This window comes from Ambystoma mexicanum, chromosome 1q, assembly GCF_040938575.1.
Source record: "Ambystoma mexicanum isolate Mex_15411 chromosome 1q, UKY_AmexF1_1, whole genome shotgun sequence".
Classification (NCBI taxonomy): domain Eukaryota; kingdom Metazoa; phylum Chordata; class Amphibia; order Caudata; family Ambystomatidae; genus Ambystoma; species Ambystoma mexicanum.
Genome location: NC_090922.1, coordinates 1354456294 through 1354744651, shown reverse-complemented (window position 1 = coordinate 1354744651; position 288358 = coordinate 1354456294).

Sequence of the window (288358 nt, the reverse complement as noted above, 5' to 3'; positions counted from 1 at the left end):
TGTTTGCAATGCAACCAGGAGGTTTCCAAAGATGTTATGGGGTTACATCATCTGGTTGGGGAAGATGGTGAGGGTGATGGGGTGGTGGGGTGGTGGGTGTAACGGTGGACAGGTGCCAGCCAAGTTGCAAGTTGGGGATGGGGTTTAGTTAGTCACAGTTGGGTGAACTGGTGGGATGGTGCGGGTGGGAAGGGCAGAGGGAAGTTCAGTTATGAAATTTGGCAGGCGAGTTGTTCGACAAGTGCAGCAGCATATGGTGGTTGTGCAGGTTCAACAATTCATGCGCATGCAATTTATTGGTCGATAGTGGTGAATGGCTGAGTCTATTGCGTTCTTGTCATGGAATGTTCGTGGCATTAATAATCCTATTAAGGCTAAGAAGATCCTAGCATACCTCTGCCACCATTGCCCCACAATTGTTATGCTGCAGGTGACGCATATACTTTGGTCACCGCATGATGGATTTGCACCCAAATGGGGTCGACAGACGTTTTATACAGCCTACTCATCTCAAGATAGGGGAGTGCACACCCTCATGCATCGGTTGCTGTGCTTTCAAGCAGATGAGAGCCATGTGGATCCTGAGGGGTGATATGTATGATATGATATATCATTGATAACGTGCCTGTGCATACATGTTTCTAGGCGTGACAAGAAAGGGAAGACAGAGGGAGGACAAGACAAACAACCTTACTAGGACTTGTGTGATTCAGATTGTGCAACTGCGAGATTGAGAAGTGCAAGGGGAAAGGGAGGGGGAATGCAAGGGAGCGGGGAGGGGAAAACAGGGCAGCAATGCTCTGACTAAGTGCAGCCAGGGCAGCTCTGCTCTGGTTAGTGCAAGGAGAACAAGGGACTGTAGGGTTACAGTTACTGCCCCTAAGTGTGTGGTAGGCCCGGAGGAAGTGCAAGGGTGACTAGTGAAGAAAGAGCACGGTACCCAAGGAGACTCTGAGGGTAGCCAAGCAACCAGGTAGATCAGGTAGGTCAGTAGGGGAGTGAGGGAGAGAAAGCAGAGGAGAAGAGGAATATTTTGAGCTGCTTCTGGAACTTCAGGTGGTCCGGCTCAAGTTTGAGAGGGGAAGGGAGGCCATTCCAGAGGGAGGCATCTGCAGAGGAGAGATATCCACCCCCTCCCCACTCTCTGCCTGGATATGAGTCTACCCTTAGAGAGTTGGAAGTGGCTGAGTGGAGGGCTTGCAAAGGAAGGTATTTTGGAAGAGAGCATTGGATGTACTGCGGGCCCGGCCCCAGAAAGCCTTTTGGACAATGCAAAGGGTCTTGAGCCCTTGCAGCCACCAGGAGCCATTGGAGAGATCTCAGAGCTGGAGGGATACGGTCCCGGGGCTTGAGGCAAAGGATATGATACGATATGATATGATATGATATGATATGATATGATATGATATGATATGATATGATATGATATGGCATTGTAACGCTTACCTGAACTCTGCGGGGACATGCACACAGAACTACTTCTCTTATGGCTCTTCTTAGCTAGCAATGTATCTATTCTAAAAGACTTCTTCAATACTGTGATAATTTTCCTATAAGATACACAGAAAAGATCCTTAGTGTAGAATTTCCAAACTCGAGATTGTAGTGACAGCAACCAGTATTCCTTTTCACACACAAGGCACTCTCTCAAACTTTACCTTATGTTCTTTTTTTGTGGGCTCTCCATCCTGCTTCTGAGCAGGGGCTCTAGTTCTGAAGAGTGAAATTTCTGGATGATGTCTTCTTATGGCAGATCTAGAGATAATGCTGGACTTGGTAATTTAAATATCTATGTTGCAGGGCAGGAAGTGACAATGGCACTAAAGTGACAGGGAATACCACAGAAAACTATGAGGAAGTGCGCAAGTCAGTGAGTGAGAGCACTAGTATTATTATTTAAAGAGCGAATGGATAGGAATTCCAAATGAGTGAAAGGGATGTTAACACTATAAGTATGTGGACCGGGAATGAGTTCCCTGAGAGGCTACAATGAAAACTCTTCTATTCTTCTAGAAAGCGTGTCTGAAAACATCATTTTCCCTCAGAGCTATTCTAATGTGGAACTTTCAGAAGAGGCTAACAGCAACCTCCAAATCCCAGCGGGACCCCACATGCATGTACAGAGAAAGGAGACAGAATTAACCTTGTTCGGAAAGTATGCACATATTGCAGGAAAAGGGTGAACGCGACTCGTGTACAGTAGTTACATTCACCGCACTACGAGAAGGATAAGTAAACACCTCATAAAAGAAACACGTAACAACAGGATATATACATATGAACTTCAACTGCATTACATTCTGTGCGAGCAATGATACTTGCTGTGGATAGCTTCTGACAGGTATAAGGCGTTCGGAAGGGCAACAACTGCCGTGACAGAAAAGGAATTTTTATGTGAATGAATTCCGTGTCCGGACTTGGCGACCAACAGAGCAGGAGGATTAAAAGGTGAACCGCTGCATGTAAACACTGGAACGACTTGGAATAATTATTAAGGATCTGACTGGAACTGTGACAGAACTGTGGTAAGCGTAAACTGCAAGGCAGAACAACGCGAAGCGCGGAGCCCTCGAGGGGAGGGGCTTCAATAGGAACTGAGTGCAAACGCCTAGACATACACTGCAACAATCAGGTGGACAACTTGGCGGCCATGTTTGGTAGTGAGGAAGTAACTACCTATGCCTACCCACTACACTGTGTTGCTTATCCACCATCCAGGAATGGTAAGCAGATGACCGGTTCATTTGGGGGCTATTCCAGGCACCTTCTCAATGATCATGACAATATCCCCCCCCCAAGGCCCTTCCTAGTTTGGAACGGAGGGTTCTAGTTTGGTAGGATTATTCTGATGGAATGTTTTTATCAATCTAGGTGCGTGAATATTCTCTAGGGGTTCCCAGGTTCTATCCTGTGGCCCATAGCCTTCCAGTCCACCAAATAGAATAACTTCTTGCGCACCACCTTAGAGTCCAGGATAGCCTTGACTTAAAACTCGGGCTGATCATTTTCCACAATGACTGGAGCAGGGGGCTCTTGGATTCGGGTATCAGGACAGACAGCTTTCAACACGGACACATGAAATACTGGGTGGATTTTCATATTCTTGAAGAGTGTCAATTTCATAGCCACTGGGTTGATGACTTTTTCAATAGTGAAATGCCCCAAAAACCTTGGAAGGAATTTCCAAGCTCCTCTTAATGCAAGATTCTTAGTAGCTAACCATACAGAGTCTCCCACCTTGTTTACTGGAGAGTCCCTTCGGTTGCGATTGGCAAACTTCTTCTGAGAATCTTTTGTTAAAGACAACTGTTCTCTTGCCTTGACAATGGTGGTAGCAATATTGTCATGCAGAGTCTTCACTGCTGGCATTTCCAATGATTCAGGCGGATCATAGACTGAGGTTCGTGGATGGCGACCATTTAAAGTGAAAAATGGGCTTAATCCAGTGGAGGAGGGTACAGAATTATTGTAGGCGTATTCAGCTACCCACAAAATCTTGCTCCAAGTACCTTCAGTCTGGTGAAGCATGCATTTTAGGTATTGTTGTAAGGTTTGATTTGTGCGCTCAGTTTGCCCATCTGTTTGTGGATGATGGCTGGTGGACAGACGTACATCAATCTTAGCCATCTTGCAGCATTTCTTTGAGAATTTGGAAACAGATCGACTTCCCCGGTCAGATACCACAATTGAAGGAAAACCATGTAACTTCACAATATTCTCCAGGAATGTTTTCGCCATAACTGATGCTGAATGTAGCCCTCTTAAGGCCACGAAATGCGGCATTTTAGAAAAAAGGTCCACCACCACCAAAATCGTATCAAACCCTTCGCATTTGGGTAAGTCGGTGATGAAGTCCAAGGAGAGAGTATGCCATGGAATGGGTGGCACATTCAATGGTTGGAGAAAACCAGCAGGTTTCATTTTCTGAGATTTATTTTGAGCGCAATTTCTACAGGTTTTGATGAATTGTACCACATCTCTTTGCCATGTTAGCCACCAATAGGATCTCTTAACTTTTTCCATAGTTTTGGTAACCCCCGGATGACCTTCCATCATAGCGCTGTGGCAATCTGCAATTACTTGCTCTTGTAACTTTTGCGTGGGCAAATATAAGCGTCCTTGATAAAATGGCAACCCATCCTGTACACTACATTGTCTTTTTTCAGTCTCCTATTTCTGCAACTCTGACATACTCATGCTGGCCTTAACGTTGTCTCTCAATTCTTCAAACAAGGAATCTGTGGCACTCATGACTCCAAGCATCTTCTCCCCTGAAATTATCTCCACTGGGGTAGGAGCAACATAAGCCTCTTCTCCTTTACCAATTCTAGACAGAGGATCGGCCTTTCCATTTAGAATTCCTGGCCGGAACGTGATAATGAAGTCATATTCTGCAAAAAAAGAGGGCCCATCTTATTTTTCGTGAAGATTGTGCTTTGGCAGAGCGTAAATACTGCAAATTCCGGTGATCAGTGAAAATGGTGACTGTGTGTCTAGCCCCCAGCAGATAATGTCTCCATTCTTTCAATGCACATTTTTTAGTAAAAAAACCTTTGTCTGTGACCGTGTAATTAAGTTCTGCAGTGGAAATTTTTTTTCAACCAAAATGCCGCTGGATGTATCTCTTGAGAGTCTGGATTGCGCTGAGATAAGACTGCACACATGGCCACATTTGACGCATCAGTCTCAACCACCAAGGGAAGATCTGGTCTCGGATGTTGTAGGACTGGAGCTACCGTAAATCTTTCTTTGAGTTTCTGGAAGGCCTCATCTGCGTCTTTTGTCCAAAAAAAAGTTTTGTTCTTTCGGAGCAAGAACATGATGGGGTGAACCAACCGAGAAAAATCTGATACAAATCACTGATAGAAGTTTGCAAATCCCAAAAATCTTTGAACTCCTTCAACTGATGTGAGTGCTGGCCAGGAAAGGACTGCCTCAACTTTTCTGTTGTCCATCTTCACTCCTTGTGACGATAAAATAAATCCCAAAAATTCGACTTCAGGAACGTGGAAATGACATTTCTCCAACTTCACGTACAGAGAGTTTTCTCTGAGAAGCTGAAGAACAGATGTCACGTGCCTTACATGTTCCAGAGGATCAGCTGAAAAAAATTAGGATATCATCAACGTAGACCACCACACAGATGTCTAATAGTTCACAGAAGATGTCATTCATGAAAGACTGAAAGGCTGCCGGTGCATTACACAACCATCACTTGGTATTCGAAGAGTCCATAACGCGTTCGAAAGACTGTCTTCCATTCATCTCCTTCTTTGATGCGAATTAGGTGATATGCACCTCGAAGGTCAAGCTTCGTGAAGATTTGTGCCTTTTTCACTTGGTCCAAAAGAGTTGAAATGAGGGGAAGTGGGTAGCGATTTTTTACTGTAATTTGATTCAATGCTCAATAATCTATGCAGGTTCTTAATTTTCCTTCCTTTTTGGGCACAAAAACAGAGGTGGTGCTGCTAGGGACTTGGATGGTCTGATCAAACCATTACCTAGGTACTGGTCGAGATATGGCTTCAGATGGATGTTTTCTTTTTCTGTTAACGCATATATTCTATTTCAGGGAAGCTGAGCTCCAGGAACAAGATCTATCTGGCAGTCATATGGTCTGTGAGGGGGCAAAATTGCAGCTTGCTTCTCCTCCTGGAAAACCTCCTGGAACTTCCGATATTCAGATGGTAACGACCTATGAGACCTAAGGTGGTTTCTGTTGTCTGCTTGGGCTGCTCTATTTCCACCGAATGTTCCATGTGTCTGCATGTTCTCTTACAATCTGAGGCCAAGGTCAAGGTTCTGGAACGCCAATCAATGAGAGGACTGTGTTTTTCCAACCAGGGCATTCCTAAAATGATCTGGAACTGTGGTGCTCGAATAAGGTAAAATGTAATTCCCTCCTTGTGTCCTTCCTGGCAAAGCATAATAGGATTGTTAGTGCACTGTGTTACAGGGCCTGACAGTAATGGAGTGCCATCCACCCCGGAAACATTCTCGGCTTCCAACTTTTCCATCAAGGGGAATTCTAACTTGCTAGCCAGGTGTTGATCCATATAGTTGCCAATAAGCCCACTATCAATGTACGCGTTCAACGCAAATCTTTTTGTGGGATGCTCCTGACTAAATAGGATAATAGGAAACACAAAGTGTGAGGTCACAGAAACCTTTTTCACGCTCGACAAGCAGACCTCTATACTTGTCGGGCACTTGAGTTTTACGGATTCTGGTCCTTCTTGTCCTGATTGAGACCTCCCAAGGGTTTTCTTGGAGGTTTCACTGGACAGTCCTTCAGGAAGTGGCCTGCCTTTCCACTATATGAACATAACCGTAGTTGACGTCTCTTGTCCCTTTCAGCCTGAGAGATTGGACCTCATATACCACCCAACTGCATGGGTTCAGGATGAGCCTCTGATCCCGATCTTCCAACTGATTCTTTTGAGCGAACAAAATATGCCCGACTCTCTGGGCGAGCACGATCGGTTCTACGATCCTGTAGACAATGGTCTAACTGAATGGTTAGGTCAATTAATTCAGTGATACCCTCGGGCGGGTTCACCACCTGTGCTAAGACATCTTTCAACTCACTTCGCAAACCACGATAAAACAAAGTTGTTCTTTTCTCCGATGGCCAGTTGGTTTCTGCCACCAACCTGTTAAAGGTTGCCACATATGCCAGCAGTTCTTGATTACCCTGTTGAAGTGACAATAACTCATTATCTAATGCGTGTCCTTGAGTGTGGTGAGCAAAACGTTTTTCCAATTCCCACTGAAAATCCTGAACATTTCTCAGCACTGGGTTGTCTTTATTGACAAGGGGTATGGACCAGTCAGCAGCACAACCACCCAGATATGATAACACAAAGGCCACCTTGGATTGATCTGTAGGGAAAACTCCAGGTCTGCACAGAAAATGTAGTCTACATTGATTTAAAAATACTGCAAACTCTCCTCTGAAACGCTCCGGAGGAGCCAAGGGAATATTTCCAGGAACAACCACTTGAACAGGAACAGGTGATACTGTAGGAGCTGATGCCTGTGGATTACTTACAGGCAATGGAACCTGTCCTGCTTGTGTCTGTAGAAGCTGGCGGACTAGTTCCTCCATTCAATCTCTTTTCACTACCAACTCGCTTCTCAGGGCCCTGGTCTCTGAACGAGCTGCACGGACCTCTGCTCTCAGTTCCCCCAACAATCGGGCCAGCTGATCGACCTCAGGAGTTCCCATGGTGTCCAGGCAGAGTATTTTCAGTACGGCTTCGCGTTCTGTAACGCTTACTTGAACTCTGCGGGGACAAGAACACAGAACTACTTCTCTTATGGCTCTTCATAGCTAGCGATGTATCCATTCTCAAAGACTTCTGCAATACTGTGATAATTTTCCTATAAAATACACAGAAAAGATCCTTAGCGTAGAATTTCCAAACTCGAGAATGTAGTGAAACCAACCAGTATTCTTTTCACACACAAGGCACTCTCTCAAACTTTACCATATGTTCTTTTTTGTGGGCTCTCCATCCTGCTTCTGAGCAGGGGCTCTAGTTCAAAAGAGGCTAACAGCAACCTCCAAAACCCAGCGGGACCCCACATGTATATACAGAGCAAGGAGACAGAATTAACCTTGTTCGGAAGGTGCGCACATATTGCAGGAAAAGGGTGAACGCGACTCGCGTACAGTAGTTACATTCACCGCACTACGAGAAGGATAAGTAAACACCTCATAAAAGAAACGCATAACTATATATACATATGAACTTCAACTGCATTACATTCTGTGTGAGCAATGATACTTGCTGTGTATGGCTTCTGACAGAAATAAGGCGTTCGGAAGTGCAACACTTGCCGTGACAGAAAAGGAATTTTTATGTGAATGAATTCCATGTCCGGACTTGGCGACCAACAGTGCGGGAGGATTCTAAGGTGAACCGATGCATGTAAACACTGGAACGACTTGGAATAATTATTAAGGACCTGACTGGAACTGTGACAGAACTGCCGTAAGCGTTAATTGCAAGGCAGAGCTACACGAAGCGCGGAGCACTCGAGCGGAGGGGCTTAAATAGGAACTGAGTGCAAACACCTAGACATACACTGCAACAATCAGGTGGACAACTTGGTGGCCATGTTTGGTAGTGAGGAAGTAACTACCTATGCCTACCCACTACACTGTGTTGCTTACCCACCATCAACGAATGGCAAGCAGATGACCAGTTCTTTTTGGGGGCTATTCCAGGCACCTTCTCAGTAATCATGACAGGCATTTATAACGTGTCTATACACAAGTGTATCAAGGCACGACGAGGCAAGGGATTGATTGATTGATTGTTTATTTGTATAACGCCTATACACAATGTGTTTCTAAGCACTTCAAGGAGGGAGGGGAACATGGGAGAAATACAGTTACATTTTTAAAGGTCCTTGAAACAAATCAAGAATGTGAGAATAACTATCATATCATAACAGATAGTACAAGTGCATGAAACCATAAGGGAGAGGTGAGGGAGGAAAAAAGGAGACAATACAAGCAGTAGCATTACTTTGCCTGACAACAATTGTTGCAGTGTAAGAGTGACAAGAGGAGGGGAGGTGTGGGGAGTGGAGAGAGGGTACAAGGAGAGGGACAAACAAATGACTATCTCAAGGGTCGGCGACTGATCAAGGTAGTACTGGGGAGGGAGTGGGAGGAGAAGACAAAAAGGAAAAAGGGGGGACAGACAAGCTGTTATCAAAGATCAGGGACAATGATAAGAGTAAGTGCTAAGATAAATGAAAGGTGAAGGGGCGAAGGGGAGGGCATGATGGCAGCAGAAGGGTGGGCAGCTACAATTACTATGCCAGATGGCAATTGGGGTAGTGCTTGAAGTTTGTCAGAAGGAGGGAAGGAAGGAGGGGAGGGGGGAGAATAAAGCAGGGGGCACAGGATGGAAAAACATGCAAGGGGTGATGGGGGAACCATCACAGAGGTAGCAGGGTGCACATACAGACCAGAGGGGCATGGTGGCAATGTGGGGGCTCACAGAGGGGCATGAGGGGCACACAGAAGGACTCAAAGGGGCATGGGGGTCACACTGGAGGACTCAGGGGGATGGGGGGCACACAGGAGGACTCAGGGGTGTATGGGGGCACACAGGAGGACTCTGGGGCATGGGGGGCACACAGGAGGACTCAGGGGCAAGGGGGCACACAGGAAGACTCAGGGGCATGGGGGCACACAGGAGGAATCAGTGGCATGGGGGCACACGGGGACTCGGGAGAATGCGGGGCACACAGGGGGATTTGGAGGCATGGGGGGCACACAGGAGGACTTGGGTGTATGGGGGCACACAGGAGGACTCAGGGGCATGGGGGCACACAGGAGGACTTGGGGCATGGGGGGCACACAGGAGGACTCAGGGGCATGAGGGGCACACAGGAGGACTAAGGGGGCATGGGTGGCACACAGGAGGACTCAGGGGCATGAGGGGCACACAGGAGGACTAAGAGGGCATGGGGGCACACAGGAGGACTAAGGGGGCATAGGGGGCACACAGGAGGACTCAGAATCATGGGGTCACACAGGAGGACTCAGGGGCATGAGGAGCACACAGGAGGACTAAGGGGGCATGGGGGCACACAGGAGGACTAAGGGGGGATGGGGGCACACAGGAGGACTCAGGGGCATGGGGGCACACAGGAGGACTCAGGGGCATGAGGGGCACACAGGAGGACTAAGGGGGCATAGGGGGCACACAGGAGGACTAAGGGGGCATAGGGGGCACACAGGAGGACTCAGGGTGGCCTTTGAGGTGTACTGTGGTGGACAGGGGTAGACAGGGCCTTCGTTTTGGACCTTAGTTTGTCCGGGCAGGCTCCCGCCTCCCGGTTGCACCGATTGGCTTAAGGGCCAGGTGCAGCCAATGGGAGGAGGAGCAGGGCCAGGCCCAGAGAAGTGAGGCTCAGAGAAATAAAGATGCGGCCATGCTGAAGAACATGAGTACCAGGGCCAATGCAGGAAGAAATGGCATTGTGCACCTCTAAAGCACAGACCATGGTTCAAAATGATGCAAAAGCAAAGTGTGCAGCGTGTGCAATCAGGTGCGAAATTTAAAAGCACAATTTAGTGGAAATGTGGGCACTCTGCAATGCGCAGTCCAAATATGCCTGGCCTTGCCCCAAAAGGCGATGGAGAATGGTGGTAGGCAGGGGCAGGCTCCTGATGTCGTTGCTCGTTGCTGGTGAAGTGAAGAAGTTAGAGGGGCTCCGTTTTGGGCCTTAGTATGTCCGGGCCGGCTCCCGACTCCCGGGTTGCACCGATTGGCTTAAGGCCCAGGTGCAGCCAATGGGAGGAGGAGCAGGGCCAGGCCCAGAGAAGTGAGGCTCAGAGAAATAAAGATGCGGCCATGCAGGAAAAGAATGAGTACCATGGCCAATGCAGGAAGAAATGGCACTGTGCGCCTCTAAAGCACAGACCCTGGTTCAAAATTATGCAAAAGCAAAGTCTGCAGCGTGCACAATCAGGCACAAAATTTAAAAGCACAATTTAGTGGAAATGTGCGCGCTCTGCAATGCGGAGGGGGAAGACAGACAACGATCTTACTAGACAAGGTGACATTGAGATTGCGCAAGTGCAGGGGACAGGGGAAAGGGATAGTGTGAGGGGGGAAGGGGAGGCAGCAGTGCAATACATAGTATAACTAAAATAAATACAAGTAAATGAAAACCAATCAATACAGTAAAAGAAATGCAGCCTGGTGGTGGCAAGTGCAGGGGTAAGTGCATACATCATGAGTAAAGTGCTGGCTGTAGGGATACAGAAACAGCCCCCAAGTGCAGGGGTTTACCAGGGGGGCAGTGCCAATGTGCAACTGGCGGGGAGGGGACCTGGGCCCAAGAACAGAGGGTATCCATGTGACCAGTGCAATATCAGTTTCAGCCAGGAGTTCAGCAGGGGAGAGGAGGAGAGAAAGCAGAAGCAAAGAGGAAGGTCTTGAGGTGCTTCTGGAACCGGAGATGGTTCTCCTCAAGTTTCAGAGAGGACAGGAGGCTGTTCCAGAGGGAGGCCCCAGCGGAAGAAAGAGATCTACCACCAACTTGTTGCTTGGAGAAGTGACTGACCCTGTGGGAGTTGGAGGCGGAAGAGCGAAGGGCTCGAGAAGGAAGATATTTAGGAAGAGAGAGTTGAAGGTATTCAGGCCCCAGGCCCCAGAAGGCCTTGTGGACAATGCAGAGGATTTTTAACTTAATCCTCGCAGTCACTGGGAGCCAGTGCAGAGATTTCAGTCCTGGAGAGATACGATCCCTGGGCTTGAGGCCAAGGGCAATTCTTACAGTCCTGATTTGGATGAGTTTCAGAGGGCGGAGAGTAGAGGCAGGCAGATTTAAGAAGAGACTGTTGCAGTAGTGCAGCCTAGAGAGAACCAGAGCTCTGTTGACAGTGAGCTTCTGGGGGAAGGAGAGGAAAGGAAGAATACCTCTGAGGAGGTGCAGCTGGTAGTGTGACTTCCTAGAGATGTCAGAGATGTGAAGAGAGGAGGAGAGGGTGGAGTCGAAGATGACCCCAAGATTTTTAGCCTCACTGATGGGAGCAGGAAGAGGGCCAAAAGAGACCGGCCAGAGAGTGACAGGAAAGGAGGGAGCAGGTGTGCTGATGAGTATAATCTCAGTCTTACTGGCATTAAGGCAGAGATCATTGGCGGCACACCACTCGTGGATAGCAGACAGACAGTTAGAGATGAGAGAAGTAGAAGAGGTAGCTAAAGTGAGCCTAAAATGAGCTGAGTGTCCTCCGCATAGCATTGAAAGTTGGGGCAGATAGCGGCAATGCGGTGGGCAAGAAGTGCCAGATATTGGTTGAAAAGCCAGGTAGAGAGGTTAGACCCCTGGGGCACACCATAGGTAGAGATAGAGATAGAGGAGAGGAAGGCCCCAAGTTGGACCTGGGAGGGTCGATCAGAGAGGAAAGAAGTCAGCAAAGCCAGGGCCTGACCGGTGATACCCAGGTTATCACGGAGATGGTTGAGCAGGATGGCATGGTTGACCGTGTCAAAGACAGAAGAGAGATCAAGGAAGATGAGGACACAGGGGGTGTTGGAATCAAGGTTGGAGAGCAGGTCTTCCCGGATGTTCAGGAGAGCAGTTTCCGCCAGTCCAAAAATATTTTGCAGTCCTGTTCTGGATTAGTTTTAGAGGGGGGAGAGTAGAAAAGGTCGAAGTAGGCGGAAGTGGTCGGGAGCGGTGCTCCTATACTTTTTATTTTTCACTTTCACTGTTCCTATACTTTTATTTTAAAAAGAAACCTTTCCGGAACGGTTTAGTTTTAAAATAAAAGTGATGGAAGAAGTTGAAACTTGCACTTCAGTGCACAGCACTGAACATTTCCTTAAATAATAGGTGTGTTTGTTTGGGGGTTTGAACTGTGTGTGGGAGGGGGTGCATCAATGGGGTTTGTGGAGAGTGGGGCAGACCGGCAGGGAACATAGCTACACTACTTCTTTTCGTACACTTCAACCACTGGAGAGTAGAGGAAGGCAGATTGAGAAAGAGGCTGTTGCAGTAGTCCAGCCTAGAGAGGACCAGGGCTCTGGAGACTTCTGCGTCTTGCGGCCGCCCTCATCCAGAAGTACTGTAATGTTTTAATAGGGCTATTACCCAGCTTTGTTGAAAACACTTTGCCCAAGGCCATTTCCCTTTCTGCATCCCTGGAAGCCTGCACATCGGGGTCATATATGGGGGGAAGGGTCCGGGGCACTTCCCTAGTAGTCCACAATTTGGGGCTGTTATAAATAGCCGTTTACACAACCGCGACCATGTGTTCACTGTCATGTGGACAGGATTGATAGAGCAAGAATCAACATAGAGGTCCCCAAAAAGAACTGCCTTAAATCCTGTTGGCGCTGTGCCATATCATTCCAATGCACGGTGTACCAGGCCCGATTCAGATGAATACCAATGTCCGGCATATTGCGCCTGTGCGTCTATACAGCATAGCTCAAAATCAGGGACGGCAAGTCCCCATGTACATATGACTCCACCACTGCCTCCCAGCACATCCAGGGCACCCCACTCCTCCATGAGAATTCAAGAGTCAAAGGTGGCAACATAGTGAAGAAAAGCCGAATTGTGCTGAAATAATATAACAGTTTGGGGACCACTACCATTTTCAACAGGGCTAGTCTCCCATATAGAGACATAGGTAACCTGGCCCATAGCTTCAGCTTAAAAGTAAGGGTGCTGAGGTATACCTCGTGATTGTCGGCATATAACAAACTCTGCGTCCTGGACACCAATATACCCAGATATTTGAATTTGGTGGAACCCATCTGAACCCCATCAGGTTGTCCGGTTTTGGTGTGTCGTCCGTGAGTGGAAACAATTCCGGCTTCGCGCTATTGATTTTATACCCTGAATAATGTGTGAATTGAGTGACCTCCTCCATTAATGGACCCATGTTCTGTTCGGGGCCCTGCATATATAATAGGGTGTCATCCACATATAATGAGATGATCTAGGGAGGACTCGCAATGCGAAAGTGCCTGTGTCCATGCTGCTCTCTCATTAGCTGCACAAGCGGCTCAATCATTAGAGCAAATAGCAGGGGAGAGGGGGCAACCCTGTCATTAGAGAAAATAGCAGGGGTGAGGGGGCAACCCTGTCGCGTATCGCGTTCCAACGTGAAGACCTGAGACATCATCCTATACTTGCGCACCCTGGCAAACTAATTAGCATATAGCAAACACACACAGCTGAGAAAATACTCTCCAAACTGAAAATGTTTAAGTACACCGAATAAGAATCTCTACTAGACAGAGACGAAGGCTTTTAACGCATTCAGGGTGGCAGCAGCCACCATGGCCTGTGGATTAATCTGCGGTATTATGCAACAGAGATGCCGTAAATTCAAGGCAGTGGATCGAGTAGGGATAAAGCCCAACTGATCTGGATTTACCAATTGTGATATGTATGGAAGCAGTCGATTAGCCAGTATCTTGGCACTTTAGCGCCAGCGTTAAGCAATGACAGCAGTCTGTAAGAGGCCATCTCATGTGAGGGCCTGCCTGGCTTCAGAAGCACTACAATTATGGCTTTCGACAGTGAAGATGCTAGCCGCCCCCTCTCCAGGGACTCCTCCCATACTCTAAGCAATCGTGGGGCTAGGGTCTGTCGGAACTCCTTATACAACTGTATCCCCGTCCGTCGAATCCAGGAACATTTCCAGATGCCAGCGTTGTAATCACTTTGGATATTTCCTCAGCCGTCACAGGCCACTCAAGCACTTCATGAGCTTCCAAAGGCAGACACGGAAGGGCGTTCTCGCCCAAATATCATCTATCTCTTCATCTGTGCAAATATCTGCATTGGCACGTAGTGCCATATTGTAATGCATATATTCCTCATTAATTGCCTCATTCACGGTCAGTAGCTCACCTGCTCTCCCTTCAATCCTACTAATGCGTTTGTTCCTATGCTCTCCCCTCACTACATCGGCCAGGAAGTGCCTGGGTCTGTCGATCTCACCATATCTGCGTGCCTGGGCGGGTCCAGTCATATACCTCACCACTTGGTCGGCCAACTCATGAAACCTAAGACCCCAGTAGTGCCCTATAATTAGATGTGACATATTCATTCTTCAGCCGGTGCCGTCCTGCTTCCACCTCTCGTAACTCGTTTTGAGTTTCTTTCAATACTGCGATGGTCACCAACATCAACTCCCCCTACAGCCACACTTTAAACAATTCCCATACCGTAGCGTAACGAGGTACTGTGTCCTTAATAATTTAGAAAAACCGATCTGTTTTCTCCTGGGGTGCCCTAAGTGCAGCATCTAGCAACATTGAGTAGGGCATTCTCCACAAAGGTCGAGATCCAGGAGAGTCACTCAACTTCAAGGACATTACCACGGGATAGTGGTCTGACAGGGTGCATGGATGGATCATACTTCCCTGCAGCCGTGTCGCCCAATAGCGGAAAGGAGCCAAAAATCTATCCGGGACATTGTGTCATGAACCGATGAGTAATACGTGTACTCGGAAACCCCCGGGTGCTCATCCCTCCACACATCCACCAGTCCCAACTTTGCCATAATTTGTCTAAACATTTCAACTGCAGCGGTTAAGATGCGTTGTGTAACTTTTGAACAGTCCAATCTTGCATCAAGAGCAGTGTTGGAGTCACCTCCCCATACAACCGGAATGTCAGCTGCTCTCAGGAGAATCTCAGATATGTAACCATACAAATCTGGTATGTCTACATTTGGGCTGTAGGTATTTACCAACAGTACCTCTGTACCGGAAAGCCTCACCCTGACAACTACGTGAACACCCATGAAGATCTGTTCGCTAACCTTGATTCCAGCATTCCTTCTATCCTCATCCTCCTTGATCTTTCCTCTTCTTTCGACATGGTCAACCACGCCATCCTGATCAATCGATTCTGTGAGAACCTGGGCATCATGGATCAGACCCTGGAGTGGCTGACCTCATTCCTCTTGCATCACCCCTGCCAGGTCCAACTTGATCCCCCTTTCTCTCCGCCATCTCTCTCTCTGCCTGTGGTGTTCCCCCGGCCTCTATCTCTCACCATGGTTTTCAACATCTACTTAGCCCCTTTGGCCTATCTGACCTTTACCTTCTCCTTTGACTTTCAGTGTTATGAGGATGACACTCAGCTTTCCTTCAGGCTCCCCTTAGCCGCCTCTCCTCTCTCGCTCATTCCTGACTGTCTATCTGCGATTCAGGATTGGTGCGCCTCCAATGATCTCTGCCTTAATGCCAGTAAAACGGAGATCCTTCTCAATGGCACCCCTACCCCTGCTTTCCCTCTCTCACTCTGGCTGCCCGCCTTGGGCCCTCTTCCTTCGCCTATCTGGGAGGCAAAAAACCTTGGTGTCATCTTTGATTCCACTCTCCTCACATCTCGGACATCGCCAAGAAGTCCCACTAACAACTGCACAACCTCAAAGGGACTCTTCCCTTTCTCACTTTCCCCAGAAGCTCATTGTTTCCTCAAGAGCCGGAATCCCATGGAAGCACGTGCATTATAGTGCCGAGCGGAGATCCCAGGAGGCTAATATCCAGATTACCCAAAGTTTTACAGACTGGCCAATCAGTTCAGAACACAGCAAAAGCAAAATGGGAACGGGATCTGACCATGGAAATTGAAGACGCTAAGTGGCAAAGATATTGGGCCTCATTACGAGGTTGGAGGTAGTCATGGCGCTATTAGCGCCATGACTACCTCCAATACCGGTACCGTGTCCAGTCCCGTTCAATGGGGACTTACCGGTCTATTCCGACCTTTGCGGGACCAGTAAGTCCCCATTGAAAAAGCCATTCCCCATTCCCATTTCAGCCTCCATACGGCTCAATGGGGAGGTGCTAATAACGGTACCGCAAATTGCGGTACCGTTATTAGCTCTGAAGTCCCTTAACGGGTCCCTTCCATAACGCCTGGTAAAACCAGGCATTAAGGAAGGGACCCGCTAAGGGACCTTGTAGTAGGGCGGTAAGGGATTACTGGCACCGGTGCCCTTACCGGTGCCGGTAATCCCTTACCGCCCACCTTGTAATGAGGCCCATTGTCTACTTACAAGAGAGGTCTTGCTTAATGCAAGGCTCCGGCTCATAAAATGTAAGGTACTGAACCAGTTATTATTATACCCCAGCACGACTCTCTAGGTTCTACCTGGAAGTAACTAGTGAATGTATGTAAGGCAGGGGCTGACTCTGTGCAAATGTTTTGGAACTGCCCAATGATCATGTGATACTGGCAGGAGATAGCAGAAGTGATGCATGATATGGTTGATATCCCTGCCATGCTATATGTCCCCCCAAATATTTACTAGGTGACATTGGTAAGGTATCCATATGAGTTCGTAGATTGTTTAACATGGGTTGCAATGTTGCTAAAAAAAATCTGCGCCGTCATGTCAGGAATGGCTCAGGGAATTGACATATGTAAATGAGAGGTAGGAGGGATATATGGCGACGGTCACGGCAAATTGCTGACCAAACGACATATGTGGACCATTTCGGGATTACCTTATACGCACACGGCGTGATGACGAACTGCATTAAAAATCATGTCTGTGATGAACTGCTAAACTGGGACTTGATATCAACCTGGGCTCACCTTAATGAGAGTCAAAGTATTGCATCTATGTATTGTGCACTGTATGCTGTAGAATGTTTAACCTGCCTGGAGGGCCACACACTTTCGTTTACACGTTGGCTACATGTTACAAAATAACATTTAAAAAAGTGGGTCAGGGGGCCAAAAACATGCAGCAACATGGACAATTGGACAAAAGGGGGTCATGGGGCCAAAAACACACAGTAAACACAGACAATTGGACAAAAAGGGTGGGGTGGGCGACACAAGGGGACACAGGGGGAAAAGGGGTTACACGCACCTGCACTCAGGAACAAAAGGATTATATATGTGATACTTTGAGTAGAGAATAAAGTAGAGAATACATCACTATTTGAATCTATATAGGAAATCATATGATGTTCTGAGTTGGCCTGCCAATGCTGGTTTTGCTAGCCCCAGAAAAAGCTGACAACAAGCTGAAATTGTGTTAAACACAGCATTTATGTTTGGGTGGTTTTAAGGCAGGTATTAGCTCAGATCATGAGAAAATAGACCTACATAATTAAAAGCCCTCAGGAAAAACCATTAGGTTCACATGACACAGAGACACCTGTGCAAGTTATATGGGTAATAGGATGCTTCTTACCCACATGGGTGTATCTCAATGACTAATTTCTAAATTATACATTTAAATGCATTCAAACAAAAGGCTCAAACACAGCGTCATGACCTGATAGGAGTCATGACTGGTCACATGGTAGGGGCCCTGTGAGAACCAGACCTACCTTCAAAAGAAACATTATTGCACTTCATGTTTGAACTTTGAACTGGGCCTTCCAATAGATTTCTAAAGATAGAGCCATGGAAGACTTTACAAACAAAGGGGACATGTCAGCAAACACTACTAATGATAACCTGAAAGGCATGTCTGAGAACAAGGGTTTCAGAATTCAAAGAAATTAAATTTAAAGATGTACCAGGCATCAGAAATGTATTTTGAAATGGTTTTGGCACAAACACCACAACTAGCTGACCTATTCCTACGCTCACCTGGTCTCTGCGGGAGTGTTGGGGCACGGTTGCAGCCCTCCCTAGAATTGGATCACTCTGGTCAGGCCTCCCCTTCTGCAGATATGCTGCTGTCTGCGGTGATCGGTAGAACTGCTCCTGCGTGAGTATGAGAGAACGTGAGTATGCCTGTCTATTGCTATGGTGTCCCTCGAACCTTTCTTCCCACAGCGTGGTGAGCACGCACCGCCCCATAGGCTCACCTGTTATTAATGCATGATGAGCTCTCCCTCGTGCTTCTTCCAGCAGGGGCGCGTTGTGTATGGGCCTAGTTACTTCACTGGCCTCTGAAGTGGTAGTCCACTCCAGCTGCGATGATGCCACTTGGGAATGGTAAGTGTCTTTTGTTTTTGTTAAGTCTTTTCTCGCTTTAAAATATTGTAGTATTGTCCTCAACACATTATGATCTGCGAGTTTTAACCATGCCTCCTCTCTACTTTCTCTCCATAGGCGAAAGTGTGACCCAGCAGTGATTTTGGAGCTTGATATGCAGGCAGAATGAAGATCTGCAACGTTCCAACCACAGGTGAGAGCTGGTTTAAGGGTAAGAGCGAGGTTTGCAATGAGCGCAACCATAAACTGAAGGTTTTTCTGTAAAGTCTAAACTTTGTCTGTTGTTTCGCCTTGCAGGTGCCGTCCACGGATGAGCTAAGCGGCGAGCTGCAGTGTCGCAGCCTGGATTCGCTTTCTGGGAGGTCTGGAGATGGAAGGTGAGTGCCAGGCACTGCGGAGTGTGCTTGCAGGCGAGAACTGGTCCCAAGGTGAGTAGCGGAGCTGCCGGTGAAACAGGTTCCCAGGTAAGTAGTGAGGTTGTAGAAGCGAACAGATTCCAGGTAAATTGAATCCAAGGTGAATCTGCACTCAAGTGGCGGTGAGCGTTACGCTGCCTTCAGGCAGAATAACGCGAAGCGCTTGCATGAAGTCTGGGCGGGCTTTTATAGCCTAGCCCCAGCCACACCCCCTTAGCATTGGCTTTCCGGCCACACCCTGCCACTCCCAAATGATTCTGCACGTGCTACTCAGTTCTTCAGCAGCCACGCCCGGACTGAATGCATGTGAATAGTTCCTGTGAATGTAATAAAGTACTTTACACCAAAATAATGTCTCTGCTCATATTTATTCATGAGCCTGGCGCCAAAGGCGCCAGGACTGAGTCCAGGTGGGTCCCCGGTGCTTGATTGTCCCAAAGGGACAATTAAGTATGGCATTTCTCCTTGCCTCCATCACCTGGGGGTGCAGGGTTTGTGTGTTTGGGCCAGTGATCATGACACCTACAATCAAAAGTCAATGAGTGCTATGACTGTGAGATTCTCCGCTATCAAATTAGTCCAAACATGATTTTTGTAAGATTATTGAAAATTAATCATATTATAAAATATTGATGGCTCATCACACACATTCATGTCAGATATCACTGAACTCATAGAGACTGTATTAATCCTGAAATCCATATTCCTTCGATGTGTCATGCTGCCATGTTAAAATATGGTGGAAAATATGATTTTGATTTCAAAACGGCTAGAGCATACAACCCCACCATTTTAAATGTCGGAAATATGATTAACCTATGAGCATCGAGAGGGTTGTATTCTCTGCGAGTGTCCACTTATTAAGCAACCCAATACAAAGATTTGAACAACCAGAAAGTGTTACAATTACACAGTGTGGGAATAATTTAAATGATAATAGTAGAAACACACAGGGAACAGGAGAGAGCTAGTATTTTAATGCAACAGTGCGTTCTTACTAGATGTTAAGCCAAGTGAAATCTGATTTATTGTAGAACACATAGCTTGTCCCTATGCAAAGCACACAATAGCTGATAAACTAGTACCAACAGAATGGGAATAGGATACTGCAGCTTGTTAATGTGATTTATATCCGGCTTTTGCTGTATTAAGGCTGAAGGAGATAACATTTAAATAAACAAAATAGAACGTTGTCTTTCTCTGTGTGCAGTGTAAAGCTGGGAGTATTTCCTAGCTCCAGAGAGTGGTGCATTTTTGTAAATGATAGCGATATTTTAATCCTGTTGTTTTTTTCTCGCAGATATTGTAAACATCTTTGGCTGTGAATCGATGGCCTCAATTCTTAGCCCAATTGAGAATGTAGAAGTCTACACCTGTGAAATCCATAGATATTTAAAAAGACTGATTGTGATGAGAGAGTAACGTTTCCATTTCTGCAGAAAAGCTGTACTTCCAAATGAACAGCAAACTATCACCAATTATCTTGTATTGAAGTGAGAGCATTCCAAATTAAATACACTCAAATCATGAAAGAGAATTGGAGGGGGCATAGTTGCTGTCATTTCAGAAAAATAGAATCTTGCGTGAATACGTTGGGCCTTATTATAAGTTTGCAGGTCCTGAATGAAGGGTGCCGGTAAGCTCACTAGCACCCTTGTTTCCGTACTGGCAAACTATGAGTCAGCCTGCCGGAGCCGCTGTGCCAACAGGTCTGAACCTGCTGCGTGCAGCAGCCACGGTAGGCAGACCAGTCACAGAAGCACCAGCACCGTTAGCAACCTACAGGACTCTTTGGGAATGGGGACTTACATTTTACCATCGTCTGACTTCTTGGGCCGCCAGACATGGAATCTCACGGTGGCACCGGGAAGTCAGGTGCTGGTCAAATGCTGGCACAGGCAGGGTTACCGCAGGACTCGTAAGGAGGCTCATAGAATAGATACATCAACTTTCTGTGCATTCTAAATTGATAACAGTGCATCAGGGCTACTGTTCAATTAGCATACATAGGCTAGATTACAACTACGCTATATTCACATGGTAACATATTGCCAGTAGAAAACATGCAGCCAATGCCTCCTTCTGTCTGACATTTCTCTGATACCAATACTTATTCATTATCAGAGAAAAAATAACTATTATTTTTCTTAGAGATTAAATTGTATGTATTCTTTAGTGAGAATCGGTCAGGCAGACTAATTGTTTTTGTAAACCAGTTACCAATGTATTGATGTTTCATTGTGGTGACTTCCCCAACATATTGTTAAGTGGCCATCTTTTCTTTTCTTTTATTTAAATAAATTCGAGTTTTACCAAAACATACAGTCCCAGAATTGTGCGGCGGGATTATATATTATGGCATGGTAGATTAGGGATACCCTCTTAGTGAATAGTAATTAGAATACATGAAATATATTGACACCTATGAATATCGCTTACTAATAGGACATATTCAGGCCCCCAAAGTGACTTCTTGTACAGTGTGGCCAGTTGAAACAAGAATACAGAAATTAATTGAATACAAATAAAATGGAAGCCTTCGGTTACCAGGCACAGGGAAGCTGGGGAAAAAAATATTCATTGGCCAGGGGAGGGGTACACAAGCTCCCAAATTTGTTTCAAAAGCCCCAATGAACAGGTGTGGTTTTGGGACTCTTTTGAAAACCTGTAGGCTTTGCATGGCTCTGAGTGTCAGATCTCACAGAGTTACAAAGGCGGGAGCCTTCAACTATGATGGTTCTGCCTTCAACCCTCCTTCAGTTTTAACTGGGTTGGGGGGCCCATTTGGTAGGCTGCGAGAGATAGGGGGGATGGAGAGGAAGGTACACCTCTATTTGGACTTGTAGGCATTTCAGTAGTACTTCATTATATATGTGAAAAGTGTACACACATTTCTCTTTATAAATAAAGAAATAATTGCAGAAATACCCTGCAATAGCACAGTCATGCCAGAAGACATACATAGGGGGTCTTTACAATGAAATGCAAATTGCATGCAGGGGACTGCCAATATTAGCAACGTGTTGCTAACATTGGCAGTCCCCAACATACATGTTGGGGTCCCCTGCATGCAATTCTCATCATTTGCAAGGCGTAGTGGAAAAGTGAAGAGTAAAACGAGGTAAAATTGCCTTTGCTTTTGGGAGGAAACGCTACGGTTTACAAAAACATAAACACTGCATTCAAATTACGCTTTGCAGGCAGCGTTTTATAAATCCTATGGAATATACCTGCTCATTAGCAGTGCTAAGTCAAGGCGGTTTTCATAGAAATTCAGTTGTAGGTAGTTAGGTAGACCATAAGGTCCAATACTCAGGCATATGTAAAATAAGAAAAGTTGTGTTCTGTGGTGTAATGGCCCTTTCTTATTTGCACAGAATTCTGAAACAAAGTGAGTATAACCCAATCCATCACTTTCCTAAAATATAAGTATCCTCGCCTGACGGCATGGTGACGCCCTAGTGACCATTACATTCCGAACCCCGAAGGGAAGGTATTTCCCGCCTCCAGTGAACTTCTAGCATCAATTTTAGTATTTGTTAAAATACAGCATCCATTGAGATGTCGGTTCCATTATGAGGAGGTGCAAAACTGAACAAAATAATACAAAGAGAGCAGCAGTGCAGAGGACTGTGGTCACGCCACCCCCGACGTGACCTTAGTACGCGTAGAAGGCACATTTCCTGGTGTGCCTTATCTGCACCCTTCTTCCATCTCACTTTCACAGCTGGCATCTGAAGCAAGATTATCAAAAAGGAGCCTTGTGCAAAAGAAAAATGGAGCAAATTAATTTAAGACCAATTTTGCTGCTTTGATAATATGGACTGGAACAAATAGGTTTAGTCCCAATCAGTATTATCTAAAAGTATATTCACTAAGACAAAAATAAAGCAGGCTGTTTTATTAAAGGAGCAACAGAGTAGGGATAACCTATCCTGACCAATGCGCTTGGGGGCTAATGCTAAGCCCCAAAAGGTGTCGCATGAAACTTGAATAGGGTATGGAACGCTGGATTTCATGGCTTTCCCTGTGAGTCCCCACAACTTCATGGTGCCCGAGCGACTATGGAAAGTGCCAACCTAAATAAACATCTCAAACATGAGTGACACCCTTAAGTGAGTGATGGTGATATGGTAATCACCATTAACATGCATGTCAATATTCAGGACACACGTGTAAGAAATCAGGAGATGTTATTTTCCCAATTGTAATACATTGGAGCTGGACTTATTTTAGTCGGGACAATGTGAAAAATTGCAATATTTTTCACAGAAAAGTCGGGAGTCTCCCACCTAAATCAGGAGGGTTGGCATTTATGCATTAAGGTGAGGAGGCAACTCTGCATTACCCATTGGTGTTTTCACTGCCTCCAAGTGAGTACGCGTGTACCCGAACATTTTATATCACAGGATAAAACGATACTAACCATTAGTATGATGTTGGTGAGTACGGCCATCAGATTCAAAGGCTGTTTACAAATGTAAGGGTAGCTTCAATACATCAAAGAGTTAAAAATAACAAAGAATTGTGTGCTTATTATCACTGTACTATGTCTCATATGTTGCTGCGTGAAAAGGAAAACAGACATTAATTGTCCTATTACTTAGGTCCCATTGTTAAAATTAGTGGGTGCTTAACTTCAAAAGCAAGACGCTATCCTCATTCCAGCCCCGGCGGACCCGGTACATCCCCATTGCTGGGTACCGCTAATAATTACTCCCATTCCCATTTGAGCCCCATATATAGGGTTCAATGGGAATGGGGAGGTCGGATGCACTGGCACCATTCGTGAAGCTCGCTCACGGGTGCCGGAATGGCCGCCAGGTCACCCCTTGCGGACGAAAAGGCACCCCGCGAGCAGAGCTCGTATTTTGCCGGTCCGGCAGTAACAGCGGCGGTAGCTTACCAGCGCTGTTACTACCAGATCAGCAAACTTGTAATGAGGCCCAGTAAGCTGTATAGAGCCTAAGTAAAAATAATGTTCACGATGAAATAATCAATAGCAGTAACTTCACTCCACGTTCTGGGTCCAACTGCATGGAATGCCCTTCCGAATGTCCTCAGAGCTACAGAAACGGCTATCGAGTTTAAGAAAAGGCTGAAGACCTATCCTGACTGACTCCACTCGTTTGTTAAAATTGTCTATCACTGCTTGGTTAAAATTGTCTGACTATTGGATTGCCTTTTACTCCTCTACTTGTTACCCATGTCCGTCTGTCTTCTCTGTCTCTATGTGCGCTCTAAGGCCTTTCGCACAACATATACAAATTTAAATAAATAAATAAATAAATAAAGTGAGTGAATTCATGCTTGAGAAGCATCTGTTCTCAAAATGACTCTGCTAGAAAATGAGAGATTCCATAAATTATATCATCTCATCGCAAGATCTTATATATTAAAATAGGCTTTCGTGATTTCTCATAAATCTGGTTTCCCAGCTAAACTGCAAGTCGCACCTGTTCGTATGCAAACGCGCTGGTAAAGAACAAACATTATTTATCAGTGGGTTGTCAAGGTAACGTCCACGCTAGGCAGAGAAGATGGACTTCCCTGCATAACTGAAATTCACTGCTAATCATCGACCTATGCCTCTTATTCCAAATGAATGTGAAGCCAATATTCTATTCTGGATGAAAATTATAGATCATAAATGGCATTTATTGATAAAAAAAAAACGATTGTGTTATACAAATCACAACTTCTTACAAACATTATGAGTCATGTTTAAAGCGCTTCCCACTCTAGGTGAGAGAATCTGTTTTATTTGCTGTTTCCTGGTTAACATGAAAAGAAATGCAATAAACACATTGGAACTCATTTTCAAAGAGCAGCTAATGTAAATGAAAGGCGTAGCAGCCTTGGGTTTTATGCCTTTCATTGACATCATGGCTCATTTTCATTAATTTGTGTGGCGGATCGTAACTTACGATTTCACCACTAGCTTCCACCATCCGACTACACCAGCATTTGGGTCCTCAAGTATTTTCATACACATGCTGTTAATTCCTATGGCGTCAGCTGGCTTTTTACACCAGCAAAAAGCAGGCGGATTCCATTGGAATCTATTGTAAACGCTGCCCGCCATGCATACATGGCAGATTGCAATCACTTGATTTGAACAGTGGAGTGCAAAAGGGGGCATGCAAGCGTTTGCACCACCTTTTTAAACCCCCCTTTTGCACGCTATCACGCAATGTAGAAAATTCGGTGGCGGCAACCTGTGCATACAAAAAGTGAATTACAGCAGACCCCAAAATTAGCTCCATTCATGTTTGTCATGCAGCAAACATATTTTTTTGCACTGATGTAAACATTTTTAGATAATACAGATTAGGACAAAACCTGTTTGCTCCATTTCATATTATCTTAGTCTTTGTTCATGATTTTTTAGCACCAGTGGAAATGTTAGATAAGCTCGCCCCTAGAGAGTCTATTGTGATCCAGGATCGGACAGGATATGGACCGTTTTCTTATTTACCAAAACCGTGTCATGAATTCAATCTTCGGTAACGTTATAGTAGAAGAAAACTGCTGGTCTGCTCGGACACGGGTGCTGTGGCCTAGCAGTACCCGGAATCCGCACTGCTCTACTTTTGCAGCAAGTAAAACTCTACGAGCAGAAACTTTGCAACAGTGCAAGTGGAATTTTGCCTTAGGGCAATGCTCAATGCATGTGTGCACCAGGGTAAAGGATTGTGTCAAGGGGACGCATGGCCCTGGTGCAGAAATGTGTTGAAAAGAATATAGACCTGATTCATATTATGTCCTGGCGTGGGGGCACCCAGGCCAGGAGGACCAGGGCTCGGGACCCGGCCGACATGCTGGGGGAACCCAGCAGACCATGGGCTGCGGTCACGCAGCGGGATTCCAGGCAGGGATTACCCGACATGACATCCAGGCTGGGGACACCCAGCAGACAGCTCGGGACTGGGGGCACCCAGTCAGCCCGTGAGCACACGGGCTCATGCATGGCCTGGGGGCACCCAGGCCTATTCAAGCGGATAACGCTGGTGTTGCCCAGCAGGAACACAGGCTTCAAGGGATGGAGTTGCCCAGCAAGGGCTCCATGGATGTTGCGGACAGCCACGTGTGACAGCGTTGCCCGGCAGGGGCACTGTCACGGTGGAGGGCCTGGCAGGGCAGGCCCTCAGCCAACTACGCAGCACCAGCATGGTGCTGCTGAATAACGACGTGGCACACCATGGTTTCAGTTACTTTCTAGACTGAAGAGCAGAAGCCGCTCATTACTTTTTATTGAGACTCCTCATGTGGCTACTGTCACAAGCTCCTGGGAGATACCATGCTCCCCGGAGGGGTGACTCATTACAATTCACAAAGCTTTTTTTTTTTAAGTGATGCATCCATCAAAAAATGCTGTGTGAATCAGTCCCCGTGAGTTTTTGCAGCAGGGCAACTTTTCCCCTATGCTATTTGCACAGGTACAAAGCCTCAGTAATATCACCCTGCAACTCCCACCATTCCTTGTGCCCGCCTCTGAATGGCGTGGCAGGAAATTAGTGGGGAGGTGTGTCATTATTAAACACCACTGTCCTTGTGGCCTTAGAACTGGGCCCAGGTGTTGAAGTGTAGCAAGACAACGATTCCACGTGATGACGACACGTGTTTCACGCTATTTGGCTAACGCGTTGTCTGGGCACGACGCCCTCTCGCTCTCTTAAAAGAGGACACGTGGGGAACTCCTGCCATGTGTCGCGGTTTAGAGCAACTCCAGAACTTGGCGACCGCCCGTCGCTGCACTCTCTGGTTTAACTCCTCATGTATTTTATAGCGCCAACTTGCTCCCGTCAAGGATTATGTCACCGGGCTGCAGTGCAGATGGCTCACAGCCCCGCTTATACCTGATCCTGGCTCTGCCAGCCCCCTCTGATGGCCCTACCGTGGTGAGGGGTGGAGGATGGCCGCCCCCACCCCCAAGCCCCTACAGCGGCGACTCACCTACACAGCAAATGCTTCCTCTGCCCCCATGTAAAACGCTCTAATTTCTAATTGAAGGCTTGCCAGTGAGGCTCTGCCCCCAGCATTCCCACTGACATTGTAAGGATTCTGGACTCAGCAAAGCGATTAGTTTTTTTTTTCTTCTTCCCCTTTTCTTGTCCAGCCCCCTCGGGCACGGATTAAAGCCAGGGGCAATTTTCTCTTCACACCTTACTGCTGGTTAAATGCACTCGGAGGTGCCCTGAATGGGGGTCGCTTTAAGGAGAGAACGCATGTGTGTTGGACAAGACGAAGAAGAGAAACGGTCGGAACAACATATTCACTTTAGGATTCAAAAAGACACAAATCAACAGAATCCTGTTTGGCTGGTGGAAAGCGTCTTCCCCTGGGGTGAAAGATGAGTATTTCTGTACCCGCACTGGCTGCTACTCTTTCCTGCACACCGTGTGCCCTGCACGCAGTCATATCCGTTTTTGCATCGTCCCCAGGTGTGCTCAGATTACATAATACACCTGCATATTTAGGGGGAAGGGTAGAGCGCCTTTCATCCATCCCCTTTTTACCCTGCAGTAAAAACATTTTCACCCACTTACAAATAAAAGGTAAACACTTCTCTAAACTTACAACAATGAATAATCCCCAACAGTAACCTGAGAGAGGGTTTAGATTATTTTAAAGACACGGAGACGAGTATTATACATGAACTTCTTTACTACTAAACCGGCAGCAAAGAAACAAATGTAACAGTTAAACAAGTTTTGTTCAAAAAAATTTACAAAACATTAACATCATCTCCTGGGGCTGACCCCAATTTAAGATGGCTGAAGGTACAGCCCTGGCAAAGACCAATAGGCTAGGACACACGACCATATAAATCTGTTCCTCTATGGGGGGCGTGGCTAACCGCCATGTAGAGCGGACGTGTCTCCTGAGAGCTCTGCGCTAATGTGCCATGATAAGCTGTTTTAAGTGACTTTAAAGTGCTCCGGAACCCTACAAGTTGCACCATCTGCCTCAGAACCTCCTCAGCAACTTTTGCGCTGTCTCCCAAGCGAAGAAGAGACGGCTAACACCTCTATCCGGCGTGCGAAGAGGGTCGCCGAGCTGATTCAAAATGGCAGCTCCCGCGCCCTGATCCCCCGAGAGGCCGGAGCGCACTATCACCACTGGCAACGCTGCCCGCCGGTGGGAGAAGAAGATCCTGAGCTGCCGACTTGCGCCGGACCCGGAGGAGGGGACCAAACAGCTGCACTCATCGATCGAGAGGACCGACCCGGACACCCCTGCCGGACTGCGCCCTGCCCGCGGCGCGCGACTGGGCTTAGGTGTGCCCTGGTTAGTCGAGAGGGCCCCCGGCGTGAGCGGTGGACGACCGGTACCTCAGAGGTAAGCGGGCGCGGTGGAGGACCAGCCCGGACACCTACCTTGGCGGCAGGGTGAGAGGGGCCTATTCTACCCCCTGCGCCTGACTTTGCCACTGGTGGCAACGCAAGAATTTAGGCTTGCCTCCCCGAGGCGTTGAGAACCCCGCTGTCTTCCTTTCCCCCCCCCGCCTGCTGAACCTTCACCGGGCGAGGTGTGGGCGAAAACACCTGGCCCCTGCCTGCAGACTGACGCTCCGGCGGACCGTGAGGCCCACTCCTAGGGCCCCCATCACTTCACAGCCGATAGCAGAGGGGGCCATCCGCGCCTGCTTGAACTGAGATACCTTTTGTTTCCCGAAATTGGCCTGCTACCCCGCTGCTTTTTATCATCGCCATGTCGGCCCTGCGGCGGGAACGAGAGGTTCCCCTGCTGCTAGCTGCTTCTCGATTGCGGCCCCGGCATTCTCGGTGCGGGGAGGCCCTGTGTTGACATGTCCGGCAGGAGCGGCAGGCCCAAGCAGCAGCGCCAGACCACGATGGACACCTTCGCAGCCTGCGAATCCCCGAATCCTGAGGGCACAAACAAAGCGGCCTCGGACACTCAATCTAACCCCACGGCAGCCGCGGCTTCAAAGCCTAGTAACACCCAGATACTCGAAGCCATCAAGCTTTTCCAGGCAACGATGGAAAACAAAATAGATGCCGTTGCCACAGACCTGGGCCTCCTGCGTCAAGATGTCCGCTCCCTGGCCGGCAGGACTGAGGGGCTTGAAACAAAAGTCTGGGAAAACACTGAATCGAAAACTGACCTTCTTCGAGACATTGAGGAGCTTTAGAAAAGGGTCAAGAACTTGGAGGACAGAGGCGGAAGGGAGGGCTCGCCAGAACAATATACGCCTCCTCGGACTGCCAGAGGGTTCCGAAGGCTCCGACCCCACTAACTACATAAAGAACCTCCTGCTACAAGAGGTGGGAGCTGGCAAACTCTCCCAGGGCTCACCATCGAGAGGGCCCACAGATCCCTGGCCAAGAAACCACCGCCGGGGGCTCCACCCAGGCCGGTGATAGCGAAAGTTCTCAACTACAAGTATCGTGAAGTTATTCTGGCCTTTTCACCAGCTGGCGGCCAAATCCAACGGGACTGCTAAAATCGCCATATACCCTGATTACACCTTTCAGGTCCAAATGAGCAGAGCGCAGTTCATACATACCAAGGCCAGATTGAAAGCCGCCAGGCTGCGTTATATGCTCCTGTATCCTTCTAGGCTTAAAGTACTGCATAACAATAAGGCACACTTGTTCGACACTCTGGCCCAGGCCAGGGACTGGATGGACGGAATACAGATCCCTGATATTGAGGAAAGGAAACAGAGACCGAGATAACAATCCTCCTGTCATTCTGGGGGGGACTATACTTGTTTGAACTGCTACACAGCTGAATGGATCCTCCTCGCGGAGACCCGGAGTCCAAGTTCACTCCACCCCCTGATTGTTTCCTTTTTTTGGGTACATATACCCGCCCATAGGGCACCTGGAGACCAATGCACGGTCCAACGGAGCAGAAACAGGACAGTCATAATGAGGGTAACCTCTCTGGGCCAGTTCTATGTTTGGAGTTTTTACAGTTAAGAAGGGAGGGTGGGAATAGGGGAGTTTTTGCACAAGTTGGGGACATACACTGGGACATATGGAGACCACGGGAACAATTCACAAGCAACGTAGCACCTCCTAGATCCCGAGCTCCACCAGTTACACACAATAAACCACACTACGTCTATGGCTGACACAATAAGGGTCGTTACTTGGAACGTCAGGGGCCTGAACAGCTTCGTTAAACAACGGCGGGTCCAAACCTACCTGAAAAGATGCAAGGTCGGAATCGCCATGCTGCAGGAAACTCACTTAACTCCCAAGAAACTGGAAGCCCTGGCAAAAACTTGGCGTGGTACCCTAATAGGTTCGACTTACTCCTTCTACGCCAGAGGGGTTCTGATTTGGATTGCCCCTACTGTTCCTTTCAAACTCACTAGCACTAAAGCAGACAACGAGGGTAGGATGGTGGTGGTGTGCAGCTCCATAGAGGACAAAGAGGTATGCTTGGTCAGTACTTTCGCACCCAACCATGACGCGACTGCCTTCTCCCATTCCCTTCACACGCGACTCAGCCCGTATGTGGACAGAATTATGATATGGGGGGGGTGACCACAACTGTACCCTTGACCCTCTACTTGACAGATCCAATAACAAACACGATCGACCCTCCCCTCCAGCTAAAATACTTTCCAAAATAATCCAAGTTGCAACTCAGTGACCTATGGAGGGTCCAGAACCCTGAGCAACGTGAGTATTCCTTCTACTCCCCACCTCACGCTGTACACACCAGGCTGGACTACATCTTTCTCAGCCTAACGCAACAGTCCATATTTGTTGATGCGCGCTACCTGCCTAGGGTGCTGTCGGATCACTCTCCCCTTCTGGGAACCTGGGAGCAGTTGGGGGAGCTCAAACATCTATTACATCCTCGCTTGAGCGCGCAGAAAGGGACCTGAGTACGCTCGAAGGTAGGGCTGACCCATCCCCTGACCACTTCCAAAAAATGGCCGAAGTTAGACAAACCTGCCTAACTCATTGGGCATCCCTCGGTAAACCGAGTTATGCCAAGCACACAGAGAGAATCCATGCTCTGGGAGACAAGCCCGGGAAACTCTTAGCTTGGCTCTCAAAAAGGGAGACCCCCAGTCCACCCATCTGCCACATACTCACACCCGACGGCACGGCCGTACATACCCAACAAGAAATCAATTTGGTCTTTACCAACTTCTACCGTAACCTGTACTCCGAAGCCCCGCCCCCTCTGACACCAGGATCGAAGATGCCCTTGACGTCATCGACCTACCTAAATTAGACTTGCAATTGGCTGAGACTCTTGACGAGCCGGTCACCCCCGACGAGGTCAGGGTGGTAATTAGATCGCTACCAGCTGGGAAAACTCCGGGTTCGGATGGGCTCCCGGGGGAATTTTACAAGACCTATGAGGAAACTCTTGCCCCAATATTGGCCCAGGACTTTAATGAGGCCTTTGAGCGTGGTACCCTCCCGGACTCCATGAATGAGGGTGTGATTATACCCTTGCTTAAACCGGGGAGGGACGGGGCAGATTGTGGTTCATACAGGCCACTCTCTATGCTTAATGTTGACTGTAAGATCCTTACTGCCCTGCTTGCGAATAGACTGCGCAGAGTTATCCCTCTGTTGATCCATCAAGACCAAACTGGATACGTCCCGGGGCGCTCCATCACCGAGAACCAGCGCAGGCTACATCATGTCATCTATAGCACTGAGGGAAGGCCTCAGAAACTTGTAGTGGCGTCACTTGACGCCACCAAAGCTTTTGATTCTGTGAGGTGGGACTGGCTGTATGCTACCATGGCCAAAATGGGGATAGGCCCTGTATTCCTAAAGTGGACCCAGCTAGTTTATGCCAGCCCCACTGTTAGAGTACGCACCAACAAAACCTATTCCGCTAAATGGTCCCTACACAGGGACACCCGCCAGGTGTGCCCTCTGTCCCCCATGTTATACATCCTTGCCGCTGAACCAGTGGCGGCCTACCTGAGACAGGAATATGGGGAGGGAGGCATTAAGATAGACGGGGTGACCCACCTCATCTCTATGTACACTGACAACACCCTATTGTACCTACGGGACCCTGAGCACCTCCTTCCCTACATCCTGGAAACCCTGGACTGCTTCCACAAGCTCACCAGAATCCAGATTAATAGGAGCAAATCTTGCCTTTACCCCCTTGCAGCACTTTACATCGATGAATACAGATCCCTCCCCCCCTCTAGATCTCGAATGGCAGGCAAATTCTTTCAAATACTTGGGGATAACTATACACCGCAACCCAGCCACAGAACACATCCTTAATACCGTAAGGGCCAAAGACTCTCTCACGAAATCCATGGAGTTCTGGGGCCGGCTCCCGCTTTCGATGGCCGGGAGGGCTGGTCTCCTTAAAATGGTCGTCCTTCCCCGCCTACTACATAACTTCACTAACGTCCCCTTCAACATCCCCCCCTCATTTTTCAAAGAACTCAACAAACTCTGTAGTGGCTTCCTTTGGCAGGGATTTAGGCACAGGGTGGCTTTGGAGACTCTCCAAAGACCATACGAGAGGGGCGGATTTAAGATCCCCAACTTTGAGCTGTACTTCCTCGCCAGCCAGCTGAGACATGTCACGCAATGGATGGCCGATGAGAGCACGACAGACAGTCGCCTCCTTCAGCCGGCCCTACACCGGTTGTTACTCAGAGACATACTGTGGGCTGGTGAGGGTGCTACAAGACACTGCCCTTACCTCGCCAAGCTTGGGATCCGGCTTTGGAAAAGGGCCTGCATACTGGTCGGATCGGACGACCCGTTCTCCCCACAGATCCCTATCGCTGCACTTATGGTTAATCACTCTTGGGGGAAAGTTGAAACACGTACACAATGGGAGCCCCTCGGGGTGGCCACGCTTAGGGACTTGATTCAAGAATAGGAAATCCTTACTTTTTTCGGAACTCTGTGAGACCACGAGCCTCCTGGCAGGACAGTTCCTGTTGCACAGGGTGGTTGTGCAGGCCTTGTAAAGGAGATGGCCGGTCACTGCTGACCTGACTGAGGAGAATGAATGCATCGAAATGATACTGAACTCCGCTGAGAGGGGCCACGAAACCTCACGAATCTACAAAGCCCCGTTGTGGGGTACGACCAGGGGAGACCTCAAATGCAGGAGTAAGTGGGAAACTGAACTGGGCCTTGTTTTTGAAGACAAAGATTGGGGTGATATAACCCACTACCATAAGAAGGTTTTCAGGAACGCCCGCTTGCAGCTTATTCAACTGTACATCACCAATAGAGCGTGCCTCACACCTGAAGCCATATCAAGATTCACAGGTGCTGGAACTCAATCATGCCCCAAATGCAGTGAACCCAGAGCGGGATTGACTCACATGTTCTGGGGCTGCCCAGTAATCAGGGAGTTCTGGTCACAAGTAAAGGACAGAGTGGCTGGCGCAGACATCGTAGTTGAGGTGGACGAGCCTACGGCCTGCATCCTTGGCAGATATAGGCGAAACAGGAAGAACAAACCCCTATCCAAGCACACTGACCTTATATACATTACAGCCAAAAGACGTATTGCCATTGGGTGGAAAAGCCCCAGAGGTCCGCACATGCCCCTATGGTGGGGAGACCTCACGAAGTGGACCATAGCTGAAACCGCGGCATGGGAAACGGCTATCCATGTGCAAAGACTAGATTCCAGCGAGGAACTACACCGTTGGGTGGCCCTGACGGTGCCCTTGCTCCACCCTGAGGCGGATGATACGGAGCGGAGTGGAGAGAGTTCCCCAGATACGGGCACAGACTAGACAGGAACAGTGAACTAACCGTGGTCTTGCGGGGGGGAGTGTGGGGTGGGTTTTGGGTTGTTTTCTTGATATGCTTGAGCAATCACCAATGATTTTTTTTTACTCTTTGTCTATCTCATGTTATTAAACCAATAAACAAATAAAAAAAAATAAAAAAAGTCTGTTCCTCTATGACGACAAGCTCTTCTGCAGCTGCAACAAGATGTCTGCCAATCAGAAGAATAACCACACCAGGACCAAAATATATTGAGAAACAGAAAACGGATCTCTGTGTGACAGTAGTCCTCTTGGACCTCGTCTGCCTGCTGGCCATGTCACCCTGAAGCTGCACCAAAGAGAAAAAACAGACAGGGTGGGTGAGAGGGATACTACTTGCCTCTGTGTCTTTAATAGAATCTAACCCCCCTCTCACATTAGTCAAGACCAGAGGCCTCGTATTATGCAAGTTTAGATAAATTGCATAGCACTTATAGCAGCATGCTCAATACGTTTATGGTAAAATGTTTTGAACCTGGGTTCTTTGGACCAGTCAGCTGCCCTTAAGATGTGTTCCAATCTTCCCCCCAGAAAAGCTGATTTTGAGGCCATGGCTCCGTGACTGAATGTGCCCCGAATAAGGAAACATCAACCCCAGCCTTCTTCATAACCCACCTTATCCAGCTGGCTAAAGTGGTGGGGGACACGGGCATGGGGTTTGCTTTAAGAAATAAACAGGTGAGAAGAACCCTCAGCTCTCATTTCCACAGTCTTTTGTTCAAAACATTTTAAACATTGAACCACACACAGTTTGTGATCCTCCGGAAAGGATGGATAAGAAACTGAGGAAGTCATACATTTAGTTTGGCTAGTGATAAAAAATGTCACCTCCAGTGAATACATTTTATTGTCTACATCTAATGCTCGAACATCTGATACTCTTTTAATAGAAATGAGGCACAATAACACAGCAAGCTTAAAAATAGCCGTTGTAAAGTTAGATGGACTTTGGGCCTCATTACAATAGTGGCGAGCCGGATACAAGGGTGCCGTTAAGCCTACCGTAACTCTTGTTTCCGGGTCCGCCACATTCCGAATATGCCTACCGGGGCTGCTGCGCCCGACAGGTCTGACCCTTCGGGGGGCAGGCGGCCATGGTAGGCAGATCCATCAAGGAAGCACCGGCGCTGTTAGCAACGGTGCCGGTGCTTCCGTAAGTCCATTTCCCTGGACTCCATGGGAATGCAAACTAACATTTACCAGCACTGAGCTTCCCGGTCTGCCGGGACTTGTAATGTCCCGGTGGCACCGGGAAGCTAGATGCTGGTAAAATTTTATGAGTCCAGCAGCAACACACCGGTAGCACCGCCAGGTTTACCACCAGACTCGTAATGAGGCCTATTGTCTGGGCCAGACTGAAACAACTTTAAAACCAAATTAACATTCGACAAAATAGAATGCCTAGTCTTAGTAGGAAGCTTGATGCAAATGGACCTAAAGCTTCTCACACTATAAAGTGATTCCCTATGGGATCATCTTTCACCAGAACATGTCCTGCAGAAATGGCCGAGAAGGACCTTGCGCGAGCCGTGGCACAGAAAAAATATTGCGCGTCACACGTATTCATGGAATCAAAGGCGCATTACTAGCCATCGCGCAAGTCAAAACAAGCTGCGCGAGGAACGCCCACAACACGCCCCCACTCACACCAAAAAACAAGCTAAAGGCCAAACCAGTCACAAGCCTCTGTGTCCACCCCTAAACCACCATTCAGTACCCCTTTGAGAAGGCGCACCCTCCCTCGCAAGCCCAGGCTGCACCCCTGCGAAAACGTGTACCTCACTTCGCAAGCCCAAGCTGCACCCCTACGAAAACGCAGGCCCTCCCTCGCAAGGCCAGGCTGCACCTCAGCGAAAGCATGCGTCTCGCCTAGCAAGCCCAGGCTGAACCCCTGCGAATACACAGGCCCTCCCCCACAAGGCCAGACTGCACCCCTGTGAAATCGCTTGCCTCACCTCGCAAGCCCAGGCTGGACCCCTGCGAAAACACGGGCACTCCCTCACAAGCCCAGGCTGCACCCCTGTGAAATGGGCACCTCACATTGCAAGCCCAGTCTGCACCCCTGCGAAAATACGGGCCCTCCCTCGCAAGCCCAGGCTGCACCCCTGCCAAAACACATGCCTCACCTCGCAAGCCCAGGCTGGCTGCACCCCTGCGAAAATGGGAGTCCAATCCCCAATACCCTCGGCGCCCATTCTGGCTGCATACCCCCCTACTGCACATCAACCACTCTAGCCCAGACACCACTCACCAGCCCCCTCCAGTCTGAAAACCACCCACCAGCCCCCTCACCTGTGACACCCCCCCAGGCAGCTCCCTCCAGTCTGGACACCACCCACCAGCCCCCTCCAGTCTGGACACCTCCCTCCAGCCCCCTCACCTGTGACAACCCCCAGGCAGCACTATCCAATCTGGACATCACCCACCAGCCCCCTCCCATCAGGAAACCACCCTCTAATACTCCTCACCTGTGACCCCCCAGGCAGCCCTCTCCAGGCTGAATACCGCCCACCAGCCCCCGTAACCTGTGACACCCCCTACCCCCCTTCGCAGCCCCTCCAGTGTGAACACCACCCACCAGCCCCTCTCACCTGTGACACCTCCATGCAACCCCCTCCAGACTGAACACCACCCACCAGCCCCCTCCAGTCTGGACACCACCCGCAGCCCCCCTCACCCGTGACAGTCCCCCAGACAGCTCCCTCCAGACTGGACACCACCCACCAGCCGCCCCTCACCTGTGACACACCCCTTGGCAGCCCCCTCCAGTCTGGACACCACCCACCAGCCCCTTCACCTGTGACCCTCCCAGGCAGCACTCTGACAATCTCCCTCAATACCAGTGCAATGTATGTCTGCAGCTCACCTGAACATCTGTGGTCTGCCAGCACCCTGAAGGGGAACACCAACATGTCCACCGCAAACACGATCAACAGGAAGCACCAGAGATCCATCCAGAGCTGGAGCATCTGCGGACACACCCTTCCAGACCTTAATCAGCCACCCCATACACAAGTGACAAGTCAATGCAATGCCAAGTGGCTTGTGCATGTTGGCCATGGCACATTGCCAAGGCATCAAAGCACACTAACTGAATGTGTGCCAACAACAGAAGTAAACATACTAGCAATATGCAATATCCACAAACAATGGCCAGGCACATCACAGCCTGACCATCAGTGACCTGGGTGGAAGGGGTGGCAGAAAACCTGTCAGGGAACAATAACATGACAGGGCCATGCATGAGTGATGGCAGGGCAGTCAGAGAGTGCATGAGTCACAGAGACCGGAGAATAGCGCTGCCACTCTAAAAGAGCAAACATGTCTCACTACTGCATTCCTGCAATACATGAGAGAAGGCAGTGTGTGACTGTACATGCTGGTGAGAATGTCTGCATGACATGGGTTTAACACGCAATGACAAACAAATGTGCCATCAACATGACCATGGAACACCTCCACATGCCAAACACACAGTGATGCTGCACAGGTAAATGCAAATGGAAACATACAGTGCAGACCCAGTCGTCTGATGCACCCATCCCCACATGTCAGGCAGACGTGCATCCTTCCAGCCGCAACCATCATAGCAACAACAACACACATGCATGCACGCCACAAGGCACATAAATTGCAATGGAGAAATGCACTGGCTGAAAAGTGAACTACCAAAGTTGCCGACACATTAATGAACTGCGTGAAGCATGGAATGTAATCAAATGAAAGATGTATTGAATATAAATATGTATAATTAAAAGGGGGAATCGAAGGTCAAAGCAGTCCAGGGGAAAATATAACATAATATAAAAGCCCTATGCCTAAATAACTATATACATGAAAAACTGGGACGGAAAGTCTGCAAAGTCCGAGGAAAATAAATAAATAAATAAATAAAGGAAAGCTACACCTAAATAACTATGTACAAAGGCAGTGGGCTAGTCCTCTCTGATCTCAATCAGCTTTCCCACCAGGGCTGTGTCCAACGCCACATCCCCTACATCCCCCACCTCAGGCGGGCCTCTGTTGTTGCCTGGAGGGCTTGCAGGTCGTCCAGCATCTGTGTCTCTATCACTCACGCTTCCCTGCAAGTGGCCTCCAGGATGGCAGCCCACCTCCTTACCCGATGCAGTGCAATCCTAGCCCTGGCCATCAGTACTCTTGCTTTCCGTGCCCACTGCCTCTCTGCCACGATCTGCCCTTCATACTGCTGGAACACGAAAGACATGCTGTGCCTCATGTCCACGTGCATCTCCTGCCTCTCACCTCCCACCTGCCTCCTTTAGGTGGTCTGCCTTGCAACCAATTGCCTCTTCTGCATTGCCACATGCTGCCTCAGTGCACAGTGCCTGCTACATTGGTACACCCTCTGAGCTGATGACGATCCCCTGGTGCGTACAGCACCTGCACTGCTCATGGGTGCCTGCTGTCTCTCCATTGCCTGTGACTCTGTCAGTGCCTGGGTAGGCACGGTGACCACCTCAGCTGCTGTGCTTGGGACTCCCACCTCTGGCAGGGATGAGAGTTCTGCAAGATGGGCGTTGTGGGTGGGACTGGTGCACAGGGGGCCCAGCTGATATGTTGGCTGGAAGTCACCCTGGAGGACGACTGGTGCATAGAGGAGGAAGATGAGGAGGTGGTTGCAGCGGTGAACAGCCCATGGAGTGCACCACGGAACAGGCATGCTGCAAGCCAGGACACAAAGCAGTATAGCTCACTGTGATGATAGGCAAGCAGACTACAAGTAGCCCGCCCATCATCACGAATTACACCTGTCCGCCTCTTCAACCTGGCCAGCAGGGGCAGCACATGATCCCGGATGGACACACCAGCCGACAAGGGGGGTGAGTCTGGGCGGAGTCATCCTGGCAGGCACACACTGTTGCATTCGATGCCCCAAGGACTGGATTTTGCACAGGCACCTCCACAGTGGTCTTCACAGCCTCATGCCCCTGGGACAGGACTGCAGTAAGCACATCCACCGCAACACCCCCACCTGCCCCCATGTGCTGGGCTGCAACGGCCACCTCCTGCACCTCCCGATCCACACACATGGATGACTCCAGGGCGTCTTCAGCCATGGATGGCCCCTGTGTGGCATCCCCTGGCCCCACCGCTGCAGAGGAGTCCACTCCTACCTTCACCTTCTTGGACTTAACCCCAGCAGCCATGCCCGATGTCACCAGCGCTGCCACAGCCACATCGCTCCCCGAAGATGAGCTGTCATGGGGGCGTGGCTGTAGTCTGCACCACTGCCTGGTGGAGGCATCCCTGCATTCATGCTCCACTGCACTGCATCCGCCCTCTTCATCAGATGAAACTGTGGAAAAGGAGACACAGAACAGCAAAATCAGTGTACTGCACCACAGCCAGCGTGGCATGACCACCATTCACAGGAATATGAATTGTCAAGGGAACAACCATCAAGCTCTGCACCTACACACATGGACATACAATCCACATCCATGCAGACACCTGCCTGGCCATTATTCCACACAATAAAATCAAACTACATGCCACTGTCACAACCAATCAATTGCGTATGCTATACACACATGCATAAATTGCACATGCACATGCACATGTGAGCATGCCATGGCACAAAGCACATGCACATGTCATGCACACACATCAACTCAGAGGGCCCAAGCAGCGCCATGACCAACCACATCAGAGTCCTGAGAACTGCAATGCCTCAACGTGACCAACCCAGACATCCGAATGCATGTGTTGCATCCAGGCGTGAGTGATGCCCAGTCACACATTCCCATTTCGGGCACATACACATGAGCATCTTGCATGCACATGACATGGACAACACTACCTCAACTGGCACACTTGCCATCCTGACACGTCTCAGACACAAGTAACATTGCATGGGCACGGTCTGCAAGCCAGCTCTACAACATACAATGCAAGTAAGAGCACATTTAAAATCCAAAGATGTCTGAATGCATACATGGAGAGCAATGTCAGAAACATACTTGCTACTAGGCTAAGGGTGTCACTGCCAACAGGCTTGTACATGCACAGCATACAAGCACCATAGAGCAGTGCACCGCATGGCTACCCACCATTCGACTCCAGATGTTGGCGTAACTTGCAAACCTGGGAATGCAGCATCGGGTAGAACCTCTCCAGGATCTGCATGTTGTTACCCAACAGCCTGCACCTGCGTGCACGGTGCCCCTCTGCGGTAGCATCAGCCGGGATGTATCGCAACGCCTTGCTGTGGGTCCTTGATTTCAGATCCTCCCAGCGTTTATGGACGGCCTTGAAGTGGAAAAGACTGCCACCTCCTCCACGTTGATGGCATCCGTGATCCCGTCCCAGATCTGCTGACTTCCTTCCTTGCTGCGTTGCATCACAGGGTTGAAGTGGGCATCATAATACTCCAAGACCTTCTCCCACGTACTAGATAAAACCCAGATGATCAGAGAAGTAGGTGTAGAATTGATCCCTTCAACAGAAATCCTGGTGGGCCTAGATGTTGTAGCTCTCTACACCAGCATCCCCCAACAAGCGTGTTTAGAAACGCTGGAGGAGAAAGTTCTTCAGGAATACACAGTCAAATCCACCCCGAATTCCTTCATTTTATGGTGCGCTGAACTAGCCCTTATGGAAAGTTACTTTTACTTCAACAGAGAGTATTACAAACAGATACAAGGGGCCTCATTACGAACCAGGCGCTAAGTGGTTAACGGCAACGTAAAAGGCTGCAGCGCCATTAACCACTTAGCACCTAATTACGACCAGCCGTTAAAGTAGGGACCCGCAAAAGGACCTTCGCGGCAAGTATGGTACCGCAATTTGCGGTACCGTACTTAGCGCCTTCGCCATTGCCATTATGCCCTATGGGGCAAAAATGGGAACGGGGAAGGGCCATGGGGAAATGGGGAAATACCGCCCCGCCAACCTTGGAATGGGGCGGTATTTCCCCATTTCACCATGGCGGACACGTTACGATACCGGCACCAACCATGGTGCTAATAGCGCCATGGTTTAGCGTCGGTATCGTAATGAGGGCCAAGGAACCGCAATGGGCGCGACCCTAGCTCCAAGCATTGCGAACCTGTATATGGAGGCATTCGAGACCACCAAAGTAATGAATTCCAACAACCCTCGCAGAAACCAGATAAGATCATGGAAACGCTATATTGACAATATTTTTATGATCTGGAAAGGGACTGAAGACGAACTGAATAACTTCTACATCTGGCTGAACCAACAAGAAATTCACCTCCCACCACAGTGCAAAGTCACTAGACTTCCTCAACATCACGATCACATTGGATGACACGAATAACCAACTATATGTGAAACCGTTTAATAAATCAACTGACAAAAATGTGGTACTACATTACACTAGCTTTCATCCTCGTCACGTGAGGGACAACCTCCCATTAGGACAATTCCTGAGATTGAAAAGAAACAGCACTAAGAGAGCAGACCTCAAAGCTGAGTCGGACAAAATGCAAGAACGCCTGATCAATCGAGGCTACCCCATCAAAGTAACAACAAATGCCCAGAAGAGAGCCAGCAACAATAACAGAGATGCCCAATTAGAATATAAAGAGCAGAGAATTGAGAAAAAAAGAACTGATAAAATCGTATTTGTCAACACGTACAGCCAGATGTACAATAACATCAAAAAAATCATTTGGAAACATTGGCACATTATGGAAAAAAGTGACCAACCTATTGCCAAACCAATTATCGCCTTCAAAAGGAGCAGGAACATCTAAGACCTGACAACACAGAATGACATCAGTTTGAGACCTGTTAGACAACCAACACTACCCCAACAGTGGGACCTGCCAGAAATGGTTGGACACTACCCGTGTGGCCATTGCACATGCTGCAATGGTACCAAAAAGGGCACCACATTAGACCTAGGATTGCCAACAGCTTGGCAACAGAAGAAATTCTCCAACTGCAATTCACCAATGGTCATTTATGCTATATGGTGCCCATGCCTAAAGCTATACATAGGCAAAACAGAGCGGAAAGTTAAGATCAGAATTGGGGAGCACAAGAGCTGCATTAAGAAACATACAGCAAATGCACCCTTAGTGGATCGTTGGATAGAATATCAACACAGGACTGAAGACATCAGATGGTCTGTGGTATACAAACTGAGACAAGGAACAGACATTAACAAGGATAAAAGACTACTCTTGAGAAAAGAACAAGAGATTATTTTCCTGACTGGTAGTATGCTTACTGGTCTAAATGATAAGATTGACTGGTACACTTAGATGATTTCAGTCTATAGAGTGCCTTACACATTGGCCACAAATGCAGTGAACCCCATTAGAATTGATGAGCTATCACCATACTGATTGGAGCAAACCATGGAGGCGATTGCCTTGGAGAGCCCTCACTCATGTACCTCCTGACCGGCCGGGCCCGGACAGCGCCAGGTTTGCCGCATCACAGTGCGGTCGACTTTTCGCGCGGTCTGCGCGGTGGTGCCGGACCTGGAGGGAGGGCAGATGCTCGGGCTGCCTGGTGCATTTCCGCGATGACGGACTGCCCAATCTGCTCCCACGCGGTTACACACAATAGTGCCAGACAAAGAAAGAGGACAGGATATCAGGCCCTTTGACACGTGTACGGCGCTATGGGTCACATAAAAAGGGACCCAGAGGTAAGAACTACACTGACATCAGCACAGAGCGCCAGAGGACCCCGATGAACATGTGAATCGGAGAGAGAGGCCACAGTAAGAGAACTCGGATGAATGGTAAGCGGCCTGCCACATGGAGATAAAAAGCTTCAAACTACGTAACTAGTGCAAGGTAACCGGGTTGCCCTGAGACATTTTAACATGAGGACCCTTCTTTTCCCAGCGCTCAGCGCAATCTAATACCGAGATCACTTTCGGAGGACGTCTTGCCACCATGCCGATACCAAGTCTACCTTCCCGCTACGCCGGACTTCGGTGATGAACACTTCTCGTTCCAGGACTTACGTGACTCCATAGGCAACAATTTTCACCGTGGTGTGGGCAGTCCCATATAACATAATCTGGGTGAGGCTGCTTAGCATGGACATGCTTACACAGTAGAATGCGTGTAAGATTACTTTTGCTATATGTATTTAAGGTATTCTGACATCCGCGGATGGGACTTTCCATTTCCTCCCATTTCTGTTAGATCACAGTTGGTCTGATTGCAGACAGCCTCGACAACGACGGCAAACGTGCGGAGCTGCTCCGATACAGTGTTTACCAGCACAGCATACAGCGTTGTAGTTAATGGCGAAAAGGCGAATACTGTGAAGCCGGACGAATTTGTGTCCCGAACAGACGCTCGTCTTATTAAAACCAGGTACAATATACTAACACAACAAAATGAGCTGAAACTACTGTATCTAACGAAGCTGGACTAACCGCTGTCTGACGTTGACGATCTTCTACCATTCAGATTGGATGACTATTACAAAGCCAAAGGAACAAGTCGGATACTGACATCCAGAAGTCCAATACCCGATTCAACAAGGAAATGACGGGTCCTTGGAACCTCTAACTGGTAAGGATACTGACCTGCCTGTACAGTGCTTTATTAGAGGAGGGTGGAATCTAAAGTTAAACTCAAAGTAAGGAGGACACTGTCTGACTCGAGACACAGTGGACATTTTCCCTAAGTTAAATACAAACATCTCACAGTCAGAATGAGAGTTGTACACGGTGGCGTCCAGATAAGGTCGGACACCACGATGTTAGATATGAGTCACGATATGTGGGGTCCTAAAAGAGATGTGGTGCAGTAAGGTTGTTACTGTAGATAGCCCAGATGGAAGTAAAGAATCTGAAAGCTGTAGTGAGACTTGTGCTCCTTTACGTATGGATCTTCATTATCCAATGTATGTTATATATTTTGCTTTGTAGGGGACGATACCCAGAGTTGTTTTGAATACACTATCGCCCGGGGAGCTAAGTCCGGATCGATCAAGAGGAATCTAACCTCAACAGATGTGTTGTGTTTTATCTGATTAATGTTTTGTCCATTTTTTGTTTTATGAAGAGTGTAATTTTACATATTAACACATGCCCCTGATGAATTTCCCACACTCCACACAAGGGAAAGAAACATGTTGGGCCATATGAAAACAAGTATGTATAGAGTGAAATTGTGTTCTAAGAAGCTGAGCATGAATCTTAGCATGGGTGTAGCAGTATGAATGGGTTGCAAGAGCAATGGTGTTTATGAATGAATGAGATTCAATGAGCAGAGAATCACACAGCACCAGACAATTCCTGTCTTTTTGATGTTGTATTATTTTTATGTTTAGCGTCACTCGTCGTTAGAATCAAACTAGCAGGGTAATTCATAGAAATTCGCACAAAAGTGGCGCACGCGGCTGGCACACCGTGTTTCCGTGCGAATGTCTGCACCAGCCGCGTGCGCTAAAATCGATTTCCGCGCACAGCGTATTCATGGATTTTAGCCTCCAAAAGCAGCCGTGGCGCAGAGTGGCGCAGCGACCCTGCAGCAGCGCCAGTTACACCCCCAAGAACGCCCTTGCGCAAGGAAAAGCCATCAAAATCCCCAATCCAGCGCAAAGGGCTGTGCCAACCGTGGACCAGTTTACGGGACTGCCAAACAGCAAACGCCAAGCGGGGAACGTGTATTGCGGCTTTCGCGGTAACTTCCACACGCGAAAGGGCCTGTGCGAGTGGGGTACGTGTATAACTGTTGTCCACGTGAATTTTTACACTCGATTGGCCTGGGTACGTGTATTTCAGGGGTGCGCGGGTAGTTTCACACGCGATTGGCCTGGGTACGTGTATTTCAGGGGTGCGCGGGAAGTTTCACATGCGATTGGCCTGGGTATGTGTATTTCAGGAGCGCAGGAAGTTTCACATGCGATTGGCCTGGGTACGTTTATTTCAGGGGTGCGCGGGTAGTTTCACACGCGATTGGCCTGGGTACGTGTATTTCAGGGGTGCGCGGGAAGTTTCACACGCGATTGGCCTGGGTACGTGTATTTCAGGGGTGCGCGGGAAGTTTCACACGCGATTGGCCGGGGTACGTGTATTTCAGGGGTGCGCGGGAAGTTTCACATGCGATTGGCCTAGGTACGTGTATTTCAGGGGTGCGTGGGAAGTTTCACACGCGCTTGGCCTAGGTATGTGTATTTCAGGGGTACATGTGAAGTTTCACACGCGATTGGCCTGGGTACGTGTATTTCAGGGGTGCGCCGGAAGTTTTACACGTGAATTGGTAGTGTGGGTCCTCCCAGGTGTCCCCTCTACCCCCTCCACTGCCCCTGCAGGCAGCCCACACCACAGGGGACTACCCTGCACCCCTGGTCATGTCCCGCAGGCAGCCCATCCACCATGGGCATGCCCCTCAGCCAAGCCACATGTCACGTTGCAATATGATCACCAACTCATGTCTCCCAGCACCCCCACTCCCCAGCAGTCAGGGGCACCTGGCACCTGGCAGCAGGCCCCCACTCATGTCCTCCAGCACCCCCACCCCCCAGCAGTCAGTGGCACCTGCCAGTAGGCCCCCACTCATGTCCCCCAGCACCCCCACCCCCCAGCAGTCAGGGGCACCTGCCAGCAGGCCCCCACTCATGTCCCCCAGCACCCCCACCCCCCAGCAGTCAGGGGCACCTGCCAGCAGGCCCCCACTCATGTCCCACTCATGTCCCACCCCAACATGTCAACATGACCCACAATCATGGCCCTCATGTCCACCAAAATCCCACGGCACGCCACCCCTGCCGAAATAACCAACCAAGCATAACATACACCCCTCATTGAAATGCCCATTACATGAAACAACCCAAATGGCATGTATGTACATCAGCACATGTCCGTCACACACACACAATGGGTGCCAGTGAATGTGAACACCCACATCGTGACATGCATGAAACCAATGAGAGAATACCACACATTGAAGTACGGGAAAAAATGTATTGAACAAAGAATGTGGTGAAAGAAAATCAAATACCAAACAATGGACATAAGGAAAACAATGCAGTATGTCACATAATGATAAAAAAAAGGATATCAGAATCCAAAATATATGAAATCAAAAATGTCTCCAAAGTCACCTTCCAACAAAGCAAATCCAGACCTAAATGAAGAAGTAAAATCCATTGCTCCATGGAAAAATCAAAAAAGAAAAAGCAGACAAATGCACACTCCAACTATTTACAAGGATGAAATCCTAGGTCCATGAGCCCAACTGTCCAAAGGAAACCTACAAAAAAGCCTACAGAATTAACAACTATATACAAAAATGTGGTGCATAGTCCATGCGCCCCAAAGGGAAGAAAAAAAGAAAGGAAACGTAACACTAATGAACTATATACAATGGCGGCGGGCAAGTCCAACGGCTCACTGGTTGATGTCATGGGCCAGGGCATCATCGAACTCCTGTTCAATGGCTTGGAGGCGGGCATGTTCACTGGCCCCGAGGTCTAGCAGGGTTAATGCGGTGTCCAGCTCCAACTCCCTGTGAATACCCTCGAGGCACTCAGCCCGCCTCAGCGCCCTGCGCATGGAGTTCTCCGCCCTGACCATTGTAAGCCGTTCCTCCTCTGCCCGCCGCCGCTCCGCACCTATCTGCTGGCCCAACCGCTGCCACACGGAAGACACTCCCATTCCAGGGTTCTCCTGCCCTCCGGCGGATGCCTGCCCCTCTGATGTAGATGGCCCCGAGCCATGATGCCTCCCACGTCGAGCCTGCCGCTGCCTCCGACGCAACTGCCTCTGCCAGCACGATGGCATCCAGGCTGATGGAATCCACCAACGCCGTCGTGCACGTGCCCTGCCCGATGATGCCGGCACATCCTCCATCTGCTGGGGTCCAGTTGCTGGTGTGTCCACCCCTGCTGGATCTCTGACTCCTGACTGTGGCAGGGATGGGAGCCCCACCGAGCTGGCTGCGTTGGTCGGGGCAGGTCCACAGGCGGCCCTGGTGGCATCTGGGCCGGAAGATGGCATGGAGAACAACTGGCGCATAGCCTCCACAGAGGAGGAGAGGGTCGCCAGAGTGGCCGACACATGTACGAGACCCCCGACCATGGTCGCTCCCAACTGGGCCACGTTGGCACGCTGCTCTTCGTGATGACGTGCATGCTCTCCCCCGGAAAGCATGCACGTCATCACGAATGACACCCGTGCGCAACGCGACACCAATCAGGACCTTCTCCATACGGCCAGTGGTCCCCTCGTCCACAGGTAGAGGAGTGTCAGATGACATGGACATCCCCCCTACCTGCGGATGGGCCTGGGATGGGGAATCCCTGCTGGTGCATGGTGGTGCAGTCAGTGTCAGGGACAGTGACATGCACAGGCCCCTCCACGGCGACCTGTGCTGCCTCCTGGCCCTGCCCCTGGACTGCACCACTTGCACCAGTGGTACAACCCCCACCAGGCCCCATGTGCAGCTCAGTAGCGGCCTCCTCCTCCTCTGTGGAAACCACCAACCTGGAAGGCTCCACACTGTCTTCCGCCGTTGCAAGCTCCTGTGGGAGCTCACCCACCCCTTCCGCTGCAGCCGTGGGGGCATCCCCGCCGCTTTGCTCCACAGCGCCGTCTCCGCCCTCTTCTTCACTTGCCGCTGTGTAGAGGGAGACATAGAACACAAGCATCAGGGTACTGTACAATGGTCCCCTAGACAGGAAGCAATGGCAGATGAGTGGCACTGTCAAACATCACTTCCATCATGTCCCTCCACAACACATGGGTCAGTGCAGGCAAAACACATTCAGTAACAGGCATGGCGCATGCTATGGACATTAGCATACATGTCCAAGGGACTCTTGAAACATACAATGTTGGTTTGAAACTCACATGCATCATGGGTCATGCCTATCACTTGCACACACTTCACCGTAGTTTCATCCATCTTCGCTCGTACACCCCAGACACAGTGGATACTAGGCTGCATCAGTGAATCTAAACATTGTCACAGACATGTGGCATGCATCCATGGCACTCACAAGTCACAGACACGCAGGTCAGACACACAGACATGGACACCATACATGTACATGGCATCAGCACCCATCCCTCACCCCCACCCATGTCCAGGAACAGAGACTAGCATGCTCTCGTGTCCATTCCGCATAGAGCTCCCCATGTTGCATTTGAACACATGCGCCAACCATGTGGTTCACACATTACTGGTCTCACATGCATGATCATGATGTCCCTGCACGCACACATATGTACATGGCCAATGTCACACATACAGGCAAGTATCAGACAATCAGCACACTGTAACATGCCCTGTCTCACACAGCAATGCTTGGCCACTTACCTGGGCGTGGAGCGCTGGGCGTACGCATTCCAGGACCCTCAGCTGGATGCTGAGGGTCCTGGAATGCGTACCCCTTTGCACGTCATTTGTCCTATAGGCCACAGTGTGGGACATTCTACATAGCTGTATATACCTGCTTTTTGTGGGCGCACATTTTGGCGCACATTTTTTTCATGCGCAGGGACGCGACCGCCTGCCTTCGTGTGGCGGACGTGTTTAGGCCTGTGCGCGTCTTTGACAGTGCACTGTTTTGCCCTATTCGATTCCGTGAATACGTGTTGTAGGCGAGCGTGTGGGCGTTCCGACATTTGCCTCCTGTACTTCCCCCGTGGCGCCCACATTTTCACGAGTTGTTCCCCATTCCGCGTGTCACGCCCCTCGTTCCGCCTACTTTTGTTATGTGCGCCGCGCTATGTGCGCTTTCGCTGTGGCCTTAGCACATGCCGTTAGATGACCTGTGTGCCGGCGTGCGCCGTGCACTTTTTCAGCACACATCCCAGATTTTACTCGCACATGGACTTCCATGAATAGATGTGCGCTGGTTTCCCTGCGATATTTGCACTTGCACTGCGATTTTCGCTCTTTCACTGCGAATTGCACGTTTTCGCACACTTGCGCCAATATTTTCAGCCCACATTAATTCCATGAATCGGCCTGTAAGTTGGTATATTGAAAGGCAGTCATCTTTTGTACTGATTTTGAAACTTTTACCATGCAGATTAATTATTAAAATATGTATTTTTGAAATCCTTATCTGTACTGGTATTTGTCAATTGAAGGTACAGCTCACAGTGGTACTCATGTTCCCTATTGCGGCAAAGTGGTTACACCACAGGCATTTCAGGTTTGCAAAGTTAAGGTTAATGACCTTAGAGAAGGGATTACCTGTTGGTTTGATTTCCTTCAACCTCTTCTAGTTGTTTTTTGCTCCAAGGCCTTTTCCACCAGGATGTCAACTTCGATGGTGCTGAAGTTGACAGCCCTCTGCCTCGCTGCCAGGGGGTTGCCACTCTGGTCAGAGGATGATGGTGCTGTCATGGCAACCCCCGAGGCAAGTGTGGGTGGGCAAGGTGGTCCTGGAGTTGGGCTGTGGAGTGGTGGTCGTATGGTACAGTGGGAGTGCAACGAAGCAGCTGAAGTGGTCACAGGACCGGAGACAGGAGCATAGACAATGGCTGGACAGCAGACACTGCAAACGTAGTGCAGGTGGGCAGCAGGCACACACACTGTACAGGCAGCAGCAGATGGAAAATATGGAGGCAGCACAGGGCAGGAGGAGACAGGTAAAATGGCACAGAGGAAGGAGCATGGGTCTTGCAATGAAGGCAGCAAGAAACAGAGTGAAGGGACTTCATGCATAAAAAAAAATAAAAGCATGAACATGTGAATACAGCGAAAGGAGCTCAGCGCGTAAGTTACGGGACACGCGCTGCACACAGGTTTTGAGCCCGCCATATTTTGAAATACATAAGTATGTGTAAAAGCAACTGCGGATGTGGTGCGGAGGGGAGGAGATGGACGAGTGGAGCACGGGCATTTTTTGGGGTACCACACATTCTGTTTACTTCAGGGACCGTATATACTTCTTATTTTGGTGGGGGTTTTGCCTCTGTGCATACATGCATTTACTTTTGATTTTTGTGAGGCTAACCATGAGTCGCGTACGCAATTCTTTCAACTCTGGGTGCCCCTGTGTATCACGTACCACTATTCTTACTTTTCTGGTAGCTTTCCGGGGTTCGCGTAGGCATTTTCTGTGTTGCTGGTTGCCACTGCACATCACTGCTTTTTTCTTATTTTGGAAGCTACCCTGTTATTTCATACGCATTTTATTTTCCGGGATGCGTGTGCATTAGGCGTACCGTACTATCCACTGACCCTTGCTGGACCACAGATCTATGTCTTACTGTCATGATGCCTACCCCCGGAGCACCAGCCCAGGCCCATCACTCCCGGGAGCAGGCATCACGCCCCCGGGTAAAATCCCAGCGGCCCTTTATAGGCCGAAATTTACAATATTTAAAAACTGCCAAGGCTCAGTCTTCACGACAGCTCCGATGGGCTTTATTCTTTGCTGAATTCGATTTTGTAATCACTTACCGTCCCAGCTGTAAGAATGGCAGAGCGGACGCGCTATCTCGAATTGGAATGGGAGAAATGGACACAAACTCAGAACCTGTGCCGATAGTTCCCGAACAAAGAATCTTGGGGATAACCACTTTACAAACCCTTGAAGACATTCAAGCATGGGTAAAACTATTCCTGGACTCTTCGGCCTTGCAGGATTGGATCAAAAGGGGGTCTGACTTTTCAATCAACTTTGGCTTACCTTACTTCCAAGGATGTTTATTTTTTCCAGAAAAGGAATTGCAAGAACTGGTTATTTCCCGTCATCATGATACTCTGATGGAAGGACATCCTGGCATTGCCAAAACAGAGGAAAAAATTAAACGACAATTCTGGTGGCCGTCCTGGCGAAAGGATATTAAATCTTTCGTGATGTCCTGTGGAATTTGCGCCCAAAACAAAGGTCAAAAAACAAAACCTGCCGGTCTTCTTCAACCCTTAGACATTCCACCAGCACCTTGGCACACCTTGTCACTAGATTTTATCACGGACCTGCCCTCTTGTAATGGATACAATACTATTCTGGTTGTGGTGGATTTATTTTCCAAGATGGTCCATTTTATTCCATTGAAAGGATTACCTTCAGCTTTTGTTCTTGCCAAGGAATTCCTCGAAAATATCATCCGTCTGGATGGATTACCGTCCATACTAATCTCCGATCGGGGAAGCCAGTTTATTTCTCATTTTTGGAAAAAGTGTTGTCAACTGGCACAAATCGACGTAAGACTCTCAACCAGCCACCACCCACAGACCGATGGTCAGACGGAGAGAACGAACCAGACACTTGAACAATATCTACGATGTATGTTGCACCAATCGGAGGGTAATTGGAAGGATATTTTATGGGTGGCTGAATATGCATACAATAACTCGATACACTCTGGAACTGGTCAGAGCCCCTTTTATACCCTATATGGACATCACCCTCGTACTTCAGACTTGGACTCACCTTTGAGCCTCGAAATGCCCGCAGTGGACCATTTGCATTCTACGATTACTCAAGCCTTCAAGGATGCTACTGCACACTTACAACATGCGAAAGGGAAATACAAAAAGAATGCAGATCTGCATCGAAAGGAGGCGCCTCCATACCAAATAGGGGATCAAGTATGGTTGGCTACCAAACACTTATCGCTCAAGGGACCTCGGACTTTTAATCCAAGGTATTTAGGCCCTTACTCGATCAAAGCTATAATTAACCCAGTGGCAATCAAGCTAGATCTACCAGCTAACATGCGGATTCACCCCGTTTTTCATGTGTCGCTTTTGAAACCAGTGCAACCAGGAACCAGATTAATAAAGCCACCAGAACCAATCCAGATAGATGGGGAGCCTGAATTCGAGGTGAAGAACATTTTGGACTCTAAGATCTCAAAATCAAAACTTTTCTATCTAATTGATTGGAAGGGGTACGGGCCTCAGGAAAGATCTTGGGAACCCAGCGACCACGTACATGCACCTCGGCTAGTAAAAAGGTTCCATCGGAATTTCCAGAACAAACCGAAACCTCCTGAGGGAACGACCTTGGGAGGGGCCTTGGGGGGGAGTGCTGTCATGATGCCTACCCCCGGAGCACCAGGCCAAGCCCAGCCAGCACCCCCGGGAGCAGGCATCACGCCCCCGGGTAAAAGCCCAGCGGCCCTTTATAGGGGCTCTTTGGACTCTGTCCTGGCGCTGTTGGCGCCAGGCTCATGTTGGACATCAGTCCTGGCGCCATAGGCACCAGGCTCATAAGGGGAAGTGTTTGGTGCACTTACCTGAAGCAGACCATGCTGCACACTCACCTGATGCAGACCATGCTGCATGAAGAACCAAGCCAAATGAGGCTGAGGAGGGACTATTTTTCTGAAGGAACTATTTTGTTACTTGGGTGGGGCTGTGGAAGAATACTCACCTGGAACTACTTCCAAGGCTATTTAAGCCACGCCCGGACAGCCACACGTGCTTCGCGTTGTTCTGCATCCCAGCAACTGAATGCTCACCGTGTCTGCTCCTGCACTTGGACTCCAGCCACGCCCGCCTCGAACCTGGAACACCTGTAAGGAAAGAAGAGAAGAGAAAGGTGAAAACCAAGAACTTATTCAACCTTCTTACCTGCATCCGGAATCTTCACACCAGCATTCCTGAAGGAAGACTTCCATTTAAAAGCACTGCGTTGCTCGCTGCAGCGCCGCGCTTCACTCACCTGTTCCCGAGACGCCGCCCGGCTCCATCGCGGCTCTCAGCACCGGTCGCCACATCTCTGCACCTAGGGGAGAGAAGAAGAGACAAAAGGTGAGCAAGGGAACACAAGAGGAAAGCCGAATTTTCAGCCATATTACTTACCGGCTTTTCTTGGTGAACCATTCCACATCTCGGGTCGGCGCCGCATCTTTGGCAGGTACCGCACCCCGGCCCCTGTGGGGAAAGGACAAAAGACATTACTGGGGAATTATAAAGACATTTAGAGGGGTCGCCCTCAGCACTAACTCACCTGATTTTACCACCGGCAATTTAATCCCTCAACTCATCGCCTTTGTTCTGCACCTGAAATAAAGGACAGATCACAGGTTAGGAAAAACAACATAAAAGGAGGCTCACACTTGAACTTTTGCATCTTCATACTTACAGCGTATCGCTCAGAAAAGTCAAGTGGATTTTCCAGCGCCATTCTGAAAACCAGTGAAGTAACTGGACGAACGCGCGCCCCTGCACCAGAAGCAGGATGGAGAGTTCATCCTTCCAAACCATAAGGTGAGCTTAAACCGGGGGTTTTGGAGGAAGTCCGAAAGAACAAAGGGGAAAAGGGGGGAGCAAGCACACTATTCAGCAGACAGTTAATCCCCTTTCTCATCTGCAGAAGGATATTCCTACGGGCCAGACAAGAAAGATTTGGGGGTCCTGTTCAATCGGTGGTCCGAATTCTGCGCATCACGCTTGAAGAGGCCACAGCAACCCAGACCAGACCAGCGCCTCCGTGGGAGCCAGGTGAGCGTTACACTTACATCGCGTAGACTGCACCCACACTCATATTGCCCAGGACAATTACTTGGTGTGCCTTCCATATTTCCATTGAACCAGGAAAATGAGTGGAAAGGACCCCAGAGGGAAAGGGGGGATGGGGCTGTGGAAGCAGCTGCCCCAGCCCAAAGGGCTGGGGCACTTGTGGTCTAGCATCTGGATCCCAAAGTGGTGCCAGCTGCCCAGGGCTGGCACCAACACCTTGTGGCACCCGTTGCAAGAAGGCTAAGCCTGCACAGCAGGCAGAGGCTCAACCCCATGATATATGATATGATATGATATGATATGATACATGATATGGCATTTATAAAGCGCCTATATACAAGCCATGACACGGCATAGGACACTAGCACATGGAGATAGAAAAACTTCCATTATGAAGTACTCCAGATCCCCATGGACTACGTGGACAGTCACCACCGTGACATGTGCAAGCATCTGGAGAGCACCCATACAACTGCTCAGCATATGGTGCATTGGCAGCATGTCATGGGCGAGATCAACGCCTTAGGGTTTGAGAAGCACACTGCTGCACAGGAAGTGAAGCGCTGGAATGATCTCACCCGTTGCACCAAGTCTAATCCGGGTGTCAAACTGGCCTATGCTCTGACAACTGGAGGGGTATCACCATATGAGGAGGAGCTGACCCAGCATGAAGAGGCTATGAGACAATTCACACAACTGGAGCAGGTGCAAGGCATGGGAGGCCTCGAAAATTAAAGGACATGTCTGGTGGGTGACCAACATTGTGCATCCTGAGTATGTAAAGTATTGCATTAGCAAGATGTATAATTGTGGTGCACATCTGGCTGCATTGGGATTACTGCCCTGGGTGAACCATGTCATGTGGTGGACTAACTCCTGTACAGTGGGCACAAACCATTTCGTGTACATTAGTGGAACATGTCCGTTTGACACTACTCATCCCCCACAAGCATCCCCACCAAGTATGCCACATGATACCACTGCGTGCACAGTTGGTTGCAACATCCTTCATGTGGGTGACCCTGCTGTGCTAGACATGTGTATGTGTCCCAAATCCTAGTTACACTTCATGCCATGCAGGGTATTGAATCTCTTTTCACACATGTATGTATGTGCTGCCATGCCACATAGCCCGTCCAAGCTGACACACAACATGCCTTATGGGATGCCCTGAGTGACTGTGCATATGTTCAGACTGTACACATCCCGCTGCCCCAAAGGCAAATTGTTGTGATGCCTGCTCCCTATTACCCCCCCCCCCACACTGAGCCCACACTCCATTTGCCCATGCTCCTCTCCCTCTTGTGGGTCACTGCACCTGGGTCCTATCTACAACTGCATCAACTCTCTCTACTTCACAGACCTTGCCTAGGTAGTCCTCTTACATCCATACATCACCTAGGACTATTTGCTGTTTCCCTAACTTACAGCATGCTATCTTTTTCTACAGTCCCTGTACCAAGTCAACACTGGTTTGGCATGTGATGGATGCAGCATTGTATGTGTATATGTGTTGCTGCCTGGTGCCATGTAATGTAATTGCACGTCACAGAGACACTTGTCCACGCCCATTTCACTGGTATTACTCAAAAGTGTGCGGTAACGTGGTTCTTAGCGACCCTTTTGGTTGGCAATGTGTCCACTGGCACCATGACCCTGGGCAGGGAATTTGTTGGCCAGTATGCATATGCCATGCTCGCATTGCTTGTTGGCCATATTGTGTGGATGCTGTATTTCTTCTGACTAAATGCCCTGCATTCTGTTGCATGACAGGTATGTGATAGACATGTTTACTGTAGACACATTGCACATGACTCCACATGTCTTTTCTGTCCATGTGCAGGTGAGGATGCAACAGATGCAGAGGAGAAGGACGATGAAGAAGAGTCTGTGCTGCTTCAGACCACCAGTGGAGGACGTAGCGTGGTAGGGCGTGAGAACCCACCAGTGCTCCAGACCATCCTCAGTCGTGCTGTAGACTCTTCGGAATCTTTGGACTCAGCTGGCTCTGATGCTGAACCGGATGTGCAGTCCTCAATGCTGGAGGAGGTGAGTGCAACAATGGGTGAAGCAGTTGTGGCCGGTGAGTCTGCAGGGGGTCAGGTGCCTTCACAAGACCAGTCAGTGGTGGCCCCCCCGTCTGCGGTGGTTACGATGCAAAGCCACCCTCCCAGGTAATGGTTTCTGGTCCTGGGACAGATGTCCAAGGGAGGGTTGCAGACCTGCAACCAACGACAGGGGCATCACAGCAAGGGCCATACACCTTTGCATCAGGCAGGCGTGGGCCACACACATGTGGGGGATGTGTGCAGCCTGGGCAGACAGAGTGGGAGCAGTAGATGTTGTATTCCACACACCAACAGGGTGCTGCCTTTGAGAGTTTGGCTGAGGGTATGGATAGGGTAGCCACTTCCATGACCCCCCTGAGCAATATAGGTGACGCAACAGCTGCAGGTCATGCGATCCACATACCACCACCACAGACTGCGCATGGAGGCCAACATCAGGGGCTGATGGGCAGATCTGCAGTGTCTGCATGCAACCCTGCTTGCAGAGGGTCATGCACACAGGGATACCCTGAGGCGTGAGATTTTGGCCCACAGGGCTGCAATCCATGAGGAACATGCAGCCACCAGAAGACTGTTCCAAGAGGAGGTATTAGCATTGAGGCGCACAATTTCAGAGGAACTCAGTGCATCCCGTGAGGTTGTGCATAGTGACCTCACACCCCTCAGTCTGCTGGTGCATTCATCAGTGCCACGCATGGCTGCTGCCACTGAGGACCACCATAGCCTTGAGGTCCATGAGCGCATGGAGATTTTGAATTTTTTGCATTTTTTATTGGACGTCCACCCATACATGCATCCTACCCCTCCCGCCTCCTGGGCGGACCTCCTCACCTGTCCATAATGGACATTTTTGATTCTTTGTTTTGTTTTTGACCCTTTTGTAGACCCCAGGCCCAGATGTTGGCATGTTATTTTTGAGTTGCCCTTTTCAGGTTTATTTTTTGGGGGTATTTTATTTTACTTGAGTTATGCAGTTGCCCTCTCAAGGCCATGACATTTGCAGTGGTGGACTTGCAGTCATGCAGAGTGAGGTCAACTTGCATGTTTGCATGGTGGTGCTCAGGATGTGCAGGTAACTATGGGTTCAGTGTATCCTCACACATATGTTCTGTGTGAATGGTACTTAAATATGCCTGTAGTGATGTCTTGTCCCATGTTTTTTTAGTAATCAGTAATGAGGCAGTGACGGATGTCCCGGGGGGGACAACCTGCACCCTTTGACGTTATGCTCCCCATGCCCTCTGCCAGGCACTGGCCCTCCGGTCAGAGGCACAGTTCCTGAGGAAAGGTCATGCAAGATTCTCACCATGCCGCCTCAGTCAGCAGGTAAGCATGAGCACTGTCTTGCATGTTCAGCATGTGCCATCGTTCCCCATGTTTGCTGCATGTGGAAGTTTCCCTATATGTGCTTTGCATGCTACCATGCGAGGATGGTTTTTTAAGTGGTACTCATGTCACTGGGACTCATTATGACCCTGGCGGTAGCCATGCCGGTAAAAATTGCACGGCACTCGCCAGAGTCTTTTTTTCTGGCACCCGGCAATGGGTCTTACCGGGGCATTACAGCCCCGGTGGTCCCGGTAATTCACCATTGCCGGGTGCCGGGAAAAATTACTCCCCATCCCCATTCGAGTCCCATTGGACTCAATAGGAATGGGGAGGACGGATGCACCGGCACTGTGTGCAACAGTGCCGGTGCATCCGTCAAGGTCTGCGAGCAGGTGTCATTCCGCCCACCAGGTCAGACCTGGCACCGTTGTTACCAGACAGGTATACTCATAATGAAGCCCACTGTCTTCCTCCCTCAATCAACTCAGCTATGCCCGCACCTACTGTGGTGTAGTGCATGTCCTTGGCCATCTCCAGTTAAGACAGTTTAGTCCTTGATGTGTTTTTCACTTGGCGGTCCCTCTCACTGTCACTCTCACTCTCTGTTATGCTACACTGCACTTATGGGCAGATCACAATCTTTGTCCTGTCACCCTCTTGCACCCTGTGGTCCTTCTGCAGAGGGTGGTCTCAGCATATTTATATGCTCCATTCATGTGTTGTTATAGATCTGAAGGTTCTTTCTGTTGTTACTATGCATGTCATTGCATTTAGGGGATGTATCTCCCGGTGAGTTTCATCACATGCAAGGCAGGTGGGCACCCTGTGCAGGTAAGTGCAGGGCATTTGCAGACACTTGTGGGGTGTTTGACTGGGAGTCTTGCACTGTGTGTGATCACTTTGGATTGACTTGTCTTATGGGGCACTGGTACTACTTCATGGGTGCATGTGTCACATGGTGTGGTTCTGGTCATATGTCTGGGCATGGTGTAGTTTCTATGGATTAATGGGGCCAGATGTTTCAGATTCAAAAGTGTGGGAGTTCCAACTGTTTGGGCCATTCCTGGGTGGTTGGGAGTGGGTGGCAGAGCCAGCTGTTTGTGGCCTGTGACAGGTGTTTATGGTTGTGCTGGTATGTGTTTCATTGCACTTTGCACATGTATACTAAGTGACACATTGCATCCCATGCAATGTTTGTGACCTGATGCTTTAACAGCACATGTGTCCTCTCTTGCTAAGGGTTCCATTTTGATGGTGTGCAGCCCAAGTTACGATCCACAAACATGGAACCATTGATGCACTTTTTTGGGATGCTATGTTGTGAAAAGGCACACTACGTTGTGCAGTGTTGGTGTTTTCACATGCATGCCCCATGCATGCTGCACCATGGTGTATGCAGCTTCAGGTTGATCACAGCTTGGTTCATGGTGCTGATGCATTCAAATGAATGCACAATTAAACCAATTGTATACTGTCAGGATGAAGTCTGCATTGACCTTACACTTTTTCCTTGCATCCTACCTTTTGCGTGCATGTGTCCTTGCTTGCAGTATCACATTGCTTTGTCATGTCTGCTTATGTCTTCCATGGCAGCTGCCTCGGTGGCCAGCCTTCCAATCTGACATCGGCCTCCGTGAAATGCTGCTTCGAGCATGATCCTGCCTGGAGTGCAAGAGGTGAGTATTTGTGTACTGGCCTTCTTGTGCTTTGCATCATGGTCTCCCATGACTGTGTTCACTGCACTGTTCCAGTACTACGCTGGTTATGGCATGCCTTCTCATGTCATTACTTGTCTTCTAGGGTTGTCCCTGCTTTTTTGGGGCATCAGTTATCTGCATATCTGATGTCTTCTCATTGTCATGTAGCATGTTGACTGATGTGTGTTTTGTGTATGTGCCATTGGCTTGGGAATGGAGACATGTGACATGCTCATTTGCTGCATGTCATTCAGGGTGTCAGGCAGTGTTGTTGGTTCTCAGTGTGTGTGTTTTGTGTGTTTGAATTGCATGCAGTGTGATGCTGTTGCTGCATGTGTGCTGGGACACATGATGGTTGTCTTGTGCTTTGTTGTTTGTATGTGTTGTATGTCACTGTGGAGCACTTGGGTCTTGACTTTTTGGGTGCATGGATGTGTTGTCTGCACTCTATTTCATTTTTTCATTGTCTGCAGATCCTTCCATCAGGGAATGATGACTATTTCATGTGATGAATTTTGACTGTCGACTGCGAGCCCAGGGGACAAGTAAGATGTGCATTTACCTTGATCCTTATGGAATGGCTACATTAGTTGCTGCATGTCTGGATGTGGCATTGTGATGTGTCGCCCTCTTTGTCACAATTGTCAATTACCTCTTGGTCATTGGTTCTTTTGGGATGGGGTTTATTGTGGTCATGTTGCCAGAACTGCTTTTCAACACCCCGCAATAGGGACATGTGTGTGCGTATAATGCATATTCTCTGACATTTGTGCAGCAATATGCCATTGTGCTTCTTGGATCTTGTGGACATGTTACTTTTGGAGGCCTTGCATGAGGTTTGATGAGTTTCAGGATTTATCGATCCTTACACATTTGACAGGTATGTTAGTTAGTCATATGGGATGTTTCTGGTGCCAAAGGGGTGATTTCATTCAATGGTTGGCTTTGTGGTAGTGGTGTCCCCCTCTTCAATGTGTTTCTTTCAGAAACACAAAATGGAATGTCTTTTTAGTTCTAAGGGATGCACACAACTTTGCACTTCCAAGTGCACTTTCTTAGGGTGGGTTTGTGGGCAATGTGTATTGGCCCATTGTCATCATAAAATGGCACCTGGGATTTGCTTGGATCGTGTGCACTCCACAGGGGAAGGATTTTAGGTGAAAAAAGATTGCATGAGCTGGGTACCTGCAGCCTCTCTACGTGCCCTTTGCCCAGCCATACACAAGCAGTGTTCCCGTGGGTGTGGATGGTGTGCCACCACCATGTCCACCAGGAAGCCACACCATGTTGCAACATTGTGCAGGACACATGCTGCCACAAATATAGCATTGTGCATATAGCAACACACTACCAGAGTGGTCAAGGGAGCGGAAACGTGACTTGAGCTCTCCAAATGGACTACAGCTACACTGTGCCCCGAGTCCCAATATGGGCTGTGTTGTACCTTACCATGGCAGGTGTGCTGGGAATGCGTATGGGCGTCATCATGTATGTGCTCAAAGGGTTAGCACTGTCCCCTGTAGATGTGAGAATGGTTGTCATTGGCATTTGTTGACAGTGTCTATTGGTCTGTGTGCAACATGCATGCATGTGCATGGACATTCATACTCACCAATAAGCCACGGGTTGCCATGCTTCCTAGCGTCCAGGGCCCGTGTAGCAGGGACATCCTGAAGATGTAACTATCATGTATGCTACCATGATAGTTGGCATACGCTTCAGTAATTATTTCCTTGGCATCACACACAGCCTGAACATTGAAGGAGTGCCAATGTTTCCGGTTACGGCAGATGTGCTCTGTTGCTCTAGGTGGACATAGAGCAACATGGGTGCAATCAATAGCACCTAGCACTTTTGGAAAGTGTGCCACCCCCTAAAAATCCTGGACCACTAGTTGCCTTTCTGACGGTGTTCTGGGTATATAGATATGCCGGCGGACAGAAGGACATGCAGTTATGATTGCCAACACCTGGTGTAAGCAGCGAGACTGCGTGGCCTGGGAGATGCCACTACTATTGCGTGATTGGTGTGAGGTCATCTTCCCACTCCCTGACAAGGTCTAGGTTGATATGGGGAAGAACCTATACCTGCAATATACCTGGTCATCGGTCATCAGGCATCCCAAAAAAGGGTGGTCTGTGGGTGGAAGATCCAGGCCCTGGCCCTATTCCTCCTCTTGCAGTGTCCCTGGATGATTGCTGCAACAAATGGTGCATTCATTATGACACCATGCAGGTTTTACATATATCTTTTACTGGTTTTCCACCAGCACGTGTTTTGACTGCTGCAAAGAGGTCTTCCTCAGGGATACAATACCCTCCCACATAGTCAAATCATAAAATCAACATACACAATAAATTTACATAAACAAAACAATTTGGGGGAGAATTATAGCATACACCCCAGGGCATGCATACAGCCACACAACCACCATGTTGTATAGGTATCCCAGATATTGTTCATACCCATATATCATATCCATGTTACATAGCAATACATGACCAAAGCCCCATGTTTGTACATAGATTACATTTGTTAGTTTACCACATGAAGTACAACATAAAATGAAGAAAATAACAATACGAATCAAACGCCGGTCCATACATGGTTGAAGGGTTTTGGAGCGAAACAAGGCAATAGAGAAAAAGAAAAGAAAAAAATGCAAAATCCAATTGGTTACTGATTAACCTCCTTGCACAGTTCAAACAATTCCATTTCTAGAAATAGTGAGGCACACCATTTGTAACTTGTGTATTATCACACCCCTTCACCAATTTAGTGTACTTGTTACCACCACCAAGTACAACCAACCTTGAGACTATCTAAAACCTATACTTAGGTTATCACCAAAATGGCAAATTCACAACTCAATTACCCATAACCATGCACCCCTATAGTGTATCACACTTTAACATCAGAAAACATATTTGGAATCAAGGCTTCACTTGCTCCAAATCATGTATCTTCACCGCCCACCTGACTGGTAGGTAAGTTCAATGTACTGTTATTACCCTGCACTTATATAAAGATACATCAATGTACCTTTATAAAAACCCAATCCATACTGCAAGCCCCGTTCTACACAAGGGACCCAATTCCTCATTCGTTCTGTGCCATACGTTTTAAAGACAACTGTAATCATGAGATCTGATTTTAAGTTATAATACACTATAGGAGTGCACGGTTATGGGTAATTAAGTTGTGGACTTGCAATTTTGGTATAACCCAGGTATAGGTTTTAGATAGTATCAAGATGGGTTGTGTGCTTGGTGGTGGTAAAAAGTACACTAAATTGGTGAAGGGGTGTGATAATACACAACTTAGAAATTATGTGCCACACTAATTATAGAAATGGAATAGTTGGAACTCTGCAAGGAGGATAATCATTAACCAATTTCATTTTGCATTCTTTCTTTTCCTCTATTGCCTTGTTTTGCCTTTTTTTGTGGGTACATCTGTGGTTATAAAAACTCTGGAAACACCAATAGCGTAGGGAATGAGGGAACACACATAGCAGCTCTCTTCGGATGTCCCTCTCCCTAGCGGGCTCATGTGCTGGTAGCACAAATTGTTAGTCGCTTTGGCAGATCAGTGATATATGCAGTCATGTGTTGGAAGTCTTCCATCATATTTCTATTTAGTGTCTGTATCTGCTTAGTTGCAGAAAATAATTGGGTTGTCAATTCCTCTATCATAGTAATAGGGGATACATTATTATGCATTGGTTTGCATACATTATAGAAAACCAATTAGCGTAAACCTAAGAGAATAATAAAGTAGAGGCTACAACATGTAAAATATATAGCTACAAGCATTATTGCTAATATATCTGCATTTTGTAAATAACCATGTACGTTATCTTATCTGCGGGCCTGCAGAGTATAGCAAACACATTGGAAAAGCCCAATTTTCCCTCTTTTTTCCACAAAATGTCTTTACATTATTCCCAAAATGTTAATGTCTATAAGAAAAACTGCAGAATTATGGCAAGAAGAACTCTTTCGAGAATGAAGCAAGTTTTCGGGTTTCTTAGAAGAGCAGCAAGAGTTATGTTCCTTGTTCTTAAAGCAGGATAAGTGTCTGCTATAAAGGAAAGAAATCATGAACAGTATCGTCTGTAAGGGCAGCATTGAATGTTTGTGTATGTCTCCTTGTAAAAGTGCTATTGTCAATTCATTTTGTTTGCTGATTAGGAAAGATCAGTTTATTGTCTGTCTTAGTCTGTGGGTTGGTGTCTGCTCCTGGTAGCTGAACTCGTCTGCATTTGCTTCACCTCTTCTTCACCTTTAAATTCAGGGAGTTGCCGCCGTGGGGTCTCTCCTTTGTATGGTTTGACATCAGCAAAGTGCAGCCAGGCTCATCTTCCTTAAATTCTGACTGCCGTGGGGGAAACTACCTCGACAAGGTATGGTCCAACAAAGCGTGGCTTGTGCCCCAGTGCCTGAAATGTTTTACTAAAATTAGATCACTGGGGTACAATGTGGGTGTATTTAGTAATGTTTCAGGATCAATTTGTTTTCTGTCTTCATCATTCTTCTTTGACCTCCCCTGCCAGGCCCGAAGCTGCTGAGACACAAAAGCAACACTTGCCATCATAGCAGTCAAGTAGTCATGCATATCAGTACCAAGCACATTAGAAACAATATGGGCATCAGTTTGAGCTTGAGTGGGAGGAACAAGAGGTACATGCATACAGCGTCCTGTTACCAGCTCGTAAGGAGTCAGGTGATGGTCTGAACTGTGCTGATTGCGTGATGCAAATAGGGCTAAGGGTAGGCAATGGAGCCATCCCTTTTTCAGGGTCACTTTTAGCTTAGCAATGCGCTCCTTGAGGAGGCTGCTGAGGTGCTCACAAATTCTGTTTGCCTGTGGGTGGTAAGCTGAAGAGAATTTGTGCTTAATACCAAATAGGATTGTGATGTGCTCAAGCACTTAATTTGCAAAATGTGGTCTATTATCAGACCGAAGAACTTCACACACTCCCCACCTCGGGAAGACTTCACGTACAAGGAACTTTGCAGCACATCTGGTATTAGGATGTGTGCATGGACTGGCCTTGATCACTTGAGAGAAAGGACATACAACTACTAGCATATATCTGTAGCCGTTACAAATTTAGAGCATATGTACATAGTCAATATGCAAATGTTGAAAGGATCCAGTATGAAGGGGTATTTCATCCTCTCACTGTTCGCAGCATGTGCCCTGCATTATACCTCTGGAAAATTAAACAATTTATGACAAAAGCAACAATATGCTCTGTTAGTTTGGGCAAAAAGCACTCCTCCAATATCAGAGCTGCAAGACTCTCTCATGTTGTATGTGCTGGGTAACATAGTTGGTCTAATGCTACGTTAAGTAATCCAAGGGGCATAAGGAACAAATTACTTACCTGTAACTATTGTTTTCCAGCATGGGGTCTGGCATGGATTCACATGCTTATGAATAACCGATACATAGCAGTACAACATTACTCAACCACGGGAGGTGGCAATACTCAACAGAAGCAATTAACTCTTACCTCCGGAACAGACTCACCTCTAGCCAACAGGTTGTGTAGCACTGCCTAGCTGACCCTGGACTCCTCCCTGGAATTCCTGTCAATGCAGTAGAACTATGTGGAGGTGTGCGTGGACCTCCTCGTAGCAGCCCTGCAGATGTCTAGGAGGGACACACCAGCTAGGAACGCTGTTGTCACAGTGATCGCTCTGATGGAGGGGGCTCTCGGATGACAGACAGAGGTCAGTTTGCCAACCGATGACAGTGCATGATGCAGGTGGAGAGCCACCTTGAGATGGAAGCCTTGGTCAAGGCCTTCCCATGGTTCACAAAACCATAGTTCACGAACAGCTGTGAAGTCTTCCTAAAGATCTTCATGCGTGCCACATGGAACTTCAGGGCAAGAGCAACATCCAGTGAGTGCAAGGCCCTTTCAGCTAGTGAGTGCAAGGCTTCAGGAAAATAAAAGGTAACATCAAAGGTTTGTTTAGGTGGAATTCTGATGGAATCTTCAGCATGAAAGAGTGGTGCATTCACAGCACCACCCTCAGTTTGTGGAAAGTCAGGTATAGCTATTTGCACGATAGGGCCTGGATCTCACCTACCCTCCTGGCAGACGTGATGGCCACAAGGAAAGCTGTTTTGCATGAAGGGCACTTGAGAGGGTCCTGATGCATAGGCTCAAAGGGGGCTCCCATGGGCCTCGTCAGAACCACATTGAGTTCCCACCCCGGGGCAGGGGCCTTCACCAGCGGGAAAGATCAAAAAAGTCCTTTGAGGAACTCCTTGATGAGTCGGAGAGACCACAGTGAAGATCATCCTGGTGACCTGGTGTAGTGGGAGATAGCAGCCAGATGCACCTTGATAGAAGCATTTTCCAGGCTGGCCTTGGCCAAGGAAAGCAAGTATGGAACAATTTGCGGGGCCCTGGCTCTCAGCGGGGTAATCTTCTGCGACCGGCACAATGTAGCAAAATGCTTCCACTTGTGACCGTAGCACTTCAAAGTTGACAACACCCTGATCTTGGTGAGGACATCTGTGCAGTCCGCAGGCAACTCGTATCCACCAAACTCTGGAGTTACGGGAGCCAAGCCCTCGGGTTTAGCGATCCTGGGTCGTAATGCAGGATTGCCCCTCCTTCTCAGGTGAGAAGATCCGGAACTACTGGCAGCTTGGCTGGGGGCGACGCTGACAGACTGAGAAGGTCTGGATACCAAATCTGCCTCGGCCACGCTGGGGCGATGAGTATCATCTTGCACAGACACCTTCTGAGTCTGTTGATGACTCGTAGCAGGAGAGGTAATGGAGGAAACGCGTATAGGAACAGTCATTTCCATGGAAAGGAGAACACGTCCTCCAGGCTCCTCGGCTGGTCGAACCTGCTGGCAAACAGGTAGTCCACCTGATCCTGACAAAGCTCCCACTCGTGGCAGGAGTGCAGTTCCCTGATGAGGGATTCTGCAATTGTGTTCTTGACTCCTGCCAGGTTAAGAGGGAAGAGGAACATGCCCTGTCCGAGGGACCACCGCCACAAGTCCTGCGCCTCCTTGGAGAGCGCCGGGGATCAAGTGCGCCTTTGCTTCCTGATGTAAAACGTGGTAGTGTTGTCCGTGAAGATCCTCAACACCTTGCCTTGCAGATATGGGAGGAATGACATGAGGGCCCAGAACACTGCCCACATAGCTCCAGGATGTTGTTATGAAGATCCTTCTCCTCTGGCAACCACAGGCCTCTGGCATGCAGACGTCTGGTGTGGCTCTGCATCCCTCTAGGTAGGCGTCTATGGTGACCGTCTCCTGATATGGCAGGTTCTGTAATTCCGTGCCTTGCCTTGGGCAATGTTGGAATGAACACCCCACCATACTATCACCCGCCGGGACTCGTTATTGAGCTAAATCTTGTCTGTGAAACTTACGGAAAACCTATATCCAGCGGGCGTCCAGGAATTCCTGGAGGGGCCGCATCTGCAACCTGCAGAGCTGGACGAGGTGGATGCAGGATGACATCATGCCCAGCAACGACTTGATGGCCTGCACCTTCCCCAGAATGGCTGCTATCCTCTCCTACGAGGGAGATGCCAAGCAAGACACTGTATTGAGTCTAGTGCCTAGGAACTGCGCAATCTGCGATGGCATCAAGCAGGACTTTTGATGGTTGACAGAGATTTACAGATTGGTTAGTAGCCGGATGGTCGCCTCCGTGTGTCGGTGGCCCAGCTCCTGCAAGCGGGTGCGAAACACCCAGTCATCCAGGTATGGGTATATGTGTATGCCCTGTAGGTATAGATGGGCCTCCACTGGTGCCAGGCACTTCGTGAACACCCTGGGGGCTGACATGAAGCCGAAATTTGGGCCTTGTACTGGTAGTGCTGTCCCTGTGCTGGCAGTCAAAGCGTAGACATTTCTGGTGTTTCCTGTGAATGGGGACCTGGAAGTTGGTGTAGTGCAGGCCAAGCGACATCAAGAAGTCTCCTTTTTCCAGTTAGCCGAGCACGTGTTGCAACGTGACCATCCTGAATTTTTGGGACCTGAGGTACTTGTTCAGAAGTCGTAGGTCTAGAATGACCCTCCAGCCCCTTGTCTTCTTTCTGACCAGAAAGTATCTGGAATAGACTCCGGAGCCCCAGAGTCACTGGGGAACTAGCTCTATTGCCCCTTTTCGCAGCATGGCCTGTACCTCTGCCAGGAGCTGAGGGATGTACTGCTCCTGAAGGGCCACCGGAAGGATCCGCGGACACCTGTGCTGAAACTCCAGGGTAGGTCCTTGGGCGAGAGCGTCCAGCACCGATTTGTCAGTGGTGATCTTTCTCCACTCGCTGACGAACCACGTCAGCCAGCCTCCTACCGGGGTGCACGCCCAACGTCCTGGTTGGTTCAGGCTTGCTTCGGTGCTGGTGTCCTGCCCTACAGGTGCTGCAAACCTATCCTCCACTACCGTAGGCCTAGAAACGGCCTCTGTAGGTTTCCTGAGTTGTGGATCTGGAAGGCTGACAGTATGACGAGGAGAAACCTTTGAAAGACCTTCTCGACGTTCCTCTGGAGGAGCAAAAGGAAGAGCAGTGCTGCTGGAGGGTACCCAGGAAATGGCCCGTCTCCATATCCGCCTTGATGGCCTGAAGGGACTCGTTGGCAACCTTCCCAAATCTCTGTCGAAGGGCATGTCCCATACCTTCGCCTGGACCTCATGGCAGAAATTCATGGCCTTCATCCAGCCTTGGCAACAAAGGCAGACTAAGATGGCAGGATCTGACGCTACCTCCCCTTCCTGGAAGAGAGTGATTGCCCCCATCTTCTTATTGTCGGGGAGGAACTCCGAAATTGCCCCCAGTTTCTACCACAGCTCTCTTTCGTACCTGGCTAGGATCGCCAGTGCATTGGCTGTCTTGATAGTGGACGCCGCACAGTAAATCACCTTCCTTTCCATGGCATCCATCCTCTTGCCCTCGCTGTCTGGAGGGACCGAAGACGACAGTGACGGATTGACTGACTGTTTCCTCATGACTGCTGATGCGACCGCCAATACCACCGAATCTGGTGATATCTGTGACCTGAGGCACTTGGGTGTGGAGTCCGGTACTCAATACCTCTTTTCCAGCCTATCCTTTTGGCTGGAGGCATCCAATGGTTCTTCAGGAGGGCCAGGCCCTCTTTCCAAACGTCATCCAGAAGGGGTACAGCCGTGGCCGTCTTTCTCTTGGCCTTGTATCTCTGGTACAAGAAACCCTCCTTCTTAGTTTCCTCGGGCACTAGCTGGAATAGCTCGGAGGCTTTTGAGATCATGGCGTGGAACGACCCCACTTCATCCTGGCGGAGACACCCTATGTGGAGCATCCAAAGGTGGGGATTTGCTGTCCACTGAAACAATATCCTCGTCGTCTTCATGTCATGGCCATATCCATTCGCATACCCGTGTCTGGGTCTGCTGGGGGAGAAGGAACCTGATGTGGAGGCAGAGGTTGGAACGGGGGTGTCGGATGACACTTCCTCTTCTTCGTTGAGACTGATCTGGGACCTGGGGAACCACAGGTACCAGAGGCAGAGGCATTCTCAACTGGATCTCTGACACCAAGGTGTGTAGAGTTGACAGAATATCCAAGGAAATGTCACTTGGCTGAGATGGTAGAACGGGCAAACGAGGCCCTGTACTGTCGTCCTCCTCCTCCTTCTCTTTCACATCCTCGTGGACCGCGTATAAGGACTCATGGTCTTCGTCATCTACGGACGAGACCTCCATCGCTTGGGTGACGGCCTAGAAGGGTTGTTTTGGTGCCTCATCCCCCTTCTTTCCCCCCCTCTTTTCCCCCCCTGAGGGTCTTGAACCGGGGCCTGAACCAGTTTCCCCCCTTCTGGCATGCCAGCAGACTTTGGCAAAGTCACGATGGCGGTGTCACACCTTGGGGGTAGGGACACCTTCTGAGACGCAGGGGATACCTTGGCAGGGTCAGCGCTCTTAGCTGTAGCAGTTTCCAGCTCTATCGTTGACAAGGTCTTAGCCTGGGCTGATGGAGCCTGCTTGGGCTGCTCAGCCTTCTTCTCCTCCATCACTGCTTCTCAGAATTCTCACAAAGTTTAGCTGGGGTAGATGACTTCCTTTCTGAGGAGGAGCTTGATTGCCTGCTGCCAATGGAGGCGGATGATGAGGTTGATCGCGCCCTTTCCACCTTGGACCTGCTTCTGCAGGGAGCCAGGAGGACTCCTTTCCAAACCTCCTCTCGACCCACTAGATAAGCCCAAACTCACAGCCTCACCCTGCCCAGATTCAAACTACAAAAAGCAGGTGGTGTGAGTTTCCCCGTACTAGCTTCCAAACTCTGGAATACTCTGCCTACTCCCATCAGAACTGAACCATTGTTCCAAACCTTCAAGAACAACGCCAAGTCCTGGCTGTTCTCTCACAATTTATGAGGATCCTTACTCAGTCCTGCCTTCCACGTGTAATATAGATTATGTGTATATACATGCTCACTGTACTTGTATTATAATCTGCCAATGGTATTTGCCCTGTATATTGTGTATATTTGTGTAATTTATCATGTACCAATTGTTTATTGTAACCTGTCCTCAAGAGTACGCGCCCGGTTGCCCCTGGGCCTGGTTTGCACTTTACAAATAAATTAAACTTCAAACTTCAAACTCAGACTAACGGTTCTTGGCCTTAACTTGGGACCCCACGGATGAGGCACCCTCACAGGAATTAGAAGGCCGCTCCTCGGACCGACCGGTCCTGAGTGAGGCATGACCCTGCATGACTTGTCGCACTGGGCAGAGGCCTTGGTGTTGAGCTACGCCGCCAGTCTACTGTGCCTGCCCCTCATCGTCTTCTTGGAGAAACCAAGGCAAATTTCACACTCGATCTCCGGTCCGGGTGCAGGCAGTAGAGGCATTGCAGGTGCTTGTCCTCCACAAACATGTTCCGTAGCCTACATTTGAAGCAGGGCTTGAAGAGGGACCTTCCCTCCTTCTTCTCCTCCATCATGGTCAGAGGGCGTGATGTAGGCCTGATGGCCTTCTAGAATCTTCGCTGATCTTCACCCTAGAGGGGTGCTGAAATTCACAGACAGTTGATCCCTGCTGTCGGCAGATAAAGAAGAGAGCACACAGGCTCCTTAGAAACAAAAATAGAACTTTTTTCCATTGAAAACAACATAAAAACATACAAATACCCGAAAGCAAACTTGAAGACTCCCAACACTGAAGCGTGCAGTACAAATCTGAAGATGGCTGCCAGAGAAAGAAGGGGATTAGGGAGACGACTGTCATTAGATGGGGGCAGTATGACCCAGAGGACAGTGATTGGTTTAAAGGAGAAATACAGTTTGTAAGTGAAAGTGAAACAGTTTTTACTTTTACCAAGGATTCCCAGCCTAACGATAGGTAATATTCAATTAGCATGTGAATCCATACCAGACCCCATGCTGAAGAACTGGTTTTCTGGTGCTGTCCTGCTGCCACATTGCATCTATGTGGGACAACAAGCACCCCCTGCGCTTTCATAACTCCTGCTCTTTTGGTTAGGTGTGTCCCTGTAATTCAATGATTTGTGCTATGGGCAATGTATTAAAGCCTTCTTTCATTACCATGCTTCGCACATGTCTGTTTTTATTAGGTGCTGTGGCAAAACCAGATACTTCATGAAAATACGCTGCTTTTTTGGCCTCTCAGTCAGAAGCTACATTGCCACAAAAAATTAAATGTATGTTTTAGTGTGGTCTGCACACTTCTCCACGGCAATGGCCGATGGTGGTTGTTGTGCATTTATGAGCTTGCCCAATAACGGCGCATGTTGCAGTGGTGTGCCGTCTGCGTGTAGGAAGCCCTGCCTCCTCCAACATGATAGTCCTGTGTGTACTGTTGAAACCACATATGCAGAGTCTGAATACACTGTTACTTACTCATCCTAATGCATTTTGAGCACCAAAATAAGCGCTACCAATTCTGCTGCTTGTGTTGAAAAATGTAAAGGCAATCTTGCACTCGCCACTGTCTCAAAGCTGCCATTCAGTTTTACTTTTACCACTGCGGTCCACGTGTGTCTTTCCCCTGTGCTCTCGTCGATTGTCGAAGAACCGTCAATGAAGAGGACTTCTCCCCTCCTAGGGCATTTTATTGAACATGGGGTTCTTTATCATGCTACTCAGTATACTTAGGGGAATTGTGCAAGTCCCCTTCTTCTACTGATTCTGCTATGAATGTTGCTGGATTCACTACTCTGCACCTGACAATTTTGATCACTGGGTTTGAGATAATCACCTCATGCCTAGATGCTCTCTGTGTGGTCAATGTGCTTTTAGGTTTTTCAAGAATGGCGAACAGGGCTTGCTCAACCTATAAGTTTATTGTACAGATCATTGTAATACTAGCAGACCTTTCAATTGCAAAGGCTGCTGCCGCCAATGATTATTCACAGGGATAGTGGCCTCTCATCACTACATCTAGAATACCACTGTAATATGCTAGTGGTTTCTGTCCTACGGAAGTCTTTTGTGTGATTACTACTGTCATTACTACTCCATTTGAATGAGAAAATAAGAAAAATTCTGCACTGTAAGCAGGGATTCCTAGAACGGGTGCTGTGCATATTGCCATTTTTAACTCATCAAAAGCTTCTGTTCACCTGTCCAGGCTATGTCAATGTCTGAGCTTCCTTGAGTACTTTTAAGAAGGGTCTGGCATATTTATTTATTTTATTTTATTTATTTATTTGTTTCGCACCAGATCCTGCAGGCATCAGGGCACACATAAAAAGGACAGACACACAAACATCCTAAAAAAGGTAAAGAACCAGATAAGTGTATCAAGTAACAGTGATGTTTTCAGATGTTTATGTACTGTAATCGAAGACCCATACCCTGCAGTTATTGCATAGGCACAGAAATTGTTGCATGTCCCTCACTGTGTTTGGTTTGGCTGTTTTCATGATCGCTTCTGCTCTCTCAGGGTTCACTGTTCTTCCTTCTTTTGATATCAACTGTTCTATGCTCAAGATTTCTTCCTGGCAATATTGTAATTTCCTCATGTCTACTTTGTAAGCCTTCTCTGCCAAAACTGTCATCAACTGTATTGAGTCCTTTCTGCACTGCTGTTCTGTCTCACTGCATACTAAAATGTCATCTACATACTGTATGACTATACTGTTGAGGTGTATGTTTCCTAGGTCCATCTGGAGAACTCGATTGAATATTGAAGGAGGCTCAAAAAAACCCTGAGGTAATCTTGCATGTTTCCACTTTTTTCATCTATACAAAAACAAAGTCAAGTCCTGTGACTCCTTACGAAGGGGGGGTGAAAAGAAGTAATTTATTTAAATCAATCACTGTGAAATATTTTGCTGTGGACAGAATATTACACAATATTGTGGTGGGATTCGGGACCAATGGGAATTTTGCTTCAACAATATTGTGTATAGGGTGTACATTCTGAATAAATGTTCACGTCCACCCCGTTGATTGAATCCCTGGGTACACTGCTATGTTACATGGGCATTCTGATTGCACTAACATTCCCTGTTGCACTAGAGCGAAAATTGAATCATAAATGCCTTCATCTGGTTCTCTTGACATTGGATACTGTCTCAAGCTTGGCCAATTTGCTCCTGGGTTCAATTTGATTTTGACTATCAATAAGCCAATACCATATGGACTATTGGTCCACAATATGCTAGGTACCTTGCCAAATCTTCTCAAAGAAATGGGTGTCTTTTTTACCAATGGAATTCTCTGCAGCACTTCTCTCCTCTCAAGTTGCAACCAGTAGGTGAGGCTTATGAAAAACACTACCTCATCATCTGAATCATCAACTCTAAACAGTTCTGTCAAATAAGTCATGCTGTGTCCTTTATCAAGAGATATCACTGTTCTCCATGCTTCTTTCTCCTCAACATCAGTCCCATGAATAATCACTGTGCCTTCTCTCACTATAACTGCTTATGGTTCTATCCGAATCACCTGCCCTTCCTTCTCCTCCATAGGTAATTATAGTCCGAACAAAAATTCTGCAGATAGCCACAACGTTTTGCCCCTTATTCCAGGAAGCCATGCCAACACTATATGTACTCCATAAAGAAACACTTCTGAGTCTAATGGCATGCCCTGCTGTGCTTTCTGGCCATAAAATGCTGACATGAATTCTTGTGCATTTATATAGTGAATCCTTGGAGTGGAGCATATCATCCCCTGGTCAATGAAGGATATTGTCATGTTGAGTTTGCTCATTAAGTCTCTCCCCAATATCTTAACTGGTGTCTTGTGGGAGTACAGTAGTGGCATAGAAAGATCATGTTCTATAGTGATAGGTAAGTCGTCAGTAAAATGACAATACTTGTAGCCCCAGAAAAGCCCTGTGCATTCATGGCAATGACCGACATTTGGTACTTCCGGTTCCTACCACAGGACCTAGTCGCCCCTGTATCTACAAGGAAGGAAAATGTTTTGTCACTTATGGTCACCTCAACCCTTGGTTCCACTTGTGGGTCTGGTGTAACTGAAAAGATTGAACACATCAAATCACTCGGTGGGCTATCCTATTGTGGATATAGGTTCATCCCTGTACCAGTGAAAGGGGTTCCTCCTGTCACAGTTACACTCCCTATTCTGGGTGTAGATGTCTGCGACCCTGCACTTGCATTCCAAGCTTTCTGTGTTTACATTGGTGCTTGTTGTGCTTGCATTGGGTTTGTTGCTTTTGCACTGGCCTTTCTTGCTGTGTAGGTTACATTTGTGGCGCATATATCTGATACTGCGTGTTATCTTGGGCATTGGGCATAATATTCACATGGTTCTGCACTGTACAGCGGAGAATATGCTGTCCCCCCTCTTGGATCCTGCTAATTTTGCTACATCCCTCCCTTGCTTGTACATGCTCGGGAATTGTACCCCATTTTCCATGCATCAAGCACTGTTGAGGCTGTCCTCAAAACCTAGGCTGTCCCCCATTAAACCCTCCTCCTTCTGGGGCTAGAAACCTAAATCCTCTTCCTCTGGGTGTACCCCTTCTTCCTCGTGGCTAGTAATTGTATTCTCCTCTTCCTGCAAAGTTCTGTCCAGCCACTAACTGTGCCTTCTGCGCGTAGTGTGTACTCTCAATCTCCATTTATTAACAATGCTCCATCCACTGAAAACGTTGATAGCTTTTTCTGAACTAAATTCTCTTCCTCCAGCTTTCTTTCATCCAGTTTCATTTTGGATTTCTCTTGCCTTAGCCGACAATGATGAACTACAGTCAATTGAATCACTGGCCACGGTTTTGCTTCATTCCCACAAATTTTGTTGGTTGTTTCTTTACTGGCTCAGGTAATCCCTGACACAATATACGATGAAAAATAGATACAGGTTCATCCCACGGTTCTCTCGTCTCAATCCACCATCTCTCTTGAAACTCTTAAATGTATGCAACTTAGTCTCCGTCATCACGCCTTTTGCACGTCATGATTGCACTCATGTCTGACGTATCGGGAAATTGCACTCTGAGTGCTCTCCATACATCTGCCCTACAATTGTTAAATGGCGCTCCATCGTGAATTGTATTCTGAACTATCACCTAGGGATACCACACTCGCTTCCAAATGTCGTCAGCTCTCTCCCCAATGGTGGCAGCAAGCACGCCTATTATGTCACCCACCGCTAGCGTCATACCTGCTGTCATTCTTTCTAAATCATAAATCCACTTGCCCACTCCCGATGTCAGTGTTGATAACTTACACCTTAAATTATCCATTTGTGCCACACCTTAAATTATACATTTGTGACCATGGTATAAATTGTAGTCATCCTACCCCTTTTCTAACAATGGCTATTAAGCGAACTCTGTGGTTTGCACAATCACAGTCAGTCCTTATTTCTTAGGTAGTGTGCCTGTGAAGCCAACTGTCTTCTGCCCCGGTAAGTTTATCAACCTATTTATATAGTGTGGTCCTACCTCTAAACTTTTTGATCGCCTTTCCTGAGCCCCAGAGCTTTTAGCAGGTTCCAGCATTCCATGTGCCTATTCCAAGCCCAACCATATTCTCTCTTCCCCTATTGTTAAGCCTGTCAATGGGGCTTGTGCACCTTCTTCCTCATTTTCACCTTCATTTCTTTCCTCATCTGAAAACATGGTGTCCCAACTTCCATCACTTCCTTCATCTTCTCTGTCATCAAAATCTAATCTTTTCAAGCGACTCATCCCATGCAGTCCCCTCACTGCTTTTCCAATAGAGTCTCTTCTCCTCTCTGTGGGGACCCTACTACAATCATCTTTATCTTGCAGACACCACCATCCCTCCTGCTGCTGTACAAATTACCAGTCCTCCTTTGCATCACTTTACCCTCCTCTTCATCTGGAAGGGAACAGTTTCTTAGTATCTCCACTTCCCTATTATGTTTTTCTACACTTCTCTCTCTTTCCTGCTACCGTTATTTGTTCTTCCTCCTTTTCCCACAGCATGCATTTCCTGACAATCTCATCAACTTCCTTTTGTCGCTTTTTTTGGGATTATTTCCAGCTCTCGTTCCCTGTCTCTTTCTCCCTCCATTTCCTTTGCTCTTTCCTTCTCTTTTGTGTTCTTGCTCTTTCCATTTCTTCCCTTTCTCTTCTCACTCTTTCCCTTTCTTCTTTTTCTTTTCTCTAATTCCTGTTGCTTCTCTTCCTTTCACTTCCTCTCTTTCTCTCTATCCACCTCAAATTTCCTCTCCCATCTTCAATTATTCTGTCCCATTCTATTTCTTACTTCTCCGACTCTCTTCTCTGTCTTGTCTTTTCTTCTTGTCTTTTCTCGTCTTCCTTTTCTGGTCTTTCTCGCTCTTTAAAATCATACATGTTTCTTTCATCTTATTTAAACAGTATTTATCCTCCTACCCACTCGTTCAGAGTGATCACTGTCTCTTCCTTATCCCCCTTCCTGCTTTCTGGTCTCTGGATTTCTTCCTCAGCCTCTGTTAGTTTCTCCTGCAGCTCGCAGCGTTCGTTATAATCTTTGTGCATGGACACTGGATTTAGTTTTATTTAATTTAGCTCAATTTATAGCCTCTTTACTACTGTACATGGGGAGCGCATACACAGGGTTAGAGTACCCTGCTGCTGCTTTCAATCAATTCTTTCAATGAATATATTCCCTGTGTTTCGGCAGACAGATCGATGCTCTGAGGAGGAGGAGGAGGAGGAGGAGGAGGAATAGGAGGAGCTGGGGGCGCTGTGGCCTCCCCTCCAGGCTGATTTAACATCCACTCTCTCATGGGTGGATCTTCCGTCTCCTCCCCATACATCTTCCACAATTCTAGAATAGCTCATCGCGTTTGCAATTTCTTCCCTTTGTATGCGGCATGCAAATATGTTGTCATGTGTTGCAGCACTCATTTTGAAAGGATGCCCTCTTGGGGCCCAGGCATAAATATTTTGCCCGCTGTGTCTTTAACCCATTCCGAATGGTATTTATTGATTTTATCTTTATATCTAGGCAATGCCTTACATAAATATATAAGGGGAGTGTCGTCCATGATGGCACATCACACTCTTCACTGCCGATACTTACCAGACCTTAATACACCTTCAAACATATTACCTCTTCACTCCTCCTTCACACTCTATTTTCAACAATATTTCCCTTTATTTACAATGCTTCTATGTCTCTTCCCACCACCTTCTCTGCTACAACAACCATTCGGATAAGCCCCAAAAATGCTGCCCACTCTCAGGACCATGCCCTTTGGGTACAAACCACAGCTTTATGTGATCTACGATGTACACCAATATCCACAAACCCTCGCTTTTCACAATTCAAACTGCTATTCACCCTCCAGCTGGTGGCAGCAATCACTACACATATAGGTGCACCTCCAATATAATACAACACAACAAAACACAACAAAACACGGCTGTCTTCCTGCCACCCGACAAGGAATCCTTATCTCTTAATCATACCCCGGAAATCGGTTTGTGACGCACTCTTCCTTCGAGGCAGGTGCTGTCTGTGTCTTGGGTTAATGAATGGACAGTGTCTTTCTATTATACGTCACGTGTGAGAAGACCACGTTTTGAATTAGTTTACTCAGCTTTTACCATGATTTTGGCTCCTATTAATATGGGTGTTATTACCCTCTATGGCCCCTGGACACTTAGTCGATCCTTTCCTCGTACAGTGTTAAGCCTCTAATCGGCACCTGGCATTCAAAGGCTGTCTGTTCTCTACTTAATCTAAGAGAAATATGTCCTACGCTTGGGAATTATTATCTTCCGTTCTCTTCATAGCTATCCAGCCCTCCTGTATTTCACAGCAAGATTGGAAGGGGGCCATGCAGACACTGTCTGGACTAGACAGATCTGTATTTCAGCTAATTCAGGAAGTCGAATCTCCAGGCAGCGTTAAGGCTTTGCATTGACTCTAATTCAACTATGCCGTCTTTCTTCTACAAGATCGATACTCATTACTGTTGCGTTTGTACGTTTAGCAAGCCATATATATATATCGTTCGTGTTGCATTTCAGCATATACATTGATTATGTTATGTTCTTCATGTCTATATGGTACAAGCAATATTCTTTGTGTCTAAATGCACATTTAAACTAGTGTTCATGTTTTTTCATGGTGAGTGCATATCTGCTTCATGTCTATTGTACTTGTGTGTCAGTCAGCAGTGAGGTCACTTGCTCTCGCCATCTTTGGTTACATCAGGTCCATTTCTTCCTGTATTGATCCAGGATAAGGCCGACATGGTTTCCTTAGTGCATAGCATTTCTTACCTTCACTGTATTGGAGTGGGGAGGGGCAGTCAAATTATTTGGTAATTATTTGGTAAGTAAATGCTAGGGATCTACTTCCGTACCCCACCCACTAAATAAGGGGAATGTATTAACTCAAAACGACGCCCCCACAGAACTTGGTTTGGTTGGACAAGTTACTTACATAGAATATCTTTGGGTTGTATGCTCAGAAAAAGTCATCAGGGCTACTGAATCATCTCATGGGCTGCATAGGGACTTGGTTAGCAGGCCTCTCCAGGTTCAGACATGGATACCTCCAGACCCCATCCCTTTATTTGCCTCTCCAGGTTGCCTTGAGATTTTAGTCTTTCTCCTGATCTAATCCACCTCCCAGGCAATGTTGGATCGCCAGAAATTTTTCAGTTGTCTGTGAGGGGTCAGAAAGGAAAGCCTGACACAAAGGTGTCATGTTTTTGGTTATAGATTTTTATTGAACTTAAATGGATTGGAAAATGCCTCTCTGACCCTATTCTATAGAGGAGTTTCCCTACCTAAAAACCAAAACTAGGGATCTGAGTTTGTCAGCATGCCATAAATCAAAAGCCGTCCTTGTGTCCAAACATTCTTTCCTGACACTCACATTAAAACAAAATAATAAAGTGACAAGAGAAATTTCTATCACCTGGTATTTGCAAAAAAAGTGTTCTTAAATAAAAGTAGAATAGCTTCAACATAAATGTTCCCCAAAATGGAAAAGTCTGTAATTCCAATGGGTAATTCCCTGCCACTGGATTCCTTACTGGTATCACAAATGTCTCTGGGTCTTACAGTTCTTTATTACTTCCTTAGCCCACAACAATCCTGGAGATGAACACGGTTCAACCTTGTTAGTTCTTCTGTAACAAATATTCCTTCTTTTAACACAAGTTAGGAGTATAGGACTCATCTGTTTCTTTCAGTACAGTTCTCTCTGAATTGAAATCAGTTTCCGCTATATATCTCCTCATTCTGCTAGCCTTTGTGAGGTTTGGGTTTCCCAAGTCTCCCTGTTTCTTTGTTTTTCCTGTTTGATACTGTTTTCTGTTGTCTGCCTTCCCTTTTCCTTCTGTGTGCGCCCTGAGGCCTACGGGTTAGTGGCGCAATACAAAAAAAAAAAAAAAAAAAAGTTCCTTCTTGGTTTAACAAACACTGTTTCTACTAGACACTCTTTGTAGGTTTTCAATTTGCCTGATATACTGCCAGCACTCTTTATGCACTTCCAACTACCTGGTGTACTCTCCTGCCAGGACTTATCTTGCACTCACAATTGCCTGGTATACTCTCCTGCCAGGGCATCTCTTGCACTTTCAAATGCCTGATATACTCTCCTGCCAAGACTTCTCTTGTATGTGCTCCCTTGCCAGGACTTCCCATATATTATAGTGTATTTATTTGTTTATTTATTGGGTATTAGTTAGGCACTTATACAACAAATAAAATCCACTTCAAAGCACCCACAGGTCAACAGGGAGGGAACATTGGATAGAAAACAATGTATACACTGGAAGATATAGACAAACCTACTAGGCCTTGTGAGCATTCAGAGCGTGCAAGTGCAGAGAGATGAGGGGAAGTGAGAGGTGGGTAAGTGCTGGGGTGCCCATGCTCGTGAGTGAGCCGCAGGTCTAAGTGCCCAGAGTAGGAAGTGCAAGGTAGCTATCGCGATTGGGTGAGGGAAGCCAGGCCCTGAAGAACACATAAGGGCCCTGGTCACCAATCACAGCGACCATGAGATCAGCAGGGGAGGGTAGAACGGGAGGGGGGGTGAAAAGGAAAGTCTTGAGGAGATTCCAGAATTTAAGGAAGTCCAGCTCAAGGCGAAGAGGAAGGGTGAGGCTGTTCCATAAGCGAAGCCAGCTGAGGAAAGAGATCAGCCTCCAGCCCTCTGTTTAGCAAAACGCTTGTCACACATGGAGTTGGTACCAGAGGAACATAGAGGTCTATAGGGAGAGTATTTAGTGAGAGCAAGTTGCAGATAGTGTGGTCCACAGCCCCAGACAGCCTGGTGGATGATGCAGAGGGATTTGAACTTGATCCTTGCAGCAACCTGGAGCCAGTGGAGAGATTTTAGGGCAGAAGACATGCAGTCCCTGGGCTTGAGTAAGTCTTGCTGCCCTATACTGGATTAGCTGGAGGGGTCGTACAGACCAAGAAGGTCGATTCAAGAGAAGGCTATTGCAGTTGTCTAGCCTAGAGAGCACCAGAGCTCTGGTAACATTGAGCTTCTGGGGAAAAGCGAGAAAAGGGAGAATTTCTTTGAGAAGGATGAGTTGAAAGTTGGACTTCTTGGCAATGTCCCGAATGTTTTTTGTTTTGGGAGACTTCAATCTATGGGCCAATAACTATCAATGCCGAGATGCTGCATCCTTGTTACATACTGTAGGTAACCTTGGAGTTATACAACATGTCACTGAACCCACCCATGCTGGTGGCAACACTATTGACTGGATAATGTCTCGTAACATGGATGTTTTTGATACCAAGGCTCAGATATGTCCTTGGTTGGATCACTTATTACTTAAATTTGAGGCTCACATCCACTTTAAACTGGCCAAATCTCCCTTCTCCATCACATAACCTGTTTCCTTTAGGAACTCCAAAAGTGTTACCAATGAGGCCTTTACCTCTAATATTCTTCCACTACTTCCCCCAAAGAAATGTCTGTCCTCCAAACTGTGGTTTTCCTCTGACATTCTTGCTGTCAGGGCAGAAAAAAGGAAAGCGGAACGCCATTGGTGCAAAAATCCTCCTGATGCCTCTCTTAGCATTTATAAGGCATCTGCTGAAGTGTTTAAAAACTTTCTCTTAAAAGCGAAACAAGAAAAACTTAATACCAGGATTGGGTCAGCCAAATCTAGGAATAGGGAACTTTTCAAGGTGTTATCAGAACTAAAAGGCAGCCCCACGGCTACCCTTCCCGAAGCAGATAATACCTGGTGCCAACACATTCATGATTGTTTTGCTCCAAAGATTATATTACATCAGCAAAATATCTCAGATCAACTCAATCGATTTCAAGTTCATGATAAAGAGATACCCATAGCTTGTCTTTCTCATGACATAACCTCCCTCTGGTTCTCTTTTCATAAGGTGTCAGAGAGCGAGGTTCGGAAAGTCATATCTAAGCTCAAACCCATGTCATGTAAAGGGGATAGTTTCCCCACCCCACTTTTCCAAGAATTTCAGAACACCCTGATACCCTGGGTCACTGCCTGTCTATTGGTCATTTGCTGAAGCCAATGTTCTATTACTGTTAAAGATCCTGGAAAAACTTGCTCTTAATCAATATCAAGGTTTCGTCCTACAGCATTACATCCTTGCCAATGGTCAATCTTGGTTCCGTGTGAATCACGGAACCAAGACCGCCCTACGTGATCTCAAATCCAATATTGCGGAGAAAGTTGATGGAGGCGGTCAGGCGTTGTTACTTCTTCTGGATCTCTCGGCCGCCTTTGACCTGGTCGATCATGCCATTTTGGTTGTTAGGCTGGTCCGGGTGGGCAGGTCTTCCTTTCTTGCAGCTAATTGGCTTCAGTGTTTTCTTGGTCCACATACTGCCTTTGTAACCAAGGACAATGCCTCGTCCCTTAAGGCGATGTTGACCTGTGGGGTCCTGCTTGTCGCCCCTCCTGTTTAACATCTACGTAAAGCCTCTCTGCGATCTCTTATCTTCACTGGGTGTCCGTTTTGCAAATTATCCAGACGACACCCAGGTCGTGATTGACTTGTCAGGTCTGTATAGTAAGGACTTAGAGAAGGTCAACACCATCTTCTACGCCATACAATGTTGGATGGCAAAAAACTCTTTGGCACTCAACAATAAGAAAACCCGATCTGCTTATTTTGGGTACTCCAACTAAGCTTAAGCACCTGGATCCCTCTTATGGCAGCTTTTGCATTGCGGGCAACACCATCAAGGTCTCTAATCAAGTGAAAACTTTGGGAGTCTATTTTGACCCCCATCTCTCATTCAAGAAACACATTCCCCATTTTAAATCCTCCTGCTCTTTCTATATTCACTTGTTGGAGCAAATCCGTCCCTACCTCTCTGAGACCAACTGGGCCATGATTGCGGCGGCCATCATTAACACCAAACTAGACTATTGCAATAGTCTGCTCATTGGCTCCCCGCAGGCTAATGTAAAAGCTTACAAGTGATCCGAAATGGGGCAGTTTGTGACCTTGGCCGATGCACTCATGTCACTAATGCTTGCAAAAGATTACACGGGCTGCCTGTTAGCCAAAGAATTAGATTTAAAGCCACTATGCTAGTTGACAATTGTCTGACAGGTAAAGCTCTGAATTACCTATCTACAAGAATCTCCAGAGTCCCATTTCGGCAATCTCTTCGATCTAGCAAAGATATTCTTCTGCAGCAACCACGAATCTTTCTAAAGAGGATTGGTGGGTCAGGCTTTTATGCCTGGACCCCGGAACTCTGGAATCAGCTCCCATCTGATTTGAAGGACTGTGAGGCATCTGCCCAGTTTAAGAAACAACTCAAAACATATCTTTTTGTTCTGGGCTAGGTTCCCCCTCTCATTCTTGATATACACATCTCCCTCTGATTACTGCTTTGTATCTATCTATAGATACCTGTTGTATCTGTCTTGTTAGTGCCTTGAGGCCTATGGGTGTATGGGGCGATATAAGAGTATAATAGATAGATCGATAGATAGATAGATAGATAGATAGATAGATAGATAGATAGATAGATAGATAGATAGATAGATAGATAGATAGATAGATAGATAAAAGAGAGGCGTCAAAGATGACTCCAAGGTTTCTGGCTTCAGATGAAGGAGAAGGGGGAGAGGCCATAGAGGATGGCCAGAGTGAAGGGAAGAAAGAGGGAGCAGGGGACCCAATTAGAAGGATGTAAGTCTTCCTGGCACTGAGGCAGAGATCTTTGGAAGTGCATGAGGACTGGATGGCATATAGGCACTCCGAGATGATGGAAGATGCAAGAGGGTCTGCAGGAAGTTTGAAAAAGAGTTGTGTGTCATCTGCATAACACTGGACGTTGGGGGAGAAGGCAGAAATGAGGAGCGCCAGCTGAGCAAGGTAAGTGTTAAAGAGCCAGGGGGAGAGGTTGGAGCCCTGGGGGACCCCACAGATGGAGAAAGAGGTAGGTGAGGAGAAGGTGCCCAGAATAACCTGGGACTAGCAGTCAATAAGGAAGGAGGCAAGCCAATCCAGTGCCTGCTCTGAAATACCAATAGTATAATGGAACCATTTTATAAAGATGGAGTGGTTGACCGTGTCAAAGGCAGAGGAGAGATCAAGTAAAATGAAAACAGCTGGATAGTTAGAGTCAAGAGATACAAGCAGTTCTTCACTGGTGTTCAGAAGAGAGGTTTCCGTGCCTCTGGAGGTTCAGAATCCAGATTGATGGTCGGGGAGACCGCCAACATGTTCAGTGTGTGAAGTAAGTTGGGGGAAGGCCAACTTCTGTGGGAGTTTACCAGGGAAGGGGTTGATAGAAATAGGGCGGTAGGTGGAGTCTGCTGAAGATTTTTTCAGGAGGGGGCACACAAGGGAGTGCTTGAGGCAGGAGGGGAAAGAACCAGCAGCAAAGGAGTGGTTGCAGAAATCAGTGAGTGCAAGGGTAAGAGAGCCAATGTTGTCCTTGATGGTTCTGGAGGAGAAGGGAAAACCTGTTTGGATGAGGCCTTCATGGAGCAAACACCTCATCTGGTGTGACAGGGGAGAATGAGGAGAGAGAGGCAGAAGGATGGTGGGTGGCTATAGGCTGCAAGTGAGTGTGGGAGGGGTTGGGGGAGAGGATCTCCAGTGTTTTAGTAGTGAAGTGTATGGCCAGTGCATTGCAAAGGGCCTGGGATGATAGAGGGGAGGAGGAGACGGCGGATGGGTTGCTTAGTTCCCTGCAGATTTTAAAGAGTTCAGCTGTGTTGTTGGATACACCCGATACCCGTGCTTGGATGTGGGCCCTTTTCTGGGCATGGGTGGAGAGTCTGTATTGTCTTTGGACCAGGCGGAAAGCCAGTTTGTCAAAGGATGAGCCTGAGGTTTGTCACTTCCGTTGTGCAGCTCTACACTTGTGTTTCAGGGCTGCAAGTTTTGAGTCATATCAGGTATTATGTTAGGAGGAAGGTTTCAGGCGGATCCTCATGACTGGGGCAAGAATGTCCAGAGTGTTAGTAAAGGCTAGATGGAGGTTGCTGAGAGCAGAGTCAGAGGTAGAGTCTTGGGTAGGGGGAGGGAGGGAATGAAGGTAGATGCGAAGGCAGCAGCTGACGCTCGTTTCATCGGACAGATGTTCATGAACTAGGTTGTTAGCGCTGGAATCTGGCCTCTAATTGTAGGAGTGGGGCACCTCATAATTGAGTCTGGAGACTAAGAGATCTACTTGAATCAGGCCCCAGAGATTGAGAAGCTTTACAAAGACACTTGTGCCCAACATCCAGTCACACCCGTCCTGATGGTTCCTGGAATTCCAGTCTGTTGCAGCATTGTTGCAACCTGGGAGATATTCTGCCCATAACAGAATATTCCTGTCCAGGCAATAGTGCCAAAACTCCAGTGCAAGATCTGCTAGAGCACTCCCAGACGATTGATATATAACGAACTGCAGAGACGTTGTCCATGCGCAGGACGCAGCAATTCCCCTGATCTTTTAGTAAACCTTTCACTGCAATGGATCCCGCTAACAGTTTATATGAAGAGACTTCTCTTGTTCTGACCATTTTGCCATAGTAGACAACCATTCTATTCTGACTCTAGAACAACATATTGAGATGGACCAAAAATCGCTTTGCCATTCCAGGCATCCATTTGTTTGAGCCACCACATAAGCTCCATCCTGGCACTGTGTTAGCGGTCAGCTAGCTGGGAGTATGAGAGATTCTTGTGAAGCTCTGAAAAGGATGCGGGCTGGAACGATAACTTGAATGGATGCTGACAGCATACCTACTACCCTTGCTAGATGACTGAGGGAAAACTTTTCAATTACGAGGAAAAGCCAAATCTCTGGAGATTTCTTCTGTCCACAAAATCCAAGTTGATTTTTCACTTTTCTTAGGTCTAACCTGAGTGCCAACATCAGAGGAAGAATGACTTTCTACATCTCTAGGGACCACCATAACCTAAAATATATCAATTCATGCCTACTCACCAGTCGACTCCAGACGTTGTTATAATTCGCAGACCTGGGAATGCAGCGTCGGGTAAAACCTCTCCAGGACCCGCATGATGTTGCTCGACAACCTGCACCTGCGTGCACGTGCCCCTCTATCGTAGCAACAGCCTTGATGTAGCACAGGGGCTTAACATAGGTCCTGGATTTCATATCCTCGGAGCGCTTATGGGCGGTCTTGAATGTGCAGACTGCCACCCCCTCCATGTTGATGGGATTCGTGACCCCATCCCACATCTGCTGACATCCTTCCTTGCCGCGTTGTATCACTGGGTTGAAGAGGGCGTCACAATGCTCCAGGAGCTTCACCACCAGGATGTCAACTTCAGTGGAGCTGAAGATGGGCTGTGGAGCAGTGGTGGTGGCATGGCACGGTCAGAGTCCAAGAAAGCAGCTGAGGTGGTCACAGGGCCAGAGACAGGAGCATAGGCAATGGCTGGACAGCAGGCCCTCCAAACACAGTGCAAGTCGGCAGCCGGCATACACCAGATGGCAAAGTTGGAGGCAGCACAGTGCAGGAGGAAGCAGGTAAAATGGCACAGTGGCAGGAGCGTGGGTCTTCTGTCTTTCGCAACATAGGCAGCTGGAAACAGAGTGAAGGGACTATGGGCCTCATTCCGAGTTTGGAGGTAGCCTTGGCGCTATTTGCGCCATGGCTGCCTCCAAAACCGGGTCCGACTCCGGTTTGGTGAGATGGGGACCTACCGGTCCATTCCGACCTTGGAGGGACCGGTAAGTCCCCATTTACCAAACCATTCCCCATTCCCACTTGAGCCCCCATAGGGCTCAATGGGAATGGGGAGGGCGCAAATAACGGTCCGGCGCATGTCAAGGCCATTATTTGCACCCTGGTCCCCTAACGGGAACCGTAAGTTACATTTGGTCCGACCAAACGTACCTTATGGATCCCGTTGGGGGACCTCGGAATAGGGCGCAAAGGGATTACCGGCACTGGTGTCCTTACCGGTGCCCGGTATCCCTTTGCGCCAAACTCGGAATGAGGTCCTATGCGTGTGAAAACGTAAGAACTGAAAAAAGCGTGGACACGTGAAAAGAGAGAAAAGGCCCTCAGCGCATAGCTTACATGGCACATGCGGCGCACAGGCATTGACTCCCCATAGTCGGGCATACATAAGGACGTGGGAAAGCAACTTGGAACATGCGTGCGAAGGGGAAGAGATGGACGATTGTAATACAAGCTTATTTTGGGGTGCCACGCATTCCGTTCACTTCAGGGACCGTAAGTACTTGTTATTTTGGTGGAGGCTTTGCCTCCGCACATACGCACATTTACTGCGTATCGCATAACGCTTTTATGTTAATTCGGATGCTATGCTGGTGATGCAGACTCAATTTTCCCGTTTTCTGGGTGCCTGTGCATTATGCGTACCATACTATTAACATCTGGGGTAAATTTTAGCCTTGCTGGACCACAGAACTACGTCTCACATCATGTAGACTGCCTCCTCACTCATATTGCCCAGGACAATAACTTTTTCCGCTACACCGGTGACATGAGTGGAAAGGCACCAAGAGGGAAAGGGGGCAGACGGGGCCGGGTCAGGGATATGCTGTGGAAGCAGCTGCCCAAGCCCCAGGGGGTCAGGGACGTGCTGTGGAAGCAGCTGCACCAGCCTTAGGGGGTCAAGGATGTGCTGTGGAAGCAGCTTCCCCAGCCCGAAAGGGTAAGGGACGTGCTGTGGAAGCAGCTGCCCTAGCCCCAGTGGGTCATGGACATGCTGTGGATGCAGCTGCCCCAGCCCAAAAGGATAAGGGACGTGCTGTGAAAGCAACTGCCCCATCCCCAGGGGGTCATGCCATGCCCCAGGCCACTTGTGGTCCGGCATCTGGACTCCAAAGTGGTCCTCATGCCGCTTGTGGAAAGAAGGCAAAGGATGCACATCAGGAACGGCCACAACCCCATGACACAGCACAAAGACACTGGCACGTTGAGGAAGAAGAACTTCCATGATGAAGAACTCCAGATCCTCATGGACTAATTTACCATTCACCACCGTAACATGTGCCTGCACCCAGGGAGCACCCAGACAACTGCTCAGTGTATGGTGCATTGGTGTAACGCTCACCTGGTTCCCTCGGAGGCGCGGGTCTTGGCTGGGCGGTGAAACCGTCTTCAACGTTAGGCGTAGGGTTCGTTTGGCTCCCTGGTTTGGCCCCCTTCTCACCGAAAGCTTGACTTGGAGGGTGAGATGTCTACAAGTGGAAAAATCAGGGGATTAGTAGCTGGAAGGTTGGATGAAGTCTCTACCCCCACACTCTCTCCTCCCGTGGTACTCGGTTGCTAACTGTGCTCACCTTAAATAGGTGAATGCCGGGCTCTCCATCCTGCGTCTTGTGCAGGGGCTCTGGGTCCAGTTACTTCACTGGATTTGGGATCAGCCTCTTGATTGCAGAGGGTAAGTAGAGAGCGATGCCGCCGTTAATTGCACAAGCGTATTTTGCATATATCAAAGTCCTTAATGTTCTCTTTTAACGTCCCTTTTCTGCAGGGTTCACTGAGAAGAAATGATGGCGAAAGAATGCCAAAGTTCGTGGAGGCACGTAAGTAGAATGAATGCCACAGTACTTTAATGCGCACCTTAATGTCTTTTCCTTTCAGATGGAGAATGATGAAGGCGCCGGAGATGATGCCCAGGTTTGTGCCGAAGAGTGAACAAGATGATGGAGCATATGAAGACACGTAAGTAGAAAGTCTGTTCTAGGCCTTTAAACGCACCTTAATGTCTCTCTTTTGCCTTGCAGGTGGCGGAGTGCGGTGCGAGCTGACTTTGGAGCGTACGCCGCACAGGTAAGCCGTTCAGAAACAGAACGTTACTAACCAATGTCCTTTTGTCTTTGCAGGGCTCGATGGCGGAGAAAGAATGCGGCAAATACCTTAAACACTCCGGTGGATCGGGTAAGTTGAAGCGCTGACCTTGACTTTGTTAATCTGTGTTTTTGTTGTTTTGCAGATGCTGCTGAAGACTGAAGATTGGATTCTCATCAGGTAAATCCGGAGATTTCGCGTTCACAGGAGCCGGAATGGAAGATTCCCTGGAGCTGACACGGTGAGCGTCCTGCTGCTGATGCAGAATAACGCGAAGCACGTTGCACCAATCGGGTGTGGTTTAAATAGTGCACAGGAGTGCTTAGGCGTCTTCTTCCACAGCCTCGCCCAGGTAAGAAAAAGAGTTCCAGTTTCCAGAAGAGTTCCAGTCCTAGGGAGTGGTGCCAGCCCCACCCAGAGGAAAAGTAGTTCCTGCCAGAAGAGGATGAAGACATCATCTTGTCGGTAAGGAAGCAGCATGGTCTGCTGCAGGTAGGTCCACCCAAGCACTTCTGTATTTGCTATGAGCCCGGCGCTTCTTGTGCCAGGACCAGTCCCCACAATGAGCCTGGCACCACCGGTGCCAGGACAAGGCCCAAAAGGTCCCTAAAGGGACTTGCTGGCGTCTGCAATGAATGTTGTGAGCCTGCTTCCAAGGGCGTTGGGCTGCTCCTGACTCCTTGGAAGCAGTGATCATGACAATTGGCAGCATGCCCCAGATGAGATCAACGCCTTAGGGTTTGAGAAGCGCACTGCTGGACAGGAAGTGAAGGGCTGGAATGATCTCACCCGTCACACCAAGTCCAAGCTGGGTGCCAACCTGGCCTCTGCTCTGACAACTGGAGGGGGATCACCAGAGGAGGAGGAGCTGACCCAGCATGAAGAGGCTATGAGCCAATTCATACTACTGGAGCAGGTACAAGGCATGGGAGGCCTGAGAAATTATGAGGACACATACAGTGAGTGACCAACATTGTGCATCCTGAGCATGTGTAGTAATGCATCACTAAGATGTCTGATTGTGGTGCACATCTGGCCGCATTGGAATGACTGCCCTGGGTGAACCATGTCATGTGGTGGACTGACTCCTGTCCAGTGGACACAATAATGGATACAAACCATGTGATATACATCAGTGGAACATGTCCGTGTGACACTACTCACCCCCCACAAGCATCCCCCCAACATCTGCTACATGATACCACAACGTGCATGGATTGTTGCTGCATCCTTAATGTGAGTGACCCTGCTCTTCTAGACATGAGCACGTGTCCTATATCCTAGTTACACGTCATGCCATGCAGGGTATTGAATCTCTTTTCACACATGTACATATGTGCTGCCATGCCACATAGACCATCCAGGCTGACACACAACACACCTTATGGCATGCCCTGAGTGATTGTGCATATGTTCAGACTGTATAGATCCCTTCTGCCTCAATTGCAATGACTCCAGAGGCAAATCATTGTGACACCTGCTCTCTGTTACCCTTCACTTTACAGACCTTGCCTAGGTGGCCCTCTTACAGCCATACATCACCTGGGACTATTTCCTGTTTTCAAGACCTATGGCACGTTCTCATTGTCTCCAGTCTCTGTAACAAGACAACACTGTTGTGCCATGTGATGGCAGCGGCCTTGTATGTGCATATGTGTGGCTGCCTGTTGCCATGTAATGTCATTGCATGTCACAGAGAAACATGTCCATTACCATTTCATTGGTATTAGTCAAGAGTGGCTGATACCATGGCCCATTATGTGTTTCTTAACAACCCTGTTGTTTGGGGGAATGTGTCCACTGCCAGCATGGCCCTGAGCAGGGAATTTATTGGCCAGTCTGCATATGCCATGCTCCCATTGCTTGTTGGCTATAGAGTGTGGATGCTGTATTTCTTACGGCTACATGCCCAGCATTTTGTTGCATGACAGAAATGTGATACACATGTTTACTGTAGTCACGTTGCACATGCCTTTGCATGTCTTCTTCTGTCCATCTGCAGGTGAGGATACTCCAGATACAGAGGAGGAGGAGAAGGACGACGAAGAAGAGTTTGTGGTGTTTCAGACCACCAGTGGAGGATGTGGCGTGGCAGGCTGTGAGGATCCACTGGTGCTACAGACCATCCTGAGCCATGCTGCACTCTCTTCTGAGTCTTGTGACTCAGCTGGCTCTGATGCTGAACCGGATGTGCTGTCCTCAATGCTGGTGGAGGTGAGTGCACCAATGAATGGAGCAGTTGGGGACCATGGAGTCTGCAGGGGGTCAGGTGCCTTCGCAAAGCCAGTCAGGGGTGCCCCCCCCCATCTGCAGTGGTTATGGCTGCAAGGCCACACTCCCATGTATTGGTTTCTGGTCATGGGACAGATGTCCAACGGAGGGTTGCAGACCTGCAGCCAAGGACAGGGGCATCACAGCAACAGCCATGATCCCTCGGATAAGGCAGATGTGGGCCCTGCTGCAGACATGGGCGACGGGGGCAGGCTATGGAGACAGAGTGGTAGCAGCAGAAGTTGCATTCCGCACACCAACAGGGTGATGCCTTTTAGTGTTTGGCTGAGGGCATGGATACGGTGGCCACTTCCATGACCCCCCCCCCCAGCAACACAGGTGGTGCAACAGCTGCAGGTCATGCATTCCACATGCCTCTCCCACAGACTGCACATGGAGGCCAACATCAGGGGCAGATCTGCAGTGTCTACAGGCATCCCTGCTTGCAGAGGGTCGGGCACACAGGATGCCCTGAGGCGTAAGATGTTGGCCCACAGGTCTGCAGTCCATGAAGAACATGCAGCCACCAGAAGACTGTTCCAGGTGTTAGCAATGAGGCAGACAATCTCTGAGGATCTGTGCCACCCATGAAATTGTGCATAGGGACCTCACAACCCTCAGTCTGCTGGTGCATTCATCAGTGTCATGCCTGGAGGCTGCCACTGAGGGCCAGGCCAGGGCACTGCGTGATCGGCCTCCCGCACCCCTTCCACCTGCAGATTCAACGCAGGATTGGGGTGCCAGCACAGACATGCCTCCTAGTCCACCGTTGCCGTGACGTCCATGAGCCCATGGAGGCTTTCTTTTTTTTATTGGACGTCCACCAATGTGGACATTGACATGCACCCTACCCCTCCCCCCTGCTGGGTGGACCCTCTCCTCCGTCCATGATAGACATTTTCCTGATTTTTGATGTTTTGTGTGTCTCTTTTACAGGCCCGGATGTCGGCATGTTATTTTTGAGTTGCCCTTTCCAGGTGTCTTTTTTTCTTATTTTTTCTTTTTCTATTTGTTTTTTTTTTTTACTTTTCTTTATTGGCATGGTGAGAGAACAGACAATCAACACATTGTACAGCATAGCAAGAGTAACAGATACATACATGGTAGTGCAATACATGGGAATGCTAGGCAGGTACCGATGGGGCCGTTGCTCGGATCCAAGCGGCACAGCAGTGGATTAGTTTATATCACCAGGAGGAGGGGAGGACAATAGTTCTAAGTCATCTTTGTTATTTAAATATGTGTAAAATTCCGTCCACATATACCTGGGACGGGATGCTAGCGGGAGGGTATTGATGTAGTCCTCCACACATGCTTGAGTCCAGGTGAGGGCCCTCATCCACATCTCAAATGAGGGGGGGGGGTCGGCGCTTCCAACATTGTAATATGCATTTTTTGGCTATTATGGTGGCAACATTGAGAAACCTAGACATTTTCCTCAGCTCCGGGCTATCCCACAGGCCGAACAGTACAGCTAGGGGTTCTGAAGGGATACAGGACGCTGTGATGTCTGAGAGAGCTTCAATTATGGCCTTCCAGTATGGGCCCAGCGCGTCACAGGACCAGAACATATGAGTGTGATCTGCAGCAGGAGAACCACACTTAGGGCAGGTGCGGGCCTGGGCGTGTGCAAACCTGTCCAGTCTTTCAAGTGTGTAATATAGTCTGTTAAGGAGCTTGTATTGCATGCACCTATGCCTGGCATTCAGAGAGGTGGTTCGAGTGTGTGTGCACATTTTCCCCCACATTGCGTCCATGATGGGGAGGCACAGCTCCTCACTCCACGTATCTCGCGCCTTGACTGGCACGTCTGTGGGGTCGGCCATCAACAATTTGTACAGCGCGGACACTATGCCCCTAGCACCAGCCGACTTGGATATATACTGGATCTCAGGTGAGTCTGGGGGCTCATCTGGGTATGAGGGCCACCAGGCGCGGAATGCCGTCCTCAGCCTGTAGTATTGTAGTAGTTCCAATGCAGTACCCAGGTGTCCGGTGCGCCACGTCTGCGGAGTGATCCGTCAGGGTAAAAGTCGGTCAGGGCCCGATAGCCCAGATCATGCCAGCCTTTCATAAAAAGCTTATCATGTGTAGGGCTGAGGCCCGGAACTGCCAGATGGGCAGCCATTTGTAGCACGGGTGGTGGTCGGGTTGTATCTGCAAGATATATTTCCAGGCCCTGACAGTGGCCGCTACAGGGTCTGCCGGGGCGTCGGCGTGATATGTGTGATGGAGAATGAGGGAGAGGGTGTTAACGCTCTCGCTCGCTAGTTTTTCGAGCTTCACATGCGGGGGGGTCAGAGAACGTGTACCAGTATGTGCCGTGTTGGGCCTGCGCAGCTGTCCAATATTTGGCAAAATCGGGGGCGGTGAAAGCCCCGTTACCATAGGGAAGAGTCATGTGTTGCCATTTCTTATGAACCGCGCCCAAGTGCCACAGAAATTGGGCACACGCAGCGTGTAAGTTCCTGAAATATCGCTTTCCGGGCCAGATCGGCACATTTGTGAAGACGTAGAGAAATTTAGGGACCATAATCATTTTGATTAGAGATAGTCTACCCGACAAAGAGAGTGGGAGACTGCGCCATTTCAACATTTGAGCCTCAGCAAGCTGCGCCACAGCCGCATAGTTGTCAGCCAACAGTGAATCTTTAGTGAGGGACACCTGCACTCCAAGGTACCTGATGCCCCTCGGTGACCATCGGAGGGGGAATTCGCAGGACGGTTGTGTAGTGGACGGGGTTGCGCGGGAAGTTATCAGATTTGGAATAATTTATAGTGAAGCCCGAGAAAGTGCCAATTTTGGTTATGTCTCTCAATATCGGGTCTAGGTGGGCAACCGGGTCTCTAATATATAGGAGCATGTCGTCGGCATATAGAGAGCTGATCTCGGGAGTATCACGGAGACGTATACCTTTACGCATATCTTTGTCCCTAACGTTATCAGCCATGGGGTCTATAGCGAGCGCAAAGAGTATCGGAGAAAACGGGCAGCCCTGGCGGGTACCTCTGTGGAGAGCAAAGGGGGCCGAGGCCCTGGGGTTGACCAGGACTCTGGCTGCGGGGCTTGTGTAGAGGATGTACGACCTCATGCATGGGCCAATTTCCATTTTGTGGAGCACCGCCCACATGTATTGCCAGGACACCATATCAAATGCCTTCTTGGCATCAAGGGTGACCGCCACGGCCTGTGCGTTGGGGTCAATTCTAGCCAGAACATTGAACAGGCGACGGATATTAAGGGCGGTGGATCTGCCGGGCACGAAGCCACTCTGGTCGGGGTGGACTAAGTGGGGCATAATGGGGAGAAACCTATTGGCAATGATCTTGGCAAATATTTTTGTGTCAGTGTTGATCAGAGAAAGGGGCCTATAGGACCCAGATTCACCTAACGGTTTACCTGGCTTGGGTAATACAGTTATAAGCGCCTCACACATGGATTAGGGTAGGATGTTTAACTCTAGGGATTCGTTTCACACCTCCAGGAGTCTGGGTGCCAGAATGGCTACATGCTCCCGATAAAACTCCGAGGTGAGGCCGTCCGGGCCTGGCGCTTTGCCCCAGGGCAGTTCAAAATGACCGTGGTTATCTCATCGAGGGTGATAGGGGCCTCAAGTAGGTCGCTGATCGCGAGGGAGAGGAGGGTCATAGGGATTTGATCTAACAGAGCGTCAGTGTCTTGCAGGCTGTGTTCTTGCTGGGGGGCCATACAGGGTCGTGTAGAATGTGGTGAATGTCCCAAGGATATCCTGGTCAGACCAGCACATGGTGCCTCCTGTGTCCTTGACGCAATGAATGCAGTTACTGCCCCTCTCAGTTCGGACCAGTCTGGACAGTGTCCTAACGGCCTATCCCCCTCACCATACTTCCTGGCCGCCACAGGACAGGCGAAGTACCGAACTTCTCTTAGGGCGTGAGACTCGAACGTTTCTAATTCCGCTCTGATATGTGCCAGTGTGGTCGGGGAAGGGGAGGTGGCATATGCCCTCTCAAGCTCTTTTAATTTCGCTTCTGACTGTTGCAAGCTATTTTGTATGGCCTTGGGGACCCCAGCCTCTCTAGATATGCACATCCCTCTGATGAGGACCTTGAATGCCTCCCAGCGCACTCCATCGGAGGTGTCATTCCTGTTGTTGCACTCAAAGAAGGTGATGATGTCAGCTAGGATATCGGCTTTAAAGACTATGTCTAGCAGGGCCTCCGACTTAAATCTCCAAGAGGAGCGGGGGGGCTGGTCGTGTCCCAGTGTTATCTGGAGTGTTACCGATGAATGGTCCGATAGTGTGCGCGCTAATATCTTGGTCTCTGTGACCCTGCCCATCATGCAACTCGATATGAGGAAAAGGTCGATCCTGTAGAGGCTATCTTGTACCGATGAGTAAAAAGTGTACTCTCCAACCTGTGGGTTGAGAGCTCTCCATGCATCCCTGAGATCTAGTGTGTCAATATGGGCGTGTAACCTATGGGCTGCGCGTGATGGGGCTCTGCGGGCCGTCCCGGACCTATCCAGGTCTTTGTCTAGGATCAAATTCATGTCACTGCCCCATATGATGGGAATCCCAATATATTTCAGAAGCGTGGTGGTGATGGCATCAAAGAACTCAGGGGCATCAAAGTTCGGGGCATATGTGTTCACTAGGAGGCATTCCATATTAGCGAGTGAGCAATGGAGGATCACGTATCTACCCTCAGGATCAATATGGCTGGAGCTCAGGGAAAACTGGACTGACTTATGGATTAGAGTTAGGACCCCCCTGGATTGGGTGGAGTACTTCGTATAGAATCTGTTGTTGCCCCACGTGGGGGCGAGACCTGCTGCTAGGCCCCAGAGAACATGGGTTTCTTGGAGAAAGAGGATTTTGGTGCCATGTCGCTGGGCATAGGCAGTTATCCTGCGGGCCTTAGTGAAATTGCTTAGGCCACGAATATTCCATGTGACAATGTTCAGAGCCATAGCGACATATTATGGAGCATCCCAGTGGTAGTATTCGTTAGGATTTTTCCTTATGCACTTGCCGTGTGCACAGTAGTGTTGAGTTGAAGTCATGCGTCCCTCAGCCATGTTTTTAACTGTTAACACAACCCCAATTACGCCACCCCCCATCCTCACTGCCCAACCCCAACATGCAGTGCAGACCTCCCACCCCAGAACACACCCGAAGCCCCTTGGGCCTGCTCCGACCGGAAACCAAAGGTCAGAGGACCAGATCCAACGTGGATAGGGCCACATCCTAGCCCAACCCGGGCCAGTCAATAAAAAGAACAAAATAAAAGCGAAAGCAAACATTGCAACTGCAACGGGGGGCGCTGGTGCCATGCGGCCGGCATTTGTGGCTTGATGTGGGGCAGCAGATGCTGTCCCGAGTGTGTTGCTGCGGTAAAACAGGTATCACAGACAGCCTCTGAGACCAGAGAGTACACTCTGGCAAGTTGACATCGTGAGAGAGAGCAGGGCACAGGGATAGCTCCAGGAGCCAAGTGGGGGAGAAGACAAAGAAGCAGTTTAGGAGCTAGCCTGTGGCCCGCATTCACATGGCAAGAGGCCGCAGTTACTGAGTGGAACGGTAGGGTTGCCATCAACACATCAAAAGTCATGGATCCGTGGACATTTTTATAACATCGTGGGCTGTGTAGTCTATGGTGTGTGGTCGCCTCGCGGCCCGGGAAGAGGTATATGTAATTCAATGAACTTCACTGCTTTGTCAGGGACAGTGAAGAAGAAGATCTTGCCATCATGGGTAATCTTTAGTCGTCCCGGGAACAGGATGGCGTAGGGGACATTGCGCTCCCTGAGCAGCTTTTTGACGCCTAAAAACTGGCGCCTTTCCTGCTGCACCGCCAGCAAGAAGTCCGGGAAGATTCTAACAGTATGGGCTTCAAATTGCTGGTCTCCCTTTTCCCGCGACAGGCGCAGGATGAGATCTCTATCACAGTAGTTCAGAATCTTGGCGATAATGGGTTTGGGGATGTCGCCGGGTCTGGGGCCCGATGAGCCCGCTCGACCGTGAAATACAGAGAGAGGGCAGGGTCGTCCAGTAGGTCCTTCAGGAGTTTCTCCATTGCGTCCTCCATCCGCCCCTTAAGGGCATTCTCAGGGACCCCGATGATGCGCAAGTTGTTCCTACGGGAGCGCGACTCCAGATCGTCACACTTCGCTTTGACACTTTTCATGTCGCGCGTTAGGGAGGCCACAGTGTCCTGGAGTGCGGTGATGCCATCTTCGTTCACCGAGATCCTATTTTCAGCCTCAGTGATCCTCGATCCCGCCTGGCCCACTCGAGCCTTAAGCGAGGCGACATTAGCATTGATGTCGTCTAATTTTTCATGGAAGGAGGCAAAGTTTTTAGCCATAGATTCCATTAGTAGGGTGAGGTCAGGGGCTTCGACCGCTCGGTGCAGGGTCAAGTCTGGCTCCTCCTGGGGCGATGATGTGCTGGCTGGCTCATCTCGAGGGACCGCTTTAGCGTACTTGTCCATTGTACCTCCTTGGGCCCCCGCCTTATTTCTGCTAGGCATTGTCGTTGTGGTGGGCCCGGTTGCAGTGAGGGCCCACTTATGGGTAGGATGGAGAGCTGAGAAGGGCCGGGGCCGGCAGGCTCAAACGCAGTGTCCTTCGGTGGCGGTAGGCTGTTGAGGGCAGGTGGGGGGCCACCGTAGACAGCAGAGAATCAGCGGTGGAGCAGCAAGGCTGTGATGGCGAGCGATCGCGGCCTCCTTATGTGTACAGGTTGCATGGGCGTGCCAGCGGGATCTTTCTTAGGAGGGCGTGGGCAGAGGCGGCGACACTGTCAGCGGGAAAGTGGGCATACAGTATGGTGAGGGCCGTTTCCTTATGACAGTACTGGCCCGTAATGTCGCACACAGCGGGCAGAGGTCTCGACGCCCACCGCTCCAGCCCCCGCTCACATGGTCCGCCGCGGCAGCAGGGCGATAAGATCCTCCGTGTTGTCAGCGCCGGCGAGGTCGCGATGATCACTGACGCAGCAGGTGGCATCCACAGTGTGGCAGCTTCCGCAGCAGGACCCCCAGGCACCCGCCGCGATTACACAGAGCAGCGGGAAGCAGGAGTGGGGAGGAGACCCAGAAGTCAGGCAGGCCAGGCGGAAGGGCCGGATGTTAGGCAAAACCGCCGGGGCCGGGTGGAATACTAGGCCCAAATCCGACAGGGCCGACAGCCAGGTCCCAGGTGGGCCGATCGAGACCAAAATCGCGCAAAATGTCCAGTGCAGTGGCAGAAACAACTCGGCCAGCCGATAGTCCTTCACAATGTCGGGAACCGCAGATGGGAGCAGATGAACGCCGAGGCCGCACAGAGCTGAAAGGCTAGGCAGCCATCTTGGGCTGCTCCACAGCGCCACCTCTATTTGAGTTTTTGACTTGAGTTGTACAGTTGCCCTCTCATGGCCATGAAGTATGCAATGGTGGGCATGCAGCCATACAGAGTGAGGTCAACTTGCATGTTTGCCTGGTGGTGCTCAGGATGGCATGTGCAGGTAACTATGGATTCAGTGTATCCTGACACGTGTGCTGTGTTAATGTTACTGTACTATGCCTGTTGTAATGACTTGTCCAATTTTGTTTCAGTAATCCATAATGAGGCGATGACTGCAGTCCCGGGGAAGACACCGTGCACCCTTTAACGGCCATGCTCCCCATGCCCTCTGCCAGGTACTGGTCCTCCTCTCACTCATTTGGAGGAACAGTTCCCGGTGACACAGGATTCACATCATGCTGGCTCAGTCAGCAGGTAGGCATGAGTACTGTCTTGCTAATTGAGCATGTGTCATTCTTCCCCATATTTGCTGCATGTGGCAGTTTTCTTATATATGCTTTGCATGCTGCCATGCCAGGATTGTTTTTCAAGTGGTTTTCATGTCACTGTCTTCCTCCCTCGGCCAACTCTGCTGTGCCTGCACCTTCTGTGGTGTATACTGTGGTATAATGCCTTGGCCATCTCCACTCCAGGCAGTGTACTCCTTGAAGGGTTTTTCACTTGGCCTTCCCTCTCAATCTCACGCTCTCTCTCTGCTGTGCTCTGCTGCAATCATGGACAGATCACAATCTATGTCCTGTCACCCACTTGCACCCTGTGATCCTCCCGCTGTGGGTGGTTTATGCATATTTTCATCTTCCATTCATGTGTTGTTATGGATGTGCTGTTTCTTTCTGTTGTTACTATGCCTGTCTTTACATTTAGGGGATGTGTCTCCCGGTGGATTGTATCATATGCAAGGCAGGTGGGTACCCTATGCAGGAAAGTGAAGGGCATTTGTAGACACTTGTGTAGGGTTTGGTTGGGAGTCTTGCACTGTGTGTGATCACTTTAGATTGACTTGTCTTGTGGGGCCCTGGTACTAGTTAATGGGTGCATGTATCACATGGTGTGGTTCTGGTCATGTGTCTGGGCATGGTGTGCTTTCTATGGATTCATGGCGCCACAGATTGCATATTCCAAATTGTGTTTTCCTGCTGTGTGGGCCTTTCTTTGGTGGTTGTGAGTGGCATGGCCAGCTGTTTCTGGCCTGTGACAGGTGTTGATGGTTGTGCTGGTGTGTGTTTCATTGCACTTTGAACATGTGTACTGAGTGACACTTCGCATCCCATGCAATGTTTGTAGGGTAATGGTTTGACGGCACATTTGGCCTCTCTTGCTCAGGCTTCCCCGTTGAGGGTGTGCAGCACCAGTTACGATCCATGATGGGACCATTGATGCACTTTTTTGGGATGCTCTGTTGTGAGCAGGCACACTATGTTGTGCAGTGTTGGTGTTTTCACATGCCTGTCCCATGCATGTTGCACCATGGTGTTTGCAGCTTCAAGTTGACCGCAGCTGGGTGCATGTTACTGTTGCATTTAATTGAGTGCATAATTGAACCAAGTGTATGCTGTCACAATGAAGTCTGCATTGACCTTGCACTTTTCCCGTGCCTCCTACCTTTTGGATGCATTTATCCTTGTTTGAAGTTTCACATTGCTGGGTCATGTCTGCTTATGTCTCCCATGGCAGTTGCCTCGGTGCCCATCCTCCTTCCAGTCTGACATCCGCCTCTGTAAAATGCTGCCTCCAGCATGATCCTGTCTGAAGTACATGAGGTGAGTATTTGTGTACTGGCCTTCTTGTGCTTTGCATCATAGGCTCCCATGACTGTGTTCACTGCACTGTCCCACTACTACGCTGGTGATGGCATGCCTTGTCATGTCATTGCTTGTCTTCGAGGGGGGTCCCTGCTTTTTTGAGATCTCAATTATCTCAATTTCTGATATAATCTCATTTTCATGCAGGATGTTGACTGTTGTGTGTGTTGTGTATGTGCCATTAGCTTGAAAATTGGGATATGTGACATTTGCATTCACTCTATTGCATTCAGGTCTGGCAGTGTGGGTATTTTGGTTGTTTGTCAGTGTGTGTGTTTTGTGTGTTTGAATTGCATGCAGTGTGCAGGTGTTGCTGTGTGTGTTTTGTGAGTAATTTGCATGTGTTGCATGTCACTGAGGGGGCACTTGTGTCTGTACTTTGTGGGAGCTTGGATGTGGGGCTGCACTCAGTTTGAATTTTTTCATTGTTTCCCGATCCTTTCGTCAGGGAATGATGGCTATTTCATGGGATGAATTTGGACTGTCGACTGCATGCCCAGAGGACAGGTAAGATGTGCATTTATGTTGGAACCATATGGAATGGCTACATTAGTGCCTGTATGTGTGGATGTGGCCATTCCGGTGTGTCGCCCTCTTTCTCACAATTGCCAATTACCTATTGTTCAGTGGTTCATTTGGGATGGGGTGCATTGTGGCCATGTTGCCAGAATATATGTCACATGTGGACCCTCACTGCACTGCTTTTCAACACCCCGCAATAGGGACATGTGTGTGTGCGCATCACGCACATTCTCAGACATGTGTGCAGCAATATGGCATTGTGCTTCTGGTATTTTGGAGACATGTTACTTTTGGAGGCCTTGTATGACTCGCAGCTCAGATATCATGGTTGATGAGTTCATGGAATTCTCTGTGGTTACACATTTGATGAGTATGTTAGTTAGTCATATGGGAGGTTTTTTGTGACTAAGGGGTGATTTAATTCAACGGTTGCCATGGTGGTAGTGGTGTACTCCCTCTTCAATGTGTTTCTTTTGGAAACACCAAATGCATGTCTTTTAGGTTCTAATGGGGGCAAAGAAATTTGCACGTGCAAGGGCACATTCTCAGGGTGGTTTTGCGGCACAGTGGAATGGAACATTGTCATCATTGAATGGCACCTGGGATTTTGTTGGATCGTGTGCATTCCACAGGGGAAGGATATTAGGTGAAAAAAGATTGCACAAGCTGGGTACTTGCAGTCTCTCGACATGCCCTTTGCCCAGCCATACTCAAAGAGGGGTGCCTGTGGGGGTGGATGGTGGGCCAATACCATGTCCAGTGGGACCCCACGCGGTGTTGCGACATTGTGCTAGACACATGCTGTCACAATGATCCTGCAGACTACTGATGGTGCATATAGCAACACACCACCAGAGTGACAATTATCCACCTTTAGGAAAATCCTTGTTCCTCCTGTTAATTCTTTATATGAGGCATTGCATGTAGCGATGGAGGATGAGACCGTTATCTCCCTTAAACGGTTTAGAACTAGGATGATTGGTGTATTGGACTCTATGTTCTATGATTGATTTGGTACAGGGGCCTGGTGGGGTTAAGATTCACCTCTTTCAAGCTGACTGGGTTGAACCTTTGGAAGGGGTATCATCCTATGCTACGTATGAGGAATATGCGAGGTTTACACACTCTAAAGAATGTCTACCCCTTTATCTACATAATTTTCCGTTAGAGACAATGCGCATAACTTATACGCGTTTCAGACTCGACCAGTTCCATACTGTTGAGAGAATAAAGCACTGGAAAGAGCATGCGGTACACCTAGGGTAGAATCTTTATTGTAGATTTTGTGGTGGGAATGAAACATATGAAACACTGAAGCATCTGGTGACTGTATGTCCATATTTGGAAAATAAGCAGATGGTATACTTCAAAGAGCTAGGTGGTGGCTCCACAGAGGTGTTTGGGAACATGTTTTTGTGTCGACTAATATGGGGACCCAACGTATCTCTTAGTTTGCGTTTGAATAATTTTCTAAATTTTCTATCAAATGAATTGGATTCAAAGAATGTAACAATTAATGTGTGAGTCTCGTTTTCCAACAAGGCAATTTGATATGTTTTAGTTATTTTCTTTTCCTATTTTCCTTCCTTTGAATATGTGGATGATTTCATGTGTTATCTTTTTATGATGTGTGATCTTTGTTCTTTTTTATTATGTTGTGTAAGGTTTTCTGCAAACCATAAATGCAATAATACATTTTTTTTTAAAACACACCGCCAGAGTAGTCAAGGGAGCAGAAACGTTACTTGAGCCCTCCGAATGTGCTCTCCACTATGCCCTGAGTCGCAATATGGGCTGTGTTGTACCTTACCATGGCAGGTGTGCTGGGAATGCGTATGGGCGTCATCATGTATGTGCTCAGAGGGTAGGCACTGTCCCCTGTAGAGGTGAGAATGGTTGTCATTGGCATTTGTTGGCAATGTCTATCTGTCCGTGTGCAACGTGCATGCATGTGCATGGACATTCATACTCACCAATAAGCCATGTGTTGCCATGCGTCCCAGCTTCCAGGGCCCGGTGTAGCGGGGACATCCTGAAGATGTAACTATCACGTGTGCTACCAGGATAGCTGGCATACACTTCAGTAATGATGCCCTTGGCATCACACACAACCTGAACATTGATGGAGTGCCAATGTTTTCGGTTGCAGTAGATGTGCTCTATTGCTCTAGGTGGATGTAGTGCAACATGGGTGCAATCCACAGCACCTAGAACTCAGTAAACAACCATACAAATCCTGGACCACTGCTTGCCTTTCTGCTGTGTTATGGGCATATAGATATGCCGGAGAACAGAAGGTCAAGCAGTTATGCATGCCAACACCTGGTGTAAGCATCAAGACTGCATGGCCTGGGAGATACCACCTACTGTGGCGCTGGTCCGCTGGAATGACCCATTGGCCAAACAATGCAGAGCAGTGAGCACCTTTTGCAAGGGGCTCAGTGCTTCGGAGCACATGGTGGGTGATGTGAGGTCATTGTCCCACTCCGTAACTAGGTCTAGGATGATATGGGGGGGCCTGTACCTAACATAGACCTGGTCATCAGGCATCCCAAAAAGGCTCGTCCGTTGGAGGAAGATTGAGGCCCTGGCCATCCTCCTCCTCCTGCGGTATCCCAGGACGACTGCTGCAACAAATGGTGCATTCATCTGGTGCATTCATTGTGGCTGTATCTGTTGGTTTGCTGTGTCTCGCGTGTTGTATAGGCATGTGTTAGGGTGCATGTTAATGTTCACGCCTACTATCATGTGGCATAGGTATGCCAGGATTTGCACCTGCTTTTTCGCAATCCGATGTTCCCAGTTCAATTCCATGAATACATTTGTTTTGCACGTGTATGGGTGGTGCGATTGCTTGACGGTGCAGCGTCCCTCGTAATGCCCACATTTTCACTTGTTCTTCCTCATTCCACATGTTATGCCCCCTTTTTAGGTGGCTGTGCAGACCCGGCCCACCCTCTTCTTTGAGACTCGCTCGAGGCGTTCACCGAGTTGCAGTGACCTGACGGTCCGGCGCAGATTCCTCGCAAGTCCCCAGTACGCCCTGCACATTACTTTCCACGAATCGACGAACCAGGATTTGCGCACGATTTGGCGCACAAATCTCTTTTTTTTCTCTGCAGAATATTTCATGAATCGGCCCATTCTTTTGTCATGCTCGCTCAATTTATTCAGAGAACATCCCTGAGTTTGACTATTGGGGTTGCAGAAAAGACCAGCCATATAGGTGGTATAACCCAGTGGGTTCATGCATATGTCGCAGGAATCTAAGTGAAACACACAGATCAGTTCTTTTAATTGTAATAAATAAAAATACTCGATCTAACAGCCCATTCAAGTTTGCAGAGAACAAAGGCCAGGCCAGATGGCTTTCGTACACATAATTGCGAGGACCCGACAATTTTCAGACATGATTTAGAATAGAATTAAGGCTGGAGCGCCCAGGTGTGTCATAACACAGGCAAACAGAACAGCCTCATGAGTTTAATTCCATTGCAGTTCGACTTGGCTCTTAAATCTTCTGATGTCGGTGTTACGCGTGACCCTCCCCAGTGTGTTCCCCTTTTAAGATGGTGTGACCCTCCGAAGTGTATTGCCCTTTTAAGAATAAAAGGAGGTGCAAGTGCCTCAGAACCGCTGCAGACTCCAACATTGGAAGTCCTGTGTCCATCTCTCAACGGTCCTGTAGGTCCCTACTTGTCTGGGCCCCCCAGATCAGCCTGGTGCCCTGGGTCCGGCCCAGGTACCCTCCATTTAGAGTGGCCCTGTACTCAGGCCGTGTCCCGATGGCCTAACAGGGTCCTGCCCTGCAACCACCATAAGTCCCGGTGATCCCGGCAAACACACAGAGGTACTGGCATCCCCAGCACCAGTGAGGCCAGTCACGGGCCTGCCGCTGGCCTCACAATAATCTGAGCACCTGTGAGGCCAGTCGTGTGCCCAGTGCTGGCCCCAAACTCTGAGTACCGTTAACCTGGAAAGTAACACCACCTGTTAGTACAGTGCACTGAATCGTCGGAAATTAAGCGCTATATTTTATGTTATGCATCTTTCATACTGCGCACGTCACCGCCGTCGTGGTCGTTCCGAGACCAGCGTCGTCCGTAGTTATACCAATAGCAAATTGGCCCCAACAACAGCCACATTACTCCAAGTACTCCACCGCGCGCTCACAAATAGTTTACGTTTCTCTATAGAAGGGCATGTACGTTTCACCCCGTGGGGAGATATTAGCATTTTGAGTTTTGGAAAATCCAGACGCCCCCGACTTCCGTGAATAGAATTTTAAAAAGCAGCGATGGAAAGAGTATCCAATGTTTTTTTTAAAAAAAACATAACTAAAAGTTGCCGGGTGCAGACTGGCGTTGGACGGCGATGCTGGGGCAGAAACGCGGTAACAACGTGGCTTTAAATGAGTTGCATGTTGGCACTGCGCACGCCTCACTCTGTGCTGATGCTTAACTGTATTTGTGTGTGTACTGCGGGTGCGCTGGGCCTGCCTCCTGTCCCCCCCCCCCCATCACCCTCCCCGCAGCCGCTATTGAAACAGGTGCCCTCCTGCATCCACGTGGAGCCGGGGGACCTTTAAAACCAACAGAGCCGATGAAAGCAAAACACGTGTTCTTACTCCTTCACTTTCAGGGCGGAGGGGGGGGGGTCATTAAAAGGCAAGCCCCGCCCAGGCACCAGCTCTCCCAGAGGTTTAGATTTTAATTGTGTTTTTTTTTTACGTCCTCCATTCTCTGCCCTGCGCCAACTTCAAACACATGGCAGAAAAGAGCGGCCGTTTTTGTTTCAGGTGAAACCCGGTCATTAAAATGCAACCCCCGTTCCCCGCATCTGCTTCGCCGTTGCCGGCATGAATTGAAGGCCAGCGAGAAGAAGAGGTCGCATTGAGATCGCAGATGGGGTGCAGGTTTTGGGAGGAAATTTGAGAAAAACCATTGTGCCGAACCAAAACTCAATGTGTCGCCGCACAAAGGGGTCCGCTCTAAGCCCCTCAAGTTGTATTGGGCTTGTTTTTTAAACTTGAACTGTTGCACACAATGGCCGGGCCCCTAACTGTCAAAACCACTCCGGTCCAAGTGTGTCTCACTGCGGAGCAGGCAGCGAGCGGGGACGTTGAGTTCTGCTGGGGAGCGAAACAGGGGAAGGGGGGAGAGGGGGCGATGCCAGCTCCAACCTGTAATTATTTACTCACCTGACCTGCAGCGCCGGGTCTCCTTTAGAAACTCCGTGTGCAGCTCGGCCAGTGAGCGTTTGCTGCTGCGAAATGGGCCTAGGCCAATTAATCTGGTTAAACAAGCGCCCAGATGCCTATGGGTTAGGCGCGCTACACAACTGGCAACAATAAATAAATCGGAACTGGCCGATCATAACCAGGTTTTGGCTCATAGATGGCGGTTTACAACAGCCATTACTGCCTGCAGCTACCTGTCTTCAAGGTAACCGGGTAATGCGGTCCATGCCTTCAGCCACTTGCTCACTAAACGATACTTCACACCAGCACATTGCTTTACATTAAAATACCTAACCAGTCTCATTTACATTTCCTTTCAACAGAAACGTGGAAGGTAGCTATTTTATTATGAATAACGATTCTATTACTTTTGGTGTTTGTAGTGATAAGGTTTCTTAACCTGCTACTTAAAATTGTAGTAAAATAAAATTGTGGTAAGATGGTACTGAACAGCGAGAGTGCCTTATGATATTTATAACGGACCGACTCGGGAATCTCCGTGGTGCTCCGAGTCGTCTTGCTTTCAAGGCGAGCACGTAGCCCCCGAGCTATCCTCCCGAGACGTAGAAAATCGCATGAACACAAGCTATGACGTTAAAAGTATAAGAATAGGATAAGTATGCCTGTGTATTGAACAGCTAACATTGCTGGCTTTGGCAATGATTGTTTTATTTGAAGGACGTGTAGGTTTTGTGTTAAGTACTTTAAGTGGTTGTTGGTGTACCACGTTTATTGGGGCTTTGGTGGGTGCGCTTCATTTGGTCATTAATAGCTTAAACAAAACAAAAACTATTAAGCTTTAACAAAGCTTTCTTGCCACAATATTTTGATCTGTTTTTTTCCCTGCTATTTTTTAGTTTTTTGTTGGTATGAGTATTTTTCCCAGCTCTTTTCCAACCTTCCCCATTACATGGTGTGCGAGGCTCTCCCACTTTGTGGGCGCCCCTTAACGCCGGGAGAGCGAGCGGGCCCTTCAACCTCGGGGCTGCCACAGCGGGCGCCCCATCTCCCTCGTTCTCGCGCGTCTTCTGGCTGTTTCATTAGCCGCGAGCCGCGAGATTAAGCCCTTTATTTTTATTCATGGCCATGACAGGCCCCTCTTGGATTTGCCGGGGGATTTCGCTCTGGAATGGTGTTTGTTGCCTTAACAGCTCACGAGCTTAGAATCCTCCAGGAATGTGATGGATAAATACAAACCCAACCCGAGGAAACATATTGAAAGTGTCCTGTGCCGGCCGGTTTATATTAGTGTTTAATAACGAGGGGAAAATTAGCTGTCGTATCATTTCTCGGATCTGGAAGGCCTGTTTAATTACCGGGACAGTTGTGTCAATACTGTAACTTGTTTGTCTGCAAGTGGATCGTGTTGCACACAGAAACCCAGCCTAGGCCAGTCGAGCTGCAAATGAGGCTGCTGTTGGCATCTGTCTCTGAGGAAGACTTCCAAAGAACAGGTCAGGGCCAGAGGTCTTGATTTTCTGCGCGCGTTTGGTGCACGTTAGCGCGAGGCGTCTGCAGCTGCAGGGTTTGCTGCTCACATCTAGGAGCTGTGTTGGCCGTAAGTACCTGACACGCACAGTGGCTATAATAATCAGCCGGATACCAACAGTGAGGCCCGCGTGCTGGACTTCTTTAAAACGCTGGCAGGAAAAAGTCGCAACCTTCCATGCCTAAACATGTGGAAGTCAGCCCATTGCTTTGTCAGTCCAAAAGTAAACGATTTCTGTGACAAAAAAATGAAAAACTTATATGGGGTGGGGGAAACAAAACAGGTATTACAGGGCCACTGTAGTTATGGTTAAATTGCTAATCCCATAGGAAGAGCACTTTTTAGGCGGCTTATAACTTCGCTCTGCCTGGACGAATCCTCACCAAACTTTGCAAAAAAAAAGTATATGGCCCACTCTGAATTTTTTTGCAAGGTTTGGTGAGGTTTGCTTCACGGGGGGGCAAAGTTATAGGGGGGGTCCCAAAATTTCTTTTTTTCCCATAGACTGAATGGGGAAAAAACTTTGCTCACGCCTACAGCCCAAACCCCTGGACGGATTTTCACCAAATTTGCGGCAGGAGCAGCGGCTTGGTCCCCAAAGCGTGCTTTTGTAAATTTGGTGAAAATCTGTCCAGTAGTTTTTTTTAAAATGACCAAAAAGTAGGTCACAAAAAATGTGTGATATTTATGTCCGGTCCGCGGACACAATTCCCTGTTCGCACCGCGGACAGTGTCCTGATTTGCAAATCGGCCTGCGTTATGTCCGCCGACATGCAACGTGTTCGCTGATTGGATGGTGAGGAGCGTGAAGTGTGTCAGATTTTTGGAAACACCCGTCATCCTGGATTCGCGGACAGCAGCCGATGTCCGCGGACATTGCAGTGAAAACATATGAAAAAACACAGCATTCCACTTGTCAAACTTATCAAATAATCTCTGGGGTGGTGAGGGGTGATGAGGATGGGATGGGATATAGCTGCAAGAAGCAAAAAAAAAAAACGGGTGTTTTTTGCCACGAAACTCCGCAAACAGTTGGATGTTCGTGAACAGTCCTGAAAAGTTTGCGGACACCTCAGCATTACAGGGTTGGTGAAATGCAATTCCTGGATGACTTATAACTTTAGCACCACTTAATGGAACTGCATGAAATTGTGAATGTATATTTCTGGGTTTATTCCGAGTGAGTATGCAAAGTTTGGTCGGATTCTGTCATGAGGGGGCAAAATTAGAGGGGGAATCCCAAAATAATGTAAAGGCTTATGAATGAGGTGCCATTTGACAAATGTACACTTAATTTGGGAAACTGATAATACATTTAGATATGAATGTTTTTCCAAAGTTTGGTAGGATTTTGTGAAGAGGGGGCACAATTAGAGGGGGCAGTCCCAAAATATTGTAAAGGCTTATAAATGTGGTGCCATTTGACAAATCTACACAAAGGTCTCCAAAAAGTTTATAGATCTAGATTTAGATGGTTTTGTAAAGCCTGAATGGATTTTGTCAAGTGGGGGCTAGGTTATATGACGATTGTAAGTGCATACATTTGACACTTTTGAAAAAATAAAACATGGGTGGATTTCCAGCAAACTTGCATAAGGAGCCTTGGCAAGGACCTACAAGCATGGTTTTGCAAATGTGCCAGTGTTTTATTATTTGACAAGTGTTATAATGTAGTTACACAAAATAGCGGTATACCTTTAGTGACTGAGCGGTAGCCTGTGGCCATGGGCAGTGGCCAGATTGTCCAGGTCATGGAATAAGGTCATGATCCAGACAATCTGGCTACTGGCCATGACCATAAGGGACAAAACATAGGATTAAAGTGGCCATGCCTGGGACTGGCTTTGTGGTAAAGTTATTCGAAATTAGGATAGATTTGAAAGGGAAGAAAAATGTGCTCGTAGTAATATGGTGATAGAGTTCTCTTTTTGCCTTCTGCAGGCTGCTATGGAAAGCGAAGAGGGGCCCTGTATGGAACCCTCACCTTCCCTTTCCATGGTGGCCATCCTGGAAAAGGATGTTCCTTCCTACACCGGGACGCCGCAGCCCATTTCAGGGGCTGGAATGGGGGGATGGATAATGGTCCAGAGACCTCGTTATCCACCCTCGCTTTGCTTGGGCTGATAACTTGGGCTGCTGGGCCGGTATCCACCGTTCCACTCCCTGGAACCCAGGATGAACGCAACAATATTCCCATTAGCATAACACAAAATGCAAATGGAAAAGTTGGAAAATCTTATTAAGTCTATGTACTTTACTGAGAAATATAAAGTAGATGGAGTCTATACATTTTTTTTGTTCTGTTTTTTAACTGTGAAAGGTGGTTCCTAAAGGAATATGTCGTTTCTTGTTTTTGGATGTATTTTTTTTGGCAGTAAATGCAGAGAACGAAAGGTGGGGAGGGAAATGAGGGAAGAGCGACCGAACACTAATATGGAGGGTTAGGTGGACAAGGGAAAATGTTGTGCGTGTGTTATTTCTAAGTTCGGGGGCACTGTTTCTCATGCTCCTTGATTACAGCAGTGGTGGTGGCTCTTGGGGAGGAGGGATGGCATTAGCTGATGCCATTTTAAGATAAATAGCAGTTCTGCTAAAAGTATGTACCGTGTACTAGATTGTTAATGGATAATGAGTAGGAATAGGTGTTGGAGCTGTGCAAGGGAAATTTTGAAGTTGGAAGTTCCTAGATCAGTAGAAAATGCAGTTCGGAACTGTCTGCCAAGCAGAGATCTTATAGTGAAGTGCGGACGGATTCTCAGACACGTCATCATGCCGCGCGCCAGCGTATGGTCATGTGGCACTGTCCAGAAGGTCCGCTATGAAGTCAGATGTTTGTAGACGTCTACGGATGCAAAACTAGTTGAAATAGTTGCAAGAAGTGTATAGAAGTGTTAAAAATTATTCCAGATGGTGGGAAATGGCAGAGTTTTAAGGTGAAACTTTGGAAATTGGACACTATATTGCTATATTAGGTAAGTATGATATAAATCAGTTGTAGGAAAATAATATGTACTGGTAAAAACCTATGAAATTCAATGAAAAAACGTTGTTAAAGGGACATTATGGTTAAGTTGTACTAACAAAAACCTTTGAAATTCACTGAAAAAAATGTGTTAAAGGGACGTTATGGTTAAGTTGGACTAATAAAAACCTATGAAATTCAAAGAAAAAACTTTGTTAAACAGACGTTATGGTTCCGAGTAAAACCGAAAAACCCCTGAAATTCGCCAGTTATGGTGAGCTAAGCAACCATAACTCGCGCCACCACCGTGCACTGCAAGGACTAATACCCATGACATCAAAGATGACATCTCAAATGCCAGTGATGACATGACTGATGACATCACATATGTGGCTCCCTCTTTTTTTGTTCAGTGACATATGTGCACGGGTGCTTTTCTTCACTGGGAGTCAGGAACTAAAAATTGAAAAGGTACTATATTTGTTGACCTTACCTTCTTATATGGTCTTACACTACTTTCCTTAGGGTTCAGTCACATGATATGATACATATACATAGGGAGGAAGTAAGCCCGAAAGACAGCAATCATTTCTGTGCAGGAAGATAATCAGTTAGGGTATGAACAGTTTCTGGTAGTACTGCTACTGTTTTGCTAACTGTACTTTTCTTGTAAATGCTCATACTTGTATGCATTGTCATCTCTTTATGTTTCGTGTACAATAGTACCATTATGTAGTAAGTGAGGCATTATTAGCTACTTATTACATGTTGCACAGTACACAAAACTTTGAAACGAAAGCATTCATCATTTCACTATCCAACATGGAAACATTTTGGATAGTTCACATGTATGATGCATGCTGCAGACAGTGGCTACATTTCTACATGAGTTGGGTCATGTACTGTAAATAACTCTATAATGCAATGCTGTTTATAGAAACGCATTGGTTAATAAACTGTTTATCTCATAATAGTTCTTCCAATGATCCTTGGTAGTTTTATGCCAACATTACAATGCCAATCCCTTGTGGAGGCTTTTCATGAAAAACGAAATACACATGTGATGTCATCAGTCATATCATCAATGGCATTTGTGATGTCATATTTGATGTCATGGGTGTTAGTCCTTGCAGTGCACAGTGGTAGCGCGATTTATGGTTGCCTAGTTTATCATAACTGGCAAATTTCTGGGGTTTTTACCTGTAACCATAACGTCCCTGTAACAACGTTTTAGCCATTGAATTGCACAGGGTTTTACTAGTGCAACTTAACCATAACGTCCCTTTAACAACATTTTTTGTCAGTGATTTTTTATTTTATTTATTTTATTTTTAAAAGTACCATTGTCCTCCCTGCTTCCTGTTTTTCAGGCCTCCGAACAAACTTGAAAACTAACGGTGTCATTCCAATTCTGCTGCCATTAATTACTGCTGGATTAAACGTGTTCCTAATTTAATTATTTATTTGCATTTTTTAAAGCGCTCACACAGCCCAGGGGCATTGAGATGCTGTTACAGGAATATGTCTTAGTTGTGTATTTAGAATGCGCTTAATACCCAGAGGTTTCTAAGGCGGACCGGGATCGAACCTGTGAACCTGTGTTGCTTCCTGTTATCTTGTTTCCAAGGCGAGCACGTTGGCTTGAGCTATCCTCCTGGGACAATTTACTCTTGGAAGATCTGATTATTAACCGCGGAAAATCATCCTTTTTTTAACTCCACCCCAAAGGGCGAGGTAAACATTCCAATGTAGTCCCAATATATATGGGGTTGATTTACAAAATCATTTTACAATGGTGCAATAGCAGTGAAAAACGCTTCGTAAATCAAGCCCAAATATATATAATTGGTGGCGCTGTGTCATGTGTGGCTTGGCTCAAATGACATATTCTACTTTCACATTTTAGGTGAAAGTTTTGTTTCAAGTCTTTTTAAACCCACCATAACTTGGCTGGTGTTTGCTACACATACCCCAAGGCTCCAACCACAACGTGTCAGACTACACTACAGCAATGAACCCTAATTAGGGTGAAACCAGGTATGTCGTTGCCTACAACCTTGAAACATGTCTGTCTTGGGTGGATATTTCTGTCTTGGGTGGATTGGGCTATGCATAAAAGTACACTGCCCTGTAAAAAAAGACCATTTTCTGGAGCAAAGGCTTGGATTTGGGTTAATTTGAATACCCACAATGCCTTGCTCATGGGGCTCAGAACTGGAGGTGAACTTCCAGTGATGGTTACTGGGTGGCATTGTGGCATGTGGAATTTGGCTCAAGTGACTTACTATATATATATATATATATATATATATATATATGTATATTACACGGCCCACGGTAGTGGCCATGTAGTTATGGTTAAGTTGCTAAACCAGTAGGAAGAGCACTTTTTAGGCGGCTTATAACTTCGCTCCCCCTGGACGAATTCACACCAAACTGTGCAAAAAAAGTAGTATATGGCCCACTCTGAATTGATTTGCAAAGTTTGGTGAGGTTTGGCCCATGGGGGGCAAAGTTATAGGGGGGTCCCAAAATTTCTTTTTTCCTATAGATTGAATGGGGGAAAAAACTTTGCTCAAGCCTACAGCCCAAACCGATGGACGGATTTTCACCAAATTTGCGGCAGGAGCAGCGGCTTGATCCCCAAAGCGTGCTTTTGTAAATTTGTGTTACGCTCACCTGGTTCCCACGGGGACGTCGATCTGGACCGGCCTGGTGCCACGTAGAGCCGAGATGACTGACTGGACACCCGCACTCACTTCGTTTGTCGGCTCGTATGAATATCTTTCTGCAAAGGAGAAAGGGAATTAACCTCCCATAATTCGAGCGTTAACCCACCTTCCACTCCCGTTGCCTGCCCACTTACCCCCCGATGTTCCCTCTTGTTCTCACCTGATGGTTTAGAAAGGTGGGCTCTCCATCCTGCTTCGAGCGCAGGGGCGCGAAGACGACCAGTTACTTCACTGGCGTGGAGGAATTGGTAAGTTCCAGTATTGACTCTAGGATCCAATAGTTTGTAAGAGTTCAAATGTCTGATCTTCACTCTTTCCGATTCCTTGTAGGTTGCCGACTTAACCACCACGAAGAGTCCAAAGGGCAGTTGGTGAGAGTCAGGTAAGTCTATAGTGGTTTTCCCCTTAGGGGCCGGGGTACGGCGATGATGCAGAGTTAACTGCGCCAACCCGATATGAGGTGAGTACCCCCTGCGGTAAATCAGGTAAGTCTTTGGGGGGTTGCTTGTAATGTCCAGTGGTTTCCCCTTAGGGGCCGTGGTGCGGCGGTGATGCAGAGTTAACTGCGCCGACCCGAGATGAGGTGATTACCCCCCCATGGTAATCCGGTAAGTCTTTGGGGGTAGTTTGTATTGCCCTTTTGCGTTCCCGTGCTCACCTGGCTTTTCTTGTCCCCTTAGATATCGGAGAGCGGTGTGGAAATGCAGAGTCTGCGATGGAGTGAGGAAAAGCTGCACTGGATGGTGAGTGCAGCGCGGCGCTGCGAGGTGCGTGACGATGCGCGTGCGATGACTCCTTCTTCAAGATCGACGGCGCGATGGATCAAGAATTCAGGTAAGGTTTCAAGTTTGAACCTCTTCTCCTTCTTTCTTTACGTTTCCAGGTGGTCCAGGACTGAGGCGGGCGTGGCTGAAGACTGGAAGATGCTGGAGGCACGGTGAGCGTCACGCTGCTGAACGCAGAATAACGCGAAGCACGTGTGGCTGTCCGGGCGTTGTTTAAATAGCCTAGGAAGAAGTCCCAGGTAAGTATTCTTCCATAGCCCCCACCTGAGAAAAAAGTAGTCCCTTAGGTAAAATAGTCCCTCCTAAGCCCCATTTGGCTTGTGGCTTCGTGCAGCATGGTCTGCACCAGGTGAGTATGCAGCATGGTCTGCATTAGGTAAGTTTTCTGTAATGAGCCTGGCGCCCATGGCGCCAGGACTGACTTTATCCTTATGAGCCTGGCGCCATAGGCGCCAGGACTGCACCCAAACAGCCCCTAACTGGGGTTTTTGGGCATGCTTTAAATGGCATGATGCCTGCTTCTGGGGTTGCTGGGCCTGGTCTGGCTTCCCGGGGGCAGGCATCATGACAGCACTCCCCCTCAAGGCCCCTCCTAAAGTCGTTCTTCCCCCTGGCCTTGGTTTTGTTAGAAAATTCTCGGTGGAACCTCTTCACTAATTGAGGTGCATGCATGTGGTCACTAGGTTCCCAAGACCTTTCCTGAGGACCGTAGCCTTTCCAGTCGATTAGATAAAAGATTTTTGATCTCACTTTTTTTGAGTCCAAGATGCTCTTAACCTCAAATTCGGGCTCTCCGTCTATGAGGATGGGGTCTGGAGGTTTGGTTAGTCTTGTTCCAGGTTGTACTGGCTTCAAAAGGGATACGTGAAAAACGGGATGAATCCGCATGTGAGCAGGTAGGTCCAACTTGACAGCCACCGGGTTAATGATGGCCTTGATGGAGTAAGGTCCTAAATACCTAGGGTTAAGGGTCCGTGTTCCCTTGAGTGGGATGTGCTTAGTGGCCAACCATACTTGGTCCCCTATCTGGTATTGCGGTGCTTCACTCCTGTGCAGATCCGCATCTTTCTTGTATTTTTCCTTAGCCTTTCGCAAATGTGCAGTTGCTTCCTTAAAGGCTTGTGTAATAACAGTGTGGAGATGGTCCACCGCAGGCATCTCCAAGAGTTGGGGTGAATCAAGGTCCGAGGATCGAGGATGGTGTCCATAGATGGTAAAAAAAGGACTTTGTCTGGTTCCCGAGTGTACGGAATTATTGTACGCATACTCGGCAATCCAAAGAAGGTCTTTCCAGGTACCCTCAGACTAATGTAGCATACAACGCAAGTACTGCTCAAGAGTCTGGTTGGTCCTCTCTGTTTGACCGTTGGTCTGAGGGTGGTGACTGGTGGAAAGCCTAACATCTATCTGCGCCAATTGGCAACATTTTCTCCAAAAATCCAAAATGAATTGACTGCCCCGGTCCGAAATCAACACGGATGGAAAGCCGTGTAGGCGAACAAGGTTTTCAAGGAACTCTTTGGCCAAGACTAAAGCTGAAGGTATCCCTTTTAAAGGAATAAAGTGAGCCATTTTGGAAAAAAGGTCCAAAATAACTAAAATGGTGTTAAAGCCATTGCACGGGGGTAGATCTGTTATAAAGTCTAATGACAAGGTATGCCAAGGAGTGGGTGGGATATCCAAAGGTTGCAATAGTCCAGCGGGTCTTTTCTTTTGACTTTTATTTTGGCCGCAAATGCCACAAGACATGACAAACTATTTAATGTCTTTGCGCCAGGTGGGCCACCAGAATTGTTTCTTAATTTTGGCTTCAGTTTTTGCAATATCAGGATGTCCTTCGAGTAAGGTATCATGGTACCGGGAAATGAGAAGTCCTTGTAGTTCCTTTTGTGGCAGAAATAGCCGGCCTTGGTAATAAGGTAAATCATCGGTGACAGAATACTCTGGACCTTTCTTGGCCCAGTCCTGTAAGGCAACTGAATCAAAGAGCTGGTGGATCTTTTCTTGAATGTCCTCCAGTGAATGTATGGACGTCAGGCCAAGGATTCTTTGTTCGGGAATTATGGGTACAGGTTCTAAGGCTATTTCTGTTTCTCCCATTCCAATTCGGGACAAGGCGTCTGCTTTACCATTTTTACAACCTGGTCGATAGGTTATTACAAAATCAAACTCGGCGAAGAATAATGCCCAACGGAGTTGGCGCGAAGATTGGGCCTTAGCTGTCTTTAGGTATTGCAAGTTTCGGTGATCAGTGACGACCGTGATGGTATGTCTGGCACCCAGCAGATCGTGCCGCCAAGCCTTGAAGGCGGACTTGATGGCTAACGGCTCCTTGTCGGTAATGGCATAGTTTAATTCGGGAGCCGAAAACTTCCTTGACCAGAATGCCACTGGATGAAGCTGGTTAGTTTTGGGTCCCTTTGGGAGAGCACTGCTCCCATGGCTGAACTGGATGCATCCGTTTCCACTATGTATGGAAGCTCAGGGCGCGGGTGTCTTAATACAGGGGCAGATATGAATTTTGCTTTTAACTCTTGGAAGGCGTTTTCGGCTTCCTCTGTCCACACAAAGCGTTTATTCTTTCGTAATAGAATAGTAATGGGATGCACAATGTGTGAGAAGTCCGGGATAAACCTACGGTAGAAATTGGCAAAGCCAAGCATGCTTTGGACGCCTTTGACTGAAGTTGGCGAAGGCCAATTAAGAATTGCGTCCACTTACGTGTATCCATCCTGATTCCTCTCGGGGTCAGAATAAATCCAAGGAATTCCACTTCCGTAGTGTGAAAGACACACTTTTCCAGTTTAGCATATAGTTTATGCTAGCGTTACTTCTCTAGGACTGCTCGGACGTACTTTACATGATCAGATTCTGATAAGGAGTATACTAAGATATCGTCGATGTAAACGACCACACAAACATCGATGAGCTCTCGGAGGACATCATTCATGAAGAATTGGAAGGCTGCTGGTGCATTGCATAGTCCTAAAGGCATCACCTGGTACTCAAATAATCCGTACTTGGTGCGAAAAGCAGTCTTCCATTCATCGCCCTCTTTGACACGTACCAGATGATATGCCCCCCGAAGGTCTAGTTTAGTGTATATACAAGCGTCCTTCCCCTGGTCTAGTAGTTCAGGTATCAAAGGTAATGGGTATCGATTCTTGATGGTTATCTGATTCAGAGCGCGGTAATCTATGCATGTTCTAAGGTCGCCTTCCTTTTTTGGTACGAAGAACAAAGCTGAAGATGCAGGGGACTTAGACGGGCGAATGAAACCATTAGCAAGGTACTGGTCAAGGTACTGGCGCAAGTGGAGATTTTCGGGTTCCGTAAGGGCATAGATTCTGCTGCAAGGTGGTTATGCTCCCGGTACAAGATCTATTTGACAATCATACGATCTGTGAGGTGGTAAAGTGTTTGCCTGTTCCTTTTGGAAGACATCCTGAAAGTCTTGGTATTCAGCAGGTAATTGCGTGGCAGCTGGGATTACTGGGGCCAGGATTGAGTTTTGAGTTTTCTTAGGGTAGCAGGTGTGAGCACATTCTGGGAAGGTTAGTCTCTTCTCTCGCCAATCAATGCAGGGATTATGTTTTTCTAACCAAGGTATTCCCAGTATTAGTTGGAACTGTGGGGCCTTGATCAAATCAAACACAATAACCTCTCGGTGCCCATCTTGACCCAGCAATGTCATTTCTGCAGTGGAATGAGTTACGGGCCCAGAGACAATTTCCGTTCCATCCACTGTGGTGACGACATCGGCAGTGGTCTTTCGGATGAGAGATAGATTCATCCTGGAAGCCAATTCACAGTCCAAATAGTTTCCTATGGCTCCACTATCAACGTACGCCTTTGCCGCGTGCATGCGTGATGGTTGCTCTGGATCTACAAGGACCATGGGTATGGTGAAATGCGAGGTCAGAGTGTCCTTCTTTAGGCTCGGCAAGCAGACCTCTACACTTGCCGGGCTTGATCGTTTCCCGAGTCAGGTTCTAAATGGCTTTCGTCTGCTGCCCCAATAGTTTTCTTGGGTGGTTTTACTAGGCAGATCCGAAGGAAATGACCGGTAGCCCCGCAATAGAGACATAATTGCAGTTGTCGTCTTCTTTCTCTTTCCTTCTGCGTTAGGGGTCCTCTAACCCCCCCAAGTTGCATAGGTTCTGGGGCATCTACTCGCTTGGAGTTTATGTGGGTTTTAATCAACACCCTATTCTCAAACTTGGTTCGGTCAGCCTTTCTGGTTTGAAGTCCGTGATCCAACTGGACCACTAAATGTATGTATTCAGCACAGTCCTGAGGCGGGCTCACTATTTGGGATAAAACATCTTTGAGTTCTCGTCGAAGCCCTCGATGGAATAATGTGATTCGCTTGGCTTCAGGCCATTCGGTTTCCACTACTAATCTGTTAAAGGTTGCAATGTAAGATAAAAGATCCTGATTACCTTGCCGTAAGGATAAAAGTTCGTTATCCAAAGCCTGTCCTTGGGAGTGTCGGGCGAATAGTCTTTCCATGCTTGTTCGAAAACCCTGGAAATCTCGAAGAATCGGGGCATCCTGATTGACTAGTGGAATGGACCAATCCGCCGCACTGCCGCTGAGATATGACAGCACAAAGGCCACCTTGGCCTGATCGTTCCGGAAGGCTCCAGGTCTACATAAAAAGTGCAAGCGGCATTGATTCATGAATATAGCAAACCTTTTTGGGTCTCCGGCTTCGCGTTCTGTTACGCTCACCTGGTTCCCACGGGGACGTCGATCTGGACCGGCCTGGTGCCACGTAGAGCTGAGATGACTGACTGGACACCCCCACTCACTTCGTTTGTCGGCTTGTATGAATATCTTTCTGCAAAGGAGAAAGGGAATTAACCTCCCGTAATTCGAGCGCTAACCCACCTTCCACTCCCGTTGCCTGCCCACTGACCACTCCCGATGTTCCCTCTTGTTCTCACCTGATGGTTTAGAAAGGTGGGCTCTCCATCCTGCTTCGAGCGCAGGGGCGCGTAGACGACCAGTTACTTCACTGGCGTGGAGGAATTGGTAAGTTCCAGTATTGACTCTAGGATCCAATAGTTTGTAAGAGTTCAAATGTCTGATATTCTCTGTTTCCGATTCCTTGTAGAATAGAAGAGTCCAAAAGGCAGTTGGTGAGAGTCAGGTAAGTCTATAGTGGTTTTCCCATTAGGGGCCGGGGTACCGCGATGATGCAGAGTTAACTGCGCCGACCCGATATGAGGTGAGTACCCCCTGCGGTAAATCAGGTAAATCTTTGGGGGGTTGCTTGTAATGTCCAGTGGTTTCCCCTTAGGGGCCGGGGTGCGGCGGTGATGCAGAGTTAACTGTACCGACCCGAGATGAGGTGATTACCCCCCGTCGTAATCCGGTAAGTCTTTGAGGGTAGTTTGTATTGCCCTTTTGCATTCCCGTGCTCACCTGGCTTTTCTTGTCCCCTTAGATATCGGAGAGCGGTGTGGAAATGCAGAATCTGCGATGGAGTGAGGAAAAGCTGCACTGGATGGTGAGTGCAGCGCGGCACTGCGAGGTGCGTGATGATGCGCGTGCGATGACTCCTTCTTCAAGATCGACGGCGCGATGGGTCAAGAATTCAGGTAAGGTTTCAAGTTTGAACCTCTTCTCCTTCTTTCTTTTCGTTTCCAGGTGGTCCAGGACTGAAGCCGGCGTGGCTGAAGACTGGAAGATGCTGGAGGCACAGTGAGTGTTACGCTGCTGAATGCAGAATAACGCGAAGCACGTGTGGCTGTCCGGGCGTGGTTTAAATAGCCTAGGAAGAAGTCCCAGGTAAGTATTCTTCCACAGCCCCCACCCAAGAAAAAAGTAGTCCCTTAGGTAAAATAGTCCCTCCTAAGCCCCATTTGGCTTGTGGCTTTGTGCAGCATGGTCTGCACCAGGTGAGTATACAGCATGGTCTGCATTAGGTAAGTTTTCTGTAATGAGCCTGGCGCCCATGGCGCCAGGACTGACTTTATCCTTATGAGCCTGGCGCCATAGGCGCCAGGACTGCACCCAAACAGCCCCTAACTGGGGTTTTTGGGCATGCTTTAAATGGCATGATGCCTGCTTCCGGGGTTGCTGGGCCTGGTCTGGCTTCCCGGGGGCACGCATCATGACAATTTGGTGAAAATCTGTCCAGTAGTTTTTTTTTTAAATGACCAAAAAGTAGGTCACAAAAAATTAGTGATATCTATGTCCGCTCGCGGACACACTTCCCTGTTCGCTCCGTGGACAGGACACTGATTGGTTAATCAGTTTGCGTCATGTCAGCAGACATGCGACGTGTTCACTGATTGGATGGTGAAGAGCGTGAAGTGCGTCAGATTTTTGGAAACGCCCACCATCTTGGATTCGCGGACTTCGCCGCTGTCTGCGGACATCGCAGTAAAAACATATTAAAAAACACAACATTGCACTTGTCAAACCTATCAAATAATCTCTGGGCAGGTGAGGGGTGATGAGGATGGGATGGGATATGGCGTCGCGGTGTAAGAAGAAAAATCCTCTTTTTCAGCACCCTGAGTTCCCGCTTTGGGAACCTAGATTGCTAATGGCCTTCATCCCCCATTGCAGGGGCTGAAATGGGGGGATAATGGTCCAGAGACCTCGTTATCCACCCTCGCTTTACTTGGGCTGATAACTTGGGCTGTTGGGCCGGTATCCACTGTTCCAGTCCCTTGAACAGAGGATGAACGCCACAATATTCCCATTAGCATAACACAAAATGCAAATGGAAATATTGGAAAATCTTATTGAGTCTATGTACTTTACTGAGAAATATAAAGTAGATGGAGTCTACACATGTTTTTTTAGTTCTATTTTTTAACTGTGAAAGGTCGTTCCTAAAGGAATATGTCTTTTGTTGTTTTTGGATGTATTGTTTTTGGCAGGAGATCTGAGAACGAAAGGTGGGGAGGGAAATGAGGGAAGAGGAACCAAACACTAATGTGCAGGGGCAGGTGGACAAGGGAAAATGTTGCGCGTGTGTTATTTCTAGGGTAGAGGGCAGTGTTTCTCATGCTCCTTGATTACAGCAGTGGTGGTGTCTCTTGGGGAGGAGGGATGGCATTAGCCGGTGCCATTTTAAGATAAATAGCAGTTTTGCTAAAAGTATGTACTGGGTAATAGATTGGTAATGGATAATTAGTAGGAATAGGTGTTGGAGCTGTGCAAGGGAAATTTTGAAGTTGAAAGTTCCTAGATCAGTAGAAAATGCAGTTCTGAACTGTCTGCAAAGCAGAGATCTTATTGTGAAGTGCAGACGGGTTCTCGGACACGTCATCATGCTGCGCGCCAACGTATGGTCATGTGGCACTGTCCGGAAGGTCCGCTATGAAGTTAGATGTTCGTAGATGGCTATGGATGCAAAACTAGTTGAATTAGTTGCAAAAAGTGTATAGAAGTGTTAGAAATGATTCCAGAAGGTGGGAAATGGCAGAGGTTTGAGGTGACACTTTGTAAATGGGACATAAATATTGCTATATTGGGTAAGCATGATATTAGTAAGTTGTAGGAAAATAGCATACACTGGTAAAAAAAACTATGAAATTCACTGAAAAAACCTTGTTAAAGGGACGTTATGGTTACAAGTTAAACCGAAAAATCCCTGTAATTCTCCAGTTATGGTAAGCTAAGCAACCATAAAAGATGCCACCACTGTGAACGGCTAAGAATAACACCCATGAAGTTTTGCTACGAAACTATATTTTTGCCAAAAATTGACACGAAAACAAAAGAGGATTGCAAATGGGAATTGCCATATGTCTGCTACAGACTCCTAAATCAATCACTAGAGAGGGGCTGGATTCTGGAGGAGAGAGAAGGGCAACTGCCCAATCCTATTTGCGAGAACTCTTGAAGGGTACCGCCCAAGACTGTTAACTGATGGTGTCATCACTAGTATATAGAGTGGATGCACTAGTGTATAGAGTGTATCCTGGTAGCTTGGTTTTAGTTTCTACTCAAATGGCGCTTGTGCTGTAATTAATATACAAAAAGCTTCTTGTCCCCACTCAGCTGAGTAGGTAGGTCGAGTCCACAAAATGTGTTGTTTTTCATTGGTTTTTATTGGGTTGAATCAATTTCCTGATGAGTTTAATATAGTAAACTCTTAAGGTTTAATTTGCATTGTTTATCATGTGGTGCCGACACATGTTTTGACCATACAGCTTTATCAAGGCTCCCAAGGTTTTATGGGTCCACATATTATCACATATTGCATCTATTGCCTTTATTAGTGAAACTAGTACATAGAGTGGATGCACTATGAGGAAGGGTGAGAGCTGCTGACATTTTCCATCTGACAACCAACCCCACCGAAACACCAAAAGGACATTTTTTCAGAGAGTGCATCTGGGTGGAGCTGTCCATTGCTGGGAAGGTCTTAAAGCTGACTGGGTTCTATGGTGGAGAGCTGGGGACCATCCTTGAGAGTGGGGTGATCAGAGCACTGTCCTGTCCTTCCAGTGGTGTTCCAGAAATGCAGCTGGCTTCGCTTAACTTTGAACAGAGGGTTTCAATGTAAGTAGACTTGAACCCTTTGCAACCCAAAGGTGTGGGAATCCACTGGCCTTAAATCCATTCCGTTTATAGTGGGCTTGGAGGGGGGAGAAAAACGGTGTAGAACATTAGCCTATTTAACTAAATATATCAATTTAATTAATTCCCCTGTGCAGATCACGACAGGGTGATTTTTGTTAAAATTCGAAATTAACAAAGCTAATTTCCAGGGTGCGCTGAAAACCATAGACTGTAATTTAATTGAAAACTATAGACTGTAATGGAATGTCTATTTTGCCTGCAAACACCAACATCTAATAGGAAGAGGGCTGTCTTTGTCCCTAAACTAACAAAATCCCTAAACTGCCCGATTCCCCAACGGAGGCCTTTAGTGGAGTGGGGTCTAAAATCCCAAATTCTTAAATCATCCCAATTTTTCTGTCTGACATCCCCAAAGCAGAAGTAGTAGGGGGGGTCTGAAAAACACACTGCTGAATCACTGTGTGTTTATTTACTGCTAGCCTTTTAAGCACGCAGGAACAACCAAAATTGGACACAATTGCAAATGTAAAGTGCTGTTATTCAGGGACCAGTGTTGATGATCATTTATTATCAAATTTGTATGAAGTAAAATATTGTGATTTAAAGTTTTCCCAACCAAATTGTGTGAAGTATTTATGTAGAGAGAAGTTTGTGTTGTACCACGGATAATGTGGTCTATGACATTTTAGTGCGATTTACTATTACTCATCATCCAAATAAATAGAAATATATTTCCTGTACACTGGCCTTGTACTTCGCTCATATGTAGCTCAAGAGGGAGGATCCAAGGGGTATGAAATACATCAGAAATGTTGCTTGTCACGGTTTTAGAACACAGCACACTACAGCCTGGGACTCCTTCCCCTGACAATGAACGCGACGCACAATAAAAACGCTTTTTATCTTTAATAAACCACGGTTTTGTTTTGAGTAGGCCTCCAACCCATCTCGCCCCCACCTTTACAAACACCCCGTGTCACAATGGACTAGGAACCAGGCCGGTGTGTATCAATAAGATATTTATTAATGTATTATTTATTGGAAAAAGAAAAAATATTTAAAATACAATTTACAGCAGCCACCAATATTGAGGCACACAATGCAATGTTTCCAAAATCCTAACACAGGTCTCATAGATCTTTAATGGCAAACAGAAACATGGGTTAAAATAGGTGATTGCACTAAGTTTAAGCACCCCCCCTGCAACACTCACCTCCAAACCTCAGCTAACTTAATTCCCTTTGGATGGAAGACAGTGGCAGGGAGTATGGATGAAAAGAGAAAAATCAGATTTGGAATGCAGCCCCCGCCCCAAGATGGGAAGTCAGAAAAGAAAATGAAAACCCGATTTAGGAGCAAAACGGCAGAATCGGATCTGCTTGTTACTCGCACAGCAGCTCACGACCGCGGTGGGACAGCTAGGAAAGAAATTTGTGTTGCTACACGTTAGGAGGTAAGGAAGCCTATAGGCTACTACTCAGCACACCTGTGACAACCTGGAGACAAGGTAGGAAAATCGATTTTCGGGAAGATATCAATGCAAAAGAAAAACACACACAGCAATGGAATTTCGTTTTTACAAAGGATTTGTGATGATAGGCAGCAAAGAAAAGGGGCTTAGCTGTCAAAATCAGAAATCAGTTTCAAGGATAGGGACAAAGGCACACAACAGGTAAGATGCTAGGCACAATTGATTGCTCTCAATGGTACTACAGTTCAGGTTTTCAATTGGACCGATGCAAGTTAAGAGTTCATGGGGGATGCACACAAAACACGGGCAAATTCGGTTTTCAGTGACAAGGAGACTACTTCTTAGAGACTATATTTTAAAGACTATAGTTATTGAAGAAAGACACTAAGCGCAAGGGGGTTAATTTCGAATTTCAACCAGCTTACACTATGAATTTCCTTATAGGAGAATTAATTGATTTACTTCCCAATAATGCTAAGGATTTTTACAGACAACTGAAAAGTGTCTCAAAGGAATGCGCTAACATCCACAGGCTAATACAGATTCTTCTATGGAAAGGTGAATGACTTATACTGGAAATTTGGACTTTCAATGGGATGTTCAATAGGATTTCCTATGGGATTTATGTCACAAAAGAGAGGGGTATGCAATTGGGGACTAGGGCTATTTGCTACTTACAAAGTAAGCCTTGACTTAGGATTCTGGAAAGTCAGCAGGATCTCAGGATCCTCTGGATCCTCCTGGATGGGATTCTTGACAGTCAGGCTGGATCTAAGGACTCTCTGGACAGCTAGGGTAAGGGATCCAGTCACTGCGCTCTCCTGGATGGGAGCATCTGGGCAGCTAGGCAAGGATCTGGTCTCTGAACTCTCTTGGATGGGATCAGCTGCCTCCGTCCTCGTTCTCTTGTCTCCCTGGATTCTTGTGTGTGTGTCTGATCCTGTATCTAGTACAGTCCCCCCTTATATAGCCCAAAATGACATCATTTATTTTACAATCTGGGGGAAGTGTTCTAGAATTGCTCCTACCCTAGGATAGGACAGCCATCCATTCCTTTCCCCACCCCCTGGCGTCATTGGTTCATGGGGATGGGTCACCATCTGTCCATTTGACATTTATCAAAACAGAAAGGTGATGGCTGGAAGGTTATGAATTAATCATAACCACAGGCAAAGCTCTGGGCAACCCTCCAGACCATCGTTTTTCAGCCTACCAAGCCATTACAGAAGGGGAAAAACCATATGCCAATCAGGCTTGGTCCTACCCTAAAAGGGGCTGTCCAGCCCGAAATGCTAGGTCACATCCATTCTGCACGAGACCACAAGCATCCCCAGACATGTTTCAGCCTTGTTGGGCATTATCAGTGAGGAGTAGCTTGCGTCTCTAGGCCCGGCAGACTCGGGACCCACGCCTGGGCATACCCGTCATACTCGGGGTGACTTTAGCAAAACAGGAAGGTGATGGCTGGAAGGTTATGAATTAATCATAATCACAGGTAAAGCTCTGGGCAACCCTCCAGACCATTGTTTTTCAGCCTGCCAAGCCATTACATTGCATTTGACATTTATGACAGTTCTTTGTTCCTCAGGTCCACTTTTTAGCAAGACTGAGTTAAGCATCATAGCTTCAAATTATACTAGCCACTGCCATATAATTGGCGGTTTCAGTGGGCCGCAGGGAATTAGACAGTCCGATCGCCAACTCCGTGCAAGGTAGCATAGCCCTTCAGCACATTTTTGCCCTCTTCATAAACTACATAACAGTTACAATTCTGAAATAATTGAACATGTTCTGAATGTACATCCCCCTCTTTCCACCGACTGACAAATTTGTCCAATTTTTAAATTTTTGTTATTTGTTTTAATTTTTTTTTTTTGTTGGCTAAATTAAATTAACCTTTCAAAACAAATTTCTATATAACACTTTAAATTACAAATAATATCATAACACATTAAGAAGAGACAAAAAGAAACACCATGAAAACACATAATCAACATAAAAGTAGCTTGTCAAACTTAATTCAGAGCATTAGCCACATATAAACTAACTAATACCTAAACATATAAAATCTAGCAGTCCAATGTAAAATAATCTTAAGTGACTGCGTGTTATTTTTAAATACAGTGTAATCAGCTTCATTAATACAAAATCAATCTATGGACAATACTGAGCTTAAAAATTGCATTGTGGCTATTTTTATTGAAATTTTAGAAGTAGCAAATAGTTCATTCCACAATTCATCATCTGAGCGCGTCAAGTAATGTGTTTGAGTTAACTTGTCTAAAACAGTTATCCTTTGCTTCCTCAACGCAACACACACAATTAGTAGATGTTTTAATGTCTCTTCCATTCCCGCAATTTTACAGAATCGACAATACGATGGATTAGTCCCCTTCTCAATAAGATTTGATTGGTTGGCCATAAATTCATACGAAATCTTAGAATTTGACTTTTAAGTGCATTTGACGAGGGATTTCCCCCTAAAGAAAAATGGGTCCCAAGAGATCTAAATGACGACTGGGTGGATGTGGGGACTGATTCAGAATCGCCCGTCTTTGAACCCCAGAATGAGCATCAAGAAAATGGAATATTAAAAGAGGATTCCCAAACTAATTCTGGTGACTGCTTCCAAAAGGGGGTGGGGGACAGACCAGAATCAGAAAAAGTAGAGCCCGAAACTACCCAAATATCAGGATGTAAACCTTTTCTTTCAGATCTCCAAACGCCAACACAGAATTATTCCCAAACTACCCCTGTGTCGGAGTCAAAAATAAGAAAATTGACCACCCAGCTTGCACAAAATGCACATTACCTTTGCCCATTGGAGAAGAAAGAGGGTAATGTACATTTGCAGCACTGGTGGACACTGGATCTCAAGCCACTCTTCTGTCAAAAAGGGCCTTTGATCAGCTAAATTCAAGAAGGGGGGTGCGATACCAGATCCCTCTCACCCCTCTTCCTGGACAACTCCAAAATTTCGACAGGAATGTAATTCCTGTCGAGGGGACTGCAGATTTGGAAATAAAAATTGGGCGACACAAAGTGAAACACCCGGTCATAGTCGTGACTCCAGAGGGCACACCCTGTCTACTGGGGAATGACATCCTACGTAGGCTGTCCCCCCTAATAGACTGTGTGAACAAGATCCTCTGGACTCAGACTAACAGGCCAATAAAATTTAAACAGAGTGTCAACCATGTTAGTTTAAATGGCACATGCCACATGGTTGAACAAAAACCTGATCATATTGAGTTTCATTTCCAGAACAATCAAATACCCGACGTGACAGTAATTGCTGTAGGACAACAAACTGGTGATGGGATCCCAATTCCCTAGTCAAAAATAATGAGAAACCAGCTCAAAGTTTAGCTGATATTCAGAAAATTAGAGAACAGTTGTTCATCCCAATTCAGTTAAATGAGGGGAAGGAGGCTGTTCTCGCCCGAGTGTGCGTTAACAACAGTAAGAGCTTCATCAGCGAAGCCATGTTCCGAAAGCTCCCAAAAGTTCCAGCCATTCCCACATTTAAATTGATCGATAAGTGGGAAATGGGCCTGGAAACTCTCAATTGCAAACATCTCCTGCCTAGCAGGTGCATGCCAAAATTTCTATAGGTATAGGTAACAAAAGCATAGAACACAATTGTTGGGTTGTGCGAGATGTCCCTGCTGCATTCTATTTAGGCAGTGACATTCTCAATTGTTTTGCCATTAATTCCGACCTGATAATTTACAAAGCCTGGTCCCATGGGCTTTGATGATTCAGAAAAAGCATTTTGTCAGCCCAATTGCTGCTGTATGCAGTTGAAGTTCAAATTGGAGAGGAGGTCACCATCCCAGGACGGACCCGACTATTCACACTTGAATTAAAAATTGAAAGAAGACAGAAACTGCAAAATCATGAAGCATATGTACACCTCAACGCCTATCTCCAACAGCAGGGGGTGGGGTTAAACCCAATGCTATTAGTCAATGTAGAACACAACACCATTCCACTATTGATGGATAACAGCGACCCTAGGAGTATCACTCTGGGCGCAGGCACCATTATTGGAATGGCGGTTGATAACCAACATTTTTCCATGCATCTAGGAAATGAACTGATAGGACCAATCCCCAATGACTGTTTTGACAATGATAGTGACAATGATTTACCACCAGACAGGATCTTCACCCGGCAAGGGGGGAATTTCCTGGTGTACTCTTCCTGCCCTTATGGTGAGGAAGAGGGGACCTGTGACATCAGAGAGGATGAGGTGATCTTCCAGGTCCACAATGACAGCCTCTCCTACCTGAAACCCTCTGTCCAGGTCAATACTCTAACCAGGGACCTTTCCACTCAGCTGGAGGAGGCCGCTGAGATAGTAAAACCGGAAGTCTTTCCAGGCTTCAGGCAAATGGTTGAAGAGCGGGTCAACCTAGCTGATGCCTGTGAGACTCTGGAGCAAAAGCAAAAGTTGAAACAGGTGTTCTTAGATTTTCAAGGTCTCTTTGCGGTGGACTCGCATGACTGTGGTCGCACCGAAATCCACACTACAACAATTCCCACGGACCCTGGAATGACTCCAGTGTTTGTGAAACAATACCGCTTGCCTCTCGCATCCATGGAGTCCCTGACCGAAATAATCAAAAACCTTGAGTCCCGTGGGATAATTCGGTCAGTCCACAGCATCTTTAATAATCCAGTACTGGGGATTTTAAAACCGAACGGCCAGTGGAGACGCTGTGCTGACCAGAGGGAGCTGAATGAACGGGTCCACATGTCCCGATGGCCTCTCCCCTACATTGACCAGGGGCTGGCCCAGATCCAGGGGTCAACAGTATACACTGCCATTGACCTGACCAATGGGTACTGGACCGTGCCTGTCAGTAGGGAGGACCAATACAAGCTGGCCTTTACCTTCGGAGGGCAGCAGTACATGTGGACTCGGACTCCCTTCGGATACATCAACTCCGGCAACAAATTCAACATCTTCCTACATAAGGCCATGCATGACTTGGGTGAAAGGGGTAACCTGGCCTATGTGGATGATATCCTGATAAAAAGCTCAACTGTGGAGGAACACATAGCGGAAATCCGTTATGTTCTGACATAGTTCAGGGTTGCCAGAGCAAAACTCTCCTTCCAAAAGGCACAGTGGTGCAGAACCTGTGTCAACTTCTTGGGACATGAAAAAACTCCTGAGGGTCTCTGATCCCAGGAGAAGAAAGTGGAAGCACTCCTAAAATGTAAAGGTGCCGCAACTGTGCGGGAGCTAGGAAGCCTCCTTGGACTGACTAATTACAGTAGGAAGTTCATTGAGGATTATGCAGCGATCACAAGACCCCTGATCCATCTGTTGAAGGGGGGGTCAAGTGGGAGCGGGGTCAAGAACAAGCCGAGGCAGTAAAGCAACTCAAAAGAAGCCTCTCACAAGCGCCTAGTCTTGCTTACCCTTCGTGGAGACAGGGTTCTCGAATACATGCTTGACGGCAGTATTTTATCAAAAGCATGACAAGGTCAATAAAGTCATCTCCTATGCAAGCAAGACTTTATCCTCTGTGGAGGAAAAATTCAACGATTGTGAGAAGGCACCCCTGTCAACGGTGTGGGCATTGAAAAAGTACTGCCCGTTCATCCAGGGGGAACACATCATAGTGGAGACTCCCCACCAGCCTTTGCAATGCTTCCAAAGTGACAGAATCCGGGCCAGAAATGTGAGTAATTCCATAATTACTTCCTCGATTCTGTCAATGCAAGACTTTCCTGTGGAGGTCAGATATGGCCAACACAAGAAGAGTCCCCTCGTGCAAGGTCCGGCCGACTTGCATGATTGTGCCAGAGATAACTGTCTTGAGGACGAAAGTCTTAAAACCCAGGAAAACATGGAGGCATTCCTGAATTCCCCACACAAAGTCTATGAAGAAGACAAGTGCGAGGGAATGCCCACAGTTTATGTGGATGGGTGCTCCTACCATGTTGACAACAACGGGGAAAAGGAACTGGTGGCCGGCGTTGGGAATGCCTGGGTGAATGATGCCCCGGAACCCTCCGCTGTGTGAAAAATCGGTCCCCCTAGTAGTCAGGTGGCAGAGTTGATGGCAGTTAATCAGGCCATCCTCACTGCAGTCCGACTCCACAAACTGGTCATAATCACCAATTTAGATTATGTCCGGAACGGGTTCGTGGAGCACCTGGTAAATTGGAAAACCAGAGGCATGCTATGTGCTAACAACAAACCGCTTACACATGGCAAGCTAATCCAAAATATTGATGATCTGGTCACCTCTAGCAGGAGGACCATCTACTGGAAGAAGATCAAGGCTCATTCAAGGATAGAGGGGCCAGACAAAACTGGAACCGATTGTGCTGATCAGTTGGCCAAAACCAGAGCCATCCATGGGGATCTCCTGGAGATCGAATCCCTGTTGGGGGAAATCCAGGTCACTGCTATCACCAGGTCCCAGACAAATGCTCACAATGAACTTTCAACTGCCCAGTGGAGTAAGGAGACCCCAGATGCTGATTTTATCACAGCACAAAAAGGGGAACCGATTATTGGTAAATTTTATCAACACATTGAGGACCCTCAGAACTTTACCCTGATGGGTACCGATTACATTTACATTGGGAAAGAGGACCTCAGGGTGTTGATGAAATGTCCAAAAATGCCCCGAATCCAAGACGGTTTGTTGGTAAGGAGATCCATATGTGGCTGTGACCAGTGGGTGGTCCCTACCTCATTCCGAAGCCTGATGCTAAGTCACACCCATGATGCGGCCACAGCCGGTCATCGGGGGTTTCACACTACTTTAGAAATCTTGCGAGAGGTTGCATACTGGCTACACATGGGGCAGGTCATCGACCAATACTTGAAGGGGTGTCTTGTTTGTGTGCACAATTTCAGCCAACATCACTCACACACCAAGCTCCACTCCAGAAGAGGGGGATGACACTGCCCTGGGCAGATTTACAATTAGACTTCATCGTGCCCGTGATTCGCTCCTCTAGGGGGAAGTACATGTCAACCGTAACATGCTTGTTTACCAAATGGGTGGAATGTATCCCGGTCCCAAATTGCAAGGCAGAAACAGCAGCTGTCCTAATGATCAACCACATCTTCTTGCGTTTTGGCCTACCCCAAAGGATTGAGTCAGACCGAGGTGGTCACTTCACCAGCGAAGTGATGAAAAAGATGTGGGAGATACTTGGGGTAAAAAGGAAACTTCACATTGCATATGACCAGTCCTCTAGTGGTGGAGTTGAGAGGTACAATAAAACCATCCTGAGGATCCTAACAAACTTTGTGGCAGACTCCGGCCAAGTTGGGACATCCGATTAGTGCTTGTCCTGATGGCCATCATATCTACACCTTCATTTGAACTGATGACTGGACGCAGGATGGTGCTACCTCAGCATTTGCTCTATAGAACAAAAAGGCAGACACTGATAAACACCTCCACAACTCATGAGTATGTTGAGAATCTAATAAGACACATTCAACATGCTTTTGCATAGGCTCAGCGGAATCTGGAAAGATCTGCCAAGGGTATGAAGACTCAATATGATTTAAAAACAACCAAAAAGGAATACCAAGTAGGGGACAGGGTCTACTAGTACAATTTCCAAAGGAACCAGGCCAAAGAGCGCAAATTATGCCCAGCTGGCGCGGTCCTTTTGAGATTGTAGATAGAATTTCACCTGTCGCTTACAGAATCTGCATTCCCAAAGGAGAACTGACACAAGAGAAATGGGTCCATATTAATTAGCTAAAGAGTTGTCACCCTAGGCACACTTTGCAGCAAATTGAGGAGCCAAGAAAGAATAAAATATAGGAGACATCGGAAGCACGAGAATAAGAAAAAGATGAATCAGAAGGGAACGATGGATTTATAAGTATAATTGTGTAACAGGGAGTATTTATCTTCACTATCAATTGTCATTATTGAATGCATGCGTATCCCACTGCTGTCAACCCTATTGGAAGGCAGTTAGTGGGAAAATGAAGTAACCAGTTCTTATTTATTGAATAGATTTGTACTTGCTTTGCCTATTCAAAGACCAAGGAGGACCTCCCCGGCGACCTGGAAGGGAGAAATCAAAGAAAATCTGGGGGTGCCACTCAACAACATAAAGGAAGATCCAAGAGAAAGCTGTGGGTGTTGTTCCATGCTCCAACGAGAGACAGCAAGAGGAGTGTGGGGTTCCGCTCTCTGATGGAAGAAGGACTACTAATTGATGAAGCCCACTTTGCCCTACTCTCCCTCGACAAGGATCTCAGAAGAGTCGGGTTCAGAATCTGTGGGCTGCATTGACCCACTGAACAGAATTTCGGCAAAACCAAGCTGCGCTTCAGCAGAAATAGCCAAATGGTTGCGCTGGTTCCAGTGAGCACCATGGCCTCAAAACTGCATTGTGCAGCAACAAAAAGATGCCTGCACCATCCTGTCAAGCACATATTGGGCAGGATGGAACAAGAGGACACACTGAGGGAGCTTGCCAGTGTGTTCTTACATGTACAAAACAAATGGAGTGAAAAGGCTGCACTGCTTTGCTGAAAGCCCAAAGTCCCAATTGAAAAAGGAAACCTTTCACCTTTAAAATTATGCTGCTCTGACACAATTTTATCTGTTCTTCCTCAAACTACTGTTACTAATAAGGCCCTGCCATGCCCATTCATATCCCCATTGTGCTTCAGCAAAACCAAGCATGACCCCGAGAAAAATCAACAAAGAAACTTCACTTTTACCCACACGGGAAGCGCGTTCATGTTTTACAAAGCATCAAAGATCAGTAGTTCAAAGAAACTCCCACTATCTAGGCTATGTCAATTTCAGTGCATCTGTACTTCAAATAAACTACTGCCTACAAGAAAATAACTATGGCTGCAAAACAGAGTGGGAATCCGGGTGGAAAGTCAAAAACCAAATTTAAAAAAACAAAAAAGTGCTAGCAGCTTGCACCACTAAAGAGAAAAAAAAATGCCTGTTTAAAAAAAAAAGTAAAATGTTGAATGAAAGCTTGTCTGTGCCTAGAAATGAGAAAGGGTTGGCTGCTGGGAAACACATATCCAAATAAAAGAAAATAAAGGTTTTTAACTGCCTTGGCTAGATTTTGCAGGCTTCCAAAAACAGGTTATTCCAGTTAGCAGAGCTATGGTTTCGCCCAAGAAAGGGAACCACACTAAGCTCTCAGAAGATACTAACACCTCCGTGATAATTACTAAGTTGGACAGAATCTGATCTGGGCTGAACCATCTGACAATGGAACTCCCAGGACAAGCTGGTGTGAAGTGGGGAAGGGGCGATAAACCTTCAATCAAGCTGGGAAACCCCCACCTTTCTCTGGAGGAAATGACAGTTGGGTGCAGCTAAAGAAAAAAAAATGGTCCAGTGATGGACAAAGGGCTGCCATTTTCTTCCAAAGGCTATTTATTAATAAAAATGTAAAGACTTTTATCTCTGCAGCAGGACTTTGTAAAAATGTGAAAATCTTGCAGTATAAAAGTGATTTTGTGGTTTATATTTTGAGACATTGTAGAATTCACTGACACCATGGGAACAGAAATGGCAAATAATTGGGGATTATAAGGAAAGTATCCATGAGGCCATTGTACATTTTCATACTTACATCCCTTATGATAATCCACACTTGTGTATGAATTTACTGAATTTTAGGCTGAATCTTTCATACTCAAAATGACCAAAAAGTATTAGAAGGGCGGAACAATGTCTCATAGATTTCAGAGTTGGGCTGGAATGGTCTGCATAAAATATGTGACCTGTTTATATAAGTTGCTAAGAGACTTCAACTGTATAAAAGTACCATTTGTGGCAAAATCCGATTTTAGCTAAAGTAACTATGGGAGGTTTTTGAACATTGTAAAACTAACCTCATAAATCTGACACTCTGCCCTTAAAATCCAACCAGTTGAGAGCGAGGCGGGGACTAGCACCCCTGACCAATCTAGTCCGTTAGAGGTGTGCTTAGTTAATCCTGCCAAGCCATATACTTTGATGATGTCACTATTCCTTATAAATAAGAGTCTCTGAAAAGACTCTGGACAGAAACTCTCTCCTGCATTCCTGCACTGAGTTCCTGATCTACATTCAGCCTCCTGATTCCAGACTTCACTGCAAAACCTAAGCATAGCTGATTCCTACTCCAGCAAGGCCATTGATCCAGAAGCAACCCACTAATCTCCCATTAAAAGGGGGAAAGCTGTGGTACCTTTATCATACTGAAATCAGGGTGGCTTGTTGCCCACTACCTGCATGCCCACTGCAATCTTGCCATTCAGCTGTCCTTTGCCAGGAGAATTACCATCCCGTGAACTGAATTGCCCAGCTGTTCGCTGCCTGGTGACCAGCCCTTGCCCAGCTTTCTTTTGTCAGGCGGGACAGCCGTGTGGTGACCAGACCCTGTTGACTTTCAAAAAATCCCAAAACTAGAAAGTGGACTGTGAGTATAATCCCTAACCCTTAGAAATACATAGCCTATCTTGTCTTGCCTTTGTCCTTATACCACTCTCTAAGCAATCCTATCTTACCCCGATAACTTGTTGAAATTGTTAGAATTATCCTCAATCCAGTCCTTTTTTAAGTGCTAGTGCCATCTCTTTTCAATTTTGGCTTGTGTAATCCTAAGGCATTAGTCATATTTCGAGTGATCGGATTGGTTTTAGCCAGGGTTGGGCGCTGGGATGACAGGGTTGAACTCGTCAATCAACCTTGGATCTTACTGTGTCCATCTTTTGTGTCTAGTCTGAATAATCTAGTGTAAAGTAAAACTGTTTTTATCACAATTGATTTCCTTTCCTATTTCACAGCTTCATTTCAATCAAATCGACCCTTTTTATATCTTGCATATCTCATCCACTTTCATAGCTAGAGACCTATTTTCAACACTATAGTGTCCCTGTGATATATATCTATCCCCTTGCCCAAAAACCTCACTCCAAATCAGAGTATTTCACCCATTTGTATTTAAAACTGTTTGGGTAATTTAAAGCGGGAATTGAGAAACTTGCAAGTTTTCCCATGTGTCATTTGGCTGTAGCATGCTCTAAACGTTCCACTCATTTTCAAATTGTATGCCTTTTGCTAATCCATTGCCTTGTGATTGCCAGTGATATAACATACATGCTATTGTGATAAAACATCTGTATATTATAATTTAACCACACATTAATTAATTATTAGCCATTTCCGAGTGTTATTTTAGGCCTTTGTTAAAGGTTTAAAGTCAATTTTTGCCTCTTATTCTGAGAGGAAAGGTCGGTTTATTCCACTCAGAATTCGATTATCTGTGGGTTCAGGGAACACTGCAGGGGGAAGCCTTAACTTTGGTGCTATCGTTCCTAAATCAAAAAGTGCTCCTATTCAGTTGTTCTGTGTATATGTTCTAGGAGAAGGGTAACCAAGTGTTTTGATTCCATTTTCATTGTGATTGTCACCCCATTGGTGATTGCTGCCCCAAATTAAAAATTGCATGATTTCTTTTGCATTATAAAACAAATAAATAAATATTGCATTTCACAAACCAACCTGGTTCATGGTCCATTGCGACCGGGGGTGTTTTAAAAAGGAGATGTGATACGAGTTGTGTACCATCTCAAATTGAATCTGCATACAATAATGAGCAAGGCATCTCAGTCCTGCGCTACATACTAGGCCGAAACCAAGGTGTGCGTCGCCAGATTGAAATCCTTAACATGCCCCGCTCTCACTGAAAGTCGCACCTACCAGTGAACTATTCTGCAGTAACCTGTGATGTGATTAAGGGTGACATAATTCCCTGCTCTGCCAGACTCTAAGGCAGGGGCTCATGGAGAACAAAAAAGCCAAGTGTGGATGTAGCATGACTAGGAGGGGTGAGCCCTTCCTGCATCCCCTACTAAAGATGAACTGACAAACTTCTGAGAAAGTCGTAAAAATCTCTGGTTGCAAACTGACCCCAGAAGACAGTGGGCTGTGGGGTATGATGCACCCCTCCCACAAAGGAGGATAGATCCTTTCAATTGACATTTAAAGATTGATTTCAATGTTAGCATTTTCTGCAGCACTCAGGATAAGAAATTATTAAGTTTTATGTTATTTCTCCATGCAATTTCCAGACGGATTTTTATAGACCTAGTACATGTTCTTAGGACTGAAATGTTTGTTTGTTTGTTTGTTTATTTATTTATATTGCGCACCAGACCCGGGGGTATTCGGGCGCAAAGGCAAAAAGAGGGTTGTTCAGCTTATGTTACAAGTTACAGATAACCAGGGAGTAAAGCTACGGTTACAATGCTGTGGACATGTAGTGTCAGAGAGTCATAGAAGTATGTACAGTAGGTTTACAACAATACAAGTGTGACAGATGAATAGAACAGAGCAAATATACAAAATATACATGAGATCCCAAATGACAGTAGCGCAAGGTTAAGCATCATGATCCTTTAGCCATTGGATCAGATTGGATCTGAATTTCTGGTAAGGGAGATCTTCCCTTAGAGCAGTTGGAAGGGAGTTCCACATTTGAGCCGCTTTAACAGAGAAGCTACTCCTGCCAGATTTAGCAAGTTTAAATCTGGGTACTACTAGAAGGTTGGAGTTTGCTTTTCGTAAGGGGCGAGAGGCTGTTTGTTTGGTGAATCTGTTTATAAGGTATTGCGGGATGCATGGTTGAGGCATTTATGTGTGAGGGAGGCTGTTTTGAGGAGGATTTTGTCTTTAGTGGAAAGCCAGTTGGTAGATCTCCTAAGGTCTGATATGTGGACATTTTTAGGGAAGTTTAGGGCGGCTCTCAGGGCATTATTTTGTAATGTGTGAATTTTGGAGGTGATGTATTTATTGCTGCCTATGTAGAGGGCGTTGCAGTAATCTAGTTTAGACAGGATTAATGCTCTTGCTAGAATGACACAATTATTAGGTGAAAGAAAGGGCTTGGCAGCTCTAATTAGCTTACATGTACAAGAGGTGGCTGAAGCCATGGAATTCACTTGTTTACCAAAGGTAAGCGTGGAGTTTAAATAAAAGCCGAGGGTTTTAACTACTTTGGCTACAGTAATGGTGTTGTTATCAATTATGAAGGAGTCATAGTTGGTGCCCAGTTTTTTGATGTTGGAAGAAGTGCCTAGGATGAGGATTTTGGTTTTGTCATCATTCAGGCATAGACCGTGAGCAGCCATCCATTCCTGGATGATGAGATAGACTCTCTTCACAAAGGCCAAATCCTTGTCATAATCTCCCGTCAGCGGGATGAGGATCTGTGTATCATCTGCATAGTTAGTGTAGGTGATACCAAGAGGGGCTTTGTGAAGATATTGTAGAGGGTGGGAGATACGCAGGATCCTTGGGGCACGCCGCAGGTAATGGGTGCGGGGTCAGCAGCTGCTAGGGGAGAGAAGACTCGCGTAGTCCTGTTATCTAGGAAAGACTGGATCCATGTGACTGCTTCCTGGGAGAAGCAGGCTGCTGTGACCAGATGATTGCATAGTATCGCATGGTCTACCAGATCGAATGCGGCAGATAGGTCAAGGAGTAGTAAGAGAGAGGTTGTGCCCTTATCTCTTAGTATGTCTATTTGTGCCTTAAGGTCTAGGAGTGCAGTCTCTGTGCCGTGCTGTGGTCTGAAGCCTGACTGTTGGACTCCTAGGAGGTGGTTTAGTTCCAAGTGGTGTTGAATTTGTTGGTAGGCAACTTTGTCTAGGATTTTCAATAGGAACGGCACGGTGGTACTAGGGTGCTAATTAGTTGGGATGGAGGGGTCCAGAGTTTGCTTTTTGAGGAGGGGGAGGACCCAGGAATGTTTCAGGTTACTGGGTATGGTGCCTGATGTGAAAGAGGCGTTTATAAGTTTAGTGATGAAAGGTGAGAGTTCGCGGGAGGCGTCTTTTATGATTTGGGCTGGACATGGGTCGCCCTGGCAATTGGAGGGTTTGAGGGTGAGGATGACTTTCTCGACTTCTTTGGTGGAGACTTTGCGAAAGTGTAAGGAGGGGGTGTCCAGTGGTTTCAGGGCCGGTGATGGGTTCGTGGTAGTCTTGGAGGGGGGGCCTATGTTAACAGTGTTTGGGGCAGTTATGGAGGCTTTTTTATTATTGATCTTCGCCTGAAGCATGGTTATCTTGTTGGCGAGAGCGTTTTGGATGCCTGTGCACCAGTTCTTGTCCTTGAGGCAGGAATCCAGGACTTGGGTGTGGGATTCTACTTCCTTCAGGATGGCAAACAGTTCTTTTGTGTTGGATTTAGCTTGCGTGATACAGGTGATGTAAGAGGTTTGTTTCGCTGAGATGATTTCTTTTTTGTAGAGGGTAGCTAATTTCTTCAGGTTGTTTTTGTTGGTGTCTGAGGGGTCTGAGCTCCAAGTTTTTTTGCTTAGGCGTTTCTTTTGTCTGATGTCTTTCAGTAGGGGTGTGAACCAGGTATTTAGGTATACCCCTGGGGTGGACAGTCAAAACTAGTTTCTGGCCAATTTAACAATGGTACAAATATGAAAGTTGGTGGAAAGATGGAGATGGACATTATGAATATGCTTGATCATTTGCAGAGTTGTAACTGTTATACATTTTATGAAAAGGACAAAAATGCACCAAAAGGGCCATGATACATCGTATGGATTTGGTAATCGATTGATCTAATTCACCATGACCAAACACAGCTGTATATCTTGTTCACATGGCCGGGCGAATATAAGTATGAAGTTATGTATGGGGCATAACTCAGTTTTGATAGAAAGTTGACCTGAGAACAAAGAACTGTAATAAATGCCAAACAGACCGATGGTGCCCTCTCCTCTTGAACCAATGATGCCAGGGGGCGGAGAGAGCAATAGTAAGCTGTCCTATCCCAGGGTAGGAGTAATTATAGAGTACTCCCCCTAAACTGTAAAGTGAATGATGTCATTTGAGCTATATAAGGGGGGGTGTACTAGACAGAGGGACAGACAGAGAGACACACACAAGAATTTGGGGAGACAGGAGAAGGAGGACGGAGAGAAGGAAGCTGAACCATGCCAAGGAGAGTGCCGAGACCAGACCCCTTGCCTAGCACTCCAGAGTGTCCTGAGATCCAGCTGGCTGTGCAGAATCCCATACAGAAGTGTGCAGTGAGCAAAGCCCTTGTCGTAGCTATCCAGAGTGTCCTGAGATCCAGCTGGCTTTCCAGAATACCAAACCAAAGCTCACTTTGTAAGTAGTAGATAACCCCATTGAAACCCTATTGAAAACCCATTGAAAGTCCCTAATTGCGAGTATAATTCATTCACATTCCCATAGAAGAATCTGTATTAGCCTGTGAATTTTAGCATATTCTTTTGACAAATCTCTCAGTTGTCTCTATAAATCCTTAGCATTATTTTGAAGTAAAATCAATTAATTCCCCATTGAAATTCACGTTCAAAATTGTTACCATTCGAAATCCACAATCTTGGTGAGTGTTTTTAATAATTCTAGTCATTAAAGTATTGCCACAAAAAAATGTGTTTCTTTGTAACAGGAAACCAAATTTACCCGTGTATTGTGTGCATTACCCCATGAACTCCTAACTTACTTCTGTCCTATAAAAAAACAATAGTCCCATTGAGTTCAATCCCTTTTGCTAGAATCTTACCTGTTATATGCCTCTGTCCTTGAAAACCGATTTCCGATTTTTAAAGCTAAACCCCATCCCTAGCTGCCTGTCATTGCAAATCCTCTGTAAAACGAATTTCCATTTGCTGTTTGTATTTTTCCTTTTGCATTTGGTATCTCCCCAAAACTGACTGTTACTTTTCTTTCCATGTTGCCCCGTTGCGCTGATTTGTGATCTCTAAGCTTCCCTATCTCCTCCAGTGTAAGCAAAACTAATTTCCTTTCTAGCTGTCCCATAGCAGTTGTGGGTAGTCGTGTGAGTAATAATAAAAATCTGATTCTGATGTTTTGCTCCAAAACAGGTTTTCACTTTCTGTTGTGGCTTCCCATCTTGGAGTGGTGGGCTTTATTCCAAATCCGATTTTCTCTTTCTATCATTACACCTTGCAACTGCCTTCTATTCAAAGGAATTAAGTCAGCTGATGTTTGGGGGTGAGTGTTGCAGGGGGAGTGCTAAACTTTAATGCAATCACTTGAATAAAAACTGTTATTTTTCCTGTTTTGCCATTAAAAAAAGATCAGTGTAAACTGTGATAGGATATCTGAACCAATTGTTCTGTAGGAATCATTGCATTTGTGTTGCCATATATTGGTGCCTGCTATATTTTGAGGATTTTTCCTTGTTCATTAAATAATAATTTAATAAATATCTTATTGATACACACCGCCTGGTTCCCAGTCCATTGTGACATGGGGTGTTTGTGAAGGTTGGGTGCAAGAAGAGTTGGAGGCCTACTCAGAAGGAATCTGTAGTATATTAAAGATAAAAAGTGTTTTATTGTGCGCCACATTCATTGTCCGGGAAGGAGTCCCTGGCTGGAGTGTGGGGGGGCTCGTCTGGGATTGAAAAAAGAGTTTTCACCTGTGACCGTCTAATACATCAGACTAGCCCATTGTGGGTAGTGTTACTTCTGGTGGTTAGAAAGCTGTGTTACACTGTAAAGGCACCATCCAAAAACCTGTACCCTAGGTATCGTGGCTGTGTATCAAAATAGAAATATTGTAATCAAAACCTAGGCAAGAGCAGGGTAGAGATTTTCTCCTTGCATAGATAACCAAAGGAAGAACACTCTTCATAATGAGCACTGTGGAAATTAACATGGCTAGGCAGCACCTTCTGTCCAAGTTGTTCACTAAAGCGGAATGGGCAGAGCATAGGCAGGAGGCCTGGCTATCCAGTATGATGCAACAAGTGACCTCTATAAACATGGATGTGTGGCAGGACAGTGGCCTTTTTACATCAAGCCCTGACTGACTTTTACATCACGCAGAGCACCAATGATGAGCAGATTAAGATGGTCCAGCTCACTGCATACATGTACATCCACATGACAGGCATGGAAGAAATAACCTCTGTGCAAAATCAGTCTGCGCTTTTAAACCAAACATAGAGTGAGTTAAGGATGGTAGAGGAGAAAATGCGAGAGAGACAAAATTCTGAGTTAGAATTAGGAAACCTTATTAAGCAGCTAAAGAATGAGTTGGCAGTTCAGCAACAAACTAATACAGAACAGGAGGCCTAATTATCTGCATGGAAAGAGGAGTGCCAAGAAAGGTTTGACTCTCTGGAAGAGAGTCAGCTAAAATTGAGTCAACAGGTGACGTACAAAAGAATTTGCTTAGAGGATATATGCACTTTGCAAACTCAGATTAAGCAAGTAAAAGAGGAGAATAACCAGTTAATAATTAAAGAAGTCCATTCCCAAACAGATTTTGAGCAGGAACGCCAGAAGTTGGGTCCTATAAATCAACAGAGAGATAACATGACTGAACAGATTGGCACACTGTATCAGGAAAAAGATGTCCTATGCCAGGAAGTGTGCAAATTAAAAACAGAACTGGAGAAAAGTGAGTCATGTTTTCAGGAACTGACCAACATAAAATTAGAGAACGAAAAAATTAATGGGGCACATAAGACAAATAGAATGTGATCTAGAGCAGACAATACAGAACATTTTTTTAGAGTGAGATGTATCTCCTGCAACACAAATGATCTGAGTACTCCCAGGCAATACAAGGGGTCCAGAAAGAAATCAAGGCCCTTTGTGGTGAGAACATGGGACTCCAGATCCAAGTAGTAGCACAAGGGAAGGTTATAGAAGTCAGGCAAGCCCTGATAGCAGAGCACAAGGCTCAGGCCTTTGCATACTATCAAGAAATAGGGGCTGAGAAAGAGAAATTTGAGAGGTTAGAAAAAGAGTGTGCTAGGTTAAATAAGAACTTGGGGAACCCTGAACAGTTAGAGAGTGACATGGCAACCCCTGATCAGAGCTCCTCTGTCCCAAGGGCCTTAAGCCAACTTACCACCCTATATGCGCAAGGTACTGCTAACTTCATGTCCACAGGTTCACAAGAATCGAGAACCATGAGGAAGCCGGACTCAATTAGGCCCAGCATGTTTGAGCCAGCAGGCCAGCGTCCATCAGAGGTTGATGGGTGTGCTTTCCTGTACAGGTTCAAAAATATTGTGGCCAATGTATCTGACCAGGAAGACTCCTATGAAGAGAAAATAAGGGAGTTAGACTGACAGAAACATCAGCTACAAACGAACCACCTGGTCCACTTTTCAGATAAAAAGGAATCCGAGTTTAGGCCCCAAAAGAGTATTCTGAAAACCTCCACCCAATCAGGGAGGTGGGAGGAGTTCTCCATCAACCCTGGAAGAAGGGAGGAGTCAGATGACTACTCCCCTGTGTGAAAGAGGGAGTCCAAGGGAAGTTACCCAGAGAGCCCACAATACAACAGGGGAGAAGAGACTAGGCCCTGTCATTCTGGGAGAGACTCCCAGGCTCAAAGAATCAGAGAGCGCCTAGAGGATGGGGATGGGACCTCAAATAGCAGCAGCTCGGGGTGTGTCCAACGGGCGTAAAATGGGGATGTGATCCTTCGTCGCTCCCGGCCGCCAGCCTAATCCTACAGTCATCCTACCTTTAGAAAATATGTGAGAAGCCTGAAAAATACTGCAGCGAAGTCCGAAGCACTGCCGCACCGAGTCGGGACATTGCGGACCAGAATCGGTACGGGATTCGGAAGATACAGCTCCCGGTGGACACAGGCAGCAGACCGCGGAGGGTATCCAAGATGGCCACCTAAATACGTAGGAAGCAGAGAGCGTGGCAACCCCGTATTGCAGCCAGCCTGGGGAAGGAACTGATCGAGCGCAGCCACCTACCCGGTAGTTCTGAAGAGGAGACAACTGCTCGGAGCCGACATACGGCCGCCTTCCCTGGTGCCGGGCCACCTAGGCAGTACGACGCTGCGGCGAATACTTCTCTCCGCACGACCGTGCGGGGAGACCCCTCCTCTGCACCCAAGCAGCGACAGATCCGGGCTTCCGACAGCGGGCACACGGAGCTCGGAGTCCGGTGGTCTGATAGCCGGGAGGGCAAGCAAGGAGCCACACCGTCACTCCTGCAGTGCTGTTGGCGTGAGCAGAACCATCACTGCCCCCCCTGGGAAACCCAACACGGTGCTGGGACCGGCCTGGACTGCCGCCTGATCCTACAACACGGCTGTGGGCGCTCCGCGTAGAGCACCCGAGCGACCTCCCCCACTGCAGCACTGAGACACGCGCCCGCCCAGGGCCGCAGAGAGAGCTGTCGCGGTAAGGAGAAGGGGAGGAGGGAGACGAAAAGGTGGCGGCGGAGGGCGTGGGCTCCGGCCTCCCTGTCTGACTCATAACCACAGCCACAAAGACCCTGCGGGCCCCCGCGGCAAAGAGCCACCCAGACCAGCACGGCTGAGAGCGGGCCCAGGATAATCCAGAGAAAGACTGCCCAAGCACTCCCCCGGGTGACACGGCGTGGAGGTGGAGGGAATATTACTGACATTGGGTGGCAGGGGTGGCACCCCCCCAAACATTGAACCCATAACACTAGGGTGGAACGCACGGGCGCCTGGGAGAGCCCCAGAGGAACGAACACAACCCGCAGCAGGGGCAAGAAATAGTAAATGAAGCTGGGCCCCCCACAGAGCCGGAGTCCCAATACAGTCTCTCCAAGTGAATAATCAGAGTCATACCACGGCAAAGAAGGAGAGAACACCTGCTCAGAACGGGTGCAGCAAATATAGGTGCATAAACACAATAAGTACGGCAGCATACGGAGACCTGCCTCTTGTGAGCACCCTTGTTGACTGGAGGGTACAGTGGGGCGGAGGCTCACGCCGGGTGGTCCCACAGCACCGGCCCCCACCAGCCTCTACGTCTCGGGGGACAACAAGCCTAAGTTACCTGGAGCGCCATCATGGGCTAGAGTGATCGGGCCCTCCCCCCCAGAACTGAGGTGATCTCCCACCATACCACGACAGGCAGACAATATGGGGAAAGACAAGCCCAGGAAAACCTCCAAACAAAGTAGGATAGAACAATACGCGGCCACACCGATGTCTCGCTCACCGGAGCGATCGACATCAACGAACCCAGAACAAGTGGAGGATGACATCTCCCTCAGGGACGTGATGAGTGCCATTGCCAGCTCCAGAACATCAATGGAGAAGAAAATGGACAGTATTGGTTCCGATGTATCACCACTGAGGCACGACCTCCAAAAGCTGACTTCACGCACCGGGGAGGCTGAGGCACGCATCTCGGAGACTGAGGACAGCCTACAGGGGATCAACCGACACATGGCTGGCATGCTGGACCGTATTAAGACCCTGGAAGCAAGGGTGGACGACAGTGAGGGCAGATCCAGATGCAATAATATCCGCATACTCGGCATCCTGGAAAAAGCAGAAGGGGCGAGTATGGAGCTGTTCCTTTAACAATGGCTCACGGACATATATGAGGCGGAATCCTTCTCCAAGTTCTTTTCAATCGAGCGGGCCCACCGCATCCCAACGGGTAAAGTCATACCAGGGGCCCTACTGCGCACAGTTATCGCAAGATTTTTAAACTACAGGGATAGGGACGCTGTGCTGCAGATGGCTAGAGCGAAAGGGTGCATTACCTTCAAAGGATCTAAAATCGCCTTTTTTCCCCGACTTCACTAGAGAGGTGCAAAAAGCGCGCCAATCATTTGACCCACGCAAGAAAAAGCTACACTCAATGGGAGCTAAATACAGCCTAATCTTCCCTGCCCAACTCAAGATATTCCACAATGGCACGCCAGTGCATTTCACAGACCCCAAAGAAGTGTGGAACTGGGCAGAAAGACACATAGAGAGAGACTGGAACGCAAAAAAGATACCAGGGGCGGACGCAATAGACCGCATCCAGAACGACCACCAGACATCAGGCCCCAACAACAACAAGAAGAGGGGCTGCAAGAGGAAATTGAATAATAAAGAACGGCAACGCCCAAAATTATCGTAATAGCTGTATGCATAAACGCAATGGAGCCCCCGCTCCGAAAAAAGCAACGTGAACCACAAAGCACTCATTGGCTGGCGGCCACACCGGAGCCGCCCCCCCCGAAGAAGAAACAAACACACAGCATCAGACAAGAGCACTAGACTGCTTAGCTTCAATGCCAACACACTACCACGAAGCTCTACGGGTGCAGAACCGATACATGCGATTTGAAGTTTAATTTTTTAACAAGTTAAGATGGGACGACAGAGGCTTCAGTTGGGGTTGGAGTATGGGGAGGGGGGAGATGGGGAAAAAAGTTTTTATTCACCGATTAGTGTACAGTGGCACCCATACAATTGCCACGGATCTCTATGGTCTCTTGTTAGTTGGAGTTACAGCATGTCCAGACAGCATTCCAAACATCACCCTTGGCACGACCCACATCACAGCACCAAGAGCGGGGCTCTTGACCCCGCAGGTTCTCCGGCCAATACCTCATTAATCACGCTAAATGGCACTGACTCAAACCCAGTCCCCATTGACTGAACGCCCCAGATCCCTCAAGGTGTTCACCTGGAACGTAAATGGGATGGGATCCGCGATTAAAAGGCGCCTGATTAAGCAACTACTAGGCAGACACTCCCCCGATGTGGCCCTGCTGACCGAAACACACTTAGCGGGAACACAATGTACCCTCTTCCAGAGAACGAACTACAGGGCCACCTTCCACACGGGATACACTATGGGATCCAGGGGTACCCTCATCCTCATACATAAACCCATCCCATTCACTCTGCAGGTATTAGAACATGACCCTCGGGGTCGCTACACCCTAATTCTGGGAACACTTTGGGGTGAAACATTAGCCTTCGTCTCAATATACTCCCCACCCGGACTGGGACAGGAACTATTGGACGAACTCACTACCCTCATGGGCAAACATCAACCCGATATGTGGTTCTTGGGTGGGGACTTTAACAACGTCATGTCCAATACCCTGGACCGTACCCACCTCAGGCAACGCAATCCGAATGCCTCCACGAAGCTATTTGATTTTGTATCTGCCTCTGGCCTCTGTGACATCTGGCAGGAACTTCACCCGGGCACCAAGGGTTACTCATTCCACTCCGGGGCTCATGGCTCCCTCTCTAGGCTCGACTACCTCCTCCTTCTGAACACTGACCTTTATAGGGTACAGTCTGTGGATTTGCTCCCCCGCGGCATCTTGGACCACTCGCCCCTCCTGGTCGAACTCCGACTGCATGGCATAACTCCCCCTAAAACATGGAGATTAAATAACTACTATCTTGGGTTCCCTGAGCTGGTGGACCGCCTCTCTGAAGCATCCACCGAATACTTTGAGATTAACGATATTGGGGTTAACGACCCAGTAATAGTATGGGAGGCCTACAAAACTGTGCTGTGAGGAGAGATATTCTCCTGGATAGCGAATAAAAGGAGGGAAAGGCTCCAAGAGATAACAGAGGCAGAAGGTGAGGTGACCCAGTGGGAGAACAAATATATCCTAGACCCAAACCTCCAGACCCAGGGATCCCTCAAACGCGCCACTGAGCGCCTCTGCAACTTAACGCTAGACAACACCAAACGAGCTCACTGAGACTCCAGGGCGAGAATATATGAGCTTGGGGATAAAGCCGGCAAAATGCTGGCCTGGCTGGAGAGGAGGGACGAGGGCCAGCGCTGTGTTCGGGAGATCATTACCCAAGGGGGGAGAGGCACCAGTCGGATGCGGACATTGCGGAAGCCTTTGCCCAGTTCTATGCCACATTATATCAAGCCCCAACCTCCTTACTAGACCCGACCCTACTAGACGCTATTATACTCCCTTCCCTAACAGCGCAACAGCGAATGGACCTAGACTCGGATCTCTCAGAAGCCGAAATTGCAGAAGCCCTGGCGCAACTGCAAACAGGGAAAACACTGGGCCCCAACGGGTTCCCGGTCGAAACCTGGCAAAAACTGAGTGCGAACACCATGGCACCCCCCCTTCACAAGATGCTGCTACACGCTTGGGAACAGGGCACCCTCCCATTAGACCTGTGCAAAGCCACCATTGTAGTTATCCCCAAATCCGACAAGCCCCCAGAAAGATGTGCCTCCTTCAGGCCGATCTCGTTGATTAACTCCGAGGCCAAGGTCCTAGCCAAGATATTAGCCAACCGATTGCAACCGGTGGTAGACACTCTGAATCACCCGGACCAATGTGGCTTTATGCCGCACAAGTCAAAGCGAATGAATCTACGTCGGCTTCACCTGGCATTGGAACGTGGCCCCATTATTGACACACTGCTTGCCCTTTTGGCAATTGACTTTGAGAAGGCCTTCGACTCGATCAGATGGGACAGCCTTTGGGAAATCATGAGGCGTATGGGCTTTGGGGAGGAATTCCTGGGATGGGTCAAACTACTTTACACCAATATTCAGGCACAGGTCAGGGTGAACAGGTGGACTTCCCGACCCTTCCCTTTTGGCAGGCGTACGCGGCAGGAATGCCCCTTCTCCCTCCTTCTCTTTGCCCTCGCGATTGAGCCTCTAGCCATGTGGCTTCATCAGAGCACAACCTGGGCAGGATTCAAATGGCCAGAGGGGCACGAAGACCGAACCTCCCCATATGCTGATGACCTCCTGATATATCTAGGGGACCCAGCCCGCTCCTGTCCCATAGTGACACAGATGCTCGTCCGCTACGGTGAGTTCAGTGAGCTTAAAATTAATTGGGGAAAATCTGTCCTCTTTCCGGTGAAGGGTGGAGAACTGGCTGACCCGCATGACTGTCCATACCGAACGGAGCGGCAGGGCTTCCGGTACCTGGGAATTTGGATCACAGCTGACGTCACTAAATATGCAAAACATAACCTCCAACCGATCATAGACCGCCTCATCAGGGATGTCCACGGTTGGAAGCTTCTCCCCCTGACACTGACGGGAAGAGCTGCACTCTTTAAAATGCTGGCCCTCCCACGATTCCTCTATGTGCTGCAGAATGCCCCACTTAAAATTGCAAACTCAGAATTCGCCCGGATCGAGACCCTCCTCAGAGATTCATTTGGGGTGGAGGCCAATCACGCATAGCACTGACCACACTTCAGAGATCGATCTGGGAGGGCGGGTAGGGGTGCCCCGCCTCCAAACCTACTACTGGGCCTCACAGCTTGCGGTAGTCAACAACCTCCTTCACCGGGATCGAAAGTTACCCCATATAAGGGCCTAGCTGGCTCCCTTGCATGACACGGACCCGCTACATATACTATATCAAAACCCACGGAGACCCCCCCCTCCAATGACTGACCCACATCACCCCAGTTTGGAGACAGGCACATGCTTTTGTGGGTTGGGGAAATAAAATAACCACGGCGCAATCGCTATGGCACAACAGTAACTTAATGGAAACTGAAAGGCTCGAGCCATGGCCACGCTGGGAGAGGGCGGGGATCTTGAGAATAGAACACATCCTGAAGGAGGGGAACATAGCCTAGTTTGAAGATCTGCAATCAAAATTTAAACTTCCAGGTACCGAGCGGTACCACTATATGCAACTGACCCACACCCTGAAGGCCCACATACCAACAGACACCAATATCCCGGACTTCACACCGATAGAACACAACATGCTACCGGCGTTCATTCCCACCAAATGCACTTCCATCCTATACAATGCCATTACGTCCTTCGCTACTCCTGAACTCACGAGCCTGAAAGCCAAATGGGAGAGGGATGTAGGGCAGATAGATCCAGAAGACTGGATCCAAGTCTTAATGCACCCACAGGAAGTAGCTATTTCCTCCAGGATCCGGTTGGTGCAACTCAAAATTTTACATAGAGTGTACTACCCTAGAACATTGCTACATGGCTGGAAGAGAGCAACTAACTCAAACTGTCACTGGTGTGGCGAGGAGGAAAGAACGTTCTTCCATATCCTCTGGGCATGCCCCCGAATTCGCACCTTCTGGAGCGCTTGCTGTGGTGAACTGACAAGGATACTCACTCGCACCATACAACCAGACCCAAGAGTGTTGATCCTGGACGTACCAGAGGAAAGTGATCTCAATAAGTGGGAAAAGGTGCTACTGAATACAGCAGCGGGTCTGATGAAGCGCAATATTGCCCAAAAGTGGGGAGTTCCAGAACCCCCAATGCTGGAACAATGGGCAATAGACATGGACATTTGCGCTATGATAGAACGTCGAATATACAATACAAGAGGCTGCCCTGCTAAAGCCTCTAAAATATGGGGGAGGTGGGAAGAAGGGGGACCCTGGCATCAATAGACGTAGATGATGTGGGTCTGAACACTTGCATAGACAGTTATGAGTAGTCTTGATTTAGAGTGGTGATAATGGTATTGATGTTAACTCAAAATGGGACGTGCTGGTCCTCGATTGTTGGTTGTTGAAAATATGTTATAAAACAATAATAAATGTTTTATCCAAAAAAAAAATAGCAGCAGCTCAGAGTCTGAGAGCGAATGGACTCAGGTGCAGCAGAAAAAGAAGGCTGCCAAACAAAAGCGAACTCTGGTTAAAGACCCCATTAGACAGATAAAAGCCATTACAAATGTCATGATCTTGTACCATAAAAATGCCAAGTACTCAGTCTCGGAGCATCTGGAGCTGTATGACCAGATGATGACGTCATTTGTCATTAAAAAGGATCAGAATTCTGTGGAGTTTGCCAAATGGACATTCTCCCCAGAATACTCCAGCTTCATTGCTGGGCTGGAGGATCAGAACCATCCGAGGTGGCCTACCTAAAAGGCAGCCATCTTGAAGCACTTCTCCATGCACTGAAACACCCAGGAGGCTTGCAAGGTGGCCTACAACCTGCAGTGGTTAGAGGATCAGGCCCGTGGGAATTTGTCCAGGAATTGAAGCGGGCATTTGCACAAACCACTACGTGGGTGCGCATGAACAGTAAGGAGTCCATCAATACCTATTTCCATGCACTCACTAAGTACATTATGATGCAGTTGGTTGGGGATTTCCACAATGAAAAGACCCTGGACTCAGTAATAGAGCAAGCTACCCGGATCTATGAGGTCCAAAAGCCAAAAGAAAATAAGAATTCTACCAAAAACCCCAAACAAATCAACACCCCTGCTGCTGCCAAGGTGGCAGAGGTGAAGGTTATCCCCATTTTGGACCTAGAAATGGGGGGGCCTAAAAATACACCTCCCCTAACCAATCAAACCTGAGGCAGAGAAGACCCCCTGATCAGTCCCAAACAGGTAGTAGTCAGGCAGGCTACCCCACCAATGTGTCACCTGACTCTGCCACCTATATCAGCCCAAGGTACAAGGGTAATAGACCCATCTTGGGGTACGTATGGACTCTCCTGGCTCAGGGGGGGATCCAATCAGGTGAGTATGGCCCCAGGAAACTTCCCTCTAAACTTCCCTCAGAAGGGCAGTCATCTTCCACCCTATAGTTTAAGTTTTCTTCCCCAAGTACCCTCAAACCCCCAATAGTCAGAACAACCCTCCTTTTTCTCCCCTCTTTCAGGAGTCTAGACCACCAAATCAGGGAGAAGGAAGACCAAGAATGGAGGGCTACCAGGGAAACCTCCCATATCAAGGCTACGCAGGGAGAAGCAACACAAGACCCCTGTATCAGCCCGAGAGGGTGTCACAATTAGAGCGCCAGGTCCAGAGCTTGACCCAAGACCTGAGTCGCGTGTTGAGGGCTCAGCAGAACCCTCAGATGAACATGGCTGCTCAGAACAGCTCGAATCCAGGGTCTGGCACCACAGAACAGGTTCCAGCAGAGGAGGACTGGGAGAAAGGGGGATTCAAAGCCCTAGAGGAAGCGTCCTTGCTCACCTGTGAAAATCCCCTAGAAACCTCTGAACCTGAACCCAAATCTCCTCCCCTTGAAAAGCTGCAACAGAGGGTAAGTAGGAGAAATCAAGGGACAAAGAAGACCCATTTTGTGGAGGAAGTCAGCGTCCTCCAGTTTGAAGGGGAAGAACCCTTGGAGGATTCTGGGAAGAAAGTCTTCTCTTTCAAGGATGGGGGGATTCCTCCCAAAGACAAATGGGTCCTAAAATAACATAACTCAGACTGAGTAGGTATGGGGACTGACCTAGAACCGCCCATCCCTGAACACCAGAAATGTCATCCTTAGAGAACTTAGAAATGAATGAAGGATACTCCCCTCAAACTGGTTCAACTGACTGTTTCAGCCAAAAGAGAGAGAGCACAGATTCAAGTGAAAAGGGGGATAACAAAAGCTTACAAATCTCAGGATGCCAATTTGTTTTCACAGATTCCCAAACTCCAACACAAAATCCAGCCCAAGATCCCACAGTGTCGGATTCCAAAATAAAGAAAATAAGTGCCCGGCTGACCCAAAATGCCAATTTTCTTTGCCCCCTGGAGAAGAAAGAAGGTAGGTTTTATGCCCACATCCGGGTGCGACAGCAGTGTGCAATTTCAACGCTGGTGGACACTGGATCCCAAGCTACTCTCCTGCCCATAAGGGCATTTGAGCAACTCAATTCAGGAAGGGGGAGAGCCACCAAATTCCCCTCACACCTCTTCCTGGATAACTCCAAAACTTCGACGGGAATGACATTCCCGTTGAGGGACTGCGAATCTGGAGATCAAAATTGGGCGACACAAGGTGAAACGCCTGATTATAGTCGTTACTGCAGAGGGGACCCCCTGTCTCTTAGGGAATAGCCTCCTTAGTTAGTTGTCACCCCTAATAGACTGTGAGAACAAGGACCTCTGTCCCCAGACTAACCAGCCAATAAAATGAAAACAGAGCGCCAACTATGTAAGCCTAAATGGCACATGACACATGGTTGAGCAGTGATCTGACAAAATTGAGTTCCATTTTAAAAACAATCAAGTCCCCGACATCACTGTAATTGCTGCAGGACAACAAACTGGTGATGGGGATCCTTATCCATTCCTGAAAATCAACCTTCCTCCCAGTTTTAAGTGGCATTCCACACTGGAAATACTCTGAAATTGAATACTGATCCACAATTTGAAAACCCAAATCCCGTGATAAAAAGTGATGAGAAATTAGCTCAAAGCTTGGCTGATATTCAGAAAAAGGATGAACAACTGTTCCTCTCCATTCAGGTAAATGAGGGGGGGGCTGTTCTCAGCAGAGTATGCCTGAATAATGGAAAAAGCATCATCAGCGAAGCATTAGTCAGGAAACTCCCAAAAGATCAGACCATTCCCACATTTAAATTGATTGATAAGTGAGAAATGGGCCTGGAAACTCCCAATTCCAAAAATCTCCTGCCTAGCAGGTGCTTGCTAAAAATTTCCATTGGTGATAAAAGCATAGAGCATAATTGCTGGGTCGTGCAAGATGTCCCCTCTGCCTTCTACATAGGCAGTGACATTCTCAATGGATTCACAATTAATTTGGACCCCATGGGCTTTGACAATCCTGAAAAGGCATTTTGGTCAGCTCAATTGCTACCATATGCAGTTGAAATTCAAATTGGAGAGGAAGATTAAGAGAGGACAGAAACTCCAAAACCCGGATGCTTATGTACATTTAAATCACAATCTCCAACAGCAGGGGTTGGGTTTGAACCCAGCACCATTAGTTTTTTAGAACACAACGCCATTCCAATAGGGGTGGATAACAGCGACCCTAGGAATATAACTCTGGGTGCAGACACCTTTATTGGAATGGCGGTTGATGCCTAACAGTTCTCCATTGACTAGGACTGATCCCCAATGACTGCTATGACTGTGACAATGACATAGCGCCAGAAAAGATCTTTACCCGCTAAGGGGGGAATTTCTTGGTGTATTCTTCCTTCCCTTACGGGGGGAAGAGGGGGAAGAGGTGACCTGTGACATCAGGAAGGATGAGGTGATATTCCAGGTCCACAGTAACTGCCTCTCCTACCTGAAACATCTTGTCCAGGTCAACACCATAACCAGAGATCTCTCCACGCAGCTGGAGGATACCGCAGAGATTGCAAAACCCGAGGTCTTTCCAGTCTTCAGACAAATGGTTGAGGAACGGGTCAACCTCGCTGATGCCTGTGAGACCGAGGAGCAAAAGCAAAAGCTGTAGCAGGTAGTTTTAGATTTTCAAGATATCTTTGCTGTGGACTCGTATGACAGTGGTCACACCGAGATACACTCTACATCCATACCCACGGACCATGGGATGATTCCCGTATTCGTGAAGCAATATCTATTGCCTCTCATGTCTATGGAGTCCCTCACAGAAATCATAAAGAACCTAGAGTCCTGTGGGATAATTTGTCCAGTCCACAGTACCTTTAACAATGCTGCAACAAACTGACAGATGTCTTGGGGTGCCCGTCGCAAGATATCCCAAACTGTTGCTATTGGGCGTCAAGGAGGAAGGATAAACAACACACTTTGAGAAACTACTCCTCCCCACTACTATAGAGTTAATAAATTGCAATATCGCAAAACTGTGGGGACCCAGTGCAAGCCCGCTCTTTGCACAATGGGTAGCAGACGTGAACATTTGCATGTTGATGGAGCGACGCATATATAACGCCAGAGTATACCCCAGGAAGACAGATAATATTTGGCAGACGAAAATTGAATAGATCTGGAACATTGTACTGTACGGAGTAGCCAAACGGACTAACAATATGATGTACTGTTTCACACTAATGAAGTGGATTTATGTTGCTTGTTCACTATGTTGTGTTGAATGCGCAAGCTTTGTTTTTAATGTTTTAAAACCAATAAAGTGCTTTATCAAAAAACTATCCGGTACTGGGGATTCTAAAACCTAATGGCCAATGGAAACTACGCGCAGACCTTAGGGAGCTGAACAAACAGGTCCACATGTCCCGATGGCCTCTTCCCTTCCTTGACCGGGGAATGGCCCAGATCCAGGGGTCAAAGGTGTACACCGCCATTGACCTGACCAACGGATACTGGACACTACCCATAAGTAGGGAAGACCAGTACAATCTGGCCTTCACCTTCGGGGGGCAGCATTACACATGGACCCGAACTCTCTTCGGATATATTAACTCTGGCAATTCATTATACATCTTTCTGCATAAAGCCATGTCCGACTTGGGTGCAATCTATCACAATCTAGTTGATGTTTACAACAGTACGATGTCTAATGCTTTAGACATTATTGCGCCTATCAAATTGCGCAAAAGTAAACAACGGGCGCACTTTAATGCCTTGTTTACACCACATCTAAAAGCCCTTAGACTAGAAAAAAGAAAACTAGAAACCATATGGGGACATTCCCCATCTGGTGAAAAGAAGACTAACTTTCTTAACTTCTCTGATAAATATAAAAAATAAATAATCTGTACAAAAAAAGACCTCTACAATGACAGGATTACCAAAGCAAGATCTAATACCAAGGAGCTATTCACTATCCTACGAGAAATGGAAGCTCCCATTCCCCCAACAGACAACATTGTTAAAGACAAACTTTGGTGCAATAGCATACAGAACGCTTTAGCAAATAAAATAGTACTCCTCCAAAACAAAATTGCTAACAAGAAACCCACCATACCCAACCAGGACGTGCAAGTCCCAATCCCCAACAGATTGACTAATTTACCTGATCGATTCAATTTTTCCAAAGTCTCTACCTATGAAGTTGAGAAAATTATCTCCTCATTGAAACCATCAATGTGCCAGGGCGATAATTGTCTGGCACAGATAAATAAAGATGCAGCCAGAGACCTTGCACCATTCATTTCCAAACTCATTAACGCTTCCTTCAAAACTAACACTGTACAAAGCAACTTAAAAGAGTAATGGGTCCTACCCCTGCTAAAAAAAGCAAACATTGGACCCCTCTATCCCAACCAACTACAGGCCAATTACTACAGTGCCTTTTTTACTTAAAATACTTGACAAAGTAGCATATCTTCAAATACAGCACAAACTCGAAACTAACCACCTCTTAGGTGTCCGGCAATCAGGCTGCAGGCCACAACACGGCACTGAAACGGCACTAATTTACTTGAAAACCCAAATTGGGGAGCTCAAGGACAAAGGGAAAAAAGCCATGTAACTCCTCCTTGACTTGCCAGCTGCCTTTGACCTGGTGGACCCCGAAGCTTTGTGCAAACACCTTGCTTTGCCAGCTCACTTTTCCAAGGATGCAATAGCGTGGGTCAACAGGACTGTGAGAGTCCTCTCCCCCTCAGCCTCAGCAGACCCTATCCCCATTTGTAGCGTACCACAAGGCTCATGAATTTCGCCGACCATGTACAATATATTCACAAAGCCATTGTTTGACAAATTGGACAAGCTGGGTGTCACCTACACTAACTATGCAGACGACACAGAGATCCTCATATCCCTTTTGGGCAATTACTTCAAGGATACGGCTCTTGTGAATAAAATCTACCTCCTCATTCAGGAATGGATTGCCACACATGGCCTCTGCCTGAATGATGACAAAACTGAACTCCTGATTCTTGGAAACCCTGCCAACTTAAAAAAAAACTCAATACTGACTACTTGAACTTCATCATTGATGGTAACACCATCAAGGTTGTAAATGAAGTAAAAACCTTAGGATTCCATCTTGCCTCCACCTTAACCTTGAGTAAACAAGTAAACACTATGGCATCGGCAACAGCACACACGTGTAAATTAATTAGGGCCGTGTAAATTAATTAGGGCCTTATCTAAAGTAAGCTGCATTACCGTAGCAAATGCCCTTATTCTCTCGAAATTGGATTACTGTAATGCCCTGTACATGGGAGCAAGCAAGTACATCCTAAACAAAATTCAAATCCTAGAGAATAATGCTCTGAGAACTGCTTCAAAATATTCCAAATAGTGAGCATATATCTGAGATAAGGAGACGATACCACTGGTTGACATTAACGATAGAATCCTGCTTCAAACAGCTTCTTTGACATTCAAATGCATTCAAATGCCTCAACAATGCTGCTCCACTATACCTTACTGAACGTATAGTGAGGGAACCTTCCACCCTTTAGGACTGCCAACTCCTTCTGCCTCAATATACCTAGATTTAACCTAACTAAATCGGGTGGTAGTACTTTCCCAGTTGAAGCTGCACAAACTAATTAAAAGCTCAACTGCGGAGGAACACGTAGTGGAAATCCACTATGTTCTGACCCAGTTGAAGGAAGCCGGAGCAAAACTGCCCTTCCAGAAGGCACAGTGGTGTAGGACCAGCGTGAACTTCTTAGGGCATGAAATCACCCCTGAGGGTCTCTGTCCCCAGGTAAGAAATGTGGAAGTCTTATTAAAATCAAAAGACCCCACCACTCTGCGTGAACTAAGGAGTCTTCTTGGACTGACCAATTACATTAGAAAGTTCATAGACGATTACGCAGAGGTCACAAGACCCCTGGTCCATTAATTAAAGGCTGGGGTCAAGTTGGAGTGGGGTCCAGAACAAGCTGAGGCAGTGAAACAACTGAAGAGAAGCCTCTCATAAGCACCTTGTCTAGCTTACCCCATCAAAAACAAGGAGTTCTTCTTGGAGACAGGATTCTCGAATACATGCTTAACAGAGTATTATACCAGAAGCATGACAAGGTCAATAAAGTCATCTCCGATGCGAGTAAGACTTCATCCTCTGTGGAGGAAACATTTTAAGATTGTGAGAAGGCACTCATGGCAAGGGTGTAGGGATTGAAAAATGATTGCCTGTTTATCCAGGGGGAGCACATCATCGCCGAGACTCCTCACCAGCCTTTGCAATACCTCCAAAGTGACAGAATCCGGGCAGGTAATGTGAGTAATTCCAGAATTACTTCCTGGATTCTGTTCATGCAAGGCTTTCCTGGGGAGCTCAGATATGGCCAAAACAAGGAGAGTCCCCTCACGCAAGGTTTGGCTGACTTGCATGATGATGCCCGAGAAACCTGTCTCAAGGACGAAAGTCTCAAAACACCAGACAACATGGAGGCATACCTGAATTCCCCTCACAAAGTCTATGAAGAAGACACGTGTCAAGGGATGCCCACAGTGTATGTGGATGGGTGTTCCTACCATGTTGATAACAGCGGGGAAAAGGAAGTGGTTGGCAGGCGTTGGGAATGCCTGGGTGAATGATGCCTGGGTGAATGATGCCCTGGAGACCTCGGCTAGCTACAAGATTGGTCCCCAATTAGTCAGGTGGCAGAGTTGATGGCAGTTCATCAGGCCCTCCTCAAGGACGTGCAACATGGACTCCACAAACTGGTCATTATCACTGATTCATATTATGTCCGGAACAGCTTTGTGGAGCACCTGATTAATTGGAAAACCAGAGGCATGCTTTGTGCAAACAATAAACCACTGAAGCATGGCAAATTAACACAAACCTCTGATGATCTGGTCACCTCTAATGGGATGACCATCTACTGGAAAAAGATCAAGGATCATTCCAGAATAGAGGGAACAGACGAAACCGGAAATGACCTGGCTAACCAGTTGGCCAAAACCAGAGCCATCCAGGGGATCTCCTTGAGATCGAGCCCCTGTTGGGGGGAATCCCAGTCTCTGCCATCCCCAGGTCCTAAACACTTGCACCAACATGAACTCTCAACTGCCCAGTGGAGCAAGGAGTCCCCAGAAGCAGATATGATCATGGCACAAAAAGGGGATCCAATTATTGGGAAATGTTATCAACACATTGAAGACCCTGTGAATTTTCCTCTGACTGAACCGATTACCTCAGGAAAGAGGATCTCCGGGTGTTGATGAAGTTTCCCAAAATGTTCAGAATCCAAGACGGTTTGTTGGTAAGGAGATGTGACCAGTGGGTGGTACCTACCTCATTCCGAAGCCTGATGCTAAGTCACGCACATGACACGACCACAGCCGATTATCAGGGATTCATACTACTTTGGAAATTTTGCGAGAGGTTGCATACTAGCCACACATAGGTCAGGACCTCGACCAATATTTGAAGGGGTGTCTTTTGTGTGCACAATTTCAGCCAAGTTCACTCACACACCGAGCTCCCCTCCAGAAAAGGGGGATGACACTGCCTTGGTCAGATTTACAAGTAGATATCATCGGGCCTGTGATGCACTCCTCTAGGTTAACAGTAACATGCTTGTTTACCAAACGGGAGGAAGGTCTCCCAGCCCCAAATTGCAAGGCAGAAACTGCAGATGCCCTGATGATGAACCATATCTTCTCTCATTTCGGCCTTCCCCAAATGATTGAGTCGGACCGAGGAAGTCCCTTCACCAGCGAGATGGTGACAAGGATGTGGGAGATACTTTGGGTAAAGCGAAAACTCTATGTTACCTACTACCTAGCCTCTAGTGGGGGAGTTGGAAGGTATAATAAAACCATTATGAGCATTCTTAAGAAGTTTGTGGCAGACTCTGGGCCTAGTTGGGACATCCGACTACCGCTTGTCCTATGGCCACCAGATCTATACCATCTTCTGCGTCCAAAATGTCTCCATTTGAGCTAATGAACGGACAAAAAATGGTGCTTCCCCAGCATCTGCTCTACAGAACACAAGAGCAGACGCTGATTAACGCGTCCACAACACATGAATGTATTGAGAATCTGAGAACACACCGTCAGCATGCTTTTGCGTATGCTCAGCGGAATCTGGACAAATTGATGTGGGGATAAAATCTGTTACAATTTAAAGACTACTAAAAAAGAATATCAACTAGGAGACAGGATTTACTTGTACAATTTTCAGACAAACCATACCAAGGAGCGGAAATTCCTCCTTTCCTGGCGCGGCCCCTTTGAAATTGTAGACAAAATCTCAGCTGTCACCTACAAGATCTGCATCCCCAAAGAAGAACAGGCCAAAGAAAAATAGATCCACATCAATCAGTTGAAAAGCTGTAATCCTAGACAGGCTTTACAATTGATTGATGAGCCAGATGAAAGTCGAGCAGAGGAACCATCTGAAGAATGAAAAAAGAAGAAAGGAGTAAAATCACCAAAAACGGCTTTGCTTTGCTTTCCCTGGCACATGTGGGGTAAGCATTTAACCACGTTTCATCAAGAACGGCCCTGCGTTTGCTTTTATCCCATCTGAATGACAAAAAGTTAAACCTTGCACCAAGAACGGCTCTATGTTTTCTTTTATTCCATCTGAATGACAAAAAGTTAAACATTGCATCAAGAGCGGCCCTGTGTTTGCTTTCTTCCATCTGAATGACAATGGGCCTCATTACGACCCAGGCGGTAAGTTACCGCCTGGGTCGTACATTTACCACCATGGCGTAAACTACGTTTACGCCATGGTGGTTGGCGGACTTACCGCCCCATTCCGAGGTTGGCGGGGCGGTAAGTCCCCAATCCCCATTTACCCTTCCCTATTCCCATTTTTGCCCCATAGGGCATAATGGGAGTAGGGAAGGCGTTAATTACGCCACCGTAAATTACGGTGACGTAATTAACAACATGGTCCCTTAGCGCCATAAACCCCTTACCGCCTGGGTCCTAATGAGGCCCAATAAGTTAAAAAGTTCACCAATAACGTCGCTGCGTTGCTCTGATTTCATCTAAATGACAAGAAGTATGCATTACATCCAAAAATGGCTTTGTTTGACTTTTAATGCACATGAGGGACAAGAAATTCAACACTCCACGAGAAATGGCTTAGTTTTCCCTATCATGTGAACTGCACCACATTACAGACAGCAAAAGAAAACTGACTTTTAAAAGCCACAGAGAAAAGACAGCACCGCTTCTGGGAAATCTGTGTGGAGGGAGGTTGACTAAAACAAGGCACATTATGTTTTCCCCCACAAGACTTCAATCACCTTTGAGGTGGCCCGCAACACCGGACAAACCAGTTTGGCCTAAATCGCACCTATCAGTGAACTATTCTGCAGTTACCTGTGATTTGATTAAGGGTGACATAATTCCCTACTCTGCCAGACTCTAAGGCAGGGGCTCAAGGAGGACAAAGAAAGTGAAGTGTGGATGGCGCATGACTAGGAGGGATGAGCCCTTCCTGCATCCCCTACTAAAGATGAACTGACAAACTTCAAAGAAGGACGTAATAATCTCTAGTTGCAAGCTGACCCAGGAAGACAGTGGGCTGTGGGGGATGATGTGCCCCTCCCACAGAGGAGGACATATCCTTTCAATTGACATGTAAAGATTGATTTCAATTTAGGCCTTTTTCGTAGCACTCAGGATAGGAAATCCTTTCATTTTATGCAATTTCCAGGCAGATATTTAGAGACTAAGTGCATGTTCCTAGGACTTTGTTCACTAGTTCTTGGCCAATTTAAAAATGGGATAAATATGACAGTTGGTGGAAAGATGTAGATGGACATTATGAATATGCTTGATCATTTGCAGAGTTATAACTGTTATACATTGTGTGAAAAGGACAAACATGCCCCAGAGGGCCATGCTACATTGTACGGATTTGGCAATCAATTGATATAATTCACCATGACCAGACACAACTGTGTATCTTGTTCAGATGGCCAGGACGAATATAAGTATGAAGTTATGGGGCATAACTCAGTTTTGATAAAAAATTGACCTGAGAACAAAGAACTGTAATAAATGCCAAACAGACAGATGGTACCCTCTCTCATTGAACCAATGATGCCAGGGGGCTGAGAGCGGAATGATAAGCTGTCCTATCCCAGGGTAGGTGTAATTATAGAGCACTCCCCCTAGATTGTAAAGTGAATTATGTCATTTGGGCTATATAAGGGGGGACATTACTAGACAGAGGGACAGACAGAGGGACACACACAAGAATTCGGGGAGACAGGAGAAGGAGGACGCAGAGGAGGCAGATGAACCATACCAAGGAGAATGCAGAGACCAGGCCCCTTGCCTAGCAGTCCAAAGTGCCTGAGATCCAGCTGGCTGTCCAGAATCCCATCCAGGAGAGTGCAGGGACCAGATCGATTGTCCTAGAGGTCCAGAATGTCCTGAGATCCAGCTGGCTTTCCATAATTCCAAACCAAGTCTTAGTTTGTAAGTAGCAGATACCCCTGTTTAAAATCTCATTGAAACCCCATTTAAATCCCATTGGAAGTCCCAAATTGCCAGTTTAATTATTCACCTTCCCATATAAAAATCTGTATTAGCCTATGTATGTTAGCGTATTCTTTTGACAATTCTCTCAGTTGTCTGTATAAATCCTTACCATTATTTTGAAGTAAAATCAATTAATTCCCCATTGAAATTCACAGTCAAAATTGTTGCCATTCGAAATCAACAATCTTGTTGAGTGTTTTTAATAATTATAGTCATTAAAGTATTGCCACAAAAGCATGAGTCTCTGTGTAACGGAAAAACAAATGTAGCTGTGTATTATGCGCATTACCCCACAAACTCCTAACTTACATCTGTCCTATAAAAAAAAGACATCCATGGTCCCCTTGAGAGCAATCCCTTTTTCTAGAATCTTACCTGTTATGTGCCTTTGTCCTTGTCCTTGAAAACCGATTTCCGATTTTTAAATAGCGGCCCCATTGCTTTTGTGAGTAGCAGTGTGAGTAATAATCAAAATCCGATTCTGCTGTTTCGCTACAAAAACGGGTTTTCACTTTCTGTTCTGGCTTCCCATCTTGGGGTGGTGGGCTTTATTCCAAATCCGATTTTCTCTTTCTATCCTTACTCCTGGCCACTGCCTTCCATTCAAAGGAAGTCAGCTGATGTTTGGGGGTAAGTGTTGCAGGGGGGAGTGCTAAACTTTGATGCTATCACTTGATTAAAAACTGTTCTTTTTCCTGTTTTGTCATTAAAGATCTGTGTAAACTGTGATAGGATATCTGCACCAATTGTTCTGTAGGAATTATTGCATTTGTGTTGCTCTATATTTGTGGCTGCTCTATTTTGAATATTGTCCCTTGTTCATTAAATAATAAATTAATAAATATCTTATTGCTACACACATTAGCCTGGTTCGTAGTCCATTGTGATACGGGGTGTTTGTGAAGGTTGGGTGTGACGGGTCAGATGCGTACTCAGAAAGAATCCATAGTATATTAAAGATAAAAGCGTTTTTTATTGTGCGCCACATTCATTGTCGGGGAAGGGGTCCCTGGCTGGAGTGTGCCATGTATTAAAACCATGACAACATATTTACAGACATATGATTATGAGTTTCATTTCACAGTTTAAGTTTCTGTTTTCATAAGAGTTTTCACTTTTCTTGAAACATCTGTTCCAGGCTCTGCTGCCTCATTGTTGACTTAAGCCTGGAGTTTTCTTCTCCCAAGGCTAATAGTTATTCTATTGCTTATGTCAGAGAACAGCCCCAAATAAAATCCCTTGCTGGTCACCAGGATGTCCTGCATAGAAACTGCCTCCTTCTCAAGAAATAGACACAGTCATGCCTCTAGCAAAAGATGCTTATATTGGTAAAGGTTACATGTTCCTGGGCACATGAGGCCTTTTTAATGTTGCATATGAAATAAAAATACTGCCCTTTCAATCTGTTGCATTTACTTTTCATGTGAAGCCTTTTAATATCTCTCATCATGACATCAACATCCACTTCACTTTATGATCTACATTTGAATGGTTCAAGACAGGGGGTTTCACTGTTAAACAGTTCCTTTCCTTTAAAAATATAGAATGCCCACATTTTCAAGACATCTTTCTTTTGTCAGCAAGGCTGACATTGTTGAAAAAGAGACCTCCCAAGTTCTGACAATAGAATGCAAATCCCCGTTGAATAAGTCCATTTCCCTTTATTTGAACACAGCATTTTTAATTTGACAAATGTGAATTACAGGCTGCCTTCCTTCTAGTTTGACAGTCACAATGTGTCTTTCCAGTGGTTTTCTTTAGTCTGGTTTTATTTTTCACATTTTCCTTGCTTCCACTGCAGAAGTACATACAGTTTGAATTCACTATGCGCATCAGCAGTGTTGATATTTTGGGATGCTGGCTTTTCCATCTGCCAGTGTGTCTTCCCTTGACAAGAAGGTATTTCTGCACATTTTGAGGCCTAACGTGGCCTTTCTGTTCATTTGATCCTGTGGCTGCCATTAAGCCCCACAGGTGTTGATTTTACACACTTAACATTGTCTACCATATTAGACTCAATGTTTACACCACATATTTGATGATGTTTCCTATAAATATAACCATTAAATAATGGCTATAACATATTTAATACAAGTAATCCTCCTCATGGACAGCATAATAGTATGTGGCACTACATAAAACCATGAGAACAGGGATAAACAAAACAAAGCGCAACACTGTTAGGGCCTGGACTTAACATCTTTCAAGATCCATGACAGAAGAAACTAGTTTCATCAGCCCTGGTGAATGTTAAAAACAAAATCACAAACATCTGCACATCCAATATCAACTCATGGTAAGGTCAGCAACCTTAACTCGCGCCACCTCTGTGCACTGCTAACACTAACACCCATGGCATGAAAGATGACATCACAAATGTCATTGATGACATCACCGATGACATCACATGTGCAGTTAGATTTCATGGAAAGCCTCCACAAGGGATTGTCATTATAATGTTGGCAAAAACCTATCCGAGTTCATTGGGAGAACTATCATGACATACATAGTTCATTAAGCAATGCATTAGTATAAACACCATTTCATTACAGAGTTCTTTCCATTACATGAACCTACTCATGTAGAAACGTAGGAAATGTCTGCAGCATGCACCATAGAGGCTACATTTTCAAATGTTCGATAGTAAAATGATGAATGCTTTTGTTTCAGAGTTTTCTGTACTGTGCAACATACAGTAAGTACGCAAGAATGCCCCACTTACTACATAATTGTACTACTACACACAAAACCTAAAAAGTGCACAATGCATTCAAATATGAGCATATATACACGGAAAATAAAGTAAGGCAAAAAAACTGCAGTATTACCAAAAGGTGTTCATAACCTAAATGATTATCTACATGCACAGAAATTATTGGTGTGTTTCGGCCTTCCTTCTTCCATTATGTATATGTATCATATGATGTGACTGAACCCTAAAGAAAGTAGTGTAAGAACATATGAGAAGGGTAAGGTCTACAAATATAGTACCTTTAATATTTTCAGTTCCTGACTGTCTGTGAGCAAAACCACCTGGCCTACATATGTCTGTGAACATAAAAAGATGGACGCTCACATATGATGTCATCAGTGATATCATCAATGACATGTGTGACATCATCTTTCATGTCATGGGTGTTAGTGTTAGCAGTGCACAGTGGTGGCGTGAGTTATGGTTGCTCAGCTTACCATAACTGGTGAATTTCTGGGGGTTTTCGGATTTACTTGTAACCATAATATGGATAGGTTGTCATTAGTGCAAAGTAAGTATAAGGTTCATTTCATGTACTTCTTGTACTGAATTTGATAGTTTTTTTTTAGTAGCAATTTAACCATAACATCCCTTTAACAATGTTTTTTGTTAGTGAATTTCATAGGTTTTTAGTAGGGCACTGTAACCAGAACGTTGCTTTAGCATAGAGTTTTCAGTAAAGGTGATAGGTTTTTAGTAGCAACCTAACCATAATGTCCCTTTACTAATGTTTTTTTTAACTGAATGCCATAGGTTTTTAACAGGATATTCTTAGTGTGTATAGATGTACTGTACAGCATACTGAAACCGGTGGCTCTCTGCTAATAGGCACAATGGTTGCAAACAGTGCGTCTGTTGGCGGACATCGGGTGGAGTCCAACCTGCCAAGAAAGGGAGGGGTGGTTGCACAAAGTGGTACCATGCAGCAAAGACAAGAGACATATACAAAATGCAGCAAGTCCGTGAATAGGAAGGGAAAATGCAGTAGCTGCACAAAGTCTGTACTTTCGAAACAAACAGCACAAAGGCATAGGGTATGCAGCATAATGGAATGCACCAACAAGAGGAGTAAAGTTTGCCTTCAACAATCTTACTGCACACCTGCTTCACATTCCAACAAAGGACGAAGAGGCAGAGCTAAGGATGCCAACTACTGAGAGCAGAACGCCACTGCAATGTGGTAAGTACACTAAAGTGTATGTTATAATTGCACAGGTCCTGTAGTGTACAATAGTAGGAAAGCATGATGTTTTCTGTTTGAGCGCAGCAATGGCAAGCACCCTAGAATGGCTGGAGGAGAATTTCCCGCATGACAAAATCAGTGACCATAGTAACTCCATAGGTAGGGAACACAGTGTAAAAAGTAACACAATTACAATATATTGCTTCATGTATACTAAACACATTTGTTTTTCTTTAACAGAACATACGGGAATACAAAGGAGTGCACCAGAAGCGGCACCTTTTCCACAGCAACATACAGCCACAGAAATTGAAGGAAACACTGTAAATATAAAAGTAGACCGGCTGGACGCCAAAATGGATGAATTGCTGAACAATTTTGCTGCCTTGAAAATTTTTGTAGACAAACATATTATGGAGAAAATAAGATATCACTGACCCACTAGAACATGCCCCTTCCCCATTCCCCAGCTCCTCAACCCCGCAAATTGTGTGTCATGAGAGACGCTTCGATGAGTCCTCAATTCCTTCTTCCCCTCACCACCAACTTGTAGAAATGCCTTAATCCCCAGTATATGTATCTGTTTCTGGTTCCCCTTCCCGAATAGTGGCTATGAATGTGTGCTAATAAAGGTTATTATGTAAATTGTTACTGAATTTATATGTGCCTTTTCCTTTGTTTTAAGAATCCCATTGTAACTGTGAAGGGCACAGCACTGGTGGGGATGATTGCAAGTGAGGGAAATGGTGGAGTCGTACGACTGCTGCACCTGGCTGCCCTAGGCGCAATCACAATGGAAGCATCCATAGGACCCCAATTTAGGGCCACAAGTTTGCATGCACAGAACCACCTGTAAGTAGTTGTAGGACAGAACATTTGTTGGTCGCACAAATTTGCACATGCGTATCTCTTCCTGTGATGCCTGGTAACACCGCCCCTGGCCAAGATATGCAAAGAGACATGTGATGTAGTTTTAGTAGGTGGAAGCGCTCACCCACATCCTGTGAGTACCTTTGCACGTGAACATTCCACCTACTGTACCATGCACCCACCAAGCTTATTTAGAAATGTTCAGTGCACATGTGTGTACATTTAATTAGTCCAGGGATGCCAAGGGTATCCGTAGGAGACCTATGCACATGGCCACAAAGTATTCCAGCCAATATGCGTCCCGCGGACAGCCGTCCAAATGGAGAACAATGGCGATGTCATCATGGGAACAGAACTACACTGCGCATGGGCCCTTATTTGGCAGACACGATCCAGACCCATGTACATCGAAAAAGGACTATTTTCTGCAATGTATGGAGTGTTACAGTGAGAGTGCACCTTTATAGAGGTCCCGCACTCTCCCTTCTGCATGTGGTTATTGTAGGGAAAGATTTAGGGCCACTTTCCGGTTGCATATGCTCCACAACAGTCCTATAAATGGGCACACCCTGCAATCCTTGTTTGACTTTCCAGAGAAGAGCAGCAGTGCACATTGGTTTGTGCACAAATTGCTTTCTGACCAATTCTGTGCCTGGAAAGCACCTCTCCAAGTAATGCTTCTGCTGCTACCTCTGACTCAGGAGCACCCTCACCACCACCATCTCCTTCTGAAGGGCCTGATCAAGGGAACAGGCGTGATATGTGGACGGACATCAAAAAGCAAACAAGGATAAAGTGGAGGGAATACCCATTGCCTGCAACCAGCGTGAGTTGTGGGTGTGGAAACTATTTACGACCGTTGTAGATGTGCCCAAATCTCATGCAAACCAGGTAAAATGCACTGAGTGTTCTCAGTCTTGGAAAACCTGGCTTGTACAGCAACGGCACCACCACAATGCGGCGGCACCTGAAAGTGACTGTTCAGACGGTTGTCCCCTTCCAAGAAGGCAGTAGGTCACTTTTCTCTACAGCATCCTTTGCATCTGCTCCTGCTGCCACTAGGGACACTCCAGTGGGCCAGCATGTCCTGCAACCAGCCTTACAGGGCATAACAGACCCGTATCTTTCAAAAGTCAATGTCTTGTGCATGTACTGTGACGCGGTACTGTGCAGGGGGAACAATTTCGAAGTGCTTTTGAGGATTCGGTCCAGGAGCATGCCCCCTACCCAATTAAGGTCTACCCAACATCTTCTGCTTTACACATGCAATTTATTATCTCTGTGGTTGGTGCCCTTTGCCAAACCTCCCTTCCATTCCTGTCCATCTGTTGCGTGTCTTATAACAATAGGAAAAATGTAACACAACCAGAAGGAGCGGGGGAACAAAAAGGCTCTTTTCAGAGCCACCTTGCACTGGTCAAAAATAGAATTTGAATGAAAGCATGGCGAAGCCTATGAGCGCCGCATACAGGGTTGTCAACAATGGGTGGTGGTACGCTGTAAAAAAACAGTTCATTGCCAGCATCACTCAGATGAACTCCATCTGAACGAAAAATGTTGCTACTACGAAACATAATGTTTTCATTGTGGAAGGAGAACATGCCAATGTCTCACAAAAAAAGCACAATCAACCTTGTTCACATTCGCCACGCTTTCTCCATTTGTGGCCCACACGAGGAAGAACGCAGCCACATCTGTCTCTGGGCAATGTGAGATAAAATTATGTTCCATTTTGGAAACATTTCTATTAGTTGCCGAAAAGTCTCCTTCATCGCAAACTGCAGTGAGATGCCACTAACATGTCCTAAACTGTTCCCTCCACAATGAACAATAATAATGTCTATATGAGCGAGCGTCACCAAACTGGCACAAAGAGGACCCACATGGAGCCACTTCATCCCTCGTATTCCGTACCAGTGCACACTGACATTATGGAACCCAAGGTGTGTGGCCAGTGCAAAGCATTCTGCGTAAACTTGTAACCAATGTATCCAGGAGTCGCCCAAAAGCCATGTAGTCCGACTACTGAATGGCACAACCATACCCTTAGCCATCTCCACTCCTATTTGCAAACACACGTTCTGGCACAATCTGTTGCTACATACCACACCCAGGAAATCGTATTGACCAATCCCAACTCCTGCACAGTCACATTTCCATTGCAGCCACCCTGAAAAGACCCGGATGTAGCAAGTGCACACATCCAAATGCTGCAGCTTTCGAGAACATATTGTCCTGTGTGGGGGGCTGTGCAAACACATTTGAAGCATGATAGGGAATGGCTGCTTTGTTGGTAGTTGTGAAAAGTTTTATTTTTTAATTTTTCTAACGCAACATGTAAAGAAACAGCTTTTTGTGTGGTAGTTGTTGGGGATTGCTCTCTGCTTCCCCTCCTTACATTATTACACAAGTTTCTGCAACCTACATTTTACATTGTGGCATGGAAGACTAATTTCAACAGGGGAAAAAAATATCAGCTCCACTGACAAATGTCACACTAGTAGCACTAAGGTTCGCATGGGCACAGAAGAACATTCTAGCATGGAACAGAATAGCAGACATACACCTGATTCGATAATCCATAGTCCCATTTCCATGGCAAGCACATTAAGAAGGACAGCATGTAGCACGTGCATTTTCCCCAACTACCGCGAGGGCCGTGCCCCAGTAAATCAGGGCCAGTCCTTCTTCCCTTTCCAGTAGTCTTTTCCCAGCACTCCCTCATTGGCTACTGTTAAACTGTCACATACATATCCACCAATTACATCCAAGAATTCTGCATCTAATGCTATCACTTCTGTTGAACAGTTCATACCAGCCGTTAAACACGTAGAATTCGGGTGTCCTGTAAATCAAAGGCGCCTGCATGGGAAAGTACTGTAAAACGATCTACGAGTTCTGTATCCACATATTTCAGCATCACTTCCCATAACCACGCCTCGTAGGTATCACTACCTTTTGTACAGTACATTTGCAACTGTGTTATAAGTTTGTTGCAACAGGGTACCTGGCACTGATTCTCCATAACATACTCAAAATTCATACTGTTATTTTCCCATCCCCTTCCATGAAATGGGCCCTACTGTGGTAGGTGCTGGCAAAGTTGCCATTTGCCCATAGCAGCCATTGTTATATGCAAAACGTTACCATGTTCTTTTGTTCAGTCAATTTTACGTTGCTTTCCCCATTAAAGCACCTCCTATCAAATTTGTAAAACTCGCACACAAAAGGACCAGTCAGCGTATCCCACCAAACTAAGCCAAGTGCATACATTGCATGTATAACAGTTTCCTGCCACTTACCTTTCACACTTCATAGATAACAACATTATTTTTTAAAAACAGTATGCGTGCATTGACAACAGTAACATAAAAAAATGTGCATAAGGAAATTAAAGACCAGAAACAATGGCTCCACTCATGTAGCAAGCATATATGTGCAAAGAAGTACATGCAAATGCATACACAAAAACATTCTGCTTTGCACTCTGGACAACGTTCTGCACCTTTTTGTCATCCTTCCACAATGTGAAGTATTTTGAAAGCAAATAGTCCTACACTAAAACACACACATGTTCAATAAGACGTCATACAATACACTCCCAAATAACCCACCTACCCCTTAACAAACATGCTTATACTCCAAAGTCCCCATTCATATTGTAACCCATCCATTTATACACATACATTCTCTTCCTGGCAAGATATTCCAATAAAGTTTTAAAGAATGTATTGTACAAATGTAAGCACCTTGCCATTAGCCAACATATTTTCTTACCATCTTCTTATGCAGGTGCAATACCCACCTCTCTCTGGAAAACCACTGGCGTGTGCACAACAAAATACAACCTGCAATAAACCTACTCTCAACCAAGCAACAATACCATCATAGTGTTGTACGTCTTTCTAGGAGAGTGCACTATTATTGTATTGTAGCATATGTTTGCGACAATCCACAAGTATGTACTTCATTGCTACTCATGACACCTCTACAGGTGCTCAGTGTTTGTTATGTCGCCACCATTAGACTAATCCCCACATAGTAAAATACTGTCCCCAATCGAAATTTAGAGGCCATTACACAGTGACACACTATCATGTATATGCCTAACCTCCTATTGACCCACTCATGCACATTGCACACATATACATTTGGAAATCTGCACACCCACACTTCCCGTTCTTCGCCAACAGCTTCTACACAATGCCTACCAAACTGCAGTTCTGTAGAAGGCAACGCAGAAATATAGCCACGCAACCTAAAAACATAGAAAGTAGCCACTCACTGAAAGCAGAACTTCTACAAAAAGTTGAAAGAGAAGAGATAAACCAGTCATTAAGGAAAACGGATGCATCTACCAATGAAGACTGTGTAGGTCTTCTGGCAAAATGTGAGAATGGAAAGAAAAGCACTAAAAACAGTGCAAAGCGCGCTATTGCTAACAGAGCACGTACAAATGGTACTGTAACCACAAGCAAGCATTCCAAAACATTTATTTTACAAAATATGTTCCACCACAGAGTCCTTCAGAACCTTATAAATAGAGGGCAGAAATCACGCTCAACCCTCAAAACCTACTGCAGAAAAGTCATCCTGGAAGTTCTTGTAGACAGTGCAATGTTCATGAACTGGGAATTGTTTATAGTAACTTTGAACAGAATGAAACCACTAATAACATTAATTGGTAAATTGCAAGCACTACTTTGAAACAAACGTATTATCAGCATAGATACCTTTGGCCACATCTGTACAGGTGAGTGGAGTCACACCACCAACAAAGATCCATACTTCAATGAAGAATCATAGAAACAAGAACAAACAAACCAAATTGCCTTGCATCGGAGTGGATGAGGGTATGAAAAGATACACAATAACACATGGAAGAAATATCCCCATCAAACTTAGATGTCACTCTCCATTCCACCAAACCAACACGCCTCACCTACAAATGGCATTGCACATCAACGTGTAACGTTCGCCAATGCTTAATGACATCTTTGTAGTAATTCCTCAATCAGTATGTCAAAGGCAACGAGAAAAGAAAAAGAAATACTACAAACTATGGACTCCTGTCCAGTGCGCAACTACACAGGAATACGAGGAAATTCCTTAGCCTGTATTTTTGGACCTGCTTGCAAAAGCACCTTCCACCATATCAAAATGTTAGCAACCCACCATTCAAGAGTCAGAAAACTAGTTTTCAGATTGTACTATGCAAAAAGTCCAGCTTTAGTAACATTTAAATGATATTCTCCTAAACGGTACAGCCAAATAAGTGCTCAAAGAAATAGGGCACATCCAAAGGAAATATTGTGGACCTGAAGAGCACTTACAAACTCCAGCATTTTCAGACAACAGTACTGACAGCATTGCAGCTATCAACTATCTATATCACACAAACAGAAAAAAAATACAAAAGTTCAAAAGCACATCTGCTGAAATGCCAAACCAAGTAAGTGTCGGTTGTTGTAGAACTTTCTATAGAAAGAGCACCAAAACTATAGATATAATGCAGAAAATAGAAGGCAATGAGGAATCCCAATGGTGCCTGTTAGCTCTGTACCTTATTGCAGAAAACAAATACAAACTTACAAACACCTCCATAATGTGCACATACTGCACTGCAAAACTTGACAATAACCAAAGGCCTTAACGGGCAATCAGTAATAATTTGGAAGTATTTCCACTGCCAAATGCACTGCAGCAGCTTCATGTGTATGAGAGTATTATAATCCAAACAATGCACCCATTTCAAGCAATAATACAACTTCAACTGAAAACTGCAAAGTTGCCTCCCACTGAATTACTGAGAGGCATTAGTGGGAAAGTAGTCTATTTACCATTAGATCTCAAATAAAATATAGACACTCTACGAGTGCAAAGGCCAATAGAAGAATCTTTGATTATCCTGGTAAATGATGTACCTACAAAGCACAAAACAATTTGGCAGCAACTAGTGGACTTAAGCAAAGTTGGGGAAGCCTTGCAATACCTTAAACAAAACAATGAATACTACAAGGAAATAAATGTTGAAGAAAACCTGAAAGAAACAACCAAAATAATTCAGGACTCCTCAACAACTGGCCAATTTAAACATCTAGCTCCTAGTGCAGCCATCAATATTTTAGACCAACATACAATTCACCCACTGCACTTCAAAGACACCATAGGTGATGCACTAGAAACATATCAAATGCAGCAAGCCAAAGGTGCGCCAATCAGTATATGGGAAAAAAGTGTAGAAGCACTATTAGGCATAATCATGTGTACTGGAAAGGGTTACTCTGTACCCTTTTTCATCTGTACCTCCTAGAGCATTGTTTCGCTCTTTTAACATTTAGACTTGGCTGGTGGCAGTGGTATCTACCCTAACCTTTCTACCGCGATTATACTATATAAACGTGGTATTGTTTTAGGCTATTATAAATATATATAAAATGGGTCAAGCCTGGTGAAAGTGAGAACAGGGAGGTGAACTGATTCAACAGTAACTTGCACTCATCCTGCTGGTCAGATGTGAGACTGGAAGAGAGATTGACTCCTTCCACTTGCTCATCTAAAGGTAAGCCTCTGAGGAGGTCCGGCAGAGGTTCACTCTCCTCCTCCTCCTGAGCTTAAGCTAGAAGCAGAGCTCCTATGTCAGGTCTAGAGACATAAGCCTTTACACGGTTGGTGTGAAAGATTCTGGGAGCCTCCTTAGGATTGCCTAAATCCACCAGATAGTTCACCTCTCCAAGTTTACCCACAACTTTGAAGGGTCCTATCCATTTGTCCTGCAAGGCCCTCTGCCTTGTTGGGACCATAACAAGAACAAGCTGGTCTTGAGAGAACTCAACCATGTTAGCCTTCTGGTCATGCCAATGTTTGAACAGAGCTTGACAAGCCCTCAAGTTATCACTTGCCCATGCCATCATGTGTGACATACTCCTCCGGAGACCTATCACATAGTCAGTCACTCTGACTGGCTTGGGGGAATGAGCACTCTCCAACCCCTCCTTAATCAGGGTCTATGGACCTCTGACCGGATGGCCATAGAGAAGTTTGAAGGGACTGAATCCTACTCCCTCCTGTGGGACTTCTCTATATGCAAAAAGAAGGCATGGCAGTAGAAGGTCCGACTTTATTTTAAGGAGTTCTTCTAAAGCACCTGTCATGCTCTTCATAGTTCTGTTAAACCTCTCTACCAACCCATTGGTTTGGGGATGGTAGGCAGTTGAGAACTTGTAGGTGACTCCACAGGTTTTCCACATGGCTTGCATGTAGTGGGATATAAAATGTGATCCCCTGTCAGATATCACCTCCTTAGGAAAACCTACTCTGGTAAAAATACCCCGGTGGGCCTTAGCTACAGGCGGAGCCGTAACAGTCCTCATAGGTATGGCTTCAGGAAATCTAGTGACAGGATCCACTACAACCAGGATAAACAGGTTGCCTGAAGATGTGGGAGAGTCAAGAGGACCAACAATGTCAATCCCAACCCTCTCAAAAGGAACTCCCACCACTGGGAGAGGAACCAAGAGTACCACATTCTTGGCTCCACTCTTGCCAGAGGTTTGGCAAGTGTGGCAGCTTCTGCAGAATTTGTCTACTTCTGAACCCATTTTAGGCCAGTAGAAGGAAAGAGAGAGCCTTTCCTCGGTCTTTTTAAAACTTAAGTGACCAGCCAAAGGAATCTCATGGACTAACTGCAGAAACTGGAGTCGGTTCACTAGAGGTACTACACGCTTCTTGCAGTCTCCAGGGGTTGACTCAGTTGGTTCTCTGTAGAAGAGGCCATCTTCCCAGTGCAACGTATACTTCCCAGGCTCAGTCCCATTGAGCTGAGAAGCTGCCTATAGGCGAAGACCTTCCAGGGTAGGACACTCTCTTTGTCCTTTGCTGAAATCTGCCCTGTTGGGTTCACCTTCTGCCAGTAAAGACTGCCTCAGGATGGTCAACAGGGTCAAGATCTCCTACCAGAGTAAGATCCTCTTCTAGATCTGATTCCTCAGTATCTAGCTGAACCATACAGGGTTGAACCTCACACTCAGCCTCAGCTGGTGGAGGAGTCACAGATGTGACTTTGGACAGTCTTGGAGATGTCCTTCTAGGCACAGGAGTGGTTTCTTGCTGGTAGACTTAGATTTCCCCTTTGTCTCTTTCTGTCCTGCAATAGCAGTAAGTCCTGTGGACTTGGGGTGATAGTTTCCTCTATCATGTCCCCAGGAGAGCCTCTCTAGATTCTCTCCCTTGCAGACCTTATGAGCTCCTGCTTCCTTCTGCTGGGGGGCCTGGCGGTACTAGACACAACTCCAAGAGTTTTAAAGTCTTACCCAGCAGGACCCTCCCAGGTATGTTATTTTGCACACTTACAGGTATTCCGACAGTCATGTCATTACACTGGATGAGAGCTGGTAACTGGGGAACCATTTGCACAGGGCCTCCAGCTAACTTGGTTAGGTGTTTGGGTGCCCTAGCAACATCCTCCACCTTGAGAAAACATTCATCAACCGCAGTTATGCTGGCTCCAGTGTCTCTGATGGCAGGGGTTTCCTGACCATTCACAAGCACACTATCTTTGTAATACTCTTTAGTATTATCTGGGATTGAGTTATAGACATCTAAGTTCTGTTGTTCCCAAAGACCCAAGGACACTAAATAAACACTAGCTGAGACTCTCATGGGCTCATCAGCTAGTAACGGAAAGTTTCCACTGGCTATAAGTACTTCATCCACCTGGGAGAAGGCTAAGGAGACAGTGTGGACCCCTGAAGGTTTACCCTTACATCTGGGATCTCCTTTCACATGGTCAGTTAACCCACAAACAAAGCATTTCCCAAATCCTCTCTGGAATGGGGGTTTGTTCTGACCTGATTCGGTTTCCCTTGTGGCTTACCCTGGTTATGTTTGGGGCCCTCTTTTGGATTGGAATTATTGGAATTCTCTTTGTTGTCTTTCTTGGGCTGCTTCCCCTCATCCTTTTTCTGAGTAGCCCCAGAATCCTTGTGAGTAGCCCTGTTGGCAACCCACAAGTCAGCAGCCTTAGCTAGCTTCTTAGGATCGATCTCCTTTGAATCATCCAAGTGTTGTCTAAGCTCAGGAGAACAGACGTCAAAAATAGACTCCAACATCACAAGATTCCTCAAACCTTCACAAGTGTTCACTTTGTAACCCTTAACCCAACCATCTAAGTTTTTCAAACATTCACAAACCCAGGTAGCCCAAGGGGTACAATCCTGCTTTTTTAGAGTTCTAAACCTCTTAAGATACTGGGAAGGGGTCTTCCCAAACCTAGCTATTAATGCTAGTTTCACACACTCATAATCCTGTTTATCCTCCTCCCCCAACTCCATTACAGCATCACTTGCAGCAGGGGGGGAGCCTAGAGAAAAGCCAAGGAATGCATTGATTCCCCGAGATACCTTGAATCCCATGATTGTACTCAAACATTGCTAACCAATCCAAAACATCATGTTTAGTCTCATACATACCAATCATCTCCTTTGGTATACAGGGTCTCTTAGGGCTGGAAGACCTAGAAGACTCTGGGAGAGAAGCATTTTCTAAAGACATTTCTAGTTCATGATTCAGCTCCATTTCTCTGAGCATTAACTCTTGATGTTTCATGGCAGTTTGTGCATCAATACGTTCACTTTCAATTCAAGTCACATTTTCTCAAGTGCAATAAACTCAGGAGTAAGTGCAGGACCTGTGGGGGTCCCTGTGGACAGAGGTTGTTCATTATGAGCAGGCAAAGGAGTTGTAGGGTTTCCTAACAAGGACTCATCTACTTCTTCTAAAGTAACACTCTCAGAATCAGAAACATCAGTATCCACATTTGCTGGAGGGGTAGGGCCTTCTGACCCACTCTCCAGACTTTGTTTTCCTATTATCTTTGCAACAATTCGGATTTCTTTCTTTACCAAAGAGAATCCTCTCCCTACACATGGTTCTAAAAACCTCAGCAGTGTAGTTTAAAAGACCCTCTTCAGTGTAGCTTTCCATATTTGACATGATTTCTCAGTTAAATAGAATTGGTGGGGTTAGCCTTGTGGTTAGTTGAACCCAAGCAATAGCAGCACTCCAAGTGTAATCACTCTACTTCCAAATCCTCACCACTGTACACCAGTGTTAGGCAGAATCCTGTGCAGTGCCCTTAGGGATCACTATACACAATTAAGACTACAGGTGGCAATACAAGTTTTACCTTTGGTACAAGCCTGTACTACTATGTTAAAGTGACAGCAGTAGCGGAGCAGCCAGGCTTATCTCAAGAGTATATGAGCAGTAGCAGAGATTACACAAAGGGACCACAATTACTGTGACTCAAGCAAACACTGACTCAAGGTTTCAGGTAAAAAAATATAAGTACATTTCTTTTTAAACCATTTGTTATAAACACAACATTTCTATTAATTCAAAATCACACGTAAAATACACTACAACCAACCAATTCACTTTGGTACACTCTAACTCAAAGTAAGTACCCTATGTTTTAATGGACCGGTTTTGTGAAACAAAAGACATTACCAGGAAAACACTTGCGATCACTTTTTGACAGTAATGACAGTTCAGTCTTACTAAAGAAATGCGTATCCGCGGCAAGACATGTTACCGGGGCAAAAACGTACTTAGCACCTGAGTTAACCAGAGAGAGTTGGGGCAAAAATCATAGGCAAACTTTTGTCAAGGCAGACAGAATCAGAGAACACTCATAGACAGAAATGTAAGAGTCAATAGGCCGGAGCCCTTGTCAAGTGGAACCGGGTTCCTGTTGTCGAGGATCACACAGTTGGTTAGTTCAAGATTCAACGTTGCCAGGAGTACTTAGATATTGTCAACAGAGGAAGAAAAAGTTATAAGAAGGAGGGAAAACAAGGGCAAGCCTTGGAGGCGAAGAAAAGGGGTTCACCCTAATTCTTCGAGCAGAACACATTACCTTATTCAATGAAGAAGCTGGTGCCATGGCAGTTGTTCCTGGTAGCTACCTGCAGACCCACGGTTCTTGGAGCTTCGGTGTGAAGGGGTGCGCCTGGAGGGTTCGGCACCACACAGGGATGAGGCCGGCAGCAGCGACTGTGAATAAAAGGTGCGCTCCTTAAAAACAGGAGAGGCTCTTCAGATGGCTATCCGGATCACTACACCAGTGTGCAGTGATTTCGACCAAGAAGAGGATCCTCTGGCTGCGGAAGGTGAGCTGGTTAACTCGACCAGGCTCCAGGGAAGAAGACTCCAGACTGGATCTTCTCTGTTCGTCGAAGGGTAGATAGCTCAGGACTGCAGCAGGGCTTCACCGGGATGGGGTAGTTGCAGTAGCCGTCTTCTTCTCCGCTTCTCTTCGGTTACTTGTAGTTCCAATGGCGACTCTGACTTCTAGCCCAAGAGACCTGCCTTTTATGCGAAAATCCCCCATTCACACAGCCTGGCTGTCAATCACGCAGCAGGGGGGTTGTCCAGCCTGGACAACCACCTCAGCCAATAATGGCAAAATGCGACTTGGACTTCCTAGGATACCCTTTGCAGAGGGGTGACTACACCCTTCCCTCACATTCAGCCCACCCAGACACCCAGGCGCCTAGAGGAGGGCTTCTTGGCAGAAGCCCGCCAAAAGACAGTGAACAAAGGGGCAAACCTGGTTTGCCACGCAAAGTAAAACACAAGAAGGATTTTAGCAAAAAGAAATGGTGACTAAACCCGACCGGAGCCAAAAGAAAAAGTATTTGGTCAAGCGGGTTTAAGTTTGAGGCTAATATAATAGCCTAAACAAAATACCACGTTTATATAGTATAATCGCGGTAGAAAAGTTAGGGTAGATACCATTGCCACCAGCCAAGTCTAAATGTTAAAAGAGCGAAACAATGCTCTAGGAGGTACAGATAAAAAAGGATGTGGAGTAACCCTTTCCAGTACTCCATGTAAGATGGGGTGTACTGGATCTGTGGTTACATGACTATGTAAATTTAATGGTAACTTTACCCTTTTCTGGGGGACAGTAGTCAGCCTCAGAAATGGAATTGGTGGGAAGTCTAAAAGACAACCCTGTGTCACTGCACTGAAGGTGCTGTGTAACACACAAAAGAAGGGGGCTACTGAAGTGGTGTACTCCAGAGTCCACAATCACAAAAACAGAGGAAATACACATGGCAAAACATGGGTAAGAGTGGGGGAAAAGCTCACACTCTTACCAAGTGGAAAAGATAAACTCCAGAAATCCAGCAAAGCTGCTGGGGGACTCACTAGGTGAGAGAAATTAGCCATAAAATGAGAATTCTCCCTAACATCAGTGTATGGGAAAAAAGTGTACAAGCACAAGCCTTTCCTCCACTCTTCCCGACTGGAAAAGGTGGAAGATATGATGAAAGAAGCACTCAAATAACAGCATCAGAATACTGCTGTTTACGAATGTATTCTGAAGACCATAGATTTAGTCAGAACGTGGAGTACATATTCCACCTCCTCTTTGAAAGTGAACTGGCAACACTGTGTTATGGAATTCCCCACACATTGAAAATAGGTTCCCATTTTCAAAACATGTCTGCTACACAGCTACTTCAAAAGGTGCACAAGAAGGACGAACTTTTACAGTCAAATATTACAAATCTCTTGGCAAACATGCGTGGCACGAAAGAGTACTGTTCCGACCGCACGCAGATGTACAGTGTATGCTACACAACCTAGGTCCACCCACATGGTTTGTCACTTTAAGTTGTGCAGAGTATGCTTGGAAAGACTTGCACACTTTCCTACGCATAGCAAACAAAAACAAATCAGGTGTAGACATGAAAATAGCAGGAGAACTTTGCTCTCTTGATCCAATAAATGTTTCACGGTACTTCCATCATCGCTTCCTTGCCATGCTGAACTTCATTTGCTATAAAGCATTTCCTCCCCCTGGAGAAGTGGAACACTTCCTTTGGAGAAAAGAGGAGCATCACACATCCACATGCTTTTGTGGATTAAAAATGCTCGTAAATTTGGTGAGGAGAGTGATGAAACTGTTTTGCAGTTCATTCACAAATATGTCCCTTGCAAAATCACTTCGGAAAGTACACATAGTGACATACATGCACAAATTGTGCAGTTCCAAAGGCACAAATGTGCAAGTATTGTCGGCGCAAATATAAAAGCAGAGGCAAATATTACACCAAATGCCGCTTTGGTTTCCCTAGACCAGTTTCAACAACAGGGCAAGTAAACAGCTTCATGTGTTCGGTTTGACACAGTGTGAAAGGGAAATCTCTTAAGAACACATACTGCATAAAAAGGAGAGAAGTACATCACAATGCAATAATTGCCCTCCTATGGAATGCTAATGTTTATGTACAGTACATTGCAGACAATTCCACTGCAGTTGCACGATATGTCACAGCCTACTTAACCAAAGCAGAGAAAACAGAGCTCAAAGACCTCTGGAATGACATGTTATCTGACAACAAAACACTGGCACAAAAAATGTACAGCTTTGAAATAGAAATGCTGTCCCATAGAGAATGTGGCTCTTACAGACAGTTTAACCCTTTAAATGCCAGCAACGAGCCGGCTCGTCGGTAAAAACCGCTCCAGGTTGCCACCGACGAGCCGGCTCGTCGGTGGCACTTAAGGGGTTAATGAGGGGGGAAATGTTGGCGGGTTTGGGCGGTGAATACCGCGATTTAAAAAAAAAGCCATTGCCACTGGGGGGGGAACCTCAATGGCACTTAAGAGGTTAACCGGCACCACCTTATATGGGAAATCTGAAAACATAGTGTGGCTAAGCCTTGGTCCTGCTGAATCCAGAGAGAGAATACTGAAATCGTACGAAGACATACAAATAATAGCCAAAAACGATCCCAACATCCAGGACATTTTGAAGAACAACTTATTGGACACATACTACTCAAACAGGAGTATTCCTTTAGAAGCCTTGTGGCTGTACCAGATATCCCAAAACTTTGCATACAAAAATAAAATTAAACCAGATGAGAAAAAAGGTAGCTTCAGATTGGAAAGCTGTGAAGGCAGCCTGGTGAAATTTACCAAAAAATGTATGCTGCCTGAAATCTGTAAAAGCGTTTCTTCAAACGCCAACGTTCTGCTGCCTAACATTGCGCTCGAGTAGCACTGCAAGCTTCCTGCTCTTGCTACACTGGTGCCTGCTTCCTGGAGGAGACGGGGCGCTGCAGCCTCACGTGACGAATCACGTGACATCCACCGGGCATCAAAACCAGCCCTAAACCAGCCGAGGGGTGTGTGCTGCCTGAAATCTGTAAAAGCGTTTCTTCAAACGCCAACGTTCTGCTGCCTAACATTGCGCTCGAGTAGCACTGCAAGCTTCCTGCTCTTGCTACACTGGTGCCTGCTTCCTGGAGGAGGCGGGGCGCTGCAGCCTCACGTGACGAATCACGTGACATCCACCGGGCATCAAAACCAGCCCTAAACCAGCCGAGGGGTGTGTGCTGCCTGAAATCTGTAAAAGCGTTTCTTCAAACGCCAACGTTCTGCTGCCTAACATTGCGCTCGAGTAGCACTGCGAGCTTCCTGCTCTTGCTACACTGGTGCCTGCTTCCTGGAGGAGGCGGGGCGCTGCAGCCTCACGTGACGAATCACGTGACATCCACCGGGCTTCAAAACCAGCCCTAAACCAGCCGAGGGGTGTGTGCTGCCTGAAATCTGTAAAAGCATTTCTTCAAACGCCAACGTTCTGCTGCCTAACATTGCGCTCGAGTAGCACTGCGAGCTTCCTGCTCTTGCTACACTGGTGCCTGCTTCCTGGAGGAGGCGGGGCGCTGCAGCCTCACGTGACGAATCACGTGACATCCACCGGGCATCAAAACCAGCCCTAAACCAGCCGAGGGGTGTGTGCTGCCTGAAATCTGTAAAAGCGTTTCTTCAAACGCCAACGTTCTGCTGCCTAACATTGCGCTCGAGTAGCACTGCGAGCTTCCTGCTCTTGCTACACTGGTGCCTGCTTCCTGGAGGAGGCGGGGCGCTGCAGCCTCACGTGACGAATCACGTGACATCCACCGGGCATCAAAACCAGCCCTACACCAGCCGAGGGGTGTGTGCTGCCTGAAATCTGTAAAAGCGTTTCTTCAAACGCCAACGTTCTGCTGCCTAACATTGCGCTCGAGTAGCACTGCGAGCTTCCTGCTCTTGCTACACTGGTGCCTGCTTCCTGGAGGAGGCGGGGCGCTGCAGCCTCACGTGACGAATCACGTGACATCCACCGGGCATCAAAACCAACCCTAAACCACCCTTGCGGCGTAAAGCCCTGTGGAGTTAAGCCCTCTGGCTGTTATGGAGTTAAGCCCTCTGGCTGTTATACGGCTGTTGTGCGTGTTGTGCCGATGTTGCCGAAGGAAGATTAATTTACAGGATCCTAAGTAAGCAAACCAGCTATCTCAGTAAAATATTCATTGTTACCACCTGGCTGGGGGGGGGGGGGGGGTGTCGGACTAAGGCCGCTCCTCAAGCTGTCGGGCGTTGCCATTCCGGGTGGGTCTTTTGGATTGACACTTTGATATTACATTCATTGACATTTTAACTCTACTCTTCAACCATTCACTAACTTTTATCATTATATGACTTGTGACGATAATTTTAACCAAACAAACTAATTATTCTCCTTACGAAATTGTATACCTTTGGTTTTTATTCGCTCCCATTCTAATTGATGGTATTGGCTGCTCATCTTATAGTTCTATTATCTGCTGATCCCTGATATTAGCTTAATTTATCTCAGGGGCTGCGAAGGTTTCTTCTCCCCGGTTATTTTTGAGAAACGGAGTGTATATTAACTACTGAATTGATTAGGTCCTAGGTACATTTATTATAGATTTCTTGTGATAGGATTGATTTAATTTTTGGGTGATTTGCCTCCTTAGGGATTAATAGTTAATCCTTTTCACATCTTATTTATATATATCCCCCTTAACACTCTATTACCATGGCCCAAAGTCCATGCTCACATAATTTGAGATCTAAAAAGGGGAAGAAAAGCGTATCCACATCTAATATCACATTAGGAACCCAGAAGCCTGGTAAAGGGAAAAAACTAAAACAGGGAAGTAAGAATGAGCCTATTAGTGAGACTAAAGGCGTATTGGAACAACCTAAGATACCCAGCTTTTTTACTATAAAAGAAAAAGTAACGGCATCTGACAATGTACTCCCCCTCCCTCCCTCCTCTAATAGCTTGAGGATTGACAATGTATTACCTCCCCCTCTTCCCTCTAATAGCTCTATGATTGATAATAATTCGCTCTTGACATTAGTACATAAATTCAGGCGTCAATCTATGGGAACAGGAACAAATCTGGAAATTTCTGCAGTAGAGGAAACCGATATAAATAATATTATCGGTACAAATTTGTCAGCTTCTCCAGATTTGGATAAATTTGCACAGAGAGAAGTGGAACTTAATACGAGCGATGAGTCTTATAATAATCTATGGGTAACCTTTCTGAAATTTCTGTTAACAGTGATAGAAGTAGGGTAATTGAATATTCACTTAAATCTGGTGAGAAATTGGATGCCATTACTACCATGATGGATGTCCTCTTGACCATTTGCACTAAATTGCTTAAAGAACAGAGTGACACAAAATCATTGGTATTGCAGAATATTGATAATACCAGATCTCTTGGGATTATGATAAAAGATTACTGTGGAAATGATTTTAAAAAGGGGGAAAGGCATACCGTGGGGTCTAATGAGGTGTTAGGAGACTTGAGTGAGTTGGTTTTGGTGGTTGAAAAAGAAAAAGAGAATACCACTGAACAGACTAATATTTCCCACTCGAAACAACTTAATTCAAGGGAAAACTCGGCTGATAAGACTATTATTAGTGTGAGAGAGGTAGAAATAAGGGTAGCTCAAGGCTCTAGGAGGCGCACTAGGCGAAATAGAAAAAATAAAAAATCCACCTGTAAGAGGATGGTGATGGACAAGACTAAAACTACTAAGACTGCTAAACAAAATTCCCTGGCTCTAGCAAATACCGCCCCTTTAGACTCTGAATGCGTAGAAGTGGGGAACCACTATGAAATTATTGAACATCAGCGGAAGTCGGACGGTGGGAAAAAAGTGGTAATTAAAAGTAAGGGACTAGAAAACTGGCTAAAGGGTAAGGATAATACAATAGAGGAAAGTGAATGTGAGGACATGGTATCTATAGAAAATAATTTTAAATATGTTGAAATTCCATATAATAACAATATTATGCCTCTCACAAAAAGGGAGAGGGAAATATATATCAAAGAGATGGAGCGATTGGCCATGCATAGTAACCAAAAAACAAGCATGGCAAATTTTGTGGGAATAAATGAAGAACCCCAACTTATAGTGGGGAAAAGTATTAAAATCATAGAAAAATCCACCTTTGATGAAAGTCCATTTTTAAATCGGACTTGGTTACTGAATAAACTGTCACACATTCCACAGTTACAAAATATTAATTCAGGGGATATTGAATCTATTATCCTGCCGGAATATGGAAGCTGGGAAAACTGAGTCATTGTCCAATTTAGATCTGCAGTTTTTGTTGACCTCATTAGGGAATACTCTAATGGAGTATGGGGCAATAACTATGAAATTGTGATATGCCACTCCGCAATTCATAATGATCGGAATGATAAAAACATGGATTCGGTGGGAGCTTCACCTACTACTATGGAATTAAGAAATAAAAATGTAGAAGTAAATTCTTTGGAGAGAAATACTACTATTCAGAATTGAGATGAGGTATTTATTAATGAATTCAATCTCCTCTCTTGGAATAGTAGAGGCTTTAATTCCCTATTACACAAGGATGGTATCCAATTGTTGTTGGAGAGTGATGTTTTTGCCTTACAAGAAACTTGGGTAACTGGGGAAATTCTACTTGATGGATATAATATCTGGAGTAAAGCTGCTTCCAAAGGTGAAAAGGGCCGGCCGTATGGAGGGCTATGTATTGGGGTAAAAAACCATCTTTCATTTAAACCTTATGAGAAGCACGGGAACCTACCTAATGTAATGTGTGCAATCATAGATAGGGGAAGGTTATCAGGGAACCTCCTTCTCATTAACATTTACTCTCAACCAGGGGGGGATAATGTTCATGAGATTGGGGAGTTTCTAAACCATACTATTGAAAACTGGACCCTAGACTCTCCTCAGTCCGAAATTTGTATAGTGGGTGATTTTAACGCCCACTGTGACTCTGCTGTAAGGGAGATGAATAGGTGCAAAGAATTGTGGGACGAAACGGTTATTAGCGCATCATTGGAAACACAGGAGGGCAACCTGGTTGATGGGTTAAATACCCAGTTTGTGCAGGGATGCTGGTGGATGAACCTTATGTCTAGTTGGGGGTTAGAATATTTGGAACCTAATATAGGGCCAGGTACTGGGGCAACCTGGACTAATGGGAAGGTAGGCTATAGGTTAGACTATATGTTTGTAAATAAAAAACTAAGCCAATCTACGATCTATTTTGAACAGATAGATATCATTTTGAGTGACCATACACCCATTAGGGGTACATTTTTTAATGGCCCGAAAAAGCAAAGTTGGGATGTGGGCAATGTGATGGATATTCAATTTTCTGCAGGTGGAAACAGGATCACTTGGTCGGATAAAAATTTAATTATCTTTAATGAGCTGTTTGATCGCCTGATCATTGATGGCCAGGATATTGCGCGTAACGGCCTCAATTTGATAACAAATTTGTTGGGAATAATACGGAGGACAAACAGCAACCTTATAGTGAAAAATAAAAAGGGAAAAAATCATTCCCACAAATTTGATCAAGTGATTTATGACAGGAAAAAAGAAATGATGGGTGAGATCCGTAAACTAAAGCAGACATGTGACTTAGATGACGAAGAGAGAAGTAAGAGAATCAGTAATATAAAGACACAATATAAAAACTGGCTAAAGGATTATAAGTATAGTACTAATAATTTTAATTGGAGGTGTTTATATAAGATATGTAAAACCCATGACTCAAAAAAAATTTTGGTACTTATATCGACAGTTCCTGATGGAGGAAGATTGCAGGGAAAATACTAATGTGAGCCAGGAGGCTTGGAAGCAGTATATTACTGATCTTTACTTCAAGATTAGTGATATGTCTGCTATCCCTACTGGTATAAATCCATACAGCTATAATACATTTCCCTTTGGTATTCGGGACATTATTAAAGTGATCTCTAAAATGAAAGCATCACGTGCCCCCGGCCCAGACGGGTTAGCTAATGCTGTAATAAAACAAAATGCCATGAAATGGGCAGTGACTCTGCTCCAGCTATTTTCTGGTATATGGGAGACAGGCCGCATACCGGACAGCTGGAGGAAAGCTATAGTAGTCCCTATTTTTAAAAAAGGGGACAGAAAATTGCCCGATAATTATAGATTACTGGCCATGGCAGACAGCAGTTGTAAGATCTTCTGTTCACTGTTAGTTGACAGCTTAAATAACTGGATAGAGGAAAAGGGTCTTCTGTCTGCTCTCCAAACTGGCTTCCGCAAAGGGTATAGCACCCTCGATAATCTAATAATGTTGAAACACATTATAGCAGGGGCTAAGGATAAGGGGGAAAAACTATATGTGTGTTTCGTTGATTATTCGACAGCCTTTGACAGTGTTAATAGGGGACTTTTGTGGAAGAAATTAAGAGAGAAAAAGATCTGCCCCAAAATTCTGCATTTTTTGGAAGAAATGTATAGGGAAACTACTGTCTCCATATGTTTGGGCAAAGGAGGGATGTTATCACCTGAGATCGCTACGAATACTGGACTGAAGCAGGGATGTGTTACATCGCCTATATTGTATAACTTGTATGTTTCAGATATGTGGGAAAGCTTTACCACCATAAATAACTTCCCACCAATAGTGGCGCGGAAACCCATACGTGGCCTTATGTATGCAGATGACACCGTCCTCTTGGATAAGACTCCGATAGGGCTGCAAAGAATGTTGAATGGCTTACTAGCTTACTCTGAAGCGAATAACCTTAGTATTAATATAAATAAGACTAAGGTAATGGTATTCGGAGCTACAAAGTTAGAAAAGAAAAAACTTTCCTCAAGATGGCAGATAAACTCTATTAAATTGGAGGTTGTTGAGGCCTATCCATATTTGGGGATGCCTATTCTGAGCAATCCCTGCATAAATTTGTTCCAGGAGGCGGTTAATCTAAAAGTACTAAAGAAATGGAAAGTCATAAGGAAATATATGACCAGTAAAGGCGGCCACTCAATCGAAGGTTTACTTGAGATATACAAAAGCTGCATTATACCTGGTATTCTGTATGCGCTGGAAACAGTAGAAAGTAAATATCTGAGTAAACTACACTTACTTGAAGGGAAGATCTGGAGACTAGCCCTAGGACTCCCCAATTCAGTACCAATACAAGTTATAAGGTGCAAACTGGGTCTCATATCCCTCTCGACTTTGTGGAAAATCGAATGTTGCAAACTCTATTTTAGAATAATCTCAGGGGATGGGGATGAAGGAAGTCTGCTTAACCTTAAAAGACAAAATAAAAGTGAAGGCAGATTTAAGAATTCCTATATGCTAAATCTTCAAAAAATAGTATTATCTTTTCTAGAAGCCCTTGGCTATAATGAATTCATGGAAAAAGATAACAGAATGTGTATTAAGAAAAGTCTTAAAGATAAAGCTTTTATTTGGGATCTGTGTGAAAATCAATCTTATCTCTATAATAAGTCTAGATACTCTGTTTATGCTCTCCAAGGCCTCAAACCTGCCACCCCAAGACAATATCTGCTAAACACGGGAAGCAGAGCTTTGAGAAGATTTATCTTGCAACTACGTTTGAACATTCTCCCGTGTAATGATATTATCGGGGCAAGAACAAATATTCCCCGTGCAGAAAGATTGGGAAGGCACTGTAATATAGAGGTAGAGACAGCAAGACATATTTTAACTTCATGCACCAAATTAAGGGAATGTTATTTTAAAGGGTATGCACATTTTGTAGAGGATATGCGAAGGATTGAATCTGACCAATTTTGGTCAGTTATTTTTGATGGAGAGATTAAGGTTTTTATTGGGGCAGCCTTTTATATTTGGAAGCGAGTAATATGATGTATGCTTTTCTTATGTGTAATATGTAATTGTGTTTGGTTGATATAATATTTTTGTAGTGTATAAGGTTTTAATTAACCAAAAAACACTTTAATTAAATAAAAAAAAAGAAGTATGCAGCCTAATTAATCATATGAAATTGTCATTAAAAACTCCTCAACACAAAGAAGTGTACTACATGGCTCTACTGCAACTTTTCAAACCAGGAAGAAAAGAAGAAGATTTATTAGCCACCAACGCCGCCTATGAAGATGCTTTCAATGCAAGTGAAAGTACATTCACAGATGAAATTTTTACACGGTACAAAACCATATTGGACAGTGAACGCCAACAAGAAGAAGAACTACACGCACAACTAAATTTAGACACTTCTGAGAGCAGTGAACCTTCTGTAACAGGCAGCCAAGAACCACTTGGACAGCCACTCATAGCAAATGAGGCAGAATTAGCCATGACAGAAGTAACCACCACCATTTTTCAGTATGAGCAGTCTGCAGAAGAGTTGGCTGTACTGAAATCCGAACTAAAACAATGAGCAGCGTACCATTTATCTATAAGTAAGTGAAAAAATTAAACATGGTTTACAGCACAAAAGTAAAACTTGCACCTGTGCCAACTACACACCTGTACTGCTGTATGTAAGTGGTGAAGCTGGGTCAGGGAAAACATTCTCAATAAAAATGATCAGTGAATACCTCCAACAATTAACAAACAACCTTTCAGCTGTTGTAACTGCCCCTACAGGTTTGGCTGCCTACAACATAGGTGGACAAAGCAAAAACAAAGAGATGATGGCTGGAAGGTTTAGAATTAATCTTAACCACTGGCGTTGCTCTGGGCAACCCTCCAGACCACCGTTCTTCACCTGCCAAGCCATTACAGAAGGGAAAAGACCATATGCAAATCAGGCTTGGCCCCACCCCAAAAGGGGCAGTCCAGCCCAAACTGCTAGGTCACATCCCTTCTGCACGAGACCACAAGCATCCCCAAACATGTTTCGCCCTTGTTGGGGCTCATCAGTGAGGAGTAGCTTGGGTCTCTAGGCCCAGCAAGCACGGGACCCACGTCTGGGCATACCCGTCCCACTCGGGGTGACAAAGCAAAAACAAAGAGATGATGGCTGGAAGGTTTAGAATTAATCTTAACCACTGGCGTTGCTCTGGGCAACCCTCCAGACCACCGTTCTTCACCTGCCAAGCCATTACAGAAGGGAAAAGACCATATGCAAATCAGGCTTGGCCCCACCCCAAAAGGGGCAGTCCAGCCCAAACTGCTAGGTCACATCCCTTCTGCACGAGACCACAAGCATCCCCAAACATGTTTCGCCCTTGTTGGGGCTCATCAGTGAGGAGTAGCTTGGGTCTCTAGGCCCAGCAAGCACGGGACCCACGTCTGGGCATACCCGTCCCACTCGGGGTGACAAAGCAAAAACAAAGAGATGATGGCTGGAAGGTTTAGAATTAATCTTAACCACTGGCGTTGCTCTGGGCAACCCTCCAGACCACCGTTCTTCACCTGCCAAGCCATTACAGAAGGGAAAAGACCATATGCAAATCAGGCTTGGCCCCACCCCAAAAGGGGCAGTCCAGCCCAAACTGCTAGGTCACATCCCTTCTGCACGAGACCACAAGCATCCCCAAACATGTTTCGCCCTTGTTGGGGCTCATCAGTGAGGAGTAGCTTGGGTCTCTAGGCCCAGCAAGCACGGGACCCACGTCTGGGCATACCCGTCCCACTCGGGGTGACAAAGCAAAAACAAAGAGATGATGGCTGGAAGGTTTAGAATTAATCTTAACCACTGGCGTTGCTCTGGGCAACCCTCCAGACCACCGTTCTTCACCTGCCAAGCCATTACAGAAGGGAAAAGACCATATGCAAATCAGGCTTGGCCCCACCCCAAAAGGGGCAGTCCAGCCCAAACTGCTAGGTCACATCCCTTCTGCACGAGACCACAAGCATCCCCAAACATGTTTCGCCCTTGTTGGGGCTCATCAGTGAGGAGTAGCTTGGGTCTCTAGGCCCAGCAAGCACGGGACCCACGTCTGGGCATACCCGTCCCACTCGGGGTGACAAAGCAAAAACAAAGAGATGATGGCTGGAAGGTTTAGAATTAATCTTAACCACTGGCGTTGCTCTGGGCAACCCTCCAGACCACCGTTCTTCACCTGCCAAGCCATTACAGAAGGGAAAAGACCATATGCAAATCAGGCTTGGCCCCACCCCAAAAGGGGCAGTCCAGCCCAAACTGCTAGGTCACATCCCTTCTGCACGAGACCACAAGCATCCCCAAACATGTTTCGCCCTTGTTGGGGCTCATCAGTGAGGAGTAGCTTGGGTCTCTAGGCCCAGCAAGCACGGGACCCACGTCTGGGCATACCCGTCCCACTCGGGGTGACAAAGCAAAAACAAAGAGATGATGGCTGGAAGGTTTAGAATTAATCTTAACCACTGGCGTTGCTCTGGGCAACCCTCCAGACCACCGTTCTTCACCTGCCAAGCCATTACAGAAGGGAAAAGACCATATGCAAATCAGGCTTGGCCCCACCCCAAAAGGGGCAGTCCAGCCCAAACTGCTAGGTCACATCCCTTCTGCACGAGACCACAAGCATCCCCAAACATGTTTCGCCCTTGTTGGGGCTCATCAGTGAGGAGTAGCTTGGGTCTCTAGGCCCAGCAAGCACGGGACCCACGTCTGGGCATACCCGTCCCACTCGGGGTGACAAAGCAAAAACAAAGAGATGATGGCTGGAAGGTTTAGAATTAATCTTAACCACTGGCGTTGCTCTGGGCAACCCTCCAGACCACCGTTCTTCACCTGCCAAGCCATTACAGAAGGGAAAAGACCATATGCAAATCAGGCTTGGCCCCACCCCAAAAGGGGCAGTCCAGCCCAAACTGCTAGGTCACATCCCTTCTGCACGAGACCACAAGCATCCCCAAACATGTTTCGCCCTTGTTGGGGCTCATCAGTGAGGAGTAGCTTGGGTCTCTAGGCCCAGCAAGCACGGGACCCACGTCTGGGCATACCCGTCCCACTCGGGGTGACAAAGCAAAAACAAAGAGATGATGGCTGCTTTTCTTATGTGTAATATGTAATTGTGTTTGGTTGATATAATATTTTTGTAGTGTATAAGGTTTTAATTAACCAAAAAACACTTTAATTAAATAAAAAAAAAGAAGTATGCAGCCTAATTAATCATATGAAATTGTCATTAAAAACTCCTCAACACAAAGAAGTGTACTACATGGCTCTACTGCAACTTTTCAAACCAGGAAGAAAAGAAGAAGATTTATTAGCCACCAACGCCGCCTATGAAGATGCTTTCAATGCAAGTGAAAGTACATTCACAGATGAAATTTTTACACGGTACAAAACCATATTGGACAGTGAACGCCAACAAGAAGAAGAACTACACGCACAACTAAATTTAGACACTTCTGAGAGCAGTGAACCTTCTGTAACAGGCAGCCAAGAACCACTTGGACAGCCACTCATAGCAAATGAGGCAGAATTAGCCATGACAGAAGTAACCACCACCATTTTTCAGTATGAGCAGTCTGCAGAAGAGTTGGCTGTACTGAAATCCGAACTAAAACAATGAGCAGCGTACCATTTATCTATAAGTAAGTGAAAAAATTAAACATGGTTTACAGCACAAAAGTAAAACTTGCACCTGTGCCAACTACACACCTGTACTGCTGTATGTAAGTGGTGAAGCTGGGTCAGGGAAAACATTCTCAATAAAAATGATCAGTGAATACCTCCAACAATTAACAAACAACCTTTCAGCTGTTGTAACTGCCCCTACAGGTTTGGCTGCCTACAACATAGGTGGAGTCATTCTACACCGATTGCTACTCCTTCTAGTAGAACACCAAAACAAAATAGAGTACTATAAACTTTCAGCAGAATCTGCTATGGAGCTAAGCAGAGTTTTGAAACAAATGAAAATGCTCCTAATACATAAGATGAGGTGAGCATGGTCTCCAACCTAATGTTGGCTTTGATTCTCATCAGATTGCAAGAGGTCCTAAAAACAGACTACGAAGAACTCTTTGGAGGAAAACAAGTCATTGTTTTCAGAGATCTCCTTCAATTAACACCAGTGAAAGGTGAAGCTATCTTCAAAACCGTGGGGCACAAAGTGTGCCGTAAAAGTCTCCGAAGCATCGGGAATGTAAATCTTGGGCAACATTTCCAATACAGAGAACTAACTCAAAACATGCATCAGTCTGCAGGCCTCACCTACGCCAACATTTTTAAAAAAACGTACAGATTGGTGTACTATCAAAGGAGGCGCAGTCTACCCTCAATACTAGATGCATCCATGAGCTGTACAGGCATAACACATGTGCTGTTGATGTCATGGCACAATTAGCTCACAAAAATGTTACCTGAATGTCCTTAATGCCAACTGTAGCAAGCTGTACACAATTCAATGAAACAATGCTGAAAAAAGAAAAACAACCACTAGTGGAAATTCATGCCACAGACAAACTGGACGTACATAGTATGACAATACTTATGTGTCAACAAGCCATACCATGACTAAATACCTTAGAAACGCAGCTGGTTTGGTGAAAATGTTAACATTATGTGTGAACTGTAGAGTATTGCTAAAGGGTAATCTTCATGTAGAGCAGTGTTTATTTAATGGAGCACTTGGTACAGTTGTTCGCTTCCAGACATACCCAAGGGACAACAGTATTCGGTTTGTGAACATCCAGTTTGGGAAACTTTCAGAAGTTAAAAAGACAGGACGCAAAACAGCTCAATTTCTTCTTTTCAAAGACATGTATTTACACAGAGAACAATTTTCTCTGTCGCTAGATTATGCAGTAGCTATTCATAAATAGCAAGGTCTAACCTTAGGTCAAGCATTGATTGATATTGGCAGCACAGTCTTTAAAGAAGGCATCAGTTACGTAGCACCGTCACGGCTAAGTACAGTGGAAGGACTGTATCTAGTGAATTTTGATGCAGCTGCAGTCAGCGTAGACATTCCTTGCATCATAGAGTACAATAGACTACGTGCACTGTACACACACCATTTAAAAATGTACCCTGTTCCTCACAAACCCAGAGGTTTGAAAAGAAGGCTCATTCAATCAGAAGTTGTAAATGATTTGGCAATGTTACCACCAAAGAAATTGAAATGAACTCATACTACATCAACTACCAAACGCACAGACAAAGGAGTAAAAAAGACAAGACATACACAATAAAAGTGCCTCTTCAAAGAAACCACGTACCCTTCCATCAAAGTACTCAGATACAGAAGTACCTGGTCCATTAACATTTTCCAATACAACAGGTGTTAATTGCCATGCAAATGTAACAATGAATGTTCTCTTCCAAATGCCAGAAATTGTTGAAAACATTTATTTTAAAGATGCAGACCAGCTGTGTTTGCAAATGCTCGTCCTTCACAGAAATGCAGTAAGTAATCCTGACAACATTTACATATCTCAGGAATAAGGCAAAAATTGGACTACTGTGCTGGAATGGTGAAATTCACTTTAAACCGACAAGAAGATCCACAGGAATATCAGTTTTTTAAGGACTTCAATCGGGCGACACACCTTGGTCTTAGCCTAGTATGTAGCGCACAATTGGAAAGCTTTCTCTTTATAGTCTACGAATTCAATTTGAGATAGCTCACAACCCGTCTCACACCCCATTTTTCAAATACCCCGGGTCACAATGGACCAGGAACCAGGCTGGTTGGTGTGAATGCAATATTTATTTATTTGAATAGGGTGATAATTACAATGGAAACTGAAACAATACACTTGGTTAACCTTCTACAAGAACATATACAAAGGGCAAATGTTCAGGAGCACTTTTTCGAACTTGATGTGGACATAAAGAAGCAGCAGGGATATTGTGCAGCAAACAGAATCAAAATCCGACCTTCCTTCATAAAATAAGAGGCAAAAAACGGATTTAAAAGCCCTTTGCAATGGCACAAAATGACACTCAGAAATTAACAAATAAATAATTAATGTGCAGTTAAATCTATGAAGAAATATGATTTCTCACGATAGCAGGAATGTATAAACACTAGCAATCACAAGGCAAGTTCTCAATAAAAGGCATACAGTTCAATAACAAGTTGAAAGTAAAAACACGATGCAGCCGAATCACACGTTGTAAAGTTGCATTTTACACGGATGCAGTTTTAAATGTCACAAACGTTTTTTATGAAAAATGGGTGAAATACTCTGATTTGGAATGTGTTTTTTGGGCTAGGGAATAGATGTATATCATAGGGACAATATAAGAGTAACACATATTTCACTGAAGCACATGGTACATAGCTAAGCAGCCATATTTCAAACACTGCGTTACTCCTTAAATTTTTAAATTTCTGTTTCCCTTTCTTATTGTATAATGGAAACACCATTTCAACACCATAACCCCCTTACAATGTTTGAAGGACGTACGCAGTAATTCCTTTTCTTTGATCAATGACAGCTCCAAACATGTTCATGCTGCAAGACACCAAACTGTGTACGATGGTCCAGCCACCCACCTATGCTGAGGCAGCGAACACACAGTCTGCCATCGTCCACCGTTGCCTCGTAACACACTGCACATATAAATGTTCCTTGGGCACTGTAAAAGCACATTTTATGTATGTTGCCATCTGTGCATTCAGGGCAGCATCCGTACGGCACCATCATCTTTAGTTATACGTCGTACTACCTTGACCGTAATGACACTACCAACATTCGGAAATGCATGCTACAATCGAAACATCTTTCCGGCTGAATCCTTTTTTTTCCAGCATCATCTCCGGAAAACGAAACCCAACATACCTCTCCTTCAACAGGACAAATGCTCATTGTAAAACAGCCTTGAGCTGGAAGCATGATTAGCTCCAAGGTCAGACATTGTATGGAATTGTAAAAAAAAGGACACATAACTTACAGTGCAGTTGCTCTGCCCATGTGCCCCAATGGAAGTCTGCAACAATTCCATACACCGTATACTGCAATTGGTCGCCCACCCAATAGAAGCATGGAATTTGCAGAAGTTGTGTTAGTACAACTTTACATCACATGTTTATTACGATAAATTACGATAAAAATGTATTAAGCTGCAGTTATGTATGCATAATTATACATTTACTTTACCGCACACTTTCTCTGTGTGCATTGTACGGAGGTTTGTGATGGCAGTAATCGCGTGCCGTTACAGTGGCATGTCTCCACCATTCCCCATAAATTGCAACTGTGATTGTACTTTGCTTTGTTGCCATTCTTCCCCAGCCCCTGAAAATCCAGACATAAAGGACAAAACGAAAAGGGAACGCAATTTGTGCACTGAGACAGCACACCTTATGCTCACTCGTGCAGTGCTACATTCCCTGTTTTGCCCTTAGTATGCCCTTCCAAACAATTACCAGTTCTACACACCCTCATTGTATTGAAAGTAATAACGGCCACAGGTGCACACAGCAGTTAACCGGCACACAAACATCAACAGCTCACATTTCAATGTTGCATTTTTTAGCAAACCAGCTCCTGCATTCTCCTGCAATCCGAGGGGACCCCTATGAGGTTTCTTTTTTATTTTTTTATTTTGACACACACAGAGACATTGTGCCATGGGTCTAACAACACTCGCTAGCACTGTCATTTTTTGTAAAAAGGAAACACATGAAAGAAGCGTCTGTCTGGTGGCAACGTGTCAAAGACATTTTGCTTGTGTGGAGCCTACAATGACAGTGTCACCTACAAAACAGAGAGCAAGGCAGTGGGTTAACATATGACACTACTCAATAACACACAGTACATGGTCCATGAGGCAACCACCTATGACGACATCCTTCCCGCAAACCCTTGTCCTATATGCTGCCACTAATAACAGCTACTTACATCTATTTTTATTCCTCTTTCTTCTCAGATACCTTGCACCTTACTGCGCGTGACACTCCTTGCACAATCCAACAGACGGGTTGTGGACCAAGCATTGCAAGATTACCACAAGGGATGTGTTTTCCATTGTTGTTAACTGGGCTGACCGATATGGGCCTGTATGTCCATTTGCGGTTCCGGCAATACGAACCAACCTGCAAACGATTATCATGTAAGGCATCCCAGAGACAACAGCTGCTATTTTGTCTACCTTGCAAAGAAAATGTGTTCTTCCACACGGCCCACCAAGGAGCACAAAATAATCCTTTTCCCAATTTGCTAGACGACAAAAGAAGTACAGAAGTGCACAGACGGCATTGCACACTGGATTTTTTTTGCAAAATAAAAGAGCGTTGATTGCAGCCATCTTACATGTTCTCGTGAACATTCTGTAGCAAAATAAAGCACTTGCAACAATTCACAGTGTTGCTAGTAAAGTATGTGAATTTTCTGGAACAGTACGCTCTGTGTGCGCATGTCTGCCTTTGCTTTTGTTTATGTTGTTCCTTTCCAGAGCTAGGTGCTCATGTGACAGAGTGCCCTATGCTTGGCACGCACGTAACGTAAATACCTGGAGTGCACACCATGAGCAATGACTCTCTGCTACTAAAGTCAGCTATGCCAGTGACTGTTGCAATGGTGTATGCCACCCACACGTATAAGTAATGGAAGCGATGCACACATTACAATTGCACACAATAGGAATGCCAATTGTGTTTGTTGACCATCTCAACAGTACACAAAAGAAAGCTAACAGTCAGATTGCCTGTCGTCCTGTATGTGGCGGGACATAACGGCGTTGATGATTTTGTCCGGTGCAAATGTATGTGGGTCAGTCTGTACATTATCCATACTTTAAATGTGTAATGCTTAGTAACTGGTGTCATGTTGCAATATCTTCCTTCACTCTCAAAGCACAGGGTATTATCAGGGGCACACCATACCAAACACAAATGTTGGCAAGTCAGTTAATGAAAGGCAACAAGTCCAATGACGTACACTATATGCAATTGCAGGAACTTCACGCCACCTCTGGCAGTGTACCAACTGCAAAATGTCCTCCACAACCATTCTGTAATGGTGAACACCCACAGGAGACATGCATATTTTAAGAGTGTACGCTGGAGTTACATATCGCTATAGGAACGGACCCAAAGAAGGCAACATTCTGAAACCTATTTCCAATAAGTGGCCAGACTGTTAGTTCAAAAGGCCCTAGCCATGCACACAAGGCAATAGGGGCTTCCCACTCTCAACACAACATTGTACACTGAATAGAAATATCCCAATATCATCTGCAATACTCTCCCCAATCCCCAATGGTTAGTCGCCTGTGCAGCTACCCAACAATGAATTATATGTCAGTAGCTGTGTACATGGTCCATGTCGCAAAAGTTTGATGTTAAAAATATCCTTTCATGTCCCAATGTCTACACTCCCAGAAGCAAGGCTCTGTTCATGGCCACACCATTCCAAACGCAAATGATAGCATATCTCACCAATGCTGCTGTAGCAAGTGTAACATGTTCTCCACACTGATTCTACAAAGGCAAGTCCGTTAGGACATTCACATATTTAAAGGTGTGTGGGATGGAACAAGGTATGGTTATAATAACTTACCGAACTTAGCGAAGGCAAATGAAATATACTGTGTATAAATATGTGTGCAATTGAGATACCATTATCACAGTGCTCCCATGCATGTTCCAATGTCTTACTGCATTCCCTGAAGTAAGGCTCTGTTCACAGCCACACCATTCCAAAGGCAAATGGTGGCATGCCTCACCACTGCTGCTGTAAGAAGTCTAACATGTCCTCGACAATGAATCTGCAAAGGTGAGTACCTTAGGACACTTCCATAATTAAAAGTCTGTGGGATGTCAGAAGGTATGGTTATCCAAAAGAGCTAAGGCAAAGGAAATGCACTCTTTATACATATGTGTGCAAGCCACATACTATTATCACAGTAGTCCCATACATGGATGCATTGCGTTGCGGGGGTTGTTCCCAAGGCCTAGGCTCTTGGTTACATGCGGAGGCCTATGGCCTCCGCCCATGCACCCAAGTGCCTAGTCCTTGGACATACCCACTCGAAGGCAATAAAACCATGCATGAGAACATGTGGCCACGTAGCTTTCCTGACGACCGGTAGGGGCTTTGCAGGCACAACACAACATAGCACACCGACTGGAAATATCCTCATATTGTCTCCAATGCACTCCCCATCCCCAATGAAGTCTGCCTGCACTCACCAAAAAATGATAGTCCCCTGTGCAGCTATCCGCCAATGAAGTATATGTGAGTAGCAGCGTAAAAGGTCCATATCGCAAAACTGTGATGGTAAAAAAAATCCTTCCATGTGGCAATGTCTTACTGCCCTCCCTGAAGCAAGGTCGTCGATGGGGAGCAAAGTTATAAGCCGCCGAAAAAGTGCTCTTCCTATGGGTTTAGCAACTTAACCATAACTACACCGTGTATTTATGGTTAAGTGGCTGTTTCCATAGGAAGAGCACTTTTTGGGCGGCTTATAACTCCGTTCCCCCTGGACGAATCCTCACCAAACATTGCAAAAAAAGTATATGGTCCACTCTGAATTTTTTTGCAAAGTTTGGTGAGGTTTGGTCCGGGGGGGGAAACTTTTAGGGGGGTAACAAAACGTCTTTTTTCCCATAGAGTGAATGGGGGAAAGACTTTGCGCATGGCTACAGGCCAAACCGCTGGACGGATTTTCAGCAAATTTACGGCAGGGGCAGGGGCTTGCTCCCAAAAGCGTGCTTTTGTAAATTTGGTGACAATCCGTCCAGTAGTTTCCTTTAAAACTACCAAAGAATATGTCTCAAAAAATTAGTGATATCTATGTCCGCTCCACAGTCACACTTCCCTGTTCGCTCTGCGGACAAGATACCGATTGGCCAGGGGGGGTAGTGTCATGACCGCGGACACGCGACGTCTTCGCCGATTGGCTACAGCGGGCTGTGATGTGCGTCTGAATGTGTAGATGCGCCCGACATCTTGGATCCAAAGACAGCACCGTAGCCACCAGAGGCGAAATGCTGTTTTGGAAAGAGTTTTGCTCTGCTACAGTGAGTGGGGAGGATTACAGAGTAAGAGATGGGTTAAATACTGTACTTGTTTGGACGGTAGGTGTTAATGATGTATTGGCCATGCAAAATGGTGTTTGGGAAAATATTGTGATCTTCTATAGTGATTGGGGAGGTTTAGAGAGCAAGAGATGGACGAAATACTGTGCTTGTTTGGGCGGCAACTGGTAGTGATGTATTCTCCATTGCCGCCTTGTTCAGGATATTTGTACGTCCAGAAAATGAGGGGTGTAATAAGCATAGTATTTCAGTACGTACTGTGTGCAGGCACCTTGAAAATGATCGAAGGACATGCGTGGTGTTAGTGACCATTGACATTGCGTTCCTGTAGTTATTACATTACATTTTCCTATGGGTTTCTTATTGATTAGTACGGCACCATGGTTGTGACACACGGCCACAGTAGTGGTCGTTAAGTTATGGTTAAGTTGCTGTTTCCATAGGAAGAGCACTTTTTGGGCGGCTTATAACTCCGCTCCCCCTGGACAAATCCTCACCAAACTTTGCAAAAAAAAGTATATGGTCCAATCTGAATTCCTTTGCAAAGTTTGGTGAGGTTTGGTCCAGGGGGGAAAACTTATAAGGGGGTGCCAAAGCGTCTTTTTTCCCATAGAGTGAATGGTGGAAAAACTTTGTGCACGGTTACAGGTGTTAGTGACCATTGAAATTGCGTTCATGTTGTTATTACATTACATTTTCCTATGGGTCTCTTATTGATTATTACGGTACCATGGTTGTGACAAGCTGCAGTGGTTGTGGGCAGGGCCTAGAGTCTTGGATGCATGGCCGTAGGCCGTAGGCCAAAGGCCATACTTCCAAAACTGTAGGCCCTGGCCACAACCACCGCAACATGTCACAACCATAGATACACCTGTAGTATTGATTATGGATTATATGGTTGTGGGGAGTGTGTGCTGTGTTGGGTGCTTGGCTGAAGGCCTTGCTCCCAAAAACAAAGTTATAAGGGCTGGAGGTATAAGCCAGTGCAAACTAAAACTTTGCAATATCTATGGACATACAGCTAGGCATGCAGTTTGTGGCGAGATGGGGTGAAGCATACCCCTCCTATCAATACACCCCTACCACTGTACATCACAGAGGTGGTTGTGGGCAGGATGTAGAGTTTTGGCTGCATGGCTGCAGGCTGTAGGCGATATACAATACTTCTAAAACCCAAGTCCCTGTCCAGGACCACCACATCATATTACAGCAATGCATACACCCGTAGTATAGGTTAGCATGTTAGATGGTTCTGGGGAGGGTGTACAGTGTTGGATGCATGGCTGAAGGCCAAGCACCCAGAAATAACCTACATTGCAGTTATAAGGCAATGTACACGTATACATTCAAATGTGTGTGCGCACATATCCAAATGTGTAGGTCCAGCCCACAACCACTGCAGCATATTAGACAAGCACATTAGTGGCTGTGTTGTTATGGTGCAGTTGCTGTTTCCATACGAAGAACACTTTTTGGGAGCCTTATACCTGTGGTACCCTTGGACGTTTCGTTACGAAAGTTTCCCAAAAAAAAAATCTAACACTCTGACTTTCTTTGGAACATTTGTTGATGTTTCGTGCACGGAGGACGAAAGTTATAAGGGGCAGGGGTTCGCATATATATAGGGGACTTGTAACATCAGTATACGAAGACTCTTCGCTGCGAACACATTGGCTTGTAACTTGCACAAACAGAAGGGAGGCAGTAAATATTATGTAAGTTTATTTTTGCACACTGTACAGCGAAACGCGGTTTATTGTACCATTGCTGCACATCTAATTGTGCTAATGTACCTGCCGTATTACCTTTATGCACTGTTACATTTTTCCTGTAACTTTGCAGAGTGCCCTGGTTGCAGGTTTGTAGTTTATGAGTGCCCTCATCCATTTTTAGCATTATTATTTTTTATTTGAAACTGTAACTTTGTCCACATAGCTTTGGATGTAACTTTGCATGTTTTTTTGGTATTCTTTGAAATCAGGAGATGTAATTTCTTTTTAATTTTCCTTTATATTTAATTTCATAAACCATTTATCCTCTTCCTGTGTACTTGCTATTTTTTTACTCTTACCGCTAAAGAGGCCAACTGTCTTGGATTTCGGGGGATTGTCCCGCAATTAGGTGCTCCGTCTTGAGCTTTGCAGAGTGGCTATGCGAGACGCAGGTTATGCCGACTTGCGTCGGACCAGCCTGCCTCCAGCACAGCCACTCTGCAAACTGAAGGGGTCATGTACACAGCACGGCGCTGCCGCCTGCAGCTTTTTTTGTCCGCCGGCTCTGCAGCCTTGGCTCCTTTTGAGCCTACAGTTGGAACTGCAACGCTCTGACACCTGGCTTCATTGAAATGGTAACGATTTGCTCCTGGGGTCGTGATGGGCATGTTTGCAGTTAAAACACGTGATCATTACCTCCCAATGACAAACCATTTGCATTTCAATTAAGCCAGGAATTAAGAGCCATTACAATAAATTACATTTAAAAAGGGGAGGGACAAGTGAATGACGTGACGTCATGACCGCCTTGTGGGCAAGTGTCCCGTGACAGACTATCAAAGAGTTGGCAACTCTACTTACGGCGCATGCACAATGTGGCCGTTTGTAGCCTGCTAGTATAGGTTCTCCTGGAAATTAGTAATATTTTACTAACATATAATGTTTTAACACGTAAGTTTGTGTTGTACTTTGCACATTTTCTGTGTCTTTTTTAAACATTTTTGGTATAGGTTGGTTATTGACACTTACTTTCTTTACCTTTTCCCCCATAGGTATATCATGCCATACTGTGTCTGCCATGGTTTTCAAATGCCGAGTGAGGGCTTCTTCGGACGGCAAATGCAACTGCTGGTGAGTGGTTGCCTGTCCATAATAATTATGTGGAATGAGTCTGTAAACCCGATTTGTCCATACGCTGAACTCGCTATTCGGAGCAACGTCACTTCATTTATGGTGGTGTAAGGTCCAGGTCATGACGACTTCTGGGAAATAACTGTGGAAACAAAGCGACTGCTTCAACGAAGAGTTAAATAATTTTGTATAACCAGAAAAAAAACGTGTTCCTATTCTTCACCATTTCCTATGCCGCCCTTACAAGCAGTGTTGTGAACGTACTGAAAATGGGCTTACTCCGATGGACTCTGCTAGTTTGTTGTTAAATAAACCTACTTTGCAAATTCTGTAATGTTCATGTTTTCTTTTATCTTCCACTGTATTATTTCAAAATGTAAGTTATTAGGTTGTACGTCGCTGTATGTTTATTTACAAGTGTTGTGTCACGTCACGTACTTGTGCTTTGTGCAGCCTACCATGGAAAGGGAAGAGGGCCTATGTATGCAATAACCGCCTTACTTTTCTATGGCGGATATATAGAAAGAGGATTTTGTTTTGTAATCTAAAATGCCAAAGCCGCCCCGGATTACAACAAGTAAGCATACTTTTTAGTAGCACACGTTACTGGTTTACTAATTTAGACTATTACTGGCAAAGATTATTTAGACTATGTTCTTTACTGAGAGATATACAGTACTTGGAGTCTATGCAAAATTGTTTTTTTTCCTTACAATGTGAAAGGCAGTTATTAACGCATTATTTCCTTACTTTACGGGCGCCTTTCTTTTTTTGGCACGGCAGGTAATAAGGGAATGAGCAAAAGGCAACAAACGGTAATATGGGTTGGTGGATGTACGGCGACAAATTTTATCCGTTTGTTATGTGCAAGGTAGCGCCACTGTTTCTTATGCATTCACATCACACCACTGCTGCTGTTTCTTAGGGAGGAAGGATGCCTTCAGCTGATGTGTTCTTCAGATAGTGCAACTTTTGCTACCGATATATAATGTGTAGTGCATTGCTAATCGCTGCATACCAATACATGTTGGCGTTGTGTACGGCAAATGTTGGAGGTGGACATTCCTACATGATGATAAAATGTATTTCCACACTGCCCACGAGGTATAGATCGTACAGTTAAGTGTGTACTGATTCTGGGACATGCCACGGTGCAATATGCCAGCATACCTTCATAACGTCCCTATAACAAAGATTTTTCTTTGAATATATATATATATATTTATATATATATATATATATGTCCCTTTAACAAAGATGAATATATATATGTATGTTCAATGAAAAAACTTTGTGAAAAGGGACGTTATGGTTAAGTTGCGCTAATAAAAACCTATCAAATTCAGTAAAAAAACTTTGTTAAAGGGACGTTATGGTTCAAAGTAAAACCAAAAAACCCCTGAAATTCGGCAGTTATGGTAAGATAAGCAACCATAACTCACGCCACCATGCACTGCTAACACTAACACCCAGGACATCAAAGATGACATCACAAATGCATTTACTTTTCATGAACATTCTGTAGGAGGGATTCTTATAATGTTGACCAAAAGTGTCAAGGATCATTTGAATAAATATCATGAGCTAATTAGTGCATTAAGCAATGCATTGATATAAATAGCATTCTATTATGAAGTTCTATCCAGTATACTAAGCAACTCATGCAGAAACTTAGGCAGTGTGTGCAGTATACATGATGAAGGTGCAATATTCATAATCTTGCCATGTAGAATAATGAAATGATAACTGCTTTCTTATTAGAGTTTTGCGTACTGTGAAACATGTAATAAGTAGCTAATAAAACCCATTTAATACATGATTACATTATTACAGACAAAACACAAAGAAACAACACATACACATATGAGTATGTACAGGGACAGAGAAGTAAGCAAAAAAGCAGAAGTAGTAGCAGAAAGAGTTCATAACCTAACTGATTATCTTTATGCAGAGAAATGATTGCTCTGTTTCAAAGCTGCTACTTACTGTATGTATGTGTATCAAATGATGTCAGCGAACCCTAAGGAAAGGAGTGTGAGTACAATGTATACAAATATGAGCATATACAGGGAAGGTATAATAATAAAAATAAAACTATGAGAAAGTGTTGATAACTCTAATGATTATCTTCATGCACAGAAAGGATTGCTCTCTTTCAAGCCTGTGTCTTCCGCTATATATATGTTTCATATGATATGACTTGACCCTAAGTCTACAAATATAGTACCTTTTCAATTTTTACTTCCTGACTGTTAGTGAAGAAAACTATGTGGCTTAGATATGTCAGTAAAGGAAAAAAAGGGAGAGCTAGCCATGGATGCCATCAGTGATGTCATCAATGACATTTGTGATGTCATCTTTGATGTCCTGGTTGTTAGTGTTAGCAGTGCACGGTGGCACGAGTTATGGTTGCTTATCCTACCATAACTGCCGAATTACAGGGGGTTTTCGGTTTTACTTTGAACCATAACGTCCCTTTAACAAAGTTTTTTTACTGAATTTGATAGGTTTTTAGTAGCGCAACTTAACCATAACGTCCCTTTTAACTAAGTTTTTTTATTGAATTTCATAGGTTTTTATTAGCGCAACTTAACCATAACGTCCCTTTAACAAAGTTTTTTTACTGAATTTCATATGTTTTTAGTAGCACAACTTAACCATAATATCCCTGACTTTAGATATATGTAACATAGAACATACTGAACCCCTAGCTAGTGATTTCGATGTCCGCGGACTACCGCCATGTCCACAGACATATCGAAAATCTGAGCGTGGTGAATGTAAATTTAAATAGTGTGCCCCATTTCCCCTTTGAGGTTGGCTCTGAAAAGAGCTGTTTTTTGGGGTTTTTTTGCAGATGCTTGACACCTGTTATTTTGTATTTTTTTTTTATTTTTCTTACTTTACTCCTAAAATCTCACATAACCTTCTCCAAAGCAACCCTTACATTCCAAAACAGAATGGCATTTCCCATAAAATATAAGGAAATGCCATCTTTTTTAAAATAAACAGCTTACTGGAATCAATATTCTCATTATTACAGAAGAACATACCAGCTCTAAGCATGAAGGCACACATGCCTCGGTTGATTACACACCTAGCATTATTTTGCTGAGGACAAAAAACTGAACTATTGTCCCATATTGCTCTAGGTACTAATCCAGAAAAAATTACTTTGGCATTTGGAAGGATGTTCATTACTGCTTGAACCAAGTGTTCCAAATCTGCCAACAAAGTAGGGGCACTGACATAGCCCAAATGGAAAGCACCATAGTGCAAAACTACCACATGGGGACTGTTCATCCTATCTTCACAAACTCGTACAATTCCCTGTACATTGCAATCAGGCACAGTGCTCCACACCCCCTCCACTCCTTTAACATCAAAATTCTTTGCAACATGCCTGCATTGAGCATACTGTTGTAAACCATGCACAAACATATCTCCAAGCACCAACACCCTGACTTTCTCCACTTCTGCCATCTTCACTACACACAGTCTCTTTGAACACAAATCCACAACCTCAACATCTGATTGGCTGATCCCTACAGTCTTCTTTCCATGCTGGATTTGCTGGAAAACCCCGGATGTAGCACGCCCTGTCCGCGGACCGCGTAACTCTTAGACAGCCCTTCTACCATTTCCACTTCACTCTCTGTGCCATTCCCTGATTGGATACAGCTAAGCAGTCACACAATACGGAGAACGTCCTCAGAACACCCCCATTTTGTTTATTTTCAAACATTTCAGGAAACCGCGAGTGTTCTTAGAACACATTCAACTTGCCAGCGAACAATACGGACAACGTCCTCAGAACACCCCCATTTTCTTTATGTACGAACATTTCAGAACATTTATGGGGACGCTGTCCGTATTGTTCTGTGGCAAGTTGAATGTGTTCTAAGAACACTCGGGGTGTCCTGAAATGTTCACAAATAAACAAAATGGGGGTGTTCTGGGGACGCTGTCCGTATTGTTCTGCGGCAAGTTGAATGTGTTCTAAGAACACACGGGGTGTCTTGAAATGTTCGCAAATAAACAAAATGGGGGTGTTCTGATGACGCTGTCCGTATTGTTCGTTGTCAAGTTTAAAGTGTTCTAAGAACTCTCGGGTTGTCGTGAAATGTTCGTAGGGGGTGTCCTGAAGACGCTGTCAGTATTGTTCGATGGCAAGTTGAAAGTGTTCTAAGAACTGTCTCGGTATCCTGAAATGTTCGCAGGGGGTGTCCTGAAGATGCTGTCCGTATTGTTCGATGGCAAGTTGAAAGTGTTCTAAGAACACTCGGAGTGTCCTGAAATGTTCGCAAATAAACAAAATGGGGGTGTTCTGAGGACGCTGTCCGTAATGTTCGTTGTCAAGATGAAAGTGTTCTAAGAACTCTCGCGCTGTCCTGAAATGTTCACACATAAACAAAATGGGGGGGTGTTCTAAGAACACACACGTTGTCCTGAAGTGTTATAAGAACTCTCGCGGTGTCCTGAAATGTTCATAGGGGGTGTCCTGAAGACTCTGTCCGTATTGTTCGATGGCAAGTTGAAAGTATTCTAAGAACTGTGTCGGGGTCCTGAAATGTTCGCAAATAAACAAAATGGGGGTGTGTTCTAAGAACACATGCGTTGTCCTGAAATGTTCGCAGGGGATGTCCTGAGGACGCTGTCCGTGTTGTTCGTTGTCGAGTTGAAAGTGTTCTAAGAACTCTCGTGGTGTCCTGAAATGTTCGCCGCAGGGGGTGTCCTGAAGACGCTGTCCGTATTGTTCGATGGCAAGTTGAACGTGTTCTAAGAACACTCGGGGTGTCCTGAAATGTTCTGAGGACGCTGTCCGTATTGTTCGTTGTCAAGTTGAAAGTGTTCTAAGAACTCTTGCATTGTCCTGAAATGTTCGCACATAAACAAAATGGGGGTGTGTTCTAAGAACACACGCGTTGTCCTGAAATGTTCGTAGGGGGTGTCCTGAGGACGCTGTCCGTATTGTTCGTTGTCGAGTTGAAAGTGTTCTAAGAACTCTCGCGTTGTCCTGAAATGTTCGTAGGGGGTGTTCTGAAGACGCTGTCCGTATTGTTCGCTGGCAAATTGAAAGTGTTCTAAGAACACTGGTAATGTCCGCGGACCTTAAAAGTTTCCATAGGCCATAGTTGAAATGTTTTACTCTATGGGTGTGATATGCTGCGGTGGTTGTGGCCAGGGCATAGAGTGTTGGGTGCATGGCCATTTGGCCATGCACCCAACACTCTATGCCCTGGCCACAACCACTGCAGCATATCACATTTATAGTTGCTTATAACTTTGGGTCAAAAACAAATTTATAAGGAACAAAGTTATAAGATACTATGGGTGTGATATGCTGCGATGGTTGTGGCCAGGGCATAGAGTGTATAATATACTCACTGTTTGGTTTAGTAACTGGAGTACATGTATTTGTTCATTTCTGTTATAAAAGAAAATAGCATGTTAGTATTAGTATTTTGTAATGACTTTTTACATTGTATAATCAACATTTCTTTTTTTTTGGACCCTCATATTTAGTAGATTACAAACCAGAGTACTGTGCAATTTGATCAGTTTCTGTGTTTGTTGCTAAAATCATTGGGTCTGTGGGAGAAAAAAAAATCCATGTTGGATTAAAAAAAAACCTTTTTCTGTTATGCTACAGTTTATTTGTTTGTTTTCAGTGTTCATTTGTTGTTTCTGACTAATGCTTTATACATTGGGTTGTTGCGTTTTTTTTGGAGCAGTAACATATTATTTATTTGTTTGGATATTATGAAATTTTGGAGCAGTTAGATACCAGTAGGCGTATTCTAACTGTCTATATTTTGATATATTTTAGTGGTATTGATTTATCTTTTTGGATATTGTTAAATTTTGGACAGTTAGATACCAATTGGCGTATTCTAACTGTCTATTTTTTGCTCTAATTTAGTGGTATTCATTTATGTGATTAATTGTTGTAGAATCTTTGGGCAGTTAGATAGCTTTTGGAATATTCTAACAGTTTATATTTTTTACTACAAGTTTACTTGAGGTTTAAGTACAGTTTAGTTATCAAATTTTGGTTTTAAGAACATTAAATAAGCGTTTGTAATATTTGCTGGTAATCTCTGCTTTAGAGTAATGGTACTATCATTACATTCAAACCATACACATTTCTTTTTCATATATGCAGTGTAGTGCCCTGAATTGGTTGTGGCTCCTGCGTGGTAGATTATACCTATTGTTGTGAAGGTTTTCTTACCAAGTGATATTTGACCATGTGTGAATCCAGTCAGCTTGCAGTTGTTTTTGGTACCATCTGCATTGTAACGTAGAAGCATTAGTATTACGTATTTACTATGTGTTTGTATTACTAACGTGGAGCGATTATCTGAATTGCAGGTAGAACATAATCTACCATGGTTTGCATTTTGTACAAGTTGAAATGGAATGGATTCACAATTAGGTATTGATATATATACGAAGCGTTCATTGGGGTTTTCTTCTTGTGTCACATTATTGCAGAGAGTGCATGTATGTTTCCACATGTATGAAATCTGGAAGATTTCATTTATAGATATGTTTTTGTTTTCCAGTACTTGTAGTAAGTACATTAGAAATTCTTGTGGATCTTCCTGTGAGTTTATAGTGAATTTCACCATTTCAGCACAATAGTCCAATTGTTGTCTTATTTCATAAACACTATACGTGTTGCCAGGATTGTTTGCTGCATTTATGTGAAGTACTAACATTTGCATACACAATGGGTCTGTACTGTATAAGTAAATGTTGTTAACAATTGGTGGTAATTGAAATAGAATATTCATTGCTACATTTGCGTAGCAACTTACACCAACTATATTTGAGACTTTAAATGGACCAGGTAGTTCTGTATCTGACTGCTTTTTTTGGAGTTTGTCTTCCTTCTTTGAAGAAGTACCTGGTTTACTTTCCCTAATTGATTCTTTTTTGCTTGTGGTACTTGATGAAGTATTACTTTCTTTTACTCTCTTTGGAGGATTTGCATTGACATCTTGTTGCTTTTCAGTTTGATTTATTTTTCTTTTATAATGTTTTACTTTTTGTGGAACAAAATATGTGTTTAGAAGGGGAGTGTATAGTGAGCGAAGTCTATTGTATTCTAAAATGCAAGGAATATCAGCGTTTATTTAACTTGCATCTAAGTTGATTAGAAATAGACCGTCAAATACACGTAAGCGTGATAATGCTACGTAGCTCATGCCTTCTTTAAAGACTGTGTTACCAATATCTATCATTGCTTTGTCTAGGGTAAGACCTTGTGATTTATGAATCGTGACTGCGTATGCAAGAGTTAGAGAAAATTGTTCTCTGCATACATAGATGTCTTTGAAGAGAAGGAATCGAGCTGTTGAGTGTCCTATCCTTTTAACTTCTGAAAGTTTGTCAAAGAATATATTGACAAACTGAATTTTGTTGTCATGTGGGTATGTTTGAAAGCCAACAACTGTACCCAGTGCTCCATTATTTAGTCATTGGTCCATGTCAAGGTTACTTTTAAGCATTACTCTGCAATTTAAGGATAATTTTAATATCTTTTCTAAGCCTGCTGTGTTTGAGATTGATTTTTCTAAACTATTTAGTCTTGTTGTGGCTTGGTCACACATAGGTAGTGTCATACCATGCACATCTAGTTTGTCTGTGGCGCTAATTTCCATTATTGGTTGCATTTCCTTACTTAACATTATTTCATTGAATTTGAAACAGCTTGCAAGAGTTGGCATTAAGGCCATACAATAGACATTTTTGTGGGCTAATTGTTCCATAACATCTGTAGCACATGCATTATCGCCATAAAGTGCATTAATTTGCCGGGTTTTCAATATTGTTTCTGCTTCTTTAGAGAGTATACCAACTCTGATACTTTTTAAGATGTTGGCATAAGTGAGATCTGCAGATTGCCGCATGTTTTCTGTTAATTCTCTGTATTGGAAATGTTGCCAAAGGTTGACATTTCCAATGATGCCAACAGTTTTACGGCAGAGTTTGTGTCCTAATGTTTTAAAAATAGGCTCACCTTTTACTGATGTCAATTGAAGAAGATCTCCGAAAACAATAATGTGTTTTCCTGCAAAGAGCTGTTCATAGTTTGTTTTCAGTACTTTTTGTAATCTGAGGTGAATCAAAGCCAACATTAGGTTGGAGACCATGCTCACTTCATCTATAAGTAGCATTTTCATTTGTTTCAATACTCTGCGTAGTTCCATTGCAGCTTCTGCAGAAAGTTTGCAATAGTCTAATTTGTTCTGGTGTTCTACTGGCAATAGTAGTAATCGGTGTAAAGTGACACCACCTATGTTGTAGACAGATAAACCTGTGGGGGCAGTGACAACAGCTGACAGTTTGTTGTTTGTCAATTGTTGAAGGAATTTACTGATGATTTCTATTAGGAATGTTTTGCCAGAACCAGCTTCACCACTGACGTACAGTAGTATAGGTTTATAATTATGGCAGGAACATTCTTTATTTTCATGTTGTACACCATGTGCAATTTGTTTTGTTACTTCTTCAAAAATGCTACGTTGTTCGTTGTTTAGTTTTGATTGTAGTATAGTTAAGTCTTCTTTATCTTCAGACTGACACATGGTGTTTTCTACTTCTATCATAGATCATTCTGCCTCATTTATTATTAGTGGTTCTCCAAGTAGTTCTTGGATTCCTGTTACAGAAGGTTGACTACTGTCAGGAGTGTCTTTATCTAGTTGGGCCTGGAGTTCTTCTTCGTGTTGCTGTTCATTGTGCAACATTGTTTTGTATTGTGTAAAGTTTACATCAGTTATAGCGCTTTCATTTGCCTTGAAAGCATCTTCAGATGAGTCATAGTTTTCTAGTATTTCTTCTTCTTCTCTCCATGGTTTAAAGAGTTGTAGCAGGGACATATAATATATTTCTTTATGTTGAGGAGTCTTCAATGACAATTTTATATGATTAATTAAATTTGGTTTAGTGAGTTTAACTAAGCTGCCTTCACAGTTTGTCACTCTGTATTTACCTTTTTTTTCATCAGGTTTTATATTATTTTTGTATGTGTAGTTTTGGGCTATGTGGTATAGACACATGGTTTCCAAAGTATTACTTCTGTTTGGGTAGTATGTGTCCAATAAATTGTTTTTTAAAATGTAAGTGGCTCCCAGTGTGGTCTTTCCCTGGTCTGGAGCCCACGCACGATGCTGCTCTGGCCCGACATTGGGGGGCGTTGGGATACCGGGCGCTCTCAGACTTCTACCCCGAGGGCAGGTTTATTGACCCCCAAACATGGAAACAAGGGCATACCAGATCCGCACTAGAGACCCTTCAATTTTACCGTCTCCGGGCCGCATTTCGCACCAGATGGCCATCCTTCCCGGATGAACCCCCTGATAACCCTGCTATTGCATACATTGCTAACTCGGGCGGTGCCCGGGGAGTCATCTCCTCATTGTACAAGATTACGCAGGACTCCACCCCGGTGCGAGCCCTGGGGGCAAGAGATGGGTGGGTTGCTGAATTGGGCCTAGAAATACCCGACGAGTTGTGGGGGAAGATGTGCCAACACACTAAAAAGGTTTCCCTCAATTTCCGCTACCGCGCAATGCAATATAAGCTTCTAAATAGACTATACTATACTCCGTATAGAACCTCGAGGTTTAACCACAACTCACAACACCCCTGTCCCCGATGTGGGGAGGAAGTAGCTGATCACTTACACATGTTCTGGTCCTGCAACAAATTGTCTGAATTCTGGGAAAGTGTTTTAGAAACGCTCACCACGATCACTGAAGCTGTGGTTGACCCTGATCCTTTAGCAGTCCTGTTTGGGATCTGGAGAACAATGGACACTAGACGTTCGGCTAAATTCCTGAACATAAGCTGCATGGTAGCCAAAAAATGCATACTCCAGAATTGGAGGAGCTCCTCTCCGCCAGCCTATCAGAAATGGCTACGATTGCTTGCCTGGTCGCGAAATTGTGAGGAGGAATACCTAACCATGCTCCCGACCCGGTCCCGTCCCCAAAATATATGGACTGCGTTCAACACATATCTCAACAACCTAAGTGCGGGTACACCCGGATCCGATTTGTCCCCTGCCCCCCCAGGACCTACCCCCACTCCATGATCCTTTGTATCTTCTTCACCTCTGTAAGGATGTATGGACATTGTTGTGCTTAATGTACTATGATTATTGTACTGCTCCAGTAATTGCCTTTCCCTTTTCATTTTTATGTTTGCTACATCCTACTGTTGCCATGATGTATGTGTTTACTGCAAACCTCTGCCACCAAAAATAAAAGTTTTAAAAAAATAAAAAAAAATAAAATGTCTTGGCTGTTGGGATCATGTTTGGCTATTGTTTCTATATCTTCGTATGTTTTTAGAACTCTTTTTCTAGATTTAGCTGGACCAAGACTTAGCCATACTATATTTTTAGATTTACCATACAATGCAGTACCAGTTAAACGATCAGCTGCTTCATATGATCCACATTTTCTATGGGAGAGGATTTTTATGCCCAAGCTGTATAATTTCTGAGACACTGTTTTATCTGATGACAGGTCATTCCAGAGGTCTTGGAGCTCTGTCTTTTCTGCTTTGGTTAAGTATGCTGTGACATATCGTGCAACTGCAGTAGAATTGTCTGCAATGTATTGCACATCTATGTTTGCATTCCATAGGTGGGCAATGATTGCATTATAATCATTGATATATTTTTCTTCTTCTTTTCTTTTTATGTAATATGTATTTTTAGGTGACTTACCTTTAACACTATGGGCCTGATCACGACCTCGGCGGTAACGCTAACGCTATTAGCGCAGGGGCTATTAGCGTGACCGCCATAGCCCCTGGCACTAATAGCGCAGGATCACGAGTTGGGCGGGCTGGGAAGTCCCCATTCCCCATTGAGCCCATTCGGGAATGCCCCATTCCCCATTGGGCTCAATGGGGAAAATTCACGCTCTTACCGCCGGCGGATTTCCCGCCGGCGGTAATAGTGCAAATTTTCAGTGGATTTCCCCCCAGCCAAGAGCTGGGGCGAAATCCGCCGAAGCCCTGATTCGGCGGACCCTTAAATCTGGCGGTAATAGCGCTACCGCCGGATTTAAGGGTTACCGCCGAGGTTGTGATCAGGCCCTATGTCTAACTGAAGACATGAGGTTGTTCACTTGACCTGTATTTGTAACTGGTCTAGGAAAACCAAATCGGCATTTGGTGTAGTATTTCCCTTTGTTTTTGTATTTGCAACGACAATATTTGCCACATTTATGTCTTAGAAATTATAAAATTTGTGCATGAAGATCACTATTTGTGGATTCTGGTGGAATTTCACAAGTGACATATTTTTCAATAAACTGTAAAACAGTGGCATCACTGTCTTGACCAAATTTAGGAGCATCTTTAATCCATAAAAGCATGTGGATATGTGGTGCTCCTCTGGCTTGGTATTCTTTTCTCCAAAAGAAGTGTTGCACTTCTCCAAGGGGAGGAACAGTTTTATTACAAATAAGATGTAGCATAGCAATGAAGCGATGGTGAAAATATCTTGAAACATTAACAGGATCCAAAGAACAAAGTTCTCCTGGTGTTTGTATATCTATGTTTGTTTTGTTTTTATTTGATATGCATAGGAAATCATGTAAATCTTGCCATGCATATTCTGCACAACTTAATGTAACAAACATAGTGGGTGGGCCAAGGTTTCTGATCATATAACGTACATCTCCATGGCGTCGAAACCAGTACTCTTTAGTACCACGCATATTTGCTAATAGATTTGTAATATTTGATTGTAAAACCTCATCCTTTTGTTGCACTTTTTGTAATAACTGTGTAGCTGTCATATTTTGAAAGTGTGATCCTGATTTTAATATGTGTGCAACTCCGTAACATAAAGTTGCTAGTTCACTTTCAAAGAGTAGGTGGAATATGTATTCCACATTTTGTCTAAATCTGGGATCTTCAGAATACATCGTAATGAGCGGTATTCTGAAGCTGATATTTGAATAGGTCTATCATCATACCTTGCTCCTTTGCCAGTAGGAAAGAGTAGAGGAAAAGCACATGCTTCTATACTTTTTTCCCATATGCTGATTGGTGATACTTTTGTTTGACGCATTTGGTATGTTTCCAGTGCATCTTCTATGGTGTCATTAGAGTGCAAAGGATGAATTGTATAATGGTCTAAAGTATTTGATATTGTAGCAGGATCTAGTAGCTCAAATTGACCAGCTTCTTGTGTTTCTTGAATTATTTCAGTTGTATCTTTCAAGTTTTCCTCAATATTAATTTCTATGTAATATTCATTACTCTCTTTAAGATATTGTAAAGCTTGTCTAACTTTATGTAAATCTACCAGCTGTTGCCATATTTTTTGTCTTTTGTAGGTACTCCATTTACTAAGATAATTAAAGATTGCTGCATTGGACGTTGCACTCCTAAAGTATGCACATTTTTTTTAGATCTAATGGTAAATAAACTACTTTTCCACGAATGCCTTTTACCAATTCAGAGGGAGGTAATTTTGCTGTTTTTGGTTGAAGGCGTATTATTGCTTGAAATGGGTGTACTGTTTGAATTATGATGCTCTCATATAAATTAAGTTGTTGTACGGGTTTTGGTAGTGGGTATAATTCCAAATTATTTGTGATAGCACGTGAAGGAGTTTGGTTGTTGTCAAGTTTTGTAGTGCAGCAACTGCAAAGTATTAAGGGGTCACTTATTTCATATTTGTTTTCTGCTACAAGGTAGAGAGCTAATTCAAACCATTTAGAATCTTCATTGTCTTCTATTTTATATGATAGGTCTACAGTTTTTGTGTTACTTTTATAAAAAGTTCTGCGGCAACATACACATACATGGTTTCGTACTTCAGCTGATGTACTTTTACATTTTAGTATTTCTTTTTTGTATGTGTTTAGCAAAAGGTTGCCATGTGTAGGATTGTTGCTAATTTGGTTTAAAGCTATTTCATTCTGTAAATGGCTTTCACTTCCAAAATATTTTTTCTGGATATAGTCAATTTCTTGAAGTAGGGCTTTTGCTGTACCATGTAGAAGAATGTTATTTAAATTTGCTAGTGCTAAAGCAGGACTTATAGCATAGTACAGTTTATAGACTAGATTTCTTATAGTTGAATGATGTGTTGATATTCTTTTGATATCATGGAAGGTGGTTTTACAAGTAGGTCCTGTAATGCAGGCCAATGAATGTCCTTGTAGTCCTGTGTATTTGCGCACTGGACAGGTATCCATATTTTGCAGTAGTATTAATTTTGATTTTGTCTTTGCTTTTTACATATTGATTGAGGAATTGGTGTAAAGACTTGAAAAATTGTTTGGGAATGTTACATATTGACGTGCATGGCCATTTGTACACTAGACGTTCTGATTCAGTTGAATGGAGGGGTAATTCTAAGTTTTCAGGGCATATTTTTGTACGGAGTACTTCTTGTTCCATTATGGTATCATTAACGTTTTCATAACCTCGACCACTGCTATGTATGGCAATTGTATTTGTTTGCTTTTGTTTGTACGCTTCTTCATTAAAGTATGGTTCTGTGCTCGTAGTGTGACTCCATTCACCTCCGCAGATACTTAAGAAGTTCTTTCTGTTAACATTTTGTTTATTGAGAAGTCTTTTTTGTAATTTAGTTATTAGTTTTGTTAGTGGTTTCATTTTGTTTAACATTAAAATAAATAACTTTCTTTTGAGAAGAATTGCACTATCAACTCTTCTAAAATGAATTTCCTACGATAGGTTTTAAGCATTGAACCTGATTTCTCTCCTGTTTTTATAAGATTTTGAAGGACTTTGTGACTGAACATTTTGGCTAAAATACTATTCTTGGTATGCTTACTTTGCACTATATTAAAATTTAAAGAAGCAGTTTTATCTGTAGTGATAGCTGATTTTCTGTTAATTGTTTTTTGGTTTGTTTTACATTTTGATAGAGGAGGCAACGTTTTTGTACTTGAAACTTCTTGTATCTCACTAAATGACTGTATTAGCTGTTTTGTTTCAACTTTTTTTTACAAATTCTGCTAGAGATGGATGCTTATGTTGGACACTTTTATTTTCATTTGCTCTACTTCTGCGTTGCTTTCTACGGATTTGACTTTTGGTAGGCATTCTTTAGGGTCTGTTGAAAAAAATAAAGAAGGTATGGGTTGGGGTGTTCTGCAATGTATGTGTGCTGTGTGCATGAGTGTTTGAGTAAGATGATGTATGTAATGGTGTCTGATTGTGCATTGGGAACTACAACTAGTAGGGATGTGTATTCTTCAATTAATATGTTACTAAACTCAGGTTCAGATGACAGAAAAAAATAAGCTAGTGGTGTGAAGTACACATAGTAAATCTAATGTATACAATTAAAACAGTTGTTTGTTCTATAATATGAAAATTCTAGCGGTTGAGTTGGGTAATTTGTGTGTCCAAAAGTAGGAATTTGTGCGCCATTCTGGCTGTAAATCGCTGTTTAAGACATGGGGAATTTTGGACAGAATGGTGCACAATCTCTATTTTTAGGCACAGAAATAGCATGAATTAACTTTACAGTATGTTTGAGCAATAATACAAATATTATGGTGATATTCTACTTACTTCTTTTCTAAAATGAACAGTTTAATTCTTAGTTCTTCTTTGTTCTTCAAATTCGGCTGCTTCTTTTCAGGAGAATGGTCTTCATTGCAATTGTAAAAGAAATAAATTAGTAATTTTGTTTGTATGTAGCATTGTTTTTAATTTAGATATTGATTTTTTTAATTGAAATCCTCAGCGCCTTCCTTAAAACCATTAAAACTATCTTATTCACATAAGATACATCACACCAGTTCAATACATATGATATGTTCTTAATGAACACATTGTATTGCAATGAGTAACTGTAACAAACTAAATATCTTTAGTATGTCTTGTGAAATTCATAATGTACCACTGAATACCACTATTTCTGTAACTAGGCTGTTCTAGGTAATAGTGCCTTAATGTCATGCTTAAATTAAAGTAATCTAATAAATAAATAAATAAATAAATGTAATTGTATAAGTATTATTTTTTGAGATTTGAACATAGAGTGTGCATGCATGCAATTTTGTTTGAATATTGTAGTCTATAAATTTCATTTCAAAAATGTTAGTTTAACATGATTTGATAGTGTGTGTATAAAGAAAGTAAATAGTATAAAGGTTTATAAGTGATAGTTGATTTTAGGAAATTGGAAAAAAGACAGTAGATTCATTTTACAGATTACACAAGCTAAAAGTCAGTTTGAAAATGTGTTCATGTACTGTACAGAAAATATGCATACCTGTAGTTTGTGTTCGTGCATATGGATATGCATGGAACTGCAAGTAGAAATCTTGGAGACTTGTACAGTATTTCTTGTAGATGGTGCTCGCCAATGATATGACACTTGTACTCAGAAAGATTCACAGTACATTTGCAGTGCTGATCTATGATGATGCAGTTAGATGTAGAGGTCTTGAATGTGATTGGTGCATGGTCATGTGATGTCTTAGCTACATCCAGTGAGGGAATGGCACAGAGTGTGAAGTGGAAATGGTAGAAGGGCTATTCATGTTACGATATTTCCGCGGACATGGCGGTAGTTCGCGGACATCGGGAGTTACATCCGGGGATTTTTGAGTTCAGAAGTCATGCAAATGAGAATGAGCACTGAAAGGGACTGGTCAGGAAAATTTACTGGGTGTGTTCTGCCAGGAGAGAGTTTCTCACATACTCTTTTTGCTGAGAGAACAACAGATAGCTATGGCTGTGTGTTTCAGAAAACAGATTGTTTGGATTTTGGGAGATTCGTGGATACATTGGTTGAAGGTGCATGCAGAAAGCTGTGGAGTAGCTGTAGATCTTGGATTTCCACATGTGGAAGTACACTGGCATGGAGTACGTGGAATGAAGTTGTTGGACTTGCTACCTCTCTGTGCTACTTTGGAAACAGAGCAACATCCAGACATAATTGTAATTCATTGTGGAGGGAACAGTTTAGGACATGTGTCTGGAATTTCTTTGAAATTTGCTATGAAAGAAGGACTTGGGAAAGTCATGGACATGTTTCCTAATTCTCAAGTAATATTTTCACGGATTGCGTAGAGACAAATGTGGCTTCGTTCTTCTTCATTTGGTCCACAAATGGAAAAAGCAAGGTGCAATGTTAGTAAGGCTGTTTGTGCATTTCTAAGAGATTTTGGCATGTCCTCTTTTCACAATGAAAATATTATGTTTCGTAGTACATACATTTTTCGCAGAGATGGAGTCCATTTTACTTATGCTGCCAATCAGATTTTTCTGAGAAATGTACAAAATGCATTGCGACCTTTTTTGAAATCCAGCATCCATTTTGAAGTAGGTGTTAAGTATTTATAATTTTTGACATACAAACACCTCCCAAAGGCTCTTTTCAGAGCCACCACTTCCTCCCAGAGAAAAATGCAATGGTTACAATAGGGTAGCACCCCAATTTTTTTAATGTTCGCAAACTGTCCACGGACTTTCAAGAAATACAAAGGGCCCTTATTTATTTATCTTCAGTTCTATTTTTTAACTGTGAAAGGCGGCTCTGAAAAGAGCCTTATTTTTTGGGAATTTTGTAATTTTGTATTTGTTTTTGTTTTTTTAGACACGACACACTAGGAGAGGAGGGGAAAGGAGGGGAAAGGGGGGGACACCAACCACAGGGATGAGAAAGGGCGAGCTGAGAGAGGAAGATGTAGAGTGGGTTTTATTTGTATAGTGAGCAGGTTTTCTCATGCTCTGAGATGATAGTCTCAAAAGCACTCCGAAGTCGCTCCCCCCTGCAGAGTACTGTGTCACAGTACATACATACAACTGTGACCCTCGAAAGGTAAGGGTCATCAGAATTCTGTATGGCCTGTGAGGCAGCTTGAGGAAGACGCTGTCCCACAGAGGTGGTCCTTGTGGTGACAGGATCAGACCCGGAAGATGAAGTAGAGGAAATCAACCTACCACGTTCTTCGCAAGGTACAACCTTGCGAATAGCCCCAGAGTGAAATGACCTCAGGTGTCGCTTCATGGTCGTGGTGCTAAAGCTGTACGAACCATTTTCGATACGAACAGTATCATTTTGCACTCATTGCAGATAACACGGTTTGCACGAGCCTTAGGACCAATCCCATAAATGGAACATAACAGCCACACCCAAGACTCACGTCTAGTGCGGGCAGTAGGGATTTCCTCTACCTCATTCTCGTCATCCTCTTCTTCCTCCTCTGCATCCTCACTCCTGTTCCCCTCTTCAGGCCCTTGGGAAGGTGGTGGTGGTGGAGAGGGTGGGGGTGGTGCTGAAGCAGGTGCAGCACTAGGTGGCAGTTCTGCAGCCAGGGATGCCATCTCGATGGTATAATCAGCAAGTTGCTGGAGAAATAGCTGTTTTCTGAAGAATAGCCAGAAACACAATGAGAGTAAGGTCTAGGGTGTGGTCTTTTATAGGGGTGCTTGTATGCGGTTCGCGGACAGATCGAACACAAAAAAGGGTTAAAAAAGTTTCAAAAGATATGTAGAAACTCAGGATTACTATGTGGGACTTGTGCCATGATGAGTTTTTATGGAAAAATATTGTGGATTACTCAAAAATGTACTTTAAAATTGTTCGGGAACACGAACAGTGTCCGCATTCAGAACACGCGATCAACATGGGCGCGGTTACATGGTCCCTTCGCGAACATGTCCGCGAAGGAAGCTCCTGTCCACAGGACACCAAATGCACGGACATTGGTTTGCGCATGCGCGTTGATGTTCTACGGACAGTGTTCGGGTCCTGAATTAATGAAAAGTGCGTCATACATCAAACGAACATTTCTGGACATCGCGTGTGTTCTATAACAGTTTAAACTTGCTAGCGAACACTACGGACAGATATAGTGTTCTTTAGGACACTTCCATTTTCGTTTGATTACGAACTTTTCAGGGCATCAATTGTGTTCTTAGAACAGTTTAACTTGCTAGCGAACATTACAGACAGGTATAGTGTTCTTTAGGACACCTCCATTTTCGTTTAATTACGAACATTTCAGGACACCAATTGGGTTCTTAGAACAGTTTCAACTTGCTAGCGAACAGTACGGACAGGTATAGTGTTGTTTAGGACACCTCCATTTTTGTTTAATTACGAATATTTCAGGACACCGCTTGTGTTCTTAGAACAGTTTCAACTTGCTAGCGAACAGTATGGACAAGTATAGTGTTCTTTAGGACACCTCCATTTTCGTTTAATTACGAACATTTCAGGACACCAATTGGGTTCTTAGAACAGTTTCAACTTGCTAGCGAACAATACGGACAGGTATAGTGTTCTTCAGGACACCTCCATTTTCATTTATTTACCAACATTTCAGAACACCCGCGCTGTCCGCAGACATCTACATTGTTTTTAAAAAAATAAAAAATGGGAAGTAATTACAACACAATATAAAAATGTAACTTTATTTCACATATATTAATAATGTATGACAGAAGGTGAGGCAGAAACAGAAACAAAAACAGGAGAATTAGGGGTTTCAACATGATTGGTATCAGGTGAAGAAGGGATGGAAGTCTCATCAAAACGTTTTGGATTATAGAGAGGGTTTGGGGATAATTGACTGGGATATGGTGAGGGGGGACATGTACATGTGGGACAAAGGTATGAGGTTTTTGTTTTAAAATGATCCTCAACAAAAGTTTTCAAATTATTAAAATTGCTCAATAATAAATCAATTTTTTCTTTTAAGCTGTCAAGTGTGTTTTCCATAACAGTTTCCTCAGACATATTTTCTATTTTGGTATGCTCTGTACAAAAATAAATATATATGTTAAAAATATATAAAATAATAACACTTAAATGGTTTATATTGTAAAGTGTGTACCATTAGCTTCACTATTTTCTGACATTTCGTCATGTGGGAAGTGCTCCTCTAGTAATTCCAGAGTACTAGACATTTCTGTGAGAAAAAAAAATATATAATATTTTTTTTTAAATCTAATCCAGAAAGTTTATAAAGATATGAGTAAAATGATGTACACTTACTATTTCAGGTAAGATATGTTCTGAGTACTCTGTAGGTCTGGTCTTGGTCTTAGTTGTGGAGTGTCTGTGTATGTTGGAAGCCAATTTATCCTCTCTTGGTATATTCCATTTTAGAACATATTGTATTTAAATGAATGGTTAGTGCGGTACATATATGGGTTACATTTCTTATGTATTACTACATATAATATGTATGTGAACTACTTTGTGAATTTTTTAAATATTATCATGTTCTAATATAACAATTATACATACCCCTCCCCCAGACGTTTTAGGTAGTGGTACTGATGTCCGAATATGTCCGCGGACATCAAAAATGTTTGCGGACATTACATTCAGTAGAAGTGGTTCAGTATGTTCCATATTACATGTACATAAAGCCAAAGTTACTATTGTTAAGCTTTGCTACTAAAAACCTATGCAATTCAGTGAAAAAACTTTGTTAAAGGGAAGTTATGGTTATGTTGTGCTACCAAAAACCTGTGAAATTCAGTGAAAAAAACTTTGTAAAAGGGACTTTATGGTTAAGTTGTGCTACTAAAAACCTATGAAATTCAGTGAAAAAACTTTGTTAAAGGGACGTTATGGTTAAGTTGTGCTACTAAAAACCTAAGAAATTCAGAAATTCAGTGAAAAAACTTTGTTAAAGGGACGTTATGGTTAAGTTGTGCTACTAAAAACCTAAGAAATTCAGTGAAAAAACTTTGGCGAATTTCAAGGGTTTTCTGGTTTTACTTGGAACCATAACGTCCCTTTAACAGTTATGGTAAGCTAAGCAACTATAACTCACGCCACCACCGTGCACTGCTAAGACTAACACCCAGGACATCAAAGATGACATTACAAATGTCATCGATGACATCACTGATGACATCACATGTGCATTTACCTTTCATGAAAAGTCTGTACAAGGGTTTCTTATTGTAATGTTAATAAAAAAAAGTGGCAAGGATCATTGGAATAAATATCAAGAGCTAATTCATCCATCCAGTATACTAAGGTGCTCATGTAGAAACATAGGCATTGTGTGCAGCATACATGATGGAGGTGCAATATTCATAAACTTGCCATGTTGAATAGTGAAATGATAACTGTTTTCTTATTAGACTTTGGCATACTGTGAAACATGTGATAAGTAGATAATAAAACCCACTTACTACATAATTGCATTATTATAGACAAAACACAAAGAGACAACACCACATACAAATATGAGTATATACAAGGAAATTGAAGTAAGAAAGAAAACAGTAGTAGTAGCAAATAGTGTTCATAACCTAACTGATTACCTTTATGCAGAGAAATTATTGCTCTGTTTCAAACCTGCTACTTACCCTATGTGTGTGTATATATCACATGATGTGCCTGGACTCTAAGGAAAGTAGTGTGAATACAAGATATAAAAATAGGAACATATACAGGGAAAGTACAGTAATAAAAAACAACAGAACTATCAGAAAGTGCTGACAACTCTGCTGATTATTTTAATGCACAGAAAGGATTGCTGTCTTTCAAGCTTGTGTCTTCCCCTATGTATATGTTTCATATGATATGACTGGACCGTAATATACTACCTTTTCCACTTTTAATTCCTGACTGTTACTGAAGAAAACCATGTGGCCTAGATATGTCAGTAAAGGAAAAAAGGGGGAGCCAGACATGTGATGTCATCAGTGATGTCATCAATGACATTTGTGATGTCATCTTTGATGTCCTGGGTGTTAGTCTTAGCAGTGCACGGTGGTGGCGCGAGTTATGGTTGCTTAGCTTACCATAACTGGCGAATTTCAAGGGTTTTTCGGTTTTACTTGGAACCATAACGTCCCTTTAACAAAGTTTTTTCACTGAATTTCATAGGTTTTTAGTAGCACAACTTAACCATAACGTCCCTTTAACAAAGTATTTTCACTGAATATATATATATATGTATATATATATATATATTTGCAGTACAGAAGGAAAGCACAAGATCTCCCGTTCTCTACAGTAATTATTCTTTCAAATGTTCTATGATGAGGTTGTATCGCTCCCTTCCCAACCTACCATGTAATTCAAAGGGCCCATTTATGCATTCAAAAGGCATTTCAGCAGTAGTCTGAACCACTACTGTTGCATTAACCACATAGCAAGAGGGCAGGCTTAAGTGGTAGCAGGATGTCAGCCCAAACATTGGTTCATTCGAGCCTTGAGAAGGGCTAAGGGCCATTACCACCAAAGCCTGCTACCTCCCAAGGTAGCTAAGAATATTGGCACCAGGGTGTTAATATGGTGTTAGTAACCGGTTCCACAGGCTCCACTAGGTGGTAACAGCCCAGCAGCACAAGTCAAAGGCCAGAGCAAAGCGAGGGCATTTAATGAGGGCACCAAGACGTTTTCCCCTGGTACAGCCCATAGAACCGGTAACGAACGCCATTAGCACCCAGGGTTGCCAATCCGATTACCAAGGGTGCTGATACCAGGGTTTTTTCAATGTATGAGCTGGACGTCTCACGTCATCCCGTTCATTCATAGAAAATACTGTTCCAAGATGGCCACCATGGAGATGGAAAGTGGGGCTCCTTACGGAGGAACAAAGGAAGATGGAGAGAAGCTGCGGCGGCGGGCCTTGCCACCGCTAAGATCAGGTAAGTAGGGCTGGGGCCGGGTGTGGGGGATATTAAAAAAAGAAGGCAAAGGAAGGTGGGTTGTGGCAAGATGATGATGCGGGTTGTGGGAAGCAGCCGGCAGGTTCCATGGAATGCAGGCTGAGATTAGCGGTTTCAGCCCGTGATCCACAGAATGTGATTGGCTACGCCCTCCTCCCTGGGGTATAATGCACCTTTTCTATTTTCCGATCGCATTGAAGGTGGAAACTGACAAAAATACTTCACTGCAGTGGTAGAAGTATAACAAAAATAAGCAGTGCCACTGTGACACCTGAGGGTTTTTTGGAGAGATGCGGTTGCTATCAAGTAACAACACAGGTGTTAAGGGATCCAGGGACATAACGGTATATTTGATTTGATTTGATTTATTGATTTATAGAGCGCTTTACACCAAGGCGCTGTACAGTGGACAACATAATACATAACAACATCAACAATGTAACAGATGAACCAAAATTATATCATGAATCATTTGATAAAAGAGTGAAAAGAGCAATTAACTGAAGGGGATGGGGAATAGGGAGTGGGATTAGGTGGGTGGGGAGGGGTGGTGGAGAGTTGGAAGAGGGAATTGAAGGGAGAGAGAGGAGAGTAGGAGAGGGGAGAGAGAAAATCAAGGGGAAGAAAGATGGGGAAGGGGAAACAGAGAGGGTAGAGGGAGAGGTTTCAAGGAGGAGAATGGAGAAGGAGGGATTTAAGGGAAGTGCGGAAAGAGGGGAAGGTCGTGGAGGAGCGGTTTGTGAGAGGGAGTGAGTTCCAGTGTAGGGGTGGAAGGAGTTGGAAGGAGCAGAAATGGGAGGAAGCACAGGGGGATGGAGGTACAGTGAGAAGAAAGTGGTCAGCAGAGCGAAGGGAACGGGAGGGGGAGTAGAAGGAGAGAAGGGAGGAGAGATAAGGAGGAGCAAGACAATGGAGGGATTTAAAGACAAGGCAAAGAAAGTAAAATGTTAGTTGTCAGTGAAATGGTAGCCAGCCAAGGTAAGAGAGCGAAGTAGAGATGGAGTCACGGGAGGTAAGGAGACAAAGAGTGTGAACAGCAGAGTGGTAGATGGATTTAAGGAGGGCAAGAATATATAGCCAAGTGAATGGGATTAGCAGACAACAGGAAACAGTTTAGCAGCTCGGAAGGAGCCCGAATTAAGTGATTAGCTTTAAGATTTGCTAATCTACAATGAAGATGTAAGCTTCAAAGATCAAAAAGTTTAGTTCTGGGACTGCGGTTATATAACGGAATAACTATTAAACGTAAAAAGTAAAAGTAACAGAACTCCATTCTGTTTAGTTCCTGCTCACTTCGACTTCTGCGTGCGAGGTTACCACTAGCAGAGGTGGTATTTCCAGAACACCACTGGAGTTATTCTAGAAATACCCCCTCCGCCAGTGGTAAACTCTGAATAGGGCAGACTTGCAGACTGACCACCGGCATATGTGATATTTATTGCTAGCAGTATTTCTGCCTACCCTGTGAAATATTATGGTCTTACAGCCAACTCACCTCGATGTACAGTGGTTTTTAAATTCAGTTTACTCTAGTTCTCCTGGTGCTACTTGGGATCCTCCACAATTTTTGGGCTGATATTTCTAGCAATGGACCTTCTCCACCATCTGTAACTGAACAATCTCATAGATACTGTCCTTGGTGAATATGTAATAGAGGTCCAGTAATCACAATCATTACACAAATAGTGGTAACGTGGAATTCCCAGCCATCAGGGGTGCGAGCAGCCTCACTAAAGAAGAATCAGCTAACATTTTCATTGGATCACCCACTGCAGCCCTTACATAGATTTCTGCCTGGCTTCTGGTGGTTATGTAACCTAGAAGAAGAATTAGATCAGTCCTTGGTATCGGCCATGGAAGCCCTACAGGAATAATGGACTCAATCATACCAAAAAAGGGTAATTTACTTGGGGCAGGTAAACATTGCATTTACAAACTGATCAGGACTTCAAGTCTTCCTAAGGTATCTACATATACAAGGAGAACATTGCTACTCGATGACTATATCTCAGTCATCCAAACATATAGCCTGTTGTTGGCAGGCACTTTCACAGAGAGTTGGATCTCAAATACGTTGTGCAGGGGCTCCAGGAAATATGGTACATGTATTGTTTTTCCAGCAATATTCACGGTTTCTGTGTTTATTTGAATACCTACACAGAATCCATAGTTTAGCTGGATTTTGAAGCAGAAGATGTATACCTCAAATGGTATCAATTTGGGCTGTAGTGAATCCTGTCGAAGTGCAGATATTTAGAATGTGTATCTGTAGTCAAGAAGCTGAGTTGCACCTGCAAGGCTGGCACTACTACAGGTATGGTTCCTGGCCCTCAGATAAACCCTACTCTCCCAGTCTTGTAGATACAATGGTCTCCAACCTCTAGAAATTGTGTGGCCTTTAGTATTGAGGCCATGACAATACACATATGCTATATGGTGACCCTAAAATAAGGATCTCATGGAGATCATACTTAATGTCAGCATATCCTGTAACAGGTAAGAGGGATACAACTTGAGAAGGAGAGGGTCAATCCCTTGTCTACACAAACCTATATTACAGATAGGGAAATGGCTTTTCGCCAAATAGAGTAAGTTCCAACCTTTTTCAAGGTCTGTCAAGGATTCCAAATTAAATAGGATCTTCCTTGGTCTACCCAGTCTATTGAGAATCCAAGACTACGCCCCAAAACAAGGCGGAACCCAAGGTAATCACTTACCATACATTTTGAAAACTAAAGGGTAGAATACATATAAAACATTTGGAGCCTGCCTATGTACCATGCTACCACAGCCAAGTGTGAAATAATAAGGGTAATGGTAATAGCCACCCATGGTAATTTGACACACCCATCTGAAAAGGCTCAAAGTGGAGGAAGGTAAAATGTACAAATCATGGTAGTAAGCACAGGAATAAAGTTCCCTTAAGCAGGCTCTTCTGTTTTCTCCCATATATGTCCCACCATTAATTGACACAATGAGGCTTGCATAGGTCAGACCGGACGGCAAAAGAGGATAGCCACACCCACTGATAATATGGCTGATATTTCTTCATCAAATCATTAGGTTTTGGATCATTAGGATGACAATTTTGGTTCACGGTAATGAGTACTAAGGTTCCCTTACTTTCTCTGGCATTAGGTAGTCCAGTTTCATATTGGTGCTCCTGCTCTAGAGGAATCACTCTGCCTTCCTCCAACATCTGCCACAAGAATGATTTTAAGTTGGATGAAGACCCTTCAACTGAGTATTTTTTGTGAAATTACTCTGTAATTACCTAAAAGAGACATGGAGCTGCGCTGAATACTTGCCTTTGATGTCTACATGCTCACACCACAGGATGTTTTCCGCTGCTGGTCTATGGCTGACATGAACTCCTCCAGGCTCCATTATCAGATGCCAAATTCTTGCGTTCATATCCAAGGTACTGTGTGTGATTGTTGCTATCCCCAGTTCCAAATCCATGGCACACTTGTCAAGGTGTTCTTGTCTTGAACTCAGCTTTAGTGATGGCCAGGATTAAGGCCTCGTGCAACAATATTACAAAATTGAGCTTCAGGTTAACCCCACTCAGGTCTCTTATCCCCTCAAATATTTCTATAAGGTTAGACCATTGATATTGTCATTATCATTTCATTCCATTCACTACTTAGTAGCTGACTCCTGAACTCACCATATGAAGCAAAGGGAGCCTTATGATGACTAGCTTGTCTGTTTTCCATCTGAGGTGATAATCTCGAAAAGCAGGTGAGTCCCGAAACGGGAGACTGGGACACCAGGATGCTCCAGAAACATTATCAAGGACAGATAAAAGCAAACTAAGTGAATGAAAGGGAATTTGAGACCTGATGTCTTTGGAATAATAACAAAGTGAATGCAAGAATTATACAACAAGGTGAATGTAAGGCAAAGTTAAGTTTACAATTGTGTAAAGTGAATCACATGAGAAAAACCCTGGCAGGAGAGTATACCAGGTAAAGTCAAGTTTGCAAGTGTGTAAAGAGAACCACACGAGAAAAGCCATGGCAGGAGAGGTTATCAGGCAAAGTCAAGTTTACAAGTGTGTAAAGAAGCTACTTGAGAAAGTCCTGGCAAGGAAGTGCACCGAGCAAAGCAAACTCTAAGTCGTTTTGTTGACCAGAGAACCTCCACCCCTAGACTCATACCAGTAGGAGTTTCTAAGTGTTTTAAAGAGACCTGAGGAAGGGAGACAGCTCCCCAGGAGTGAACTGCAACACCAAGAGGAGGGAGTTATCCTCTTGGGCTATAAAGAACTCTGGTTGTGTAATTGATTCATTGTGTTGGTGAAGGGAAACCTGGATAAGTGAGCCATCCCCTCGAACTGTGAACTTGTGTGTTGCAGTTACATTTTTCATTTGATCTTGAACATTTGAGCGCTTTAAAGCCCAAAAACATTATCTTTATCACATTAGAGTTACTTGTAGAGTGTGAGGGCTAGGATAGGATTTCGGACACAGGACATTTTGCTTTTGACATCTTGATACGGGACAGACCCTTAGTTTTTGTTTGTGGTAGGGAAATACCTCTTACGGTAGGGACAGCTATGCATTTTCCAACCCCCTTTTATTTTGAATAAAAGTTTATAACCAAATATATGAGCTCTCTGGGTCTACGTCTCATACCTGGCTCTTCACATTTCTCTGTTCCATGTTCTAGTTCTGCAAATAACATTAAATATAGATTCTCATATTATGGCCTTGACATGAAAAGACTTCTGCTAATAAAGCAGCGAAAATAAAAATCCCAATTAAACTCACCTCCGCGTCACTTTCAGTAAACTCATGCTCTGCTGACTAAATAGCCATTCCTAATGTATGTGATAAGCTTTGTAGCCTATGTGGGTGATATTATGAGCACAATAAATCATAACTGCTAAATGATTCTGATACAGACTGTGCTCTGTGTGAGAGGAAGTGCTGTGCTCATGGTCTAATAATGTCATTTCATGCACGCTTCCTATTGCTACTGCAGACACTGACGGCTAATTAAGATGGAGAGAAGCAAATAAGTGCACTTGTAAAGAGAACCTCGTAAACCGAGTGCTCAATGCTAATGACCATAGAAGTGGTTGTGAAAAGAGAAACTGGACTTTGGGCTTACTGCACAAAGATACCCAGACTTGCTTAAAAGTGGAAAAGGTCACTTTAATGTGACAGGCCACAGCTCACAAAGAACGCTAACCGGCTCCCTGGGCTTACGGACTAACAAAACCATTCTAATAAATTGCCAAACAATTAAATAAATAAACAATTTCCATTCCCTCACAATTAAATAATGAAAGCCTTTCAAATTCCTCCCTTCCAATCCCTTGCTCCCTTCTGTCTCTTTAAAATCCTCTAACCTTCATTCCTGCGTTCTCCCATCTTCTCCCCGAGGCCACGCCCCTCCTTCTTCAATACCTGTTCCCCCTCTTTGTACCCCCGAGGTAGCCTGTCTGTGCAAACAGCACCACCCCCATCCTTTACCATGCTAGTACCCCATTGTGCTTCCCCCACCCCACCTCCAAAGGGCCATGTCCCTGGCACCAGAAAAATCCTCCCTTGAGGTGTTCTTTCTGCCCCACACCTAACCTAGTTTTCCTCTACCTTCAACTTCTCATTATGTCTTGCACTGCTAATGTTGCATTTCCTAAATAATAGCTGTTTCCATATACCGATAAATGCACTCCGTCCTCCCGAAAAACGAGAAATCCTCAAACTATTTCCCTATGCTCCAGCATTTGCACCCCACCACACTACAAAACTTACTCATCACCCTGTTAATCTTCTTCCTTGTCATTTCCAGTGCCCCTCTCCAGATTCTCCTCGGCAATAACTTTGTCCAAATCACCTTACCTTGGGCTATATTTCCCTTTACCAGCTGAGGTCTCGTTTCATTTTCCTTATTAATGCTACTCCCGTGTCTCTTACTAAGCCATTCTCCCCTGCGTGTACTATTATTCCCTTCGGAACCCCCTAATGCTCACACAATCCCACTAACATGGGTCCCACCTAAGCCCCCTACCCCCGACCCTCTCACTAGCGCAATGTTGTAGCTGCAACCTAGTTGAGTCTCCAAGAAACCTTTTTCCCGCCTCTTTCCCTGCCCATTTTACAATGGACAGTCCAAAAATCCATATCTGCGGCAACTCGCCACTCCGTGCGACATCTGCAAAAGAAAAATTGTTGTGAGATTCTCTATGCCACTTACAAAACCCCACCCACACCCACTCTTGTCCATGATCCTAGCCGGACCTTATTCAAACCCACTGATGTACCCCTTGTACATTCTTGGTCTCCCGCGTCCTAAACGTTTAGCCTTCTTTTCTGATAGCCCCCATCCTTCTACCCTCCGGTGCTGCACCACTATCCTGAAAGAATGAGATCCACCACCTCTGCTCTCTCCCCATGGACACCCATACCCTCTTCATGACCCCCCCCGAACCCGAGCTGCCGTTACTGCATCCCGTCATCTTGCTTGAAATCCAACCCTTCTCTACCCTTACATGTCCCGTGCCCAGATAATCCTTTCCTCCCTGGGCACAGCTCCTTGCTACCTCTATCCAAATGCACCCAACATCCCTTTCCTTTCTGATCAGTCTTTGATCTGCAGACCTTCACCCCCTAATTCTAATAAATGAACATCTCCCCACCTTAGACCTCCCTCCCCTGCTATCTTGTTCCCTTCCCGTTCTCCCTCGATAAATGAACATCTCCCCACCTTAGACCTCCCTCCCCTGCTATCTTGTTCCCTTCCCGTTCTCCCTCGCCCAACCTACCAGCCTTACGTCCATATCATCATGCTTCCACCACTGCACCAGGGGCCCTCCGTACACCCCCGACTATACAGTTCCATGTACCACCCCACTGCACCAAGGCCCAACATTTACCCCCGTCTATGCAGTTACTCCTCCTTGCTGTTCCTCCCCCCATTGCACCAGGGGACAATCGTGCACCCCCTTTGCTGCAGTCCAATCCCCATAACCAGCCATTCCACATAGCATCTCTGCACACTTATCTCTTTGTGTTCCGCTCTTCTTCAGCTCCTTCACCTGAACACAAAACTCTGATATAACCCCTTTTTGCCCCCAGTACATACTTCAAAGACTTCTCGCCCAACTTGCAATTCTCCAGGGCCGCTCCTACCGCCCTCACATTGTGATGTGGGTACTTGGCTCCCGCATATCCCAAGCCATGTTTCCTACAATATTGCGAACCAGTGCCACTACTGGAGACTTAAAATGAGATACCCCCTTGAACCTTTGTACCCCCTTGAACCTTTGTATGTCTCTCAGTATTAGCCGGTCAAGTGGCACAGCGAGTAGAGCGCTCGCTTTGACATCCGTGCAGAGCCTGCTAAAGCAGGTTCGAATCCCAGCAGGGCCAAACTCAGCCTTTCATACTTCCGAGGTCGATAAATGAGCACCCCACACCGTGGGTAATAATAAGCAGCGCTCAGATACCTGAGGGTTCGTAGTGCTATATAAATGCCAAATTATTATTATTATTATCTTCCCAGCCACTATCACCTCATCAAGCAACCCTACAAGACTACTCACCTTGTCATGCGACAAGCATGAGGACCCAGCCACTACATCTAACTCCCTCCCTAGAAATGTCAACACCCACACTGGCTCTTCAGTTATATCTAACCACCCATGGCACTCCCCATTCCTGCATTAATGTCTGACAAGGCCTCCACGACCTCCGACCTTCCTGTTCTCTGCCCACCCCACTGAAAATCGTACAGCTAATACACCCTCTTACACAACAGAAACCATAAGAAAACCCACTAAACCAACAGCTAAAGTGCACCCATGCACATGAAAGTGTCCCGCCCCTAGGCAGCACTTTGTCCACATAATTTTGGCATCTGAAATGCACCCCCCCCTTGTACCTTGCTAACTCACTTAAACCCTCGCAAAAACCTTTCCCCAACATTTTTGGCCCCCTCCCTGTCTGTGCAAATTGAGCCACTCATCCAGCACCACCACTCTAACTGGAGTATGGGCCTTCCTCCCCAACTCTTTACCCTGTTCCCCACCCTCTCCCTCTGTCCCCTGATTGAAAACATTGCATAATCGGATGCCGTCCCGCGCATCTGCTGCACTTGTGCTTGAACTTGCACACCTTCCTTGTGCACCCTTATTTATTGAAATCCCAACATGCTGCTGAGGGCTGAGCCCTGCCTCCTCCCCAGCACCCCCTACGGGGAGGGGAGTCCATGAAAGGGCTGGTAAGGCACAGGTAACCCGCTTGCTGTATGCAGCGTTGGTGCTGGCCACGTGGGTGCCATCCATTGCAGCCAGAGATCCATGTCAATCTCCCCCCACACTGTTTGACTATCCTCCGCCATCCTTGCCCTAAACTCTTCGTCGTATCTCACCCATGCGAAACCCCCAAAACTCGTAAACGCCTTCCTTATTACATCCATGTACTTCAATAGCGCTACACGCCTCTCAGGAAACTTCACGCAGTAAAAACTTGCATATAAAATAAAAGCTGACGTCCAATTGTCAATCGTGACCGGCACCTTTGGCCTTGTGGCCAACTGCCTCTCCTCTTCCTTAGACCCTTCCTTCGCTCTCACCTCCCTGTGCAGGACCTTAAAAACATCCACAAACTCCCCTGCCCATATCTTTTCTTTTGTTGTTCCCATCAAATGTGCGCCCAATGGCTTAGTAAAACTCATAAAAGGCATCTTTTTGTCCTTCCCTGTACCTTCTGCATCCTTCTCCTTAGGAACCTGCAATACCTCTAGCACCACTGGCTCCTCCGCCTTGTCAGTTTGCACTTACACCGAGGATACACTCCTCTCCTTCTCCAAGGAGACTGCGGTCCGAGATCCCGTTTCCCCCATTTACCCCACTTCCCCAGCTCCCTCCCTGCCTGTCCCCCACCTTGTGCCCGACCTGTGCCAAGCTGCTGACCACTCCCTTTCCCGCGTACCTCTCTCCGCCCCGCTGTCACCTAGCTGCAGCATCCTGGCTTCCACGCTGCTGCTGCGGGGACAGAAAACATCAGCAGACTCCCTTAACCAATTTCCCCCCGTCCACTTGCACTTCTGCCCCTCCAAACTGACCTTCCCCTTCAAACCTTAAACCCCTTCTCACCCTTCCCCTTCCCCGTAAACCATTTTGCTCTTCCTCCTCCCATTGTCCAACATTCTCCTCCTCCCATTCATCATCCCCAATGAAATACCAATGGTGTTGCAAGCACACGCTAGGGCCGGACAGCTCTTCTTCGGGTTAGCCCGGGGCGTCTGCACCGCCACTCCTTTGACGTCTTCTTGGCGGGACCGTGCCGACCATCACCTGCTCCTCTCTTCTTGAGCGAGGGGTTCTCTCCTCCACCCTCTGCTCCTCTGTGCTAGGGGCCGTTCTGCGCCCTCTAGTCTGCTCCCTGCATTCTTGCCCGGGAAACCAGACCAGGCCCAGCAACCCCAGAAGCAGGCATCATGCCATTTGGAGCAAGCCCAAAAACCCCAGCTAGGGGCTGTTTGGGTGCAGTCCTGGTGCCTATGGCGCCAGGCTCATAAGAATAGTCAGTCCTGGCGCCATGGGCGCCATGCTCATAGTAGAAAACCTACCTGATGCAGACCATGCTGCAAACTTACCTGATGCAGACCATGCTGCAAGAAGCCACAAGCCAAATGAGGCTTAGGAGGGACTATTTTACCTAAGGGACTACTTTTTACTCGGGTGGGGTTGTGGAAGAATACTTACCTGGGACTACTTCCAAGGCTATTTAAACCACGCCCGGACAGCAGCACACGCTTCGCATTATTCTGCATCCAGCAGCGTAACGCTCACCGTGCCTGCAGCAGCTTCCAGTCTTCAGCCACGCCCGCCTCGAGTCCGGGGCTCCTGGAAACAAGAAGAAAGGAGGAGGAAAGGTCAGAACAGGAGTTTTACCTTTAATCCTTACCTGAATCCTGATCCATCACGCCACGGAGCTGGAGAAGAAGTCTTTAAAAAACGCCTTACTTCGCATCCTGCAGCGCCGCGCTGTACTCACCTGCCTTGCAGCACTTCAGCATTCCATCACGCTCTTCTCCATCTCGCGGCCGCTCTCCGACACCTAAGGAGACAAAAACAGCAAGGTGAGCCAAGGGGGATACTCTAAGACTGTACAAGCTACCCCCCGAAGACTTACCTGATTTACCACAGGGGTACTTACCTCATTTCGGGTCGGCGCAGCCTCCGCTGCATCTCAGCCGTGCCCCGGCCCCTATGGGGAAACAACAGAACAGCAAGGAGCAATAAGGGGAAAACGATTTTTCCCCAATAGACTTACCTGGTTTTACCGCTGGAGACATCAATCCCCAAGACCTCATACCACATCAGCGCCTGAATGGGGGAAAAGCCACATGTTATATATTGACACCATTGTATCGAACTGAGCCGGATAATAAAAACCCTTAACTGCATCTTACCGGTTGCCACGTGGAACTCTTCATAAGGGCAATACAGCAACCTAAAAGGAATTGGACAGAGTGAAGGTCAGACGTGTTTTGAACTCTTACGAACTACAGACTTACGGCGTCTTGCCGGCATTCTTTGAGTCAATACCGTTCTGGAACTCCCCAACTCCTCCACGCCAGTGAAGAAACTGGTCATCTACGCGCCCCTGCTCTCGGAGCAGGATGGAGAGCTCATCTTTCCAAACCATCAGGTGAGAGCATAGAGGGAATCCAAAAGTGACCTGTGGGAAGAACTACGGGAGAGGGGAAGGTGGGGTTAGCGCTCGAACTCCACAGGTAGTTAATTCCCTTTCTCCATTACAGAAGGATATTCCTACGAGTCAAACAAACGAAGCTGGGTGGGCCAGTCCAGTCCATCATCTCGGCACTACGCATCTCACTGGTGGAAACAACAGCTGGCCAGTTCAGATCAACGCCCCCGTGGGAACCAGGTGAGCGTAACAGAACGTGAAGCCTACCCACAAATACCCACATGGGCGTTATGGAGACCTCGGAAACCGATCAGTTGGCCCAATTATTAGGGGAACTGAGGGCCGAAGTGCATTCCGCCTGCCAATAAACCAATGCCCTCAGGAGAGAACTGATTGTATCAAAAGAACGAACAGATGATCTGGCCAGACAACTATTGCAAAGCCAGGCTGGGCAAACACCCCTACCAGGACTCGGGGCAAGTCCAACTCCTGTACCATCGAGTAACCCGGTGCACATAAACCTACCAGGAACCCTTCCATTGGCTCCGCCCGAACGTTTTGCCGGAGACCCTAAAAGGTTCGCCGTATTTATGAATCAATGCCGCTTGCACTTTTTATGCAGACCAGGAGCTTTCCCAAATGATCAAGCCAAGGTAGCCTTTGTACTATCATATCTCAGCGGCAGTGCAGCGGATTGGTCCATTCCACTAGTCAATCAGGATGACCCAATTCTTCGGGATTTCCAGGGTTTTTCAAACAAGCATGGAAAGACTATTCGCCCGACACTCCCAAGGACAGGCCCTGGATAACAAACTTTTGTCCTTGAGGCAGGGTAATCAGGATCTTCTATCTTACATTGCAACCTTTAACAGATTAATAGTGGAAACCGGATGGCCTGAAGTAAAGCGAATTACATTATTCCATCGAGGGCTTCGGGGAGAACTCAAAGATGTCTTGGCCCAAATCGTGAACCCGCCTCAAGACTGTGCAGAATACATAGACTTAGTGGTCCAGTTAGATCACAGACTTCAAAACAGAAAGGCTGATCGAGCCAAGTTTGAGAACAGGGTGTTGGTCAAAACCCACGTTAGTCCCAAGGGAACAGATGCCTCAGAACCCATGCAAATCGGAGGGGTTAGAGGACCCTTAACTCAGAAAGAAAGAGAAAGAAGACGGCAAATGCAATTGTGTTTATATTGCGGGACTACTGGTCATTTTCTACGGAACTGCCCTGTAAAACCACCCAAGAAGATTGTAGGAGCAGCAGATAAAAACCATTTGGAACCTGACTCGGGAAACGACCACGCCCGACAAGCGTAGAGGTCCGCTTGCCGAGCTTGAAGAAGGACACTCAGACCTCGCATTTCATCATACCAATGGTCCTAGTAGATCCAGAGCAGCCATCATGTATGCACGCGGTAAAAGCGTACGTTGATAGCGGAGCCATAGGAAACTATGTGGACTATGAATTGGCTTCCAGGATGAATCTACCTCTCACCCGAAAGACCACCTCAGATGTCACCACAGTAGATGGAACGGAAATTGCCTCTGGGCCCATAACTCATTCCACCACAGAGATGACATTGCTGGGTCAGGATGGGCACCGAGAGGCAATGGTGTTTGATTTAATCAAGGCCCCACCGTACCAAGTAATACTGGGGATACCTTGGTTGGAAAAACATAATCCCTGTATCGATTGGTGAGAGAAGAGAATAACCTTCCCAGAATGTGCGCACACCTGTTACCCAAAGAAAACACTAAACGCAGTCCTGGCCCCAGTAACCCCAGCCGCCGTGCAATTACCTGCAGAGTACCAAGACTTTCAGGACGTCTTCCAAAAAGAACAGGCAAACACCTTACCACCTCACAGATCGTATGATTGTCAAATAGATCTCATACCCGGCGCACAACCCCCTTGCAGCAGGATCTATGCCCTTACGGAGCCTGAAAACCTTCACCTGCGCCAATACTTAAACCAGTACCTTTCTAATGGCTTCATTCGCCCGTCCAAGTCCCCTGCATCTTCAGCTTTGTTCTTCGTGCCCAAAAAGGAAGGTGACCTCATAACCTGCATAGACTACCGCGCACTGAACCAGATAACCATTAAGAATCGATACCCATTGCCTTTGATCCCTGAACTATTAGACCAGGTGAAGGATGCTTGCATATACACTAAACTGGACCTTCGGGGGGCATATCATCTGGTACGTGTCAAAGAGGGCGATGAATGGAAGACTGCTTTTCGCACCAAGTACGGGTTATTTGAGTACCAAGTGATGCCTTTCGGACTATGTAATGCACCAGCAGCCTTCCAATTCTTCATGAATGATGTCCTTCGAGAACTTATCGATGTTTGTGTTGTCGTTTATATCGATGATATCCTAGTATACTCCTTATCAGAATCTGATCATGTGAAACACATCCGAGCAGTCCTAGAGAAGTTACGCCAGCACAAACTATATGCTAAACTGGAAAAGTGCGTCTTTCACGCCACAGAAGTGGAATTCCTTGGGTTTATTCTGACCCCGAGAGGGATCAGGATGGATACGCGTAAGGTGGACGCAATTCTTAAATGGCCTTCGCCAAGTTCAGTCAAAGGAGTACAAAGCATGCTTAGCTTTGCCAATTTCTACCGCAGGTTTATCCCGGACTTTTCACACATTGTACATCCCATTACAGCACTCTTGCGAAAAAATAAACGCTTTGTGTGGACAGAGAAGCTGAAAACGCCTTCCAAGAATTAAAAGGGAAATTCACATCTGCCCCTGTATTAAGGCACCCGCGTCCTGAGCTCCCATACATAGTGGAAACTGATGCATCCAGTCTAGCCATGGGAGCTGTCCTATCTCAAAAGGACCCCGAAACTAACCAGCTTCACCCAGTGGCGTTTTGGTCTAGAAAGTTTTCAGCTCCCCAATTAAACTATCCCATTACCGACAAGGAGCTGTTAGCCATCAAGTCCGCCTTCAAAGCTTGGCGGCACTATGGACTTGGTGCCAGGCATACCATTACGGTCATCACCGATCACCGAAACTTGCAATATCTAAAGACAGCCAAGGCCCAATCTTCACGCCAGCTCCATTGGGCATTGTTCTTCGCCGAGTATGATTTCGTGATAACCTATCGACCAGGTTGTAAGAATGGTAAAGCAGACGCCCTGTCCCGAATTGGAATGGGAGAAGCAGAAATGACCCTAGAACGCGTACCCATAATTCCCGAACAGAGGATTCTTGGCATGACAACTGTACAGACACTGGAGGACATTCAAGGGAAGATCCAACAACTCTTTGATCCTATTGCCTTACAGGACTGGGCAAGGAAAGGCCCGGAATACTCTGTCACCAATGATTTGCCTTATTACCAAGGGCGGCTATTTCTGCCACAAAAGGAACTACAAGAGCTAGTCATTTCCCATTACCATGATACCTTAATGGAGGGACATCCTGGTATTGCAAAAACTGAAGCTAAAATCAAGAAACAATTCTGGTGGCCCACCTGGCGAAAAGACATTAAGTTATTTGTCATGTCTTGTGGCATTTGCGCCCAAAACAAAAGTCAAAAGAAAAAACCAGCTGGACTATTACAACCTTTGGACATTCCACCTACTCCTTGGCACACCTTGTCATTAGACTTTATCATGGATCTACCCCCGTACAATGGTTTTAACACCATTTTAGTTATTGTGGATCTTTTTTCCAAAATGGCCCACTTTATTCCTTTAAAGGGAATACCTTCAGCTTCAGCCCTGGCCAAAGAGTTCCTTGAAAACATAGTTCACCTACACGGCTTTCCATCCGTGTTGATTTCGGACCGGGGCAGTCAGTTCATTTCACATTTTTGGAGAAAATGTTGCCAACTGGCGCAGATAGAAGTTAGGCTTTCGACCAGTCACCACCCTCAGATCGACGGTCAAACAGAGAGGACCAACCAGACTCTTGAACAATACCTGCGCTGTATGCTACATCAGTCTGAGGGTAATTGGAAAGACATTCTTTGGATCGCCGAGTATGCGTACAATAATTCTGTACACTCGGGAACTGGACAAAGTCCTTTTTATACCATATATGAACACCATCCTCGAACCTCAGACCTTGATTCGCCCCAACACTTAGAGATGCACGCGGTGGACCATCTCCACGTGGTTATTACACAAGCCTTTAAAGAAGCAACTGCACATTTACGAAAAGTTAAGGAAAAATACAAGAAAGATGTTGATCAGCACAGAAGTGAAACACCGCAATACCAGATAGGGGACCAAGTATGGTTGGCCACTAAGCACATACCACTCAAGGGAACACAGACCTTTAACCCTAGGTATTTGGGACCTTACTCTACCAAGGCCATTATCAATCCAGTGGCCGTCAAGTTGGACCTACCTGCTCATATGCGAATTCATCCCGTCTTTCACGTGTCACTTGTGAAGCCAATGCAACCAGGAACAAGGCTAACCAAACCACCAGATCCCATCCTCATAGACGGGGAACCCGAATTTAAGAACATCTTGGACTCAAAAAGGGTGAGATCAAAACTCTTCTATCTAATCGACTGGAAAGGTTACGGACCACAGGAAAGGTCTTGGGAACCTAGTGACCACGTGCATGCATCTCAATTGGTGACGAGATTCCACCGAGATTTCCCAAACAAACCAAAGCCAAGGGGAAGAACGACTTTAGGAGGGGCCTTGAGGGGGAGTGCTGTCATGATGCCTGCCCCCGGGAAACCAGACGAGGCCCAGCAACCCCAGAAGCAGGCATCATGCCATTTGGAGCAAGCCCACAAACCCCAGCTAGGGGCTGTTTGGGTGCAGTCCTGGCGCCTATGGCGCCAGGCTCATAAGAATAGTCAGTCCTGGCGCCATGGGCGCCAGGCTCATAGTAGAAAACCTACCTGATGCAGGCCATGCTGCAAACTTACCTGATGCAGACCATACTGCAAGAAGCCACAAGCCAAATGAGGCTTAGGAGGGACTATTTTACCTAAGGGACTACTTTTTACTCGGGTGGGGTTGTGGAAGAATACTCACCTGTGACTACTTCCAAGGCTATTTAAACCACACCCGGACAGCAGCACACGCTTCGCATTATTCTGCATCCAGCAGCGTAATGCACACCGTGCCTGCAGCAGCTTCCAATCTTCAGCCACGCCCACCTTGAGTCCGGAGCTCCTGGAAACAAGAAGAAAGAAGGAGGAAAGGTCAGAACAGGAGTTTTACCTTTAATCCTTCCCTGAATCCTGATCCATCACGCCACGGAGCTGGAGAAGAAGTCTTTAAAAAATGCCTTACTTCGCATCCTGCAGCGCCGCGCTGTACTCACCTGCCTTGCAGCACTTCAGCATTCCATCACGCTCTTCTCCAACTCGCGGCCGCTCTCCGACACCTAAGGAGACAAAAACAGCAAGGTGAGCCAAAGGGGATACTCTAAGACTGTACAAGCTACCCCACAAGACTTACCTGATTTACCACAGGGGGTACTTACCTCATTTCTGGTCGGCGCAGCCTCTGCTGCATCTCCGTCGTGCCCCGGCCCCTATGGGGAAACAACAGAACAGCAAGGCGCAATAAGGGGAAACCGATTTATTCCCAATAGACTTACCTGGTTTTACCGCTGGAGGCTTCAATCCCCAAGACCTCATACCACATCAGCGCCTGAATGGGGGAAAAGCCACATGTTATATATTGACACCATTGTATCGAACTGAGCCGGATAACAAAAACCCTTACCTGCATCTTACCGGTTGCCACGTGGAACTCTTCATAAGGGCAATACAGCAACCTAAAAGGAATTGGACAGAGTGAAGGTCAGACGTGTTTTGAACTCTTACGAACTACAGACTTACGGCGTCTTGCCGGCATTCTTTGAGTCAATACCGTTCTGGAACTCCCCAATTCCTCCACACCAGTGAAGAAACTGGTCATCTACGCGCCCCTGCGCTCGAAGCAGGATGGAGAGCTCATCTTTCCAAACCATCAGGTGAGAGCATAGAGGGAATCCAAAAGTGACCTGTGGGAAGAAATACGGGAGAGGGGAAGGTGGGGTTAGCGCTCGAACTCCCTTTCTCCATTACAGAAGGATATTCCTACGAGTCAAACAAACGAAGCTGGGTGGGCCAGTCCAGTCCATCATCTCGGCACTACGCATCTCACTGGTGGAAACAACAGCTGGCCAGTTCTGATCGACGCCCCGTGGGAACCAGGTGAGCGTAACAATTCTTCAGGAGGAGCCGTTCTCAAGCCCTCTCCTACCGTCTCCTCAGGAACCACGGGGCCGTACTATGCCCTCCGCCTGAAGTTCTCCTAGGCGGGGAGGTCGTTCTGCACCTTCCCCTTTCTTCACTAACCGATGGGGACCACTTCCTCCTCCCCCCTCCGCACTACCGCTCCTCCCTGGTCTGAGACACCCCTAACCTGCTTTCTACCTACTACTGACCCCACTCCACTAGAGTCCTCCAACGTATCTTTGGCTCCCAACCCACTGCCTGACCGTTCACCTACCCCCCCACCACTCCTGGATGCTCTCCTGTGTACCTCCCTCCTGATTCTTCTGGACCCTTTGTCCCATACTCCCCCTACCTGCTAAAGGGCTACAAGCCCCCACTGGGGCGAGTGCCACATCCGTCCCCTCTCTCGCCCCTTTTTTTCCCCCGTAACTTCCCCCACTGCCCCTTCCAGCTAGACTCTGGTTGCCCTGCTAATAATATCCAGAGCCTCTCTCAATCCCAGGGCATCCACAAAGCCCTTCATTCCAGATCCTTTTCCTGCCATCACTGAACCTAAAACTAATTCCAATAAGTGCTGCAGCCCCTTGCTGCCCTCCCAACTACCTGGCACCCCGAGCCTTGTTAGAACTCCCTATGGGGTCTAACTAAATATATCCAATGAAGCAATACCAGGCTTCCTCGTGCAACTTGCGTAGATACCCTGTAATTATGATTAGACCCCTATGGCCTGAAGGCACTGACCTCTTGCATACCCGGATAAAGGCTACTTTACCAACAGTGAAATGGAAGGGGAAAGTGGCCCCCACACCCTTATCTAATAAATCCATGCCCAGGAAATAAAAATGTTTTTATTACCTCTCACCACAGGCTCTGCTAAATGCCCCTGGCAGGGTAAAACACTATGGGCCCTTCTGGCTGGCTGGCCTGTGCAGAGGCAGCTCAGCCCCCACACTGTGAAACGGTAAATATAAAGTGCCTCCTTTGTGATTAATGTTGGCCCAAGCCTAGTGCTCTACGAGGAAAACCACGTTGCAAAGTTCCGATTTTGGATTGACTTTGCCGCCATTTTAATTTCATCCGCCATTTTAGGATTCATCTGCCATTTTGATTTGTGTTCATACGATTCTCTGTTCTAAAATGGTGTACTGTGTTTTCAACTTGCAACCAAGCCTCCCGACCTTTGACTTCTGTTAATGTTTAGGTTGTCCGAGAGCCAACTGTTTAGACTAGGTAAAGAGACCTTGTGTTCCATATTTATTTATTTTATTTATTTATTTATTGCATTTGTTACTCGCCCAAACCCTTAGGTACCACGGCGATGTTACAGACAGCTTAGTTAAAACATTTCTTGGAAATTGCCAGTCGGGCGCAGTGCATGTGAATACAAAATAATCATACATGAAAACTTTAAATGCAGGGTTTAAATACAGTGATATTTCCTGAAGCATGGAAGAGGCTTTTAGTCTTGGTTAAATAGCCACGTTTTCAGAGATTTCTTGAAGCCTGCGAACGTTTGCTCATTTTTGATGGGGAGGGGAAGAGTGTTCCAATATGTGGGTGCGAGATATTGGAAACTACTGCCTCCTGCCTTGGTAGTCTTGTATCGGGGGATGGCTAGGAGTAGTTGACTGTTAGATCTGAGGGTTCTCTTTGATACTTTTTTGGTGATGGCGTGGTTGAGGTAGATGGGGACACATGAGTGGATGCATTTGTATGTGACGCACAGGGCTTTGAATGTGACCCTGGCTTTGATGGGGAGCCAGTGATGGTTTCTTCTAATATTTGAGATATGATATGACTTACTTATTCCAAGGGCCGCCCAAAGGGCTTTATTCTGAATAAGCTGTAGTTTGTTTAGATTGGCTTTTGAGGTACCCAGGTAGAGTACGTTGCAGTAGTCGAGTCTGGATAAGATTAAAGCTCTTGCCAGCGTTATACAGTTAGTGGGTGTCAAGAATTGGCGACTGTGAGCAATAAGTTTAGCGGTGTAGGAAGTGTAGGAAGTATGAACTGTCATCCGAGTACTGTCTGCGCACATAAGACTCATCCCTGTATAAACGTTGGAACAATGTAAAGTAAACCTCAAGCGTAAACACAGGCCGAACTGCATTGTGTCGGAATATAGGCTAAGGCTTACCGCAGGATCCGAGAACATACACCACCATTGTATCTTCATGGAAATGCAAACTTATGTAATCCTTTTGGCTATTATTGTATAAGCTGCATGTGAACTAGGCATGAACTCTAGACCACAAATTATTAACGTGAAGAGAGGCTGCACAATATTATTCGAAATTGTATAAAAGCACAAATGTTTAGATGTCCAGCACTCTCTCACTTCTCATTGTCAGGCTGGTATACGTTGCTGGGTGTTGAGAGCCAGATAGCTATCTGTGTTTCTTTGTGAAAAGTGTAGAGTAAAATATCTGTGAAACTTTTCAGCCCGTGATTGGTGTATTTCATTTGTGGTACTCAGCCTCGATATTTCTTTGCTCTTACAGATGGCGCCTGAATAGGGACCCTCAAGATTGATGCCACCTCGTTGAAGAGTTGACGCGGCTACCGGACCGGGATAGGACGGTGAGAAAGGGAGCCCCTTCTTGGATGAGACGCGACACCTCAACAGTACTGCACAACCCGATCCCCGGACAGTGAGCACGCGGTCCCAGACAGCATCTTGACGAGGGTCCATATATTGAGGCGGGCAGTTTTGCCGAAATCACCAACCACAAGGGTCCTTTGTTGTCCTTAGTAATCATCCGATCGGACCTCCCTTCATCCTTTGCATCAGGTGAGTCGTGCCCCGATTCTTAAGTATCCTGATATTTGATTTGGAGCATTGTTCTCGCGAGTACAATTATGGACCAGGTAACACCAGTAATCTGACATGCCTGGAAAATTGTCTGCCTGTTTCAGGGCGTTACTCCGCAGAGACAGACAATCTTTGGAATTTGGCCATCCGGCAGCACAGGAGGGGTCATCAGCATGTACTATGTACTTTAAGTACGGCATTGGTAGTATAGTGTTGAACGATATTTGGCACAGACAAACAAGACATGCTTCCGAACTTCAGTGACCAATCAATGGTAGCTTTGAGATTTCTCGTACAGAAAGCTAGACCTGCAGCATTTGATATATTACAAAATTGGAAAAAAGAAGCTATGCAGCAGTTTAAAGTAGAGAAAAACATGCACACCGACATATGTCAAACGCAGAGAAAGCGTTATTGTATGATCAGCAAAAACAGTCAGAGTCAGCTAGAAACATGGCTAGGGCTTTTCAACTTGGTATACAGAAAATATATCCGCCTAAAGATTTTCATGCATCAGATTAATTGATTGATAAGCTTTTAAATGAACAAAGGCCTGATGCTACTGCACCTCCACCCTATGTACCTATTCCTGTTGCCTGACCTCTTCCTGCTGTCGTTCCTCCTCCCGTAGTAATTCCTACTCTACCTGTTATTCCTCCTACTGTTCCTCCACCGCCAGCTATTGCTCTGGTTCATATTATTGTTCCTCCACCTATACCTCCATCTTTTCCCGCTGTTGTGCTTCTGGTAGATTTGTCTTCGACGCCAGTAATGGCACCTTCATTACCTATTATACAAAATGTGCCTACATTTTCTCTTCCAAGTGGTCCTGTGCCGCTTGTAGCCGATAAGGGTCCTGAATCAAAAATTGTAACTCGTAATACAGTTTCTAAAGAAAGAAAGCGAGACTTGAATGCATGGGCTAGACAATGCATGGAGGAAGGTGAACAATCTGATATTTTCGCTACACTTTCTAATCTAGATAGTTTTCCTGAGAAAAATGTCTTTATTGAAGGGATGGGAATCCATTTATCCGTAATGTGGAACAGACTGAATGATGATGATATCCTACAAGGGTTAAGGGATCTGAATGTTTTAGCATATTCAAGAGATACTGCAGAGAAAGTATATGAGCACGTCGAGAGGGTATTTGAGTTTAGAAGGGAGTTAGAAAGGCTATGGAATGATGAAATAGATGGTGATAGTCTGAATGCTATTTTTGTACAGAAAAGGTTCCTTCCTCCTTGTAAATTGATGAGTGAAGAAACGTGAATTTGCACTAGGGATGCACTTAGATGGATTTCAGATATGTCGATATCTCCCGTAGAAGTATATGACACATATAGTCAGTATACACCAGAAATGCAGAGGAAAGTGATATAGATAATGGTAGAATACCTACAGGATGAATGTATACAGAGAAGGATTTGTTGTCCTGCATAATTATTGAATATCTATAAGAGAGCTTTTTATTCTGACACTACTTCCTCTGCTTTAGCGCTCGATTTGGCTCTGTTGCTCAGTAAACGTTTGGAGTTGCCTGTTACTCAGTTACCTATGAGAGAGGTTCATCCGACATTTGTCCCTAAAGTCGAGGTTCCGGCTAATGCTGCAACAGGCGCTGCCGCCTATGATATTGATGCACATTATGTATCGCAGTTTCTTCACGTCCCGTTCTCAAGACAGGAAGTGAATACCATTAGACAATCTATTCCAGATATTAGGAAGAATCCGACAGGGTTTTATAAAGAGATAGAATCTGTCTTGCAGTCGTCAGTGTTCACTCTGGGCGATATAGATTTGCTATTTCCTGTGCTCCTACCTGCTGATTTGTGGAAACAGATTAGGACTGTAGACGATGCAGCAGGGTTGGGTGACACATGGGATAATTTGGTCAGACAAGATAGAGATAGGCCAGTTGGTGAAAGACCACCGCAGGTAATACTGGCTTAGCCTGATAGAATAGTGGCAAAATGAAAGACTTTAATTTCCGAAAGAAGGATAGTTTGGAACAAACTTACTGCCTGTATTCAAAGAAAATCTGAAGGTGCTACTGAATTCTTTAATCGGTTTGAACAAGTATTTTCAGATTTTAGTGGGCAGGATTTAAGTACTGAGTCCGGAAAAATATTATTTGTGGACACATTTGTGTGTGGATTGTTTCCTGAGATCCAGTAGCAAATTATGACTTCTGAGAGTGCATGGCAAGCTAAATCACAGTCCGAAGTATTGCATATGGCTCAGTATTATGAAAACAGAGTCAATAATGAGAAAGAAAGGATTGAAAAGAAAAAAGGAGATCTGAAAACGAAGGTATTGTTACAGCAGATAGTCAGAGGATCTAGAGGGGGTAGTACACAGTGTAGGGGTCAGTATGTTCCACAAGGTAATGTTCCATTGGGTCCTGTACACGTGAACCAATGTGCCTATTGCAGACAAGAGGGTCATTGGCGAGCACAATGCCCGATCCTCCAGCAGAGGTCGAATAACACATATGGTGTCATGAGTAGATGACCCAGAGGCAGCCCTGGGGTAGGGGGTCTTGATAGAAGTCAGTTCGCTCAAAATTTCCAGTCTTTTTCGCAAGATAACCAGCAATCTAATGTAGATAGCAAAAATATCTTTGATAACCCTTCTACTGCCTATCGTTCTGAGGATCTTCCCTTTGATGATATATTGTTCCGTTAGGACAGCCTGAAGTAGCGTCTGGAACCAATGCCTGTTCCCGTTAATCAGAAAGGTCCCTACGATGAGATGATAGTGGGGAAATAGGAAACATCTATTTTTGATAGATACAGGAGCACAGAAGTGTTCCATTGATCATTCACAGATTCCAGACATTCCACTGTCAGGACCGCCTAACGTTTCTGTAGGGTTTTCTGGTTCGCCAGTGGTTAGTCCGGTTTCTTAATTCATTGTTCTTTGGATGGAGTGCGTTTGATGTTTTCACCACAGCAATTTTCTACCTCGCAGTTTTTGACTAGACATTTACCGCCAGAATTTTGTGACGTTCCGGAGTGTGTATGGGCAATTGATGACAATGATGTTGGTATTTTACAAATTGAGCCTGTTAAAATCATTTTGAAACCTGGCGTTAAGTTGCCACGAATTCCACAGTATACGATTTCAGTTGATGGTGAGCAAGTTTTGAAGTGTATAGTTTCTGATTTTGTACATCGTGGAGTAATTGAAGAAATTGCAGGAAGTTTGTGCAATAGTCCGATTTTACCAGTGTATAAGAAAGGGGATAATGCAATTCCTTTTCGTTTTATTATCGATTTACGCGCTATCAATAAGATTGTTTCTCCACAATTTCCAATTGTGCCTGATGTAACAACGATATTGACGATGATTCCAGCTTCTGCTACACATTTTAGCGTTGTGGATCTTAAGAATGCCTTCTTTAGAATTCCTATACACGAGGATAGCAGATATTTGTTCGCGTTCACCCTAGGGGGACACCCGTTTACATTCACCCGTGTGCCACAAGGGGACACGGAAAATCCGAGCATTTACGAGCAGCTCGACACACTTGAGTTGCCTACTACTTGTATATTGCTTCAATATGTCGACAAACTTCTTTTGGCTGCAGATTCAGAAAGTGCTTGTAAAGAAGGCACTGTGTTATTGCTTATTCATCTAGCAAAACATTGACATAAAGCTTCACTGAAAAGTTTCAATATTGTCGACAGGAGGTCGCCTATTTAGGCTATCTCCTGTCAAAGAAGGGAAGAAGATTAACACCTGAACGAATTAAAATAATTTCTAGCATGTCTGTCCCAAATACACAGAAGGAAGTCAGAGCCTTGATAGGAATGGCTTCTTACCGCAGACAGTGGATCCCAAACTTCTCACGAGTGATCAAACCAATGTTGGCTTTGACAAAGAAGGGCATTTCTTTGCCACTGCCATGGAACTTGGAACACCAGAAAGCTTTTGATTTGCTCAAGACCACACTGTGTTCAGCACCGCTTTTGGGCACACCAAATTATGAAAAGGCCTTTGAGTTGTATGTGAATGAACGTGATGGATGTGCTTTGGCTGCGTTAACGCAGGAACATGGGGGTAAGAATAGGGCTTGCGGTTACTTTTCCTCCACCCTTGATCCTGTTGCATGCGCTTTGCCGAGGTGTCTGAGAGCTGCCGCTGCTGCACCTGTAAAACAGAGCGAGGGGATAGTCCTAGGCCATGCTTTAACCTTGTTGGTACCTCACTCTGTAGACGTTCTATTAAACAGAATGCAAACACAACATCTTACTTCCACACGATTAACGAGATGCAAATTGATCTTGTTTGCACCGCATATCCAAATTAAAAGATGTTGTGTGTTAAATCCGGCTGAATTGTTACCTCTTCCGCAAGATATTGCTTGCAGTGATGAAACATCACATGACTGCATTTATACTACAGAGCAAGAAACTAAAGGCAGGATTGATCTGAAAGATACATCTTTGAAAAATCCACAAGGGGAGCTGTTTTGCGATGGCTCTTGTTTCAAACTTCCGGATGGTACATCCACTGCTGCTTATGCCATCACTACACTAAGCACGAATTTTGAAACCAAGAGAGTTTCGCATTAACTCTGCGCAGACTGCAAAGATTATTGCATTGACTCAAGCTTGTGAACTTTCCGAAGGGCTTAGAGTGAATATATATACTGATAGTCAGTATGCCTTTGGGGTGGTTCACAACTTCGGTAGACTTTGGGCAGAACAAGGTTTCTTAACCTCACATGGAATGAAGATTCAATATGGTACCTTGATAGTTCAGCGCTACTCTCGGCGCTTGCACTTCCTACTCAGTTAGCAATTATGAAATGCGCGGCACATCAGAAAATCATAGCCGATGTAGGAAAAGGGAACGCTTTTGCTGATCAGATAGCCAAACAGACAGCTACTGATCTCTATTCAGAAATGTATACTGCAAGGGAAACCACAAATGATTGTACTATAGACGAAAGAATTGATTCCATAAAGAATATCCAAGCCAATGCCACTCTAGAAGAAACTAAACAATGGGCTGAGGGCTTGACGATGTTGGGTGATGATGGGTGTTGGGTGGATAACTCAGAGGGAAAATGGATGTTGCCAGACGCGTACGTCACTATGATGATTTCAGTGGCTCATGGTCCCACTCATATGCGCTAGGAAAATTTGCAAAATGTTAGAAACTGTATGGGTAAATGTTAACATCCCGAAAACTGCTGAGCGTTTTGTCCAAAGCTGTATGGTCTGTTTACAGCACAATGTGGGGAAGGGTACATCAACACCAAGGGGTAGTTTTGGTCCACCTTCTGTCCCTTTCGAGGTAATTCACTTTGACTTTAGTGAAATGGAGTGCTGTAATCATTTTAAATACGTTTTGATAGTTATTTGTGCTTTTAGTAAATGGGTTGAAGCCTTCCCTGTGAAAGATGCCACAGCAATGACAACGGCGAAAACCATGCTTAAGGATCTCTGACTCGGAGGCGGCCTCTATTCGTATCCGTTGCTGTCGTTATGAGGTGCGGCTTGAGTCAGACAGCGTCAGACAGCGTGCGAGTGATCGAGGTCCTTTCCTTGAACCTACGAGGCCGAGCGTTTCGGTACGAGCCCGCGCTCGCACCGGCATTGCATTCGTGGTACTCGCCAGAGCCCGCCCTCCTGCCCTTCCGTTAGCACCCAGTACCCGCATCCACGGACCCAAGGAGTGCGGCAATTGACTGAGGGGGAGCTACGGGACTCGCGGAGGGCCATTATTGTCACTGCTGTATCTACGGTGGGTAAAGGACAAAGGCGGAAAAGGCTGGGTAGCACAGGGGCGAGCTGCACTGAATAGTACAGGTACATTGCCCAGTAGGCTGCGCTGCTCTTTTAGCTGAGCCCTCCCCGCCCTACCTCTCGCCCCCCTTTCTGTACCCTGCCACAGATCTATATTACAGTATAGCTCCATTGGGTTAGTGGGACAACCCTGTGGAGGCGATTCCGTTTGGGAGGAGGGGCGATGGGGCATGCCCAGGTGGGTGCCCGAGGCATGAATAGCGGAACGGGGGGATATTCCGTATCTGACCTGCGCTGTTAGCGGCAGAGTGTGGACACAGCTAGGACTGTGCCTGCAGGGGGGTACTGCAGTACTAGGTGATATTTGGTACTGTGCCTGCGCTACTCAGTAAGGGCGCACCAGGCTGCTTGTAGAGACCTCCGGTATTGTGTTATTGCTGGGAACACTGTGACTTTGCTGAATAGGAGTGGAGCAGTGGTACCTGGCCACCGACTATAGGTGCTTTAGCTATTACTGTTGTTGGTACATCTAGCGCTAGGTTGGAGGCGGCCCTGCAGGTGGCCCTATAATAACGTAGCATATGTGTGGTACTTGCAGCGGTGCAGCCTGATACAGTGGAAAGGCTGAACGCCTAGTAGGTACGAACGGTCAGGAGGTACATATATATCCTGTAGGGTTGATCTTTTGACTCCGATAAATACCTGGAGATTGCGGGTCTGTGCCTTTGATCCAGGTGCAGAATAATAACGGTGTACAGCAGAGCAAGCACAGTGGGCAGAACCCTGCAAATTGAGAGTCACTGAGGCAAGCAGATCGACTATTGGCAGGGATTCCATCAGCGGCCCTCTCAATGCAATCAGGCAAGAACCTGAACCATCCAGTGTACAATCTAAGGAAAACCAAGTCAAGAGCAGTTGCCCAGGGCCCTGCTAACAAGAAGGTAGAGATGGAAAAACTGATACCTAAAGTAAAAGCAAAAAAAAACTCCCCCATCAAGCAAGGTGTGATTACTTCTTTCTTTCCTCCTCGAGAAATAAATTCGACCATAATTGAAGAAGATACATCCGATCAACAAGAAAATGCACTATTGAATGTGTCAAACTTCGAAGATATTGACAACAACTCATTAATAGACTTATGCTCAAATATTCAAAGAAGTATGACACCACAATCTGTAGCAAGACTGAGTAATAACAGCGGATCACAGACAGATAAGCCAATGATCATACTCTCAGGGACATCTACGGTAGGAGAAGGATTAGATAGACTTTCTACTTCACCTAATTTGGCATTTGCTTCGATGGAAGATGACCCCGACGAAGAAACTGAACGCTCAGATAAACTATACTCAGGGGCAGCCGAAATTGCTGAGATTCAGGCATCGGTAGCTTTGCTACAATTTGCGCTCAAGATCTTGTTGAAAATGTCGGGGCGGATTTTGCCCAATATGGATATTCTAATCAGGGAAAACAAGGGGAGATCGATCTCTGTCGAAGATGTAGAAGCAAACTTATCTGAAGCTATCCATATGACAAGTGAGATCGATGAGCAACAAAACTTGGAAATCGAGGAGGAGATGAGTAGACCTGACCCGTTCTTCTCTAAAAAACAGAATAGGCTAGCAAGAAAAGCAAATAAGGACAAAAGAGATAGTGCCACACAATTAATAACGGCAGGGAAGAGCGTGATGGGAATGCTAACTAAGAAGAGCAGGAAAAGAGTAGCAAGAGCCAAGAAAAGGAAGGCAGCCCGTGACGGATATTTGACCAGTTGGCTACTCCCTGAACAAGAGTCCGAACTGGACCGGGAAGAAATGGTAGAGATTGTGGAAGAGGTGGAGGTGAGCGATAGTGCCGCAGCGGACACGGGTATGGCAGCATGTCAATTGACAGTACTGGAAGACCCATTAGCTGAAGAAGCGGCTACTATGGTAGATAAGAATGAGAAGAAAGGCAGTCGTATATGCTTGATCAAGAACCTCTACCAGAGTAAGGTCAATAAATGGTTATCATAAGACTATATTCTGTTCCACAACTCCGGGTACTAATCTCAGATGACTTCTAATTTGTGTAACCTTTGAAAGGCTCGAACCCAAATGTTTCTGCGCTTCATTGTAAGTTCTTGGCTACGGCTGATTTATTAAGAAAGTATAAAGAAGAATTAAAAACGGTAGATGTGGAAGTGGATGTCGATTTAAATGAAATAGATCCATGCTGCCCTGAGGAAGAGGTTGCCATCTGTGTGGAAACAGCAGTTTGCCCAAATATACCTGTGGACAAGAAGATAGAAGTAGCTGATGTCCAACAAGTATTGAAATGGTTGACTAATGCTCTTCCCGAGATCTTAAGGAAACAATGAGATCTATCTATTGTATCATGGAACTGCCGGGGCTTCTCGCATTTACTCACACTAGAGGGCTCCACGAAAATGTTCGACAAATGCAGCTGTTTCTGTTTACAAGAGACATGGGCCATAGACCCTTTGTTATTAGATGGTTATACGCTGTTCCACTCAGCCGCTACAAGAGGCGACAAGGGCAGGCCTTTTGGTGGACTTGCTATAGGAGTGGTTAACACTTTGGGTTCCAGGCAGATTGAATGTAATTGTGAAAGCAATCTACTTGCAGTCGAAGTGATACTTGATGGTGAAGATTCCATGGGCTAATTTTTGTTGGTGAGCCTGTATAATCCTCCTGGGTCAACACTGAATGAACAATTGCAAGACTCTTTACAGGACCTGCTGGCGAATTGGCTACACACAACTACTGATGCGGGGGTAATGGTTGTGGGAGATTTCAATTGCCATATGAGAGGATGGAAGTGCAAAACGCAGAATCCGAAATTGAGAGAAAAGGGAGCTATGGTTCACAATAGAAAAGATCTGAAGGGCAATGCATGGGAATATCTGTTCGAATCCTGGGATATGATAATGCTCAAAGGTAGAACTGTCAGTGATTACCCTGGGCAACATACATGGTCTAATGGCGTCTCCTATAGTACGCTGGACTATGTATTTATATGCCCCGAGCTCCAAGAGCAGATTGAAGATCTGATAGCTATGCCTAACAAGTGGAGTGACCATGCTGCTTTAAAATGTGTGATGAGTAGCCCCAGAAAACAGTCCCCATCTAGTAATGTGGGTATGGTAAAAGTCAACAATGCAGGTACTAGGATCTCTTGGTCTGATAAAAATATAGTACGTGCGGTTGAAACTTTGGGAACAGTAGAGTCCAACGAGCTGTTCAAATTTAAGGCAATGACCATTAACTCCATAGAGGATTGGATTTGTGTTTTTGCAGGTAAACATGCGGCTGGTCCTATAGGGCAAATGATGGGTAGTGGGGGAAATAAATTGCCATTTGACAAAATAATCAGAGATATGAAACGTAACCTCAGAGCTGATCTACGAAGGGCCAAGAAAATAATGGCCCTTGGAGAAGTATACTATCGAACAATTAGAGAGATCAAAAATAGATACAGGTCGGCCATTAAGGCAAAAAAAAGGACGGATAAGGTACTCTCATGGCAAAAACTGGTGAGGACCATATGTGAAGGAAAGACCCGTAACTTCTGGTCCCTTTTGAGCGAGGCACAAGGTGCACAGAGGAGGGCTCTAGTTAACCCCATTGAAGCAAGAGTGTGGGTAAAATTTCTGGAAAACAGAAACACAGAGGGCGAGGAAGTAACAATGTTGGGCAGCCCGCCTTATGAGGTACCATTTCCTATATCATACGAGCTCATTCTGAATAAGATTAAAGAGATAAAATCGTCAAGAGCACCGGGACCCAATGGTCTGGCCAACATTGTTATGAAAGCGTACCCAGAGTTTTGGGCGAGTCTCCTAAATATTCTATTTGAGAAAGTCTTAATAACAGGTAAAATACCCTGCTCTTGGCAGATGGCAATATTAATTCCCCTTTTTAAAAAGGGTAATAGACTCGATCCAAGCAACTATAGGTTGCTCGCAATGTTAGATGTTACTGGAAAGATATTTGCCTCACTTCTGCTCAATGAATTACAATCTTGGGCCGAGGGTAAAGGAGCACTGTCTAAATTCCAAAGTGGGTTTAGACAAGGTTACTCTACTGCCCATAACATCATGGTAATGGATATCTTGCGATCTAGAGCATTGAGAAGTGGATCAGCCCCTCTCTACGCACTTTACATAGATTTCTCTGCAGCATTTGATTCCATACCTCGTAGCCGTTTGTGGAAAAAATTACAATCAATGGGCTGTCCGGAAGGCTTAATATATTATCTTAGACTTTTGCATTCAAACAACTCAGTTAAATTGAAGTTAGACCAAGAAGGCCACACAACTGAAAACGTTGTGCAAAATAGGGGAGTCAAACAAGGCTGTGTAACAGCAGCCCTAATCTATAAACTATATGTTTATAATATCCCAGATGCAATAAATGATGTTAGCAATTGCCTGCCGAGAATCAGAAAACCAAGTTGCCCAGTATTAGCTTATGCAGATGATTTGGTGCTATTTGACCATACCATCAGTGGGATGCGTAGATCGGTGGCTGCACTATGGGAGTATGCAGAAGAGAACGGTCTGAGTATTAACTTAGGAAAAACAAAGATTATGAGATATACAAAAAAGAAGGCCTCACGTGTACAACTCACAGTAGGGCTAGCGAACATTTCTTATGTCCCTCGGTACTGCTATTTAGGCATAGACTTTGAAGATCTTGGAGATTATGTTGCCTGCAAACAAACACGCCGTATTAAAGCAGCACAATTGACTGCCTTGTTCCATAGATTTACTGCTAGGCAAGGCGATTTTACCCTGTGGGGGACTCGCCAACTCTACATCCAGGTTTTTGCTCCGGCGGTAATATATGGCCTGGAAGCCCTACTGGAGTCCGATCTGAAATGGCTACAGGTGCTAGAGGGTAAATTTTGGCGACACGTCCTTGGTTTATCTCAGTCCGTTCCTGTGGCCATTATCAGATTAGAATTGGGTCTGACCTCCTTAAAGGCTTTAGTATTGAAAAAGAGGGCCTTGCTATATCTTAGAATGACCCGAGATGCAAGTAATGGACTACTAACAGCGGTCCACCAGGAATTAGAAAAGGAAAGTTTGATCTCCTCAACTGTCGACCAGATGAACAATCTGTTCCGCGAAATAGGCTGGCAACCCAGAGATGGTGAATACTCAGAGGAAGTAAACAGAGCACTGAGCAAACACGTAGATCTCTGGGATTGTCTGGAGAATTTTGAACATCTTAAGAGCCTGAGCAGTTACCATTTTGTGCAATATAGATTGTTTGATTTTAGGAAAGCCCAGAAATACTTGAATATCTGTCCATCTGTCAGACTTAGACGGTTTATATTGTTGCTCAGATTGGACCAACTACCTACGCCACGGGGAGAAAAGACATGATTGCCGCTGAGAAGCGTATATGCCGACTATGTAAAATTCAAGAGCAGTTGGAGACGGCAAAGCATCTATTGACTGAATGTCCCGAGATGGCCAGCATATTTTCCCCTCTTTTTGCCAGCTATGTCCATGAAACCACGCATATTGGGGAAGCCTTGTTTTGGCATCATTGTGTCAACTCTAACAGCATACATTTGCTGACAGTCTTGTACACTATCTGGCTGCAAATTGAAGTTAGATTGGGTATAACTCTTTAGATGACTACATTCAATATATGCAGGTAAATACCAAATAGATTGTATGAAATATATGTATATAAATTATATATTTTAATCTATTTTATTTTTTTCTTCTGTGAAAGACATGAATTATTTGTACCTAAAATTGTATTTGGATTATGAATCATTCGTACTTAAAATTGTATTTGGATTATGTTTCAATTTTATATGTTATTTAATGTTAAATTTGTATAAAGTTTATAATTTAAACTATAACACAATAAATATTAAATTAAATTAAGGAATATGATCCTAGGTTTGGTATGTCGAGGGTCATTTGGTCGGATAATGGTCCACATTTTATCGCTGCTGTTATTCTGCAAGTATGCGTGGGTTACAGATCGATAAACAGTTCCATTCGGCTAGACACGCTCAAAGTGCTGGACTTGTAGAACGCCACAATGGAATTCTAAAGAATAAAATCGCCAAGGTTTGCGTCAGCACCAATTTGAAATGGCCGGACGCTTTGCATATAGCTCTTCTTTCAATGCCCACAACCCCACAGACTAGGACTGGGCTCTCCCCTTATGAAATAATTATGGGAAGGCCATCTAACATTTAGAATATGCCAAAACTAGATATTTAAGAGATGTGGAGCACTTACTTCTTTCTGAGTATTGTGAATGGTTAACTCAAAATCAGTATTTGATTTATCAACAGGTGCGAGAAGCCCTCCCAGTTAAATACGAGGGGCCAGGTCACAGAATTCGTCCTGGCGACTGGGTGCTCACAAAGTCATTTGAGAGAGCATCCAGTCTCGCACCGCGTTGGAGGGGGCCCTTTCAAGTCCTATTGGTCACACAGACTGCCGTACAAGGAGCCGGAAAGAGACACTGGATACACGTGACGCATGTCAAGCGGATACCTTTCCCTTTGCCACACGACGGAGAAGATAAGGAGAAACTTACTTGCTCTGTTTCCAACGATCGATCAGCATTGAACAGCACCGAGGTTGTTTTGGAGACACTTCCTGAGTCCGCAGGGCCTGGCAAAATTGCTGCTTTGTCTCCAAACTCTTCTACACATCCTTTTGTACCTTTGTCTGGTTCTGTTGCCAATTCAGCACTTCCATCAGGAAGCAACGATGCACTGTTCGCAGATCACACGGTACCAGGAGTCTCAAGGTAAAATCTGCATCCACAAATCTAGACTTACTGCACAGCTCGGCTGTGCCCACAGGGGAACAACTACAGAGCTTGTTCTTCGCCACACCTTTTGCACCAAAGGAAAAATTATTTGGCTGGGGATAGGGAAAGACTAAGAAAACGCGTGATCAGGATATCACCAGCAAATGGACTACAGAGTTTTTCGCAGGAATCTTTTTCGGAAAAAAAGCTTCAAGGAACAATGCCTGTTATCGTCTCTACTCATGCGGAACAAACAAGTGACTGTGTGACCAACAAAGACATTGGACAATCAAATACATGGTCCGTGAGGACGTATTGTTTTCTCATAATTACATTAACCAGTCTCACGGTATTGATTGCCTTCGGATTTTGGTATATGGAAGAAGTGCGCCCACTTGAAACATTTTTGCCTACTGAGAATGTTCCTACTATGCCTACACCTTTCGTGCATCTGCACACTCTATCTCCTAGGGACTCCCAACATAGACAGAGCTATCATAATAATACATTACTGTTAATAATGAATGCAACTCATGCGATTTTGAATAGGAAGAACTGCTTGGTATGCTCTCACTTACCGCAACATGGGGAAAAAGGGGTGGGCTGATATATTCATTCTTTGCCTTTAACTACTGCATGTTATGCCTCTTTAAGGGCACTATTCTTTGGCTGGTGGAATGATAGCATCTCAGGGAATTTTGACGGGACGAATTTGAATGAATTTGAAAGGCGAGTTATAACGCCTCTGGGATGCTCACTCTTTGCAAACAGTAGCAAGCTTAATGTTGCTTCTATTAGGCCTTCTGATAGACTGTCCCGACCTTTCGTATCACTCATTTCTTTCAAGATGGCTCCTGTAGGCAACAGGGATGCCATGCCACCTTCTTATATTGTTAATCATAGCTCCAACTCTGGTTCTTTCTGCATACAAAGGAATGGTACTCATCTAATGGGCGATTTCGAGGGTTGGACCAATGTTGCAAAGTTGACCAGTGAGAACAGACCTTTGTATGTAGGTGAACCTCTCTACTTCGTTTGTGGTAATGAGGCTTTTCCATGGCTACCTAGGGATTGGCAAGGAACTTGTTATTTGGGAATTCTGCTACCAGGGGTATATGTAGCCAGTACCACTGAAATCTCTAGGGCTCATCCAAGGTGGGACGAGAATGGTCATACTCCTTCACAAGTTCTGGGCGATGTAGCAAAATCTTTTGTACCATTTTGGGGACAGATTATGAATTCCGAGGATATCAGGAGACTAGCAAGAGTACTGGAGAGAACCATCAACTGGACCACTGACATACTCTATAACATGACTCTAGAGCAAAATGCAATTAGATTAGTGGCACTGCAAAACCGGATGGTATTAGACATCATCTTGGCTGAGCGTGGTGGAGTATGCAAATTATTGGGGTCCGCTTATTGCGTTTTCGTACCAGATTCCTCCCTGACCAAATTTAAGGCAATACAGAATCTGCATGTCCTAAATTCAGAAGTGCACGTTCCCGAGGGAAACTGGGATCTTAGTACTTGGTTCTGGGACTGTTTACGGTCTTGGGGATGGAAGCTTCTCTCAGTCTTAATGGTAATCCTTGGCATTTTGCTGTTTTGTTGTTGTTGCATACAATGGGCCTCATTACAACCCTGGCGTTAAGGGGTTAATGGCGGCGTAAAAGGCTGCGGCGCCGTTAAACCCTTAACGCCCGATTCACACTTTAACTCCTGCTTTTTGCAGGCGTTAAAGTCCAACCCGCTAAGGGACCTTGGTGCTAATTACAGCACCGTAATTTACGGTGCCATAATTAGCGCCTTCCCCATTCCCATTGAGCCCTATGGGCCAAAAATGGGAATGGGGAAGAGGCCATGGTGAATGGGGATTTACCGCCCCGCCAACCTTGGAATGGGGCGGTAAATACGCCATCCACCATGGTGGAATCCGGCATTGCCCATGGTGCTGATAGCACCATGGCCCAACGGCAGGGTTGTAATGAGGCCCAATGTCTTCCTGCCATATGTTCAATGCTGGGGGATGTTGTGCGCAAACAATAGTAACATTAGGACCAAAAGTACATGCGCCTGAGAAAATGACTCATGTATTTGTGATGAAAGATATTACCGAGAAAGATCTAATGGCGATTGATATATCAGATGAATATGATTCAGGATGCATGCACATTGAAATGTGTAGTTATGAGTAAAATTACTATTTGTAGTAAAGCTCTTGGCTTAGGCCAAAAGGAGGGTTTGTGAAATGGTAAATATAAAGTGCCTCCTTTGCGATTAATGTTGGCCTAAGCCTAGTGCTCTACGAGGAAAACCGCATTGCAAAGTTACGATTTTGGAATGACTTTGCCGTCATTTTAGGATTCATCCGCCATTTTGATTTGTGTTCATACGATTCTCTGTTCTAAAATGGTGGACTGTGTTTTCAACTCCAGACCTTTGTGTTCTGTTAATGTTTATGTTGTCCGAGAGCTGACTGTTTAGACTAGGTAAAGAGATCTTGTGCTCCATATGAAATGTCATCCGAGTACTGTCTGCGCACATAAGACTCATCCCTGTATAAATGTTGGGACAATGTAAAGTAAACCTCAAGCGTAGACACAGGCCGAACTGCATTGTGTCAGAATATAGGCTAAGGCTTACCGCGGTATCCGAGAACATACACCACCATTGTATCTTCATGGAAATGCAAATTTATGTAATCCTTTTGCATATTATTGTATAAGTTGTATGTGAACTAGGCACGAACTCTAGACCACGAATTATTAACGTGAAGAGAGGCTGGACAATATTATTCGAAATTGTATAAAAGCATGAATGTTTAGATGTCCAGCACTCTCTCACCTCTCATTGTCAGTCTGGTGTACATTGCAGGGTGTTGAGAGCCAGATAGCTATCTGTGTTTCTTTGTAAACTGTGCAGAATAAAAGATCTGTGAATCTTTTCAGCCCCGTGATTGGTTTATTTGATTTGTGGTACTCAGCCTCGATATTTCTTTGCTCTTACAACACGACAATTCTTTAATCCGCCTTGCTGCCCTTTAAAGGCTCTGCACTGCCACCTGGTGGTGAAAGGGCGAAACCGTGCTGCCGGGCCCATGTAGCGGTAAGTAGCCTTGGCACACACAGGCTACCCGGGCTCCCTAATGTGGGCATTTCTTTCATATCCCGACCCTCGCCCTGGGCAAAGATCACAGTGTAAAATTCCCCAGGCCCACAGGAACACACCACCTGACTGTTCATAATGGGCCCCAGCTGCCGCACTGCCCAATAAAGCAGACCGGATGATCTGCGGCACTCCTAAGGAGTGTGCGTCATGTGCTGGGTGCCCAGCTGTGGCACCGATCAAGGTAGGGGAGGTGCTTTATTTACAGCACTCCCAGAATATAATATTCGTTAAAATATATTCACTCTTCATAATAACTACCCGCCCACAATTCTCCCCTTCACTATACCCTGCCCTACTCCCTTCATCAATGCACTAAGAATTAAGGCCCCAAACGCATGGAAGGCTCGGGAGCAGGCGACCTGGACAAACGCTCATCCAACTGTTGCTTGCTCCCCAACCTTCCCAGCACCCCTTTAAAGTCCCCTAGAGGCGCTCTATGCATGTTAGCCCCGGGGCTCCCCTTTGCACAAATGGATGACACTGTCAAGTACAGCTGCTGCAGCCAATGAAAATGGTAACTGAAGGGTCAGTGCAACCAGAACCTCTCTGTGATGCTCTAGTCTTATGAGGATTAATCTCGAGTTCAGAGAAAGCCTGGTGTGGCGACATGCCTCCTTGTCTGAAAAGTAAAGGCCATGCTTGGCTGCTCGTTACCGGTCATCTGCGAACGTGAATACCATTTTGGACATTTTATAAATACATTGTGGTGGCTGTGACGTCAAAACGTTCGATACTGCCAACAGTGAACCATTTCAATGAAATGCGAGTTATCTGAACTTACCTTGATGCTCATTAGATAAAGATTTAAATCCTTGTGCACTGCATCAAACCATGTGATTATGGTATTGAATAAACATAGTTTAAAAAGTATATAACTGTCATGATGCCTACCTCCAAGGAGCCGAGTCCGACCCAGCAACCCCAGAGGCAGGCATCATTCCCCCCAGGGAAGTTGCAGCGGGCCCAAGCTGGGGCCCTTTGGACACAGTCCTGGTGCCTTAGGCGCCAGGCTCATGCTGGACCCCTGTCCTGGCGCCTTAGGCGCCAGGCTCATAAAGCTAGACATGTGTTCAAGTGTTTCAATGTGCACTTACCTGATGCAGACCATGCTGCTACATCCAGGCCCTCTTGAGGCCTGAATGGAACTGCTTTACCTGTGGGACTACTTTCCACCTGGGTGTGGTCGGGGAAGGATACATACCTGATCGGTGGAAGGATATATACCTGGAACTTCTTCCAAAGCTATTTAAACCACGCCCGATCAGCAACTCTTGCTTCGCGTTGTTCTGCTCCTCGCAGCTGGACGCTCACCGTGTCAGCTCCTGCATCTGGACTTCAGCCACGCCTGTCAGCATCCTGGGTCACCTGCAAAGGGAGATAAGAGAGAATTGGAGAGAAAGAAGACCTTACCTGCTAAAGCTGTATCACGGAGACATCACACCGACGATCCTGAAAGGGAAGACATCATTTTTAAAAGCATTTTGTTTCGATCGCTGCAGCGCTGCATTTCACTCACCTTTCCTGGGCACCTCCAGCTTCAGCAGCGATCATCCGGATCCGCAGCCACTTCCCAGTGCCTAGAGAGAAAAAGACAAGAACACAAGGTGAGAGAAAGCTCAGTTTCCTTCTAAGACTTACCAGTTGGGTCATTCCCATTTAATTTCGGGTCCTGCCGCTTCCTGGCATTCCGGACCCCGGCCCCTATGGGGAAAAAAGACAAAGACATTGAATGAGCGAATGCAAAGACATTACCCGAACGCTCATCCAGAACTTACCTGTAATTTATTGGAACTGCACGTTTCACTTCGGGTCCGCGCCATATCTCCGGCATTCCGAACCCCGGCCCCTAAGGGGAAAAAGACATAAGCGTTAGCGCTTGCTGCAATAAGACAATGAACATTATAATTAAGCTTGAACTTTTGAACTTGCAACAGAACTCTTACAGCGCCTTACCTGAATAGTCAAGCTTATTTGAACTTCCATCAAACCTCAATCCAGTGAAGTAACTGGGTTTCAACGCGCCCCTGCATCAGAAGCAGGATGGAGAACTCATCCTTCCAGACCCTAAGGTGAGACTTCACGGGGAATTGTGGAAGGGTATCGTGGAGGGTTGGAAGGAAGTGGGAGGCTTGAGCATTATTCCGTCAATAGGTAATACTCCCTTTTCACGCACAGGGGAATATTCCCACGAGCCAGAGAAGCCAGAGTAGAGGGGCCCTACCTGTCCATCTTCAGAGTCCTGCGCTTCACCATTGAAGAAGCATCAGCACTCGAAGCCAGACCTGCGCCTCCGTGGGAATCAGTTGAGCGTGACAATAACGTTCCATTGCACTTCTACAATTGAATAGATTAGTACTAGTATGTCCCGCAATATATATTATAGAGCTATGCCTCGTGACTCTGAAATATGGTGGAAATCAAAAACATAAAGTGAGTATATATACATAAGTATCCACCCATTTAAAAATTAAAGGGGGATATGTCAATTGAATTGAAAACCCTCCATGGCTCAGGTTTACTTGCACATGACCTTCTTATCAAGAATCCATATATTAATTGCAGAGGGTTTAGAGGTGGTTTGTCCACGACACATAACATGTTGCTGCTTAATACTCTAATTAGTGGAGCATCTAGGCAAGGAGCTTGTGTGCGTTACGCCTTGTATGTCGATTTAAAAGTGGCATTTGAGACAATGAACCGTGCAAAGCTGTGGTCGAAACTCAGAAATATTTGGAAGCCATCAGGCAGCCCCATGAGTCAACCTCTGTTTCTATACAGTTGGATGGTGGAGGGTCGGGCACCAACCCAACCCCAACTAACGGTGGGGTGAAACAGGGTTGTGTGCTGGGCCCTCTATTAACTTGTAGCTTGCTGATTAGCCAGAATGCCTCACACTGGTTAATAGCTCTCCTCCAAAAGTGGGGACGTTCACGTGGACTGTATTTCCTATGCCGACATTGTTTTACTTGATCATACTTATCTCGGTATGCATAGGGCAGCCAGGGAGCTTTGCAGATATGCCAAGATCAATTATCTGATTTTAAATATTGATAAAACCACGTTTATGTGCTACAGCAACAGAAGTTGTAGGAGGTCTCCACTGATACTCACCAAGGGGAAAATTGAATTGGTACTAGAGTACAAATACCTGGGTCTGGAATGTGGACAAGGAGGGTAAAAAGAACTTGTAATAGGCCAGAGCAGGGGGGGGGGCTCACATCAATGATATCACAAGTCAGCAGAGTATTTAAGGCCCATCAAAACCTCCCCTCGCAATAACGGAAGACTCAGACATGGGGCAGAGTTTTACTGTCTTTGTTCTCCAATAGACAGGGATCATACAGGAAATCACAAATCTCCAGAAATCACAGCTCCTGAGCTGGTGTCACCCGGTTTTATATCCTGGTGATATCACAAAGATCAACTCCATCCCAAACTCCTAATAGGTATCTCAATTCGTGTCATGATTCCTGCCCCTCATGTCCCCAGCCCTCCAAGATGTCAGGCTGGAGCCAGGCCACGATCAACTGCATGGCCCTCAAATGCCTCACCATCCCTCCAAAGACCCACTTGGAGTCAGAGTTGGCGCTTGTGGCACCAGACTCACTCACTCCCATAGGATAACATTGGGGATTGGACTTGTAGTGCATTGATGGGGACAAGATGGATGCCCCCACATATTTCGGTTCCCAGAACTGCATGTGCGGTCTAGTCTCTTGGGTGTGGTTCAGCCCAGAGGCACCTGGGATACCCAGAGACTATTTAAGCCACACCCAGGCTGAGAAACATGCTTTGCGTTTTCTGTACCTGCAGCGTGACACTCACTGTGTTCGGATCGGTCTCCAGTAAGCCTGCATCTTTCTTCTGCGCTCAGCTCCTGCAGGAACAAGAACACCGTTAGCAACAGCCTTACCGTGCGGCGCTTCTGCCCATCAGTCATCGCTCCTTCTCTTCTGCGGGCATCTTTGGCGGTGTCATTCCCATCCCGGCACGCCGCTTCCTAAGGAAAAGGGAAAAGAACAGAAAAAAGGCATTAGTAAGCATTCTGCAAATCTTCGCTTCTTTTTAAATACTGTACAAGCTTCAAACGCTTACCTGAATCCTAGCCGCTCTGGGGGAACTCTGTCTCTGGAACTTCTCATCCATCTGCAAGAGGGAAAAGACACTCCAGGTTAGCGTGGAAACATCTAGAGGCGCCGCATACAGCGCTTACCCACCTAAAAGACACAGAAAAAGAACTCAGTTCAATGCAAATACAAAAGGGGTGCATCGCGCATCGCACTCTCACTCACCTTCAGCGCTACTCATCTCAGCAGCACGCCGCCATCCCCGGACGCCGGCCATCATCTAAGGAAGGAAAGGAACGAAGTTAGAGAACTGTTCAAAAGACTCATTATACTTACCTGTCGGACTCTTGCCAGTGAAGTAACTAGGCAGCAACGAGCCCGCATCAATCAACGCGCCCCTGCGCTGAAGGCAGGACAGAGAGCACACTATCCAAGAAAACAAGAGCTGTGGATCAAAGGGAAGGGTTGGACCCCGGGTATAGAAGGGGTTCAAGCACACAGAGACAATAGGGAGTTAAACTCTACCAATCCTGTGTTTCGGGCCCAGTCTCCAGTCGAATAGCCTCCAGGGAAGGGTTCGAGGTCGTAAGAGGTCAGAACAGGCTGAGTGATGTCTCCGTGCATACCAGGTGAGCGTTACAGAACGCAAAGCGTCACATCAGAATCCACCTGGGCATCATGGAAACGTCAGAAACCGACCAGTTAGCCCACATGTTGGGGCAGCTACGTTCCGAAGTACATGCAGCCAGGCAGGAGACCAACACCCTGAGGAGAGAGCTGATAGCAGCCAAAGAACGCACTGATGATTTAAGCCGGCAACTTCTCCAGTCACAAGCAGGGCATGCACCATTGCCAGGAAGCGTGCCCTCAATGCCAGCGCCATCAGCCAATCCCGTTCAGATAACCCTTCCTGGGGCAGTTCCCTTGGCCCCGCCCAAACGATTTACAGGGGATCCCAAGAGGTTTGCAATGTTTATGAACCAGTGCCGCCTGCACTTCCTTTGTAGGCCAATGGCCTGTCCGAATGACCAATCACGGGTCGTTTTTGTGCTATCCTACCTGAGTGGTAGCGCTGCGGACTGGTCTGTACCCTCTGTGGCCCAGGATGATCCTTTGCTGCATGACTTCAGGGGCTTTCAGCAGGAGATGGAAAAGCTGTTCGCCCGTCGTACTCATGGGCAGGCATTAGCTAGACAACGAACTTCTGTCCCTACGCCAAGAGAATCAAGACCTATTAACATACATAGCCACGTTCAGTAGACTCCGAGTTGAAGCAGAATGGCCAGTGGAGAAGAGAACCACGTTATTTCATTGGGGGTTGCGGGGGAAGCTAAAAGATGTTCTCGCACAAGTAGTGAACCCCCCAAATGATTGCTCAGAATTCATTGACCTTGTTGTTCAACTGGATCATAAGTTGCAGGACCGAAGAGCAGATCGAACCAGACCGGACCCTTGCCTTATGTATGTGCGTTCAAAGGACAATACTGCCCGCACAACGGAAGGTTCAGGAAAGCCAATGCAAATCGGGGGGGTCAGATCCCCCTTGACTAAAGCGGAAAGGGATAAAAGGTGACAGCAGCAGTTATGTCTGTAATGCGGAAGGTAAGGTCATTTCCTTAAAGAGTGCCCTGTGAAGCCACCGAGGAGGACGGTAGGGGCCACGGACAAGGAAGATACCATCAAGGAATCGGAAAACTCCCCAGCCCGGCAAGTGTACGGGTCCACTTGTCGAGCGAAGAAAGTGAACTACAGACGTTCCATCTTGCACTATCTGTGGTCTTGATCAATCACTAACAACCATCTCGGATGCACGCAGTAAGAGCGTACATAGACGGTGGAGCCATTCGGAATTACATTGACCAGGATCTTTCAGCAAAGATGGGGCTTCCGTTACACCCTAAATCAACCACTGACACTGTTACCACAGTCGACGGCACGGAAATAGCTTCTGGTCCAGTATCCCAATGCACTGCAGCTTTAACCCTTCTGTGCCAGGATGGACACCAAGAATCTATCGTTTTCGACCTCATTAAGGCACCACAGTTCCGGTTGATTTTGGGAATGCCATGGTTGGTAGCTCACAATCCTCGAATCGATTGGCGAGCAAAAGAATTGGCCTTTCCTGAGACTTGCGCCCACGCATGTTATCGCCAAGAGAAACAACCAATAGACACCAGAACCTCCATGCTTGCGACTGTCGCAATCGGCACCCTACCAAGTGAATACCAGGACTTTCAAGATGTCTTTCAGAAAGAACAGGCTAATACCCTGCCACTGCATAGACCATACGATTGCCAAATCGACCTGATACCCGGCGCACAAATCCCCTGTGGGCGAATTTACACACTCACGGAACCAGAAAACCAGCACCTGAAGGCCTATCTTGACCAATACCTGGCCAACGGGTTCATCCGTCCCTCGAAGTCTCCAGCAGCCAGTCCTCTATTCTTTGTACCAAAAAAGGAGGGGGACTTGAGAACGTGCATCGACTATCGCACACTGAACCAGATTACCGTAAAAAATCACTACCCCTTGCCACTGATTCCTGAATTGCTTGATCAAGTCAAAGATGCCCAAATCTAAACAAAACTAGACATGAGGGGGGCATATCACCTTGTTCGCGTAAAACAGGGGGACAAATGGAAAACTGCTTTTCGCACCAAATACGGCTTGTACGAATATCAAGTAATGCCCTTTGGCTTTTGCAACCCGCCTGCTGCATTTCAATACTTCATGAACGATGTCCTATGGGAATTGATTGATGTCTGTGCTCTAGTGTACATCGATGATATCCTAGTATAATCCGCATCAAAGCAGGACCACGTTAAACAGGTCCGATCCGTATTGGAGAAACTCCATCAACACCAGCTCTATGCCAAGTTCGAAAAGTGCTCATTCCACGTCTCTGAGCTGGAATTCCTGGGCTTATTCTTAGCCCGAATGGAATACAAATGGATTTACACAAGGTAGATGCTATCCTGAACTGGCCATCCCCAAATTTATTCAAGGGGGTTCAAATTATGCTGGGTTTTGCAAATTTCTACCGCCGGTTCATCCCAGGATTTTCGCAAATCGTGCATCCCATCACGTCATTACTAAGAAAAAGCAACAAAAAGTTCCAGTGGACAACAGAAGCCGAGGAGGCTTTCCAGGAACTCAAAGCAAGATTCACATCTGCCCCAATCTTACGCCACCCTCGCCCTGATCTCCCATACCTGGTGGAAACGGACGCCTCAAGCATGGCTATGGGAGCCATCCTCTCACAAAAGGAACCCAAAACGGGCCAGTTACACCCTGGTTGCGTAAATTCACACCTCCTGAACTTAATTACGCTATCACAGACAAAGAACTCCTGGCCATTAAGTCAGCCTTTAAGGTATGGCTGCACTACCTCTTGGGTTCCAGACACACAATCACCGTAATAACTGACCACCGGAACCTCCAGTACCTAAAAACGGCAAAGGCCAAATCCTCACGACAACTATGTTGAGCTCTTTTATTTTGCTGAATATGACTACGTGATTACATTTCGACCAGGGGTGAAAAACGGGAAGGCCGATTCCCTTTCCCGTATGGGGGTGGAAGAGCAAGGGTATCAGACCCCTGACCCAATAGCAATCATCCCGAGTGACAAGCTCCTAGGAATCACAGCAACCATAACTCAGAAAGAATTACATGAAGTAATCCAAAACCTGATGAGTCCGGAGCAATTACAAGCGTGGAGTGCAGAAGGAGAACATTACATGATAAAAGATCAGTTGCCCTACTTCAGGAATCGTTTATTCTTACGAAACCACGAACTACGAGAACAAGTCACGTCCGGTTATCATGATTCCTTGATTGAGGGCCACCCCGGAATCGCTAAAACCCTAGCCAAGGTAAAACTAAATTATTGGAGGCCCATGTGGCGTTAAGACATTATCCAATTCATCATATCTTGTGGAGTGTGTGCTCAAAACAAGTCATCCAAGCAGAAACCGGCTGGGCTATTACAACCATTGGAAATCCCACCAGCACCCTGGTACACGTTGTCCCTCGATTTTATTACTGACTTACCATCCAGTCAAGGGTTTAACACTATTCTTGTGGTCGTGGACCTATTTTCAAAAATGGCACATTCCATTCTTCTTAAGGGGCTCCCAAATGCTTCCACCCTGGCAAAGGTATTTCTTGAAGGCATCATACGGCTCCATGGGTTTCCTTCAGTTTTGGTCTCAGACCAAGGTACTCAATTCGTATCTAACTTCTGGAGAAAATGCTGCTCTATGGCCCAGATCGACATCCGGCTATCCACCGGTCACCATCCGGATGGTCAAACTGACAGGACAAATCAGAATCTTGAGCAGTATCTGCGTTGCATGTTACACCAAGCTGAAGGAAGCTGGTTCCACCTATTATGGATAGCTGAATATGCTTATAATAATTCCCTACACACCAGCACTGGGCAGACACCCTTTTATACCATGTATGGCAGGCACCCACGTACTTCTGAGTTGGACGTTCCTACAACCCTGGAAATGCCAGCAGTCAAAACCTTGCACATGACCATTTCTCAAACCTTTAAAAGGGCAGCTGAACACCTACTTCAAGCTAAGAATCGCCAAAAGAAGTTTGCTGATCAACACAGAGCAAAAGCCTCCAACTACCAAGTGGGAGACAAAATCTGGCTGGCGTCTAAACACGTGTCCATTAAAAGGAGCCCGAACTTTCCGTCCAAGATACCTGGGTCCATTCACTGTCACCTCTGTGATAAATCCTGTGGCGGTCAGACTAGCTTTGCCGTCAAACATGCAAATTCATCCACGTGTCTCTCCTTAAACCTGTTCAACTTGGGACCCGGGTAGCAATGCCACCGCAGCCAGTAGTAGTCGCCGGGGAGCCAGAATAAGGACATCCTAGATTCAAAGTACGTCAGATCCAAATTATACTACTTAGTAGACTGGAAGGGGTATGGTCCACAAGACATGACATGGGAGCCTTGTAAGTACATCCATGCACCTCGCTTGCTTAGACGATTTCATCAAAACCATCCAAACAAACCAGGACCAGACAGAAGAGCCACCTTGAGAGGGGCCTTGGGGGGGAGTGCTGTCATGATTCCTGCCCCTCATGTCCCCAGCCCTCCAAGATGTCAGGCTGGAGCCAGGCCACGATCACCTACATGGCCCTCAAGGGCCTCTCCATCCCTCCAAAGACCCACTTGGAGTCAGACTTGGCGCTTGTGGCACCAGACTCACTCACTCCCATAGGATAACATTGGGGATTGGACTTGTAGTGCATTGATGGGGACACAATGGATGCCCCCACATATTTTGGTTCCCAGAACTGCATGTGCAGTCTAGTCTTTTGGGTGTGGTTCATCCCAGAGGCACCTGGGATACCCAGAGACTATTTAAGCCACACCCAGGCTGAGAGACATGCTTTGCGTTTTCTGCACCTGCAGCGTGACACTCACTGTGTTCAGATCGGTCTCCAGTAGGCCTGCATCTTTCTTCTGTGCTCAGCTCCTGCAAGAACAAGAACACCGTTAGGAACAGCCTTACTTTACAGTGCTTCTGCCCATCAGTCATCGCTCCTTCTGTTCTGCGGGCATCTTCGGCGGTGTCATTCCCATCCCGGCACACTGCTTCCTAAGGAAAAGCGAAAAGAACAGAAAAAAGGCATTAGTAAGCATTCTGCAAATCTTTGCTTATTTTGAAATACTGTACGAGCTTCAAACGCTTACCTGAATCCCAGCCGCTCTGGAGGAACTCAGTCTCCAGAACTTCTCATCCATCTGCAAGAGGGAAAAGACACTCCAGGTTAGCGTCGAAACATCTAGAGGCGCCGCATACCGCGCTCACCCACCGCATTTGTTCTTCATAACCGGCATCCACGCTGAAAACATCGCGGCACCTAAAAACACAGGTAAATAACTCTGTTCAATGCAAATACGAAAGGGGTGCATTGCGCATCGCGCTCTCACTCACCTTCAGCGCTACTCATCTCAGCAGCACGCCGCCATCCCTAGACGCCGGCCATCATCTAAGGAAGGAAAGGAACGAAGTTAGAGAACTGTTCAAATGACTCATTATACTTACCTGTCAGACTCTTGCCAGTGAAGTAACTAGGCAGCAACGAGCCCGCATCAATCAATGCGCCCCTGCACTGAAGGCAGGACGCAGAGCACACTACCCAAGAAAACAAGGTGAGCTGTGGATCAAAGGGAACGGTTGGACCCCGGGGAAGAAGGGTTTCAAGCACACAGAGACAATAGGGAGTTAAACTCTACCAATCCTGTGTTTCAAGCCCAGTCTCCAGTCGAATAGCCTCCAGGGAAGGGTTTGAGGTCGTAAGTGGTCAGAACAGGCTGAGTGACATCTCCGTAGATACCAGGTGAGCGTTACAATTGGTAAGCTCAAGTATATTCACTATAGAACCAGTACACATTGGAATCTTCATTGGGCTAGCATGTCAGGTGGCTTCACCTGAGACATCTTCAAAAATGATCTATTACTTTGTTGCGGGGTCACATGAAGACCATTGGCCTGTGCAACATTTGACACCACCCCATGATCAGAACATCTGGATTGGTTAAAATGGGTCCTCCCAGGCCTGGGACCCTGTTCTTTCACAGTGCTCGGTGTACCTTTTCAAAGTAATGGGAAGGCCTATGTGTCCCCATTTTTGCCACTGATCTGATCATCTAGCCTGAGAGAGTGCCCTCAGGTTGCAGGTTTTGGTGGGACACCTGCCTCCTGGAAGCCGTCAATCGGATATGGTTTGAAAAGTCGTCTGAGAGAATATCTCTTTGCATATGTAGGATACATTGGTGCAGTTGGTGCTGATCCGAACAGAGTTACATCTTTCATTCTTCATTCTGTGGGTTGACATTTGCATAGGGGACATGAGGGCCATTCCAGGGACCCTCTCTGTGGCCCCCCCTCTGGTAAACCAGTCGACCGCTCGTCCAAACTTATTCACCTTCAACTTCGGGACCAAATCTTCATCACTCCCCCTAGGTGTCCATAGAATCTCGCATGGTCATCCAAACTCGATGTCACGTAACAGCAATCTCCTCCAGGGTTGCACCGAAACCATTTTCCCCAATAGTCTCTGGTGTCATAGGGGTCCTCAAACATTATCTATGCTCTAAGTGCACTCTGAGCAACTATTATCTTTTGATCTTCGGGAACTCGTATCTACCAGTACTTTCACCCCCTACAGTCTTTTCAGTTTTTTGGCATAGTGTGATACATATCTTGATGACGCAAAGAGTCAGTAATACCAGTAATGATGCTGCAACTTACAGCTTCAGTCCATTGGCCACCCATATTGGTATCCATGAGATGATATATGCTAGCCAGCCTTCATCTTTTCCTACAGCAGTCATCTCTGCTTCCATTTTGGCATGCATCTGTGATAATCTGGTAACTGCTTCAGTGAGTGTCCTGTTGTCTTTGTCATTTGCTGGAACGAAAGTACAGCAAAAAGACCCGATCTTGGTGCAAACACCTCCTTCCATGGCATCAGGAGGTCCAGTACATATCTATTCTGGAGCACCATCAACCTTATTGCTCGGAGCTCTTTCTTGATTGCATTAAACCCCGTCACGGTTGAATTTTTTGTCTACATCTGCTCCCACCTCCTGATCTGGAGCCATTTTACATTTGTGCTGGTCTGCACTGCGGGAACAACAGATGCAAAAAATATTTCTGTTCTTCTGAACACTCTATGCTCGGGTGGTATTGCAACCAGAGACTCCTTGTCCGACTCTTGAGCTGTCCCCAACCCTCTCTCTTCCCCACTCTCCTCAAGGGTCAGGTAGTCTTTCTCCTTTCTTTGTGGAGTCTGCCTGCCACAGGAGGAAGCCACAGTGAATGCTTGGAGAACAGCAGTCCTGTGGCTCCGTTCCCGTGATCAGGCAAAAACAAGGGGAAAAGCCCAAACGCATAAAAAACCCTTATGCAGTGATTGGGTCATTCCTTCTCCAGGAAATCAAGAGTCCAGCGATTCCCCGATGATCCGGCCAGGAGGAGTCTTGCAGGACACGATAGGAGTAAGGGTGAAACATGGCAAGTATAGTTGCAGCACTTCGCCCGATGGGACTCAAAGTAGCACGGAACTCCAAGCAGGTAAGCAGAGCTTAGAAGGAGAGACTGAGCCGGCGAGGGGCGGCAAGGAAAGGGGAAAGAATGGAAGAGAAGAAAGAGAAAGAGAGAGAGAGCAGAGGTCCAGACACCGGAGAGGCGAACCCGGTACCGAGGCAAAAAGTGTAAACAGGGAACGGGGAGAGAGCTCACAAAGTAGCGTGGAGCAAGAAAAAGAACAACTGACTTCAAAGGGAAATCGAGAGAGAGCACTAGCGTCCATACCCGAAAGAGAAACAACTTGCAGGGGTTGCAACTCAATGACCGCTGGGAGGAGGAGGAATTAGTACCTCCCAGTGGTCGCCATGTTGAAAACAGCTAGACTGGTACTTTGCGTAAGTGAAGAAACGGGGTGGAGCTAATGGGGCCGTATACCGCGAGGCAATTGCCAACGCGGAAGTAACCGCCAGTCACAGCAGCGTATGACAGTATGCCCCCTTCCAGTGCGAAGAACCCCGGGCTTACTAGGGTGCAGAAGATGAAAGCGGGCCAGAAGCCTGGGAGCATGAACATGAGAAGCAGGTTGCCATGAATCCTCCAACTCAGGGTAACCCTTCCATGATATCAAGTATTCAAGACGGCCCCGGAAATACCGGGAATCACGTATGGCAGAGACCTCGTACTCCTCTCTACCCCTTCTGCGAATCTTAGCCTGACGAGGAACTGGTCTATGGTAGGGGTCCGGAATATAAGGCTTGAGAAGTGAGGAGTGAAAGACTGGGTGTATGCGACTAAGACTAGGAGGGAGCTTCAGTTTAAAAGAGACATGGTTGATCCTAGATAGAATGGGAAAGGGCCCCAAGAAACGAGGTGAGAGCTTAGAAGGAGGAACCCATCAGGGTAGGAACTTAGTAGACAGCCATACTTTGTCTCCCCTACTCCAGTTGTGGCAAACCTTGCAGAGTTTGTCTGCTTGATCCTTATTTCTTCTCCTACTAGCCTCCAAACAACGTATGGCATTGGCATGGGCCTCTGTAATGTTCTTCAACACTGCCTCTGCTGCTGGGGAATTAGTAGGGCTGGGTACTATTGGTAGAAATGATCTCGGGTGAACGTCATAGGTACAAAAGAAAGGGGTTTGGCCAGAGGCTGAGTGTCTGGTATTGTTGTAGGTAAACTCCGCCGTTGGGAGCAAGGAGACCCAGTTGTTTTGGTATCAGTTACTGTAGCACCGAAGATACTGTTCTAGAGTTTCGTTATGGCGTTCAGTCTGACCGTTGGATTGACGGTGAAATCCTGATGAGAAAGCCTTTTCGACACCAACCCACAGACAGAAACCTGAGACATAGGGCTAGACTACCTTGCATGCATGAACCCAAAAGAAACAGCGCAAACAATACTATTAGATCCCCAACTATACAGACGCACTTGGATAAGCAAAATCAAGCCATGAAACCCTCAACTCCGCCCCCAAGTCCCCCTCACTTTCATAAAAAGAAACACCCGAGTCGAAATAAACATACAGATAAATCTGCAAGCTATCCCATTCCTAAGAATACTTTATCACTTACTGGATCCCTTATCAAAGCCCATGCAACTGAAATTGCTGACATACTAAACAACAGCAGCATCGACCTCCTTGCCGTAACAGAAACCTGGCTCCACGAGGCAGCAGGACCCTCCCTGATGCTAGCCATACCTAACAATTACCAGATCCACAGAGTAGATAGACCTAATGCTGAAGGCGCTGGCCTAGCCATCATCGCTAAAACTACTTTGCCTATCAGACTCACCACCTCACCTCCCTGTACTTCCTGCGAAGTACTCTCAGCAAAATTAATGAGCCAGATAACAAAAATGCCCTCTCTATAACAGCTATCCTAAACGACCACGGGCTGACCCAAAAAGTCCTCACCCCCACACATGTTAAAGGTAGAACCCTTGACTGGGTATCTGAACTTAACTGCAACATAGTCATTACTGACATCATCCCTCAACCATGGACCGACCACTATCTAATAGATTTCACTGCTACACTTGACCTCCTCAGCCCTAAAATTATCAAAATGATACCACCACTCCCCACCAGAAGCAAAAAAGACATTACTACAGAAAAACTCATCCCCCTCCTCCTGCCTACTATCAATGGCCTGGAGAACAATACTGACCCAGACACCCTAGTAGACACCTTTAATAAAGCTATGTCTCATGCACTAGATACCATTGCACCACCCAAACTATGCAAAGCTAAACAAGAAGCCCACCTTAATGCTTGGTTCACACCCCAACTTAAGGACCTTAGAAAGCAGAAACGAAAACTCCAAACTATCTGGTGCAATTCGCCTACTGATAACAACAAAGCTAACTTAACCCAATTTGCCAAATATTACAAGACAGAAATTATCAATACAAAAAAAAAATCTATTCAATGACAGAATTACTAATGCCAAATCTAATAGCAAGTAAATTTTTGCCATCCTCCGGGAAATGGAATCCCCTATCCAACCAACGGACACGGTCCCCAAGGACAAGACATGGTGTACTAACATACAGAACGCCCTATCGAATAAAATCTCCACCCTCCAACTTAAAATAACTAATAAAAAGGACGCCCTCTCTCCTACTGATCAACAAGCACCTTTAGTGAATGAACCTAATACTATCCCCACTTTTAGCTTCAAACCTATCTCCGTTATCGACACTGAAAAGGTTATCCTCTCACTGAAGCCTTCCAACTGTAAGGGCGACAGTTGCCCAGCTCAAATAAGAAAGGACGCAGCTAGAGATTTAGCCCCGTTTATCTCGAAGCTCATTAACTCCTCTTTCAAATCCAACACAGTGCCAGCCAACCTAAAAGAATCCTGGGTCCTCCCCCTTCTTAAAAAACAAACCCTTGATCCATCCATCCCAACTAATTATAGGCCTATCACTACCGTACCTTTCCTACTAAAAATCATCCATAGAGTAGCCTATCTCCAAATTCAAGATTACTTAGAAGCTAACCATATACTAGGCTCGCGCCAATCGGGCTTCCGCCCTCTCCATGGCACTGAAACAGCCTTGATAGATCTTAAAACTAAAATTGAGGAATTCAAGGATAGTGGGAAAACAGCGCTGCTACTCCTACTGGACTTGCGGCAGCTTTTGATTTGGTGGACCCACCTCAAGCTCGCTGCCAATTTCACAGGAGAAGCTATGGCATGGGTCCAATCCTTTCTAGCCAACCGGACCATGAGAGTCTTTTCCACCTCTACCTGTGCTGATCCCATCCAAATTACATGTAGAGTCCCACAGGGCTCCTGTGTCTCACCCACTATGTACAACATTTTCACCAAGCCATTGTTCGACAAGTTGGACAGAGTGGGTGTCACCTACACAAATTATGCAGATGACACTCAGATCCTCATACCCCTTTCGGGCAACTATGAAGTGGACCTGGCCTTGGTGAATAAAATATACATCCTCATTCAGGCATGGATGGCCACCCATGGCCTCTGCCTGAACGACGATAAAACTGAAATCCTGCTCCTCGGATCAGACCATAACCTAACTAAACTCACCCCAGACTATGCCTCATTTAACATTGACAGTAATACTATTAAGGTTATGCGAGAGGTTAAAACTCTAGGTTTTTACCTCGACTCAGCTCTCACCCTCAAAAAGCAAGTGAACTCCCTCACTTCTACAACCACTTACACGTGTAAACTCATCCGTGCTGCCAGACCATTCCTGTCCAGTGCTAGCTGCCTCACCTTGGCCAATGCCCTTATCATGTCCAGACTGGACTATTGCAACGCCTTATACTCAGGTGCAAATAAGTCAGTCATTGACAAACTCCAGAGATTACAAAATAATGCCCTAAGAGCAGCTTTGAATATCCCATGTAGAGAATATATCTCCAAATACCGGACTGAGGCCCACTGGCTAAAGATAAAGGACAGAATCCTCCTTAAAACTATTTCTCTCACATCCAAATGCCTAAACAATCAAGCACCCCCCTACCTAGCTGGAAGAATCAACTGGAGACCCTCTAACCGACTGACGAGATCTGCCAACACCTTCTTACTTGAAGTCCCGAGATTCAAACTTACCACGGCGGGTGGATTTAGCTTCCCTGTTAGAACTGCACAATCATGGAATATACTCCCACCTGACCTCAGACGCCCATTACCCTACACTAGATTTAGATGTAACGCTCTCAAATGGCTGCACAACAACAATATGTAACGATATTCACCCTTATCTAGCTGATCATGTCATACATAAGTTAAGACTGTATTCTTCTAATGCTTACCCATTATGATCCTATATGTACTGTATCATTTGTCTCATTTGTTGTAAGTTACCTCTGTTTTGTAATAGCCTGCGTCAGGCACTGTAACTAAGCTTTGCGTCTACTTGTATCGTTACGCCCAGCTGCCCAAGGGCTTGGAGCGCATTATCAAATAAAACAAACAAACAAACAAACAAACCCGGGTACAGAGCGCCTTCCAAAATTTGGACACATATTGGCTGCCTCGATCTGAGATGATCTTATCAGGAAGCCCATGTAATCTGAAAATGTCTCAAGCAAATATCTCCGCCATACCCGTAGCTTTAGGGAAACCCAGTAAAGGTGAAAAATGTGCCATTTTTGTAAGAGTGTCAACGGTCACCATAATGCAGGTGCAAGAGTCTGACACAGGGAGATCCCCCACGAAATCCGTGGAAATGAGCCCCCAAGGACGCGTAGGTAACTCTTGAGTCAAAAGGCTGAGGGGTTTGCTGGATGGATATTTGGCCCTGGCACAGACAGGACATGCCTTGAGATAATCCATAACATCTCCCTTCAGATTGGCCCAAAAGAAAGATCTTGCGATGAGTTCGGCTGTGTTGTTCTGGCCCCTATGTCCAGCAGTGAGACTCATGACACCAACTAATTATCTTCTTGCGTAAAGGCCCCGAAGGAACGTACAGATGATCCTTGTAGAATACCAACCCGTCTTTTTCCATGTAGGGAGTCTTACGGTGTAGTAGCAGTTCAGGTAATTCAGGGATCAGAGCCGTCTTAACCTCTTGAACGAAAGAACTCACAAGAACCAGAAACTTGTTCCTAGGGAACATAGGCTCTCTGAAGTTTGTGGCACAATCCATTACGAGTCATTGCGAGACAATGTATCAGCCAACCTGTTTTACGTTCCTGGGAGGTAGGTTATTTATTTGAAAGTCGTACTGGGCGAAAAAGTAGGCCCACCGGGCTTGCCATGAGTTAGCGCATTCCATAGTTTGTAGTACTTTTAAGTTATTATGATCGGTTCTGATGGTAAACATGTGCCGAGATCCCATCAACAGGTGACGCCACTCTTCACAGGCCTGTTTCATGGCTAACAATTCCTTTTCAAGGACTGAATAATTAAGTTGACTGCGGGAGAGAGTTTTAGACAGATAGGCTGCAGGGTGTTCAAGACCGTCCACAGCTTGTAGAAGACCTGCCCCAATGGCTATGGCTGAAGCATCAGTCTCAACAATTAATGGTTTAGTCTGATCGAGGTGCCGTAATATCGGAGCGGAACAGAAGAGCTCTTTGAGGTGACAAAAACTATTTTCCGGTTCTGTGGACCAAATGAAAGGACAAGCGTTCTTTTTGAGCAACCCTGTAATGGGGTGAACTTTTTCCGAGATGTTGGGAATAAACCTTCTATAGAAATTGGACAACCCAAGGAACCTTTGCACCTCCCATACAGACGTAGGGGTGGCTCAATCCAAGATGGCAGTGACTTTGTTCTGGTTCATAGCGATCCCATCTTCAGATAAAACGTACCCCAGATACGGCACAGAAGAGACCGCAAACACACACTTCTCCGGTTTGACTAAAAATTGGTTCTTTTGAAGGCGGTCCAGGACTTGTGTGACGTGAAGAATATACTCATTCATACTAGAGGGGAAAATCAGAATGTCATCAAGGTAAATGATTACCGACACCAAAAGCATATCTGAAAACATCCGGTCCATGAACCGCTCGAATACAGCAGGTGCGTTCACCAATCCGAAAGGCATTACTTTGTATTCAAACAAACCGAACGGGGTACGAAAGGCGGTTTTCCACTTGTCCCCCTTTGCAATATGAAGCAAATGGTAGGCATTCCTGAGGTCAAGTTTAGTGAAAATCCGTACACTTTGCACTGCCTCGATGATGTCGGTTATCAAAGGCATCAGATATCGGTCACGGACAGTGACCTTATTTAGGCCGCTGTAGTCGATACAAGGCCTAAGTTCAGCCGAATCCCTCTTCTTAATGAAAAACAAGGTGGCTCCTGCAGGAGATTTAGAGGTTTGTATGTTAGTATCCAAATAGTTCCGCAAGACTTGCTTCTCCGTTTGTGTCAGGGAAAACATCCTACCGAATGGAACTAGAGCGTTCGGTTCCAGATCTATGGTGCAATCCTCTGGCCGATGCAGAGGTAGTTTAGCAGGTTTCTTTTCCATAAAGACACTATGACATGGGGAACAATATTGTGGTAGTGTGTGAACTCCAACATGCTCCTCCGTAAGGACTGCGCGGTTTGGAGGTCACACCGACTGGTCAGGGAAAGGCAATGTAATTTAGAAAACGAGGAACAAAACTCAACTGATTGTTTGTCCAGTCGATCTGTGGATTGTGCCATGTGATTCCCACTTTGATGGGAAAATGGGCGGCTCAAATGATATCGAACTTTAAGACTTCCGAATGTTAAAAAATGGTGACCAACAAGTCCTCTCTAGAGTGTGTTATGGGCCCGGAATAGAGGGGAGAACCATACACTCCTTCTACCTTCTGACCTTCTTTGCGGGCTATTCTGCAAAGACTCACTCCATCAGCCCACAGTGCTTCAACAAGTTACCGGTCACACCACAATCCAAGAGAGCTAAGGATTCCACCAGTTTGTTATCAATGTTGATGACTACTGGTATAACCATTAATCTGGAATCCTCATTGGTGTCGGGTGCGAGACATAGGGACTGAGAGAAGTATTAGATAACCCCCGGAAACCCGTCCCTACTGGCACCGTTGGTGACCGTTTCTCGGTCTCTTGCTTGGTACTTCAGAGCAGTCTTTGAGGAGGTGTTGGTCTGATCCGCAATAGGCACATAGTCCTTTCTCCTTTCTTTGTCTCCTTTCTGCTGCCAAAAGAGGTGCCCCAGTAGCACCAATTTGCATCAGTTCTTCTGGAGAATAGGACGGAGAGGGTGAGGGAGACAGACGAAGATAGGAGTCAGCTAGAGGAACATTTGGTCGTTGCTTACGGCGTTCCAAGCCCCCTTTCCTGGAGCCGATATTCGATTTGTAGTAGGGATGATAGTAATTCCGAAAAGGACAACGGGCGAGGGGACCTGGCAAGCTCATCCTTTAAACCCTTCTGGAAAATTGCATATTGTGCTTGTTCTGGCCATCTAGCCCCGGCTGCCAAAGTCTTGAAGGTAGAAATATATGATAGGACGTCTGAAGAACCTTGTCTAACGTCCAGTAAGTCTTCACAAGCAGTGAACGTCAATTCTGGTCTATTGAAAGTTTCCTTGAGTAAGGTCTGAAAGCCGGCGAAATCCTGAAGGATAGGGTTTGTACTGGTCACCAACGGGGTTGCCCATGCAAGCGCATTCCCAATCATGTTGGATATCAGGAAGCCGACCCGTGATTGATCAGTAGCAAAGGTACGAGGCCTGACGGTAAAATATACTATACAGGCCTCCAGAAACTCTTTTACCTTTTTTGGGGATCCGTCAAACTTCTCAGAGGAAAGCGCCATTGTTTGCAATTCTGCCAGAGGTAGATCGCGTGTGGAGACCAGTTGCTTAAGGACAGCGTTTTCTGCCTTTACTGTCTTTAATTCTTGGGACATCCCTTGGATGGCCTTCCAGAGTTCCTGGACCTGCTCCTCGGTAGACATCCTGCCTTCTTTATGGCGTTGCAAACTGTCCGACTCTTGAGCTGTCTCCAACCCTCTCTCTTCCCCACTCTCCTCACCTGAACCGCTGGATTCGAGGTCCTCGGATTGTAGGTGACGTCGGTTCAGGTAGTCTTTCTCCTTTCTTTGTGGAGTCTGCCTGCCACGTGAGGAAGCCACAGTGAATGCTTGGAGAACAGCAGTCCTGTGGCTCCGTTCTGGTGATCAGTCTGAAACAAGGGAAAAAGTCCAAAGGCATAAAGCGATTCCACGATGATCCGGCCAGGAATCTTCTTGCAGGACACAACAGGAGTAAGGCTGAAACAAGGCAAGTATAGTTGCAGCACTTCGCCCGATGGGACTCAAAGTAACACGGAACTCCAAGCAGGTAAGCGGAGCTTAGAAGGGGAGACAGAGCCGCTGAGGGGCGGCAAGGAAAGGGGAAAGAACAGAAGTGAAGAAGGAGAGAGCGAGAGATAGAGAGCAGAGTACCGGACACCGGAGAGGCGAAGCCAGTACCGAGGCAAAAAGTGTAAACAGGGAGCGGGGGAGAGAGCTCACAAAGTAGCGCAGAGCAAGAAAAAGAAAAACGGACTTCAAAGGGAAGTCGAGAGAGAGCACTAGCGTTGGTACCCGAAAGAGAAACAACTCGCAGGGGTTGCAATGCAATGACTGCTGGGAGGAGGAGGAATTAGTACCACCCAGTGGTCGCCATGTTGAAAACAACTAGACTGGTACTTCGCTAAGCGAAGAAACGTGGTGAAGCTAATGGGGCTGTATACCGCGAGGCAATTGCCAACACGGAAGTAACCGCCAGTCAAGGTGGCGTATGACACTCCTCCATTGTTGATGATACATAGGTTCCTCTTTTCACTCTTGTTAGCTCTGTAGATCTCTCTTTCTTCTGTCGGAGTCCATTTTAGGAAACCCATCCACCTTGATGTCTTTTTGTGGTACCACCAGTGCTGGTATGTTGATGTGCACCAGTGAGCACACTCCTCCCCAGTTAGATGGTAACTTCTACTACCACTTTGATCCACAGGCCCAATAGAGATCCATTAATACTGCTGTCCAACTTTCATGCCTGGAACTTCTATTGTCTGCTTGTATTCTTTGTTTTCTCCTACCTTAACTGGACCATCGTTCTGGAAACATAATGCTGCTCCTTTGATTGGTACTTTGGGCGTGGGCCCAGCTTCATTGTCTACCCATGTTAGCAACTTCGGACTTGCGTCCCATTCCTTTAGCATTTGTCATTTCCTTCTTGTACTACACGAACTGGAACTGGTATGAGTGTATGTGCCTTGCGCCACACCACTTCTTTCTATCCATCAGCTGTGTATAGTTGACCATACACCATCATCTGTGGTCTCGCCCAGCATCCTGGTTCTCCCCCTATTTCTGCTGGTCTCCTCTTGGGACATGGTAACTCTTTTAAGGTTATGGCTCTTGTGTCTCCCTTTTGTGGACCTTCAGTTATGTATTCTATGGCCTGATATTTTTTTCCAGTAATAGTCCATCATGTCTAGGGTCTTTATGTAGTTGTCTTCATATGGAACGGTCTTCTGAGACATCCACCTCAAGGTTGCTCTTTTCCCTTGGAATCTTCCCCTCGTGGTGCACATTGATAGGTACATGAGACATTGTGCTTTTGCTGCTGGGATTTTAGTTTCCACAAACGTTCTGGAGGCATTCATGGCATAGGAGATGAGGGAGCAGACATAGCAGCTTTCTTCCGTGTTTTGTTGGTGACCTACTTTTGTCATGTGCTTGTACCATATGTTATGAGAGACCCGGGCTTTACTAGCCAGATAGGAATCAATCATCCTTTATCTAAATCGGCACTGCGCCTACTTCTCTTTACTGGTTTAGCAGTGCTTATCGCATGGCCTGACATGGGAGCCATACCTGCCACAAATGGGGTCACGCTAGTAGGGGTCACAGCTTGCCCTTCTGCAGAAATTAATCTATAACAAAAAATGTTGATAAAGGTGCAGAGAGAAACGAAAACACAAATTATCACTATTACACTTTAATAATACACTTTTAATAATGGTACCCATAACTTACTCCGCTTCAGACTCTAGTTCTAAGTGTGGTGATGAAGCCTGAAATTAGCCAGAAATGCATGATTACGTGGTTAGTACATATTAGCTCAAGCCCAGTGGTGGTACTATTGGCCAAGTGTGATAAAAAATGCCAGTACCCATACAATGCATATTCTAGGATCACAAAGGATTTCAACTACATAGGGACTTCCTCAGCAAAGTCATGGATATTTTTGGGCCAAGTAAATCAGAAAGGCACGAAAGAATAAACTGGGATATGGTCTTCTTTCTCGTTCGCACCTTCTAACGAAATGGACAAATTGGCCCCGATAGGTCGTGGGCTGAGGATCCTGGGGAATCATGAACCAGAAAGAATAACAGTCGCCACTTTGAGAAACCAAAGGGTGTCTCACCTATCACTCCCTGGGGATCTCTCCCAGTGGCCAGGGAATGGCCATCGCCTTTGGATCCAGACCCTGGGGGTGGACCAGTGCGGGAGGATCACCTTGGTGAGGGGTTTTTGGGGAGTGCGGATGAAGTGACCGATGGTGAATCGTGGTATTCCCCCTTTCCAGTACCCATGACCCTTCCTATTTCATAGGCTTCTCTGATATCCCACCTCCCCCCCCACTTTCTACACAACCACTTGGCTGAGGAAGTAACAGTGCTAACTCTTACATATCACATTGGGCATGTCCTGCTAATCGGGTCAGGCAAAGTCAGGCAATTGACTTTAATCGCATACATCTGATATCCATTAGCTCTCCCCACACAGATAAAAGGTGGAACATAGAGAGACACTCTGAGCAAGGTGGAACAGGAGAAGCAGCAGAAACTCCGGGGCACAGGCAAACCTACTGGAGCAGAGAGATGGATAGAGGGCCGAGAAACAAGGGTAAAGGAACCCAGGAGTTCCCTGCAGGAGGTTGTTGCCTCCAAAGAAACGTAAGAGATACGTGGAGAAGACCAAATCCCAGACAAGGAGACTGCATTGTGTTTCGAAGGCGCCTGTGACCCTGCCGGATGAACAACAGAGTTGGGGAGGCAGGGCCAAGCGTGTGGTACTAACCTTGACTCGTGAATTAAATGACAAAGACAAGAAAGACCGGTGTCTGTTAAGGAAAGATTGAAGTGGCAAAAATTTGTCTTACAATTGAAGTCTGCACGCATGTGGATGAGACACAAAGAAAGTCAGACCTGTGGTGAAATTTAAATAACCGATAACTGTGAAGCCAGTGATACAGAGTAGCGGAATGGTCCGGCAAAAGGAAACAGCCCACTCGAAAGTCTCAGAGAAAGGTGAAATGTTTCATTATAAAGTAACGAAGTGAATGAACTTTAAAAGCGTGATGATCAAGATTGACCCCAGGAAAAGGGGAAGTGGAAAGTGAATATTGAACTCTTGTGCTTCTGATATAGCACTACATAGACAAAGAAGTACTGGGGCAAATTACACATTTGAAAGTCTTTGACATCAGGAAAAGGTCAGAGCCTGACTGAGGGAGACCAGAAGTGTGATAGGTTAGGGGAACCCCTACCGAATGCAAAAGAAGCTTGGGGAAGGAAACCCCTACAAGTACTGTGCTTTGAGATGCCTGGGCTGAACAGAGGGAGACCTCTGTTAACTTTTGGTTTGAGAGGTCCGAGCCTGAGCAAGGGAGATCTGTGTGAACATTCGGTTGAACTGTGAACCCTTTTGTTGAACTGTGAAACAACTTTTGGAATGCTGAAAAAGTGACTCCAAAGTGGAAGGCCAGGCGGGCCATGATCCCGTTTTGAACTTCTTTATTTTGAGAACATGAGCTAGAGTGTGTCTTCCTGTCTAAGAGGACCACCTTACTCCGTGCTGTCCAATGTGGGGAGGAGAGTTAACTCAGCCACTTTAATTCTTTATATTCTAACACTGACTTTTCTTTGAATACATATTACCCATTACACACATAAGACATAGGGCAGGCATTACGTTTTGTTAGTATAGGCCATTTCGATTTGACAGAGACTGACTAGGAACGTGTTTTCTTTATTATTTGATGGTAGAGACTACTCACATCTTAGCTATAGGGCAAAGTAGGAGTTTATCCAAACCCAGAGAATTGAATAAAGGTTTTACAAATTGTACCTTTTTGTGTCAGTGTCATATTTGTAATACCATGCCTCCCTTACACCACTTTCCCAATGAACAGCTATGTGTAATGAAAAGGACAGGGTTCCTTTACTCTGGATGTGTGGGAAGTCCATTCCCTATCTCTCTTGCTCTAGAGCGTGTGATCCTTGGTTGAACTTCATCCGGTTGTGACCGTCTTTGCTGAGTATTTTGTTCTTCTTCTTGCACAATGTTGGCCCTTTTCTCGTTGCTCTTAGCAGAGGCATCTGCTCGACAGGGTTTCACATTCCCGAGGAAATTCCAAGCTTTCTTTCCACATATCTTCACTGCTCTGTCAGTCACTTCCTCTACAGTGTGGGGATCCATAAAACTGTGCTTGTACCAGGTCTGAACGAGATTTTCGGAGTAGTACTGTGTCTACTGGTTAGAGCTGTGGTAGCCATCAAGGGAGCAGTGAAATCATACATTTCTTTCCCCAACACAAATCAAATACAGACTCTGCATCAGTTAATGCCCGAGTGGGAGGAGCTAGGGGAAGTCGCATGCACCGTCCGGTTACCACCTCATGTGGTGGTAAGTGGTGGTTGGACCCTGGTTTATTACACAATGTGAACAAAGCTCAAGGCAAACAATGGAGCCAACATTTGTTCATGGTTGCGTTCCTTAAGTAGCACACACACCACGTCCGGGTAATGTAATGGGGATGCAATATGTTGAAACATTTCATTGGCGAAGTGAGGGTCACTGTCAGACCGCAGGACCTCACACACACCCCATCTTGGGAAAACCTGTCATGTTACGGTCCAAGTGGCGGTGGTTACCTTGCATAGAACTATGCCGCCATTAATTGTTCCATCACGCATTATCTAAACGGCTTGCTACGGTCTAGTGTTTCACCAACATGGCCGCTGCTGGGAGTTACTTACTCTCAGTAATCCCAGCGGTCGGTGCGTTGCAACCGTCAGGTTAGCTTGCTCTACTCTTTGCGTTTACTACGCTATTGTTATTTCTCTTATTCTGCTTCACACCGAAGCCCTTACTGTCTCTCTCTCTCTCCTCCTCACCTGGCGTCTGGCACGCCTCGATCCACTCTCTCACCATCTCCTTATTTTCTGGTTACTTTTTCCTTTCCCGTTTTCTACCGGCTTGCCGGTTCTACTCTTCCCTGTTCAGCGTTTCCCTTCTCTGGATCCTGTGCTTTCCTGTGCTTTCTTGTGCATTCTAATCCTCTTTCTCCCCACTATCCTCCTTGGATCTTGTTTTCTGCTTTTTGCCCTGCCTAGCTTTTATTTTTCCCGTTTGTTTGACACAGAACTCAGGTGTCGCCCTCTTGCCTTCCATCATCTCTCAGTTTGTTTTGAGAGTTACGTGTTCGCCTTACCCATCATCCTACATTTTTCTGCCTGCCTGCTTTCTTGTATGGACTTACCATTGGAGTGCATACTCAATCCAGATCTGATACTGAAGTGTGCCCAGCTTTTTCCCCCTCTTCAAACTGCCTGTTCCCGGGGCTGGAGCCATGGTGTGGTAAATTCCCAGGTCCACCACGGCTTCTACCCGTGACAGGTCCATTCCACTTAAGAAGGAGAAGGACTATCTGGCACACCGACATGGCATAGAAGAAAACTCTGACTCAGATTCCAACGGTGAGGAGAGTGGTGCCGGGTGTGGGGAGGAGGAGACTCAGAACCAGGGGCTACAGGAGTATCTGGAGGACAGTTAGGACAAAATCTTCCTAACCAGGAATTTTGCTGCTCTAAAAGGCATAGGATGGGAACAAGGACCAGCTTCGATCAATCAAGAAAATGGGCACACAACCACTATCATGTAGCGGTAGCCCTTGTATACTTAGAGCATATCAACATCGTCTACATGAAGGTGTTGGAATGGACAGAGTGGGTGAGATATGGCTCCTCTCACTACCCTTAATTTATGGCCAGCTGTGAAACACTCACAGATAATGCAATTGTTCATAGATTCTGCCACATGTTCTGCCAAATTGGGACAAAACCAATCTTCTCCAATGTGAGGAGCAAGAAACATCCTTACCCATATGGGTGGGATGGTTTAGTTGTGTCAGTGCAGTGTGTAATCAAGGCAATGGCATCACAAGTTTACCTGTGCTCTCCTGTCACCACAGGGCATCCGAGGGGGATATAGAACCCCCCCTTTTCATCCATAACACATTTTCTTCCCTTAGCACATTCCCTTGCAACTCCATTATTTGTGTCACTGGTACTGCATTATACTCTTCCTTTAGTACTGTAGCTATCCTGAGCGCGTAGTTAGTGCATAACTACGCTCTCAGGATGGAGTATCCGTGTTCAGGATATCCTCAAAATATGCTGCGTGCTTCGCTTCTGCGACTGTTGCTTTGTTACCCCTGGAGACGGGAGCCTCCCCCTTGCGTGCCTCTATGAGTCTACCCTAACAAGAGCAGGTTGTAGAGGAGCAGCTGAATGCCTCTGCAGGAAGTCCCACACCATCCTTCCTATATGATGGAAGCCAGAAATCACAACATGCACAGCACCAGTGATTGTGCCTATTCCACAGAGAGCCTTCGAGAAACGTTATCCATTGAGAAAACCCTATATGATGTATCCCCGTAGAGATGACAATCTCTTGGAGGAGATCCCAGAAGGAATATGAAGATGAAAGAAAGAGAAGTTGGTGACGTCACTAGAAGCAAGCGTGACACACAGAGAAAGAAGAGTGGCTAAAGAATAGGATGCATGACCCGTATGGATTCTGATGATGAAATAAAGAATCAAGTAACCTTTCATATACGGAAAGTGAAGATTGTACTTGTGAAGAGCACTGCAGAAAATGCAAGTAGTTTTATAACTGTACAGATGCAGGAACACAAGTAGACTAGGGAATCTTAAAGGCTAGCTATATGTAGCGAATAAACTGCAGGCGGTGCTGCCATTATATAGAAACTGGACATCGGTGTCACATATTTAGTAAGCTTGGACCCACCGAGAAGAAAGGATCAGAAAAGCTGTGTTGCAGCAACATGAAGTTAAAAGCATGGAAAGGCCTGGAAGAGCTTTCTGGCCTGATGTTAAAGGATGAAATAGCCACGTTCTGGTTATCTATCTTGAAGAACAGTAATCAGGAGACGCTGAATCATCTCGTGTTAAGGTACAAAGAAAGAACATTATCAGTGCCAAGTTTGTTAATTAAAAACAATTAAATGCTGCAAAACAGGCCAAAATATGGTCTCCTATTACGTGAGCTAAGGATGAAAATATAATGTGGGCATGCTGCTCTGGACCTGAGATAGCATGTGCCTGCACTCCCTTTTATTCCCAGGAGCAAGGATACTTTGCAAGGCCAAGTTCAAAGACAATCTGAATGGCAGAAGGCATGAGCGATGAGAGATGTTGGGCTACTCGGGAGGAGAGACATGGTCGAAGTCCACCCACTGACACCTGGGGTACCAGCTTGCATGCTGCTAGTGAGATGAATGTTCCAGAGGGTACACGTATGCCCACCAATCGTAGAAGACAATGATGAATATAGTAGACCAAGTACGAGTGGTTTTAGTAATGAAGGGGACAGTCGACCTAATCGGGGAAGAGGCTCAAGAGGCAATAATCAAATCAGGAATGGACAGCGTCCGCCTTTTTTAGAAAGAGGCAACAATCAGAAACAATGGGCTCCAGAACAGATGCAGGCCTGAAGTCACAGGGGTTGGTAGTTAATCTATCAGCCTTTCCCCTCACAGAGAAAGAACAGTCTGTTCTCAATAAAGGCCTCAACTATGTTATATCCAAATACCATAATCCGTTTGAGTTTAGGATAGAATTACAACAATTCATGAGAAAAGTACACCTTAAGGAAATTTTTAAGAACAATCCCTTCCGTGAAACTAGTAATTGTAGTGGCCTTAGGAATCCATCGGTATTTTGTGCTCCATACAATTCCCATACTCCGGAATCTATGATCTTTGAAAGAAAAGTCATGGAAGAGATAAAGGCACTAGAGTCAAAAGGCATTCCTAAACACTCTAATTTAAGTAAGGCAGATCAGGCTGTTTTAAATTCTTTGGGGTCTAATGAAGATATCATTATTCGCCAAGCTGATAAGGGTGGTGCAATAGTGGTCTTGAACAGAATGGATTATGTGGAAGAGTGTCAAAAACGTTTATCAGATACTGCTCACTATCAGACGATTGATAGAGATCCTAGTAGTGGTTCAATTGCCTCTATTAAGATCAAAGTGACTAAAGCTGTAGAAATGCAACTAATCAGCAAACAAGAAGGCGAGAATTTGATTAAAGAAAATGGTAGAGTACACGTATTCCACATCCTCCCTAAAATCCATAAAAATCTAGTAAAACCTCCTGGAAGACCTATTGTATCAGGGATTAACTCTGTGTTGGAACCCTTATCAAAGTATACAGATTTTTAGCTGAGACCATTTCTACCAGGCATGAAGAGCTATATTAAAGACTACCGATGCCATCAATAGAATTTAGGGGAATGCTTTCAATCCTAGTGAGAATTTGATGTTGTGCCTAGGTATACAGGCCCTACACACCAACATACCTGAACAAGCCACCTTGGAAGTAGTTGAAGAAACTCTACTAAAAAGAGAGGATGATCATCCTTTGCCTAACTCTTTTATTAAATGGTGTACCGAGATGGCCCTTACCAACAACCTTTTCCAATTTATGGGACAATATTACAAACAAGTTGAGCAATGGCAGCTGCTATGGCTCCTAACTTAGCAAACTTGTATTTACATATGTTTGAAGAAACTGTCATCTACTCTGCCCTGAATACATTTCAAGAAAATGGGCCTCATTACACGGTAGGTGGTAAGGGTTTACCGGTATTTTACCGCCTTACTACGAGGTCCCTTTGCGGGTTGGTGAATTTAACACCTGCTTTTTGCAGGCGTTAAAAACCAACCCGCAAAGGGACCAGGGAGCTAATTACGGTACCGCAATTTGCAGCAACGTAATTAGCGCCTTCCCCATTCCCATAGAGCCCTATGGGGCTACAATGGGAATGGGAAAGGGCAATGGGGGAAAGGGGAATTACCGCCCCGCCAACCTTGGAATAGGGTGGTAATTCCCCTTTCCACCAAGGCGGTGCCGGTATTTTACCGGCACGGACCAAGGTGCTAATAGCACCTTGGTCCACCGCCATCCGTGTAATGAGGCCCAATGTCTTGTGCTGGCTTAGATACATCGATGATGTGTTTGTAATTTGGAAAGGGAGTGATGAAGAAGCAAATAGATTTGTAAAATGGTTAAACGAACAAAATAGATACTTGAAATTTACAGTAAGTGCTAGTAACAACCAAGTTAATTATTTCGATATTTCTATATACCACCATCAAGGAACACTGTTGGGAAAACCGTATATAAAATCCACTGATAAAAATGCCTTACTACATTACAACTGTCATCACGCTCAACACGTCAAGAACAATTTACCTTTTGGGCAGTTCTGACGTTTGAAGAAGAATAGCAGTACTAACGAGTTCTATGAGAATGGGGCTAATGCTTTATTAGATAAACTAGTTTATCGAGGCTATCCCTACCCATTGATGAAAAGAGTGGCCAAGAGGGCCTTTAACAATAACAAGGAGGAACAACAAGTACTGAAGAACAAAGAGAGGAAGGAGGGTCATTTAGTGTTTGTTAACACTTTTAGAAATTTGTCCTATAAAATCAAAGGCATTATAAATAGGAATTGGAGAAAAATATTGACAATAGATTGTGGTAAACCCCCAGTAGCATTCAAGAAGAGCACTACGGTACGCAAGTTGGTGATGAGAAATGACATTGACAGTAGAAAAAGAGAGCCCCAACAGACAATATTATGGGGACTACCGCCAGTATTAGGACATCACCCGTGTGGTAACTGTGTCATGTGCTCACAGACTATAAAAACTATGTCAGTCAATTTTGGGTTGGAAAAGGAATGGAACATCACAGAACATACGAACTGTAATATCGACAATGTGATTTATTTGATTAGGTGCCCGTGCCAGTATATATATATTGGCAAGATGAGCAGGAAATGTAAAACAAGAATAATTGAGCACAAAAATTATATTAATAACAGAGTGGAATAGGCACCATTGGTAAAACATTTTTTGGAGAAAAGGTATACCCGTTATAACTTTAATTGGACGATTCTCAAACATATTAAGGGACAGTCACAAGATCAGGTTAACAGGAAACTATTGAAATTAGAACAGAAACTTATTTTCCTGACCAATAGTCATATTCATGGTTTGAATGAGAAGGTGGAATGGCATAATGCCTAAAATTTCTTTTGTGCTTAATCAACTTGCTTGAATCATCTTTCTTGAGAAAAAAGTGTGCAATGTATTAAGAACTGAGATACTGTATTGTGTATCAAACTAAAAAACAGCCAACAGTAAATTTTCTGTCCTGTGTATAAGAGAAAAGTGTGTAATATATATTACATACGTCATATTAAGCGAAGAACAGTGAATATTTCACCTTAGTTCTGTGTACAAGATTTTGAAATGCATGTTGTTGAATAATTTTGGATTCCAACTGATATTATTGTGGGATTATGAGTATATATCTAATGCAATATATTTACAGTCATCTTTTGATATTCAGACTTGGGTAAAACTATAGAATACCCAGTTCATACTGGTTTGAGTAATTGGTTTGTAACTGTAGGGGTGCTGTTTCTATTTTGCGTGGTGCGGGATACCAACCACATTGGGCTAGATAGAACTTTCCTAAATAACAAGACTACAAGTTCCAACTGTAGTGGGGCTGTTTCTATTCAGCGTGGTGTGGGATACTAAATGCAGTGGGCTAGATAGAGCTTGCCTAAATAATAAGACTACAAGTGCCAGGTTTTAGAATTAGTATTTGGTTCTAATAGGAATGGGTTAGATGAAATGAGGGGCATTATAAAATAGAAAGACAACGATTTTCAGTATTGTTGCTGAAAAAGACGTAGTACGTCACCACAACATACATAATGATGTCGCAAAGTTACATGCCGTTACGTCATACGACGCATAAATAAAGCAACCATTTTTGAGAAAGACTGCGAGAAAGAAAGACTTGATGGTACCCGTGAACTGATTTAAGAGACCTGATTAGGTGACTGTGATAAATGCAATATTTCATATTTCATGTGTATAATCCTATGAGTATTACCTAATGTAGTAACCCTATTATTCCCTTATATCCTGCTGTAAGGAGATTGTAACTCTTGGATATCCATAGGAGAATTGAGGATCATGTTTCATTACCCTTGATCTGCCCTTAAAAGCTTAAAACGTCTCACAAGTAAGTCACTGTGGAGACATGCATTGATTCCCATATATTTAGGGAATGTATTAAAGCCCATACAATAACATGGAATCTTTTGAGTGATTTGTTCTATTTTCCATGTTTATTTCAGTTCTGATTGTGACTGACAATTGAACAAAATTCTTGGTACATTATTTGTGGTAATAATGGACTTAGAGGGAAGACATAATACTGTTTTTTCCAGGTAAGAGCCTTTTTTGGACAAGAAAAGGCTTTCTGTCCTTATAAGAGGGATACATATGTTTGGCTTACTGTGAGGTTGAATTTAGTTTTTTTGTAATTTTGTAGAATAGAGGAGGCAGGGTGATAATCCCAAAGAAAAATGAAATCAACTTCTACAACCAGTTGAGTTTGACCAGAGGCTGTGGGGATAATTGGCCCCAGCCCATAAGGTATGTAATATATAGCATATCTGAACCCCTTTGGGGATCGGTGTTTGTGTAGCGATCTATTTTAAAAGATCTAGATTCATTACTTATTTCTAAAGACAAGAAAGTGTCTTTAAGCAACAGGGTACCGTGCAATAATAAAAAATGATCTGAAGTAAGAATGTGAAAATAGCAAAGAATTTGAAATGCAACAAACACAAGAAAATATTCACCCCTGATGAATGTCCGAAATTTATTTGTGGATTGTGATCAGAAACCTGCACAAGTTGGGTTTCATAGAGTATAGGAGGAAATACTAACAAACCTTATTGAAAGGAAAGAGGATCCCAGTGTGAAGAGTCGCACAGAGGAGTTGTTAGTACTATATGAATCAGACCCACATATTTTGTTTCAATTGTGTTGGTTTGTTACATATTGTTTACGTTTTCTTCGACAAAGTTCTATGTGATGTGATCATTTTATGATTGTTAAAATCCTTTGTGATTAATAACATTTTTATTTGTATGTGAACAAGATGCTAGTTGCATAATTGTTTCTGGTTACCCATTTATATAGACACATTTACTCACACCTTCTTTTTGTAGAATATAAACCAGTTATAGAGGACCATATAACGAAGGGTGTATATTTTGAGAGCCAATAATATACTGTGTTCCTAATAACTGATGAGTATGACTTGCACTAGGGGTGGGCATAAGTTGTCCACCTGACAGTAGAGACCCAATCACAACCCGTCCCTATATAGAAAGTAAACTTAGATGTTTCCTTTG